Source organism: Nothoprocta perdicaria, unplaced genomic scaffold, assembly GCF_003342845.1.
Source record: "Nothoprocta perdicaria isolate Ctin4 unplaced genomic scaffold, notPer1 scaffold_17, whole genome shotgun sequence".
In the NCBI taxonomy this organism is placed as follows: domain Eukaryota; kingdom Metazoa; phylum Chordata; class Aves; order Tinamiformes; family Tinamidae; genus Nothoprocta; species Nothoprocta perdicaria.
In genome coordinates, this window is record NW_020454871.1 from 3,219,142 (window position 1) to 3,507,499 (window position 288,358).

General features: G+C 36.4%; 1 protein-coding gene across 2 annotated transcripts; it reads left to right on the forward strand.

Annotated features, from left to right (window-relative positions):
• Positions 1–107,140: 107,140 nt before the first annotated feature.
• On the forward strand, positions 107,141–240,571 carry DIAPH2 (diaphanous related formin 2). Of its 2 annotated transcripts, XM_026035977.1 has the most exons (26): positions 107,141–107,258; positions 107,964–108,068; positions 112,368–112,388; positions 117,449–117,588; positions 119,970–120,044; positions 120,130–120,199; positions 120,917–121,053; positions 122,271–122,379; positions 124,551–124,661; positions 125,049–125,167; positions 125,764–125,880; positions 126,337–126,455; positions 127,677–127,741; positions 129,207–129,311; positions 131,210–131,521; positions 134,805–134,919; positions 153,733–153,834; positions 156,354–156,448; positions 160,269–160,370; positions 165,843–166,082; positions 171,629–171,758; positions 187,795–187,919; positions 206,378–206,542; positions 222,815–222,950; positions 236,071–236,166; positions 240,382–240,571. In XM_026035977.1, the coding sequence occupies exons 1-26, from the start codon at positions 107,211–107,213 to the stop codon at positions 240,417–240,419; spliced, it is 2,997 nt and encodes a 998-aa protein (XP_025891762.1). In that variant the 5' UTR covers positions 107,141–107,210; the 3' UTR covers positions 240,420–240,571. The 2 variants fall into 2 exon arrangements, with proteins under 2 accessions (XP_025891762.1, XP_025891763.1); XM_026035978.1 differs by lacking the exons at positions 222,815–222,950; positions 236,071–236,166; positions 240,382–240,571 and adding an exon at positions 206,716–206,756.
• Positions 240,572–288,358: the final 47,787 nt, after the last annotated feature.

A 288,358-nucleotide genomic window follows, 5' to 3' on the forward strand; every position in this document is an offset into this window, starting at 1 on the left:
TTCAGCTAATAGAATCAAATGTCCTGAAATAATTGGTCTGTAAGAACAGCTTCATAAATCCATCAGTTGCTCCACAGAATCCCTCCAAGTGGTGTAGCTGTTCAGTCATCCCACACAGTCTACGTCACAGGCTCTAGATTTGGTTTCACAGAAACACTTGCACATTTGGAAACAGACTCTGTGACATCAATATCCCAGACTAATAAATACTAGTACAGCTGACTAGCATTCATGGATTATCTTTATGATCAGAGATYGGGTGAAGGTTAATTAGATTTGAGGGGTGCTTATTTCTCCTAAATGGGACACACTCATTGACAAGTGCCAGTGTTCATAACCCTTCTCTTACTGGTTGGGTGTTACTGGGTGTGCTCAGTAAGACAGGAGGTTTCTAGAACAGCAGAATTCACTGCATAGACACCRGACCAGGAATCGTGAGACTGCAAATTTATTCCTCACTCTATTCACCTGCTGTGTGACTTTGTAAGAGAATCAYTTCAACTCATCCTCATTCCTTTTCATTGCCTCTCCTTGCTATKGCTTCATTATAGAGGTAGTGACCCCGCAAGGCAGTAAAGCAGCTTTAAGGTGGGCTTTTTAACCTCTGCAGATTAAACTTTGTCACTYTCCTCTATAACAATCTCTATATCAATTCACTGCTGTTAAAAGTAGCATATATAGATAATATAATGCAGTCAGAAACTTTCACCTTTTTATCATTAGCAAAATAGAACAACTGGAGCTGGCCTCCTTATGAGGATTTCAGCCCAGTAACCAAAGAGTTATTGAGCAGAAAGAATTAGCTGTTCTCTCCTTCCCAAGCATGGGCCTGCTTTGCTCACACATGTGCTCCTTTTTGAGGTGGGGAAAAGGCCAAATGATTACCCAAAACACAATTTTCTTTTGCAAAAGAGTTCTTAATATCTACTGTGATAGTTTAGTATCAACAGCCATTCAAGTTCTTTGCTCCCTTTCTTCTACAAAACAGTGATTGTTAAGGAAACCTTACTGTTTCTTAAGCCAGAAACAAAGTAGAAAACGTGGAAAGAATGAGAAAAAGAAAAAAAGATTTGAAATGATGAATTGCATTCAGCGCAGAAAATATGTAGGGAGAAGAGTAAGAATGACTGTTAAAGAAATCATATCCTGAAAGATAAGAAATCTCACAGAACATTAGTCATTCTTATTCTGCGTGTTCGCTGGCACAGTAAAGGCAGTAAAACAAAAACACACACTTGCCTTTGTGCAGCACACACAGGCAGGATCTGAGAAGTAACTGCTGAGCAGCAGACAGTACCGTCATCTATAATTAAATAAAATAGATACCAGTGATTGCAATTTGCAGTATCCTGCAGTGTTTGCAGAAGGTTTTTCTCAAACGTTACACGTTAGAACTTCAGACACTTTCCTCGAGTCTTTTTGCAACGTGTTAATTCCTACAACGTTAGCAAGTTTCTGAGGTTTTGGCCTGACAACAGCATGCAGAACTCCTAGTAAGGTTGTGATTAAACACCAAAAGCACCAAGCAATTTTTTTGAATTTATTCCCTCCTGTTTTAAGATACACTGCATTTCCAGATACCAGCGTATAACCTGCACTGTGAGATATGCAGAATCTCGAGGGCGAGCTAGCAGTTCATTTCCACAGCAGGTTGCAGCCAGGTACTGCAGAAGAATCTCTAGCCTCTTACACAGCTCTCATTCACCCTGTGCTTGCACCCTGCTGCACAAGCACGTATGCGCTAGTATACAAGGACCTTATAAGTATATATAAGTATGGCACACGGCAATACTAACATGGGGAAATCAAAACTCTAGAAAATCTCTAGAACCCTGTGGTTCTAGATCATTGTCTGAGTGGCAACAGGAGACTCTGTTGCAAGGGCTGGGCAATAGCATCTTCAGCTGAATCAGGAGACTTCCCAAGCTGTTGTTCTCCTGAATTCTTCTATCTGACAGGCTCATAGTTCTCCATTAAAACTCTAGCCACCAGTCATTGCTATTGATTATTGCAAACTCTATTCAAAACATCTTCTATCCACACTATGTAGAAAAGAGCATTTCAGTTGCTCTAAGAAGAGTTTATTCTATTTACAGGTCTTATCTAACTAAAGAGGGGGGTCATTACAGCTTACTAGTTTCGCATAAAGTATTGCGGATTCTGCAAAGTCAGATCAGAGCTCCAGAAATACTGCAACTTGCTTTCCCCTGCTGAAAGCCATTTTGGATATGAGCATCAGCCCAGCAAACCTTGTATATCTGAGTGCTCCCCATTCTCACCACAAATTGACTTCACGACCAGCATGATCAACTAATGTCCTATGTGTTGGTTTGTTTTAGTAAGAAAAAGATCAACTATACAATGAGACTAGGATTGAGACAGGTTGTTCTACATGAAAATTCAGAGTATTCCAGGATATATTGCACATACTGCTACCCTGTCATCCATCCTCCACCTCCTTCCAGGATTCATCAAGATCACTGGCTCACATCATTCTATTCAAAGATGGAAAGTGTACTAGGTTCATAAATGAGCATGAATTAAGTGGCAATTAAATCATGTCTGCAGAAAATCTCATTTTCCCACTTTCATTACAGAAGTTTAATAATTTCCAYGGAATGTCTTATCCCTCAGAATCCAGCTACCCTATTTTTCATCAACCATTTTGTAATTCACTCTAAGAAGTCATAAAATAGAGAATGAAATGTGGGGAAATTTGCTTTGCCTAGAGATTCCTACCAGGTTCTTTCTTGCTTCCGTTCTTAGAAGATGCTGGCAAATATAACAGGTGAGCGTAGCAATATAGTAGTGAAAGTCAACTGATTTTAACTAAATACCAACATCTTGGTTTAAAACTTCATTACTTATTAAAATACATTATTGCTATCTGCAGTCTTAAATAGTGCGTGGCATGAAAATGAAGATGGCTTCTACTAAGCAGAATTAATTTTACCTGTGCCTTGAATCCCAATGTTCTCMACAAGGATTGTTACTAATTTAGGATGGAGTTGCAACAGCAGTTGTATGCTGTTTGTTTTGTAATTAAAAACACAATTTTTTTGAAAAACAAAAAGAAACTCCAGGAAGCAGATGAAACCTGTTCTAGCTCCAGATCAAAACTGGAGCCAGATTTCACCTTCGTTGAATTAGAGCCTTACAGCTGAACAATCCTACACTTACCTATTAAAGAGATTCTGCTTTCTCACCGACTTTCAGAAGGTTTTCTTCCTTTCACAGCACTCAAAATGATCTATTAATGACAGTTCATTTGTATCAACTATTGCTTTCATTGAATACTTCCTAAAAACATAGCAATATATGAACTACTACATAACCCCGAAAGAGTAGTGTAGCTCATGATACAAAATGATTATGGAAAGTGTAGCTTATTTATTTTCCAAAGCRGAAAATTAGGTTAAAATCACAAATATTAAGACTAACCTTACCATTAATCCTTTGAGGAAGTGAATCTGCTTCACAAAAATCCCTCCAAGTTCACAGCATACCTTTCTGGATCATATGAAAGTGAAAGAAATGTCACAGTTGTAATTATGAGACACYCCAGAATCAAACAAGGACTACAACAGAAAGCATATGTAGCTAAACAACACCAGCAAACTTGTCAGCTTACACCTACACATATTTATCAAAGAGCTTCAGAGAAGCAAAGCATATTTTCTTTGAAATAGCTCCTCTAACAAGTCTGGCTCTGCAACGCTTCACATGTATTCTAGCGATTAGGCTCCCTTTGGTAGCGAGTCTTCCAAAGGTCTTAACAAACCTATATGAACATGCAAGAGAAACTGGTATTAAGCAAAAGGAAAACTTCGTGTAGCTGGGTTAACTAATATGCAAACAGACACTTCAGCTGCCAACTGAGAGGATATCTTGCTTTTCCTAACATAGTGGGAGTTGGTTGCAGTCTTTAATTGCTTTTATGCAGTGTCGTGATGATGGTGAGATTTTAAACATGTAACTTAAGGTACATTTTAATCTTCATGTTAAATCAGTAGCCCTTGCAAATGAGCATCTGTACAGCATCTATCTCCTTCAGAGGCAACAACTGGGTGTTCTGTTCTGATAAGCTGCTCAATGTCACTTCCCCAGTTAAGGATCATACTAAGAAGCACCATCATTGAAGGCTGTGAAATAGTACGGGAACAAAAAGGAACAGAAATTTAATTAATGCTTATTTCTGAAAGTATTTATTCCATAAGAAACTATAAGTGTCATCCTAACAGAGGAACCTACGTTCCTAACAGAGGAACCTATCCTAACCTACGTGGTTTTCCAATTCATTTGAAATGTAAGAATTTTCTATTTTTATGGCTTTTAGAAGCCTAAAGGTTTTGAAAAATTAATAAAAAGGTTTTGAAAAATTAATAAAACCATCTTGATAAACAAATCTGTTTTAAATCACTTGATCTGAGATTTAAGCTTCTTGGCTTTCAGCAGTCTTATCCAGATTTCAAAGAAAAAGAGGCTTCACTTCTCTACCGTAATTAGTTCTTCAGCAATAAACAGGATTGATCGGTATTTGCAACTACAGCTAAAACCTGAAACTGCCCTGTAGATTTACCTGACAAGTTCAAGGCATCTTGGATCTGAGGCTTCCAGAATGACAAAGCACAGAATCCATTAATTTCCACCTTCACGTTCTCCCTCTGAACTCTGGCTTTGATGCACAAGAACCAAGGTGCATCCAGAATGAATGCTCACCCGTAAAACATGGCAATTAGTTCAACATGAAAGCAGTTAGTTTTGAGCAAAATTCAAAGAGAGGAGCTAGTTCTTCTATCTCAAAGATTGCCCCAAAATATTCTCCTTCCTCATTCAGGAATACTGAATTACAATGGGAATATTCATTAACTAAAAATATAAACAATAGTCTAAGCACTTAATCTGAGGCCTACATGGTTAAAATGAAAAAAAAAAAAATGAAGAACAAACTTTCAGAAGTGTCAGGTCTGGAAGAATTGGAAATGAGCTAGGATTTGTATTCTGAAGAAAAGCTGAAATAGAGCCGAAGAAAACATAGCTGCTTCAAGAATACAAATGCTAAATTTATTGATGCAAGGGAAGACAGTATGATTAAGTTGTTTAATGTACTGTGTAAAGCACCAGAACAGTTGGCTTAATGTATTTAACCAGGAAAGCTGAAAAAACATGAGTTTAGGCTGTCATGCAGTCTTAAGTAGGCAGTCTCCCCATTCTTGGCCCAATATCGTTTTCAGCTCTCTTCCTTTTTTTGTCCCCTTGAATTCACACTTCACAAAGTTTTACTACAAAACAGCAGTAACCCAATAATAAAAATACAGGTTCCAGTAAGTGCTGAGTTCTAGCTAACCATGTACCGTGTGTATTCTTAACATCCAGCAACACAGCCTAAGCCAAATTAATGAGGCTTGTTCACCTCAGCAGTTACCAGAACATTTAACTATTTTACTGTATTTTTATGYAGTTAACCTCCGCTAAGACTCCCTTAGAAAGTAAAACAGAGCAGAAGATATTAAAACATAATAAATGTACATAGGAAATAAATATATATATGTGTGTGTGTGTGTATATATATATATACACTAATAGAGTGAAAAAATGAATGAATTCCACCAGTGAACTCTAATAAATACAAAGGAGAGGGAGTTATGGATTATTTTCATTAGATTTCAACTATTTCAGAGTAATTTCTTTCCTCACCATGCCTTTTCTCACCAAGRGTGTATCCATGGCAGGGGGTGGGAGACATTCAGGGCCAGCCACTTAGAGGCCACTGAGGCCTTTTATTAATACAAGTTGATATATAGGTGCAGTGCATACTTATCTACACACATATAGGTATACAGCCACTATACTGTAGAGAAAAACATCCAGGAGCACCATGTCAGGGAGAAAATCAAAAGAACTTTAACACATCCACTAGAACAATTTCTCTTCTCACAGCCCCATCACACTCATGCAATCAATAAGAGTTGAATTTGGATCACTGAGTATTGAAAGTGATCCACATCTGCCTGAAGGAATGTATCACTGCAGAGTGGTAGACTGCTTGTGACATAAGCCAATAACTGGTCCTCTCGAGAGGAAATGCTGTAGAGAACAAATGTCATTTCTCTGCAGGGAGTAAATGAGCAAAACTCTGCTCACTGGGACTCCTTCTTCCACACTGAGGAACTCGGTTCACTGGAAACACTCTCCTTCCACATTACATACGCACCAAGGACAGCAGAAGATTGTCTTACTCCTCCTGCCTTGAGGATGGAATAACCTTAAAGTTACTCATCATAAAGTTATGCCTCTTATAAGAAGTGGGAAAAAAATCAAATATGACAAAGAACAGTACCATTTACATAGTATCAATGAATTAAATACTCAACAGTCAAATGATGAGTTTGCAGGCATTATATAAATCAAACTCCTTTCAGTCACCTAATATGTCATAAAATAAACGGGTGGATGGGAAGGTTTTGCAAAACTAGGCTCTTTCCATCACCAGTAGAAGTTAGTTAGTAGAGAGTACCATATTCTCTCCATTGACAAAACCCAAGATTAAAAACATTGTTTATGACTGCTATTACATATGCTAAAAGTTATGTTCTGTGCTTACATTAAGCACAAAATATAAAGGGTTAAATTTACCTGTTGTCAGTCATACACCAGCCTCACCTAAGTTATATGGCTTAACTACAAAAACAAAGTTGCTGCATCATCAGGGAATTTATAAATTAGTAAAGCAGAAGGGGCAGGGGGATTAAGCTAACACCATTAGCAGTAACTGATAATCTTCAACAATATAATTCAACATTTCATTAAGCAGGCAGGTAATTCAACTTTTYATTTGTTTGAAGATAATTTGCCAGAAACTCCCATATTACAGCTACTGTCAGCTAAACTGCTGCTGTTTTGTTGGTCTCAATGTAATGATTTGTGTAGGATAAGAGTCTAATTTCTAAATACATCATAAATTGCTAAAAAKGTGTTGCACTTTCATTTAGATTGTAAATGCAGTAATTTGCTTTTATATCACTTTTTCTTAATGCCTTACAGTATAACTAATTACCCCCAAAATAAATAAATAAGTTAACCTTCTAAAAGTAATAATGTTAATGTCCTTCTTCCATGTGCTCCCTTGTTATCTTCTGTCCTTTTAGTTCCAGGTTCTCACTTGTAATGGCCTATAGCTGCACTCCAGGCTTCCTGGAGGAGAAACAAATTTGTGCCAGCTTGCTGAATAACCTCAGTAATGTTCAGTCACTCAGAACCTCTCCATCTGTGTGTCCATCCATCCAGAGAACCAGATGCTCTGAACAAACGCCTTATCCACCTTGCCTGATGTATCAATATCTCAAATATGTTTCTACCATCACTACAATTTTCGAGTCTATGAAGACAGCAAGTGACCTCGCTGGAACTCTCAACTGTCTTCTCACCCGGTCAGGTATAACATTTTCTTAAGTCAAGCTTTCTGCCACTCACTAGAGCTATGTGCACACTCCTTTTGAGAAGATTTTTTCCTATTTCATTAACAGGAAGTATTGTAATTAGAATTGATAGAGAGCAGCCATATCACTGAGGCAGAACAGCTCACAGAATAGGCATATTTCATCAGAATGATAAACCAGGCTTTCTGTATATCATTATTCATATACCTCTTCCACTGATAGGCATTTGGACAGCTCAATTGTTTAATTATCAAAATTAGATAATGAGATAATTATAAAAACCTGCATATGAATTTCAAGGCTCTACTTAAGTACAAAGTTAGCAGACAAATAATATGTCTGGCTTATATCTAATATGGTGGAGAGAAACTCCTCACCGTATCACGTTTTGAAGCATTACAGAAGGGATCTTCGTTGTGGAATAGAGTTAAGAGGTACTGTGATCAGTCCTGCACTCAGCATGTTTAATCCAACTATAAAGTACTAAGAAAGCCACAGGATCAGGTTTATAATGACTGTTACTAAAGAATGAAGAYTTATTGAATATCTGTATTTTATCCTGGTATTTGTTTGAAAAAGCTTGTTCTAGTACTTCAGTAAATATGACAGAACTTGTCTTTAATGAAAAATAGAAATAAGTCACATACACCAATGAGCTATTCTAATGACTAACATTTACAAAAGGAGTCTAAGCATTTTAGCAACCTCACTTTTAGTTTTTAAGGTAAATATTCCACGACTTAAGCACTTATAAGGGTGAAATTTCTGCCTTGGCAGGTATTGACTGCTGGAACATCTGTGGAGGCTGAAGTTGCAGCTTCCCAACTGCCTGTTACCATTATTACTTTCTCAAAGGTTCCCAGCCCCATAGAATATGATGTTGCTTGACCAGCAGAATGGATCACGCAAACATTTCTTCATCTGTTCCAGTACAAAGTTAGCCACTTTAACTGAAATCCAACTGTACGCACATTTTGCTGAAACGAAAGAAAAAAGAAACCCTGGCTACAAACCAAGTGCTCAGTGTTATGAACACGTTTGCAAAATGGAAAAAAAAMCAGACCATTTCTTTAGGACTTGCAATTTCATCTAGATGTTTGTCTGCACCTTTCTATTCTAAAACAGCTTTAAAGTTTTGATATCAGCGATCTTTATGCAATTTACTTCATTAAGCCTAAGTTACGTTTTTGTTGCCAGGATTTTACAGCTGCTTCAACAGGGGGAAAAAATAAAAAAAAATCAATAACAAAGCTCTACAAGACTTCTATGGCAGCAGAAAAAGCACCAAGGAGAGGGCTGTAATACCACACATCACTATACTGCACGTATTTAAGTCTTTTATGCTATGTTGATATAAATTAATAAAGGAAAACTAATGAAAACATTCAAGCAGAAAATCTGCAATTCTCTATGGAGCTTATTCCATGTATTCACCTGACCCTTCCCCAAAGTTCACACCTAGACCTGACCATGGCAATGGTTGTTATCCAGGACTGAGTGGGGGCTCAGGTCTCAGTGTGCTGGACTGTACTCTCTGATCTGTTAAAAACCATTTTTTTCTCCAGGAAGCAATGAAAAGGGGCAGATAGRAGGGGACATGTATGCCTTCTAATCATATGTAATGTACACCTGGAAAATTAACTTTGCCATTCACTTCACACTGATGGGATAAACTGACAGAGAAGTCGTGTCAACAACACGGCAAGAGCAAAACAGAGCAACAGTCAGGAAGAGGATGAAGTTGGAGCTGTACCACACTCAGCCCTCGCCATCCAGAAGCCCTTGACCAGAGGCACAAGGTTTGGCCCCAGCACCTGTAGCCTGCACCGGGACTAGATGTCTCCGCATCATCAAACTGCACCCGATTTCTCACACCCACAGCCTCCAATTATAGCCTGAACTGCATGAACGCTGCATTAAAATTATGTGAAAGGAAAAATTGTTCAGAGAATATCCTTGATAAAGCAGCACAATGACCTGCGTGTCAATTAGGCTTTGAGAGAGAAAGGGKTTTTTTTATGTAGCACAGATTAAGTGTTACAGATGGACTCATTTATAAATGCAACCCTGACATATAATATTCAATAAAAGCTGCGCTTTGGTATCTAACTYCCATCTTCAGCTGCAGCATTAGCATTCCTTCCTCAGCATCCTCCTCTCTCAAGCATTACCTCAGATTAATTGGCCCTGTATAAAATAAGTTGCTGGGTGCTCACTGGTAACCATGGTAGCCTTCATATTCCCTTCACAATGCATACCTAATTCCATCCCCGGGAAAACAGGAGTGGTTCCAAGCAGAATCCCTTCTCTCCCAAGTCAAACCTGTGCTATGCAACACAGGCCACCAAAGCAAGAGATGCTTCCAACCAGCCAGCGCTGAACTAAGGCACCCGTCCCGAGCACTTGCACAGCAAATGAATATCCTATTAAGCAGTTCTGCTGCCGCAACCCTGACTTGTTGCTGCTGCTTTATGGTATATTTTCTTTAGGGCCAAGAGGTGGCAGTGTTCCACTTGCTATGGACTGGCTTCAAAAAGTCAACAAATCTGTACTCAAGCAGGAATAGTCAAATTTCTTCCAGCCAAGCCAGAAATCTCTGCCTCATTTACCATTGTGCTTAGCAGGTCCTGCTATTTGGGCAATGACACCTGCAGTTCAAGTGACACAAATAYTAAAATAGAGTTCAATAGCCTAATGTGATGTTCCAAAGAAACATTCACATGTATTTTCTTATGAAGAAAATTTAAAATACAGATGCAGCTTAAAAATAAATTACATTCTCCAAAAGCTTCTTCTACTCATTGCATATTACCAGGCCTTATTGAAGATATTCCCGGCTGATTTTTATGTCAGTGAGAAGGAACTTCAGCATCTGACTCTGATTTTAAAGAGCTCCTGTGAAGGATAAGAGTTTTACACTAGACAATCACTACTATGTAGAGAGGGAAAATTTAACTCATCTAGGTACCCAGAAGATGCTGTCGAGCCATTCAACATTTTCCTAAGATGCTCCTTTCAAGAAATACAATTTACATGAAGCGAYTTGCACAATTCATCTGAAGATTTACCGTTCATGAATGCTGCAAATATCTGTCAATGAAGTCTTTAATACCACACTCGCATGGATTCTGTCAGCACACATAAAAGAAARAGACAGTATGGAGCTGGGTTTTGTCCCCTAATTAAAGTATTAACAGCAGTTATATTATGTATTCTAATGCAATCCTTTAGGAATGCTTTCTACCCTACTGCTGGACCTACTGCAGTGATTGCCAAACACAGGAGGTCCCACACCCAAACACTCAGCTGCTGAAACATTCCAAAACCTCATTTCTCCATAAGATGCCAAATGAGAAAGTTAGCAAGAAAAGAAAATACAGTTTTCCTAGTGTTTCCTAGGGAGTTGATTGCCTTTCAGTATCAGCAGTAGACCTGGAACCCTTGCAATACTTTGTATGACTACTTACGTAGTTCTGGATGGCTGATGCTTGCTGTGGAGTAGCAGAAAGAGCTGATAGCTAAAGAAAGACAGAGAGGGGTAAAARAGGAAGATAGCCTATAGAAGAAGAATTCTTACAAATACATTAAAGTAATTGCCAAGTATCTAACACAGAAAACGGTGCTTTCTAGTACCAAATCTGGCACCTTGATTATTCCGCCAAGGCTGAGGAGAAAAAAAGAGATTTGGGGGGAAGAAAAAAGGGGAGGAAGAGAAGGAAGAAATTGTCACCTGCTGCCTGCTCATTTGTGGTAAACAAATATCAACTGCAGAAAGCAAAATGAGACAGGAATAACAAGAGTAAGGAGTTGTCCAAATGTATACAGGATAGTCAGCACATAGCAGACGGAAAGGCCGTTGAATCCCCCATGCGGATACATATTGATCTTTAGTGATATACTAGAAATTCTACTTTTATTAAGCATGGGACATCTGTATGCCAGCTGATAAACAAGAATCCACAGCAATTCAGATGAAAAAACTAAAAGTTTTGAATACAAAATTGACTTATTAAACATAATAGAAAATAGCTCTACAGCAATTAGTCTGTCTTAAGCTGAAATTCYTAGTAGTTTTCATGTTCACAAGATGTATCTTAATTTCCTCTACATATGCATGAGTAGAAATATTTTCCAACTTACAACAAGTAATTTTAAGTGGATTCTATTTCTGACAATATCCTTTGACTATTCCTCCAAGCAACTACACGCTATAGACACATTTTTTCCCCGTCAAATCCTCCACATATAGTAGAGTTGTGATCAGAATAGAATAAACAAACTGGCCTTTCACCCAAACACTGCAATGCCAGGTGACAGTCTCATATCCCAGTCTGCTATGGTACCAGATGCCATACACACCTGACATAGAGATGCCATTACAAGCTGAAAATTCCAGTCCTTCTGACACATGCCTCCAGTTCCACACATTTTGTCACTTGGATATGTAGGGGCTGTAAGGAAAAAGCACCTGTTTCAAGTGACAGTACWGTACACAGTGAGTATTCAGGTAACAGTCTAATTGATTTTAATCAAACAGATCCAYGACAAAGTCCTCAGTTAATACTGTAAGGCTTAAACAGGCAATATCACACTTTTCAATATGGCCATTATAAAACTAATTCAGGAAGATGTGGGGAGAACTGGTATGACTGGCATCTTAATTTGGAAAAGCCTTACTAAMATGTCATGGTAGTTCAGGAGAAGCTGTTTTTAGCTGCATGTAGCTGATAACTATTTCATGCCATTAGCAGTTATTTATCAGCAAATGAATTTCACATAAAATCRACTTTTCCTTTTCTTAAGAACATGCCCTGTCTTTCTTACTTCCTCATGTTCCAGTCAAGTAAAAAAATTTTAAAAAGTAACCTTAGTTTTAAATTAGTTCCTCAATAATCACTGTGCTCACTGGAAGTGAAACTGTCAATTTATGACCTGCTATCCTAGACCATTGGAGAATGCCTGACCCCAAACAAAACCAGAAATATTTTGGATCACCGCTGCTCCTCAATGCAACACCTTTTAACATTTGTCATAGGGAAGGTACAAATAGCATARAGGGGGGAAATGGTATTACTGAATCACATGGATTGTTAGGTTATGTCAATTAGTCAGGTAGCTAGTCTCTGGTTTTGGTACTGCATAAATACTGCATGATTAATTAGAGAAGGGTTTTATGAGTGCTGCAAAGAGATTTCAAGAAAATCCATAGTCATGAGGTTTAAAAACCTAAAAAGTCAAGAGAGTAGAGGGAATAAAGAGATAAAGAGTTTATTTCACTGAAGTGCATTGGAAAGACCAAACCATCAGCATTATTTAAAGAAAAGAGAAATTAAATATGTCTCCAAAACCAGAATCTCACACCAGATACCTTATAATGAAATAGTCCCATTCTTTCTACTTTAACTATTCAGATACAGTATTTTGTAGCCAGAAGTTTCACACAATTCCAAATGTAATATAATGCCAGAATCTACARAAACTAACGTAAAAGTTATGTAGTTAATGTATAATTACAGAGCAATACAATTAAAATACAGGAATGGTTTATAAACCAGCACAATCTTATGAATCAATTCAGATCATTTCTGTTTTTTTAATACAGTTTTTTTTCACATGACAAATGAAAAACAGACTAACAAAAGTGATATACAGCATAATCATATTATGCCTTTTCTCTTACTGTGCTTGAAAACAAATGCAGACTTACTGTTAATTTTGATAGCATTCAAAACACTTTTAATGGCAGGAGTTGTTTTCCTTGCTATGAGAATGATGACTTGATTATCATAATTAAATATCTGCAASTTGCAGTAATTTTCCCAGTCTGCAAGTACAGCTAGAACATCATGCTAGGTGCCAGAARCATGTTGCACAGACATGCATAAATAAACTAATGCATAGCATGGATAAAAGTTCAGATCCTAAAAATTCCATTAAAAATAAGTRGCAAACTTTATGGTAATCTACATTCAGAATTTAAGTTCTTTCTTGAAGGTGAAATTTCAGTCAACTTTCATTCTAAGACTCCTCTCCTATGCTTATTTTTATAAAACACACACTTCACCTTTTTTTCTGTTAAGCAAAATACCATTAAAACTGAAAATAAATAAAATGAAGTATGCAGTTGCATAGAGAATGGACATTCAGGGAGACGAGTAGCAGCTTAGACTACATGAAAAATAAGGTCTCCATTAGGGAAATAACTACTAAATCAGCCAAGTGACAGCAGGCAAAAGACACAGTAAAAAGCCTGCCACTAAAGGGAATATTTACAAACTTTGTCATCCATTACTACTGACTTGTTTTTACCAAATCACACTCTCGAATGTGCCTCTTGTCTTGGAACATCTTCTAATTAGTATCAAAAATATTATGTTAGTAGGTGCTACTAGAGCATACTCTGTGATATCAAATTATACTCCTTTATAAGCATGCCAGTTGGATCTATTTTAAAATAAATATATTTAAGTTATATTGTAAAATGCAGTAATGATTAACTGCTACACCACTGAGAAATAAATAGGCACTCAAGAACCAAGTATTTTCTTTAAAGAACCTTGGTTACAAATGCTGTCATTTTTCACTGGAACTAAGAGTTGCCATTCAGGGTGAGCTGTCATTTTACTAGCACTGCCACATGAGCTCCAGAGTAATTTTGCAGATTAAGCAGCAAAATATTCATATCCTCTCTGAACGTGTGTGGAAACTGTAAGATAAATTTGGGAGCGTTTGGTGAATTTAGTAAGGTAGCTCGCCTTTTTGAGACACTTCAATGGCAACCGCAAACCCAAATGTTTGCACTTATATCAAAGAACTTCTTTTGGATACTACTTCATTGCTGTTTATACATATGAAAATTTCTTTTCTGAAATTCACTGCTCGTACTGAGAATTCATATTTCTTTAAGAAGGTTTCAATCAGTTAAATGTTTACCACAAACTTATAGCTGTCAGTTTTGGAAAGGAAGTGGAAAGAGGAGTCAGACACAGCAGTGAAGCAGCGTCCTGGACACTGGCACACGCAGGAACACAATAAGAGCAGCAGAAATTACAGAAAATAGAACCAAACAGAAAACCAAAAGTCCACCAAACTGTTTAGTGTTTTTATTTCCTCTCCTTCTCTGAAGGTTCCAGAAGCTTTGGCACAGCCAACGCTTTTGTTAAAATGAAACATAGGCAAATCAGTCAACTCTACAAGTTTTCCTGATGTTTATCAAATCCTCAGTGAAAAGAAAGTAGAGACCAAACATCTGACTTTTCTGCTAATGTAAAAAATTCCCTCATCTATATAGAGAAGGCCAGGAAACATTAGGAAGCAAGTGGAAAGAAGCTTATCCCACAGCCCTGWGAGTAGGAAGCGGGGATTATTCTCTCTCTTTCCTTATTCATCCAGCAATGGAGATCTCCCTGAGAACAGATTTACTTTATACTTACAATGTCTAATAACAGCCATTGCACATTTAATTTCCTCTATCCTGACACAGTAACATGTTACCTACTTAACTCTTTCTGATATAAAAATATATCAAATCATGACATTCCTTAATATTGCATCAAACTTACAGCAACAGAGGATTTCACGGCTGTTACTGGTGCAAACTCAGGCTAACTTAAACTCAACCACAGTACCAGTGGATAGAAGTTATTACAATATCATTGCTATCGATAGCATAAAATCTATAAAACAAAACAATTTTAATATCAAAATTGGCAGACTCTTTACTCTTGACTGTTCAAAGTAGTCTTTAATAAAAGCACAATTTGTCCTTTCTTTCTTATTGCTATATTGATATTCCTTAGACCCTCTCATAGATCCATTTACATCTAAGATCAATTGCTGTCATCCAAATGGCAGCTGAAACAGGTTTGGAAATTATTGTAATGAAAACTTGAATGRGAACTCGCTTTTCCCTAAAACAGCATATATTTGAGTCCAAGTTACCCAAGTAAGTCCCAAGGCACGTCACTTGCACCTGACTTCTAAAGGCAATAAAATGGTTTGGAACAAAGGTAATTGAACAGTAGGGACTGTCACGTCCATCAAAAAGAAACTACAGATTCTAATATCAAAATTTATTGGTCCCTCTCTCTATAGGATACACCAAAGCACAAAACGTTTGCTACCCTATCTACCTCTGGTTATATCACCACTGTGCTCAGTTGCTTTGCTGCACCTTGCGGGCTGTCCCATCACTTCTCTCTTTGTGCAGATCACCAATTAGGGATAATGGGGAGTGATTTCCTTAAGAAAACTTCTCAGCTAGTTAAGCTCAAAGTATATGCATTCCTAGAGGGAGGGAAAAGAGAATAAAGGAAAAATAAAAACTGCCTTGACCCCAATTCTCATTTCCTTTTAAGTTCAAAGATGCCTTACTCTAAACAAGCTTCCAGGTATATTTTTTACTGACTGGTTCTTTTTAAAAATGTAACTATAAATTCTCATTTGTTTCTTACAAAAGATTTTTAAGCATCAAAAAAAATCAACTTCATCTGTACTGGTTATTTTTTCCTTCTCTCTAGGCTTTAAGATGAATCTGAAAATCCAAACCAACATCTACCTTCCTGCCCCAAAACAGAACCATTTGGCAAGATAGCCCAAATCAGTTTGAAAATCAAATTATCAAATTTTACATTTTACAGTTTTACTTTCCCTCAAAACCCTTCCCAAAGAGTAGCTTGATCTCTTGCCTAATGTTCTCTGCATAGACTGACATCATGGGTAATGATGAATGCCTTCCAATAACAGAGAAAAATAACAGCAAGGTATTTATTTTATTTTTCATTTCTCTTGAGATATGAGTCATACTTTTAAGATAAGAATAAGTTTATGAAAGATTAACCTATCATATATGTCAGAGATAGAAAACATAAAATTCTAGTTTATTCTGCATTTTCACTGCCAAAATAGTGGAATGAATTCCTTTTTGCAATTTCATACTGATTACATTCTGTACGAATATAAGAATCTTAACCAGAGAACTACCCTTAATTCTCCTAAAGCCCCAAGCCAGAGAAGAATAAGTTAGCATACTCTTTCAATAAAAGAATGAAAGAAAATACAGCAAGCAAATAAGYTGGAAGAACGTCTCCAGTATTTTTCAGAACTCTTTATACAGTATTTATGTTCCAATCACAAATTCACCAATACACATAAAGCGTGTGAGCAATGGGGAAGCCTAATCTCATTCCTCTTTGACTTTCTGAGATGATTTTGCACTTACTGGACTAGCTGAAATGAGCATACAGTCTTTTTTTTGTTTGCTTCACAAGCAAAAGCTTTTATTTCCCTCGGCTTTCTCTGTGACAGAGTGTACAATCAAGCTCAAGCTGTGGACAGCGCTTTTCTTGCTGCACTGCAATCATTATCAGGAACAATACTGGCAGTCAGACACAGCAATACAATCCAGTACTGTACCTCTTAGCTTGGCCTATCTATGAATTTGTGTTAGACACAATTCCCCAATAAAACACCATATTCTAAGGAAGACCATTCGGATGAGTTCTTCATCTACATCTAAAACATAGCAAAAAGAGACCCATGAGACCATTGAAAATATAAGAGRAGCAATCAGAGATTGGGAGCATCTCATCGTTGGGAAGATTTACAATTCAATTTTCAATTTCAATGACTTAGCAACTTACAGCCACATTTTTTTGGAAAAGAAATACATTTTTAGGGTCACATAAAACTTCAACAGCACAGGTTCAAGCAGCCACTGCACAAAAAGAGTGAAATCTTATTTTCTTCCATCCCCTACTTACACATATCCTACTAGTCTGAACAGGTATCCAAGATATTTAAATGATACCTACACTGTTAGCTACTTCTTCAACTGTAACAGCATCTACATAGGATTTTTGAGCCCCATACTGCCCAAAGGCTGAGGAAATACACATACCTCTGAGTATATGCATGCAAAGAAAGGAAGCAAGAGTAGCCTAAGGAAAAGATGAAACTTATTCCTTTTYTTCCTTTTATCAAGATGAGATATCAGTGTCTAAGCCCTCTCCTCAAAAAGACCAAATGAAATGCCACTACTGAAAGATATTATATAGATGTGCCGCCTCAGTCTTGTTGAGGCAACAAGTTTCTTCTTCTCCTGTTAAGCTTTAATCACAAGCCCTAATATTGAAATGCTTTATGTTTAAGACGAAGACCTCCAGTTTTGCTAGTTTTCTTCTGTAATGATGTGGAGGTTTGGCATAATTATTGGACTGATTTTCCCAGAAAATAACTTGCCTCTAATGCCTGTTCTTACCTGTTTTCTAATCTTACAAGGCCTATATCTGCATGACAGATTAAGTATGGGTGGCTTTACTGTGATAGTTACAAACTTCACCTACCTGTAGCTCTACACAATCAGTTATTCAACAAGGACAAAACTAAATTGAAAACAGAAAAAATACTACGAGATAATACAACCTCTAAGTATATTACAATTTAAAAAATCGTAAGCAGACCATAGAAGCTCTTTGCTAGTACAAACTTTGAGAATTTCTTAAAGCAGAAGCCAGCAAATAGGGATAGAGAAGCAAGACAGAGACTTCAGGAATAAGCTATTGTCACTCTACAGAATGAAAAGGTGTTCTTACTATAAAAGTGGGAAGTTAATAWACTTAAAAGCAACAAAAACTAAGTAGTTACGTATAACATACAGTTTAAGAGCTCATGTGCTTAAAACATTCATTATACCAGTACTTTTCAGAATCCATATTTTTTGAGAACTTGGGCTGGCTTTGACCATAATAATCATCTAGAAGATGGCTATTACTTGAAAAATATCATCCTGAACAGTATTTTGGTACTTTAAGTTGCACMATGAAAAATGAATTATTAGCTATAAATTCACATTTTTTAGGACTGATCTAATCTCACAGAAAATGCAAGCTTGTTTAGTTAGTAGGAAACCATCAAAATTCAAAATAGAAGCATACTTGAAACAAGTAATGCCTTCTTTTAGTGAGCAAATTTTGTTTAATTGCATTTCTGAAATGAAATTGAGCTTTTAATGGAAGATAAAGTTTTCACTGAGCAATGCATAATAAAATATATAACATAATCACAACATAATAAAGAACATTCAAACTCTACATATGTTCAAACTCAAGCATGATACAAAGACACCACTTGCAACCTACTAAATCAGGCAACAATTTTGACATGAAATCCAAGCTGAACATTTCTCTGAAAGACATTCACATCATTGCACGATACTTTAGAATGCCATTCACCATGATGCTATTCCCATCCTGTGCTTACACGTTGAAATCAGAAAGCTGTTTCAATTTTTACAATATAAAACAATATCTTAAAGAGTGGGGWCTTCCAGAGTGAAATTCTGCCAGAGAGAACAAATTCAGCCAGAGGACCAATTCAGTCCTCTCGCCTCTGAGATTGGCCCATAGAGGAAAAGCAGAARAGATTTTCATGCTTTCTCATGAAACGCTCTGGCTGTTCTTTACCAACCTGYTCCCATTGATGAAAATATTGATCTATCAGAGTATCTAGATAAGCTGATTTTAAAAAAATCCCAGGACAAGGATCATAGTCCAGTGTCTCCCATCCATTTACTTGAGCAGCAACTTTCTCCTTGCTTTCACATGAGCAATTTATCATCTTCTGTTCTTTTGTTTGTTTGTTTTGAATTATGTTGCCTTTCCTCATTAGAGACATTTGCATTTCTAGGGAAATGTGCATCTGATTTACATATTTGTTGAATCCAGAAATATATAAACAGGCTTAAGTACTAATACACTGACAGAATGTCATGATGTAAATAATATAAAACATCCTCATGACAATATCAATGCACATCTCTGAGGGTAATTTGTACGTGTGCTCTGTGATATGACATTATCAGGAAAACTACTTTRATACAAGCCAAAAAGAGACTCAAGTTACAAAGGAAACTAAGWTAATTTATAATTTTGTCCAACTCACTACAAGGAAAAGAATTAAATGGGGGAACATATTAAAAATGATAAATGTAAAAAAAAAATAAAAAAACATTTCCATTGTCTAGTGAATACTGTTCTGCTACTAGCAGATTTGCAAAGATGGCTCTTGAGAGCCTAAGAGTTTAACCATAAGAAATCCCACTGTATCAGAACATTTTGAAGATCTGAGCGTGCATTCCTAGAACCCATCTCAGACTTTCTTTGAACTCTGGAAWTTCACACAATTGCCAGGCAATTTTTCTTGCCTACAGAAGAACATACCAGACATTAAAAGAAAATTTTCACAGCTAATCAGCCCTTATTAACAGGAGTTATACTGCATACAGTATTAGACTTTCACAAAGACTGAAAACACAGCAGTGAGGAAGATAATCTTGTAGTAAAAAAAAACCTCTCCCCTATTATGTAAGCTACATACTAACTACGAAGTACCTTCATCTTAAACAGTACTGCTGCTCAGTTTTCAAGAAAATGTTTTGTCTTTCCTTGGTACACACGTATTTCTGCTTCTGAAATTATCTTATCACAGAGGTCAAATTGCCACCTGATTTTCATGGCAACCTTCTCCCACAAACCACATATAGCTTTATAGATTATTTTCTTAATGAAAGAAKAAATAGTATCCCCCTCTTCCTGTATCCTCCTCTCTTTTTTTAATATGAAGGCAGTAATAATAATAAATATTAATACCAAAGCACAGCAGTATGAAATTTTCATTCACAAAAGAGCAGCAGGGCTCTCTGAGGATGTCTTCAGCTTCTTCTCAGGTTTGTCTCCTGTGCTGGATGGGTCAAATAATCRGCACAGGATAAAGGAGAAAGAGTTCCCCCTTGCACCTCTCCAACACCAAAGATTTTAGCCCTACAAGATGGGCAGATAAATGGGAACAAGGTACTCTCATAATGGAGACAGGGAGATGCAGGTACTAGTACTGAGTTATGGCAATATGCTGACATTAGAAAACTACACACAATTAAGCTAAAACAACACAACCTGTTTTTTAACCAAACAGATGAAATACAACCTGACTAATTACAAAGTTAACAAAAAAACTCAATTTATAGTTGTCAGCCTTCATCTTCTCCCTCGCCTGGAAATAATTAATAAATTCCACCACTTATGTAAATGATTACTTGACACAGGAAATAAAAAGAAGCCTACAGCTGGCAGGCAAATCAGTTTCTGGCTGGAGCTTGCTTTATGCAGCTTTACTGCAACACCCATGTAATGTATAATCTCCRTAGTGAGAGTTTGTCACGTATGTGAACACAAAGGCAAGTTCTTATTTATGTTACTAAGGGATAAATAAGTACTCCTAAGTGATAAATAAGTACTACCTCAGCCTATRTAAACACAGGCATCTCATCTCTATAGCCTTCCTCCTCTMTTCACTAGAATTTTTGCTTTCCAGAAGAATCCTTCACAATTTCTAGCTTTCCTCAATACGTTATAAAGGCAAGGAACATTTATAAAGCAGATTTACAGAGCCTGCAGTCAGGTGGATTCCAGCTTGTGTGTCAGCTGAATGTATTTGCTCACTATTGTGTCTGTATAGTTGATAGCTGCAGTCACCAGGTAACAACAGAAAAGTAATAGTCCTGGCAGGCATATGAGCAACCTAGGGAAGTTACGTCTGTTTGAGAGGGACAGATTGTCCCCTGTGAAATTTTTGAAGCATCATGTACAAAACAATGAGTCATTAGCTGAGAAAGCTGCCAATTTTCTTGCAGAACAGCTTCAGAAAAGCAGTTACGACCTCTGTAAAAGAGGTGAATTGGAAAGTTGGCATATTGAGTCAGCACATTTAATGCATAAGCACATGTTGCCACAGATGCTGGAGCTCCCAGGACTGATTTTCAGCTAGAGGTCCAAAGCACAGAATTTTAGGAKCGTTACCTTGTAGGTTACACAGAGCTACAAGTACAGTATTACTTACTAGAAAGTATCAATGACTCCAGAATTAGTTAATATAGCATCAATAAATAATAATATTCATTCAAAAAGTAATTTAAATGCTAACAAGGAAACATGAGTCCTCCAAATCAGTAGGAGCTCTGTTGTCCAAAAGTGCTACAGAAAACAGTGAAAGCATTCTCCTCTATGATTGCAACATTACAAATATTAATTATGCCTTATATTACCCATGAAAGCACACATTATTAGGGAAGACAGCATAGTATGCACTTTATATAAACTTACAATTATTTGGAGAGTTACATATTTCTTTTAATGTACAACTAGAAGAATCTCAATGTGTTTGCCAAATTAGAAACAATACACTAACTTTCATACTTTACTTGAAAGCCTTAATTTTTTGGATATATTCTTATACTGTGAGCATGAATGTGCATATTTGGTAGAAATGTTTCTAGAAGGCCCGCCTCATTTTTTGCAATATATGATTATTAAATTCTTACCGTTTTGTTTTGAAACCCTCCCTTAAAATAGGAACACAGTTTATTAGAAAAATGAAGAGTTCAACACTACGRGCAACACGAACATCATGGTTGCCATAGAAATAGGGATCGAGCAAAACACTGCAAGAGTTCTTTATCATTGCTTATTCTCCCAAAATGACAACTTTATATAACACAAATACCAAAGACATGACTGATTTCCATCTCCTTGTACTGGCAGCTTTTGACATAGATGATTATGACTCAATTTAAATAACTGGAAAGAGAGAGTTTGGGACTTGATGTAGAAAACTGCTGTGTACTCCTTATATTGTATAAAGGCATAAACACTTTATTGGTGGGGTAGGGTGTCTAGTTTCTGATAGCCAGAAAATAGGTGTGTCTGGAGATATAATATCTTCTCCAATTAACCAATTTAAGTCTCAGAATAATTACATGGCTTTTTATTATTATTTTAAGGATCCATTTAAATTGCACTGAATAATGTAAATCTTGAGAGAAGGAAATTGCCCAGTCTCCCAAAGAAAAGAGATCAAAGAGCAGGGAGMATGTTCAGATTCAGGCAACCAGTTTTCAGACAAATGTTCACATTATCTTCTTCACAGCTGTATCATAAGTTCTTGCTTACATCTCCTTAGAAATTCTTGTCCCCCCCGTCAACCCCCAGCACTGGAAAAACTTGCTTGTGTCATGTTCCAAGACAYCCTCCTCATTCCTGAGAAACCAAAGCCAGGCTCCTAAATGGGGTATGAATATGACTCYGTCAGTCATAGCAGCTAGACCAGGCTCTGAAGAATCATGCCAAGGCAATAAGCACGGCTTCACAGGTTCCTTATTCAAAGCCTTGACTGGTCAGATACTTATTAATAAATGACTAACAAGCAAAGATTCTGCCCTCAGCCATAAGCTTAAAGTTAATATACATCGAGGAAGACACATTTGGAGAACTCTGCAGAAAAACACATGAAGGGATAAAACTTGCAGCACAACAGAAATTCTGGACAATTCCAACAGGTTTTAGGCAGTGAATATTTAAGTCTGGATATGGAATTTCTCCAAGTGAAAGCACCTTGCACATCTCTGAAGCTATGGCTTTGGAAGCCTGCAAGGACAAGCTGGTAACGTAACAAGCTCCCTGCAGATTTCTTTTTAATAGCTGCARAAGGACATGCAAGATATATAGCATTATATAGCACAGAAAAGCACGACAATTCTCATACCCCAAATAGGTGCATTGTTCCAATGGGGTCATCAGKATAATCTTGTCCTTGTAATGCTTAGCACTCCTGCAAAAAACTACTCTGCACAGAACCATAAAACGGCTTTCTGAAGCTTAACTCTTGGTCTTCAAAAAAAATTGCATTCTCAACTCTATGGCTATAAGCTTTCTAACAAATAGAGGGGTCCTTTATTGACATTTATATTAATGCTTAATTGCAGAAACAGCAAGCAAAGATCAACTAGCACAGAGCTGTTTACTGTGGCATATTGATTAGAGAACGCTTATCAGTGACAGTTCATCTACAAAATCAAGTTATTACTACAATTCCTAATGATCATCACTTTGCTGAAACTCTTAACTTAAAATTTGATCATCTTGTGCTATCAGGATTACCTATAACAAACAAGATCAAGGCATTGGAATTCACACACTGAAAAACTAAATTAAGAGAGGCCAGTTTAAAAAAAAGAAAAAAAGAAAAAAAATCACTGACCATTCATAATTGGATAATTCTGAATGAAGAGAGTCTAGGAGTGAAATAACAAATCTAAAATACACAGAGCTTTCCTTACGGTAAAATACTGAGAGAATACCTAGAGATTTTACTTGAATTTCATTCTTCTCCAGCAAATGGCAGAATTCCTAGCAATCCAGCTTTTCTGRGGCAGCAGAAGCTGATCTGCTACATCTTAGCTGTCCTCATTCATTAAAGCCTGGAGGCGCTTGAAAATCTTGGATTCTGTGCAACTTAGAATAAGAATATTTTCAAATTACAACTTCGACAGGCTTAATTCATTTTTAAAATGAAGATGTCTACTTAAGTAGAAGAAATAATAGATTGTTATTAAATAAACTCAAGAAGCAACATTTACAACCAAAAGGTAATAAATTTTATACAGCTGAATAATAAGATGTAACAATAAGGCTGGACAGCAATTTCAGAGCTTGTTCTTTACTTCTGTGTGTTTCCTTGTGGAGAGAATTCAGAACAATAGATTACCTGCAAGAGGCTTATTTAAGGGAAGAAATATGACAGGCTTCATAGAACGGTGCTTCCTTGTGAGAGAAGATTTCTTTACCAGGAGAGAAACAGAATATTCTGCTTATTTGTGAATGCAGAGATAGGTCCAAGTCTGATTACAAAAGATAATCAAAGAAAGAGACAGATTGTGAAGGAGAACTTGCTTCCCAACGCAGATTCTGGTACTTTCACAATTTCAGTTTATGAAACTAAAACAACAGAGAGTCACTCTGGACAACCTTGCAGCAGACCATGTTAAACCTAAATATATCTCCTAAGTAATTTTTTCTAAGGAAATTCTTAATTTATAACTCCAATAATTAGAAACCCATTTTAKCTGATACTTTTAGATACATCAAATTCTTTGTTAACTAAGTGGGATAGCATTAAAGACAATCCAACTTGACCATTTATTTTTCTCAGAGAAACCTAGCAATACCTGAGCACTTCTAGTGCCTCAATTATACTACTCATTAAAAATAGTTCTTTGCATATAATTTGTATCCAATTTCACAGTTCAGTGTTTCAAAACATAAGATAAATTAAGCAATCCGTGTTCATTCCATCATTTTGAAYTAAATTTCAATTGTATAAATATTTTGCTTTATATTACTATCTCTCTACATGTTCTGTTTTACAGTCTATTGATATCTTCACCAGATAATGTTATCTTGTAAAAAGATACCTCATTTTTAAGGGGTATATCTCCAATAACTTCCCAGTACAAGCAGTTGAGTTTATTATTATTATCACAAGATAATAATATATACGCATAATATATGTGCTATAATCCACATATGAAGCTGCATTGTAAATATTTGCATTCTCTCCTACTTTTCTACCCTGGAATAGCATTCACAAAAATTCACATATAACATCACTAAGGCCCTCAGAGTGTGATTTCATTGTTATGCTGAATATATGTATTTGGAGTAATGTGTTTCTCCTTTGAGAGCAATATCTCCAGCGGTGTTTTTATAAAACCTCTTCAGTACTGATGTAAATGCATATATATGATACCCTCTCCCTGCAACAAATATGTTGCTGTTCAGAATGCAATTCCTCACTGCTTTCTTCTCAGAACTGCTTGAAACCTTTAAGCAGTTGCATAGAAGCTGATAAAGATTTTAACTATTAAGATATAATGCTTTAAAATATGACCCATGAACCGAGGTTTTAAATAGGACTTTTTCCTAGCATAGCTAAATGGACATTTATCAAATGCTTAATAATATGGCTGTAGAGCAAAAAGGAAAATGATGAATCTATCATGCAGAGAGATTGAATTTTTTTCCTGTAAGAAAGCAGCATTCATCATTTTCCTCCTTCCCTGATACATTCCCATATATTCAAGTGATGTTTTTGAAGTTGGACGTTTTGCTTAGTCATTTTATCGATCAATAAACTGAAAGAAATCAATAGTCCTACCRGGAAGATAAGTCCACTAACACATCTATTTTCTTCCCTATCTTTTCTTTCTTCTGCTTTTATCAAGAACACCTTTACAGCAATTCCAAACCATTATATTCTCTACGTGGAGCATCAACAGAATTTAGATTCATAATCTTACATTACCAGTTATGATATTTACCAGGACTGTACAACGGAAAATAAGTAAATACCTTTCCATGAGAAATAAGAAAGAATCCTGGGGTAGCTGGAAACTTGATCATTCAACAAACATTTCTTGGGCTCTGTGCATCGTATTCATGACTTAACCTGTAGACTTAATTGAAATGAAATTTAATATTTTATTTTAGAGCTGAACACACAACACTCCTGAATTTTGGTGTGAAGTATAATTCTTTCTTGGAAGTCCTGCTCTTGCATCAGGGTTTTTTGGTTGATCTGCCAGCTCCAGAATTYCTGCTACCTCTTCTACTATGGGAGTGGTACAAAAATTCAAAAATTTTCAAAAACTTTCAAAATCACTGTGCTACACAGAGGGGGAAAAAACTTCCAAGCTGGACATAATCAAATGCTATCTGTTTATTTTAAACAGACTCCACAACCTTGCCCTACTTGGCTTGCTCCTCCAGCAACTCTCTTCCTGCCTTTTTTTTTGGGCACTAAAAAGGAAAATAACTGCTCTCCAGCTCTGGTAGTTGCTAAGCTACATGTCAGAACAGAGTGTCTTGGCTGGTATTTCCAGTAGTTTTCCTCCACTTGAAGATTTAAACATCCAATAACCAGATACAACAGAGCAGGACTGGCAGGAAAACACTCCTCTACTCTCCATAGAAACTTGCACAGATGTCCAGAATCAGTCAAGGAGCCTTTTCCCCCCAACTGACAAACTTCAACAGGGCCCATTCCCAGATGGAGGGAAGTGTTGACTGCTAAATAATTTGTGATGGAGGAAAAGGTCTTTTAACTGGATAATCAGTGTTACCTGGTTGCAAGGCAGCATTTTGTTTTGACTTTCTTATTTTTTATTGGAGGTGAGAAGACAGAAGATAGTTGCTTGGTTTCTTCAATGGGTTGATACCAACTGTCCCTCTAGACTTTGCTTGAAATAACCRCTGGAATTTTAAACCACACAATCATGAAACTCAAATCTCTGCCAGGAGAGGGCAAGACTTGTCACATCTGCTCCATAAAAACAACAACTAGCAATGGCRAAACAAACTCAGTATTACAGGGATTGCACAGAATGAGTGCTACAAACAGTCACTTCAGCAAAAACAACCATTTTTGTGCCMTCCCCACATTAATAAACATTTTTCTTTACTGTTAAACAGAAATATAGACTTCAAGAACTAGATGACAAGAAAGCAGCAGCAGACATAGACAGTAAATACGACCCTCTTTCCTCCCYCACCAAAAAAAGGATCAATGATATGACAATATTATTGGCAGACCATTTTTAGCTTTATCTTCCTGTTTTTCTTCAGAAAAAAATTCTTCGCACACAAGATGATTGACAATAATTCCATGCTGAGTCTTCTACACCTCTCAACAGTTGAGATAAAAATCAGAAGTTACCATGCCAAGCCATCAGAATTTACAGAAACATGTGTAAGAAGTGATGCTCAGCCTTATTTACAGATAAGCACTTCATCTAAATGCTGGTGGAAAAACAAAAATATTTCTGAAACCTTTTCTGGCCTGCTGCCTTTTATTCATCATTAGCCTTCTGAATTGTTTGATTTACTGGATTTTACTATATCATTATATTTATTTTTGTAACTGTGATGTGGATATGCCCAAATACTTCAAAATGTAGAACATTTCTTGAAGTCCTGCTTGTTGTATAATTGGTCTTTTACTAAATAACTAGAAAAAAATGCATTAAACTACCTTTTTTTTTACATTGTTGCAAATCAGCTGACTGAGGAAGCTCACTTGAGTTCCCACTATCACCACTACTGGACTGCCCAAGATGTTTATAATGAAAAACAGCACTAGGAAAGGATTCATGAATAATTTAGACCATTTGCCTTTTAAATGCTCTTTCCAAAACTTACACTTCCCCCCAATGGGGAATATTCCTAAAACCCCCCCAAAAAAACAAAAACAAAAAAGAAAATGAAAAAAAAAAAAAGCAGGCAACTTCAAGCCATGCAAACTTCAAAGATATAGATGCTCTAAGTAGTCTATTTGCTTGGAACAGTTTGTGTTTCCTGTTRCACATGCTAAGAAGCAACCTTCAGGATTAGTCAAAACGAGCATATGTAATGGGTCTTAGAGGAGTAATATATCCTATATTTTAAAACCCTAAAACATGTTACATTGCAACACTGAACCAAATATTTGTGCTCTTTCCCATCTCTGATTGTTTTCATCTGTGACTCTCCCCTGTGACAAYGCAGTATCTCACAGTAAAGCAATCAGAAAATGCTTAACCTTTCACTATCGTGTAAGCGTGAGAAAAATGAAGAAAACTTTCAAAACTTGGTCTGGAAAATGTCTGTAGCAATGTCCTTGTTAATTTTCATCTTGTCCAAATACTGTAAAGAGAGTAGCACAACAAACTAAGTACATTCATAAAGAAAGCMAACTAGAGATAATTTAGAATTGTTGCAGTAGGTTGGTCAAGCACTGCTTAAATAATAATAATTGTGCCCTAGTACTGACTTACACCCCTGCTACCATTTATAATAAATGTGTACCTGAATTTGTTTTATGGTTCTTRTATGTTCCCAAGACTGTATTTACCTATTCCATAAGAAAATTGAATGCACATTTCTGAAGAGACTCAGAGCTGCAGACATATAACTTAAGTTGCATTGCATATAGAATTAACAGTCAGAGGGAGAAAAAATACACTTTCTGAAATTATCAGTTGCATTGATAAAAGCTACCAATTTATTGCTTCCAGTCCTGGTTTTGTGGGTGCATGGCACTAATTATCAATAACTTTCTTGGCATGGTCAAAGCCTGTACAGAACTCTGGGGATATCTGCAATATAGAGAGTGCCCACATCTCTAGTTTGGTTTCATAGTTAGATATTAAAAAAGAATATAGCAAAAAATACAGAACACACACACACACCCTCAACCCCAAGCTATCACTAGCAACAACAAAATTCTTTCCCAATTCCTCAGTCAATAAGCTGTTTTTCAGGAGAATAAGCTGATTCACAAACAAGCCTCCTGCTAAAAACTACTTACCTGCTGAAAGTGAAATTATTCAAAAAGTGGAGTTATGCTGCAAGTATTCAAGGTGTGGCTTGCTGCAGTTCACGTTTCATTTAGGCAAAAATTTGCTGCTAGTTTAATATTTGCTTCATTTTAATCTGTTTCCTTTAATATACATACTATATATATATATGAATTGTTAACTGAGTTGAGTTGAAGAGACTTTTTTAATACTGTACCAAAATATTTTAATTAAATATTTGCATATATAGCCTAAAATAGCTGAATAGCTCAAAATATTTAGTATCACAACATGAGATCCTCAAGCTTGTCTTTTAACAAGCAGTCTAATCTTTTCTTTAAAGTTAGTATGCCACCTTTTGCAATTGATTTTGGCTGGTAGCATTCCCATCCTTCTCAAACTTGGACTAAAAGTTGTATGAGGAAGGCTAGTACAGATCAAGTCCGTTCCAGAGAGGAGTCAAACAACCCTATGAACTGTAAGAATGGGGAAAGAGCTTAGTCTTAAAATAAATTGAGCCAAGGAAGAAAAACTATCCCTTGAATTGCAGGCTCTTTACCATGCATCATTGACTGGTTTTTGGTTCCTTATTAGAAGGCCCAGGTGTTGTCTTCAGTTTTTCATCAGCAAACCAAAGAGAATCTTCACCACCGCATGCAAAAAGGCTTGGATATCAGAAGCTGCTATTTATCAACAAATATAAAAGGGAAGCAATGATGTGCAGGGCATTTCTACGGCAGAAAACACTAGTTAAATGATGCAGGAAATTAAAGAAGTAAGGCAAATAATAGGTCCTGCAATAAGTCTTGACAGCTGTCTTTTGGGAGAAGTCAGCATGCTTCCCCTTGGGTTTGAGGGCTGTGGTTACCCTCCCTGCATCCCACTTGTCTTGTCACAGTTAGGGCACATAATGAACACTGCTCACTGGTACTGCAAGTAGTGGGGGTCCCTGAACAAAAATCTAGGCTACAAGCAATCCCTATAATCRCTCCTCTTATTATTTCCAATAGGGAATCATAAAACAAAGAGAAAAAACCGAACTCCACGGATGTCTGTCTTTTTCTAGTGCTGCAACACTTCTTGGAGGGAGCCTTGGCCTTCAAATTCAAGTTATGAGTCAAAGGTGTCTCATACTGATTTTTCTTCTACAACCCTTAAAAGGTTTACGCAGGTTTTTTTTGGAGGGGTGTTGACAGAATCCTCAAATGGATTACAGTGCTAGAAAGAGAGCTGTGATCTTGCACAGAAAACTGATCCAGGGAGCCTGCTAGGTTTATAGAACCTTAGTWTAAGATGCACAGTATTCACTTAACTAAGCGTATTTCTTTTTGTTATAAGTCCTGTTTGGGAGTAGCTGACCAGAGTAGAACCCAGCTGCTGAGGTTCAGCACCTGGACTTCTTCATGCATCATAAAGCAGTAGGTGCCCTATGAATCAGGAAAATGAAGAAAGRAAAGATAAAAAAGTCTCCAGTGTCCTTTTCAACCATGGCTACCATGCAGTATTGGCAAAGCTTCAGGGTCAAGTGTGGTGAAATAGGAGTTTTGACACATGACAGTTCTGGAGTTTGGCCCAATTCCACTTAAGTGCCATCTCAAAACACAAGGTATAAGCCAGATAAACAAAAAAATTGCAAAAATCACACTTTAAAAAAGGAAGAAAAAACCCAGCCATTAAGAATACATTTCTGTTAAGTACACCCTTGTAAGTTTTACTTAGAGATGCAGATTAAGACTGAAAAAAAAACTAATATTTTATGAACATTTTGTTCCTAGAAAAGAAATATAAAGACTGTAATTTTACTGTGTTTAAAATAGGAAATTATTTGATGGAAAAACAATATTTGAAGTGTAAATAGGACTGTGCACACACAAAAAGTATGCAAGCAACACATTACTGTTGTAACAGAGCTTTGTACTTTTCTCCCAGAACTCCTGTGGGTTCTTAATTGATAAATTTCCATATCAGAATTCAAAACTTATGTGCATAAATGAACAGCTACAGCTATAGGTCTAAAAGTCATAAAGTCTGGCTTAAACACATTTGTCTTTGAGCTATCTTCCTTGGGATTTGATATTTGGATTTGGATACTACCCTCCAATGCCTCTGATCTGTATAAAGCTAATTATGCCCTACTATTAAAGCAGATTACATGAGACATTGACAGTTGGAAAGGCCTAATGACCAGCTGGATAGAAAAAGCCTATTTTGTCAAGTAATGAATTTGCCAGAAATTTTATACCTTTTCTTTTTTATTACCAGCTTCCTTATTTTAGTCTACCCTTAAAGCATTTCAACTGGTAAAATTTAAGAATAAGACTGTAATGATATTTATATTCTTAAAGCAAAATGCATCATTAGTCATGCCGGCCAGTACTGCTGAAAAGATGAAAATCCTTCAGAAGACTTAACACCAATTTTTATAATGATACCCTCAACTTCTCTCTAAGCTCTTGGAGGATATTCAATATTACCTTCTAAAGAATGCACACACACAAACACCCTTCTGTCCCCCATCTATTTGTCCTCAGGGAGAAGGTGCTCAGATTAGAGTTGTTCTCACCAGAGAGAACCATTTATTTCCTCCAAAATGAGTATTCAGACAACCTAGATGAATAATAGGCAATAATGTAGAGACAGCATGATGGAGATGCTCACGTTACAGAGATTCCTAAGTGCTGGTTACAGGAAGCCCTTAAGATGATAAATAAGCAGGAACTCAGCTATGCTCATCATTTCTGCCTAATGAATTTAAAGGTTAATATCTCAAGTATTTCTTATTCCACATCATGTCATTGAGTCATAGAATAAGAAGGGTRGAAGGAACCTCTGGAAATCAACTGGTCCAACCCAGGGCTGAAAGAAGGGCCAGCCCAGGACGGCTTGCTCAGGGCCTTGTCCTGCCAGAGCATCTTCAGCCATGAAAAAACCACAGCCTCTACGGTAACATGTTCTAACTCTCCGTTACTCTTACTATGAAATGCTTTTTTGCCTAATATTTCACTAGCTTCCCTTGTGCTTAATTGTAGCTGTTGCCTCTTCTCCTATCATAGCACATGCCTGAGAGGAGCCAGAGCCATGTTGCTGGTGTTGCAGATGGCCTTAGACAGAAGATCTCCCCTGATCCCTCCCTCCTTATGCTGAACAAATGCAGTTCTTTCCTYGTCTCAAACACTAACTGTACCAGGCCCCTAATAATCATGCAGATCTCTGCTAGACCTACTCTGTGTCAAGACCTCTCTTGGGTTCACTCCAACGTGCCTTTTAAAACATAAGAGTCTACTTAAATTTGCTCAACTTTCCCAAAGGAAAAATAAAATGAACAAAAAACAACACAAGAACAAGTGAAGAACAAAAAAATGGACTATGGACAAAACAAAAACAACCAAAATCAGTTCAAGGATCAAGATATAAATTTCAGAAGTCTTCCTCCACTCTCTTTCCAAGAAAAAGATTTCATAATTGCTTAGAATTATGTAATAACCAGAAGTTTAGTTCTTGGAAAAGTTTAAGCACATGACTAGCTACACTGAAACACAGCAAATAAAGTGCACAGTTCAGTTTTCTCCTCCTGGAGGTAATGCCAATTAAGGTCTCCTGCTGAAACTCTACTCTTGTTACTGTAGAAAAAAGGATTGCCATCTGGTATACAGTTTTGCACAGGCCAATATTCACATACTGTGCACTCACATGAAGTATCTGACAAAGACAAGAATGAGTCTGGTGAAGAGAGTGCTAACATTTCATTCAGCATAGAATAGGCATTGAAATGCTTTACTGGATGAAGAGCTAGCCACTTAGAAAAAGTGAGAAACGTACCAAATAATGCCCATATATTGAAAAGCCACTTTTTTTTTTTTTTTTTTTTAACTCAGAGTGTATTTTTGGATGATTTTTACTGTTATTTTATGCAATGCAAATACATTATATTAAACCAGCTAGTTTTAGTCTAGAAGACAAAAAAATGTTGATAGCTACTTTGAGCCCTCCCTTCTTCCCCTGCCCTCCAATCAGTCTGTATGCTTCTACTTTCCAGACAAGTGACTGCTCAGGTAATATTTGTTAGTTTGCAAAAGTACAATACTTTATAATTATTTCTGAAAAGATAATTTGAAAATGCTAAGATGACAATTCCATACATGTAACATGTGAGGCATATTTAAGCCCTCTCCAGCGGAGAAAAATGGACTTTCTAGAGCAGCAAGGAAATGCATTGTGGAAAGCTGTGTAGAAGCATGACTTCTGAAGCGCTTAAAGCACTTTCCAAAACCCCTGTAYCTATCCTGTTAACAAAAACACTGGCAATGAACATGGAAAGTGACTGTTTACAGTTTCAGGTTCAAGAGAATACCATTTCACAATTTATAACATTTGATTRAGTTTGAATAAAACAGGTATTTTAGAATATCTTCATAGATATCAAATATGGGAAATGCCAAATCCCTCTATGCCAACAGTATTGAGTCATTTCAGCAATTTAAATTTTGACTTTTTGCCTTGTCTTCTGAAGTGAGAACATCATCTGTTTAAATTGCTCMAAAAAAGAACAAAGAAAAGACCAACTACAAAATCCAGACACAGAACACAAAAATACAAAATACATGAGAGATTTATTTTTCCCTCATAACTTCAAGAATCAAAAAGTTGAAAGCCTCATCTAGCCCTCAGCTGAAARATGCTTGGATGCAAGTAAATAGCAAAACAAGTCTTATCTTACACAGGGTCAGACAAGAGCACTTTTTGAAGAATAACTAGACAAGAAAGCAGTAATATGCTGTGTTGGTAACCAAGACCTTCCAGATTTCGTGGCTCTGATACTTCACATGCTTTTCTCTATCATGTCAGTGGCACAAAATTGCAGACCAAGTTCCATCAGTGCTTTGGCTAGTAAGTAATTATTATGCTCAGAATTGACAGTCTTTTTAAATACAAAAAGGACAAAGCTCTGAGAATAAAAACAATCAAGCACATAGGAACGACAGATATAATTCCCCAGATGAGAAATATTATTTTAAGAACATCTCTGAAGATGAAATCTCAGTCTAGATTCTGTGAATTCCCTCATTCCRGGTTTCTTCCCTCAAACAACTTGCACAGCAGACACATTTTTGGAGCTACGCATCCCAACACTGCCATCAAGACACTGATTAGTACACCCAGAAAATTAATGTCAAGCTCTCAGCCCAGTGTTYCTCACAACATCATAAAAAAACCCGTTTTCTATTAATATCATTGTCATTACTATCCCTAACCTCCACTGCATTGTATTACACTCTCAATAAACTGTTTTGGAGATGAATAATTGAAGCAGAACTGAGGCATTTAATCAACCTGAATAACAGAYGATTCCTTTGCATCCCACAAAGAGAGAGAGATTATGCTTTTATTATTGATAGCTTTTGTATTGATAGGCAACAGAACTGGCAAAAGGGTAGTTTTATGCCAGCAAGTTTTCAACTCGCACCTACCTTAGAGGAAAAAAAAAAACACTTGGAGCAATTTGTGATTGCTCTGCACGGAGTCCTTCCTTCTGGGACCTAGTTTAAGACCAAGTAACATATGTCCCTCTTAATTAATTGGTCTGACTCTCCCCCTCTAATTAGAGGCCTGCAATATAAATGCTTTAAAACACAATAATATTTATTAACACATTACTAAAAAATTACACAGCTAATAATCTATTTATCAGAAAAGCTCACCCTTCTGCCTTTTTGTGCACTATTACATACAGTTTTCAAATCATTACCATTCTTAAATRTTACAAATCACATGCTACTACACAAGCATGAGGGCCCGAGTCTGTCCCTCTCTACGCAGAACACGAGACCCACCACGAGCAACAGCAGAGCAAAGGACACCGAGGACACGTAGCCAGACACAGTGCAGCCAGAACATGAACTGCAAAGAGAGAGAAGTCTGGAGGTGGGAACCGACAGAATTGGTTAGTGAAGATTTCTCATGGCTTGTCTGTCCATGCATCTCTAATCCTGCCTTACAAGGCGAGGAGGAAAGGCGTGGGGACGGGGAGGATTCTCTGCAGTGCTTACAAATCTCAGCTGAAGTCTTGCATGTCTCAAGCTTTGCAGTTCAGTACAACAAATAAATATATAAAACAAAGGAGACTATCAAAACAATCCTGCTTAATAGTTCTGTCAAAACAGTCCAAAAGCCTCGCACAGCTGTCTTACAGTTCAACTTAAAATTTTAAAACTGTCTTAGTTTCAATGAGAAGTGTTCAAATTGTGTAAAAAGGTTTAGGTAGAGTTGCTGGTGGGCCTTGTTTTGTTAAGTGATCTATTTGACAATCTTAGCCTGGATATCAAGTTTGATAGCCAACTAAACCAGAGACTTCATTCCTCTGAAACGAACATGAATCTCATTTCATGTTTCACTGCCAACACTTGTCACTTTTCTCTTACAAAGCCTCAAAGCACTGGTGAATAAATGCTGGTACAGAAAAGGCTCCTGTTGTGTAAGCCTTGCTAGAGTCAACTGCAAGCTTACGCAGCACGAATGAAAAAGAGCAAGGATTAAATACATACAGCATTGAAAGACAAATTAATTTGGAAGGGACCCCAGCAGGACATTTTGGCTCAGGGCTGTGCGTTAGGTGCTGAAAAGCTCCCCAGGTGGACACTGCCCAGCTCTGGGCAGCCTAACCACAGGGATGTGTCCCTGGGTGGTAAAATGCTTTCCCTTAACATCCTGTCTGAACCTCGCACTGTCTCTTATTACTGCCTCTTGTCCTCTCACTCCATACCACTGTGAACACGGTGTTTTCAGAGAAAACCTTTCCRGTAGAAAAGGCCTTTCTGAAAACTTAGATTCTAGAACCCACAMTGATTCATTTAGCTACAAACAAAATAGAAAGTGACAGTATATAAAGTGGTCAATATTCCATTTCTCATCAAGAAAACAAATAGGGAAACACACTCACACTCATGAAGAGTTTGTTCCTCAGTCATTCACAGGAATACTAAACTACCACTTGGGCATGGAAAAAATCTAGAAATAAGACATATTTTCTCCTAAAGAGGCCTTATGATGTGATTTACTTGCTGAAATCATTGGTCTTAATCACATGACATCAGATTAATCACATGACAGACATCACACAGATCCCTGTGTGTTATTTTGCTTAAATACTACTGAATGAACACTGAATTGCTTCTCTCTGACAGTGAGGTAAATATTCCCAAAGGCTTCCCGCCACAAGAGAGAGAAAACACATGAATTTCTTACATTGCTGAAATCATCCTTGCTCAGGTTCATTTGCAAGAAGATGCTGCAAAGAAAGACATAACATTCTGTCACATCCTGCCTGAGTATTAGTTGAAAAACTAATGTYTTTGGTGCTTAAACTTGTGCAAATTTTAACATGTTTATGCACTGTAAAGAGACTTGTCTTTTTTCTTTTTATTGAATATTGGATCAAATCCATTCTAGGCACTAATGCAGCTAGTTACTTAACCTCAATTAACCTTCAAACAGCTCTTGCTGTATGGAAGTTGTTCAGGTTTCCTTTTTAACAGAACTACCTTCAATTAGGATTTGAAAGCAAAGTTACAAATCATTCCACTTGTCTGTGCTTGGAAGATTTAATGTCWGAAATGCGGTTCTAGCTGTCCTTTCTGAAGGAAGGGATATTCCAATAGACACCGATTAACAAACATCTTTCTTGCATCACATGAATTAAGTACTTGAATAAAGTAAAGTAAAAATCTTCAAGGTCTTTTTCTTATGATTTCMAAAAACAATAGACATACACGTTTGCAGAGCTCACGGCAAATTCTTTTCTTCTAACAACATTAAAATATACTCCAATTTCAACAGAAAAAAGGTGGTTTAAATTCAGAGTGGGTTTTGTTTAAGTTTTTAATAAATGCTCTTAACCCATCTAGTTTCTACATGAGATTCCATAAGTGGTAGGAATCTGAAGAAACTGTCATTTTAATAATAAAATGTAAAATGTATAACCTTCAAGGAGAAGAAAAACATAAATTACCTAATGATTATGTTAGTGGAGAAAAGATCCAAGTTATATTTTAGAGACAAACTTCACACACAATGAGCATAACCTTTGGTTCAATATATGCAGTTCCTCTAACAACTGATTATCAATAAACAGTTCAATTGAAAATACGTTGTTATTTTCYTCAGAAAAGTAACAAAAGAGGTTATGAAGAGGTGGTAAGAAGTCTAAGTAATGGCAGAAGAGTAGCTATTCATGTTTCTCGAGAGGCTCAATAAATTATCTCCTCTGTCAAAGAACAATTGTTCTCAAAAATTTTGAACATCAGGTGGAAAACACTTTTTTTACTTATTGTGCAGGCAATTATTTCAAATAAACTATTGAGAGAAAATCATTTCTCAAATCAGTAAGAAGTAACGAACAAAAGGTTCATTAACAAGATGAGCAGAAATCATTAAAAGCCATGTAATGAGTAGATAAAAACCCAATATTTTTGCTGGAACTCTGAATAGGATACTTGAATAAATTAACTTTATCTGGTCTTAGTATATTCATTCATTTTGAAGGTCTCCAAGTTTTCTTCTATCTTCAGTCTTTCCATCTTATTTGTAATGGTCTTGAAATTATAAGTATGTCCAGTGCTGTATAGTTGAAAGCAAATATCTGTGCAGTAATCAGATCCCAGGTCATTAAACTCTTCTGCAGGCCAAGGATGCCCGCAGTAAAACGGACACTGCTCTGATCAAAGCAATGCAATAAACTGCCTAGAGTCAAAGTCAAGACTGTTCCTGTGTAGCAGAACAACAAGCCAACAACGTCAGGTTGGCTGATGCTGCTAATAGAGAAAGATCAGGGCAGCCAGTACTGCTGGAAGCAAGGAATCATCTAGAAGCAGCAGCCAGCTCCTTTCTACCAGTAGCAGCAAAACAGCAAATTCAATTTCTAGGGCTCTTCATCCTTCTTTGACAATTCTCCACCCCACTTGACTGTTTCTCCCCAGCCTGTTTACTTTCACTGCAGGAGTGTTCTGGACTCCAGCCTCAAAAAGAAGTGAAGTTTTGCACGTACTGCTTAAAATGTCAAGGCAGCTGCCACACGAGTCAAGCCAGAGATAAAATAGTATCTTCTCACAAAGCAGAAGCTGAAGGATGTACTTTGTCAACATGTTAGTTCCAGGATCACGTATTAAGTTGTTCAGAAAACCTAAGAGTCTTTCAAATCATTTGTGATGGAAGCACTCCCACGCAACATAAATTCTTATTTCAAAGTTCTGCCAAAGCATCCTCTGGGAAATTCTCTTCTCTATTCTGGTTCAAAGAGCRGTACCTCGGCAGATTTTCACCTACTGCAAGATTTGTCTGATTTCACCAATTCAAACTACTTTTAATTACTAATACAAAGATGCTTGATTTCCTGTCTAGCTCCTACATCTTCMTAGACATACTAATTTGGCATTTGATGAAACACACATAGTCAAGTGAGTAACAACAAGCATCAAYACCATTGACTATATTCAAAGATCTTTTTTTCGATTCTATTTAAACAGATTGCTTAACAAAGCAACATAAGTAAATACAAACAAGAACTCAAAAGCTTTTTTTTAAACTACCATGTCATATAGCTTTTTTTTTTCTCCTTCCTTTTTCTCTTCAACTATTCAATATCTCAAATATTTGAAAAAAATGAGAGGAAACTAGAATACAGAAGAATCCTAGATATTATTCCAAGATTTTGATGCCTATTCTATCCTTCCTACTCCTAAATTATATGGGTATTTCTCTAGATGCAGAAAGGGATTGYAATGAACTTTCCTAGCCACTAAGCACAGATGTAGACGACCCAAACCATTTCTAAGTCATCTAGCTACAGCAAATCTTGGCATTGCCTCCTCTCAGTGCTGCCTCCACTGTGTTGCCTCTCTCCTGCAAGTCTAGAAACACAGATGAAAAATAAAATACAATAAGCAGAAAAACATCAAGGTCTTTCAGAACACATTTTCCTCCCACAAAAAATTGTCTATCACAACAGAAGGGGGAGAAAAAACAAAAAAGGACTAGTATAAACAGAAAATAAAGTAAAAAGCATTTCATGCTGTGTCCAGGGAACAGATAACAGATCAAACACTTCCACATCTCTCAGTTTCAAAGAGTCAAGTGTTGTGGCATCCTCAGGTTATAGTTCCACCAAAACCATCATCTCTGGAAAGGAGTTTAAAAGCCCTTGGCCAATGCGTCAAACAGCMAGATAGAATTGGCAGCGTTTTACAGACTCCTTGTGTGCCAGCGTGGCAATGTCAGCCAGCAAGTCAGCTGTAGGCCTCTATTTTCCCTGGCACACTGGAAACAAAAATGTTACCGGTGCTTCCATGCAGGACCAGTAATGCCATTACTGATACAGCCCTCATGCTCAAATTCACAACAGACGAAACTCAAGCGTTGCACTATTTTCCCTGCATTTTCTTACTTCCACCTCCGCCATTTAAGGTAGAGACAAAGAAAGATGCACTACAGAGCACAGAGCTCATCCTGGCTAGGGATGATCCCAGTCTGCTCCCAGCCTCAGACGGCGAGTCAGGGCCACAGCGTCACTTGTCACTGTCGACGCACGCGATGAAACGATGCCATCTGCGAGAGGAAATAACCTGGGGGAACGAAGCACTGCAAACTCTGGTAAAATGGCATATTCCAGCTGGAGAAAAACGCCTGAGGAAGAGCAACAAAAAAAGCCCTTAACTCTAAAATCTCTCAAGTCATATATAGTTCACTCTAGTCTATGCAAACGTCTTTTGACAAATCTGCTATGAACACCTGCCCTTTTAATGCAGTTTTTTTTTTTTTACACCTGCTATTACACCTGCACTTTTTCAAAAGGTCTCATAGCAGCAGGACCAAGGATCTACTTGGAAAGTTAGAAGAAAAATCATTAAGCAAGTTCATATGAACAGTTTATTAATTAGAATTTAATTTGTTCCAAATTAGACTATTTTATAGGTGGTGAATAAAATCAACCATTTACAACCGGCAAGTTTAATCATCTGAATTCCCTTTTGGCCTGTACTCTGCACATAAGTAAAGGCTAACACAATACCTACATGATGTTGACGAAAAAATTCTTCAAATTCTTACCAGTCTTCTGCTTTTATGTTAATTACATTTTATAGACATATTAAGAAAAATATAAAAGTCCATATATACATTAGCTTTTAAAAGGTGTATTTTTCAATTAATATAATACTTGAAAAATGAAATGGATTTATATATGTATTTTAAAATCGCCAGCATGTGGTGTAAAACATGCTTCATAACTATTCAGGAAAGCAAGTGTTCTCCTTAAACTACCTAAAAGCAGGCCAAATAGGCCTCAGTTTGGCCACAGAGACTCTAGCGGCATGGAGAGAAGGCAGTTCAAGTTTATAACAATAGAAGGCTGCAACTTGGCCCTCCAGGTGCTGGTCTGGGGTTGCACAGCCACTTTCTCATTGTTTTTCCACTTCTGTGCACATCACTAAGATGATCCACATATTCCCAACATGAGCTCAACTCAAAACTAACCAAATACACAATCAGAAAATCCAGCAAGCTGTAGTGAAGAGAAAAAGCTCTTTCTTAACAGCACTATTGGCCCACCAAAATCCTAACAACTGAAATTCTCATGCTCTAAATGGATAAGGTGTCTGATAGTACCCAAGTCAAAAGTCATGTCAGTACATCTGCAGGAAACATTGTTCACCAGTACTGAACATCCAAGAAGAATCAGGAAGACTGTGTCTACCATCCCTCCACAGGGCGTGTCATTCTTCTAGTTGGATCTCTGCTTTTCTCTGCCACAGTCTTAGATTTTCCAAACAGATGGTTGATGCTGTTAAACAGATAACTTATGGCCTGGAGAAAGCATGAAGCTCAGGATCACTGTCAGCCATCATGAAAAATCAAATCCTCAGGAAAAGTGTATTACAAGTTAACAGTGCATCTCAAAATTAAAATTTGTATTTTTASAGTCCAATATGCTTCACCAAAAAAGTTAAGATTTTTGTGCCTAAAGCTCTGCAATCACTATGTTTCTAAACAGTATTTTTCATTGGTTTTCTGCTTCCAAATGTAATCTAATATTTGGCAGCAAAGACACCAACTATTTATTGCCTCMGTACAGCTGCAATCAATTGGATTAAAAAATATTATTGGGGATCCAACAAGAGTTCCCTATTACGTTTGGGGAAAATAAACAGTATCTCACAGATATTTCCATAGTAGTTTTGTTGTTGTTTTTCTCTTTYTCTCTCTCTTTCTTCCTCCCCTGAGGGGTCTTCCCTGCTCAGAAGAGTAATAAAAGAAAATCCTATGTTCCCTCCTTTTCCATTTCTATCCCTCTACAAACTGACAGGATTACATATTTTGAAATTCTATAATTCTATACTTCTGAAATCCTGTAATTATAGAATTACATATTTTAAAGCTTCTATAACATATAGTTCTATAAAACAATGCTTTGTGTTTTGAACACAAAACAAGAACATTCACTAAATTAGTAAATTCTGAAGCACTGTGACTAGTCTGTCTAGGACAAAGGCTTGTCTGGTTTAGTGATGGATAAAGAAGGGAATAAAAGACAGAGTAGCATAAAATAATAAAAGTCAGAGTAGCAGTGTMATTGCCATTGCCCTGTAACACTTCTAAGGAGGACTAGAAAGGCTACAAGAGATTATCTCACAAATAGAAAACCAAATAGGAAACAGTGCTAGCCTGTTGGCCTGTCAGAACAGACTTGATAAGCTGAAATATCCTGCTATGATTCTGTGAATTCTGTACAAGTCACAAGGCAAACGTTTGGAGCCATTAGAATGAGTTAAATTACTTAACTTAGATCATCTTATTAGATCATCAGTTCAGGCCTAAACCTGAGCTCTTGTTCTAACTGCTCAACCATTTTCGCTGCTAATGCCTGCAGGCCTTGGCATGACGGGTACAAGTTCAAGCCTCAATCTTCTCTCAGGGAGATCAAGGTTCATTCCAGGGAGCTGCAGGCCTTGCTGGGTGACACTCTGCCGCTTCCCACATCCTGCACAGGAAGAAATGACAGCAAGTCACAGAAGCTCCAGCTGAGGCACAGAAATTACCACCTTACTAACAGGAAGAAACAGTTTTCCTGCATGACAGCAGGAATTATCATTTTCATTCTGCTCCTCAGCTATGGGAAATGACAATGATTTTACGCTAGTTAGTCATGTAACATGAGTTAAAATACGTGCCTCCCATTTAAATAAAGTGAATAAAAAATAATCCAAGACCCCTCCTGAAAAAAAGCRTAATCAAAGATCCTGTGTAGGAGTTTGATTAAGTCCAACAGTTGTTGGCTGAAAACATCTATTGCCTAATTATCCATCATGATTCATGACCGAAATCGCATACACTACAACTAATTTAGCCCAAGTGCCAGCTCCTGTATCCTCCTTGGAGGAAAACAACAACCAGAAAACCAAAAAATTCCTCATAAATGGAACARAAATCCATAGCAAAAACATGGCCAGCTTGGCTATTAACCAAGGTGTTATTCATAAATTTAACAATGGTATTTTACATTCTTCCAAAACTACCATTTAATCCTGAGGGTAAACAACCAGTACCACAAGCCAGAAACGCATTTAATGCAACACACATCACTGGGTCTCCTAGAAYGGCACAACCACATTGCCATTTAGCTCACAAGAAGAACACGCTTCCTGATCACTCATGAATGTACTTAGCTCAATATCTTTAAATGATCATCCTGCACACGGCAGGTATTCCTCTCAGATCAACCTAAACCAGAGGTTTGGTCCGGATGGGACTCACCTGCTGTATCCCAGTCACAGGATCAGATAAAAACAAGTCCTCTCCTCCTATCCCAAATGAGGGATGTCTGCACTGCCTTACCCCAACAGARCTGGTCCTTGTTGAGCACAGTACTTGCTGTTTTTTTGTCTTATAATCAGTTTGATTCTCTTTTGGAACAACTCCAAACCCAATCCACTTGTTGAGAATCTTGGCACAGTTTGTGCAAAATGCAGCCCGCTTCAGCRCAACACTGAGCACCGGATCCAGCCATCTGTATAGATTGCAACAGCACATCAACAATAGATGCTAATATGGGTAAAAAGAACTAAAATGCTTGTGATTAATCTGATTCATTCACTAACCTTTTGTCACTAAGAAAAAAATGTTATTGATATTATTCCCGGCTTAGAGAATAAAAATATTGCCATGAAGCATTATCCAAAAAAGAGAAATTCTGTACCTTTGTGATAATACATACCTAACAATTACTTTTTTTTTTTTTTTTTTGCATTTAACAAGACTGCACTGTCACAAAAAACTTGGTTATTTAAAAGACAACTTCAACAAGMTTTCTTAAGCAGCCAGCTCTTTTCTTTGGTGTTTTCAGAAAATAATGATCTTCTTTTCATCACCTATATTAGTTTAAATATGAAGAACATCTTTCTTCTCTACTACAGCCAAAAAAGATTCACCATGGAACTTGTGACCCAATTTGAAACTAAGACACATGCAGAACTGAAGAACAAGCCACAGSGCTAGCTTCTCACACCTAAACCTTGCAATAGAGTGGAGACAGACAGACCCTCTCATCAAAATTCTCAGTAACTTTGCAGCTCTTGCCTCACCACAAGAAAAAAAATTACAGAAAAATCTTAGAAGGCTCTTCAATCTGCTTTCAGTTGGAAGCATTTTTGTCACTTCAGTTGCAGACAACCTCATTTTTCTGGGTTTCTATTTCTTATTATTACTTCTGTGACAAAATATGTATTTTCTAGTCACTTGGAAAAAATATCCCCAGTTGAACCTACATAAAGCACCTTTCATCAGTATGGCAGGATTATTCATTTTATTCAAAAGTACATTTCCTATGAGTTTCATCAAATTCACTTTTCAGAGAATCATTATGGGGATTTTTATTATGTTTACTGCTCCTGAAATAGTTCAGTGCTTGTTGTTGAACGGTTGATATATCAATTTAACAGGTTCATAAGTCCTATAGCTTGTAAGACATAACTATACATATATATAGTATACATATACTATATCACCACATAATTTTAAGATTAATATTTTTGTATTTATTGACTTTGTCATGATTTTTACAGCTTGAAAATAAGTGTAGTGGGTGAATCATGCACAGTGTATTCAGTATACATTTAGAAAAATCAAGAGGTACCTTCTTTAGCTTTGTTTTACTCTGATGTCATTAGTTATCCTGGGCAATACTATACTGATTATCAGCAAAAAGATGCTTCAGTTGACTCTAGTCATACATGAGCATTTCAGTGTTGGTTCTGAAGGGGAGGATTTGCAGAGCAATTGCATCAATTTTTATTGACATCAGAACTAAAGAGGGAACTAGATTATACTGGGTGTTTTGTGTGGAGTAAAACATAAACACTATCACCATTCAATTCYGTGTAGAGCTCAAACTCTTGCATCCCTGATTCCCTAACTAGCCCTACCTGATAAACTCATTTCCATTCTCCTAGTTGCCTCCTGTCCTCACAGTCTCCCTCCTTTGCTGGCCTGCTTATAGATCAAGTAAAACAATTTCTAAGTATCAGTGTATTTTCATGTCCAGAAATGAACATGATCTAGACAAATTTAAAATGCTGTGCATACAGCATATTTTTCATTTACTCATGACAAAGGTCTACACCAATGAGATCCTTGGATGGTAGTTAGCTAATCAAATACCAATYATCTCCCACTCGCAACCCCACACTGGGCACATTTAGACAGAAAGCACATGTCTCATTTCAGAAGTCTTGCACACGACAGCTGGCTATTTTCTCCTACCTCACTATTTCAGACCTTATCAAAAGGTCTACTAATACTGGCAGCACTGTTGCCACTGGAAGTGACACTGATTTGTATTTGCCAAGAGGTGACAGAGTAGGTCAGCGGTTCTCTAGCAGTTCAAGTCATCTACATGATAATTTCAAAGTCCCATTATGTTAGAAGAGGCAAACGTTCAATGTGCTCATTTATCCCATCTTCTAAAAATTCTACAAGAGAAGAAAAATATAAAGAGACATCTCTATGGGTGTAATAAATAACCATTTATTTACRTGATTCCTTTTGAGTTCTCAGTAAATAATGACAAGCACCAAGAAAAACCTACAAACAAATAACAGAAACATTATCAAAAACAAAACAACARCAAACAATCCAAGCTTGCCTATTGCTCTATGCTTATCTCTCAGTTGCATTTTGGACTGAAGAACCRAATCAAACCTATACATCTTAATAGCAGAATACTCAATATTTGCATTCTATGTTTATTTTTGAAGCAATTACCACAAAAGCSAAGAAATGCCCAGGCTTTAGCAATTTTAAACCTTTGTCTTTCTGAATGAGAGGCTGTTTACACTTATCTTGGACTGTCAAGTTCTCTTCAAACAGCAGGTTGCGTATACACAAGACTCAAGAATACCCACACTATTTCTGCATTTCACTGGTGGCACTAATAGAACCACTATTTTCTGCAATAYGAATTAAAATCAGTTGACATCATTGTATCAGTCTAGTGCTCACAAATTTGCTGCCATAAAAAAGTCATACCATTCTAACTTCCACCTCTAATATCTTAACTTCCCTATATTTCATGACTCTCTAAGTGAGACGTTTGGGTTTCACATTAGCAATCTAACAGAAGCAGTGAAGATGAGACTGTTTAAACACAACTGGTTGGACATCTGCACCAGTTYTCTCATTGTCAAATCAACAAGGACAATCAATGGAATTCAGTAAAACTGTCTTGGGGTGGATGAAAGAAGGAACAAGACCATCAGCTATGAACAGGGCTGTTAAGAACAGTTCACCCTGTTCTCCAAAGCAAAATATTCCATAYAGAAAACAATTAACATACAAGGATACACAAAATTTTAAGGAAAGTTTGTCATGTTTGCTGAGAAGGAAGTGTGAATGAAGAGCAGCAACAGGTTCATTACCYGCTGACACCTGGAGGAATCCCTCAAGTTAACTCAGTACTGGTAAAGCCCATACCATATTGGTGCACTCTCTACAGCTTACAACTTTCCTTTCTTAAGGATTAGGTAAACTAGGAAGAGTTCAGAGTAGAGCAACAAGATCTACCAGGAATCTCAGACCTAGCAGTGTAACCTGACAGAAAGGCTGAACTGAGATATTTTTCCAAGAAAGAGAAGTCAAAAAGACAACATTCTTGACTTGAAATTCACTTTCCACTGTGTGTTGCACAGTTATGGGAATGTCTAATACATGTATGCCAGCATATATCTGACAATATATAATCAGTAACTTAAGCTTCTTTTACAGAGGAATAGCTGGAAACGTAAGATGCCACAAAAGAAACTTACAGTGATCTGAATACCTTGTCTGAATGCAGCAGCTAATACAATAACATCAATTAACCGCCAGCGAGAGCCTAAGTGGCCGCCCATTGATGGATCCTTCATTGTTCGGAAGAGAAGAGCACCGTATCCTGCAGGGAACACCTCCTTCAGCTATTTGCAAAAAATGGTTTAATTATAATAGCCTGCTCGTCTCGCATTCTTTTGCATCACATTCGTTATAGCAAGTAGAATCGGTGATAGCTCTCACTTTGCTGACACTTGCTCACTGGCTTTGCTGCAGCGTATCCATGAAACCACTATGCAGAGCCAGAGAACACGACCCAGGACACTAGTGGAATCCACAACGAGGCCAAGGCTTCCTGTATACATACGCTTGGAGCGGAGAAAGTGCTGTTTACCAGTCATTAAGAGCCACAGCAGTTTCTACTAGAAAAGATTTGGAAATATTCATTTTGGTGAATGCATTTTTAAAGACCATAGCCTTTTTCATTTGCTGGAAAACTTAAAGATGAAGTAAAGTTTGCGTCGCTTATTTATGGACTGCACTCACGATTGATTTTTAACTGCAGAAGTAATTCTTTGGAAATATGCCTTCATAAAGGTAAATGGATGAACATTAAATTCGTGTAACTGCTCAAGCAGCACACAGAAACAGGAATCCATATTGAGAATTTTATTTGGGCTCAGATTTTAAATGTTGACAGTTAATCTGTTGCAACTTAAACCATAGGTAGACCGCTGCTAAGTGCTTTGTATAATGTCCCCTCCATGGATGGCCCATGTTTTTCACTTAGAAGTTCAAAGAAAATTAAGCTCTACAAGTTCTTGTCATATGTTTTTAAATTCTAGTCAAAGCCAGCTTTCCTATCAAGCACACACCTGTATATTTTAAGTCCATAGAGAAAAACAAATCTGTGCACTATTCCTCTGCTGGCCTCATTCTATCACTGAAACAAATCCACTTCAGAGCTTATACCAAGCAGAACTGTGATAATTAAACAGTAGGGAACAGGAAGAAGAAATCATTCCACCTTAACAAAGTAACCCCCCTCCCCCTGTTTTATTTCAGTACACTATAGGATGTGCCTCAGGGATACCAAAAAGTAATCCTACAAGTCCTCTGGGTGACTGGGGCTTTCCAGATACCATGAGCCTCCTCAGAAACATGCTGACATAACCCTCTCTAACCAGCCTTATGTGCACTTTGAAACCGCAGGTACCTTTCAAGAGTTAAGAGACTAGTCTCCAAAAAAATTTTGAGCAGTTACCTGTTCACAAAACACAAATGGTGCTTCTTCTGTCTGATTAAGGGAAAGCTATGACAGTGCCAGCAGCACAATACAACCAGAAGGGAAGCACATAGAAATAGTGGCACTCTCACTTACGAAGGCTCGGTATTATCTTGCACTGACTTATTAAGAAGTGAAAAAAMCTGGAAGGGCAGCCTAGTTGCATCACAGTTGGGTACACAAGCCAATGACAGCTATCAGATATGGTCTTCCCTTAAAATTATTCAATGGAAGGTGTCAGTTCAGTGCAAGCCACTCTAGATGCACACCCACTCAAAAGAAATGCTTTTTCTGTGTTCTACGTACAAACTAAAGACAAGCAACCACTCCTACAGTGAGAGGTCATGTCTTTTTACTTCTTTTCCTCATTTGGTTTAATAATTACATTTATAATGATTATGTTTTCATAAACAATATGAGATAAAGCATCTTTAGATGAAGTCTAGCAAACTTACAAATGCTTATGACAGTATCTTGCAAAGCCAGAGTAATATAGGCTAGCTTTAATTTCATCAGCTGTAGAAGAACATTGCAGGCAGAATAACCTAAAATATGTCCTGATGCAAAAATATATAAAACAGAAAACCCAGAATTCCTGCTAATTTAGTTATTGCAAAACAATCAGCTTCAAAGAAGCTGATTCTTCTGTAAGTAACAGAATCAAAACCATAAAGTATTGTAAGATTGTATCTTTGAAAGCAAATGTAATAGAAAATGAAATGAAATAATGCACTTACTGGCAGTTCTTTGAAATGTCATTTCAGGAGAGAAACACAATAAAGCACCTTTGGATCATTAGGTTGCCCATGAGGACGAGTCTGTAGGAGGATTTTCAATATTTCTAAGCTGACAAATTGAAGATATCACATTCTAACAACCGATTCAAACAAGAAAAGTTCAAGTTCTCTTCTTAGTACATTTTCCTTATGATAAAATTCCAGTTTTCACCTTTCCATTGCTCTGCTGAAAACAAAGACTAAATACTTGGCCAAAAATCATCCAAATAAACAGCTGGAAAAAAAAATACAGAAACCCTCTGTTACAGTGCCCCTAATATATACTTCAAGCCAACTTCAACTCAAACACTTGAATAGTCTATCATTAGAACATACTACCAGGCAACTCAGTACTACAACAATACATTTATCACAATCAGCTTAACATTTGCTAAATATAGATGAAGTATTTGCATCAGTGTTTGCTCCACTTCTTCCTCAACATCTTCAACTTAACATTTTCACCTGAAGTTTTTGAAAGAATTGGCCATTTTCTCAACCATTCTGCACAGCCTTCACCTCATGCTCTGCACACAGTCTAACTTTAGCTTAAATGATCCCTTCAAAGTGTTTTCATCCACACATTTAACAGAAAAAGTCCCATTCCATGACAATTTACTCCTACACACACACACACACTCCTTGCCATTAAGTTACAGTGCATCATCTGTGACATTAGAGAGCCTTCATCATTTAAGGGAAGATATACACAGAGACTTAAACCCTCCAAAATGATGGGACCCTCCACTCAAGTGTGAGTTAATACTTGTTTCACACTGGTCAATACATTAAAATGGAGTCTTCTGAAAACACTACTGCAAAGTTATGCTAGAAGCAGAGCAGGAGGCATGAGAAGCAAATTAAATTAACACCTACCCATACAGTGTAAAATAGCAGCTCCTACCTTCTCCAACACCCACTCAAAGTTCAAAATTAAAGACAAAGGATTTCTAAAAACTAGCATTTTTAATGGACCATGATGTGCATCTACTTACTGCAAAGAAGAAAGGTATTTGTGACCTATCCTAGAGGAGGAGCCTTTATGCTATTACATTTTAAAAGTCATGCTTAATAGCTTCATATTCAGACAGTCTCACTAGGGAAGATGAAATAACACCTTTTACGGCTTATTGAAGAAAAACATTAGTACATGAGGAACTCTAGAAGCCCAAACCATCATTTCCACATTATTTTGGACTTTATAAAAGATTCAAGTTGAACAAGTCATTTAAAACATTACTTGCATTCCCAGACTGGGAGCCTGAGTATCCTCAGTTTAATTAAATGTGACCTCAAAATATTGATATTTCCTGAGTTCAAAGCATTAGTATTTTAAATAACTACACTTAAAATATTATCTTTCTAATTTAAGGTAATTCTGCTAATTATCATAATAGAAGACCAACAGCTAGGTAGTTTCAAAGTGCTTCATCTTTGAAGCCGTCTACTTGCCATTTGGCAAGGAAACTCTGCCAAATTACTTTTTCAGCAAAACATCTCAAATATAATTTAGGGAAACACTGCAGAACATGAATGAACCAAAAGGAAAAAAAGAATCTTCTCAGGTGTCTTCTTGCAGAAAACCATATTTGCCAATATTCCTTTCTCAGAGGAATGTAAACGTCAAAACTCAAGAAAGCATAGGATAAAAAAAAAGACAAACTGTTAGACGCTTGCTACCAGAGAAACCACAGAATTCCTAACTTATTTCTCTTCTTTATACAGCAGATATRAATCTACATGAATCACATGGCTGAGGAGACGCATTTTATCAGAGCCCTTTTGAAACCAAGGAGCGCAGCTCAGCTCCACTCAGCTCCAGTGAGCACAAGATGCACAGTAAAACTTCTACCTCAATATTTTAATTTAGAGCACTATTTCTTGTACAAGTCTAAGAACAATCCTAAAATAAGCAGTGGCTTTTGACGGAATAAAACAGCATTACATTCTGTAAAAGCTAAATACCTGAATTCTTACCCGTATCACAAACTGGTCTAACTTGAAATGATGCTTTAGTTAGTTGGTTTTACCTAAGTGAATCACTCCTAAAAAGTCAGTCCGCAAAAGAAAAGATTTTCATTAAGAGACTGTCATTCACTATTMTAAAATAGGCTCTACTCAGTCACACCAAACACCTCTCTTCCAAGGGACAGTATCCTGGCTCCAGAAGCAACCAGCAGCGATAACCAAGCTTAAACCAAGAGAAATCCACAAGGCGAGAGCAAGAGTGATGCCCCTTCAGAATATCTACTCGCCTACCAGGCTTGAGTCATGAACTTCTCCCAGCCAGATATACTTTGATTTATTATTCTGTTTAGTAGATCCAAGAGCATTTTTTCATCGGCGTAATTTTTAAGCTGTTTTTCAACTGAGGTGACCTTTTAGCACCCCTAACCTCTTGCAGCAAGACAACCCTCAACTTCACAGTACGCTGGATTGAGAAGAGCCTTCTATTTGTTTTATGCCCTTCGCCAAGAGTCTCCTTTGGATAACCCCATAATTCTTTCACAGCTAGAGGCAGTGAGAAACTCATCTCTACTATTCTTGATTTACMGACTCTGTAACATTATATCATTAGTTTTGTCATTCTTGATTTAAAGACTCTATAATATTATATCATTAGTTCTGTCTTCTCCAAACGGACAGTGTTAGACTATCCCCGTTTTCCTGATACAGAATGCATTCTGTACCTTATCCTTGTTGATCTTCTTGGAAGCCTACCTTGTTCCTCCATATTGTTTCTGAAATAGAGAATACTGAAGATGCAGGCAGATACCAGGGCTTTCAAAAGAATATAACGTGTTTTTGCATTGTTATTTCTCACCAGTACATGTGAAAATTCCATCAGTATCTACATGAATAAAACTCTTCTTGCTCTGCTTCATAAATTCTTAGCAACTGACATTTCTTTCTGTTCCATTCTGTAATTTCTTTCTTCCTGTCTGTAATTTTCCCTAAATGACCTGCAGCCCTAGAGGTATCAAATTCCTTTACACTGTTATTCCAACTTTTAAAGAGCTGCAAGCAATGTCATTTTGTAAAATAACAACTTAGAAGAATTTCTCTTGCATGAGTGGACTGAAACACAAAGTTCCTTATGTATACATGTTATTTTATTGTTTTGAATTACTATAGTTTGCGCCTGCATAATCTGAAATTGCTTAATTATCTCACCAAGTTTGTCACTTCCTAAAAGGTTCTTCATTTACCCCAGCACTTAGCCCAGCTATTTTGGTCACTGTCTGAACTATTAAAGCTGCCACTAAAACTTTCAGTTTTGCTACACAGCAGAATTACCAGCAGCGACCTCTATAAACACTGACTGCAGTCATAAGAGTTTTGGATGGGCAGCTCAGTTCAATCTTAAACTTTCAAAGTTCAGTCCTACATTTTGAATGACTACAAGACAGATGTATAACCAAGTTACAAAAAACAGCCTGTCAGGCTGAAAATAAAAGGACAAGCTCTCCCTGCCATTTCATTTTTATTCCATCTTGGATAAATATCCCAGTTGTTGCCAGACAAGACTCAAAGAACCGAAATGTTTTATCCACTTTAGACTGAAAAAGTCGCAGGATGCAAGCATTAAGGACCAAGTCTGCAATTTGCAAAAAAAAAGACTGTTTTAATCCCAGTTTATTTCATTCTTGTCAGGTCAGTGTGAGAGTTGTTACTCCACATACTGTTCAACTCAGAGGAATTCTCCCTCTTTCTCTTCTTTACTGTCTTGTTTGAGTAACCATTCATAGATTACTGTTCTCCAAGACTTAGACTACAAAGAAACTTGTGAAAAGTCATTCCAAATTGCATGCAAGCATTAATTAGGTATTACTCCTGGGGAAAAAATCTAGAAGCAAAGCAAAGCAAACAAAAACAATCCTCCCCACCCCAAAAGACCAACCCTACCCCAAAACAAAACCCCACAAACACACCCCAAACCCGTCTACCTTGACAAGACGGCCTCCAGATTTTCTTTTTAATTCCAGCTTAGAATGCTCCTGTGAAAGGCACAATACATATTTGGAAAATTAGAAAAATAATTTCAGATGACTTGTTATCACTTCTCCACAGGTTCAAAGGACAGATTCAATTCATTACACATTCAATGATTCTACGTTCTGTTCTAGCTCAATTATTTCACTCTGGGAGGGGTCTGGGGGAGAAGGGGAATTTTGGTGTTGCTTGTGCACTTGCCTTCAGGTTTACGATATGAYTGAAGCACATCTTAACTAAGAGATTTCTAATACTGCATGAATCAGTTACAGGTATGACCACACTAATTCAGATGCTTCAAAGCTATTTCTTAAAGGAAGAAAAATCAATCCTTTATTTAAATATTATTTGAGTAATGAAAAAAAGATGAGAGTTATATCAAGCAAGCCACCACTGGGGGAAGTCCAACATTAAAAATGAATCAAAAGTTGCTTAAGAGATGAAAGCAAATCCCCAGTCAACTCCAGCTCTTATCATAGCTGAATCAAATAATGAATTTAGTAGATCTGTATTAAAAAGTCAGCTACCATTCTGTGTAATTGGAAACTGTCTATAAAAACTAAGCTAGCCTTTTAAGGATATAAACTGCTTCTATATTTTCTTCTAAAGAAGAAAAGGCAGCAACTCACCATAGAAAGGTCATGCAGGCACCAAGGAAGCTCCCTACAAGCACAGACTAGGTTGGAGGGGAGCTCAGGAACTCACACGGCCAGTTTCCCTCTCCCTTCCATGGCTCAACACTCAGCTAACTCCAACATTGCAGCAAATTACTCAGGACACTCTCAGCCAAGTTTTGGCTGTTCCCAAAGCTGGAGATTTTCCCAAGAATATTCTTGGTGGGCACCTCTTCCAATGTTTGATGATGCTCACTGTGAAATTTCATTTCTTAAGACTGAATGGGAAACTTCCTTGATGCAGCTTGTGCCTATTTTCCCTCCTACTTCAATATAAACATAAACACAGGCAGCTCTATYTAGTTTTGGATTTCAGATAAGAAAGCAGGCAAATTTCCTCCACTTTGCTGGTTAGCATAAACCAGAAACTGCCTGATGKGCTCTGTGTTTCATAATTCACTCAGGATGATTTTAGCGTCTCACAAATACACCCCAAACAACCTCAACCATTCACGCATATTAGATGTTGAAACAATTGATAGAAATTTTTCCTRTCCCTGCTAATATATGTGTCATTCCACTACTTCGTAAAACATGCTCCACTCTGTACAGAAGGGCACCATAGCCAATGAGTAAATCCAAAGAAATGCTGCAGTAGATAAACACAGAAGGTTAAGGAATGAGAAGAATTTCACAGTTGTCTCTTGTTCAGTAATTGGAATGTGGAGCCCTGCTTCCTAAACTTTTTTATCTGATGCCTTCTGCTCTTCTCAGGAAGTCAGATATCAGAGGAGTTAGATTACTGTAACTTTTTATAACAGTGTTCCATGCAATTACATCTATATCTGGAGAAACTGTAAAAGCACATTATAAAAAAACTGTTACTGATCTGAGTTACTTWTTTTATATACCTAGAAAGTAACAAGACTGGAAGCTGAATCCTGGTGATACTGATTGCTCATATATACATGTCCAATAGTGTTGAAACTCAACTCATATTTGACAATATTATGCGGGAATKATATTTAAAATATATTCTTGCATTAGAAGAATAGGAGGCTATAAACAAAAAGAATAAATTAAGAATGAGTTGTGCCATTATATTACRGTCTAGTGAAGAATTTATGGGATAGCTCTCTGTTCCTATTAAAGCCAACAGCAATTATATTCCACAAGATAGTTCAGCTATCATCAATTCTAGTACTAACTGATCAACATATTTAAACATACATGAAAAAATTATTGGTATATTTCACAGCCAGTTTGGAGGATGTTTTTGTAGCCTTAAGAAAAGTAGGTTATTTTTGGTCATTCTACTTCTCTGTAGAAGGACAGGCTGCTTAACTTTATCAGRGAACTGTCTGAGCAAGGACTTAGATAGGAGGATACATATCACAACCATTGACACCACATGAGCCACTGTAACACAGATCATCACTGTAATTTTGAAAATTTCTGTTTTACAAAGGAAAAAAAGGAAGACCAACAACTCAAGAAACTCATCGGAAATGTAAGAATTGATGTTTGTTGCTATTAGCTGAAACCGCATAGTTAAAAAAATACAGCCAGGGGTGACAGCTATCAAAACAAACAGGCYACACAGCAATCCATTCCTCATACTCATATGATCAAGTTGCAATATAAAATTAATTATAGCTCCAAATATGTTACAAGAGTCAACTTTATTTACCAAAGACAAGGAAAGCAGGATTTTAAGAGAAAGAAAAAAGAACTGTATCTGTTCTCATTACTGTGGGACATTTGACCATGAGAAAGAAATGAAGTCATTTTGTGCTCTTAAAAACATTTTTTAAAAAAGAGCTTTCTTGCTTGTTCCATAAAACTGCTTCTTCTAACAGTAGAGCTAATCACATTTATTGTTTATTAGTGTGTGAAAAGTTAAGAAATAAAAAGTYGAATTTAAAAAACTAATTTTGTACATGGATATCATTTTATTCACTATATAAAATTTGTCTGGTCAATTTATCTGCACAGTCTTTAACTATCACTCTGGCAGCATCCCTAGATGGAAAATTAATTGGTCCAGGACAGTGTTATTTTCCATTTCACAGAATGACTGGCACTTCTATCTCGTTTTGATTTTCTCATTGCTTTGGATAAGATTAAATATCAAGAAATATGGTTAACCCCAGGGTTGAAATATTTAGTTCAGAGAAACTTTGATATAATAATTCATGTTTTGAACACGAGGAAGCAGGCAGAGGGGACAGTTTTATTTATCACTGGTTAGAGAATTTAATCACATTGAAAAGCAGTCTTGATGCGCAATTTGATTACCTTTTGTGTAACATTCCCCTGATATTTCAGATTCATTATAATAAAACAACAAAGATATTTGTATTGAATCTGTTCTGAGTATTGGTATTATAAATCCTGAATAAGGTTGCTACTTCAAAATGGCACTGGACTACAAGTCTTCAAAATTATTTTTGCTTTTTTTTATATATGACAGAGGTAGGCATCTGTTCTATAGCTATTGATGCAAAAAACTGACATTTTCATAATTAAAAGCCAAGAAGTCTGTGTTTCACAATAAACCAGTCTGGCTACAGCTATCAGGAAAACAGTAATCCTGAAACAAAACTAATTTTAACAGATTATTTTTCTGTTCTATACTGAAAGTGTTTTTTTTTTAATAAAAGTAAATCCTACAGAAATCCTAAGGTTCTAACTCTAAAAGTCTAAAGGCTACAGTATTCAATGACATAAACCTGTTTCCCACAGTTCAAGCAGTATCTCCGACAGATGTTTTTACATTTGGACAAGTCACCTTTTTGGTTGAAAGAAATACCATTTCTTCAAAATATATATTTCGTAGCGTTTGTTTAAATTCTATGCATACAAAATSCTATCATGACAACAACTTGGATATTGAAAGCAAGTTAAGTAGAGCATATTCTACAAAGGGACACGTTGCTATATATTCAAATGTTAATAATTTAGACAGATATTTAAGAATAGATCTAAAACCCTGAGGGGAAAAAAAAAGTAGAGTTCAATGACCATAACTACATATTCATTGTTCACTACAGACCAGACTCAACTGCTGGCAGGCTCATATCACTCACTGGATTTGCTGCTTCCTAAACGCTCTTTAATGAGCATCATTTATCTCGACTAGGTTAGTTCAAACAAATTATAGATATCTAATGGCAAAACTTACACCTGAATTCTTACAGGCTGGACTTGAGCCTGAAAATAAAGTTTCCTAAGAAGTTATCCTAATTTTAGAATGCACTGTCTGGTTCTGAGTCAACCCCTGTCTGGATTAAGAAATTGAGCATCCCAGCACACTAAAGCATTTAATTCCTTAGAATTTTTGTTTTAAGCTCTTCAGATTGAATAGGTTTGAGATAAACATACTTAACAAGGTAAACCATGAATTTTATAGGCATCTTTTTCCTCCTATGACAAAGCCCACTTGACGTGATGAAATCCTAGAGATGTGATTATGTGCTTTTTATACACAAAAGTACATGTGTGTTCTAGAGAKGCAATACTGTGCTTTGGTGTACAAAATGAGAGCAGTCCAACTGCAAACTACTAAATGTACTTCTAAGCACTAGAAATTTTAATTCTACTATGCATCAAATAATAGTTTGCTCAAAGGCAGCTACTTTGGCACTTGACTTGCCAGGTCTTTACTTGGTTTCGCTAGCACGGAACACCCCTGAAGGGCCATGCTCAAAGAAACTAAGAGAGTAGGTTCAGGCCATCATTTCATGTTAGTCAGATTCCTCACATCACTATGTGAATGGCCTTAATCTCATTSCATCTTCTTTGTAATTTGGGTCACTCCAGAGAAGCTAAGTCCTTGCCCTAATTAATTTATAAACCTAGTGACAATTGACCATTAAAGACTAACTCAAAAGTTTGTTTTATTGTAGTTCAATAGCAAGTAGTGCGTGGTTGAGTTTTATTCAACTAACAGGTAAATATTAACAGCTTCTGATATATAAATGAATATATTCTGATAACAAATATATTTCCTCAGCTACTTTTTGAAATAAGAGAACATAAAGTAGAGTTATCYGCATTTCTTGCTGTCTATATTACCTTGGTTTTTAAAAATTGATGATTTTTTTGGGGGCCTGAGTTCTGGAACAAGTGCATAGGTGCCCTGGTAGCTGTAAACCAATATTGACCAGTGTGACATTGAAAGATAATACATTTGGAAGGTATCATAAGAGGTACCATAATATCAAGGGCCATTTCCCTCCTTCAGGGGAAAGGAATTCATAAGACACGCTAGATACTCRTTCTAGTTTTCCTACAGTCAGTGTATTCTTATTTTGACTTTAAAAGCATCCCATTTGGATTAGGACAGAAGTTTAAGGTGCCATCTGGCAGCAAATGGCATTGAATGGTGTCACTGCACAATAGGGAACAAAGCATCCAATTACACATAAATTGCTCAAGTGTCTTGGAATCTTTGGGTGAATATAATTACAACAGTCAGCCAGTAATATGATTAAAACCTGAGCTAGAAAGCCATATGACTATGCCTTAGATCCTGATCACCATATCTCCAGATTAGCAGTAAGCAGTGCATTTGTAACAAGGTCATTTTCCACAGCAGTATGAATCTGACACAGAAAATTGCTGCCATGCAACAAAACTACATTTTCTTACTGAAAGACTGTTTCATTTGTATTAAGTCTGTCACCACATAAAATACTGAGATACTACAGTTCCCATTTCAGAAGCTTTCAACAAGCAATGAGACACACTTGCCTATTTATTACCAATTCCAATAGTTAACTTTGGAGTAACAAATAAGGCTGCTGTTCACATTTTGGAATAGATGAAGCACAAGATGCTTTAAATAAGTCTTAAGGGTGAGACCATTTTTACCCTTTCATTACCCTGAAGTTGCTCTGCAACCACCGTGAAACACCGCAACACTACGGAGCATTTTTGCCTTTCATAGCCTGCTCTAATCTCAACCCAAAGGGATTCATAAAGTTCTAGAAACCTTTGCATAGCAACAGCCAACTTTAGTAAACTATCTTAAGGTTAAAGTATATTCCCTTCAGTTCCAGGGAATGTAGCTGCCTTGGATCCACGTGTGCAAAGCATAGAAAACAGGCTCAAAGAAGGCATAAACAAAGTGCCATTAATCTYTTTTCATTTTCCTTTTAAGCATCTCTCTTTTTCTAAATTGCAACATGTTGACATTAACTGGTTTAGAGAGTCATTTTCTTTACCACTGCCTTTCTACCAAGCTTAGATAGAGTATTCTGGAGTCACAGCTGGGAGAAGTGGGGAAGCAGCTGCTCATCCTGCCAGCTGGACTTGCTCCTTCGCTTTTTACCACCCTTGATTATCATTGCACTAAGCAAAGTTAGACTAGTGGCTATAGTTTGTGCTGTATAAGATTCTTCTGAAGCTATCGACAAGAACAAGCTCCAGCCTAATTGTCCAACTAGATAGTTGCTCATAATCAGTATCTATCCATCTCAACTCAGCTGCTTCTTGCACTACAATATCAATGTATTCAAAGGGTGAATAACCATAACAGAGCATCCTTTGATCTCCATTCCATATGGCTACTCCCACTGTAACAGATGGCATCGCTACTTGTTCTCAGTTTTTCCCCTATTTGCTGTTTACTGGCTCCTGTTAAAATGATCGTGGCTGGATAGTCAAGACAACRGCTGCCCATCGCTGTGGCCCTCGCTGCTGCTCTTGAGGCTGCGGGAGGAGATTGCTCACACGCTGCAGGCTTCCCCATCGCTGCTGCTCCTCCTTCCCGCTCCCCCGCATTCCAGCAGCTTTCTTAGTTCAATGCTGAGGTCAGGGAGGAAAGAGCAAGAAATGTCTCAGAGGAACAAGGAACTTGTTTACAGCAGGAAGACAGCAAAAACAAGCTGCAGAAGTGATAAGAGAACATTTCTGCCTTTCCCTAGCAAGTTGGTTTTGTGCAATTTTTCCCCCCTCCCAAGCAAAATTACAGTTGCTGAATCAGAAATCAAGAACTAAAGGAAACTACCTGTGCTGCAAGAGAACTGAAATATGTAGAATTATTTTTTCGAACTTCTTATTTTAACTCAGCTCTGCTAGGTAAATGTCTATTTCAGACCAACTCTGTCCTAATCTACATCGTGATATTCTGAACAAAATCTGCCTTCTCAGGTGTAGAGCCTCTCATTACCCCTGCAGTATCATTCCAAGGAGTAGAGCTGACTTGTATCCATCTCTCTTCACAACTTGTTAGGGCCATCTGTAGTTGATCCGTAGGATCAAAGCTTTGGAAGGTTTCCTCTACCACAACAGTCAATAAAATGCAGGTTCAACATTTCTGCTACACAGAAAATTCAGTCTGAAGTTGTTTCAGACTCAAGCCATGAAACACATCAGCTATGGCATCACTCAGGGGTATACTGAAAAATTCTGCTGTTGTGCAACCACCTAGTAGTGATCTTACAAATTGCTAAGACTTTCATATGAATTGCAGACATGGCAGCTGAAGGAAAAGTAGCAAAGCTACAGATTTTTAATAGTCTTCCCTTCTGAAAGATGCTTAATCTTGACAGCCAGCTAAGATCAGTGTTGTGTTTTCGAGCAGCACACAAAGCACGTCACTCACCCTTAGAGACAAGGGAGAGATGATGTTTCTCTCAGTAAACAGAAAATTCAGGGGCCTTATCTTCAAACCTGCTGAACACTTGGCTAATCTGAACAAATCAGAACCAATAAACCTTCATCCTCCAGGAACACACACCTTGCAGTGATCCCAAGCTTAAACAGAGCAAACACTGGGAAAAAAAAGCCAAAGTCACCCTCCACAAATGCACCTTCCTGCATTCAAGTGAGAGAAAGCTCCAAAATATGAACTCAAGCAGTTAAGATGCTACTGTGCTAAACATGCACCCAACAGCAAACGTCAAKCTGGTTGGTCTTCCTAAAGTCAGTATATTCTGTCAAAAAATCCAAACAAACTGAGAAGTTCTTTCTAGAAGCAAACACTTCTTTCTGGTACATTGGTACACATCATCACAGGCTTAATCTTGTGGCCACTTCCCCATTTAAGGATGAAATTTCACAGTCCACTCAAATATCCTCCAGGTTGAGGGTTGTATTCAGCACAGCAGTTAGGTAGMCACCCTTGGGGGCCCTTTTGTGCCTCTGTTCTTATTCCTCATATTACCATCTGTAGTAACTTGTTTCTAATTAGTTCCATTTTTTTAACAACTTAGTTAAAAGTGTATATGGATGTGTACATATATATATATACAAGCAACTCAATCAACTAAGCTCATTTTACTTTTCATTAAAAAGTGATGATATTTGGTGCTTAGTGTTAATTTTCTTGCCTTTCTCCTGTATTTCTGTACTTCTGACTCAATGACTGTGATACCACCTTCAAAAACCTAAGTTCTGAACTATRTGTTTTAGTAAGCCTTGACTGCAAATGGCCATTCCAGTTCTCCAAACTGGTCAATAAATAAAAACATGTGTGTGTGTAAATATAGACACACACAATTYTAGCCCCATTCCTTGGGAATCAGCAACTTTCTCAAATTTTCCCATTTGCATTCCATGCAGAAATCTGAAGAATGAACTCAATATGTTCACTGAATAACTCCTTTTCCTACATAAAGAGGCTGCCACATAGTTATCAGTCAAAAATGCCARCTACAACAACTTTGCAAAATAATTTCAGCTAAGCTTAGTCATAGGAGGTGTTCAAACTTGATCATACCCAACCAAGACTTCCTTTTCTTTCTTTAGCAACAGTGCCTTCCTCTTCTCCTCTTCCTTGCACACCAGCTAATTTCTTCTTTGGTTCCTGTCACATGTCCAGTCTCACTCAAGGCAAGACATTAATTAGCATTTTATAGATTGGAACTGATCATCTGTAACACTTCACTTTTACTGTACAATTCCAGTATTGTTATTAATATTACATCCATGGAAGTAGATTAAGATTCTGAAATGACTGATATCACATAGATKGTTGGCAAATTACATCAGCAATCATTTAAAATGAAAGCTCTACCTTCATTACCAGTGTCTGGTGTAAAAGACAGCCGAAAAAAAGTTTAATAAAACAGAGAAAAGAGTCATATAAATGGGTAACAGAAAAAATTTCCTCAGGCAGAAAATATAGCATTGCATGCAAAGCAAGACACTTAGTTTACCTTGAATAAGATACTATCATGAAACAAAAACCACACAGAAGTGAGATGCTCAAAGGAAAAAATAAGGTAGAACTTGGACAGAACTTTGGTCTCCAGGAGCTTTAGCTTAGGTGGGTATTCTCCACTTCAGCATGAGACCATTCATCCCTTGCAAAGGGATCTTTAGAGTGTTCAAAGCACCACTGACTGCTGCTTAGTTTGACAAGGAGACAAGCATGTTATTAATAATACTCTAGTATCTAGCTTGCTAGTATCCAGATTTAAGCTTTTCTTTCAAGATTAGTTTTTTTAAAAAAACTAAAATTAAAAGTGCTCCTCTTCAGTTTAGACTAAAACTGATTACAAGCTCATGAACAGAAAGCAAGTTCCAAAATCTCTATTTTTAAAGATTTTTAAAAAAACATTTTCATGRCAATTGTATATCATTTACATGCTGTGCTATGTTTTGCAAGGATTAGATATATTACTTTACTCATCAATTAGCTCTTTTATGAGGAAACAGAGAYGATAGGCTTCACTTCCACATTAAGSAAAACTAAAAKGAAATTTCTTAAGGAAAGGAGGAGAATGAAATCAAGAACACCTCTGGGAAAGAACTGAGATTTCTTCTTGCTCCACAAAAGGATAAATTAAGATGTCCATGTTAGTATAATGATGAGTACAATTCAAGGATAGATCTATAATCATTTTAAATGCGTAGTTGTCAAGCTGTTCAGGGTGAAGACATCTCTGCCTAGGCCATCAGCACTGAAACAAAGTACAAAGTGCACAATTAGCACACYGCACCTCTATAAAATCCCGAGATGACAAGACTCATATTAAGGAATTGTTCATCTCGTTTTGGCAGTATAAACAAAAACCCCAGTGCCTGACTAAAGTCATGGCACTTGTACTGCATATTTTCAGACAAAGTTAGAGCTTTCTGAATAATTTAATTCTAGCTAGATTTTGTGCCTCAGGAAAGGCTTTATATGATTTAGGTCGCTTCCRGACTCCTCCTCCATAAAGATGAGGTTCATGCTTAATTCAAAGCATTCTCAGTCATGTCCTGCTCCCCTTTGGGAAGACATCCTGACCGCTGAGTGTCTGGATTCACAGTGGCCCTGCATTGCAAGGAAGAGCTCTAATCAATCTCCAAATTGTTCGTGGAAAACAGATATGAGCCTATTTCACACAAATACAAAACTGGGAGTGCTTTACTAAATTTGCACTGCAATTGATTATATAAAAGAAGAGACTAATGTGCAAGAGGAAGGGGGGAAGCAATTATTTATATAAGGTATGGCAACAGAATAGTTAATTTGGAGTGTAAAGAGACACCTTTTGTGATTATTTCAGCTATAGATCAATTAACTTATTAGCTTTCATTTCTTAGAAAGACCCATTTAAAAATTATCCAAATGACAACATCAAACAGAAAGAATTATGTACTGCTAAGTTATAAAACAATCCCCTTAATGCGGAAGAATCAATTCTGCAGGGAAGGTGAAATTTGTGCAAATGTGTATTTGGCAAGAAGTAACCGTTATTCAGTCTTTTTAATATTTCTCAGGAGACCCTAAATTCATCTATCACCTATTTACTTGAATTTGTGTAATTAAGACTGCTGACAAATGACCCTGGTTCACACTCCACAGTTCTCTAACAAGCACAGACTGATATTACTTGCTTAGGTGCAAGAGGTGATTTCCTGACTGGGATGAAGCTGGGGGCTCATCTGTACAAACCCCAAGGTCCTTTGTGGATACCTCGCCACTTCACCAAACACTCCACTACATGGGAGCATTTCCACTAATCATAGAATCCTTAAGGTTGGAAGGGACCTCTAGAGATCATCAAGTCCAACCCCCAATCACTGCTYTGAGAGTCATAACTACAGCAGTTTCACTGTCAAATACAGAGATTCTCCAACAGAATTTCTTTTTTCCAACTGTAACCTTCACTCAATGCTAACATCTTCAAAGGGTATGGCATAACATACACTAACTATAAGCAAATACTTCCAGGACCAATTCAGCTCTAAAACATTTATTATGTCTAAAAGAGCTCTGCATGGATGAGGTCACCCTTAACCATTCATAGGACTAAGGAAAACGCAGAGCTGGAAATCCTTCTGTCTTCCAGACACTGCACACGGAGCTATCACAGACACTTCCCTCTCCCCTCCACCTTTTAGGCCTTACCCACCAYCGCAAAACCTCCAGGTCACTCATCTTGGCGCAAAATCCATTTTGGCAATTCTGTTCAGGTATCTCTTAAATCTGCCTTTATCATCATTTGAAACCTTATATCAATTTTCATAATATATCGATGTTTCRTATTTCTAGTATGGTCATTTTTTAAGTTGCTTACTGGGCTTGCACCCAGAAATCCCCCGCTCAAGTAAGATGCAACAGCTGTTTTACCCTTAAAGCAGGAAAAAGAAACAATCAATGATCCCGGAGTTTTACTCGCTACAGCTCTCAAAGCACAAGCTGAATTATACCATTAAGTACTGCAAAACTTTCTGCTGCTATTTTAGATTTGGCAAACTGAATCCAGTACTTCTGCACTGCAGCAATACGAAGCATAAACATAACAGAATTTTTGAGTCTCTAGTACTCCAAAATGCCTTTAATCAAGCACAGCAGACCAGGCATACAAGTATTGCCCGTTTCTTTGCAAAAAGCCAATCGTGCATTCAGTAAAAACTGATATCCTGCTTTTATTTTGAACTGAATTGCAACTCCAGATATGAAATTCTAACTGTGCAGCAAATTATAGTGGTTATTAATCTAGCTTGATACAAACATATCTGTAATTTTTTTCTTTTTTTTTTTACTGGCACATTGAAGTGGCTCCGTTATTGTCAGAATTATTTGAGTTACTGATTATGTGCAACACATACTCAGGGAGAAGGTTATGTTTCCTTGGCAACTATCAAATACATTGTTAATGTCCCTGAAGAAGGGCTGGTCAATAATGATTTGAGTTCTTTAAAGCCTATTTTTAAACCAACTTTTTGGTTCGTCTAATCCTAGTTCTGGTTTAGATATTTAATTGATTATTGTCAGGTAGCCTAACATCTTTATGAGGGAAAGGTTTTAATCTATAGCTTAGCTGTCTTTGGAGATTTAGAGCTGCACATCTAAAGAGATCCAAGATGTCAATGAGAAATAAGAACTTGCAAGGAGCATAGCCAATATTTTATGACAGACATCTAGAATCAAGCTGAATTAAGATGAACACTGACATTACATGAAGAGCACTAATTCCTGTGCTTCCCTYCCAGGTAACTGCTACATTGGGAATGCAAAATGCATACATAGTTTTATTACAGAAATAAAGAGAATGATTACAAATGCTTAACAAAGTGATAAATGATAAGCAGAGATCAGCTGGCCCTCAACAAAGCCCATTAGCTATAAATTTTAAGCACTCTGAACATCACGCTAAACTACATCCTTAGTCCCTAATTAAAAATTCCAATTGAATGTTAAACATATTGCAATAAAATTAGGTATGTAAACAGTGACAGGGTTAAAGCATGTTACTACTCATTTGCTAAAGCCCATTGCTAAGCAGAATCTAAAGCAATCACAATCCTGAAAAAGTTTCTTTGACTTGAAGGACAAAGTTCTCCCAGGTTTTAGCACCGCGCAACTTGCTTCCTTTCTAARCTGTTGTTTGAAACTATGTATTTTAAACTCAAGCAACGTTGGAGGACTGGACTTTTTTATCCCCTTCTACTTATTCCTAATCACAGTCACACAGAGAATTACCATGCAGTTTTCAGGATTATATCACCAACTAATTCAAATAGTTTCCCTGCAATGCACTTTAGTGTGTTAGTTACCCGGGCTGACTATGGCAAGGCATAAAAACAATTTCCTATTAACAACTTTAAGGCAGGGAACAAGTTCAACTTCAAAATAATTGTTATTTTTCTTATTGTGTTACAAGAACACTTGAAGGTTGTTAAATTATATATACATATATATGTRCACACAAATATATTCCATTCCCCTCCACAACGGGGATGAAATAAAAGAGTTTCAGAAAATCACATCCAAGTTATAGTTGGAACATGACTGCATTGCTTTTTTCATCTCCAATTTTCATTAATTTTATGCAGATATATAAAAAACGAATAGTTCCTAAAATTATTACTACTACTGGTGATRTGAACTGTTGGCCAAAGTGTTAATTAGATATCTATTTTAAGTCTGAGTTCACCATCTATTCATCATTAAAAACCTACATAGAGCTGTAAAAATCATACAGAAAATCCTGAAATATTACAATGCCTTGRCAAAAATCCAAGTTGAATAAGCCTTGTGAGGCAGAAAGTCTATTAATTTGTGTGCTTTAAGTTACCTTATACTAAACACACTAAGCATCAGCAAACTTCTGGTCACGCAAATAAAAGCAGAGCTCCAGCACTAGCACAGAGACCAATTCACTCTGGGGAAGTACTTGAACTGATGCATTTGAGGATTTAAACAGCACAGAGACTAAGACTTCACACTGRATTCCATAAATCTGAGACCATGTTTAGCATCTTCCCAAACTTGATCTTAATTTGCTGATCCAAGATACTGCTGCCACCATCTATATTATAGTGGCCTTGAGCGCTGCTGCCATCCCTGTTTATGCCTAGTCCTTCAGGTATGACTAATACACCTCAATTTGTGTCAGACTTATCAGTTACCAGTTCCCTTTCTTCAGCACCTTTGCAAGRCTGTTAGCCAGATAGAAGTATGATGTTATTTCCTGACTTTTCTGCTGACTTGCTTAAGGGCTTACTTTCCAAATTTTCACCTGGTTGCCAAGTGCACCTTAACCTACCTTGATCCAAAGTTGTTTTCTTTTAAACTGTAATGCCACAGCTTTATCACAGAACATTGCATTTGTTCCTATAAGCACCTTCACCCAAGTTTACAGAGTGAAGTTGACTTCATATGCTACAATTTTAGCCTTTTTTAATATATACACTTACAGAAAAGAGTAAATTGTTAATATCTACAGCCTATATAATTACGTCGATTCTGGACAATGATTTGAATTGGAGAGAAGCATTGCTTTTAACAGAAGCTTGCAAAAGATTTTCAACATGGAAAACTARAGCATATCTGGGATGTTCTGATTTCAGAATACAGTTTAAGATCTCACTTCTATCATGACACRCTAACAGAAAAGCATCTTCACTCCCACCAGAGCAAGCTTCAGTGCCTGATAAAAAAACAAAATACCCTGTGGGAGGTTACACAAAGTTAGACAACGGAAAAGCACCAGGAGACTATCCTGACAACACTTATCCACTGCATCTGTATAGAGTCAGTACCTGGCTAAAGACACTGATTTCAATTTCCTTTTGACGGTAGCAGCTATAGCAGAAYAGACATATGAATATTTGCAATGTTGGCTTATAGCACAAAAATTTATAAGCGAGTTCCTGCAGTGTAGATCTATTTACTGTGGTAGTACCAAATATTGAAATCCCATACACCTTCTCTCAACCTCTTCATTACAAGTTGCTCTTTTGGTGAAGCCTAGTGACTCAGCCAAGTTAATAATTGTTAACAATAAATTACTATCCCTGCCTTTTTTAAAAAAATCACCTGAAACTTTTTTTTAGACTATGCTAGCATTAAATTCAATAGTTGCATTRCTCTATATGTTTTATTTAGTCTTTAAGTGCTGCCGTTTCATTGCACATTTTAACAGAGCAATACCCAAAGGAATAAAAGAAAGTGAGAAATTTACTGTGAAAAGMATGTCTCCTGATGGAGCAGTAATCACCCACGAAATAATTAAAACAGACGAGGTCTTTCAACAGGAGGAACAAGAGRAAAAAAAAGAAACAAGCAAAGACACAAGTGTAAGATCTCTCTCRTGCTTCTAAAAATGCATCCATCACTGAAGGACACATAATTGTGAACAAAGAAATACTCTTGTTAACATATTAAACTTGGAATGATAAAATTCACCTGGAGACGCCTTTCTAAAGAGTCATCTATGATTACTAAAACCACCAGAGGGCAGTCCAGTTATTTTCTTCCAAATAGTTATTTTTCCTCCTAACTAAAGCTTTGCTGTAGAAGAATCTCTGCCAGAAAATAGTTTATGGGAAAAGGAAGTCAATTGGTTTTATAATCTGTAAAGGTTAAAACACTTCTGTAAAATATTCCCCCAGGAAACCTTGGAAACAACCTTTTTCTCCAAAATTTTATGACAGTTGGTATATCAAGAAAACATATGCTTTTTTTTTGTATTGCCTAAATAAAAATGACTTATCTGACTTATTAACACTGATTCTCCAGAGACAGTTTCCTGCAATTCTATCTAGCTCCTATTATACATTAGCTATATCTGCTTTTCCATGAGAAATATTTATCCTAAACATCTGTCTTGAAAAAGCAGTTAAATGATTTAGAAATTATCCTTTAAAAATTACTTCACTTGGAAAGTATTTTTCAGTGGATTGAGAACGARTAACTGAAGCTTTTATGGTTGCAGAAATAAAAAGCTAGTGGTGAGGTCTGATAAAACTTCTACCCATAATTATCCGATTCATAAACCAGAGAGGTTCAGTTATTTATATTCTGAAACAGATTTTAGAGTTTTATTTTCCATACACTTTTAGAAAAGCGTATGGAAAAAAAGCTTATAGTTTAAAGCCAGCAGAGACTAGACTAATCTGGTAACAGAAGGGTAAATTCATTGTTGTTGACAAAATAGAAAAAGATGATGAAAATAAACCACCACAGACATGTACAAACATTACCCTAGTAAAAACATGTATAGTCTAAATCCTTTTAACTTCTAGATCTAGAGAGAAGGAATAATTAAGCACAGCCAGGACAAAATACCATCAGCCAGACACCGGAATTGACAATGGATCTATTGAATGCTCATCAGATTCATCAGTAGAGAACTCCAGAACAGCTTCTGTCTACACCCCAAACCTCCTTAATCTCAACAGAGAAGGACGCGCAGCGGCTGGGAAGCAGAACTCCAGCACTGTGGGAGAAGTCASTTTGTGGCAGATGCTTTTACTTGGAGACACAAGTCAAGTTCAGACACTTGTGCACATCATCATGTTCCACCTCTTGGACAGAGGTAGGTGCCCATGCCACGGTTTGCACTTGGAGCAGGAGATGGGTGTCTCTCATGCTGCCTCTCATGCTGCTTGATCTTCTCTGCAGCCRCCTTAGCTCCCTGCCGAGCACAGGTCAGACCTGCAAGAAGCCTCGAATGAAAGACACTTAATGCTGAGCCAGCACCCACAACCGTCAACATTTGGAGAGATTCCTGCAGAATTCTGTGCACATAAAGGCAGCGTGGCTTAAAATACACAGCAAATAGCACTTGGAATATCATGAATAGCTCCAAAAATAAAAGTTTAGCAGCTATTCTATTTGTGTTCYTCATACAGACTGTCCCAATTTCTCACTATTTTGTGTAATGATCCCAATACAATATTCTCACTCCCATGTTTTRAGTGCTTTTCTTCAGGGAGGTTTACTCAATCATTAACTGGTTTAGTGCCAACAGCTGGATTATCTTTCATTGGTCATAATACACTTTTGATACAAATATTACCAAGCCAGCCTTCTTGGAAGACAAGTTCTGTTTTGCATTAGATGGGGCTCCCAGCCAGCCAGCGCATCAAGCACAGCAACTTTCCCCCTTGCTTTCCATCAGCACGCTAAAAAACAAGAATCCCAGGTATTTCATTAGAAATGAACTAGAAACAAATGAAAAAGTGAGCTAGAACAAGGAAATTCAAAATACAGAGGTGCTTRAAATAACTCCATGTTGGAAGTCAAACCTTCCCTTGCTCAGTGCAGGGGCAGTTTGCAGGGCGCATCCTGTGCGGCCCAGGAAGCCTCCCCAGCAGACAGGCTTCCTAATCCCCCTTGTCAGCTCGGATCTGCTTCCCAGGGCACCATCGGCCCCAGGGAGATGCCTCTCCCAGTGGAGCAACCTGCTTCCCAGTCTGCTCCAGCCTATGTGCAAGGCAGACACACAGATCTCGGGGTGCACGTTCCCTCTTCCTCCTCGGAGCACCTTCAGCAAGGACCCAGGGTGCACACTCACACTGAACACACTACACTCACACTAAAGGCTTTCATCCCTTTTAAATGACAGTAATTCTTTAAAAGACTGCAGGACACCTATGCACAAGCCCAGCAGCTTTACCGTCTGTCTGATACATTCAACTCCAATATTGATGAACTACTTCAACTGCCCAAGGCACTAAAACTGGCTCTTGAGGATGAGCTCTCTCCTAACTACAGGCCACAAGTCCACTAACAGCTACCTTCCTATGCTCTTTTTAGATATTCCTTGCTTGTCCTGAAGGATTTTCTACCTTCCAAATGTGTGCAGAGATCAAGTATTAAGCTAAGGTCAGTGCTACTTTTCAACAGTTTCTCTTCTTTCTTTAGGAGATGAGGAGAAAAAAAGCAAAGAGGCAGGCATCGTAGTGGAAACCATGTGCAACGCTCTGATAATTTTGCATTTTGGCAGCCAGCAGAACCTTCTGCACAGCTTAATGTTAAATAGGATTAATAATGTATGAGATTGTCATTTGATGGTATAGGAGAGAGATTAAGCTATGCGAGAAAAGACGACAAGAACCAACTTAGCACCCTCCAAAGTTAAGGGCATGTTTACTTGCCCACACATTAAGCTGGCAAATATATTTATGACTGCAGGCTAACCCAAAGTTCACATTAGTTCAAAAACTGTATAAAAATATCAGGCTCACTGCTGCTTCTGCATTCCAGGTCATAAAAAGCCCAGAAGAATGAAGACAGCTTCAGGAAAAGCATCCCTGGTTCTCCATTAAAGAGGACAAGAACCTAGTGTTTGGAGGCCSTAAGTAGCATAGCTTGGATTCCACCTTCTGATGCACTGGCACAGGAGGAACCACCAAGCTAGGAAATAGCTTCCAAACTGCATGGCATAAACAGTAAATAAATTAATAAAACTGTGACCCAGAAGAATTTACACTCTAGTAGAAATCAGCTGTTGTTAAATCGGTTTGCTTAAGAAAAGGGAGGATCGTAGAGTGGCCAGTAATTTATTGTTACAAAGGGTAGCAGAGGAAGTTAAGAGTTGACATTTTGAATCAGGAAATATYAACTGAGCAACCAAGAATCCCTCAACTTAATAGCTCTGCAATACAAAAGATACAATCCTTAAATAAGGTCAACATTTGTGGTCTGCTGAGTACTRGTAGARAAAGTCAAAGCTTCAGTAAAACTGTTTCAGAAAAAACAACAATATTCTTTCAGGAAAAAAAAGTTATTTTCTACCAGGACTCTACCAGGACACTTCCCTATACACAGAATACAAGTCTAGTTGTAGCACAAGTCGAAGCAGATATCTTTAAAAGCAGATATTTATCCTTATTTCCTACAGATTATTTCTGTATTCTTTTATATTAAATTGTTATTATTTCTCTAAAAACAYGCGGGACCCCCAATCCCATAGAACTTTACTCCAACTGAATACAGACCTGTCAGTACCAAGCAGAAGATTGACAGACTCTAGAGTCTGCTTGAAGGACAGTCTTCACATTTAAAATTGTAAAATGTAGTTATACAGTTACTTATACAGTTCAACTCAAGACTAGCCTATGTGCTTCAGAAAATACTCTTGCACAGAAATTATATCAACTTCTTTATCTTTCTTCCATTATATAAGCACTATTTTTCAGTATCTCTTGACTGAAACTTCTTGAAGAGGTGAGGTCTGTGCCATACCTACATATAAAGCCTGACCAGGTATATGTCCATGTCTACAAAAACCCAGCACGTGCTTTTTGGTTTCTCAGAGACAATGAGGCACATTATTAATACAATCATAACATGCCCAAGAGGGATAATAGTTCATTAACCTCCTGTATAACAAGAACATTAATGTTTTAAGATCTCCATATTTTTATATACACATATGCATAAAACAACTTTACCAACTGCAATTTCTGTAAATAACCAATGGAAGACCCAAAGTATTAATAGAATAATTTTAAAGAGAGCATTTAGTTTTTATATAAAGCAGTATGCACAACCTCCCCTCCACAATCTAATTCAGTTCTGGCATGCTCATCACCTTCCCTACAGCAGTATCTACTGCTGCTTTATAGCTATACTACCCTGACAAGAATTTCTTTAATTAAAAAAATAATAATCACTTCTCTACCAGGTCCCTTCCAACCTTAACCATTCTGTGATTAAGGAGGATGATTAAACAATTACCATTTTTTGCAAACGGAAATCACTTGTCCTGGTTTTGACCATTTAAAATTCTTTAGATAAAATTTCCTTCTGGATGCAGTAATTTCACATGCCTTTATAAACTGGCTGTAGAAAAGCAAGTTCAGTATAATTTTATGAAGTGCAAGGAGTTTATGTAATCAGATTTTGCTGACAGTCGTGCCATCTAGTACAGCAAGAAAAAAAATAAAATAAAAAAGAAATACTCATCTGCTTTTTACCTTGACCAAATGGCACTTTTCAAGACTGCTTAAACAGGTACTTGATCAGAGTCCCAGGAGCATCCCAGTACATTATGGATAATAGTCAAAAGTGGAAATAGCAATTCCAGCTTTCCTATGTACGTGTAACAGCTACTTTAAATGCAAATTTTCTTATGACAAATGCTTCCAAATTAAACTATTCAACTTTGGACAAGAAAAGCTATCCATACTCTCATGCCAAGTGTTTTAGCACTTCCTCATCGCAGYTACCAGAATGATTATGCAGTGTTACAGCTCCAGGGATCGACAGAAACAGAGGGATTAAAAATGTCTTACATAAAGAAACTTGAAAACTTGGCAGAAAACTCTAGAGCTTAATCCAAGCTGGGATGCTCTGCTCTTCATTATAAATAGAAATATCAGTCATCTAAATTATTTCAATGTTTGCTCAGAAAATACCTTATCAGTTTTTACTATTTTTTTCTTCCTCCTAARTCGTCTTCAGTCAGCTAATTTTGAGTTAACAGCTTAAGGACTAATTATTTTTCAGAGTTATGGCAGCTCATCATCAGAACTGCAAGTAAATCTGCAAGTAAAGTGAGGTTGAAGCTCTAACTATTCAAATGGTTTTGTTTTTGTTTGCTTTTTTAGGGAATATACCTGTGTGTAGTCAGTATGATGTATTTAATTTTTATTCTGCAATACCTACTTATTCCATGAAAACTGTTTAGGCTTTTCTGCTCTTCATTCATTTTGATCCTTTAATCAGTAATTAATACTGGATTGTTATAGCAATTTATAGAGCTATATTTCAAAGGACACTAGGGATATAATTGTGATTTTACTGCAGACCAGCTGAAAGAAGCCCCTTTGTGGAGAGCTCCATTCCCTCTAGTAGCTAGTGTTAATTGCGTCTACACAGCCCCTTTCACCAGGACCCTGCACCACTCCTGTGACTCAGGCTCTATTATAGGGACAGAAAGGCTGCTGCAAAAGGAATCTAAACCACTTGCTGAATGTTAAAGCTGGAAATAAAACCCAAGTGTCCCCTTACACACTCTGCCTGTTCACTCCAAGCAGCAGCATTCTGCATATCTGCCCAGCAAGCATCAACCTTCCACTATAAATTCTTATTTTGTGTGAATTCAACTATGCAAGTGTGAAAACTTCCCACATTCCTCAATGCTATCAACTTAATGCTACATCTGCCAAGGCAGAAACCTGCTCTCTTACACGTTTTGTCATTCCTCCTCAGCGTGGTGCAACTGTTACCTTGCTTGCCAAAACTGGCAGCCCTCYGGAGGAAACATGATTTAATTAGCTTGGGTTGCACTCCAGAAAGCTCAGAACTTGAAAGCAAAGCCAGCATACCAAGATTTAAACTGCAGCAATAAAATAAATAGATAAATAAAAAGAACAGTCAGCAGTATGTTAATTTTTCCCCCCTCCATTTTTCATTGGGGATTTCACCAAATCCGTTCTTGGAATAGTTGACTTGTAAAAGGAAAGCTCTGGAGTTTGGTGTTACKCTAAGAAAGCCTTCGTATTCAGACAGATACAGCTAAACAACCACACGAGAAATACAACTCAAAATTTCCTTCTGTCCTGCCCACACTCAGCACTTTAWATACTATGGCAGGTGGGGGAGAGAACATAATAAAATACTATTATGTAAAAAATAAAATTATATACCAGAAACCACAGCCAGTTTGTCRACAACTCCTATTTAGACAAAAGCAAGGACATCATGAACGTGCTAGACTCTGAATAATGATTTCTTTTCTCCTATTCATCCATTTTYATTTTATATTGCTCTCCTATTAAACCATTGGTGTACTTACACTATAATTTAATCTGGACCAAGAAGGCATTGTGGAAGCAAGTCTCCTGACTGTCTGCATGAACTGCACTTCAGTTCATTCTGTGGAGCCTTCTTGAGAGGGAAGAACCAAGACAYCTCTCAGCTGAAACCTCTCAACCAAAACTTCATATTTGAACAACTATGAAAATTGTGATTTAACTATCTGTCAGTCTATGTTACATTTTGAAAGGATAAGCCAGTGTGTGGTCTGAGGTCTTAGACCTTTCTGAAGCACTAGCAGCTTCTGCCTTTCATCACACTCAATACACAACAGCAGAGAAGTCAGCTGTCCTGCAGCCTACAGCAATATCATGCAGCCAGCAGAGCTTGAGACACTCCTACAAGGCAGCACATAACAGTTCTGCTTCTGCTTCTCAAGGCCTTGAAAAGCAGACTTTGCAAGGATATTACACATCCTTCCTATGAGACTGGTTAATCAGATAATGGATTTTACTATTTTAAGGTTTTCTAGTGACTACTCATAAAAAGTTGCATTAAACATTTATTTAAACTTGAAACCCTTACCAAAGGTTATTGCTAATTACACTTTCTGTAAGAGAAAGACCTGCACATGATTTTAAGGACATAGCTATTGCCTTCCATATATTTAAATTAGAGTACCAAAGTACTATTTACCACCTGTAACACATTCTGTCAGAACACAGGCAAAACAGCATTGATTAAAGAAGGAACAAACCATGGCACMAATGCAAAAGCCTTCAAATCTAAGAATTCTAACCACAAGAATTCTGTAAAGGTTTTCATATACAGGGCAGACTTAAGCTGTATTTAGTGTATGTGAAAGCTCTTGTTAATTAGGAGACTGATATGGCTAATGTACCACACACAAATGCTAAGTATTTTTCCTATTCCTAGCGTAGCAGACCAGGGAACTGAATTTCATTGCACATTGACGCCACCATTAGAGTTTGAATGGTTTTGGAATAGCCCACAAAATAAGTTTTTAATGCCTTCAAAACACTTTGAAATCAAGTGAACACTTAAACTCTCTCTCAAAAAAAAAAAAACTAAAACTGAAAGATAAGTCAGTTTTAAATGTCATTTGGAAGGCTATACAGATCACAGGTTCTACACTGGATAAACGTCTGCCTTGCAGTATTCAAATGCTCTGCATGAAGGCTGCATGCTCCTGGTAATGTAGTGCTAATACTTAGTGGCAAGGCTATTAGTAGACATGAAGTGGCTTAAAATATTAATAGATTTAGTGTCCTTTCACATTCCCAAAACTGATTGATGTGATTTTAGTCACTTTATAGAAGAAAGCTATTCTGTGCTGCAGGTAAGGGACATAATCCTTCCTGTGCAAGAGATTGTAGTCAGAATCCTCTTACTTCAGTCTTAAGCACAGGCTGCTGTTTCTAACGCTGTTTTTGGTGCATGTTTCACCACGTAGCCCTCTCCTACTCTCTGTACTCTCCTACTGKCTGTGGGTCAGCCAGCAGAGGGAAGCATCGCATTCCCCAGACCAACACGAGATTACCCTAATTCACAAGGCAAGTTTAAATCTTTCTTGCTTCTACTAAATATATATATATTTCTCCTCCCCCAGTGAAGGCTTTTTAAGCCACTGCTCATTTACATGGGACAAAATAGACCCTGAAACTGCTGAGAAATACTGCAGTTCTCTCAAACTGATGCTTCATGTTGGGATCCTATTCAAGTAGGAGGAGGAGCACGTGGAAGGCACGAAGAAGAAACTATCCAGTGCTTTTCAGTCGTCATCTTCAACTTGGAATTTGGAAGTACAATTAAGACGCAATCTTTAAAGACATTTTCAAGCAGCAAATTCTGTGCAGAAATTGCTTACAGATAAGAATTAGTAGTGCCTCATGATACCTGTGCTTTCTAAAGCAATAGCTGAGCTTAAACACTGCCTAAACTACCACAATGCTGCTTTTCTAGGATTTGTGAACAACCTAGCACTTAGATTTTACTTTGTTACTCTTTTTCATGAGGGCAAATCTTTTAACAAAGTCTCCCACACAGTAATTGGCCTGTCAGCAAAGCCAAGAGGTTTGATGCAAGTCTGTGTCTCACTGACAACTTAGTAATAATCACTTGTCACGTGATCAAGTTGAACAATTCCAAGCCATCTGCAATTTCATATATCAGAACTTTAACGTCAACCTGAAGTCTTCACTAGGCAATCAATAAACATAATAGAAAAATACTTGGAGCAAGGATTACCACATGCCAGGCCTCGGCTCATTCAAGCTTATTTAACAGACTGGCAGGAAATTTAAACACATACACTGCATTATTTTTATGCTAAGGGAGGCAYGACTGCTTATATCTTGCTTTCATTACCATGAGAAGTGAAAATAAACACACACACACTCTGGACTACTGTAGTTTCATAGCAATGCCTGTTGAAATGTTGAACCAACTGTTCAACAGCAATAAGATCTTAACATATTTCTCAGCTGCGGGTTTGGCTTCTATTTGATCAGGAATATTCATTTTCACTTCTTGTTCTCTGCCTTGATTTATCACCAGTACCTGCATGGAATGTGAGGGTAAAGTCCTGCTGGGTTGTGCACTGAACATGGCTTGAGGCACTCACCTCCTCCTGCTTTAGCTCAGTTAGACCAAGTCAAGTGCCCTGAGGAGAATTCCTTTTTACCTTGCTTTTCTTCATGTAAAATGGCACAGGAATGCTATCTAGAAACTTAGTTTTGTCCTTTAGAAAAGATAATAAGCTTAAATGGCACAGAAAAATTGTGCAGAAGATGTRCAGCCCCATTTCAAATGTTGTGAAGGTTTTATCACAGGTGGATACAAAAGCCAAGGACTTGTTTTAACAGCATCTTTTGGAAGATGTCATTGAAGATTCTACATGAGAAAGTCACTAGATKAGGCAGTAGAATTAGGAAGGGGGCAAAGAAAGCATATTAACAGCTGAACAAATGTAGGTGTTTAGAGGTTCTTATCATTGAGTTTGAGAAACAAGGCATTTTGCAGCAACTTTGYACCTTAGTCTGACTGAAGAAGCAATCCAATAGTAAAAACCATGTCAAAAATTATCATACTCTAAAAAGCAGCAACACAATTCAAGGAGAAATCAAATGAAAGATAACGTCTTAAAAAACAAACAAAGCCACAAACCTCAGATATTCTTAAAGCTTTAATTTCTCCAAAGTGACTAATATTTGCCACGTAATTAGAGTGCTAAAATTCTGGGGGTGATGGCACATGAATTTCYACATTAAAAACATCTTCTGATCCAATGGAACCCTATTTTTTTTGTTTTGCATTCACTCCAGTGATTAATGTCTGGGTTCTGTGCAACTTCTTTGGGAGTACAGGCTAGGCTGCCCTAACTTGAATAATGGCCTTTCTTCTCTGCAACCTGCTGCCTTGCTAATTTCATTTGCTTTTTTTYCCCCAATTATATAAAAAAGACTTGCATAARCTTCCATATATGACAAAAAGAACAYCCTAAGAGCTTATATATTCTCCCTTTTCAGTGCCCAAAAAGCTGCACAAGAGACAAGTTTCCGATTTTCACCAAACCGGTTGCTAATAAACTCCACATATCACAGACAGGTGACCATTTCCTTATTACTCTGCTAATAGTCTACAAATAGTATGTTTAKGATTATACTGCCAGCAACCTGCTCAAAACAGTCAATGATAAATAAGGTCCAGGTAATATGAATGACCATCATCACTCACAATTCAGTAACAAGTCCCAAGGTGACTGTTTTGTACTGTGAGGGCAGGTGCTCTCTGCTAAGGAAGTCCAGTCAGAATTGTTTTTAATATACATGGAAGCTTAAATGGTCATTATTTGCTCTATAAATGTATCTGAGGTTTAGAAATGCACTAYCCTAATAATCTCTCCCCAGTTTTTGCTGACAATCCATAGCCTTTTGTTCTTACATCAGACAGACACCATAATTAGGCTTCCAGTAATAAAATCCTAGCCTTCAATATGAAGTATTAATTAGTAGTTCATAAAATTGTACTACAGAGTCAATTTCATTAGGAAACTCCTTTTTAAAGAACTTAAAAAGGGCAGTAAATCAAATAAAGTACTGACTCAAAGGGTCATTTAGTCCTTCCTAGTTCTTTTCTCTAGAGTTCCTCAAGCAAGTTACTGCACTGTTCTCCATGTGCATCAGTGTATTTAAGAGAAGGCTGCAGTGTTCTGTCTTAAATACTTAGTTCAGTGTGGCTAAGCATTAACCTTTTAGGTCCATAAAAMAAGCACATTTATTTTCAAACATTTTTTTAATTAGATAAGGGCATTTCTCCTCATTATAATATTGTCATGGAAGGTTTCTATGGCTGTGATTTATCGCAAGAGAAATTTTGCTTCTATTCTCAAAGGAAAAACAGGGTGGGTGAAGGATGTTTCCCATGTCATTCATTCCTACTAACATATGAAATGTGGCTGGCAATTTTCAGCCTGCCATAGATCAGGAGCATCCACCTAACCCTTGTAGCAAAACACATTTCAGCTCTCAGCTGCTTAAGCAATACATGACACCTTCAGTGTAACGTCCAGGCTCAACTTGGGTCACTTGTCACTCACTTTATTTTTGGATCTACAAGAAGGCTAACTTTCCTTGCAAAGTGCTGCTCATTTTTAATGACTTATTAAACTCTTTAAGTGTACCTTTTTTTTTTTTTTTTTCAGTTTTTTGATTAAGGACCCATCTAATGTAAAAGTTCTCATACTCAACTATTAATTTTCCATATTGTTGTAGCCACAATTATGTGAGATTACAAGTAAATCCAAGGCATACACACAACTATTCTTACATATTCTCATTAAACCAAACAAAATGCAAAAAAAAAGGGAGGGGAGAGATCCACATATGTGCCTGTGTGCACAGCAACACACACACTGCTGTTAGAAGACAGAAAGTGACCAGTATAAGACACTTAAAGTTTAACTTTACTTTCAGTTTAGTTTTTAGGTCGGTCAAATTTTCAATACTAAAGTTAAATGCATGCTTTTACTTCCCCGTACAAAACAAGAACACATTTTGAAATATTTCCATTATGCTGTGGCAGAATAATCATTCCATCTTAGCAAGATGTCACCTACTTTCCACCAAAAATATACAACCAGGCCATCGACTTGGCACAAAGGGTGTACTTGACAGTCAAACACACAGTTGACCCGCTTTCTATTCACACCATATGGAATTCCTTCACTGCTAAACATGTAACACAGGGAAGTTTATTCATTTATTATATCCTATTTGGGACAAGCAATCTGTCTTGATCAAACACACCACTCTAGGACTGCTCTCCCAACATTTCTGCCTATCCTTCTGATGTCAGCACTATGCTCAAGACATCAGCCAATACAACRAGCTGTGTTGCAAAATAACAGTTGGTCTCCATTGCAAACAAACTCTGCCTACTCTATCACCAGAAAGTTGGTCTCTTACAGAAACCAGCAGCTACAAGATTTTTTTTTTTTTTTTTTTGCTGCAAAATTGGGGAAAAAAAATGAAGAACTTGCATTGCAAATGAAGAACTTAAGCATTTTTCTAAGTCACTTCCCTCAAAATCTATTTATGAACATGGAATTCTTGACTGGTGGAAYAGATAATATATTATGCCTCAGAATAAGCGGATTATTCAGGGGTACTAAAGACAACAGTTGTGAAGGTTTTCCCCAAAATGTTCAATTCAAACATTATTTAACASAAGGCAACAAAAGTATGAAATAATTTGGGATGCAAATTCTATGAAAAGGTAGGGACAGGACAYGATGTTAGGTCACATTTACATGTCTGTCTACCAGGCATTATTGGAACTGTAGACCTAACATCTCCCCTCCCAAATCCCAAGCATGCAGAGACATTTCCCAGAAACCTCATTTGATGACTTCAAGAGATACTCCTGAGAAAACAAAGGCCTCAGATCATTAAGAAAAATGAAATAATTACATGTGGAAAATCTGTTTCCAAGAACAACGCTAATACTAATTGAGCACAGATCATCTCGTCACTACTTGTGACCTATGTTATACTGTTTCCAGTGCTTATTAAATGTTTCACAAGCCATTCCAACAGGAAAACAGAAGTTAATTTATCACTTATCAGCAGCAGAACACCAATACAGGAAAATAGCAGCAGACAGTTGTAATCTATCAGGCCACATCTGAACTATTTTACAACCTCTTTCGCTAAAATTACTCAAAATTCTGCTAAAGCAGAAAACTCTTCAAATTTTTAAAGAACTTGCTTTCTGCAAAAGGGACATATGCTTAAAGAGGACCTCTACTCTCCTTTACTACCCCTCCACATTTTTTTTTTTAATAGTACCTTATTTCAACCAAATTTCATGAAGACATCTCATCACAATGGTATTTCACGAAAACAYCTCATGAAGCCATCTTTTCTAATGCCTTTGAAGATTTTTGAAGATATTTGCATCTCAATTTACTTATGTCTGAACAACTGCAGCCAGAACTTGGGTAAACCAAGGCAAGTTCTGCAATTTGTGTTCTCCAGAAACACAAGCCTGTGAAAACCAGATTACATCATGTTAACTCACTTTGCAGCTCTGTGCAAAGTGCTTGCTTTTTGGTGACAACTTTCTAGGTTGTTGTTACATTTTTGGAAAGTCTCCTGCCTAGCCCTTCTCTATTCATACTTGGAAAGAGTAAGAGGAAGAATTTCTTTTGTGAAAAACAAGTCAAGAGGAGCTAAAACTTTCTCACATAAGTGGAATGAAGGATGCTGGGTTCAAAGACAGATACAAATCTAAAAAGGTCATTGAACGGTCCAGGTCTAGCCTATAAATCAGTAGAAGATCATGTTGCCATTGAAACAACCTGAATTATTTACTTGATTCATTCATTGGTAATGTAAATGGTGCTGTATCAGTTARGTACACAGTATTCCAGTATCTCAAGATCTTGCTGTATTTACATGGTGCAAGTTTTCATTACAGCTTGAACACTCATTTAACCCACTGAACTGACTCTTAATGAACATCTGAAAAGTGAAAGCCTTAATGCCAAAAGGCTAATGGAGAAGGAAGCTTCCTGCAAAAATACATATTTTAAAAAAATGAGATAGAAAGAGAAGCATTTATTCAGTCTTAACATGAAAAGGAACTAAAATATTCTGAAAAGTGGAAATAAGAGATGAAATATAGCATTCTTTTAATATATAGAAAAGGCAATGTGCATGCTCCATTTTCTTGCATATTTTAGTGTTAGGATTCTGCTTTCTTTTAAACACCATTCAGCCTTCAAAATCTCTCTTAGAAGATGTGCTTTTTCCCTGTCCCCACACCAAATTAGTTCTTTAAGAATTCCACATGGCAACAGGTCCAGGCCAGCTTCCTTCAATAGCTTTTTTGGAGTGTTTGTAATGAGCCAGACTTGCCCATGTTTCAATTCCTGAAACACTACGAGGGACATCATTATCTGCATTCACCCAGACTCTAACTGGCGTATTAGTCATCATCACGCAGCGAGTAAAGGACACGCTGCCATCTCCCTTTCACTCGCTGCTCATTTCCAGCGACACACAAAACCCACAAAGCAAGGCACTTATTGTTAATCATTGCTATACCWGTGCTGCCAAATAAAAGCTAAAAAAAGTTAATGTCTTTCACTTTAGAGATGAATCAATTGGATTACAGAATTCAAATTGCCATTGAAATCACACAGAATGCTTCTTACCACATCCCTGCAGCACGCAGACACTCATTGCAAGCCRCGGATACTCAACCTCTTCTAGCATTACCTACGATATCTCCAATGGAACTGCAGACCCTACACGGCAAATATATCATTGGATTGTAGACTTTGGGCTTTTTTAATAAGCCTTTTATGAATTTAGGATAGTCTGCCAATAAAAAAATATTGCTTTAATTGAACTATTTTTACCAAAGAGTAATATTAATGTTATAAATAAATTTATGCCAAGAAACCCTGTGCCCCTTGCTCTAGGTATTCCTACTTGAACAGAGGGGTTGGACTAGATGATCTCTAGGGGTCCTTTCCAACCTCAACCATTCTGTGAATACACTGACAAAAGGAAAATGACTTGGTCATTTTAAATGTTTTCCAAGACATTGTGGATAATCCTACCAAAAACATGSAGTAGGACTTCTGCCCATGATCATAGGCATCATTTCTCAAAGATCTTAAGTACAGCAATTCTTATATTTGTATAAAGACCACAAGCACAAATAGAAGCTTCCTTGTAGTTCCTATACAGGTTCAAGGAAACACTGACCACCAGCGACTTATTCCCAAGGGAAAAATAGGACTTGTGTCATTCTAGCAACTGAAAAGGACCTGCCTGCTCATACCTGCTTTGTTCTCTTTGTCCAAATGTGCAAAATATGACATTCTCCAGAGCTGACAAATTAATGTTTAATTTTGAGCACTGCCATGATACAGCATTCTGTCAAAAATGAAGTGGAACAAAAAGGCTCTTTCCTTTTTTTTTTTTTTTATTTTTCCCTCCCCCACAGCTGTGACCACACAGCTTTGTGGTCACACTGTTCATAACATAAGAAGAAGTCTGTCTACCAAGAAAGCACTTGTTTTCACATATTGGCATATTCAGGTTCATCATCATAAGGAGAAAAAAGAAAAATCCACAGAGACAAGCTGTTATGTAAAATCCATATGCTTTCTTGTTCTATAAACACTTGTGCTTCATCCTGCACTCCAGGCCAGCCTGTGCTTACTACACTTGCCATTTCAGGTCTTTTTCAAGACGTATCATTTATCTCCCCATGCAGTGATGTTCCTATTAGTGGGACAAGAGCTGAATGCATTTGCTGTGCAGAGCAAGGGAAGCTTCCACGTTGCTGTTGCCATTCCTAAGAACCAGCTCCATGAAAGGCACAGTCAGTCAAGCTGTGCGTTAAATGGGGGTGCKAAAAGCAGGCAAGAAAGGGAGAAGCTCTGAGCTGGTAATTAAAAAAAAAAAACAAACAAAAAAATGCAGCAAAATTGGGGCAGGGTTGGCCAGGAATGTAACCTTCTTGTAAAGCAGTGGCAAGGAGGCAAGAGARGGGAAAGGAGAGAGAGCAGTGAGAAAAGAAACAAAGCTCTTGATTTGCCTGGAGCCTTAYGCCTTGAAAGATTAAGCAGTCCCATTTTCCAAAAATAGGCAACTTCTTTTTCATAGAGTTAAAAACTGAGTAATTACCAAAGATTTAGAGACTCAAGAGTTACCAGAAGGCTGGCAAGTAGTCAAACCCTYGCAAGTGCCATCTCATAAAAGATGAGACAGTCATTCACTGAAAATTAACCTGCCTGAAAGCAAATCGACCTCCCTTCTCCATTACCTGGATTTGCACTCCATCGTCTACAACAAAACTGTAACTACACAAGACACAGATGCACATAACCAGGGAGATGAGAAAGCTTTGTTATGATAGGCAAAACTCAAGACAAGAGAACAAACAATCATTATGTGATACCACTCGCTAATCATCTCGATTTCCAAGGCTTATAATCCATCGTATGCTTTTGTAAATATGGAGATATACATATATCACAATATACCCTTTAGAAACCTAAGTGCAACTCCAAAGACCAAAGTTAGATGCTGAAACATCCCACTTTCTGATGAAAAGTGCAGGTGCTTCTCGAAAAGCAATTTATAGCAGCTAAATTAGATGTTCAAGTTAGCATTAAACAGACTGTATGTCACATTCAAGTTTCCAAAAATATAATTGCACAGGATTTACAGTTCTATGCATTTTTAGAGTGGTGACACCAGCACAGAAGTAAAACTAATTATAATCTTGTAAGGAACCTTCCAGATAGCATGAAGAGGATCTACTGAGACTGGAGAAAGTTAATACAGGAGACAGACACACTAYTGGACTCCTGTTACCACAGGAGAAAAAGCTGCTACTAGGTCAGTAGAAAAGCCTGAGGTTATCAGTTGTTTGGTATTCTGAAAGCAGCTTAATTGTTTTTACACATCYGATAAAACTCTAGATATAGGTGAAAGATATGCAGTGAGGTTAGCAATACCAGTTATAGTTAGTCTTCCACTTATAAACTGACTACCACAGAATTCATCCGCCAAAGAATGTCTGACCATCAGTTATAGAAACTTTCAAAATAAATTGAAAATAGCAACCAGTTATCTGCTGATAACATCTGTTTTATATATATATATGTATATATGTGTATACACACACACACACACACGCGCACACACTCAAAGTTGAGAAATAGGGTTTGGAAGATTTCCAAATTACAGTCCAACTCTCCCCTTCAATAAACAAGCTGCACAGCCTTTCAACTCCAAGCACTTCCTACATCCAAGGTTTTATCATTTCTCTAGTTTTCTGCTGTGTAATATATTAAAACAAAAAAAAAGAGGGGATGTTAACCTTCTGAGATGAACAGGTCTCAGCTCAAAAGGCAATTCATTCTTTTGAAATGCTTGTTTTTTCCTGCCTCAGTCTCGGGTTCTCCCTCTGCTATTTTGCCCTCAAACAACAGCTTGAGGCTTTGGGCACAGGAGCTTTGCCAGCGAGAGTGCTCCTCTGTGCCCTGACCCTTGTGGAACACCCTTCCTTCTACCTTCAATAGCACATCAGCCTTCACTCCTTGGGATTGACTGTGCATTTGGAAAGTACATCTGGATCCTGTAATTCATGCTTTTTAACTTCTGTCCCTTCGGTCTGTCTCATTTCTCTTTCTTCCCAGAGCAGCAGCACAATATGTACTCAAGTACAAAATACTTCACTATTGGGAAAACTTGTCAAGAAATAAAGCTGGTTAAAAAGGTGAGGTAATAGGATTTAAAGCTCTGCTGTATAGAAACATATAGCTGCTACTCAAAAGTAGATAAGCAGATGTTCTGGCATGAAGCCTTTAGGCCAATACTGACTCAATACAATTTTATTTTGTTTGAGCATCTGCACATTGGCAGAAAGTACCAGGGAGGTGGAGCAAGTAGCTGCCAAATCTCTAGCTGCCCTTACACTGTTCTGCTAGAACCACAGCATACCCTGAAAACTGCACCGCACAAGGGCAATGTGGCTATCCAGGCAGGTATTTCTACAGTAAAATAAATAAATAAACCTCTATAATGATGTCAAATCCCTAAATTATTTGGTTACCTTAGACCCTTTTTTTTTCYTCCTTGGAAACAGGGATAATTCTGCTGTTAAATACAAAAAAAAATATTAATTAAAAAAAGCACGTCTCAGTAACAGGTATTTCAGTTCAGGATACATTTGCCCATCTTTTTTAACTTTTTAAAAATATCGAATAGAGAAAGCAGCAAGATAGGAATGTGTTTTGAATAACACTCTTAATATATAATGGGATACTTGATTGATACTTGATTCAAAAAGAAAAAAGAAGCTCTAAACATCTATTCATGGCACTAAAACCAGATTAGCACACAYCTTGCCTGCTGTGCACTCTTTTAAGAGAGCACCTTATTAGCCTTAGTTCAAAATGAAAATATTTAAGCCCTGAAATTGACACTAAGTTACTACATTCCACGAGCTCCAATGGTTTAGTCCATTTTGTTTCCTACATTTCATTAGGAAATACAATATGCAGAAATCAATATGAACAGGCAAAGTTCAACTGTAGATGTGAAGTAGTGGGAAAAAAATTGCACTTTCAACAAACAAGTCTACGTATATTTTGCTGTATTGTGCTAAGAGAAGTGTGTGGATGCACCAGACTTTAGTCCAGACTGCGGAAGGGCAAAGTCCAGGAATTGCTTTGCTAAGTGCCAGCCCTCTCTCTGTCAGTGCTTTATCAGCATTGCCGACAGGTTGTCAACAGAAGCCTAAAGCAGGGAGAGCAGCGGTCAAACCACAGCAATACAAACCAAGTGCAAGAGCAGAGTTGCTGCCAAGCAGGACGGAGGTGGACGGCGGCGAGGGCGGCAGCCTCAGCAGCAGCTCTGGTCTCCAGGCTGAGGCAGCTGCCACCCCTGTGAAAACAGCTCCACGCTGCAGAGTCAAACCTGCCATTCGGCTTCACGGAAGCCAGCTCGGCTTGGAACCCAGGCAGCGCTTGGAACAAGAGTTTAGCCTCCCCTGACCTTTTTTTTCCATTTTTTGGAGCATATATGGCAATGCTTTCTGATTTTCCTGTTGGTTCTTACCCATTTTTAYGGATGGATTACAAACTTAACATAACCCCCCTGTTCAGGCAGTCGTGCTGTGAGGTTCAAGTAATTTGTCAAGAACAAGATCATTTCCTACATCTTAGCCAGCTTAGCCATGGAGTACTCTTATCCACTGCCTGAGAGGACTTCAGGATAACACTAGATTTCAAATATATAGATTTAAAAATAAAAGTCTGAGCATTGGACAAACTCAAAGAATTATTTGCTTTTTAAAGCTAGTATTTCATGTAAAAAGAAAATCTAACAWGTACTTGACCACTAGCTCCTTCTCCATTCTATAACAACTTTTGAGAGAAAAAGATAGCACGTTAAAAAAAATGAAGAAAATCCTTTTCTTCAAAGTACTGCTACAAGAGAAAGTCAATTTCACAGACTCTATATTAATTTTTATATGTATATAATATCCTGTCAAAAATATGATCTGACTTAGTCCTAAAGATCRAGAATAAAACAGAACGCATTTTCCCATTTGCTATAATATTARTAGTTCTGGTTTCCAGTATCACTGTGCTTATCCAGTAATCACCCTTATCTGCTGCTCTCTATGGAAATTAGATTACAAACACTTGAAAGCTTAACTGCTAATCAGCCACGGATACCGCACTGCCCATTTGCAAACTTACTACGTAATATACTCCAGCATGACTGCAAAACAAAGCTGGGGCTCCTTGAGCCCTTGGCAAGCATTATCTTACAACAGTGAGTATTTTTATAACAGGTACTAGAARGTGAAAGAATAAAAAAGGATTTGTGCGCGCAGGGAACACAACAGCCAGCAGTCAAGTTTTTCAGTGGCCTGCAGCAGTATTACCTACCACAGTCCTGACTCATAAGCAGCTTGTTGGCTGCATTTAGCAGCAGAGGAATGTTCACTTACTTAGCTCTCCTCTAGCAGGAAGATACTGAAGTCCATGCAAATACCTCACAGGGAATGTGACACAACTGATAGTAAATGTCAAACTCCTCCCCGCACCAATTAACCTCTCAAGATACTTAACTGATAGCAACTGCAAGCTCTTAGTAACTGAGCCACTAGGGTTATGTCATCCCAGTTATCTTTACATTTCTGCAGTTAAGTATTTTAAACTTTATACAATAAAGTGGCTACGTAACTGCATTAATTGGTTCTGTGACTCACTTAAAAGACTGACTTCCCAAGAACTACAGCAGAAATCCAGAGGGGTTCYCTAGCCTAGTTGTGCAAATTTGTTTTCTTTGGCATAAAGTAGATGCATATAACTAAGCAATTTGTTAACATGTTAAGAGAAATACTGCACAAGACACTTCGCAAGAGTTTCCACAGCAAGCTCCACTCYGGGGTTTGCAGCATATGTAGGCTTAACAGCTGAGCACCAGCCACATGCTCAGTCACCAAAAAAAACTCTTTAAAAAAAACAAAACAAAAAAGCCTCCTGCAATTTCAGGGAAAATCTACTTTCCAACACATGTGCTGTCCTAGCCACATTGGCCGAGATGTCAAAATAAAAGATACTACCAYGTATTTATTAGAGACATATGAAAAAAGACTTAATTCCATCAAGCCACATCTCTGCTTGTGAGAAAAATTTTAATGGGAGTTTAACTGTTTTACTGTTATCAGTAGAGTTTTGATATGAATAGAGTCTGAGACCACCAAGGATGAATAGGGAAGGGAAGTTCAAGTCACACTAAGATTCTACTGTTTCATGAGTTATAAACATGGAAAAACACTAAGCAGTTAGTAGTTTAATGAGATCCCCCCACACACACAAGTAAAGAAAATAGCCAACACAAAYATCATTTTGAAAATAAAAACTCATAGAATGACTCATGAATATCAGCTTATTGAGAACACTGTATTTAGACAGCCCTCCTCACCAAATTAGAAATAATACGAAGACCTTGTTACTATTTCCCCAATCTGTCTAAAAGGAATATTTCCAGAAAATCATTTCTACCATTAAGAAACCAGTAGTGTATCTTGACACATCATATATAACTAAGCATAGCTTCAGGTAGCTTCATACTACAAGGCAATAACATTATTAAAATACACCCCAATACATTCACTTGACTGGACATCTTTCAGACACTGCCAAGGACAATAGCATCCACTAAGTACAGGCAAAATATAGAAGCAGCTTAGAAATATAAAGCAATAACTTACCAAACAACACACACAAAACAAGAACAAGCCCCATCATTGAGCATTAACATATTCAGTATTTTGATAAGGAAGTCAAAGATTCCTTGACGGTCAAATAAATATTAGTTAGCAAGAAGAARGGTTAAGTCTTCCTACATACTATATTGCTGCAGGCACCTCCCTGGCTAGCAGCCCTCCTCCACAACAAGAATGACCATGAAGCAGCCTACCCCTACCTATAATTTTACCTTTTGCATTTCACATGACCCTATTTATCAGACTTGCTCACAGCTTTTCTCCCTATTTAGTAATTTGGCAGACTTGCTCACAGCTTTTCTCACTATTTAGTAATTTCCTCAGCAGCCTGAGGCAGGGTTACACAGCTGGGCCAGATCAGAGCAGTCTTGGAAGGGCCAGCTGAAAGGCATGGAATTTACACCTCCCTTTTGCTTATCTTTTCTCCGGTGACAGTGCAGGTGTTTGTGAGATTATATRATAGACAAGATCGAAAGCTTACATAAATTTCCCAGATAACTTCCTATTAGTAGGATTAACTGGACTATGTGTAGAAGAAGCAAAGAAGAGCAAGAWTTAAAGAACAAAAACTTCAGAACTCAACTATTATCTGCACGTAWGCACTTCCCTCCTGCCCCTGTACCCTCAGCTTGCTGTAAGTATTTCCTTAGGAAGGGAATTCCAGCTGCACTGGAGAGCAGGGAGTTCCTTTCTAGTTCCGCTCCTYCTTGAGTCCTGCAGTGAAACTCCTCTCAGTGAAATCTAGATTAAAATCTTTCTAGCCMAATTTAGGAATATTATTGTATTGGATCTCTCTTATGCCACAAAAAAMCTTAGGTAGCTGACCACATGGCTCCAACATTGCCCCTTTCTTGCCTTCCTCTGGTTCCTCAAGTTCTTCCTTCAGCACATTATTTTTGAGCCTCTCCTTCTCCTTGCAGCTGCCTGCAGAGCACCACGGCCTTTCCTTTCGTGACTTCACTTTTTCCTCTCATTGTCTTATCCCTGGATAAATCCAGCCACATGTTTCAGTTCCATTTCCATTCTGAAATTGTAAGATTGTCAGAGAAATGAGTTTTTAATAAACAGCATAGTAATCATTCCTGTACATTGAGCTTACATTCTTCTATGTATGGAACTGATTGCAGCACTGGGTCACCTCCACAGAATGCTCTACACAATGTAACCTGCATCTCTATCATATTTGCTCTCATGCCCACCACTGGCCCTGAGGTACATGCAGCAATGTGCCTTATTTTTGTATTTATAGTCCCATCAGTGAAGATTTATTAGAGACTACGGTAAAGAAATGTGCCTGTTGCTTCTGATGCAGAAATGGGGCATAAGGTATATTGGTCTGGCTGACAAGGTTAAGCCCCCCAAATCTACATACTAATTTTTTTATATATATATATATTTTTTTTCAGAGTTATCAATTTATCTTAAAACAGCGGGCTGCAAATTGTGGCAGCCTGTGTGTAGATAGTGTCCTTTCTAAGACATGAAAGGAAGAGACAGGAAAGGATAATAAGTGTGCCAATTGTCCCTATATAAACTTGTCTGCTTCACGAATCAGAGCACTTACAGTGAAGAGTTAAAGATGCCAGGATTTGGTTTTATATTACTGTTAATCTGGGATACCTGTAAGCTGCCACTGCCATCTTTCTCCTCTGTCCCTTTTGTCAGAGCTGGAGATGGGACAGACACAAGTGAATGATTAGCTCAGCAGACTAATGTGACAGAAAACGCTTCACTTTCTCTTCATGCATTATTCCCATCAGATAAGGTGCCGAACAGCTTTACCTGGCACATGGAGAGAGAGAGAGAGAGGGGAAAAAAAACCACCCACAACCCTGTAAGTCATCTCTGCTTATACTAAATGAGATGTCAGATCATGTAGCATACCGCATTGCCTAGGGCGCAACCCTAAACTCATCTTCAGCCACTCGCCTGACTAAAAATACACGTTTTATAATGTATACATTTTTATAAGAACTTTTTCACAAGTGTATGCTTCTATAAAAGGTGACTGGGAAATGGGCTTACATAAATTTATTGAAGGAAGTGTACAGATACAGTTTCACTATGTATGGTTAGCACCTAATTTAATAATGCTAGACCTTGTCTAATTCCATTGCTTTTGCTTTTAACCCAGAGCTGGATACAGCAAGCACAGGTCAGCTGTAGGGCTGCAGTGACTACGGAGGTCATTCCCTCACAAACATGTGCAACATGAAAATGGTTTTTAAAACAATAGGTGGTAGCTGTCAGCTTCCTCTTCCCATAAAATATAAATAGGTACATGCAAAATGTGTAGGTTGGCTAAAAAAATTGCAGTATATAGCCTAATCAGCAAGTAGTTCTGCAGCCACAAGTGGCTAAAAACAAGTGTAGCAGTGGCAATGGGAAACTAAACTCATTGGAATAGCTGTGAAGACGCTGTCTATGCTGTAACCATTACCCATTTACAGAAATAGTCATAATCAGTTGTGCTTTAATTTAACATTTTGATTCTGTTCATGATTGTAACATGAAAGGTAACTTGATTTTTCTATGATTAATTTTGCTAGTTTAAATGAATTTAAAAGTCACTAACATACGTTTATTAGAAGCACTACAGTAACTTTTTGTGACTTGCTTTACAGACATAGAAACAATCATTATATGTTGTATAATAACAGGCCCAGGGACATACAGCTGTAGATTAAACAAGCCATTCGCAAAAGGCCATTTCTTAGGACCATCTTACTAGTAGGTGAATTCTCATTGCACTTAGGTTTGCAAACTAAACCATGTTCACTAAACTTAATTAGCCAAGGGAATATTTTCAGCAAATGATACTATTTTGTCAGTACAGAGTGTCTAATTATGCCCTAATAATGTTCTTTGTTGCTTTACTTTGCTTAGTAGTTTCTATTTCTAAACCCATTTTCCTAACTTTTAAGTTATTTGCATGGTGATTTTTATATCACTGTATTTCCCGATATTCTCATGCATTGCAAGCAATCTTAGTCTGGCTTCCTTCTAAAGAGTTCTCAGGATTCCTTAAATTCCTCAATAGATGATGTAAAATTGCAAAAAAGACAAGCAGAAGGAGAGTAACTGCTTCAAGACAAAACTGGGCATGGTATTTGCGAGGACAGACAAGACAGTTTGAAGACGTTTGGTGCTCTGTACCAGCCCTGGAGTGTTTTCTGTAGTACAGTGGTTTTGCTAGGGATAAAGAACTGTTGGATGAAAAGCTGAGGGCATGTACTGCTGAATGACTTAACAACACACTTCCTGTTAGTGGTTAAGTTAAATATAGTATGTTTTCTCCCATGGTAGTACACAGAATATATTTTTTCTTTTAATTCCTTTCCTTTTTTCCCCAGTGCAGTTAGGACAATGATTTCAACCTTGTTGATTTCCTTCTTGCCTAGAGAATGTGGAAACRGAACATTTCTAGAGGACTAAAATCTGAATAGCTGCTTTGGTGACCAGCTGACTTCACCTTTCTAGAACTGCTGTTAAAAGCAGAGGCTTAGGCCTTCTCTGGCAGATGGAAACTCTGTCTTTGAACTTCCAAACTGTCACAAACTTAAACCCCTTTCTTTCACATGTGTTCTCAGGGTATGTGTCTCCTGCAAGGTTGCAGTTTTATTTTTTATGTTTAGAGAGTGTGGGGGAAGGTTTAAGTTTTTCTACTGCTTGGGTCAGCCAGTCAGCTTCACAGGCCCTTCTTAAAATTCAGATCTCCCTCAAAGAGAGATTTCAATCCAAAAGATATCAAGACATCATGTCTATCAAGCAAGTTCGCTTTGCTTTAACCTAATGGTCTGAGGTTTGTTGTTGATTTTTTTTTTTTCTTTTTAACAGATGCTTATTTGTAGTTTTGTAGTCTGTCACTGTTAGCTATTGTGGTTAGGTGACCAAGTATGACAGATTACGTGAGAAACCACAAGGACAAATGTTACTGTCTACACAATGTGCCTTCTGTTGTAACATGGGTTTAATGGTACGAAGAGATTTTTGCAAAAATGTATACTTTGAAAATAATTTTTCTTCAGAGATGAAGCCAAATTAGGAACAGATTTGCAACAACCACTAATTTCCACCCTCTGGCTGTACCAGGCTGCTCTTGGTAAAGGGCCAAAGCACTAAAATGCAAACCGATTGCCAAAATGATCTCAAGTTTGTTTGTTGGCTTAAGGAGAGTGGCTTTCCCATGTAAATTTTCCTAAGTAGGATAATTTCATTATCTTATCTTACTCCCTCTATTTAAAATTGCTTGCAGACTTCATATGCTCATATGTCTTTGTTTCATGCATTGCTTTTCCTTGCTAGAAATGATTACTCTTGGTTTGCAGTAATCTAATTAAACACTGCTCTAGGAAGTCATGTAGCAATGTCTTGTACAATGCAAAATATGATTTTATGCTACAGCCAAGCAACCGACTTGCAGAACGGTCGCAAGCTGGAGTTAAAAAAGGGTCACCATAGTTTTCATGCCGTCTGCCAGTCACTTGTCCTATTGCCAAATGGCAACGGGAAAAGAAGGAAGTAGGAGTAGTTTGGGGTGAATCTTTCATCATATGATGTAGCTGTTGCCTGCTGGATGCACATCAGGGCTGCAAATATTATTGCGTAAGGGCAGACAAAATAATAAACGCTGTGGTGTTTTTTTTTTCAATTTAATATGCATAGGCCCTACCTTTATGTTATCTTAATGCCTAAATATCACTATAGACAGACCTGCAGCATGTTATTGTTTTCAGTAATCCTGCTCCTGCTTTTGTTTGTTAATTTGTTTTGTTTTCCCTGCTGTTCTTTCATCTCAGAGCTGAGTATGACGCGAGTTTGACTGAACACCACTCAGCTCTCGCAGTATGACTAGTCTTCTGGCAAGTTCAGAAATGTTTGGTAAAACAAAAYTCCAGCACATTTAAAAACTATGCTGAACAAATAGTACTACAAACTTTGCATTAAGAGCTCATAGATTTGTTCACAAGAATGTCAGGCAGTTGGAAAAGATTCTTTTTTCTTTGGAATGAATGACCTTTCTGCTGCAGTTATGGGTGCTGCTTAATACAAATAAAAACAGCAGAGAAAAACGAAGCTGCCAGAAAGGCTGGACAAAGAGAAAGCCAAAGAAAGGCAAATGTGAGGGGTTTTTTTTTTCTTCTTTTAACTGAAGCTGGCAAATTGCTTGTTGAAGTATCCCTGTAGGATGATGCAGTCTAAATTAGAAACTGATGCTGCTAGAAATAGCTTTATATTGCCTGTCACTGTAAACAAGTGAGAAATGAYTTTAAAGCCATGATGACTTGATTGATTTTGGGATTCCTAAGCCATGACAGCATGAAYGGTGACCAAGTATGAAATAAGCAATAAAAGGAAAACTCTACATTAGAAAGCAGAGACACGTGCCAAAGAAAAGTTCAGATTTGAGCAGTTAGTCTTGATAGAGTTGACCTGTTTTATAGTCTCTTAATATCTGCTGCAAAGATGCAAATCAATCGAGTTGTTAACGAGGGGCAGGTGTGGGAGCYGCATGGGCTGGGGCGCTCAGTGGGTGTGGGAGAAGGCTGCATTAACCTGGGCCGATTCTGCCCACCAAGCACCAGCTGCATCCCGTGTGGGAAATGCAYGGCACACGTGCGCCCAGCGAGGGCCGAGTTTTTAGTGTTTGCCCAACGAGGGCTGAGTTTTTGCTGTCCCCTTCCATGGGCAGAGCCACGGGCATTACGTCCCGGTGACACGGCTGTCGAGGTCACCCCAGAGGCGCTGATGCAGCCTGGGAGGGGCAGAGGGGCCTCGCGCACAAACGCCCCTGCCGCCATTTCCTCGCCGCCCCGCGCCCCCCTCGCCGCCCACCGCCGCCACGCGCCCGCCGCCGCGCGTGCGTGGAAGCGGCCGCGTTGCGAGGGCGCGGCGGGGCCGGAGCCGCTGTCGGGGCCGCCGCTGCTACTGCTGCTGCTGCCGCCGCTGCGCGGGGTGCGGACCGGGTGCCGCCGGCCCTATGGCGCTTTGACAGAGAGCGGCGGCGGCGGAGGAGGGAGCTGCCCCTGCGGAGCGGCGGCATGGAGAACCCGGCAGCCGCCGGCGGCGGCAGCGAGGAGCCGCTGGGCTCGGGCAGGGCGAACGCGAAGCGGGCCGGCCGCGCCGCCGAGGAGGAGAGCCGCAACAAGCCGCGGCTGGTGAGCGGGGGCCGCGCCGTGCGCGGGGGCCGCGGGGAGGAGAGGCCCGGCCTGCTCGGGGCGGCTGCGAGGCCGGGGTCCCCCGGGGCAGCGGCGGCTGCGCCGCTTCCCGGCCCCGCGGGGGCTCCCGGGACGGGGCTGCGGCTCGGGGGGTGCTGCAGGTGCGCCCGGAACGGCCCGAAATGCCGGGAATGCCGTGCGCTCCCGAGAGCGGCTCGTGCGGCGGGGCTCCGCGGGGCTCCGCGGGGCTCGGGCCCAGCTGCGCGTTGCCCTTCGCGGGCCCTCCCTCCCGCCTCCTCGGGAGCCCCTGCTGCTCCCCAGCCTGCGAACCCGAACCCCTAGCTTCGCTTTAAAGCAAATCTGGAGTTTAAAGCACGCTGGAGTGTGTCTCGAGAGTGACTAAGTGTGGGTTCCTGCTTCCGTGATTCAACTTTTACAACTTGTTGCTTGGTTATTATTTACTTTGCTGTTTGCGCTTCTTTAGCTTTGCATTAGACGGTTGTAACTTAATTTCCTGTTGGAGGGTTCAAGAGAAGCAGCCCAGGCAGGGAACTCTTTAAACGCATGTTGTATTACCGATGCTTGTTTCTTGGTTGTTTACATTTTGCGCTAATTACAGCGTTTTGTTTCATTTCTGCAAGGTTTCCCCCCAGATGCTGGTAACATTAAGTCACAACATAAGTGCTTTAACCTCTTGTGAGTTTCATCAAGCCCTGGGCAGCTGGTGAACATGAGAACAGTGTTTCCTTGTCCAGGAAAATAAGTTACAATGTGTGTAGGGAGGAAGCTAAACTGGTTGGTAACATACAAGGCACAAACAAGCTGCCGAAAGAGACAGTTATTTAAGTGCRTGACAGAAAGCCAGAATAGGGAGCAACTTAACATTTCCTTATGTGTTTTAACCAAGCGTAATCCAACGTGAGGTCCTGCTTGTTTATGTGTATAGCCTTCTGATAAATAAACTCATACTTCCTGGTACAGTCATAATATGAACAAACTTGTTAAACCTAAACTATCTAGGAAGGATCATTGAAGATGCCTACAGAGAAGCCAGTGAAAAAAACATCTTGTGTGTGGTGTGCAGACACAGGAAACGGATTCTGTTGGAAGCCTTGGAACTCAGGATGTACCTAATTTTTGAGGYTGGGTAATTATTAGATAGCAAAGTACTTTGCTAAAAAGAAATTCAATTTTTAGTTCCAAATTATATTGTATTAAGCAGGCCAGCCATGGCTTTCAAGTCTTCAGACATTCTGGAAGCACAGAGAATGCTTAACTTTTCATTGTTACTTTTGGTAGGAAAAAAAATAGTTTAGAGTAATACTTATGGAGTTCTTATGGGCTTATACCTATTAATGTTTCCTGAGGATGTTACTCAGCTGAACAAGAACATGGGTTTGARTAGTGGTGTATGCTTGGATTAGATAACATCTGCAAGATAATGGTGCCTGGAGATCAAGTGACCATGCTCTGATTGTGTAATTAAGTGAATATATCGAATGGGGAAGTAGCTTTATTTTGGATGTGATCTACCCAAATTCAGTGTAAAGCCGAAGTGAAATAGACTCTGTATTCAGAAGAAGAAGGAAGGGGATGGACTCAGCTCAGGTGCCTTCTAGGCTCTGGAGTCTGTGAGTGAATGGACAGCCAGATGTATTGCTGTCTCCTAAGGGAAGAACAGCCTGTAATCAGGAGGACAGCTTATAGAGAAGAATGATCTTGTTAAGTTTTGCTGCCTTTGATTTTTGAATGGGGCATTTGTTCAACTGAGGCTAGCAAAGTGTTTAGGTACTCCGAGAGCAGCCTGGCTTGTACCTCATTCCAGTTCTCCTCACTGTGCAAATAAGATTAAGGGAGTGTTTTGCACTTCTGTCCCTGGTGTTTGCAGAAGTGTGAAATTGTCACTGAGTTTGTACATAAAGCCTATGAAGAGTCTGGGATGGAGATTTTCTTGCTGCAGACTCACAACTCTAGGAGTCACTGAGTTACAATTAAGTTATGTAGATTTATCAAAATCACTTTTTCAGGGCAAATTCTCTCAAATTAGAAATAATTTTTTGTTAGTTCTTAGGTTGAAGTTCATTTTAACACAGAAGAAAAAGAAAGACCAAGTCTGTATTAGAACTCCTATTTCTWTATTTTTTTCTTACTGTGAGTAATTTTGAGAGTCATTCAAATCTAATATAATAGGTTGAACTTGCCAGACTGTGGAATGAGAAAATACCAGTCTTTTTCTCAAGATTCAGTGTCCTAGTTTGAGCACCTTGTCATATCCCTGCTGCTGAATGAGGTGGGTTTATCTTCTTGCATCGTTTTGTTCTGGCCCAAGAACAGAAGGTAGGAGTGAGTGTGTGGTGGTGGGGATGGTTTTTACGATGAAATGGGTGTGGAAAATAAATTCTTTTGGCAAAGCATCATCCGTTCTCTTGCGAGGGCTGAGTACAGGCTGGCATGAGATAGGAATGAGCAACTACAGTTTTAACTTGGCTTAGCAACGTGTTTGTTCTGCAAATCTTTTTCKGCAAAAAGTTTGATCTTGTTTGCAGTCCCTAGTATATCAATGTCTGGCGAGAAGTGTGTGACTTGTGTTGGGTGTGTAGGAAAAAGGTAAGTGCGTRAAAGCACTGGGAGTGATTTGATGTTCTTGTAGTAGCTAGAGTGAACAAAAACTCTTCTCAAGTGGCTCATCCTTCCCAGGGAAGATGAGTCTGGACCTTTGACAGAAGTTGAAGACAAAAGCAGGAGAGAAAGGTCACAAATTGAAGCAGGTTTTGACTGGTTATAACCAAAATAAGGCTGTAAGTCCCCATCTATCATTCCAAGGGTGGATGGATTGACCAGAGATGATGTGGAACCTTTGTCCTTGGAACTGACTGACAAAGACCTGATTTGAGTTCAGCACTGAAGTGTTGACCCTGTTCTCTGAGGAGATCGGACTAGAGATATGAACACCTTTCAAGCCTCTGTAGTGCTTTGCATGGCTGCTCAAAAGAGAAGTTGAAACAGGATTTGCCAAACACGATGAACTGCTGGTTAATGTGACTGGGTGTGGTTAGAATGGGGTTAGCAACAGCACGAATAAAGAGATTTCTGTGCACGTGCTGGCAAGCACCAGAATATTGACTAGCTGTTAGTGTTCATCCTAAAGGAGATGCTGAAGGGGTTCAGGTTTGTGTGCTGCTTGCTCAGAGTGATAGATACCCCACAGAGGTACGAAATGAGTTTCTGAAAGGGGTTGTTTTAAGTGTGCTGCTGTTTGCAGTAGCATGTTGAGAGAAAGATCTCGTATGCTATGAGAAGCAAACTGTTTTGGTTAAATGAAAGCTTATTTAGTTGGAGAGCAAGTAGATTTTGTGATCCTTCCTAGAAGGAGCAACGCCTACTTTAAGTAGGAATTACTTGCACTTCTTGTGCAAGTCTCTTAAATCCTGTGAGCTCTGAGATKAGTCACAAACTAAAGGCTCAGATTCTGACTCATGTGGTGTAACGTGGTGTCAGGATAAAAACTTTTATTGTTTAGTTTAAATATGGAGGTAAACAGTGTGCTTTGGAGAATGCATCTTCCAGTTATATTTCTTCCTCCATCCTYGAGCCCCCCAAGTGCAGTAAGCGCAGGAGTTAACAAATGTTTAGCATTAGGTGTTAATTGTACCGGTCATTGTCAGACAGCAGTGTGCTGTGGGAGACATATGCTTGGCAATAAACAGCCCGTCATCATCTTTACTTCCTCGGGCTATTTGATGTCATTCTGCTATGAAGAAATATCCTCTTTGCACGTGGCTCGTTTGGATGATTATATACTGCCTAAGCAAACTTGGAGACGCTGGATCAAAGTCAAAGTACTCTGGTAGGCAAAGTTCGCTTCAAGTGTAAATGTGACTGAAGAATCAGCTTGACACCTTCTGGAAATCTGTTTATGTTGCAGAAGATGGTATTGGTGTTAGAGCAGGCCCAGATTCCGGTAGGCTGTAGTGCAGACTTGGTCCTGCTGCTTAGCTGAATGCCTTAGCTTTTCATATTAATTGGTAGTAATGCTACTGAGATGAAATGGTAGCTACAGCGATAAGGCTTTTTGCTTTTGTTAATTAAACTTCCTGGCGGGAGTACTTCTCGTCAGACAAAGCAGTTGAGCCTTGCCATACTGTACAGGAAGCGTTACAAGAAAAACATATTGAATCTGGGCAACGAGAAAGGCTATTACAGTGGGAAGTGACAGTGTATGAGTCTAATAAGTGTTATGCTTTCTTAAGAGTTTAAGCACCAGGGTGCTGAATGTTCAAGCTGTTAAGGATGAGCTTGCAGTTTCTTTATATACCTATTACACAAACAGCCTGTAAAATTGATGTTAATTATATTGTGATTTCCCAAGCTCATATGTAAGGGAAAGGATAGGCTTAAAAATGCTGGGTGTGTTAAAAGGTGTCTTAACTTTTCAGCATCAGTTGCAGTTCTTCAGAGGTGAGCAATGCTGGCAATTAAACTCCTTCTCATTGCTTTYATCCCTGTCCAAGGGACAGACATAGAGTGGAAAGGAAAAAGACGGCCCTCACTGCTGGAGGGACTGGCGAGGTCACGTGGATGTTTGATCAGTTTATTRGTGGAACATTCAGGGTTTCCTTAAGTTGTGACCCCTTTGTGTGAGGGAGGAATTACAATACAACATATATATGTGCCATACAATACATATAGTGTATGTATGTGTACTTGAACACCTTGAGATATWGACATCCTTAATACATGAGAGGATGGTGCATCGCAATGCAGGGGTAAAGCTCACCATTATTTTATTGGCAACAGTGCTTGCTTAGTTAGTCTCCATCCTAATGTCTGTGCTAAACTCACTACAGTTGTGTGGCAGCGTGACGAGATCAAAACTGACCCAGTCATTTTTTTTGCTATTTTTGGACTGTTTAGTACTAAAATGTATATGGCCAATGTTAGGCAAACTGGGAGTCTTTCTCTTTTATTGCTTTGTCTGAGTTCATCTGCTGGGACTGTTAAAACACCATTGTGTCTGCTTTTCATTCCTCTTCTGATGGTAGCTGTTTATTTGGACATGATATGAAAGCAGCCCAATGCCTGCAAGTTGATATATCTCAAAAAAAAAAAAAGTGCTATGGTGATTATACGATATTGTAATCTACATGTTACTGTTATAAACCATGGGGGCATCTGACTTATAAAAACTGAGAAAAATATGCTAGAAATTCAATATGGAAAGGAGTCTTTGCTTGAAAAGTGCTGTAGGATTTGGTCCAGCTGCTGAAAGCCTTCAGTCACCCGGGTGTGGTACCCTGTGGTTTCAAGGTGTAGTGATAGTGTAATGTCGCCACACCTTTTTTCTGCTGTATGAAACAGAAGTGCCCTTAACAGTTTGTAGTAGATAAAGGCTCTTCCTATGTAAACAGGAAACTATTTTTGAATTGGTTTGGTTTCGGAGCGTTTTTGTAGTAGGGCAGGGTGGGGGGAGAGAAGAGGAAGCTCGAGGTGATGCGAGTGACAGGCAGCTTCCCTGCAAGGCTTCCTCCTGGTCCGCAGGGATCCACAGCCTCAGTCCTTGGAGGCGACAGTGGGGACAGGAGCGGAGAAAGCGGTGGGCATGTGTGGTGCATGGAGGCTGCTGGAAAGTGCCCTCAGTGTGTTTTTTTTTTTCCAGAAATGGAGCACATCAATTAGGAAATATGCATGTTAGTAAAGGTATTGCCAATTTCAGAATGGCTAAGTGTGTTCAAACTTGTTTTGAAAATATGTAATTTAAATGTTAAAAGTTACCAACTGATTACAGCTGATTATAAAAATATGATTGGAAGAATCACTGATTTTTTTTTTTTATAGTGGGTGCTGTAATGGTCTTTTCAAGAATGTTAGATTTGAAATAGGAGAATTCAGATAGTTGAGCATCAGTGATAATTTGCACTTTGGTTAGTAGGAAAGCTTATTTCAAAGTTGCACTTGCTAAACTTCATTTAGAATTCCAATAGAAGTGCAGCATAATAATGTCCAAAACATTTGGAGATCCTTACATACGCTACAGAACATCTATTTACTGCCTGCAAAAGGTGCCAAATGTACATTAGAGAAGCAGTCATCTGTTTATGTCACTGCTGTTGCATTTGTATTAGGCAGGACTGCTTGTCAATATTGTTATCTTCTGGTTGCTGTAGCTAGGCCAAGCAAATCAATTGCTTTGGATTCGGAAGGAAATTTAGGGTTTTTTTTTTGGCGGGGGGAATAGCGGGGAGGTGGATTGAAAAATAAATTGAGCTCACTTACTAAACTAATCATTTATATAGTCATTGCATCAATGTTTGGGACTTAATTACAAGTGAAAGCTGTGTAACTCCTACCCTAGTAAATGGGCTGTTTAGATATTTATTGAGCTGGTCTGTTGCTTTTCTGCCAAGTGTCCCAGTCAGTACCAGATTATTCTCTGGGTCTCTGCTGCTTGTTTTCAAAAAATGCAAGTGTTTGACTTCCCTTTGGTAAATTTTTAGTGGTGTTTTTTTTTTTTTTTTTTTTTTCCCCTTGGGAAGTGCTTTTAACACATTATGGAACAACAATATTGGGAGAAAACTATGTCAAAACAGTTCTACACAGACTTGATCTTAATGTTAGATAGTTACGGAATGAACCTTTTGCTTTCATTCTGACAGCAGAATAAACCCAGTTTTGCTAGGTGGCAATACTTGACGGGTGTCAAGATCGCTGTGCACGTTTCTTTCCTGTGTCGGGCTCTCGTGAGTGCAAGTGGCTTAGGAGAGATCTTTTCATTCAGAAATACAGTGGAGCTGCTCAGAAGACTGCCCAAGAGCTGTTGTAAAGCTGCTGCGTTTGGTCAGTGAAGAGCAGTCASAGAAGACCTCCGTGTTTTCACCTGCATTTCCTACAGAGGAGAGACTTTTACTGGGAGCAGGTTTATTTTCAGTCTAACTGAAGCAAGGGCTTTGCTTGTTTTCAGCTTATACAGACATGAGAACATTTTTAACTGCAACTAAATGCTTTGAAAGTGGGATTAATCTTCTGTTGAATCCTAAACCAAATTAGTGACCAGTTATCTTCAGTGTGAGAGTTCTTCTGAGATCTGAGTTCCCCAAAACTGCTTCTAATGGAGAAAATTTGATAATTATTTTACCCAAATTTGTGTGTTTTTCTCCTTTCCTGCTTACTTGCTTCCATTAGACTATGCATGTAAGTAACCTAATACCTGGTTGTATTACCTGGCAGATGGAATTTTTATACAATTCTGTTTACAACTATATGCAGAGAAAGGTGTGGAAGTTCTTGACCAAATATGCTGTTGTGGTCCTGAACCTCTGCTGCACTTGCAGGTAGAGTAAACACAGAAAGAAATGTCTGATTTTATACTTGTGTATATATATAATAAAGATAGATTTTCTCTTCTACTTCAGAAGGTAAAATTTGAAGGATATAGGCATTGACAGACAATTGATATACTTGCCAATGATGTGGAAGGCCAAGAGCAAGTTAGAAAAGTTTATAGAAATTGTATCCTGTAAAGAGTTTGATCAAATACTGACCAGATTCTTGAAAAGGRAGTCTTTTTCTTTTGCTAGACTTTGAGGAAGGAAGGTTGTGTTTATTATTTACAAACAAAAAATCCCAAAACCTGACTAGCCAAAAGCAGCCCGGAAGGGAACTGGCAGTGGCYGAAGTGCAGTGAGCCAAGGAGCTGGAATCGCTTCTGAGCACTGGTCGTTTTGTGTGAACCCAGCAGTCCTGGAACATCCGGTCACAGGGATCATGCAGACAATTCCTTGGAGAAATGGTTGTTCTCTGTTTCAAGATGCAGACTTYCTAGCAAAGAGGCACGTATTGGGTTGGAGTAGTATAGACTATAGGCTTTGTTGTGAATCTCAACATATCTAAAAATGATCTGGCAGTTCTCAGCTGAATGGTCTGGTCTAACTTGGATCTCTTTTGTAATGAGCCGAGTGACAAATGGAGAAGTAACGCAGTTATTACTCCCATACTAGTAATTGCTTCAGGTCCGTGGTGATGATGAAGTTCTCATAACTGCGTATTGAGCTGCTGAGCTAGAGTGTGCTTATTAAAAGCAGCATTTCAATTTGTGTGTTGTGGAGTTCATGAATATGATTAGAACTTGGGTTTGGGGAAGTCTAGTTTATAGAGGTTGTAGCTAGCAAGATACTCCATTAATTCAAATGCTGTAAAGCATCATAAGGAGAGACAGTGTGTCTTTCCTGAGAACCTTGCTGTATTATTGCAAGGCTTTTTTGGGAATCTCAAAGGAAAGCTTTGGCTTTTGTACAGGTTTGTTTGGGAATAAGCAGTAAGTTGTGTGTCACTTACCCGGCCAGTTATGAGAGTGTTAGCACTTAATGTAAAATGAAGAGAGTAATTGGAGCACTCTAATATGTCTTGCAGACAGCTGTTACCCTGCAGTTAATAGCAAGAAGTAGATAATCTGTCATTTAAAATGCTTTTTGCCCCAGTGGTTGTGAGCTTGTTGTCCRTTATGTCACTGTGGGTTAACTTTCTTAGTAGAAGTCACTGATCAGTTTGCTCTAATTAGTGCTTGGAGACTAAATTCTAAATGCTTACACAACTTAAACATCAACACTTCTCCTTTTTGTTTTGTTTCGCGTGATCACTAAATATCAGAATGAGAAGCAGGTCCTGGCTGTTMTTCCTGTGCTTGAGAGCTGCCTCCGGTGCCGCTGAACTTCCTGCGGTTGCTCCTCAGGTTGTGGGTGGTGTCCAGGTGCCAMCCTGGCACCTGCCCCTGGCAACCAGCAGCTTTGTTGGCCCTGAGTGCTGGGTGAGTGCAGCCTCTGGAATGAGCAGTTAGTTTTGCTCAGTTTATAAAACCTGCTTCTGATAAACACCAATAAAATATTCTCTGAAGCAAGCTCTTCCCAACAGGAATGGCAGTTTGAGCTACAAATAACAAAGCAGCGTTACTTGAATTCTTTGAATTTATGTGCAGTTTTAGTCATAAAACTGTAGAAGTCAAGGTTACATAAGGACAACTTTTTCCCTTTTTTGAGTCAATTTGCCTCTTGTTGAAGCCTTCTACAGAAGTCATTTGGAAAATGCAAGTCCCAGCCCCAGTGCTTTGTAGAGCGTATTAACGTGCTGCCTAACCGTACTAAAACCGCGGAGGCCGTCCCCATTTCTGTCAGCTTCCCTTCCCTGGCCACTGGGACTGCCCAGGTTTCTATACAGGGCTCACACCAGCTCTGGATGTGTCCCAGCCATCGCCGTGTCCCGTCCGCCCGGGGGGCCCTGGGTGTCCGGCCTGTCCTGCTCCCTGCACATGGGAACAGTTCGGAGGCCCTCAGCTGCCCGGCCCTGTGACCAAAGGGTTGCTGCCCTCTGCTGTTAAACACCAGCTGGACTGACCCTTTGGCTTTAGCCTGAGTAGCAAATTGTCCAAATTTTTCCTTGAATTGCTCCTTTGTGGATGATCAGTCTCCTCTTGGTGCTGTCAACACATATAGCCCGGCAGCTTGGCTTTGCAGTGTGGTCTAAGGTGTCTTTGTCTTGTGCTTCTCTGTTTGTAGAAGGTGTTGCACCATGGAATTATTTTTCTGAGCAGTGTGGAATGGAATGAAAATTATTTACTGAATAGTTTGGTCACTTTCTTAAAGACCTTAAACTACATATTGTCCATAGATAACCTTATTCCTTCATGATTTTTGAGCCATGACATGTGAATATTCTTTGGATGATCTTGATCAGGTATTTTATTCTGAGGTTTAATAATATTTGTGAGGCTGCTGTCTTGTTTTCCTGTGGAACTGGTGTGAAGAAATAGAAAGGAATGTTTTAACTATTGCTGCAATACAAGCAAATGACATTCAGTTACTTAAATAAGGGAGGATTGAAGTAATTCAGTAGGAAATAGTTCTTGATATAGGAGGTGAGATATCATGGTTTGCATTAATATAAATAGGAGTGGAAAAGTTACCTTGTCTTTATCTTGTAATGCTATGGTTGTCTTCTTTTGGATGAATGGAAGAATAATATTGGAGGTTTGACTACAAAAAGGCATTACTTTAAACTTCTTTGTGTGGTTATAAACAGCTTTCAGTTTATATTCTTAAGCAGGCTGGAGGTGATAATTTCTCTGTTAATGTAAGTGACTGTCAGAACTGTGTGACAGAATGTGAATACATGGAATTGTCTCCACCTCCAGTTCCCTGCAGTTTCTCTACCGCCAATTAAATTCCTTGCTTGTTTTGAATGGCTCTTGGCAGTAGCGTGGGTTMGGCACCCTAAGGAACCATAGGCAGTATAAGAGTGTAAGAGATATGAGTGTTATGTTGTTTCTTATTTTGGTATTCTGTATTTTACCCCAAGGAAACTGAGTGAAAAAAACTGGGCTTCTCTATGAATCCAATTTAAAAAAAAAAAAAAAAAGACTTCGCAAGAATAAGAACATCTTGAATTGTTTTGAAGATCAGACCTTCTAACTAATGCTTCCTTCATATGATTGTAGATTGCCTTTTTATGCAGTGCAGATGGCCTTTATAATAAAGATAAATGTCAGTGATCCTTGCTGTTTTTTTACTTTGACTGTGAAAATGTGGAAAAAGTAGAAGGAAAGTATAGGTAATGGTGCAGAAACCAGTCCCTAACTTGAGCCAATTCAGCTATCAGCGTGTTGCTTGTGCAGAAGCTATGGCTCAGCTGTTCTCATCTCTCCGCTCTCCAGCTTCATCAAGGCAGACAATGTCATGTATTGCATTTGCCTTTTTTCTGTTGACTCAGTCTGAAGTCCAGTAGTCTTAAAACGAAACTGAAGAGGAAACCATTAGTTGTCTTGGAGCAGCTAGACAGCTGTTTTGAGATATTGGTCTGTTTTCATGAAGCATGTTGGGTTCTAGGTTCATGAGGTAGTTGAAAGATAATGGCAAAGATAATTTAAAACKGTCTTTCCTCGTAAAATACAGTGAGTAGTAGTGCTTCATGATGAATGCTTTCGGATTCTGTGCTCTAGCTATATTTTTGTTAGAACACTTCCTGAAATTGCGACTGTTAATGATGGAATCTAAAAAAACTGCTCTGTTGTTTTGAAACAATAGATAATTGCTTTTGTCTTTTTTTTTCTTTAATAGAATATTCAAATAAAAACTTTGGCAGATGATGTGGTAAGGTCTTCCTGACATCTTGGTCGGTAATAACCTCACACTGCATGCTATTTTACTCGAAATGTTGTGGACAATGTGACATGTACTTACAAGGATATTAAGTCAGACCTCTAAGTTGGTAAACCAAAAGAACTTAATTTATAACTAGAGTTAAAGMAAAGTCATGTTATTGATGTGGAGAAGCTTCTTTAACCACAGTCGATACTTGAGCACTGCAGAGATGTTCAAGCTGTTGGGAATGTTCCTTTTCCACCAGTAAAGGATCTGYGGTGGGTCTTCAAAGTCAGTTCAAAATGATTCAAATGAACTATATTGGCTGTAACTATGTGCTATATATCAAATAAGTGTATATTCGGTAGCCTCAATTCAATAATATTGAATACTTTGAAAACTGTTGCCAAGTATTTTATATAAACTGTTTCAGAAACGATTACAGTAAATTTGCTGACTTTGGTTTTCTGCATAGGGTGGTTAAGCCCTCATGGCTATTCACTGGTTATCTAGTTAATTGCTATCTGGTTGAGATGAAGAAATTGTGCATAGGAACACATGAGCTTAATTTATGGCTGGAAAATGATCTCACCATCACAATATGATTAAACTTGCTTTTAATAAGGTGTGCTTGAAATGGAACATGGTGGGAATTGATCTTAAAACCCCTTTTTAGTGATTTCTAAGAGACTTTCCTGTGGATGAATAAAATGGCATTTGCTGGATATGAGTAACACCTTTGCAACCTTCTATTTTGTGGATTTTTCAACAAGATGTATCCTAATTATTGYTTTTAAAAACTGACATAAATTACCTAGAGAAAATATAATCTTTATAATGGTAAGMATTTTTTAATATCCTTTTCAGTAATGTGTTTCTGTCCACAAATGCAAGATTTAAGGAAACTAATTCTCACACACCAGGAGGAAAAAACAAAACAAAAACACAAAACAAAGAAAACAAAGGACATGCAGCTTACGTAGGGATACTGTCTGCTCAAAAAATTTTGCTGCTCTTGTGCTTTGAAAGTACTCAGCAGAACAGAACATGAAGAAATGAAGGAATCCTGTTTAYTGTCTTCTGTGCTGCCTAGTAACATCTCATGACTAATTGAAAATTAATTCAAATCTCTTGCAAATGAAATACATTTTTGAATTCTTCATGAATTCAAAATTCATTCAATTATATAGACATTAAACTTTGTTTTTTTWAAATAATAATAATAGCCATGAAGTTTTGAATGATACTGTTAATGCCTACATAAGCTGCTGTTAAACAAAAGTACATCTTCATAAGGCTGCTGGAGACATAAATAGCTAAATATTTGTTGATGTAGGTAGTTTAATTAGAAAATCCCTGTGAATATAACATTCCAGATGTGAACCTATACACGTACATATGTGAACACACACACACACGCGTGCACTTTTTTAAAGACAATATTAGTAAATTACAAGTTGGTTATACTARTGGTTATTCAGGCTAGAGTTACGTACAGTAGCCAACAGCCTTATAGAGAAGATGCACTTTATGTTATTTGTAATATTAACAAATTAACTGAATAAGCACGTGCTGCTTAAAAAAAAAGGGGGAGGGGGAGGGTAGGTGCAATGCATGAACCAAATCAGTCTTAATTTGTGAAAATTCWTTGCAGACAATATGATATGCTTTCACTAATGTCCAGCACGTATAGTTAACTTATGAATGGCTGCTTCTAYGCAAGTAATCCATTACCTTGCTTTTTAAAATCATGTACTAATTTCAGGAGTCTGTAATCAAAAACTGTTCAAAGTATTGTAAATATTACTTGGAGRATTAATGCTAGTACAAACTTTATTTGGTTTTAGTAGGGTTTTTATATATGTCTGGTGAAGTTATGGGTACTTCCTTTCAATGGCTGGCTTTTTGAGTTATCCTCAAAGACTTGCAGTTCTTGGCTTTAAGAGGTGTTTGAGATTATCTTTGTGATACTTTTTTTTTTTTTTTTTAACTGCAAGAATAATTGAGAATTAATGTGAGCAAATCAAGATCTTGAAATGTGAAGAATTTGACCTAGAATTTGACCTAGTATACCCCTCAGTCTGGAAGATAGTTACATGTGTTTCGCATATGACCTGTCATGAACTTACCTTAAATGATATCTTTATAAGAAATGTAATTTCTGTATGTATGAATATTTTTGCTTACAGCATGATTTCTGAGTTTTAACACTGCTGCTTGGATGAACTTTAACTTAACGCTTTATATTRCTGCTGTGCAATTGAGTTACCATATCTGTTCTCTGATATTTTTGCATATTTTGTATGTGCTAATTTTTAAATGGGTATCTTTGCAGCGTGACAGAATAACAAGCTTTAGAAAATCAGGAGTGAAAAGAGAGAAACCTCTTATCCAACATCCTATTGACTCTCAAGCTTCTATCAGTGAACTCCCGGTTGCCCAGCCTGTTGTTGATGAACGGTGCATGAATTTATCTGAGAAAGAAGTTATGGACCTTTTTGAAAAAATGATGGTAAGAGAATGTGTCAAATTGAGATTTTCATTTGTTTTCATATTAATATCTATTAGGTAGGAGTAATTTTCAAATGTTGTAGACAGACGGAACTATGTCGAGATTTGGGTCAGGGCGAGAAGAGTTGACTGGTCAATGAGAGAGGCCTATGTTAACCTGATATATAAGGAGTAATTAATATAAAGAGTATGTGCTATTATTTCATACCTTAAAAATGTTTCTACAGAAAAACAGACAAAAAGACAAATACTAAAAATTTCCAACGGCTGTGCATTGATTATTCCATAAAGCTAACCTGGAGATACTAGTCAGGAAGGATGGTTTTTACTGGGCTTATATTTTTTCCTTTGCAAAATGGYTATTTTCATTAGCAAAATTTTACTATAGGGAAAGGTAACTTTTTTATATGGCACTGAGTATTTTCTGTCTTAGATGTGTTTATCAAGGCTTTACACTATTCACAAATATGTGTTTCTATTACTGAGATAGAGAAAAAGCTTTTGAAATAGAAATGCATTTTGGTCTTGCACAATGGAATTTATATTTTAATTATAAGGAGAATGGGATCTTTTGAGGATTTTTAGAAGCACTGTTTGTAATGATTTTAAAGGATGATTTAGAAAACTCACAGTCGATAGATCTTAAGGAATATGAATAGAAGCCATAAAATATAATCTTGATACTGTATATTCTGCTGCTTTATAGGAAGACATGAATCTAAATGAAGAACGTAAAGCTCCTCTAAGAGATAAAGACTTGACCACAAAACGGGAGATGGTTGTCCAGTACATTTCTGCAACTGCCAAATCTGTAAGTAGCTCTCTTCRTGAGAGATGAAACTAGTAAGCTTAGTTTAGGAAATGTTATGCTTTTCCTGCTGAAACGTCCACTTTTTTTTTTGGTCTGGAGTCATGCCAAAGAGTAAGAGAAAAAAAAAAAAATCTGTACTTGAAAATGTATTTTGAAATGCCTGTGGTTGAAGTGTTAATGACCTGCAAGTTTAGTTGGTGGGCAATAATCACTTCTCACATTCTCATAAACCACAAGGAATTGCAGATTTTCTCATGTGGAGTAATGGATAGAACCTGAGCATAGTTTTGCGCAGTTGATTTTATGCATTTATGATAGGCAAACTATTGAAAAGGTGAAGAAGACTTTACGGTTGCAGTAATGACATGCATTGTTATGATGCATCTGTGTTTAGAAATTGGGGAAAAAATAGTCCAAATAGCAGTAAATCAGTGTTTTGGTTTAATTTGAAAAACATTCTACAGTAGTTGTATTGAAGACTTTGCTAAATATTTTGCTAATGTTCTGAATCTTTGATGAATTTCAATTGATAATAGTGTTTGATATGTTTTGAAGCTAAACAAGATGGAAAGAGTGGTCTTAAAATATTTCATGAAGCTGGTTGAGTAGAGAAGTTTATCTTCAGGCCTCTGAGTTTTGTTGATCATTTTTTCCCCTTTAGCTGAGGTAATTAAGGCGTAACTAAAAAGTGTTCAACATAGAATTCTAAGCTTATCTACTTGAGGCTGCTGGAAGAGAAAGAGAACTGCTCAGTGCTTCAGTAGCTCCTGAGGTGGATAAATCTATTCTTGATTTCAAGTGGAGAATTGTAATTTTTCTGCCATAGTGGCAAGAGTAGTACTAGTGAGTTATTAAACAGAACAGKAGTGCTTTTTGTGTGTTCAAAACAAGCAAATGCAGCTCTTCTGAAGCAAAAAGAAAATATTTCTCAGACTGCTTGAATGTTGTGTGGAAGACAATTGTAAATAAAAACGGAGGATTTTTTTTGTCCTGGTTTTGCTGTTCTATATAGAACTTTAAAGAAGCTGGTGCAAAATTTTGAGCAACATAATGTATTGTGCTGTTGTCAGAGCTGAGTAATGGTCTGGACAGAGGAGGGAAGCTCTTGATATTCARGGGACAAAAATAGGTTTTAAGTGAGAAGTGAAATTTGCTCTCAGAGTGGTTCTTCAAGGGAATCAAGTGATGCATGTGGTTTTATTTGGAAATTAGGATGAATCTCTTGCTGTTTTCACATTTCAGTTATTGTTTACACTAGAATGTTATGGGAGATAAAATTGGGTAGAGAGTAATTGTTCAAATACATAACGGCAGCACAGCTGTCACTTATGCATTGCTAAGTCTGAGGGCAAAGCRAAGAACATTCAGCCAAGATGAATGTTCTTTTGACTTTCATTTCTTTTTGAAATCAATTGGCAACTAAGATTATATTGATGTCTACCTGAYTAAGCTGTAAGTGATACTCCACTCTGTTTTGGAGTTTTACTTTCAAAAATTAAAACTAGAATTACATGAAATTGTTAAACCTGAGTGCTTTGTAGAAGAAAAAAAAATCCAACATAACCCTATTTATTAAATGAGGAAAAATTTGCATCGTAATATGCAAATCGTGATGTGATTTGAGAGCAGTGAAGTTTCTAAATGCATTCATTTTAAGCAGGCCCCTGGTCTTCTGCCTCTTCTCAGCTCTCTTATAATGAATATGGTGCKTGAGGCTTTGACTCGCTGAATATACAAGTCATTGGAGAATTATTCAAGCTTATGTGGTGAATGTTAGAAATTTTTTTCTTGTTAATCTACTTCATGTTGATCATCTGAGAACTACAGATTCTGTTGTAGAGATTTGTCTTCAGTTGATATTGAATGTTCAATTTTTTTTGAGTGAACAAGCCTCTTTTATTCAAGTGATAGATATTTTCATGTTAGTTGTTTTTGAATTTCTATCACAAAAAGCAGGCAGGAAATTATGATCTTTATATAATAATATTGAAATGTAGACTTATTGATTTCCAGAATTTTGTAGCTAAGTAACAAAAGCATGGCTGCCATTGCATGTCTAACACCTGAAAACTTTAACAAACTGCATTACTACCACCATATGAACTGCAGCATGTAACAGAATTGCCAATAAATTTGCCCAAGGGCACTAATATGATAAAAAAAAAAAAAAAAAAAAACACCTTGCAAAATCATCGTGTATGAATACGTGCTTTGAACTTCTTTCAGCTCATTCAGTATGAATGTTTTGCTTTGTTGATATGTGAATTATTTTCCCTAATGGCACAAGGTTTGCTTGTGGTCCTTAGAAAGCCTTTTTGATGTTTGAAACATAATACTCAAATGGCATTTTAAAAGCTGCTCGTGAATTTGAATGTCCTTTCTATAGTTTTATTCTATGAACAAAATAAACAACTTGGTTAAAAAATATTGATTAGACTCGTGCAATAAATGGAGGGAAAAAAAGCCTTTGATTTTCTTATGTTTTTATTTGAATAATTAACATTTGGTTGGATTTAAGTCCTAAATGTAATTGTTATTACATTTTGGCTTTCCAAGCTTTGTCTTCCTTGGACCACCTTCCAGTTTATCCTCTGAAAATTATGCCTGTGGACAAACAGGTGGCTCTTTCTTCCTCCTTAGAAATGTCTTCTTTGCTCACAGATTGTTGTTCACTTGTGTTCCTTTGGTACCGAGTTTACTTGGGACTTTGCTTTAGAGCTCATGGTTCTTGGAGCTCCCTTAAATAGCTGATGTGACTTTCCTTTCAGTCTCTCCTGTGTTGTTTTTTTAGCCAGACTTTTATGCTTTTCTGCACTCAATTGAAATATGAATCTCACTTCCTGATCTTCATCAAATTTAAAAATTGATACTTCATTTTCTTTGTCTCCTGCACCATCTCCAGCTATTGGCCATGCTTCTCTGAAACCCTATGCTCTCTGAACAGTTCTCAGTGAGGAAAGGGCTTGATTTTTTCAATGGATTGGGAAAAAAGTCCTCTTCTTTGGAGGATGGAGGAAGGATAGTAGCTAATAATGCAGAGACTTGACGCGATGCAGTTATTTGGACTTCTGATTGTTCTTTTGCCCTGTGACCTATGACATGTTCCTTAAAATCACAGGATAGCTTTTTAATACTCTACATATTCTGCAACAGAGAGAGTTCACTGAAATTCTTCAGTATTCTCTTTATTTTAATTCATGTTGAGAGAGAGAAACTTTGAAATTTCACCGAGTTGGAAGAGTAATTTCACCTAAACCAATCCTGCAGATTTCCAAATGCTTTAAGTGCACTATAGTTAAGAAATAAAGCAGAAATASTCTTTGTTGAATAGCTTTTATACATTATTTTCTTTCTACAAAATATCTTGGMGTTTTTATTAGAGAATATAAGTAAATAACCACTTTGTCATTTTTTTTTCCAAAGTTTCCAAGTTTATCTCTCTCAACATAAATTAAATAAAGAGAACACAGAAGAATTGAAATCTGAGAACAGAAACATTACCCTCTCAGCCTCTTCATCAGATAACAGGAGATATCAAATAAATTTGCTGCTGTCAGGAAATGGCTRCCAGAAAAAGGTCTACAGTATTCAGGCAGCAGTCCATGGTACTCGTGTTTGTAAGAAAACAGTAATTTGTGCAAAGTAATAGAACAAGGCAGAGATCTGTTGCCTTTCTGCCGAGTTTTCCTTCTGTGTAAAGTCAACATCTTGCTTGCGTGTGTGCAAAGATGTTTTCTGTGCCCTRCCGTGGATCAACAGGATTGTGTAAATGGCTCTTCAGCCATCTGTGTAATGAAAAACATCCATACTGAGCAGCTGAAGAAAAATGCCATGTGAGATAGATYGAAACTGCTGTACTAAATGAAGTTGATGTGTCTTAGGGAAAGTCAGTATGGGTTTTCTCTGAAGCTCTTCAGTGTCATATGCAGCATATCTGACTTGATAATTTTAACAATATTGGCATAGCTCTTATACTCAACATGTACATGTCAAGCTAGATGTTCGGTTGCTTTTTTCTTTTTTTTTTTTTTGTGAATATGTAAAACACATTCTAAAACGTGTAAAACCAACATAACGTAAGGAGTTTGAATTTATACTCTCCCGTGGTACATTTCACTGTTTTTCTGTTGAGGAGCCATAACTCTTAAACATTTTGATTGATGAAAGAGTGTAACTAGTACTAATTTTGAAACATTGAAATATTTGTGTGATGCTACATCCTACTAATTACTTTGCTCTGTTTGTTTATTGTTTGTTTTTCTTTTACACAATAATCTCTTGGCTGACCACTGCATGCAGATAGTCGGAAGTAGAGTTCCGGTGAGTATCAACATGATGGTTTTCTCTGTTTTGACTAACTTTTATTTTTCAGACATTAGGCTGCAATAACCAGGACTTTTAGGATGGATTTGTAAGTTCAGTTGGGATAACTGAGTCATTGTTCTATCACCGTAATGATCAATTAGCACAGCCACATTTATCTTACTAGTATGAAGTTGTTGATTGTGCTGTTGGGTTGAGTGGTCTATCTATAGTAAGGTTTCAGTTTTCTATTTGTAGATACTCTAGGATTCATTGGAAATATAATTATGAAAAGCAACAAATATAACATTAAGTATATAATAGATATAACTAGGATTATACTGGTTTTTAYGGAAAGCATTTGATTGGAAGCTTAAATAGCAATCTTTGGCTTATTTTCATTTGCTTAGCCGTGGATTTTTGTATGTCCTACGTGTTAGCATTTGTGGAACTGATAGCCGCTTGATATCAATGTGAGAAYGGGGTGTTATGTATAGGATTGAGAAGTTCAATGAATAAACACAAAATGAAGCCAGTTGCAGCATAGCTCTTTACATAGTGATAACTAAGTTTTTTCCTTAGTTTCTTTCTTTTTTTTAAAGGAAATATTGGGTGTTTATTTTGTAGGACTGAATTCTGGAAATGAAAATTTCTTGTTGGAAAAAAAAATTGGGAGGAAATTAGGATTCTTTGAACATGCACACTTGAAAATGAAAGCAGAGTTGCATTTTGTAGTTGCAGATGGGCCTTTTCTGTAGAAAGGAATGCAGTGAAGATCTTAAATACCCCATCTGTGTGTAGGAGCTTCCTAGGGAGCTTGCAGGAGACTACACTGAAAGCTGAAGTAAATAAATTCTTTGGAAAACGAGCATGTTTTGTGTTCTGGAGTGCTCTTCAAGGTTTAATTTAACATGTAGTGACATTTGACTGAAGTTTGTTCTCATTCATCTCATTTCATAATATATTTGTATTGTTGACAGCACTGTTTGCCTTTTTCCCCCTGATTTTAGAAGTGTCTGAAATCACAAAAACTCTGTTTAGCAGTGCGTAGATGGTATACGTATAAATAGATGGTGTACCAATAATAATAATAAAGTATAAAGCTGTTGAAGTTTCCCCTTTTTCTGTCTTTCAGAGCTGTTCTGCATTGCATTAGATTAAACAAATCAAGTGCGTTAGCATTAAGGCACGTACCACTTCTTTGAAGATCTCTCTYGTTGTTAGCTGTTTCTGTGGCCAACAACAACCCCTTGTTTGGGAGGTTGATAGTGACAGACTGTAGCTCCTTCATACCATGTTATTGATCCTCATGTCTGTCTTGGTCCTTTTATGTATAACTGATGTGGTGTCCGGCTGAAAGTGCTAAGTAYCTCAGGAACAAACATCTTGAGAGATGACAGTTTCCTAAGGACTGCTTAGTCAAAGGCCCTGTARTCTTAATACATGTACAGTCTTTGTCAGATTTTTGTTTTATTGAGATAAGGACAGATATATATAAAAGCATTGATTTAATGCCAATAAGTCATATTTTTTTAGTTAGCCGTGTACTTTCGAAAGTGAACTATGAAAATGTATGCAGAACAGTAAGAACCTCATAAAACTTATAGCTTTTGGAACAAACGAAAAGGGGAGCTAGAACAGTTGGAGTAGTCCCTGCTTATAATTAAGACCTACTTCTGTTAGAGTGGTCAGGTGGTTCTGATATTGATCTTTGTTCTTCTGCCTATCATGGCATGTATCTATTAAGTTCTCTTCACCACCACCACTCTTTTGAAATGTTGCAGAAAAGTAGGTGTATCTCGGGCTTTTACAGAAAATTAGTCATATGTGGTGAAGGAATATTTTACAAATTCATGGCTTTAAATGCTACAGCTCCAAAACTGATCTAYGGATATTTTAATAGCCAAGTAACTTATAGCTGGCTGTTTTTCTGTGATGCCACTACAGCAGGGAGATGAGCTATTTATCAAAACTTCTATATCATTCTTTTGTTTTGTAGTTGAACAAGATACTCTATGGAACAGTATTAGTGGCCAAACAAAAGAATTCTGCTACAGCAAGGAAGGATTAAATCAGGTAGTCGCATGATTTCAAAAGCATTGATTTAGCAATTGGTAGATAACTGTTCTTTTTCTAAGTTGCTTTCAGGGGCTTAACAACTTTTCTCTGAGAGAAGAGAGAGAAAGCATTTCAGGATCAGAGTCTGGCCCTGGTTATTTTACATGTTTTTCAGGAAAGCAGAAGATGGATATAGTAAGAAGGATCAGACAAGCGGGGAATCTTTGTGTGTTAAATACAATGTTGGGAAGCAGTAGTTACATTGTGTTAACACAATTGAATGATGTATGAAACTTTTGTTATGRAAGATRKAGTATGTGACCTTGACTCAAAGAATACACAGTATGCAAGGACCTGACACTTAGAAAAGTCTGGTTTGGAGGGATRCAAACTGGACAGAGTCCAAGTGGGTCACCAAGATCTTCGTATGAGCTGGTTGTCTTTTCCTTGTCTCTGCAGCTTTCAGATAGTATCTCTATGTTGATGAAAGGTTTAGGAAAAGCTATTGAAATGTTGGAGTTGATTGTGCAAAGTATAAATCCCATWGATGTTGAACTTGCTGACTGTGAAACAAGAGGCATGTTTTATGAAGTAATCCAATGCAAAGAATACAGCTTTCTAGTACATGGATTTATTTATTTTTCCAAACCATGGTGTGTATAAGATATGTCAGATGTTAGATATTTTCTATTTTTGGACACTTTATTCAATTACACCGTCTCTTCCTCATTCTCTGCATTATTTTTATATATACAGTATGCTTACGAAATATTATAGATACAATAGTCAACTGCGCTGTGCAGAAAGCTGAGGCTTTGCCGGTTAAAAAACAAAAAACCAAAAAAACATCTGGGTGCGGATGTGGTTGTGTCGACAGAGGTTGGCAGCTGGTGGCTTTGCTTCCTGTGAGGAAAGAAACGTGTGGGGCTGTTAAACTGCCAGGCACCCTCTGTTAAAACGTGCTGCCCGCTGCTAGTGGGCTCAGGTGACACTGTTGTCAGTGGGTCTTTGGCAGCAGACGCCCCACAGATGCCTCCTCACTGCCTATAGTGGAGACACAAAGATCAAAATACAGCACAACAAAAAGACCTCAAGTACTTGGCTTGGTAACTGCTGTATTTTGTCCTTTTTTAGCTTAAAATGGATTTGGTCAAAGGCACAGTTGGCAAGATTTTTGTTTGGTGTGGTTGTCAGTATGTGTGTGTTSTCTAGAATTTAATCCAATTCAGAATTGTCTAATTTAAGAATAACTGTTGTCTGCAGTGTTGCTAATCTCCCCCATTCCTGCCCCATTGTTTACTGGCTTGGCTCAAGGATTCACACAAATGTCTAGTAAATCATATTTGTTTTCTTAAGGTGAAAATATCAGACCATTTTTGGACTGATACAAACATAATGAAATTCTAGCTCTGGTTTATCAGTTAAAGTAATTCTAAGAATATGTCTCCACAGAAACTTTTTAATAATATTATAACTTAGATTTGTCCAACTGACATAGTTAAAAGGTGGAATTGGAAAAAGGGTTGAACTCTGTGAAGACATTCACATGGTGATTGTTTTTCTAGTGCTGAATAGAAATTTACCTATATTGGCATGTGGTAATCTGGATGAATATACTTCATTCTTAACCTGTATTAGCTTCTCAGTTGAGGTCAAACTTTTCCAAGTCATTCGGAGGGTAGATACTTCAAACTTTGGTAGGAATTGGTTGGGAGAGTGAAGTAAGCTTCTTGCATATGCACATATATATATATATATATATATATATATGTTCCATATAATATATCTAATGAGTGGACTGTAAGCTACTTAGACCTACCTTCACATAAAGAAGCAGCAGTAGTTATGGAAGCTGATCATAGCAACTGTCTAGCTTGGCTTGTGCGTTCATTTGCTGCATTGAAAATGGAATATTTTTCTTTTATTTATTATTAGCTTATTTGGAGAGAGACTTCATTTTCCCGAAAGTTTTTAAATTTGCACCTGCCCTGAAAATTTAGTGCAACCATCTTGCTCTGCCTGGATGGCTGATGCAACGTGGCTTTTAAAGAAGCGCCYGGCTGGCATGGACAGCCCTTCCAGGCAAGGGATGTGCAGGGTTTTCTGTTCCTCTTTCTAAATACAGCACTGAACAAAGCACAATCTCAGAGTACCCACTCTGAGAACCTGTATACCAAAACATGGATAAGAGGACAGGGATGAGCTCCCGATCGTGTGACCTGTTGGAAATGAACTTTTGTGTTGTGTAGTGAGTGGGTGTGTGGGGGCCGGGAATCCGGAGGTGGGTTCAAAACTAGAACTACTTGAAGCCTTTTTACTTCTTTCCACCTGCATTGCTTCTAGTTAGCTGCTTTGCAGCAGTGTTTATGGTGTTTGTATTTACAGCTAGTCAAGTTGAAAAGTGTCGTAAAAAAGGATTTGTGTCTTCTTGCTTATCTGCTGATATACATTGATATTGTCCTACTATATATTTTATCTCTTTCTGGAATACCTTTGTAACTATTATTTGATTTTTTTCTATGAAAATGTAAGCCATGGGTGAATTGCCAAACTCTGAGAATTCCATTGTATTTTGCAGTTAGCTCCCAGAGGAGGGGAGAGGACAGCTTTACTCGATACCTAAAGGAATCATGCATTTAAACCTTAAAAGAATTTTAAATACTATCAGCTTGTAAGCATGATATCACTGCATCAAATAATGATGCAGTAGATTCAGATCTTAAAAGAGTTTTAGTAGTTGTTTAGTACATTATGAATTTATCTAGCATGTTAGCTGCCAAATGTTTTTTTCTGTGAAGAAAATAGCAGAAAAATATCTAGGTTTGGGAGGCAAAACCAAAACTRTTAGACATTATAACAAATCTAAGTCAAGTTTAGCGGTCTGTAATARGGAAGGGAAATGGGGAAGGGAAACTGTTTTTTAAAATAGCTCATGCATATATTGGCCTTAAAAGTTTTCATTTACTTAAGCATGGTTATAATCTATGTAACACTAAACATCATTCAATCTTCTGTGATAGGGTGGACTGAAAAACAGCAAGCATGAATGCACGTTGTCCTCACAAGAATATGTTCATGAATTACGATCTGGAATTACAGAGGAAAAGCTTCTTAATTGTCTAGAGTCTTTGAGAGTATCTCTAACAAGCAATCCAGTTAGGTAAGCAAGATTTTTTACTATAGTTTTGATCTTGCTGTTTTCTTTTGACAGTAATTTTCTGTACATTTTGTCGCATTTCTAGGAATCCTAATGAATTRCAGGAATACATTCCCAACTCTTGGTTTTGAAAGTGCTGAGATGTTTGATTTTTTGTACAGAGTAGAACTGTCTWGCTCTTTTTTTCCCCTGAACTGGAAAAAAAAAATCACTAAGAAGATTGAAAAGCATATTTACCTTTGTTTCTGCACAAATGGAATACACAAAACACTGTATAGCAGTCTGGTAGACATAGGACAATTCTGTTCACACCTGTTGAAGTCACATCTGTTGAATCCATTAAGCAGATGAATAGCATTAATCTGCTGAGTTGCATGTTTGATCTATATTGGGATGATATTCTTAGGGTGATGATGCTCTTAAGCATGGGAAACAAAAAGACTTTACACCAGGGGTCATGCATTGATGTTTTTCTTGCKCTGTGTGCACCTTTCTCTTACCCTTGGTCATGCCCATCTGGTCCTGCTGATCATATGGGTCAAGTTCTGTGAAGTGATCCCAAGTGTGGTTGTCATCCATGGTTGGTAGGTCTCCTCTTTGAACCCAGTCTCTAAGCATGAAAGCTTGAGAGATCTTGTTGAAGATGATGAAGGCAAAGAAGTCACTGAGTAGCTCAGCTGCATCACTGTGCATCCGAGTATTTCTGTCTCACTGAATACCTTGCTCCATTCACAAGATTTTCACGTTATCTTGCATTTTGGGACTAGATAGTTGCAAACCAKTGGTTCAGGTAGCAGCTTAGTGAATGCCCACACACGGTTCATCAGTGCTTAGAACKTGGGTTTCAGTATCTAGAAGAAATAAAGTTCACAGCTTTAAATATTGCTTTTGGTAAATGAATACTGTTAGATGGACACTGCAAGACTCTTAACTCGTTGTAAGACAAATTTTTTACAGGATACTGCTGTTCTAGCTTCACTTCTGTTTGGTGTTATATCAATATAAAAATACAGCTGTGGTAGCAGGATACTAGAAACATTCTTTATGTGCATTTATTTTACGAGAAGCTCTTTCTTTAGAAATACTTGAATRGAGATGTTTAATATTTGTTTCAGGTATCAGTATAGTTAGAATTTGGAGGTGTTTTAACTTTCACAAGCTTTATATGGCAGAGGTGGAAGTGTAACTGTGGCCTGAACTGTAACTTGTGTCTATTATTAAGGAAGAGGAAGAATTCGTCTTATAAAATACAAAGTATCAAACAAACAGTTTCTTACCAAAACAAAGCCTTAAAGGCAAACATTTTTAAATAGCATCTGTTCAGTGTTTTTTCTAATGGGAATAATAAACAGTAGAAATTAAGGACAGATGCTTGCTTATATTTTTCATAGTGTTGACAGATATTCAGTCTGAATTGTAATTTAGCCTTGAGAAGTTTTCATCCTGTTTGTAGAAACACTAGGATAAGATTAGTTGGTAACAGAAGAACTGATGATGAGTGCTTTTGGGTTTTGGTTTTTGCTTTTTTTGAACCTAGAAAATATTTTCAGCTTTCAGTTTGCAGTTTGAGGCCTGAGAGCACTTGCAGTGCTTTAGATAGTACTGTAGGCTGTAGCTGTATTGATAGATTATTTTAAAAGCTCTGTTGCTTGGTAAGTAGTGCTGTTTCAGAACAGCTATAATAAATTCTGTAGGAAAGCTGACATCTCTTGAAAAGAATTTTTCTTTTCCCTCCCTCTTTGGAACATGTTGAGGGTAAAGCAGTGCTTTCTACTTGGCTCTGTGTAAATGTGATCAGCCAACTTTCAAGTGCCTTCAGCCTATGAAATGTGTCATGTTAACTGCCTATTTAAAAAAAAAAAAAAAACAGTTTATGTTACTGCTTGAACATTAACTTTAGGAAGCTGTTGCATACAGATTATACCATGAACACGGAGCAAAGATGTTAGAATTAACATGTAGTTCGAAAGAACTTCTTTTTGTCTCTGTGCTTTCCTCCTGCCTCCTGTTGCACCTTGTTCCTTGCATCTTGTTTCTTTGAGCTTTCTGTAGGTGTTTGGCACTCTAATTTCTCAAAAGACTGCAATATGCCCAAATTAAGGGCTTTCCTGTCAGCAGGTACTTCAGAAATAATTTTGCTTACCTTTCTCTAGACTGTCAACGCTTGCTTCACAGTGAACTAGAACATTTTATGCCCTTGCTCTAGGGACTCAAAAACATCTACCTGGAGCTGTGCATTTGTCTTAACAATTGATTGTCTTCCTGCAAAGTGGTGTTTAAAGCAGCATCTCGGAAGCAACGTGTTATCAGTCCTGGGACGTAACTTTGGAAGGTTTGCATTTGATTTGATTTAGATGGCTAAAAAAATTTGTTCTCTTTTCCAGCTGGGTTAACAATTTTGGACATGAAGGTCTTGGACTTTTATTGGATGTATTGGAACGGCTTTTGGACAAGAAACAGTAAGGACTCAAATCATTGGAGTATAGGGATGGGGAGCTTGTGAAGATGAGTCAGTGTTGATTTATTTTCCTTCCTCCCTTCAAGGCAAGAAAATATTGATAAGAAAAATCAACATAAACTTATCCAGTGCCTCAAAGCATTTATGAACAACAAAGTAAGAAAAATACTATTCATATTCTTCTAATCGCTATTTTTAATGTATTTCAAGAACAACTTAATATGTTCAGTTTTTTAGGAAAAAAGTTCTTTGCATATCCAGTGTCAACTTTCTATTTGGATATGTAGGCTTCAAATTGATGTAGGGTTTTTTTTGAGTGTCTTGTTTGTGTGTCTATGTTGAATGTTACGGAAATCAAGTCACAGATAGAAGCTAAGTGAATTAGGAAAGTAATTTGCTTATGAAATGTGAAAAATTTCTATCTAAAATAGAAGGTTTTCTAAAACCTGTATTGAATCTGTATTGAATCAGTATTTTGAGGGTGAGCTTATGGAAAAACTACTAAGAAACAACTTCTGAATTATGTCCTACTGATCATGTTGTCAAAAATTAATGTGAAAGTATCTTAAATCACCTTTTGAGGTTTTGTTTGAAAATTCTGCTTTTTTTGTCTACTCAGCAAACTCTAGAAGGCATGATTGTTTATAAATATCCCTTTTGGCTCATTTAAATTGAATATGATCATTTGTAGATATGGTTCTTAAAGTAGTAGTGGCTAAAGGATGTAAATTGTCTACGTTAAGATCCATCTAATGTGCTTTTAGTATGTTATTTGTTCACAAAGTTGTCTAAACTGCTTTTAGACTTTTAGAAATGAGATTTTAGTTTCATAGAAATAYGTTGTCATGGAAAGTTTTCTCTTTCTTCCTGAAGTATGGCTTGCAAAGGATTCTAGGGGATGAAAGAAGTCTTCTGTTACTATCAAGAGCAATTGATCCCAGGCAACCTACCATGATGACCGAAACGGTGAAAATACTTTCTGCTTTATGTATTGTTGGAGAGGAAAATATGTAAGTCAATTGAAATGAAATGCTTAGTGTCTGAATGCTCTTGAGTGATCAGTTTGGGCATGAGTAAGATGAAAATGCAAAATAAATGCAGCTGTAACCTGTTAAAATGTTTACAGTCTTTTTATTATTTATGTGACTTGTATTTTTAATGAAGGGACATTTAGGTGTTTATTATTTATTAATCCAATATTAAATCAGGAAAAAGAACCATTTAACAGAGAAAAGAATGGATATACTTTCGTATATCCATTTTTCATATACTTCTGATATGTATGCAAAGAAATAGCTTGCTTGAAATTATCACAAGGAAAGTTGAAGGTCGACTTGAGGGACAGACTTTCTAATCTTGTATTGATTTGATGGAATGGGCTGTTCCAGGAGGTTGTGAGTTTATCTGTCACTTAAGTTGAAGGACTACTTAAAATAAGGGAAAATTGGGCTGGGACATTCCATTAACGATGGAAAAACATTCAATTACAATCTTCCCATTAATTATATGTATCATTAATTATCCTGGGGAAGGCAAGATCAAGCAGTTATTTTTCAAAATGACTGGAATGCTACTATAGGTAAAGTTTTGTGATTAGATAAAATATATTAAAAAAATACAATATTACAAAAAACACAAGGTATGGGTAGATTTTTAGCAAATTATCTTCCTTCCACCTAAGCAAAACTAATATGACCAATTTTGCTTTTATACTTAAGTTATAACTTCATTACATAATTTAAATAATTTATGTAGCACATATAGGTGAGCTTTTTAAAACAAAGTTCGTTAGTCGATATGTGTACTTTGAATTTTTAAATGTGTGCAAATTTACTGAAGGTTCAAACCCACAAAATTCCCATCTTTATACAACAAACCATTTTAGTTTCTGCAAAGATAACTAGAATCCCCAGAATATCAAACCTTGCTGCTTTGCCAAATGCAGTGTTATGAAGGCAGTAATTGTTTTGCCTCTGAACTTATCTTCTTGTTTCTTAACTGAATGTCCCAATAGAGACKTATSCCTTTGTTTTAACTGTAAACTCATAGATATTTTAACATTTATTCTTTGATTTATTTTCAGTTTAACATAATAACTGTAGATAAATGCATTTAGATAATCTGTTGGTACGCTCAAAGCCTGAGTACTCTAAACCGTGGGCTAAAATGACTTCAGACTGGGGATGTTGGCTAGGCCAAGCCTTTGACAGCTTGTCTTTCCCTGCAGTCTTGACAAGCTCTTGGAAGCTATAACAACAGCTGCGGAAAGGCGGAACCGGGAACGGTTTGCACAAATTGTTGAAGGGTTGGAGAATCATGAATCTTTACAGCTGCAGGTATATTGACTACTTTTTTTTTTACTGTATAGTTATTGGATGAGTAGGTTTTTCCCTATTTGCTTATTGATACCGTAGAAATAATGTGAAATGGAAAAAGGTCATATGTCCTGATAATTTCCTCGCAAAATATTTTAGTTGCATCGTGTGATAAAATGTGATTTGATTTGCCACGTCCCTTCTTCCCTCGCCGTCACACCTCGCAGCCCTGCGCCCCTGCCATGTAATGCGTCTCTGTACATGACACCTCCACATGCCATGTGATAAGGCCATGTAGCATGTCCCATTATCTGTGACGTGTTGCCTGTGACAGCTTGTGATTTATGCAGTTCTGTATGTCATGTTGTCTCATGCTGTGTGCTGAGTGCCATTTGACATGTCACATTACACCTCATATGTCCCAGGTCGTGTGTTGAATGCAACATGTCGTGTCTCATGTGATAAGACATTACATGACATCACAGGTCACACATGTCACGTGGTATGCGCCAAATGGCATGCTGCATTCTAGACATCAATGTTACATGTGACCTGTGACAAATCGCACATTGTACGTGATGGATATGACATGGCTCATCCTGAGGGGATCGCAGGATACATGACATACCACTTCATATGTGCAGTGATGTGATATTGACATGAGACACATGACAAATGACTGATGTGACGCCTTGTCACCTGTTGTCATATTTCTGGCTTAAAAAAACCTGTAAGCACTATTTCTGCTTGTGATAAATGTTTGTGTATTGTTTTTGAAAGCATTGTTAACTGAAGTGACTGATTGCCTTGATTTTGTTAATTGGTAATGCACCTAAGCCTTCTCTCGTAAATTAATATTCATACTATGTATTAATACTGGTATTTGTCACTAATGCTATTGCAAAGGCAGTTCATTTTGAAGTCTTCTCCCATTATACGATCCCCTTGATAAAAAATACGTACACTTGAATAAAGGTGCGATTGCAAGACTCATTAACTTGTACTTCACAAAAATGTTCTTTACTTGTAATGTATTAGCACAAGCCATTAAGCCAGAGTCTCTTCTGGCAAAAACAATCATAGCAGATGGCACCTCTTCTCTCTATTAATTTCTGATTGGACATGTACTTTGCCTTGTTAAGTCGTGTCATAGTAGTAACATAACAAGAGTTACTCAGGCAAGTGGGATGACACTGCCTTATCTGAAGATGCAGCTATATAAAGGGACTGCCTTTCCAAGTGAGTTTTGATAGAAACTTAATACTCCTTAAGGTGTTCCATTAAAACTGAATAGTGAACGTAATTAAAACTGGAAGATTGTTCTTATCTTTTTGGGTTTTTTTTTTTTTTTGCATTTGTCCAGGAGCTATAGAGGCCCCACCCTGCTACTTCCATTTGCAGTTRAAAACTTTCACCATGCTGGGTTTTCCCTGAGGTCCCATTGTAGTCTGTTAATATGTATTGGCACTTTTGGCATTATGCTGTTGTCTGCCTGCTTTAAAATAAATCAATTAATGCACAGCTGTTCAATTAAAGCATTAGGCAGTAGCCTGCGACTTCAGGCATTTTGCAGAAATGCTGTGCAGTAATAGAAAACACACACCTGGTGACTTTAATTTCCTTGGATTTGGGATTTTTTTTTTCTTTTTTTTTTTTTTGATTGTGCATTTATTTCCTCAAAAACACAAGTTTGCATTGAAGTTGGGAGAGGAGGAGGAAGCGGAGTAGAAGTGGGGCAATTTGGTGTGGGAATAACTTTGTGGAAAAAAAGCTTGGCCCTTTGCAGGTGATAAAAGCCTGGTCTTTCACAGGTGATAAGATGCTGAAATAGCAGAAGGACTTGCAGTACTGAAACAGAACAGTGCTTGATGTTGCTTATCCTAACTGAAGCCAGATGGGATATGCACATGAAACATAATAMATTTGCTACCACCATAATTATTCTGTGTGTTGGTGTTGTAATACCTACCCTTGAGAGGCTTATGGGACCAGAGTGCTCTTGTCTCTTTTGTGCTTGTGACATTAGATGGAGCTGTAGTTTTATTTGTATCCTGATTTTTTTTATATAATGTCAATGACCATCTCTTGATATGTATTCTTATAATTTGAGTTAGCTGGAACAGTCAAAGAAAAAAAGGATTTGTTTTCATTCCATTCTTAATGAAAGCTTTTGCCYGTATTTCTCATTATAGGTAGCCTGTATGCAGTTCATCAATGCCCTTGTTACATCTCCAGAAGAYCTTGATTTCAGGATACACTTGAGAAATGAATTTTTACGGTGCGGACTGAAAAAAGTATTACCTGTAAGTAATTGTCTGCCTATAGGAAGTGATCACAGTTAGCTCCCTGTAGTTGTTAAAAATACCTGYGTTGTTAAAAGCGGTGCCTGATTGGGATCTGATTGTTCAGGGCTGGAAAGACCTATCATTGGTTCAAATCTGCTTAACCTATGCCTGCTCTATGGGCTTGTATTTTTGCCTTTTTATCAGCTGTACAATAGTATTTGCCAAAAAAAAAAAAAAAAAAAGGGAAAAAAGTGAGTTGCATTCCTTTAAATCTTTTCTGAGCAAGTATTTTCTTCTCAGAAGGCTAATGTGTTAGATATTGCAATGATGTAATCTTTTAAGGGGGGAAACTGTTGCTTTAAGGTAAAAGGGTGAATTAAGATGTGCCTTGCCTTGAAAAAACAGGACTTGAAAGATAAGGAGAATGAAGAGCTTGATATTCAGTTGAAAGTGTTTGATGAAAACAAAGAAGAAGACTTAATTGAGCTGTCACATCGTCTCGGTGATATCAAAGCTGAAATGGAATATCCTTTGTAAAAACGTGAGAGGGTGTTCTCATGTATTGATCAACAATTTCCTTTAAACTTAAGGTAGGCTTCTCAACATGCAACTCGTTGTCAAAGTCACATGTGTTAAGGATTTTCACAAGCAGATTTCATTCCGCTTGTGTGGGGGTGACTTTTTTGCTTATTTATTAGAAAGTTAATGAGAAAATTAATATCAGTACTGATAGCATTCTGTTAAATGCAGGAACTGAGTTTTTCATAATGAAGCTAAATGCATTGGTTTATAAGGTGCAAAATTACACTTGAATTTTAAGCCTAAGAAAATAGTTTGAAAACTAATTCAGAAACTATTTTTATGCCTTCTGTAGATAGGAAGAGGCAGTAAATTTGAAGTTACATGAGCACAGAACACTTGCTTGACATGTAAATTTGAAAAAGTGTTAGTACTGAGAAAAAGATTAAATTGTTCAACACAGAACAAAGGATCTGGATAACTGTTGCTGCAAAAGGGTATTTACTGTAAGAGTAGTACAGAATATGAACAGATTTTATATTCTATGAATGCTCTTATAGGACATTTTTTAATCTGGGTATTTCCTTGACAATATTTGCACTGATGTTAATGAAGTATATCATCTGTTGTATAATATGTTGAAAGATACATCTTGCGAAAACTACTTCCTGTCAATTCTTCAACATTTCCTTCTGATCAGGAATGATTATTATATCCGGTAAGGTTTAACTTTGAATGAGTGGGGAGAGAAGAATAGTATCTTATAGTAACAATGTAAAATAGTACAATCTAAGAGTATACCACATATGGTTTTGTTGTAAAAGGGTGGTAAAAAATGATTGATATGTGAGATGAAGAAATTAAGAATCAATAAAAAGAGAGACCTTTAATGTTTTTATTAAACATATTTAATAAGCTTTTTATTGCTTGTTATGTGGCAACTGTAAACTAGAAGCACACTTTATTTTGTGGAGTTCTCTATTTTTCACATATCCCATTGAGCAACTGACAATGAYATTTTATTAACCAACACACAAATAAGGCTTGTAATTGAAGCCTTTTACTGGTGATTGTGCAACTCATATATGGGGAGGTACAGTTGGCCTTTTCTTCCCCTCCTGATTGCATATGGTGTTATTTATGTTCTCATCTTGTAAAATGTGTTTTTTGTCAGACCTCAGTATTACAAGATAATAGAGGAATGCATTTCACAGATAGTATTGCACTGCAGTGGCATGGACCCGGATTTTAAATGTAGAGGAAGACTGGATGTGGATTTTACCCACCTTATTGGTTTGTATACGGCAATCAATTTTATCTCATTCTTTGCTCAATTATATATATATTTTTTCTTTCTGCACTTCTACGTACGTTGACTGTGTGAATTTTCCCGATTTTCTGGTAGTGCAACTTTATGTAAATAAGCTGCTTTTTTAAGATAGTGTGTCATCCCTGGAGTAAATGCTTCATATAAGGGAGTAGTTACTGGTTTAGAATATCTTAATTTAAGAAAATATTTTTGGCGATGTGACAAGAAGAAAGGAAGATTGTAGCATTACCTACATTCTGTTACTCAAATATGATTTTTCAAAACTGATCACTTTTCCACAGTTTCCACAAACCTACAATGTTTAAGGACAAAGCGTTTCTTTATGCTAGTTTGTATTTATAATCTGCAGTTAATCCTATTTACCTCACTTAAAATGTTTTGAGTTTTATACTCTGTGAAAAGAATAGAGTAGAAGTCAATAGAAATGGCAGTCCTTCACTGTGTATTGAAGAAATCTGCTTTATAGATGCCTGCAGTTTCATTTAGAAGTCTACAAAATAATTTTATTGAAATAAGAAAATACTTCTTTTTGCCTTGCTTATGTTAAAGGGAGACTTTCTGATTTAAAACTCCCTGAAGGAGTTTATAGCTTCATACTAATTTAAAGTCTACTTTTTCATGGTTTAAATAATAGTAAGTTCATTGAAAAAGGAAAAACAAAAATCATCCCATGCAAGCTCTAATCTGTTGGCAAGGGAACAGGAAAAACTCCAAGAGGATTTATTTTCAAATTTCCTGGTCACGTGTTCTCACCACTTCATTTTTACTGATTTTGCTGATCTAAGCAAGRAGTTCACCAATTATTTGGTTAGATCAGGCCATTTAGTTCATTGTGTTTTGTATCAATCAGGGTGATCACAGGAATGCCTAATTTGTGGGACACTATAGTCCTGCACTGTGCGATAGATGCCAGCAGTGCAGGTTATACATGTTGTGAAATGGCACTTCTGTAGTATACAATAAACCAGMCTGTTCAAAAACTTGGTGCGTATCTTTAAAAAAATATATTTAATGTAAAACTATTTATTTTCAAACTACTAGTTAAACAGAAAAAGTAATTTGAATCACTTGTGGTTGAAATCAACTTTTTAAATTGCTTCTATATCATAGGATCATAGTTTAATTAGGATTGGAAGGGTTTGGATTTGTTTAACATGTCTTATGTGGCAATGATTTGACTTTAGATGCCTGTGTGGACAAAGCTAAAGTAGAAGAAAGTGAAAAAAAGGCAGCAGAATTTTCCAAAAAGGTAAGTCCTATATCACCTATGTTTTAAGGTAGAGGTTAGAAACCTGACAAGAACATTATAGGTTTGTTTTACAGGAGAAGCTGCGAGAGAGCTGGGGAACAGTGAATCTCACAGATAGGACGTGTTTCAACCGTTAATAGCTCTTTTTTAATCTTGTGCAAGGTTCAGATTTAAGCTTGCTCTGAATTCCAAAGCTGATGAGTAATTTTAGTTGTAAATATCCGGAGTTGTTTTATTCCTCTGTTGTAGATAATGGATGACAGAAAATACTCTTGCTGCTGTTTTATATTCTGAAATATTTTAGTCTCAGTAAAATATCTAAAATATAAAAACTTGGAGGAAAAGCTTTATACTTKTTCATCTAGCTCTAGTATAGAACTGAAAGAAACTTATTTACAAGCAGTCTTGTTAACGTGTTTGAAAAATCATGTTGTCTTTAGGTGCAGGGAAAGATGCTAACAAAAAAGATTTATTTCCTTAGAATCGGCCAATGATAAATTACTTTCTAGGAATCTTATAGTGTGTTTTAGGACATGTCTGACTAAATTTTATCCTTTTCTACAAGTCTTTTTTTAATATATTAGGAACTTGATAACTAGTTTGATTTCAGTCATGTGAAGTTTTAATTCTTTGCTCGAAGCAAAATGCATTTGAAAATTTGATGTTTACTGGTCTCATTTAAGAAGCCTTTTCTCGACAAAAGGGCAGTACATGTCGTTACACTAATTACAAATTCCAATAACAGGCTCAAATGAAGTCTTTAGCTTTTCTCTTGTTAAACGTGGATGTTATTTTAACAGGAGTGATTGGTGTCTAAGCTTTATTTAAAGCATATTGTGTTKTTTCCCTGCCAAAGTGCTTTACCTTAACAAACTTGGGTTACTGGCAATCAGCTCATGTTCTTACCAATGATGAGGTGTCCTGTCCTGAAAARGAATGATTAATAGAAGCTTTTGAAGAATGCTAATAATCTCTTAAACATTAGCAAACAGTAGCAATATCAAAACTTAAGACCGTGTTTTTAAAATCATATTTGAATATTATAAACTGGATGYTTGCMTTTTATAWGGGACAGCAAGACTGAAGTGATGACTGACTTCAGTTATTTATGTTAGTTTATGAATGATGCTGATAAAGCTGTRGCATCTCTCTGCACATGTAAACTCTTTGTACTTAAGTGGAGTTGGAGAAGTCAGCTATGTTCTACATAAAAAACAAATAGTTAAATTAGCTTCTTTTGTGTGCCACAATTAGGATCTGGACATCAATGTTTTTATTTTATAACTTATTGATTACAAATTTTATGCAATGCTAGAAAAAATGCCTACTGGGAAATTGTAGAATTTTTTTAAAAGCTAAAAATGCATCTATTGTTCCAGTTGAGCTATTGTTCACAGACTTCCTGAAAGTACGATATCTAGTGTGACTATAAAGGGCCGAATACTTCTATGGTTAATCATTACAGTTTGATGAAGAGTTCACAGCTCGACAGGAGGCACAGGCTGAGCTTCAGAAACGAGAGGAGAAAATCAAAGAACTTGAAACAGAAATCAAGCAATTACGAACACAGGTAATAACTACATGGAGTAAGTTCCACAGTTGAGAACTACTTTTTTTTTTTTTTAATTTTAGATTTGAAAAGAAGGTACCCTTGAGAGCACTGCCTCTGCAGAATTTGAAATGCGTATGAGAGCTGTATTGATTTATTTTTAAAACAGTGTAAAACCCTAAACATAGTTAATGGAGGTTGCAGTTTTCATATAGTATGTTCAACACCTATCGTGTTTGCTTTATTGAGGATAAAATTTCCTTAGGCAATAAAAAATGTGAATCTAGCATATTTTCTTCTCTAAATAATTGTTYATGTCCCAAAGTTCCATGTATTTTGCAAGAGAATTGTTTTAGAAGGCTTTGTATGATAAATGCCAAAGTTGGAAATAACTGCTTCTGTATAATATAGACACCTTTCAAACTAGGCATGCAAATGAAAACTCTTTAACATCCATTTCTTGGAACRCTTTTGCTAAAATACTACATTTACCAAAAAGACTATAGACATTAGTGTAGCAAACACAATGTAAGAGCTCTTGTAAGGAAGAAGAAAATACTTTCAAGAAAACTGATTTTACTTGCATTGATTTTCTTGTAAATTTAGCTCAGAATCCCCTCGGCTGTTTGTGGAAGTGGTTTGTGTGGGTTCCCTGTGAGGGGTAGAGGATGAGCAGTGCTGCCCATTCACCCCTCACGTCATTGCTTGGGTTCCTATTGCGTGATGACAGTGAACTGGATTTTGGACAGATCTCCTACCTCTTTTAGGAACCAGCAGTTATCACAGTCTGATCTTTCGGGCTTAGTCTGACTTGCTTGATTCCCCTTGAATTGCCCATCTTTCTGCAAATTGCCTTTTTCTTCATTGTGGGCACCTTTATGTCTGATGCCAGTAACAGGAGTAAGAACGTCTTGGTCTGTGGTGTAACCTGCCCACCATCGATCTGCCRTCAGAGTTACCTGTGCTTAGACCTTGCTGGTCACTGGCCTTCTCATTCTAAAGAATATGCGTTAGTTGGTATTTAATAGCTGGATGGCTGTAGGTTGCTGTTCTTATGTTCTTAAGAATACAAGCCAATTTAGTACCTTGTGGTCTGTTGCTTCTTATGATGCTTCCACTTGCAGACGTTTCTAGCCGTTTTTCATTCACATCAATTTTAGTATTTGTTACAAATCTGTAATATCCAGAAACCCCTCTCGTTGAGTTCTCCTTGAATTTACCTCTCCTTGAGCTTACTCAGTTTCTGGGCTGAAAAAAAAAATCACATCTTGTCTAGAAAACTAGAAACTATGTATAAATGTCTCGATTAGTATCTATGCTGTATACTGCTCTTAATGTGTGTATAGATTGCTCTCCTTTTGTACCAGAAATAACAGGCAACAAATTAAAAAAAAAAAAAAAAAAAAAAACTTTTTTTTCCCTCCTCCAAACAAGATGCCAGAATAGTTATGAACAACTGTGGCCTTATAACTTCTTGCAGTGCAATACCTCCTTCAGTTATTTCTGTTGAAAAAAATTCCACTAGATTAATCATTAATATTATTAACATTCATCATTATTAGTACCATCTTTGGTGCTCAAACTTACTGAGGTGTGCTGAATGAGGGAAAATGTACAACAGTACATTTGCACAACAGTAAGAAATAAAATGTTCTACTATTCATTTAAAACCTGCTACTACTATTACTAAGTTTCCTGAAAAATGAAAGCAATTTGTTTTGATGAAAATACTGGTTTATTTATTGGACAGTTTTCTGGTAGATATTATCTGCTACTATTTATGTTTCTCATTTTAAACAAAGGGATTGTTGTGTTTATTAGTGTCTTGAGGTCCAGTTGGCTATGAGGCGGTCTGGTCGGTTCAAGTCTATGTGCAACTCGCTTCTCGTCCTAGATAAAAAGTTCTCTTTAAATTTCAGGGTCCAGGCCTGACGCATCAGTCAGAAGTGCCACCAGCACCTCCGCCCCCACCAAGTGGGGCAGTGCCTCCACCACCTCCACCCCCACCACCCCCGCCACCACCTCCACCACCTCCTTTGCATCCTGGTGGAGCAGCTCCTCCTCCTCCTCCACCTCCTCCTCCACCTATGTGTGGACCTCCACTGCCAGCATCTCTTGGAGGTGTTCCTGCTTTCCCTCCTGTTCCAGTGATACCAGCGCTACCCCATGGAATGAAGGAGAAGAAAAAGTATAAACCAGAAGTCTCTATGAAAAGAATCAACTGGTCAAAGGTACTGTGATGCTTGTTTATTCCTCGCAGATAATGGAAAAGAGGTTTTTGAGGAAACTGGAAGTACCATGATGTAAACAATGGTTGAAGTTTGGGAAATTAATCCCATCCACTAACCAAAGCATTTCCAATGTGGAGGTTATGCTACAGCTTTTACTTTGCAAAGACACCTTGTTCAACCTAGGAGAATCTCCTTGTTTGGTTGTTTGGCTAAYGCGCTGGATGCCTCTATTTGGCATAGGATACTTAGTGTTACAGTACATTAAYAGCAGTGTTGGAAATTTCGCATCCATCATAGAGAATCATAGAAGGTGATGTTGTAAGAAACTGGAGAGATTGCAGTAAAATGAGATTGGGGAAAAGGTTTTTGTTTGTATATAATTCTCAGTGTATTTCTGGAATACTGAGGTGTTCTTGAAAAATACAGGTTAATTTTTATGCTTAGGAATTTAGAAGGAGTCTTGCAGTCCTCCTGTTTTTTTAACGTATCTGTACAAAATACCTTGAACCTCCTGCCTAGCATGCCATGTTACTAGCATTTTATGAAAAGTCCTCTGGGCTGCTTTAAATAGTACAGTTGTGTTATTAGAAAGAAGTATGTATGAGTTTTCATGCTAAAAATCAAGGTGCTGATGTCTGTCTGTCTGAGAAATATGGCATTATCTAGTTATGGACTCAAGGGTCTTTTGCAGGAGGAGCAATTATAGTTCATCTAGTTGGATGACTTGGTGTACTCTTTGAATCATATGAATTATACAATTATGTAATTGCTTTTGCTATAATGATGCATTTTTAGCAGTTTAGCCTTGTAATGCAGAGGTTTTCTTGAATTAAAGTCTAGGTGATTTTACTTCCTGTGAAATAGGTCCATTTTGCTGTTGAATGCCCTTGGTATCTTTACATTTAGAAGATGACACTCTTGATTGTTTCTACAATTTATCTTTGTGGGGTTTTTTTGGCTACTATATCAGTTAGTTTCTCTTACCTTCTTTGATTGATACTGAATTTTGATATTATTCTCTTGGGCAAGGGTTTTTTGCCTAGATGTTTTTCTTTTTCCTTAAGACATATGGATTTTCTAAGATTTCATATATTCATATATTTCATTTCATATATCATCTTTCTACTGTTTTCCTAAATAAGTTTTTATTTTATAATATGTATTTATCACTGCAGACAGTTTTACTGAACAAATTATATTAATGTGTTTACAGAAGCAATGTATAAAGTTTACATCTGAATGCTGTGTGTGATAAAAAGTAACTACAGATGGATACTTGGCTTAAGTAGTCTGGGATCAGTGCCAAAGTTTTTCCACATTCTGAAAAATAATAGAATCTATYTAGATCATCACTAAGGAACAGTCACTTTAGGAATAAAATTCTTAGTACTTAATTTAGTGCACTTAGTTGTAATTCTTAATAGTTGGTCTTGCATTAAGTTAGGTTGTAAAGTCTTGTCTGCAGCTGGTGCCAAGGTAGCTACAGAGTAAAACAGGGATCTTTTAGTGAAAGGGGGAGGAGAAATCATAAGTTTGATATYGATATATTTCCTGCCTCTCAGCTTAAATTCAAGAAGCCCTTTAATTTCAGAGTTTTTATTGGCGTTTGATCAGTGTTCCAAACTTGTAAACGATGATCAAAGACGCTTAAAAACTGGAATAGGAGCATTTTTTAAAAACATGAAATGGAGACTCTGAATCGTTCCTGAAGAGTAAGATCAGCTTTGAGTTTTTATTGTAATCTGTTCTGATTTTTTATTCTTTTAAAAGCTGATATAAATAAAGTATTTCATTCTCTGTGATTTTACTGTTTGGTACACTTGAAAAGCAATAACTCTGCRTATTTTGTTAAATATAAAATTATTTTGCCTATGAAAGATGCTRACTCTTCCTGAAGACTTAAAATGTTTAAGAAAGACATAATAATTTAGTCTCTTAAAGACCTATATTGGCGTATCATTTGCAAATGCTGTGCTTTAGGCAAGAAAGATTAGTGTTTCTCCTAGCATCTTTAATTAATCAGTGCACATCAGTGGTGAAGAATAAAAATTCAACAAGTATCTAGAAGGTAAATAAAAGAGGAAGCAAGAGCAATTCCAAAACCAGTTGCAAACACGTATCAAGCCTGTTTGGAAAACTTGTTGACTGGTTAACTTGGGAAAACATTCATATCTGTACAGTTATTATGAGAGGGACTGCTATCTCTTCCTGCTAGAAATTAAAGAAAGGCTACTGAACTTCCTTTCATTTGGATAGTTTTCTGTTAATAAGCTTCAATTGTCTGTTAATAAACTTCAATCATTTAAACTCCATTATCTATTTCTAGAGTGCTAAATTGTGGTGTTGTATGGTTATAACAGTATAAGATTTGTGTTTTCAAATGATCAAATAGAGCATCAAATGTATTTTACCATTTTGAAATAGAAAAGGAAAAAAGAAGAAATCAACCTAAACAGTGTTGCCTAAAATGTAAGCTTAAAATCTCAGAAACCTAAAATCTAAAATMTCAGAAACAAGGTTGGTGAATATCAAGTGTTTTTAAGAAAGCATCTTTATATACTGTAAAAAGAAAAGTAGGGAAAAAAAGAAATGCAGCCAACACCTCTCTGCATTAGCAGCAAAATACGGTCCAGTATTCACCAACAAGAAGGAGCAAGAAACAGTGAACTCTCCTCTCTGTCACCATGTAAACACCTCCTAGTACAAATAATTGTCCATAGAGTTCTCTCCTTCTATTAGGAGAAATATTTGGATAGTCAGTTTGGATGGATAATTTGGWTTATGCAAAACATGAGGGATTTTTTTTTGCTGACACGCGATACTTGAAAATGTGTTTTTAGGYGGTTGCACAGGTTTGCTTGAAGGTATTAAGTTAATCTGATAAAATCATTGTGAATATAGAGTATAGTTAGTGTGACTGTTTTTCTTAGGAAGCATCTTTAAGAGAACATCTTTTAAGATGGATTGAAATAGCACCTTTGTGAACCAAATTCTAATTTTTACACACAACACGCAACATGGTGCTGGATCAAGGCAATGGTGGCCAAGGCAGCTGTGTTCATCTCTGCTGCTTCTGATGAATTTGTTACCTGCACAGGTTAAATCTCATGTGTCATGGCACCATTTATGCTTAAGCACTTTAAAAAGTTTCTTTATTAGTAAGAATGCTATTAATTCCCTAATTTAATTCAGTACAATTATTGCAACAGTCTAATAGCACTGCTTTTAATTTGGCTGTTGAAACTGCTAGTTACTAAATATAAAAATGATTCTTTTGTTTCAGGTTGAGCCAAATGAAATAATGGAATGCAGCTTTTGGGTAAAAGCTAGAGAAGATAAATATGAAAGCCCTGATCTGTTTGCAAAATTAGCACTCACCTTTGGATCACAAATGAAAGGTACATTCTGCTTTTATTTTGTATCCTACTACTGGTAAGTTAAACTCGGTGATGCCAGTCATCCTTATGGTTTATGCAATGTTATGGAGTTTACATAGGTTTTTTGTAGTGGAAAGATGCCTTACAACACACACGTTATAAGCATTGCCATTTAGTACAAGAATTACTTCTCACTGTTGTTGTGGCCTATTGTTGAACAGCAAGAAAATTGTCAAAACAAGCTTTATGAAAGTACATGACAAACCTCAACTTTGCAGGCAGATGCACATTTTTTTAAGCCAGATTCCAATAAGAAGTCAAATTTTAATCTTAAACTATGCCTATCTGCATTAAAATAACTAACTGCAGGATTCAAGTTGTCAGGTTCTTTTAGATATTCTGCACATAAAAGGTGTAATGTATAATAAATATGTGAAATCATTGGAAGTTGCCTGAAATTTTGATTGAGTGCTACAACAGTATATTTAGATCACTTCAGTCTTCTAAAGTTTAGGCTTGAGTGTATGGGCGTGTACTTTTTAAGTTCTTGGAATACTAAAGGAAAACATGAAATATTTGTTTGATTTATGTTGGAGCACTGTATACAATGGGTCAATTTTTTGGCCATAGTAGACAACAGGACAGTAAAAATACAGCCTTATGTTGGAGTTTTCTGTAAAATCAAAGTGGGATTGATCAATATGTCGTGTAAATAGCTCTTTGGCAAATGTTTTTGGATGAAAAAAAAAATCCTCAATTTCTCAAACACTTGTAATTTTGCCAATAGGAGATAACATTGAGTGGTATCTTTAGTCCAGAATGTAGTTAACTAACTTCTGAACATTATGATTTTGAAACTGGCATACTATCCTTAGCTATTTGTGGTTTTCAGATGACATTAGAGTACTTCTGCAGCTGCAGACCTCTTGAAAACTTATTATTAAGCATGAATAGTAATGAACCTCTGAGCAGTATTTAATATGTGAGCCATTTACCAGTAATTTSTTTCAGGCATTGGGAAGTAGCAAGTTCTGTTGAGGTATGGTTCAATAATAACTTATTCAAGAGCTAATGAGGCAGCCCAACAAATTATAGTCCAAGAAGCAGCAGGTACTGAAGGAATGAATTCCTGATCYAGCCACAAATCTTTCCTCCATCTGGCAGGCACTCAGACTATGGCATGCTTTAGGGATGTGCACTTCTTGAAGGTGAATGGAGTCGCATGAATCAAGTTTCCATAGGACAAATCTAAATAAGCAGACTACATTTAGCTTTTAAAAGAACTGAATGTGTGTCCCAAGATGTCTGTATACATGTTTTTATGTTGTTTTAGCTCCTTGCTTTTGAGAGCTGACATTGTATCTTGAAGGTCTTTTCCAACCCTAATGATTCTATGCTTCTATGTGATGCTCTGTGTTTTAACTGTCCTTTCTTAGGTAGAAGTACTAGAATATTTTTGCGCCTCTACAAATTACATGAGGGGATTGTATTACTTCAAGTGCAAATTATTRTACATAGAAATTTCTGGTATCCTGAATGTGTTCTGAATTTCAGGACATTTTATAAGAACAACATTTTATACTAATACAGTATTTTAAAAGTGTGTTCAGGCTAAGACAGGTATTTTAGAGTATCATAACTTTCCTGAGTTATGCTTCAAGAAGAGTTTTTCCCTGAGTCATTTTCAAATAACTGTGTGTTTTATCTGTGCCCATTAGAAACTCCTTAGAAAAGTTGTCACCTTGTCAGCTGTGCTTTTTTTTTTCCATAGATAGTATTGAGTTCTTGCACGCAGAGTTCTTGTTATTTTGAGTAGTCACTGAATCTTAGTGTTTGGGTTCTACAATGTTTCCCCATTTTTTTTGTCTCCGAACGCTTTTATGATTTTGTTTTGTTTTGCTGATTGAAGTTTAATAGATTTGGGGATTCGTCAGTAGAAATAATGGCTCAATGGCCTTGCAATCAGGTTGCAATTATGTCTAGTTTGTCACTGGCTGAGGTGTAACGGCAAGGCAAGGAAGTCTTCAAAAGGAGCCTCCAGCAGCAGACAACATTTAAAATGGAATTAAGTCCTTTCCTAATGAAAAYGACAGCCTTCTGCCTCGAGCTGAATTCTTTCATCAGCAATTGAAGAAATGTTTCTAAATTCCTTAAAAAGCTTCTTTGTTAAAAATATTGCAAAAACCCCTCTTGAGATGTTGACGTAGCTGTCAGTTTCTTATGAGAGGGAATTCTTGCTGTCCTATTTGCACAGTTATAAAACTACAAACAATAGAAATTTTCTTACTAGCTTCATTTTGTGGTAGCTTTGCAGATGTTTTTCTTATCCTTCCTGAGGCTCCTCCAATAGCTGTAGAAAATAATATGCGGTTACAAAGGATGGGGAGATGGTTAAAAATACCAAGATGACAATGTTAGTGCTTATTTGAATTTCTCTAAAATTGAAGTTATGAACAGAAAACTTGTTAAATATGCTGAAAGACTCATACACAACTATTGCCCAATGGGTAAGGGAGATGTATACCAGAATGTAATGCAGTATTTTGTTGAAAATCTTCTGAAGACAATATAGTGCACTTTCAGAAATGTGATGTAGTTATACTGTTCATTGCTGGAAAAAAAAAAGCATGTGCTTTGTTTTCATATGTTTGCCCAAATGAAGTGAATAATCGTATGGCCAGTTTTCATATGAGCTAGCTATTTTTTTTTTTTGAAAATTACATATATTACATAGGTATATTACACTGCACATGAAAATCCTATTTAGCTTAATATTGCCTCTTATTTTTCTTATAATAAGTTTTAAGGAAAGCTCTAAAGGCCTTTAGAAGTTGCAAGAGTCTCATAGTAACTTACTAACAGTATAGGCTCAAGTAACTATATCCAATGTGAAATTTTCTTCTGCATCTTCCATCAATGGGTGCATTGAAAGTATTCCCAGTTCTTCTTCCTTACCCTTAGCCATATCTTTAGAGAGCAGATCAATCACCAAAATGCTGATTTCAAGCATAATCTAGGATCAATAAAATCTCTTGCCRGTCTTGTTTCTGAGTATGATCTCCTAATGGGTTCTCTGAGAATGATGCATAATGACAGGTAGACATGCATTTTATTGCCTCAAGAGAGCACAGTCAATGTGTAAAACAAATATATGCTTGAGAGGAAGAAAACTGACAATCGCTAAGAACTTATTGCAGTAACATAGTGAATATTATCTTTTATGATCCTTTGGAATGCCAGCAAGTATAGCAACTGAAGCAAAGCAGAAGATAACGTGCACATTTATTCAATTTTTGTATTTCCAATAAGAGCAATCATAAATTTGATTAAATGAATTCTGTTCATGTTCTTTTTGAACAACGACAGTGACAATTTCCTTTTTCTCACTTAGCACAGTTTTATTTTAAGATACTTCACAAATATCTTAATCTTGGTTGTCACTGAACTACATGCTGCTTAATTGTCTGAGTGACACCACCTTGCATGAAAGGCAGTCAAAGCTGCAATAAAATGGTACCTTTAGACTTTATAGGAGGAAAAATAATTGTCATAAAAGTTGACTTCCAAAGCACACTTTCCATTAATTTAGGAGTTATTTTTTGTATGCATCAATTAACTACATAAAGATAAGAATGTTTAATCACTCAGTACCAAAAGTAATTTTACCTGAATATAGTTAGATCCAAATTTCTTTCGAAGTGTAAGAGTAAGGTTAAATCTTCACTCATTGTTTAACTGTCAGCTGCTTAAAATAATTTCTTAGCTAATATGTCCAGTGTGTTCAATGAGGTTCAGATCAGAACTAATCCAACTTAGTTTGTTCTGAGATCAATTACTGAGCACACTTACGGAAACGTCTGTTCTGTGGGGAGCATCAGAAGCATCTTAGGGTGTTAGGCCCTTTCAGGCTTTACAAGATCCTGAGATCTCAGGGTTTGAACTAAGTTAACTGACTTCTAATGATCGCTGTCTCAGCACAGACTTGAAGGATTTTTACAAGTTTTCTTCAAGAGAAATTTAGACGACCTGAATAGCTTTTCAGGGCCTTTGTCGAGTGGACTTTAAGATTTCAGACTGCYCGTAGAAATCTTTAATGTGTGTTTTGAACTTGAAACTCTGCTCCCAGACACACAGGAGGAAGTGATGGCTGGAGTCTCTCAGGCAGTATGAGGGAATAAATGAGATTGCAAATCAGGTGCAATTAGAAATTAATGGGTGACTGTAGGTTATTAACAAGTTGGGTGATGTTAAGATGTGGTGCCATGAGGAATACATCTTTCCCATGTAGGGAAGAATGGCTTTTTTGAATGTTCAGTTGCTTTCTGTGAACTGTTGAACGTTTTTCTAATTAAAAATAATCCCTTCTAGTTTGGGAAGTATAAAGAGAAAGTGAAATCAACTGAATTAAGTCAGCTGAATTATGTAATATTAACCCTGCATTGTTTCTTAAGAATTGAAGTTAGGCGATGCATGTGATCTAAGAAATACATCTTGTTGTTATGAGGAGTTTATTATAGGATCTTGAAGTCATTCATTTCTGCTAATATACAATAAAATAATGAAAGACACAGTCACCTGAATAAGCCTTTTAATTATCCAATGTATATGATATACATTCTTGGAATTCTTCAGTTTAAAAAATGATTCTGTTTTTGATTAAATGCATAATTGTGTGTTTCCCTTATAAGGGAGATATTTTAGTTAAGTTGACCAGTAATTTGTGCTCATTATATTAATCTAGTCTGGTGACATTTTTCTGGAAATTTGGACTTCTGCTTCAGTAAAATTCAAATATACTATGTAATTTTTTTTTCTTTGGACAGCTGGTGTTTCTGTGGAATGTCATGAGAAGGTAAAGTGTAGCATTAGCTCTTTTGACAAGAACCAACTTAAGAGGAAATGTTTCAAAATGTTTAAGCTAACCAAATTATGTTCTGCATCTAGAGCAATGTTTCGTATATATTGTTTTTATCCCTTAACTGATGTCTGAATTTACTGCAGGCTGCACGTATACTGCAGGGAAAAAAGAAGCAGCAGCAGCGCTGGCATGCCTGTAGTACTTAATACAATACGAGTCTCCAAAACTGCTTATGTCGGTGTTCCGTTGTGTGAATATGCAATACATAGAGTGTCTTACGTAGAAGTTAAAAACAAACAAAAAATATTACAGCTGTGTAAATTAGAAGACCAATCATATGCTTGGGGCCTGCTGTAGCTTTCTGCTGTGGCATGACAATACCCAGCGTATCAGGCCCGCAGCTATCAAAATCAGTGACTTTTCACTATTGGTTTGATAGTCTAATTGCAAAACTCTGCAAAGCAAGTTAATGCCTTTTCCCTAAAGGATCATATTAATTTCTAGCTCTTGTAATTTAGGTTGTGTATTTTGCCAGTCAGGAATGATAGTGCTACTCTGAAGAAATTAATTATGTGTACTGTAGATCAGTAAAGGTAGTAATTAGTACATAATAGTCTCTAACTACTAGGATTGTTCTAGTACAGAATTCATTACCCATACAACTTACCTCAAGGGAGAACTGCTCAGTCGGTCAGAGCTCTGTTGCTTCTTTATGATGACAGCTTWAAAATAATTCAACTGTCATTTTTATTTGTATTTTCAAGGTTAGGTTGAAATAATGCTCTAATAGCTGAGTTGTATTATTCACATTATAGATTGAGTGATTGAGAGAATAAAGAAAATCCTAACTTGAAGGTAAACCATCCAGCATGCTTGTGTGTGTGTGGTGTTTTTTTTTTTTTCTTAAAGTAGTGATTAATATTTGATTTATTTCTACAGGTAGAATTGTGTGGTATTTTTGATGTCATTTACAAATGCATAGAAATTTCCATTTGTTTCTAGACTCTTCAACAAAGGTCAGATGCAGAAGTGAAAAATGTAGTGGCAAAACACATGGCACTTTCATGGCTAGAAAACAGAGAAACATTTTTCTAGCTTTTTTTATTTGTTCTTTTAGTAATGCTAAATAAAAGTAGTTCTRTAATACTGCCATTCATTTGCTACGTAGGAAACATGAGGTAATAGTAATATATTCTTTAGAGTACTTTATTTCAGGCTTATGATTTAGGTATAAAGCTTGCATAAATAGCTGTATTAAGTACTACTAAAATATAGTTTAATATGCTTTGGGTCAGTGTCAGAGGTCTAGTCTTTAAGCTTGTTTCGTTGGGTGTAGATGAAGAGCATTCAAAAAGGCCCCTGAACACAGTGTGGAAGGGTGGTTGGAGAAGTTGAAAAGAGCACATTGGACATGGCAAAAGCTGAAGAACAGCCCAGGGAGCCAATATTGCTTCTGAGAAAGAAATAGTGTGTGACATGATGAGCTTAAGTAGGAGGTGATGTTTAAGTAAAACTAACTTCTTCAGTCCTTTAACTACAGTGATGATTTCAACACTCTCTTAATATGTATATGAAAGTGATAAATGCTTTGCTTTTTAGACTGTAAGAGTATAAGCTATTCAGGAAATTGGATTTGTGCAGAGTTGTCATCAGCTAATAATGCTTATCTAAGTTTATATTAAATATTGAAAACCCTCTTTTGAGTAGGAATTGACTTTAAAAAACAGGTGCAGACTTTGGCCGTTTCTGTAAGTAGGTGATACAGTAGATATGTTCAGATGTTGTTCATGAATCAAAAGGGTGCCCACCTTATGTGGAGAGCCCAGATTTATTGTTGTTCTAATGAAGTCTCCAATTATTGTTACTCCAGGTAAGTTGCACATTACCACCTGTACTAATCATAGTATCTACCCCTTTGGGGGACATAGTGGTCTTCTTACCCCCCTTCTGAATTGAGTGAGTGCCAGTGATGCTGCATCAAGTCATCAGCCTCTTGAGTACTTGACGTGAAGGTGTAGGATGTTGCAATGGAGATCTCCTCCTCCTGGTTTTAAATCTCCTGGGGGTTATTTTTATCCAAGTGTTAACACACCTCACTTGCTTGTTGTTTTTTTMTTTTTCACTGTCTTCTACCCTTTCTGTGATTCCCAATAAAATATTGCTTAAAACAGTATTGATTTTTTTGTCAGTGTATCATTGACTAGCGTTTTCTGTTTGTATTTGTTTCAGTAGGTTGGACTAGCTTATCAAGAGTTCCTTCATGTTTTGGCCATGCGTTTCTAGTGATATTTTTCGACATTACTGTCAGTTATTTTACAAATGCTTAGATAGCTGAATTCTAATTAAACTGAATTAGTAATACTTGAGATGCAGTGGGTGAGTAGCTTGGATGAGCCTCTACTTTCTGGGAATGGTTATCATGCTAGGTCTAAGCATTATTTTATTTGAAGTAGTGAATTGAAGGCCATACTATGAAGTGGGCTGCTATTACCACCTACTTCAGAGCTTTCATTTTTCCCTTCTTCAACTTGTGCACTGAGTCCTTATGAAACTTGACTTGAAATATCCACAAGAACACACTATTATAATGTGAACTCTATATTTTGTCATTGCTATGAGAACATGCCTAAGATGTAAACACCTTACATCTTGCATTATTTCAGAAGTTGTTATTCTTTCAGAAAAAGCCCTATAATACCGCAATACAAAAGATGCAAGTGTCTGTATTTAATTTCTTCAGTCCTGTGAACAAATTAGGTCACTCAAACCGAGAAGGCACTATATGTCCTTATTATATTCTTTCAGCCTGAATTGTTTTGAACAGTTTTTCTTGATTTATGACTCTTGACTTTTCTTGATTTAGGACTATAGACATGATGATAAGTTCTCAAATATCCATGAATACAAGACAATAGTATCCTTAAAGATAAGTTTGTGTGGAAGAGATTTGGAAGAAGTGCTCTGTCCTGCTTTAAAATTGAGGAAAACATTTACATTCTCTTATGTTTGATACTTCTATATGAGAGAAAAATGGATTACTATAATAAAAAAACACGCATACACATCTTAAACTCAGGTAAAAATTACAGAGCACTTCCAATTTTGCATGTTTTATATGTTCCAAAACCTCTGCACTCAATTTTGTCCAAAATTCCTATAACACACGTGTATTGGTAAGGTGGGAGAGAGCTAGCTTCATTTTAATAAGTCTCTGATAYTTAAGTCTGATTTATTTTATTTTATTTTTTATGTTTCATTTAAGTATTAAGTCTGCGGTACTTGAACGGTATAGGGAAGGAAAACTAAAAGAAAGAAAGAAAACTGCCAAGCGACGCCAAGAGTCCCAGCAGTGTTTGCTTCTGGTTTGCAAACTGCAGGTGGCTCCCTTGGTCTTCTGATTCACTCACAGAGCGTTGCAGGTTCCTCGCCCTCCGCAGCCCTGGCTTTGCAGACGTGTAAGAACCACATGGAGGAAAAATCACCGCTGTGTGGGACAGAGTAGCCACATGTTTCAGTGTYTTGCAGGAATTTCAGCGTGTGTGCTTACTAATGAATTTTCATGTTTGTGTTCAAGAAGGGGACATTAAGTAGTTTGTTCATTCTTTTAAGGTAATTGGAATTTTAATTTTTTTTGAACAATAAATTCAAGTATAATAAATAAGATAGCGCGATTAGCTCTCTAGAAGAGCAATAGGAAGGACAATTAGCTTCTCATTTTTATTTCTTAGTATTCCTTTCTGTCCACTGTGTACATTGTCAGTTGACATTGCCAAATACTTTAATTAAGTCCCGATTGCTGCATTTATTGCTCTTTAGCACAGATGATATATTGGATCATAAATGAAAAAAAGGCTAAGTCAGTATAAGACTTTTACTTTAGTAGTCTGAGTTTTCTGTTATGTCATTGGCATTTGAAACTTAAAGTGAAAGCAAAAAGTCATGTTTAAATCTTACATTGTTTTAGACTCATTTAAATGTTGCTCCTGGTAATTGCTGGAGAATTTTTGTCTTGATTAAAAAAATATAAAAGTCAGAAGTTTGTAAAAAGTGTTATAGCTAGTAATAAGATAATAAACCTTAATAATAAGCATTTTCTTGTGCACATCAGAGTAGTTTGTACAGCATAATAATGCTCACTATTGTTATAGTATCAAAGAGGAAGAATAGCATATGATCTTTATGTGGGGTTTGGCATCAGATATGGCATCATAGCTGCAGAAGTGAACTCCTACTAGTTACTTTCTTAAAAATAAACTTTCTGTCGTCGCCCGGAGAAGCAAATGGTTTCCAAACTGACCTTGCGGACGGTGCCTGTAGCTGTGCTGCAGCTGGGCTATTGTTCAGCAAGGCACAGATGAGGCCTCCCAGGAATTGCTCTATGTTTGTTTCTCTGTCCGTTTTTTCCTTTTTTTTGTACGAGGGAGCCACTGYGCAAACGGTAGCGGTTCGATAGCACCTGCTTCTGTTGAAGGGAGTTGGGGGTCTTTTATTTCAAGAGCATCAGTAGCCATTTCATTCATCATAGCACAAAAGGACTAACGTGAGAGTAGCGTCCTGAAGGGGCCACGACAAATGAAGGCTTCCAGTGAGGAGTCAGTGTTTGTAAATTYGAGCCCTTCATATGTTGTTTCAGTTTGCATTTAATTAGTCTGCAGTTTTCTTTCAAAAAAAAAAAATTATGGTCCCTTTTCTCTGTGAAAGGTAATTTGTAGTATTGAATAATATATAGATGTTATGAATGATGAATAATACATGTATGTATATATTTTTGAAAACCTACATTAAGCAAAGGAGGTGTACTGTTAATTGGACCCAGTGGCTCCAATATTACTTATTTGCTACAAGTTAATTGCATGCTGAATATTAAGCGCAAAACTCGAATATAAAAACAATGTCTTCTACTCTCTTTACTTAGGAGTACCTGATTTTTTTTAGCTTTGACTGTATTTAACATTCAGTTATGTTCATAAAATGTACAGATCAGCATTATTGTATTATTGAGCACAGATAAAAGCTTTCTAATCATAAATCATCTTGCAGAGGCTAGGATTCTGACTCAAAGTTTTTTGCGTAGTGGATTGATGTGAGGGAATGATCATGTTGTGAAGAGACTTTTGAAAAACAGAGCAAGTTTAATATTTTTCCTTCATTTGGGGTTGCAAAAATTGCTCTGTCAGAGAATAGTGAGGGAAGACTATCCCAGAAGAATTTCTAAGCATCAGCATCCGAAAGCATCAGCCTTTTAGAGTGGATGCTCAAGAATTTAAAAAYAATATTTTTCCCTACTACTTAAGAAATAACTTTTTTTTGAGTTTCTTTGAATCTTTTTATATGTGGTATTTGTGGGTCTACAAATGAGGGAAAATCAATACTTTTACACTGCTTGATTTTGGAAATAATAGAAACTGTTTTTCAGAAAGCTGCATTGGAATTTTGGAGTTAGAGTGAACCTTCTAAAGCAGCCTTTTGTGCTAAAAGTTTGGACGGAAGAGTTTTTTTTAGTGAAAGGCTTATACGTATTGATTGAAAAAAMCAAAAATAAAACTGCTGCCAAAGACCTTTCAACCATTTTATAACTAAAACCAACTCTGTCATATCTTAAATATGAGATGTTAGGTTATAAAATTCTTGAATTAATATGCTAGCGCAGAGCTCTCTGAAATTAAAAGCGAATATACTGAAGAGGAAAGATGGACAATTCCGTCTCTCAAGTAAGCTACCGAGGGAAGGTGCCCTGCAAACAGGCATTATGTTTTCCTGTACATTTAGTGTCTCAAGAGTTCCCCATTAGAATAAGGATAATGATCCTTACTGCTCATCATACACAGGTTACGTTACCCACATTACAGACATTTGGGAAGAATGGGATTCCAGGCTACTTTTGGACAACTTTGTTGACACACATGGAGCATATTAACTACTTTATGCCTTGTTTTTCTAAGGGAAATAAAGCTTCTTGATAGCAACTTCATAAAATGCACCAGAGGAAGAAAGGCAATTTTGGTATTGCAAAATGTCTATTTTGGTCTCAGGGATGCGGTGCTCAAATGAAGGATAGCAGATTTAATGAGCAGTTGAGGACAGAGACGCATGTACTAGGCACGCTGGGGAAAGAGATTGTGTACAAAGACTAATTAGCATGAAATATGAATACATTCATGAAGTAGTCTTGATGTATAATGCTCTTACAGAGAATAATTTTTCCATGAGTTCAATGAAAAAGAAATTCAGAAGTTGAAGTGCAAAAAGAATCTTGTTTGTTTTTAAGAAAATCTGTATTCCTGCAATAAAATGCATGCTGCATGAATAGGTAAGAAGATCAATCTGAAAAGATTTTTTCTCTAATGTCAAAACAAAAAAATCACATCAAAGATGTTTTTCTTAAGTTTTTTTTACAACTTCTTTTTTTTCTTTGTCTTTTGCAGAGGAATTTAGGTTAGATATTAGAAAAATCCATTTAAATTGAAGCYAGTTACACTCTGATTAAGCAGTCTTTTTTGTGTTACCATATTATTTGAAATAAGTCTGTTTTTAAGATTTCCTGGAGGTGTGGCTTATCTTTTACATATATATTTATGTGTGTGTGTGTATATCCACATTTGACTTGAATTTTTTTAAAAAAGTTCATGCATGCATATGTGTGTTTATATACATGGACACATGCCCCCTCACACATGTGTACATGGAAACACACTGGCAACAGGTTGTAGATCGATCRTTTGATGTCAGTTTTAGRTCTGTGTTGTGTAATCCTGTGCAARTAAATTATATCTTGTGCCTTCTCATATGTTCTTTGCAAGTTTGAGTATTGGTGAAAACTTGGGTAGAGAAGAAGGCTCCCCACCTACACACTGCTAGAAAGCTGAGAGTTGTAACATRGGTCACCACTGTGGAGCAAGAGGAGAAAAGAGTAAATTCTTGCTTTTAAGACAAACTTAGTGAATTTATTTTAGCCAACTTTTGCTTATGCTGGTAAAACAAAGGTAAAAAGAGCACAGGTTACATTGGTTAAATTTGGACTATACTCTGGATTCTGTATGTGTTTATACTTGATGTGCTCAGATGAATGGTGAAACCTGTCTACACTGGTGAATGTGGAAAAACTGGTAAGAGTCCATAAAACTAATCCTGTAATGTAAAAATAYATAATTTCATTCAGAAATTAAGCTCTGGATCTGATGGCTGTCGGAACATCCGGTTTTGCCAGTTTTATCAAACAGTATGTGCCAGTTAATTGCCRATCATATTATTAATAGTAATAATTGCATGCACTTCTCAGGTCTAGTAATGTAATTGTACACTTTAATTTAGTCTGAGAATAGAGTTCTTTTTGTGTGAAATTAGGCCAAATTTAACAAGTACTAAATCAACAGAAAGGAGCACTATTTCACTGTCTAGGTCAAAGCACCAAGATGTACCAGGATACTCTTAAAAGCTGCACTCTTGGACTCAATACAAATCGAGGATTCTGGGATTTTAATTAAGGTATTGAAGTGAAACACTTTTTTTCCTTAGGTTTCTGTTTCAAACTTAGTGATTTATTTATAAAAAGAGGAATGACACCTGAAATATGTAGTTATTAAGATGTTTATTACTTATGTAGCTTAAAAAAAGCCGGGGGTCAAATGATAGTGAGATGAAGGGCAGGCAAGGGTATACTAAACACTTCATTTTTTTAGCCTCTTCCATTAAAAACGGTGCCCGCATGACTTGACTGCAGAAAGGGATTATTCTATTTGCTTCATTATTTTTAGAATTCCTTTAGAAAATGTCGTTCGTGTAAGTGCCATTCTCCGGAAAGATGTGTCTTCTCCAGGCCTGATCAAGAGGCACAATACTTGAAAAGATTTTTGCATAATAGACTTAGCCTAATAAAGGAAAACTAGTTTAGGATAATGTTGGTAAAACACAACTGCTCTTTTTCAGCACTTGATTTTACTTGCCATTTTTGGGTCTAAATCTTGGACCTTTTACTTTGGAAGTTGCACAGGTAACAGATGCAGCAGATTATATGAAATACTGGTAGCAATCCTCCCTGGCAGCTTGTTGATGGCAATAGCCAGACCTCTTGGGGAAAAAAAGATAACTAAGACAGCTGTCTAAATTAGATATTTTATCATAGTAGCATTTATTTTCATGGGTAAATGTCTTCTCTGACCCACATAAGATCTTTTTTCTTTAAAAAATGCATTGACTCATCTTTTGAATCTTCAGCACTAATATATGAGCCATGTAAACATCTAATGTCTTGATATCTAATGAAAAATTTCAAGGAAAAGTGCCTCCATACACAAAGGCACCAGGTTCATGTGAAGTGTCACAGGAAGGAGTGACAGTGACAAAGGGAGAAGTRGGCCAGACAGTCCTGGGGCTTCATGGAGAGAAGGCAAGGGAGAAGTCAAGGGAAGAGAGTGCTAACTTTGTTAAGCAATTTCTAAAATSCAGCAAAACTGTTTTTCTTKCTTACTGCTCTTTGGCAGGGTAAATAGAAGGGGACAAATGCAATATTTTATTTTAAAAACTTAAGAGTCTATAAATATTAATTTTGAGTTGTGGCTAGAAAGATGTAAAGCACTAATATGGATGGGCTAACTATAATTCAATTGTACAACTTAACTGTACAAATTCTTAATGCAATTTCCAAATTGAATATTATACTAGTTTTAACTGCTTTATGATAGTATTATTATGAGAAGAGGCATTTAAATTATTTATTCAGCAGATGTGATAGTCCAATACAGTAGCAGTCAATAGYGTTATGAAAGTAGTAGCGGTCAATGGTGTTATAAGAACAACTAATAATATAGTTCCGATGCTATTTTTGACACAACTCATTTGTAAAACTCAGTCRTGACTTTTCTCCTTCTATGGAAGAGAATCTGTGGGGTTGATGTCACTTCCTTATGCTTGATTACATTAATTAGGCATAAAACATACAAGATTGTGAGAGATGTTCCCTGCTCTTTTCCCCTGCCAGGCTTTTATTTCTTATCTTTAGATCTCAGAGTAAGATCCACTTTCAGATCAATTGCTCATTTTCTCTGTAATGAAACTTTATTATTTTTATTTATTTATTTAAAATCCTATTAGCTAGTTTGCTGTTATGATTGCAGAAAGGACAGAGTGACAGCGGGAGCACTTAATTAATTTTACTTCAGGAATTGATAAGTGAGTAATGTGGATGAACTGAGAAATGCCAGGTGGCACTGGGAATAAGCAGGCGCTCCCAGAGCTGCCAAGTGCACTGACATGAGGCTCTGCTTGCACCAGCTCTGCATTTATCTCTGGGTATTTGGAGGGACAGTTTGCAATTTGTCAGAGGTTAAGACCGAATGACAGGTTGGTAACTAAAGAGATTTGGATGCAAGAACATTTTAGTCACAGATCCATGTAATTTCTGAATTACAGGACAGAAAAGGTACTGGCCAGGAAAGAATTTGGCGGGTCTGGTATCATGGTTGCAGCTGAACTGTAGATATAGACTGGGTATGGGGCCACAAGGTTATCTGGTGTTTCCCCTTTCCCAGGATTCATAAAATATCCCTGAGTTCTGGTAGCTGCAGGACACCTCCTGGGGGACTGTTGGTGCTGGGTGTTCCTGCCTGTATCGCTGTAGCTGCTGCTCGCAGGCTGCCTGCGCTGGATGGTTCTGGGTGCGTCTGCCCTTGCTGAGCAGCAAGTTTGCGTAGCTGGCTGGCTGCTTCCTTGAGCACAGCAGCGGCTCCAAGGTCAGGGTGTTGCTCGGAACAAGAGATGGGTCATATTTGAGCTCTTTTGCTAAGAGAAGAGGTTGGCGAATGCTCACAGGCTCGAGCTACCAGCTGGGCTACCGAGGCAAAGCACGCGCTGTGTTCTGCGCTCTTCATGTGGAAGTGGAAATTCCGAGCTCAGGGAGATGGAAAGACTTGGCGTTGCTGGGGCGATGGGGAAAGAATACAGGTGCATGTTGGAGGCCAGGTTGTGTTTAACTTCCTCATCTTCCCTCCCTTTCTGGAGCTGGAGGTCCTGTAAAAATAACACATTCTTGTTAATGCTATTGGAAATAGAAAGCTATGAGCAACTTCTCAGTATATTTAGCTCATCTCATCTTTAAAGACTTTGAATATGCCGCAGTATTACTGAATTTTTAAGCTATGAAATATCTCATTTTCTCATCTCTTTCTGGAGATGTTAGCTTCCCGTTTACTTGGCATTCATAACTCATTATTGCTTCTTATTTTCCTCTGCCTTATATAGCTTCTCTTTCTTTCTTTGTTTGTTTACTTTCTTTTCTTTTTCTTTCTTTTCCCCAAAGGAGTGATCATCTCTGTTTAATAGTTTCATTTGCTCAGGAATACTCCTGTATGTGTATTTTTACGTTCTCTAAAATTGATCTACATGTAGAAATAGTTTCCTCTAGATTTGCAGCTCTTTATCCACAGATCTTCTTTCAAGGCCAACTTGGGGAATAACCATTCAATTATTTTTTTTTCTGTAATGACTTTTGCTGAAAAATACCAGTGGATACAATTGTTAAGCCACTTGCCAGATGGAAATAAGCTGAAATTACTCATTCATTTCTTATGACAGTACAAGGGCTTTTGTTCACCGTGGGTGCAGACTTGCTATAAATTGGAGATTAAGGCTCAGGTTCAGACGGACTAAAGTTCACGTAAATCTCTGCTTTGTCCAGCTCTAGTAAATAATGTACAAGTAGCTTGTTTCTAGCAAAATACGATCACTGCTGTTTCTCAGAGCAACACGGCATGTTTCCATAACAAAAAGGCAAAATTATTTAAAAAGAAAAAGCAATGAGAAGATACTACGTAGCAAGGAAAGGATAAATAGTATGGCAACTCCATTTTAGACCTTTTTTATCTCTCTTCCATTTGGGTACTTATCATATTCATAACTCAGAGTTGTTAGTGCTCATACTTTATTAAAATTGCTCAGCAATAAAACTGCCTACGTTTGAAAAGAAGGAAGGTAGGCTGTTAATATGAGCTAAGTGTTTTGGCCCAGAGTTAAATGCTTTAACTGCTCCAATAATATTAAATAAAATTTTATGCACTTCTAAAAATCTTATTGTGCTAATTTTAATGTCATTTAGTAGCGGAACTAATGAACAGGTATATAATTTTATTAGTTATTTTGCAGCTGTTAATTTTCAAAAGCCATGTGTGCTAACAGCTTTTTGTGTGTGTAAAAGTGCCAAGTACTGGTGATAGGCTGAAATATTCCAACTGTAATATCTTTGACTTAATTGACATGTATGAATACAGGTGTGAATACATTGATACACAGGTGTATCAAGGAAGGCACCCATTTGAGCTGTACATGTGTTGTATAATGTAAGCTTGAAGTAGAAGAAGTAGAAAACAATCTCTTACATCATGTTGCATCACCTTTTTTCCTTCAACTTTGATAAACAAGTATGTTGTTGCTAACAAAACAATATTCAATTCTAAATAAAACAAAACGTTTGGTACTTAATGTGTAATTTAGAGCCATGTTAGGTTGCCTTTTAAGAGGCCCCTGCGTGTTTTCAAACTACACTCCTACCTTTGGTTTTGGTCTCTTTTTCCCTTTTCCTTTCCTGTCTGCTGGAGCTGGATGGTAAAGAAAAGGAAAATGAAAATATTCTAGAAATGTAACCRGTGTGAGATGATTCATTAGTGGGTGTTTTATTATTTTGATTGATAACTGTTTTTTTAAAAAGGCTCCTTCCACCTATCTGGGGAAGGAAGAATATCGTTTAAGCTATGCAGAATACCATTCTTTAAGGGGAAAAAAAAATTCTTATCCAAACTTTCCACAAGAAAAACAGATGTGCAGTAGAGGATAAACATACTTTTATGAACAAATAGTGCATTAGTGCTACTGGTTACCGTGGGCATGGTGGCCTGAAGTCAGAGGAGAGGAGCTTGGCAGCCCTGCAGGGAATAGGAACCTGGTACTCGGTTCGTTTTAGTTTTGGACCCAATGAATGAGAACTCGTGAGGAATGCATTGGATGTGACTTGGATGCAGCCACACGAGTGTCTGAATTGAGCATTTTTCGTGCTGCCTTTTGTGAATTGGCACAGAGCAAACTTCAAGTCCTTAAGGTCTATGCTTGAGTAGRTTGAACTTTTGAGAACATCTCCCTTGGAGATGGGAGTCTTAATCTAATCACAAAAAGAAACATGTATAGAATGGATGATTTATATGGAAGTGATGTTATTACAGCTCCTCAAGCTTAAGCAGGTTAGAGGAGCCATACTGTAGTATAAAAGTTTTTAACGTCTGGTCTTCTGTGGTTAATACTCTCACAATAGTAAAAAGGGTGCAGTCTGGAAACAGTTGAGGGACAGTAATGAAAAACCTGGTTGCACTACAGTTGAGTAACTCAGTACATGTTTTGGGTTGTGCTCATGCAGCGCTTTGTCCTTGAACTCCTTATTCACAAGACTGTTTCACACGCTTGCTATGGCTGGTCAAATGTGCAAATTACTACTGTAAATAAATTTACCTTTATGTGGCATTAAATTGGGTAGAAGTAGTTCTCAAATCAATGTCTGTAGGCTTCTTGGTGTGTGTTCTGTTGCTGAGAACCCCCTGACTTATTATGTGGAGGAATATTGAGAGGTGTCAGTCAGTCTGCACTGTTCTTGAAAGCCTGTTCTCTGGATGTGCCTGTCATTTGGAGGTCATAGTTATTACTAGATAAAGTTTGAGAAGGAGAAAAAGTTTCAATTAATCCTACCTAGCATTCTTGTCCATCAAACTGTGCTTTGAAATATTTAGATATATAAAATATTTATCAGAGGCTCATATGCTTATCAGTAATTTACTTGCTCATTTACTGAACAGTATTTCTACTATAAAAAGAGGAGTTTTCTGGTAATCGGTCTCCTATGAGAGGCTTGTCTTTCTTGGATATTGCTACAATTTTAGTTCAGCCTATGAGTTAGTAAATTAGTTTTTCACCTCAGATTTGAGTCTGTTTTGGGGAATTCTTGGGACTTATTTTTATGTGAAGTTGGTTTTCACATGGCGTTGGAGACTGTCATGAGACTTGACTGTGGTCTGCTTTCCCRTAGTTAAAGCTGTAATGAATTGGCTTCTGCCATTGAGCTGTGAGATACTACCTGGAAATGCTGAGAACTATTCAATTTCTCAATCTTCTGCTAAGCAATTTACATTTCTCTTGGATTCTTGCTATGTTGCCTAATAAATTGTTATTACCTCTGTTGACATTTTGCAAGCCACAAGACRGAAGAGAATCACACAGATTTTGTGTATTTTTGGCTGTAGCTGGCTGTAGACCAGGCCTTTCTTCAATATTTGTGAAAAGAGCTTGATAATTTTTTAATCTAATTAATACTTTTTATATCAAWTTTTTTAAGGTTTATATGTTTTATATAAAAGTGTTAAATATAAGGCTAGTGTTGCATGTTACTTGAATTATCAATTTAAATATCAAAGTATTTTTGGTTTAGTTTTGTACCGGCATCAGCATAAATAATCTTTCTAAGAACACTGTATGTTTTTAAGAATCTCACCTTAGTATTTATTCTATAATAAAATCTCAGATGATTTATTGGTTTTGCATCAAAAAGTTCAGAATTTTAAACTTTATTATGAATATTTCAACAGAAGGCACTCATGCTTTGAGCTAAYACTAAATCATTGTGGACTGCACTTTTAAAGGTGCTTGGAATAAAGTAGAGCTGAAGAAAAATAGCTTGTGGGTTAAAAATACATAAACATATTTGGTRGTGCTTGGCAAAATTGTCATTGTTTTATGACAGTTTTCATTTCCTATTTCTTCTAATATTATTAAGTCGCTTTATTTGTTTCTTTAAATATTTCAGGATACTTTAAGGAGATGGAATTGCCTTGCCTTGGACTCATTCTTATAGATGCATTATTATGGTTTCCTGACTAAGATACTGTTATGTTTAAATCTTACAGTTGTTATAATGACTCAGAATTTAATAAATGTATGCTTTACAGCTAAAAGGGCACTAGAAGAAACAGAAGAAAAGAAATCAACTCAGCCAAAGAAAAGGATTAAAGAATTAAGAATTTTGGATGGAAAGACTGCACAGAACTTATGTAAGTAACATAAAATGCATACATTAGATAAATATTTAATTAAATATTYATTTAATTTAATAATTAAATATTTATTTAATTTAAATAAATATTTATTTTATTTATTTAATTTTCATTCTTATTTGTTGGTATGTGAAACTACTTCCTAACCCACTTCCTAAGAAAACGGTCATGCTTAATCCTGTAGAGGCTTTTGACTTTCCAGGTCTACACGGTGTTTTCACTACTGTGTTGCCGTGACTGTATTTTTATGCTTTTATTTACAGGAAATTTGGGGTCATTCTTGGCAGATTCCGCATTATGAGAAGGTAGCATGAGTATCCTCATGCAGACTGAGAGCACCTGGTAGCCTTGTGTGGATTTGATTGTTAATGCTTAGGAAGAATTAGTCAGAAATGGAGTCTCCTTATGCCAAAGTATACTTGCGACATATACTTGAAAAATGTAATGAAGAGCTTTTAAATTCAAGAAAAAAATGGTGGTCTAATATGATCTGTCTCTTAAGGAGGTGTCTTAATGGAGTCTCTGGCTCTTGACAAACAGATTCTTGGAGGACGCTGTTGTGTCGTTAAGATAGATCCCTTAGTAAATCCTCTATTGTTGCTGCTGCTTCCCATCAATGACTAATCCAGTTATTTCAGATGCATTTGAGTTCATGAAGTTCTAATTGTTCAAGATGCATTCATTTTTGGTAATAAGATTATTTTRGGAAAAGAGTGAAGCATTGCTAAAACAATTCAATGAATAGATGAAGTTGGGTAGAGAAAGCAGTAGTTTCTACTAAGCTCTTAGACAAAAGTGCTTCATTTTTTTACTTAAGCATTTGCAACTTATGTAAACAGGAATCGTAAATCTACTGCTGTGATGGTTTAATTGGGGTACAGGAAATAGTAAAATGTGAAAATCTGAAAACTAAATACTTCCTCCATGTCTTCCTGAAGCCTAAAAGCAACAAAAAGCTGTTTTATTAATATCAAGAGACCATATTTATAATATTCAGGCTGCAAGAGCAAATTTTAGTTGAAAAGGCTTTGAAATGCCTGTTGTGTCTAATTTTTCAGTGAAAATGAGGGGAGATGCTATGAAGCAAAAATATGCACCCCTTTCCAGGAGGGGAAAATAAAGAATCATTTTCTAAAATAAACTGGCGAAAGTCAACTTGAGTCTTGCTAGGATAAAAAAAAAAAGCTTTACGTGTGTGTGTGTGTCCACACACACACTGTGGATTCATTATGCAACTTGGGAAAACCATTTAAAAATGAAACTTGAAAAATTACAATTTTCTTAACCAGGCAATGGCGGCATGATTTTTAGATTCTGAGAGACTGATGAGATTGATTAGTAATGAGAAACTGATTTCTAATAAGAAAAATATAATGAAATAGAAGTTAGGTGCAAATGCTATTAACCATAAGTTATAAGGAAAGCTGCGCTATCCGATGGCATGAAATAGTGGAATTTTTAGGTATGTGATATAATTATCACATGCAAGTGTTTCAGGGTGGGGAGAGCTCTAATGAGTTGTTCTTGAGCATTTCCTCCTTTGTTTTGTGACTGTGGCTTTAAAGAAAAATAGCTTTGCTTATTATTTTGAACTTCATCCTTCTCTCATTATGTTTGCAGAACAATCATTGACAGGAGTTGATTCTTCTCTTTGAATTGCAAATACCATAAAATGCCACTAGTCTGTCTACGTCCACGCCAAATGACGTGTAAAACCAAATCTGTGCATTGTTTATTACCATGTCCCTGAGCACATTTTCCATAGCTGCAAATGTGCTATGACACAAGTCATACAAAATTTCAAACCAAGTGTTGAAAATACGAGTGCAGGAAAATCAGTCATGGTATTTGGGCTGAGAGTTCATCAGTTTATGAAAAGGATATGCCAATCTATTAGGGTTGGTTTGTGGCTTACTGAATTGGGCTCTTTTTGAGAGATCATAACAGTCTAAGATCAAATTGTTTTGATAATTCCACGTTTAAACAGTTCTGTAACGTGCCTTCTTTCTTGGATAAGCCAAGTTGCCCTCAAAAATGGGAGAAAGACAGGGTGTTGGCACGTTTTGTTACCTTTTTGACATGGTATTTTCCTAAAATGCCATGTAAAAATCATTCAAGAAACTGCAAATTCCYTTCATGTGTGTACGTGTGATTATGAAAGCAAAAATAATAGTTAAGGCTTACTAATGACAGTGTAAATGTACTTTTAAGTAAAAACATATGTATTTTCCACTTGTAAAAATAGAACTTTATTGATACAGATAAATAATACTGCTAGGAGCAATGAAGGCTCCCACAACAGTTAATACTGTTGTCCTAGTCTTACTTTTTACAAAGTTTCATTAGCATTTTGAACTGGAATAGTGCACTTGAGCTATAGCATATTTTATATGGAAAGCTCTTTTGTTGTTTATTATCTTAAGCTGAATGAAGAATGGGCTGGTAGAAATGAATTTTGTGATCTTAACTCCATTTTTTTGACATTTTGATTCTTATTATGTATTATTGACTCTTAGCAATATTTTTGGGATCTTTTCGTATGCCTTATGAAGAAATAAAAAGTATAATTTTAGAGGTTGATGAAGAGAAGCTGAGTGAATCTTTAATTCAGGTATGTCAAAATATCTCTTATTTTGTTCATTGTTTGTATGCCATATAAAAATGTTGTGAAGGAATGAGAATTCAAGAGTAAAATAGTATGGAAAATTTACTGTTTTGTATTTGTATTTCACCTCTACTTGAGAATATGTTGCTATATAACAGTAAATCTATCGTTCAAATAGCTTGTTAACAAAAGCCATTTCATTGCAGAGTTTGTTGCTTTCTGAAGCTTCCCTTTCAGAAGGAAACTTTGATGATTTTAAGTTTTGAGTTTGCAATTCAGCCAATATCTCTTAGCCAAAGAGAAGAAAAGAGGGAGCAGAGTTCCCACCCTGAGCTGCTCGAGGCAGAGTGAGCGTATGCAGATCCCCTTGGGATCTCTGGGAAGTGGCAATAGGTGAGAAGCACTCAAGGCAAAAAGTGTGCCCAGAAGTGCCATAGTAACACTTCTGGTACCACAATTCTGGCGTTGAATTAGTTTCTTCTAATACAGTATACAGATTTTGGCATTGTGACTACCACCTTGCCACATATTGGCTCTCAGATGTTTCTTTTAGCGAAGGTACCAGGCCACTATTATCCATGTGCCGTGTGTGTCCCCTACTGACGTTCTGCTTCCTCTCCCCACTCCGCCACCTTTCTCTGTGATTTTCTTCCTCTTGTCCAGGCAATTTTTAATTCTAGGGAAATTGAGTAAAACTGACTTTCTTAGTCTTTTCACAGCTAGGTTGTGCAGCTTGTAGCCTCTTCAAACATAGATGTGCTTGAACAAAATTGGCTCTATTTTGTTGCAAATGTACAATGTAAATTAAATTAACTTTATCAAATTAAATTTACTTGTGCTTCCTTCACAGTTTTTTGTTGCATCAACCAAGCCTTCCTACATCTCTGGAGCTTTGTTTCCTTGAGACTTTTATGGAAGGGCTGTCATTTTCTCATAGACACCCAAATACTGGGCTCACAGCAGTGCATACAGAGGACTATTTTTTTTTCCCTAAAAAAAGCTTCTACACAGGACAGGAATTATATAGAAAGAAGTAGGAAGTCTGAGTTTACAATTATGGTCAGGGATATTGAGTAATTTGATCATCAAGCCTACAGGATTAGTAAAATCAAGTATGGATCGGAAAAAAATAATCCTTAAATACCTCAGAAATGCAGAGTGGCTTAACACTGKTGTAGCGACCTTGTTTACAGCAAGTGCAGAATTATCTTGAGGTCTGAATTAGTAGAAATAACATATATTAGGCCAAAATGTAAGGTCATGATCTTAAAATGCAGCTGTACAACACTGGGAGCTAATGCTGTAGTGGTTGCTGATCAATCAGAGATGTTTGAGGAGGAGTAATAGTGAGTCTGTCTCCAACAAGATGAGTATAACTACCACTGTGAGGCAGCCATAAAGAAAGCAAATGTGATTGTAAGCTGTATCAGTGAAGTGTTTCCAGGAGAGAGGATAATTATTACGCTTTTGAATAACACACTTGTGCAGAGTATTTTAGATAATGTCTTACATTTCTCAAAAATGAATTAAAAATGTAGACAGAACTTAAACTACTTAAGCTGATTGGGGGATGGAGAAAGAGTTYGGAATGGAAGCTGGAAAAGATTGGCTTGATTAGCTTAGCAATATARATAGCTGAGAGGGGATATAACTGCATTATACCTGTACTAGGAAAAGGGAGACAGCTAGATTAGCATCAGAGAGGAAAATGAAATTGCTTAAGTAAAAGGCAGTGTTAACAGCAGAACGCATGGATGCCTGCATTTAAATTCATATCCATTTTAGAAACGCAACTGTTGTTAATCAGCCAAAGAGCGAGGCCTTGGTTTGATGTTCCTGGGGAGAGTTGGAGAGTTGGAAAGGAGAAGTTTTATTTGGAGTTTGGACCATTTCTGGAAGGACTAGTGTAGCCTGTAATAGCAAGGAGATTTAGCTCATATACTGTAAGAATTTGCTTCCATGTTTCTATAAATATTCTGAAGAACATAAATGACATAAATGGCTCTATCATCTAATTGGTGTTCATTGTCTTCTGATGTGTTTTATTCTGGTCTTCCAGCTACGTGAGAGGTACTCCCTAATTTACTAGTTTAACTTTTTTCAGTGTTACTAATCGGAGAACTTGTACAAAGCAAGGCTTGTTTGCTTTCATGCGTAGCAGAACTTTACAGAAATGCATGTTCAGAAACTGCTTTGTTCTCCAAGTATCAGGAAGTCCCTATGACTCTCAGAGTATCTAAGTAGTTGTGAAAGCTAAAAGAGTATAGCATGACTGAGCATATTGAGAAATGCTGCCTTGTTCAGTTAGACTTCTGAAGCCCTTGTTTCTTGCTGCTTTTCAAATTCATCTTGTAATACTTACCAGAGTAATTGGATTTTTAATCAGATTGGATACATGGTAGACTGTAGGCGATTCTTTTTTCTTTTTTTTTCCCCCTGAGAAATATATTTTAGGGAAAATAGTCTCGATTCTTTTTGAGAGAGTAAGTTCTTGTAAGCAGCTACACATTGAATATTTGACTGCAGCAGGTACAGTCAAACATCATGTTTAGTAGAATTTGGGGCATGTGACAGTGGCCTTTCAACTGATGCTCATGGTCTGGGTGCTAGATGGAGTGGCTTATTTGACAGCAGTAGGGAAACAAGCAAGTATGCTGTAATAGTTCTCTTASAGTGGTGTTTTTATATCACTATTACTGCTGCTGGTTCAACTGTCAGACATCTTCAGGAACCTTAGTTCTTGGCTATGAGTTGGGATGTGGAGACTTAGGGGCTGTATTCAGCCAGTTGTGAAGATGCATTTTGCATGTGTTTGAAGTTTAATGGTGTTATTTTTTTGTGGTATTTTGAAGTATATTTGTAAAAATTGTTAAYTGTTAATCATTTTATTGTATATTCAAGTTTGTATGCATGTACTTTTATGTGTTCTAATTATGACTAGGTTTTCTGGTTGCTCTTAAAACTGGTTATTTTAAGTGCCTTTAAAAGGTTTGTTTAAGCCTGCATCACCATCATAAATACCTTAATCTAAAATATTGTGCTCTAAAATGTGTTTTGATATTCTACCATTTAATGCTTTAGCCTCATTTTTGATTATCCCATAGAATTGAKCTACATAAACATACATACACATATCCTTGACATTTGCCACTGTTGAGGGTTATAACCTAATATGAAAGGTGTTCTGTAAGGATGTTGCGGAAGTAGAATATGATAAGAGCCCCAATCAAGAACTAAGACCAAGCTAGACCATGACTCTCTTGTGGTCTGCTTACCAAAGAACATACATAGATACATACATACATGTATATATGAGTGCATCTGTTTGCATGAATGTGTATATATTTACACACATATATACACATGTATATGTGTATACACATATACACACACACACTTATATCTATGCATATTTTTATAACATGACCCTGATCATTKATCTATATTTACAATCTTTGGACCCTATAAGTTATAGGCGAGTCAGCTTAATTTCAGTTCCTGGGGTGCACAGCCCTTGAAATACACTCCCATACACTGTTGTGAATGAGGCCTTAAGTGTTTTGGTTTTTTTTTCCCCGTTTCCTGTCTTGCTTTGCACAAACCAGTTGTTTCTTGATTAATACGGGATGAGCCATATACAATTGTGAGGGCAAAAGAAAAGATAGATAGGAAATAATTCTTCAGTGTTTGACTGTGTTGAAGAGTTTTGTGTATAACTCTAAATCACCCCTCAAATTAGATATAGTATTGATATAGACTGTAGATATAGTATTGGAGGTATCTAAATTGAATAAGCTTCTAACTTTATTTTTTTTCCTTATGATAGAGTCTAGTCAAGAATCTTCCAGAGCAGAAAGAGCTCAATGCCTTAGCCCAGTTAAAGGATGAATATAATGACCTTTGCGAGCCAGAACAATTTGGAATTGTCGTAAGTATTTAGTGCAATAGTTAACTGGAAAGTTCTATTTTGTCAGGGATATTAGAAAGAAAATAATTAGTTTTAAATTAGTTTGATTAGAGTTGTTGCAATTTCTACAGGCTGTTATCATTTATTTATCTATTAGTAATCTAAAATCAATCTAAAAACTTCTTTAAATATGCTATGTACAGGAATAATGGCATGCAGTTAAGATCAAAAAATGTTTCTCTTCCATCCAAGTATTTTATCTAACTACACTATATGTCTTATATGCAAATATTGTACCTTGTTTAAACTAAAGTGTTCTTCATAACTAACAAAGAAGGTGTAGTTCTAAGAGTTCATGAACAATTCATTTATCAAGTGGCATTGACAGCTTCCAATTAACTTATACTACTGTATGGAAAACTGTAAATGACGGAATATTTATGTTTTTATGCTTTATTTTACAAAAGATAGATTTTTTATGTACATATTTATATATCCTTAATTTATGAAAATATTATGGAAGAGGCACGCACACATGTCAGAATTTCTTTGTAAAATTGAAATCTGTTGCTTTTGCATCTGCTTACATAGGTTTATCCCCAGARTAGTGATCACAGATATTACAGTGACTAGATCTTGTGATTCTGTCTCATTCTGTTTCATTCAGAGACCATGATTTTTATATAAATCACCCTAGCACTTGCTAGTAGCTAGTGTTAAATCACCCTAACACTTGCTAGTAATAGTATCTGTCAACTTGTGCTAGGGTAAACAGTTGGTTTTTTGGTTTATTTGTTTTGTTTTTTTCCTCTTGCTTTTGTCCTTTCCAGGACCTGTTTAGTCTTGAGACAAAATGAATTMCAATTTTCACCATGTGTCAGTCTGGAAGATTATAGTGCTGACGATTAGCTCTAATGTCTATGTTATGCAGATGCCTATATGCCTAAATCTGTAAGAGCCAAGTTTGCTCTTGTTAGATTCATATAGTGTTAGGTACAATAAAATGTATTATAAACAGAAGTTGTGGTCTCCTTGAAAGAGTAAAACTAATCTTCTATTGAAAAGCTCYGTTTTGAGCATAATTTGTCTTCAGAAGTTCCCTTTGCCTGATTGTTTCAATTGTGAGAACATAATTTCACCTAATGAGGTTTGTGYGGAGTTTTTTGTTTGTTTTCTGAGGAGTTAGAGGAATGAAAGGCCAGGCACATTTTGGAAAACCTGGAGGCTATTTATTTTGTAACAAATGACATCAGGTTCTCAAAATGCATCGTTTTGCAGCAATGATGAGGAGGCTTGATTGAGGTGTGATATATAACTCCGTGCAAAAGCCCTGAAGGAACAGCGTGTCCYCTCTTTGTCASCTAGCAGAAAGGGACTGAAACAATATGGGGCACAAAGGACTTTTGCTCTTTCCTCGGGGAAAGGAGGAGGCCGGAACAATTGGATTCTCCCTCTGCTTCCTCTCTGCTCTTGAAGAGGCAGGGAGCAAAAGGATTAGCAGGGAGTCATTGATACAGCAAATATTTATTCCATTATTCCGTTCTCACCAAAATAGGGCCACTCCAAGTGCAAAATTATTTACATTTTGAGCAAGGGGAGTATGTGAAGTTGTCCAAAGRAAACATTGTAATGCTGTAAATTCCCACCTACACCACCCTGATCTTTAGTAACTTGTGTCTTATTCTCATCAGATGCCTTCTTTTGCCGCAAACTTTCCATTATAAGCATTATCCCCATCTTGTTTCTTCTCAGCCTTTTTTCTCAATTCAGTATCGCTCTCATTTTGTATGAGTTTTATAGAATGACATTTCTGGATCCGTGTGCTGTTTATCTGCATCCTTGCTGTTCTCCGAGGGGTGACAGTGAATTACCCTTCTGCCGAGGAAAGCTGTGACCATGAGGCTGCACCACGGGTTGGGTGCAAACTGCAGAAGTCAGTGCGCTGCCCTGAGCCATTTTCTAGGGATTCTACATCAAAATAAGAAGCAGAAAATTCAAAGGAAATGAAAAACTTAGAATGATAAATGAAAATCACTGGGGAGCCTGCCTTATGTCTTCTGATTGTCTTACAAACCTGTGATCTTCTGTTTCTGACTTCTAATTATTACTAAATTAAGTCTAAATAATGCTTGTTTTTCACTCAAAAAAAGTCAAAGCTTCTTTGAAAAAGTCATATTTTTTTTTTATAAATACGTCTTTATTTTTAGATGACAAGTATCATGTAATATACCTGTGATCACTCTTTTTAGAATCACTTTTTTTTCCTTATTTTGGGAAATAGTTGACCACAAAAGTAGAGAAAGGATTCAAAAATAGTTAATGCAACATTAACTCGGAACACAAGCCTAATCAAATTTGTCCAAACTGTGGCTTTTCCCTCATGAAGAAATTAGATGTCCTGAAGCTTGTTTGTTTATTCAACTTGATWATCAGATTCGATTAAAAAAATATTAGTTTTCCTTATGGGTACTGCCTATATCTTAGTTTTAGAGGCCTTTGGCTGCAGTAATACTGATTTTAAATACTGATTTAATACTGATTTTGTTTAAAATGCTGATTTTTTTAATCATTTAGTTTAATTCAACCATCCATTCTTCCATTAAAGAAATGCAGTTGGATTTGATTGCAGTCATGGAGGTTCCTTTTACTTTTTAAAATTAATTTTGGAGTCTTGCATTAATAATAATCTTAACCTTGATTTTAGGAAGAGTATATTTAAAAATAAAAGCTAACTGATAGGCTATATTAAAGAACATTTATAAGGTGTACACTTATTTGTATGTAAAGCTAGGTGTCTTAATTAACAGAGATTTTTATTTGGATAATCACTATGCCCATCAAGTTTAATAAAGGTCAGAATAAGATGTTTAAAATTTGTGTAGAAAAGACATACTTAATAAATAGATTACTTACTGTAAGAAACCAATTAGCTTAATATTCATCTGATATGTGAATGAAAATTAGAGCATCACATTTTCATTTAGATGAAATATTAAGATCAATTATATACTCAAATTAATTATTGGAGCAGTTTTTGAAGTTATGTCCTGGGATTTAGAAAAAGGCAGCTGAAAATCTCCTATGAAAATTATTGTGTTACTGATGCTGAAGCAGAGTGACRAAAATAGATTAACTGATTCATTTCTATAGCACTAAGCTATGCAGAAATTTCTGGTATTTAAGTATACAATATGTATTCAAAAACAATATGTAGGAAAGAAGACTAACTTAATCATSTTTTTTGCCATGTTTTCCAGTAGCCGCTGAACTAAGTTTGGTTGGGGAGTTAGAAAACTGAAAGGAAATTATATTTCTTAAAGAAAGAAGAGAGTCAAGAWCTTGATTTCGGGCAAGAACCTTTATGGGGAAATTATAACATGCGGATGCATAGGAAACTTATTAGCTCCAGTGCCCACRTAACATGAGCTGGACAGGAAATAGCTGCTTTTTATCTGGATACGATTCTCTTACTCGTATGCACTTGAATCTGTGTGATATTTTTATATGACTTTGACTCCAAATTTGTAGAGCTGTAAAGAAACTGATGTTTTTCTTAATGCATCTTGATTATTGCACCTTACCTATTTTGATAAGATTCCTCTAAGTTTGGTATTTCAATCAGCCATTGAAAATGTGTGCATAGATACATATGTAAGGAGARATTCAACCTATGTAATGAAATTAAAACTTAGGGCTGTTATAAACAACTACCTGGAAATGCAAATAAATCCTCAGCGTGTTGTAGCTTGGCGACCAGTGTTCCACACCAGTTTACAGAATTTAAAAAATAGAAAAGTCCAAAGTYCAAAGCTAACACATTGGAAAGGATTATTCTTCACAAATGTTTTGCTCTGTATTCTGCCAGCTTTTACCGTTGCACTTCTGTTCTCATATTCTAAAGAATTTCAATATCTAAGTGTTTAGACATCGTGAGTGAATTACAAACATATACTAACTGTGAGTGCATACGTTTGAAGACAATCTAACAAAATTCATCTTGGAGCATTCGAACCGATGAATCRCTAGCAAAGATGCTCTTTAATTTATACATCATTTCCCACATTTACAGAGGTGTCATTTATACACTCCTGTCTGTTGATCAGRTCAGTAAGTAATGTACTCCCTTTAGCAAAGTACCTGAAATATAAAGGTGGTAACATATGGGAGAGTAGCTTAGGAAGTTTGCTTCAAGGTTGAAGGTAACAGGTTGCAAAGCAGGCAGCGTGCTGCCCACACAATGTGATGTTTTGTGGTCAGTACTGAAAGAGTAATGCTGAAGTGTGTGTGTGTGTGTGTGTGTGTGTGTACGTACGTATATACACACTCTTTTAAAATTTGGGGCATATTTCCTTATATACATAGGATTTGGATTTGTTGCTGGGGATTCCTGCCAAACCTGCTTTATCGGCCTCGCCAATCTGATTAGTCTTTGAGAAGTTCAACTTCAGGCTTTTTTTTTTTTTAAGGTGAACTTGATAGATCTTGGGATCAAATGTGTATTGTACTGTGTCTTCTGAAATACTTTTGAACTTGCTTAGTAATCATTCCAAAATACTGGTGACATTTATTATTTTTGTGAAACTTATGATGCTATGGGTAATGTTATTAGCTAATAATGAACCGCCCCCAAAAAAGTATTTTGGTTGAATTAGAACTGCAAAAATAAAACCTTAGATGTGACATCAATATTTATCACAATGAAAGTCATCAGTGTTTATAACAATAACTCATATCAGGATAATAGTGGAAAATACTTCACAGCTAATGGCATTGATGTAGCTCTAGCTTCATATAAACATCTAACTAATGAAGCTTGACCTCATGTGCCTCTAAATTACTGAAGTTTTCCCACGTCCTTCACCAAAGTGTCCTCTAAGAATTCACTCCCTTTTCTTTCTTCCCTATTGCTGCCTTAATGATCAAAGGTGATTTAGAACTGTGCATCAGCTTCCTAAGAGAGGGTCTAAAAAGGAAAAATGTTATTCTTTACCTTATTCGGACTGTAACATAAGTGTTAATATTTGTGTTGGTCACAGCACAAGCCCTTAAGAGATTCCTAGAGAAAAACTGGCAAACTTAGTGCTAGGAAATCAGTAAATATCAGAGACCAAGGGTAACTTTTCTCTTTTGATCTGTGACACTGTGTTAAAACTGATCTTCAGTAGTTGTTAATTGCTGGAACTGCCTTAGATTTCTTTGGCTCTGAAGAAGTGTTATGGCAGTGTGCAGCCTTTATTGTCAGTGAGTTTAGGATTAAGTTCTGTGGTACCAAAATGTGTTCTTATTTTTCATGTGTTTCAATTAGTTGGGTCAAGTTATGTGGCRTGGAGGAAGAAAAATCTGTGTGCAGGTGTAGAGTACTGGATGTGCAATACACTCAATACTAATGTATTCAATGTGGCTACACAATATTTTTATTAACTATTTTGCATGAGTTGCATAAATTTGCTTTTATTATTTTTATGTTTTGATTTCTTATTTCCTGTCTTATAGATGAGTTCCGTGAAAATGCTGCGGCCTCGTCTCAATGGGATTCTGTTCAGACTCATGTTCGAAGAGCACGTAAACAACATTAAGCCTGACATTATGGCAGTTACGCTGGCTTGCGAAGAGCTGAAGAAGAGCGAAAGCTTCAGCAGGCTTTTAGAGTTGGTGCTGCTGGTTGGAAACTACATGAACTCTGGCTCCAGAAATGCACAATCTCTTGGTTTTAACATCAGTTTTCTTTGCAAGGTAAGATAAAGCTATACAACTTTTTTTATGGTAGATTCATGAAGTTCCCAACACATGACTAACTCATCTAAGCAGGGAAAAAACTTTTGCCAGTGAAAACTACTGCCGACCCCTCTAGTTTTAGGACGGAGAGACAATACAAGGATGTTGCCAACTCTAGATAAAAGTCATCACCTGGGAAAAATTATTTATGAATAATTGTATTAGAGGTTAAGTTGAAAGTGCTTAAATATATGGCTGCTTTTGTTTTTGATTTTTTGACTCAAAAGGGAAATTTTTGTTTTAAGTAGAAAAATAACTCTTGGYTGGGGCAAGGGAATAATGGGAACAATGACTGTTGATGACTGCTATTCTAGCATAGCTGAGATTTGAGAAGGAATTCTTGCACTCCAGGTGATAGATTATTGCAAACTGCTGGCAATGTTAATCCAACGGACATTGATACAGTAGAAGTAGTTTGAATGATTCTATCGACTCTACTGAACAGAACTGTTGAAGTGTAGCTATTGGGGCTTGCAGCTAAATTCCATTTAAAATAATGGAGAAACTAATTTTTGATTATTCAGGCCTACCCTGGGGGAAAAAAAAAAACTTTTTACTTAATTTTTGCTTAGACTGATATTTCTTGTGTGTGTGTGTTTTTTCTCCTTCTCTGTTACAAATGGAGAAAATAGTTGAACATGAAAATGCATCAGCAATAGATCTACATTTCCAAAATCAGAGCAAATTTCTTAAGTTAGTGGACATGCAGTTTGTCATGACAGTGCCATGGTTGTGGTTRTTCGTTATTACRTTCATTGCTTATTTGTGCCCAGGGTAGAGGTTATCTTCTGTTCCCATTTTATRGCCTTACGTTTCACTACTCTATGTTGAACCCATTTTAATTTGACCTTAAGGATTGACCTTTCTGGAAATAGTTTGTGCCAGCACTTATGCTGTAGGATCTTATTTAGAAGAGTAATTTTAAATTGTTTTAATTTGAATGTATTATTCTCGTCTTTTGCCACTGAGATGAGGAATGGTCAAGTCAATATCCATATTTAAAAAGATTAACATCCAAATGATAGTTTCTTGTTTAAAAATGCATGAATTTGGAAAACCTGAGGTCAGTGAAATTGCATTGTTAATGTTTTGCAAATCCYATACATGCAGGGTGCTCTGTAAAAACCTTTTATGTTCCAATGATTTAGTACTACTGAAGATTTAGTATATATATTAGAGTATTTTGTTTGACAAGTAATTATTTCTAGACCAAATAGTGAATTCAGTTAATGCTAGTGAGTGCTGTTGGTTTAACAATTCTCGAGGAAACATTATGGCCTCTCTAATGTGGTAATGCTTTGAGAATTAAAAGGATGAAAATCCAAAGAGTATAATATAAAACCATTGAAATGAAGTGATTTTCAGGATTTTGAACCTGTGATCCACATATTTACTAGGAGTAAACTAAAAGATTGAAAGTATATATTTCTGATTTGATTTCTGTTAATTTAGATATGTTTGAAATAGCCTCAGAAAACAAGCAAACAAAGATTCTAATTGCTGTTTAGCATTAATCTCGAATGTAGTTATTGCCTATAGCTATATGTTTGTATGTCTATAAGGTAGTAAGTAAAAGTACAAGAAAGTAAAAGTATCCAATTTTTCACAGATAGACTACTAGAATAGCCTTTGTCATTTAAAAAAGGAAAATCAATATTTATTTTGATATTTTGATCTCAATGMCACAGCCTAAATAGGACATGGCTTTAATTGAGAAGAAATTGATGAAACTTTAGGTGTTTAAATCTTTTTGTCAATGAGTACTTTTGTGAGAACTAGATGTCTACTTGTGAGAATGTACATATTATTGGKTTTTGATTATTAACTATAAACAGCATAAGCAGGTATCTTTCCTTTGTAAACATAGTATCTCCAGTTCTCCCTTTTCCAGAGCTCTTATTTACGATAAATGACRATTTATCTTTATAGTAATGGACAATATTAAGATTGGTAAGGTGAATTTGTGCTTTAAATTGTGATATGTGCTATGCCAAATTTTCTTCTGATTTGCAGTCTGTTTGAGCGACGAGCCAAGGGCATCTAACTTGATGTGCATGGCRTAGACACAGTCTTGGCTCTAAATCTTAATACAGAAAAATCATTCCTTCAGGCTTGCAGAAGGTAACCCCTTTAAAAGAAAGGCACCATAGTCCAACGACAGGTGATGGTCTTCAAGATCTGCTACTCATGAAAAAAGAAGAATGAGTTAAGGATGTGACAATGATTGGCAGCCCTAACTATGAAATAGTCAAAAAAAAAAAAAAAATCTGGGACGTGAGGGAGGCAAGCACAGACTGATATGCAGGAGGACAGACTTTGATTTATTTGAGGAACTGGTAGATGTGGGAGGCAGTTTTGTAGAGCAGAGGTGCTGAAGCAAGCTGGCACTTTGAGAACCTCCTGCAAGGCCCCCAAAATCCATCCCACTGTTGAAAAAAAGTGAGTAGATACATGAGGAGACCCTTTTGGCTGAAGAGGGAACTCATGGCTGAGCTCCAATGCAAAGCAGACATACACACACATGGGAAAGAGAATCAAGGTCAAGCTTTTAAATAGAAAGAAAATAGAAATGTTGCCTGAACGTACAGGAATCACTTTGGAAAACCAAAGCTCTGGGTTTGAAACTTGCAAGAGATGTCTAAGAGCTTCTACTGCTGACTCAAATCACAAATAAGAATGTGCATCTGCTACTCAACGTGGTGGCCATTTTATTTACAGCAGATTCGGGTATTGCAGCGAGGTTGTAATGCTTTATATGCATTGGTCTTTCCTAATAAAGTCTCTCAGACCTTTTGTACCTTGAGACAGGGTTCAAAGAGAAGACATACCTAACTTGACCTAAACAGGGTCAAGTTAGAGATCTGTATGGAAAACTTAAACCCCACAAGTCTGAAGGACCCAAAGGACTGCACCTGAGGGTGCTAACATCTGGCTGATATCGTTGTAAGGTTTCCGTCTAAAGTCTTTGAAAGGTTGTGGACACTAGGTAAGCCCTCTGATAGCTGGAGGAAAACCCTTCAAAAAGGGCAAGAAGGGTCATCCAGGGAACTGCAGGCCAGTCAGCCTAACTTGTATTTTCACGGGGAGGTTCATCAACAAGTGTATTTGGTGGAGGACCAGAAAAAAGGTCATGAAGGTCAAGCACTTGCCCTCCTTCCAAAGAAGGTCAAGCCTTCTTTGTGAAGAAAGGCTGATTCCATGGTACTTATTCACCCTGAAGAAGAAAAGACTTCACGGAGGACTACAGCAGCCTTCCAGTAATTAAGAGATTGTTGATAAGATGGAGCCAGGCTCTTGGCTAATGTATATAGCAGGAGAATAAGAAAAGGTGCTCATAAATGGAAGCAAGGGAGGTTTGGACTGGATATAGGTGGGAAAAATAAGTTTATTGAAAGATGAATTTCTTGTTTTCTAACTATGCAGAATTATCTTTTCCATAAATACAAATCTAGATTTTTACCAGAGAATTAAATGAGAGAAGCACCAAAAAAATTTTACTGTGAAGGATAAAAGTACTGGAAAGGTGCAAGTTACAGCATAAAATATAGTAATGTAATTATGCAATAGTGTAAGCATTATAGTTCTTGCTCTTTCTATTTTTTGTTTAGTGTAGAATTACTGTTTTCCTTATCTTACTTATATAATTTTAAAAATCCAAGAGCTAAATTTTGCATTCTAAGAGAATCTTAAATATGAGTGAAGTGAATGGAGACGGTCTGTTTGTTAGGGCCAAAGACGGAATGTGAAAGGGTAGATCAAGATCTGCAGGACTGTTTGCTACCCCTAGATAGGAAATTCCTGTGTTAGCCTTGCTGGCAAAAGACARCTCTGTTTTAATCTGAAGGCAAAATAATTTTGTCTATTTAAAAAAAAAAAAAAAAATTATCCACTTCATAATGTCACAAAGATCAAAGAAAACAAATCCCACGGTTCTTGTTTGCAGACAAATTGAAATGCAATTTCCTTTCACCGTACAGATGCTTAGCCAGTAAAGCTAGTTGCTAAAACTTCTGTGTAGATAATGCATTAATGCATCAAAACCTTTTAACTGTATACCATTGCTGAGCATTGTTTAGTCCTTAATCACTGAATCAGTATGAATTAAATTGCATCCTTAATTGCCTAAATATCTTATATTTTTAAAAGCCTGATTTTGGACTGTACTTATTTATTCTGAACAGGGTAATCCTTAAAGCCGAAAGGCCTGTATTAAATTGAACATCAATGCAAGCCTGTCATGAGGATTATAGAATTAGAACTTTTAGTGATTTACAGAATGAGAAAACAAATAGGAGATTTTGTACACATATTTATGTATTCTTATTAAATAAATCCTTGATTTCATTTGTAGTGTATCTTGTAGCTTCCTCTTGTATAAGGACTGTACTAGATGTAGAGTTAATAAAATTTGGTTAAAAATCTTTACAGCTCTAGTTGTAATACTAATTCTCCTCTATAAAAATGAAGTATATTCATGTTTTAAAATATTGCATGCGTTTATTCCTCCTGGCCCTTGAAAATAAAGGATATTCTCTATCTCTGCCAAATCTTCAGTTAACCCATGTGTTCATTCCTTATGTGTCCATAAGAATGGAGATACCGAGTTTGGACTTGAGTCTGTTTTTGTCATTTCCTTAAATTCATGATGTTCCTTTCTATATACCCCAGCACGCTGCAGAATAGGATTTGGCTGCAAATGTATGTGCATTCTGGGGAATTTGTTGCCAGTCCTATATCTCATGATCACAGAATGATTTTTGAAACTGTCGACTTAGTCTAGTTTTGATGGAGATCAGAGAGTCAAATCACCTTTGAGACGGCTAGTGTATGCCAGAAATGGACTGTACAATTGAGAGGATGGTGAAAGGAAGTAATTGCCTATTTGTTCACACTGTGCAGAATTCTTTCACAGTGTTTCCTAAGTAAAACTGAACTTAATGAGTGGGATTTGCTGGCAGTTAAGATTAGATTTGCTTTTTTCTTGTTTTGTGTTGCAGAAATGGTAATTTATTTCATGTGTTTAGGCAGAATTGTTTAGAAAGCCTGAAATAGCTGGAAATTTTAAGATCCAACCTTTTTCTTCAGCSTTTTCTGCAATAAAAAATGTAGATTTATGATGAGAAGCTTCTGAATCTTAATCGGAATCAGAGAGCAAATTGTGTTTAGTGTCCAGTCCTACTCTGCCCCTTCACCAACTCGGCAGTGGTGGCATAGTTGGAGTTTGCTTTTTTTGTTTAATTCTATTAGCTTGCAGCTGTATTTTTATTCCAGTTTTCTCAGAATAAATTCTTCTGAAGAGTGCAGTAGATTGCTCTCATGTGCTTGAAAATTAAAAGGAATTGCAGAAGTTGGACTTTTGAAATAGTTTGCCTCAGTTTTAGTAAACCGTTGCACGTTACCTTTTTGTTAATGTATTGAATTAAAATGAGCTTGACAGATTAAAACAAAAAGGCTTAATTAAAAAGCTGGTTTTTCTTTGTTTTCCCCTCTGTTCATTTTTCTAGATTAGAGATACTAAGTCATCGGATCAAAAAACAACCCTACTGCATTTTCTGGTAGAGATCTGTGAGGAGAATTATCGAGACATTTTAAAATTCCCAGATGAATTGGAGCATGTTGAGAGTGCAAGTAAAGGTAAGCAAAAAGATAAGGCACCTAAAGGGAATACTTGCTTGCTCTTACATGAAAGATTTCAAATACTTCTTTTGAAACTCTAGRGTTATGTAACATGTTAGTATCAATAAGCCAGCTGAATTCTTGCTTTTCTGGTATTTATTGACCTGAGAAATGAAGGGGAAAATCATTTATAAAGTAATCTCTCTTCATTTGAAGTGGACTGCGGAAATGGTAGGGTACATCTCAGTGAAGAGCTTACAACTTCAGATGAGGGATTTTTTTTATTAGTAATATAATGTTGATGTTTATTTTCTCATTATCCCTTTAAGGTCTTCAGTTGTTTCTTGCAGGTAAATACATGGCTTATCCATGTGTCTCTAATATTTGAATATTGCCTCAATAAAGAGTAACAAATATCCCAGTAGTTAAAAGATCCCAATAAGCAAAATATGAAGGATACAGTTTAGTGGAGTGTGCGTTTACCACAAAGTCAGCAGTTAATACTAATTTTGTTGTTAGTCAGCCGTATTGCCCAGTACATGGGATAGAAAACTTAATTCTTGTTGGAGAACATTTAAAATAAAACTTACAGTGCTTCTTAGCCCATATTGGTTCCTAGATACAGAAAGATTAAAATTATTTAGCTTAGAAATTATATCTGTTATAAGATGTGAAAGATTGGTATGTGGTCTGAATTGTAATAAAAATTTATCCTAGGAGAACTTTTCCAGTTCATATTTGTCCAAATAGGAATTGAGCGAGCTGTAGTATACTACTACATTCACTGTTATCACAAAGCAGGAAATTTGATTTCATTTTTTAAAGAATATCTAGGTAGCTTCTCACCCCAAAATAAAATAAAATAAAACCAATACCAGCTGTCATTAAGCCACTCACTGAAAGAAAAACCGAAATAGTAGTTTAACCTTGAAAATAATGATTTTATTTGGATAATTTAGCTGTTAATGAAAAATAGACTGTCGCATTTTTATCTTTTCAATCTTTTGTTAAAAAGAAGAGTTTGAAGTCTTTGTGAAAATCAGGTAAGCTTGTGAATCACTTCAGACCCCAGGTCTTCCCTCTGCAATGCAGTGGGGCCATGCTGTGATAGAGTTCTTCAGTGTATGCAAGAGTTCCTGCCTCCCAAGTCAGGGCAAGGATCAGCTTTTATAATATAAAGGTCAGATCAAATGAGTTTCCCATGTCAGAGAGATTTTCCTGTGCAGCAGCCTTGAAAAAAAACAGTGCTGTGTGGAGGGAGCAAGTTATTTAAATACCCTCTCCTGTGAGAAAGAGACTGGTTGCACTGTCCTTAAACTTAATTTCTGGCTTAACCTTCTATTACAATTGACCTGTCAGATTTTGCAAGGCTGATATTTTGCATCTCTCCCACTCTAACCAAGACCGTGTGATAGCAGCTGATAAAGATGAATCCAACAGGCTTTTGTTTTAAGTGGCCATTCAAGAGTACAAGACCATGAAGGTTAAGAGAGGGGGAAGAGAAAAGAGGGTGCAGATGCACAGCTCTGTCCAGTTCTTCTTCTGCAAAGATTGATTCATCTCGGGGTCTCTCCCTCATGCTGTGATTTGCCTTTTATTCTTCTCCTTCTTCCTCAGAGTTATCAGGAGCCTGTTTATCTTTAAATGCAGAGACCAACTATTCAGTAACATACTCATTGTAGTTAGACTATCATTTTCTCTATTGGTGTGTCTTCTTGTCCTCTTCTATGCTGAAACCAGGCCCACTGAGGGAAGAACTCTTACTTCCTCAAGGACTTCAGTTGTGCTGAGAACTACTTGCTCTTGTTTCATGTTCTAATTATTCAAATTGCAGATATGAGTAGCTTTGTCGTTTTATATATATGTGTGTGTGTATTATGTACTTGTTTTTTAAAACTTTGCAAGTAGTTGTCCATGTTTTTTCTCTGTATGAGCATGAAAATTTATTCGTAATGCTTAAAGCTGAAAAAAAAGGGGGAAAAACGGCTACAGACATAAGGGGAGTCACTTGACTTAAGTACGTTTGAAAAAGAAATGCATTGGCCAATAACATCTCCATATCAATTTTAAAYAATATGAGCAAAACAGTCACACTGGTTACTTGAGATGTTTACTAGTTTTAGGCAGAAGGCAGCCACATRGTTTGAACTATAGATAAAATTATGAATACACAATTTTATAAATATATAAATAAATCTTGTTTTGCTTCAATTTTTATGCAAGAACAAAGAACAAGAATCTGAACAAAGGATATAGGAGARTTTTTTTAACAAATAGATAAAACATGAAACTGGATTTTAATATGAAAAGGTCAATGGGATTAGGTGAACTGCCCATGCATGTACTAAAATCTTCAATAATCTGATATTAGGTATAATAAAATCTTTTGATCTTTTTAAGGTTGGAAGATCAACGTAACGGTTTATGAAAAGTAAAAATAAATTGGGAAACAGTTTTATTCTGGAAAGTGTAAGCAAAGGTCAAACTGATTAACTAAGAGGAGATTATTGGAAAACCATTCTTTCCTACTCCAAGAAACAGACTCTATGAGAGGAAAACCAATAAAAATCAAATGACTGTCAAATTCAGGTCCTGTGATGTAAGGAGTATTCACTCACCAGCCCCCAAACTCACGTGTTTTCCTCCCGTTCCTCTTGTGGTTGAAAGTGTGCCAAGCCTTTACTTGACTTTTTAAACGTTGTTTGCCTTACCTGTCCTTCTCTTCTTAGGATCTGCTACTTGCCATGTTGTAAATTTTGAAAGCCTTAAATTTTTACATCTTTTTCTGCAGATGATACTCAAGGAAAGCCAAAACAAACAAAAAAGTCCCTTCCTCAAGTCCACTAGCAAATCTGAGATTTTTTGGTTAAAGTTATATAGTGAAGAAGTTCCTCAGAATGGTTATTTCCTTCYAATGTGAAACTCACTTGACTATGAAACTACCTAGAAATTGCATAAAAGAAATGTGTGGCACAAAAGAAATGAAAAGAAGCGGAGAGTTGTTAATCATCGATTTTATAATAATTTAGTTTCAGATTTTTAAAAAGTATATGTATAAATCACAGCTGATGGCTTAAACATAGAGTGTGTATTTATAGTAAATCCTAGTCAGATCTTGTCAGGGAGGSCACGTGTAACCTTATGAAGCTATTTCAGTGTATATAAGGACTTGGTAGCCCGAATGAAAAGTTTTATATTGAAAATTCATTTTTACCCTAGATGGACAGCTAGAGTGCAGGAGGGTTCATCATCATCTTAGCCTGTGCACTTTTCTGAAAATGTAAGGAATTGTGGAAGAGAACAAAGCAAACAACAAAAGACAACAAATAGTTTTCCATGTCACAAAGCTCCTGATAGATTTCTTTGTGCCTGCACAGCACAGTGGAATAATATTTGATAGAATAAGTGCTTGCTGTCTACTGATGGCAGCAAATTAAAAAAACTAGATACCAGAAAAAAAAGTGAGCTCAGATTGGCTCTCTGTACTAGGCAGATTCACAAGTGCATTTATTAGTTGCTAGCAAGGACTTGTCTCCTGAAATTTATTTTTTTGCTGTTCTAATCTTTTTTTGCGATCTGAACTTTCACTCTTTCATGACTACTTAAAAGAAATTTAGGAGCTTGTAGCCYTTTTACTGTTGCCACTAAAATCAGTATTGTGCGTCGCGTACCAAAAGAGCCGTTCTCGAAAATTTCACTCATGGGTATAGCATGTGTCACTGTTTGGTGGACYGTTCCTGGCTTCAGGAACATGGGACATGGAACAACTCGGGAAAAAAAGTTAAGATGATATAATCATAATGGCAGAGGTGTTCTTGTTAAAATAGGGATTCATTGATACCAATTTATCTCCATTGGACGAAATCAGCAAAATACAGTTAGATTCTACAGGATCCAGCAGTTGAGTAGTTTTATAGAAAGTCAATCTATGTTCATAAGGGAGGTGTAGTTACCTTGCCTGAGTCATGCACGGGAGGTAGGAAGCATCCTTAAAAAAGCATGATGAGTGCAGTAAACAATATAATGCTTTGTCTTATACAGATTTGGAGTATCTTGAGTGATTTCGTGTTTAACAATAAACAAGCGAGTGCTTGTATTTTCTTAAATGTTCAGATACAGATTATATGACAGGGTTATATGACAGGACCTCTTACTCTCTCCCGCTTCTCACAATGTCCATCTCCTCCCAAATTTATTGATTCCTGACATCCTTGTGGTGCATGGTAAATTCTATAGGACTTATGTACAGCTGAAGCTGTCGAACTTGGTGTGGAGTAGGAATTATTGTGCTGAGTAAAGTCATATGAAATATTTCTGGTTTTTTTTGGTCCCCTTCTGCTTCAGAGGGAGCTGGATCTAGAATACTGCTGTCTGTACCTTGCCTTCTGACRCTGTGCAAAATGTCTTGATTTTTAGAGAAGGTAACAGGATCGCTGATCCATGTAGGGCACATGTGGGATTTGGGGCCTTGGGCTTTGCTGACCAGTCATGTCAGACTCCTGAGAATAGCTGAATTCCAAAGGGAGGAATAGAAATAATGAAGATATTCAGAAGGGAGAGTTTTCTTCAGAAGGTAACATATCCTCTGCCCAATATAAAGATACCACAACTATTTATTTATTATTAAAGGAACATTCAAAGCAGAAGTGAAAGATGCCTGGGGGAGAGATGGATTGTGCCTGGTTAGTAGAAGAGGAAGTGCTAATAACAGCACAACAGATTTCTCGTTCATGTGAGAAACAGAAAATTTATTTCTTTATGCTGCAAACATTTCTGACAGTTGAGGCGTCTTTCTAGAAAGGCCATTAGTAATCAGAAGTTCTCTGGAATACAAGGATGTATATCTTTGGCTTATAATTAATAATGTAAGAAAATAGTTCACAAACTCTGCACTCCCTGTGACCTAATGCAGTAATTTTAGAGYGTAAGAAATATCTTAGGCCACTCTGTTCATTCTTCCTTTCAAATACAATTTAAAACATACTCTTAAATAGCAACAATTTTTTGGTTACATGGACTACATAGTAGTCCTTTGCAGTAGGAGAAGCTGTGTTTTTACAAAGAAAATCTGTAGTATTTTCCTCCTTGTGCAGTTTAAATTGCTGAAACAGATTTTGCCCAATCTGGCACATCAGTGGCTATGAAATAGATGATGCCTTCTGGCATGTGAAACTTAATGCCTGCATCTGTGACTGCTCCCTCCATAACAGAATCTGAAAACTGGCAGGCTGCATCATATTCAATACCCAGTCTGATACTGAATAGTGGCTTGTACCATTCTTTTCAGTTGCATAAAGTGCAATATTGAAATGTCAGAAAATCTTAATATATCTTTCTGAACACAGCTGATACACAAACAGTAGGTACATCAAATGCCATAGGGATTTTTTTCTTCTAGAAACGCTACTTCATCTGCATATATCATAATTACATTGACAGCAGCTTATGCRTTATCTTATTAAAAGTGTTTCAGCAAAAAAAAAAATCCTGCTCAAGACAGCAGTGAAGAAGGTAGAGGAGMACAACCTCATTGATGGGCTTTGTATTGTGGTTTCAAGGTGCAATTTCTGAAATAGCTTTGATTAGTGATGGTGACATTCTAGGTTGGGTTGTGCTCTGCAGAATTGTTTTCTAAAATTTCCTGGGCTTTGCTGTTGTGATTTGTGAGGGTTTTGAGATTTTATTTAGCTCTTGTCTTCTAATCTCTTTTAGTTACTAAGTAAAATAATGTTTGTGCAGATTCCTGATCCAAGTTAATCATGTTGGCATCAGAGTGTTACAGTATTTTGCAGCTGCCAGGTTGCTAAAAGTTTACATGTAAATTTTCTTTTCATAGAATATCAGAAAAATACCAGTTAGAAGGGGGTTTCTGGAGGCCATCTAGTCCAAGCCCATCCTCAGAGAAGGTCCCATTATATTAGCTTAGCTTGCTCGGAGTCTTTCAGTCGAGTTTTAAATATCTCCAATGATGGGGATAGATTAGGTTTCCCARAGAGGCTCTAGTAGAAAAGATTACTCTTCCTTTGTATTCCTTCMGCTGTGGCGTGTCCACACCTTTGCACCACTGGATGTAGCGCATCTCAGGTGCTTCCCAGTGAATTGCAGTGTGTGCCCCTCAATRCAGACCAAGCACAGCTTGACTGTGGAGAAACAGAGGCAGTGGGGAAAATGGGCTTTTGAAAGGAACAGAGCAAAACTAGCATCTTCAGCACATTTTAAAAAGAATAGAATGAATAGAACATAAAAGTTGACCTATTTCAGGCCTTTAGCTCCCTTAAATTTTAGCTTTACACCTTTGTCAGGAAGTTTTGGCTTAGTGTGCTCCTGTATTGAGTACTCAAATTATAAAGATAAGCTTTGCTTACAAAGTTAATTCAACCTTGGAGATCTTGAAAGATGCATATAATTGCTTTCCAAGTAGAGTGGAGTGCCCGGAGAAACTATCCTTCTTGCCAGAAGAATGATGCTCCAGGTGATGCTCTTCTCAGTAATAACCTCTAATGTTCCTGGTTGAAGTTTCTGAAATTAAGATATCGTTTATAATAATGAGTCATAACTTGTGTTCTCCAACATATTTTTTGACAATTTATTCCTAGAAAAGTGATGTTGAAAGGTTACCTGTAAAGTCTACTATGTCATAAARATAAAAATATCAATGGTCAAAATTGAAAAAGAAGGAACCTTAAGGACTGAATTTTTTTTCTCTTATCTTCCCCCCCCCGCCCCTAGAAAATTTTACTACCAATTAATTTGATGCTAAGAGATAAAGAATTCTGAGTCACTAATAAGTTTGAGCAATTTGGACCTGTCCAAAGCAGGGGAGTTCCTTGCTTATTTAAAAAAAAATATATATATATATGTATATAATTGTCCTGTCCTTTGCAAAGGAGTCTCAAGGCTGTCTCATGTCAATAACATCAGCAGTGAAACTTTTTTGGCTTCTAGTGGTTCTCTTCATGACTGATGTTTCAGCAAGTTGTCTTACGATAACGGTAATGCTATCTAATTTGTGCCTTAGAAATGATTTCCTTTTTTATGCATACTTATCTAATTAGAGTTGYTGAACTTTTTGAACATGTTTGTAGGTATCTAAGTGTTGGAACAGTTCCAGCCTGGCACAGGGGCAGGGACAATCATTTCCTGAACCGGAGTAAAACTGTGTGTATATATTGTATGTATTAGACAAAAGTTACTTGCTCAAACTTGTCTATTTCAGGATTATAGACATTGTAATTTCATCAACTSTGCAAAAGAAAGACATGCTTCTTTTTTTTAGACTTAACATACTTTTTGTTTTGTTTTAGCGTCTTGTCAAGTCAATCTTGTTGTTGGCATTTGCATTTTAGTGCATGTTACACTTGAATTTTATAATTTCAGATGACTGTTATTGTTCTTCAGAGAAAGAACAATAGTTGGACCTAAAGCTTAATTTGTGTGGCTTATCTTTTACAAATAAGTATCAAAATCTATGTCACTTSCTTAATTGTTTCAGATATATCTGATTTCTTTCAGTGGTGAGGTAGTGATGTATGGAATTGCATAAGCATTTGTAAATGTTTCTGTGATGCTGCTAGGAGATTTTGAGCCTCTGAGGTTCACTTGTTTTTGCTTTGGTAGTGTAATCTTTCTGGTCTAGTGGCTGATCAGTCTCCTTCCCTTCTCTGGGCACTGAGAACACTGTTGCAATGCAGAGCCTGTGCACTTATATACCTCGTTAAACAGCCTCTCAGACCGTCAGATAATTTATGTCTTGGATCGAATGTCTCATTAAATTCCAAAGATGCAACGAACTACTTAGGGCTGGCCATTTTCTTAGCTTAAAGTGGCTTTGTATCTCTACTGGCAAATGGACAGGCCGATGGAATCAATGCCCAGCTTCTCTCTCTATGCTAAACTGAAACACGAATTTCGTGTGACCCMTAGAACGTATATGTTTATGTCAAAGTAACTCTCATCTATGAATGGAAAGCTTCACCTCCCATGTAAGCTGGATCAGCAGAGTTAGGTTTCTATGCTTACCAATGTCTTTATCCCTCCTATTCCTTTCTTAAAGAGTTATTCCGTAGTTTTGGTGGGAAGAAGGCAACTGTGCCTGCTTAACTGAAGTGGTATTCTGAACAATATTTTTGAATGTCATTTTAAACTGCTTTTTTCTTCCTAGTTGTGTAGGTAGATGGATCACTGTAGAAACCTGTGCTACTTCATATGTTAATCTTAAGGCTTTAGAAAGAATTAGATAGTAAGAAATACCTTGTTAAGAGTAGTGGATGACTGCATATTGCAGCTCTACTTTTTGTGAAGGAGTATTTGCACAAATGCAGATTCTGAAAGCCTTAAGACCTTAAAAAAAAAAAGGTATAACAAGAAATTTCTTTCAGGATTTTGTTTTGGTTCTGTTTAGGTACTACTTGATATAGCTAAAATGGGTATTATAGCTTGAAAGGCATGCATTTAAAATGACGCGATTTAATAAATACGCAGCAAATAATTGCTGTACATTTGCTGAAGAGAGATGATTTGTAGGGGAGAAAAGAACTAAAATTTGGAGAGAGTGAAGCATAATTATACTACTGCCTGGCTTTAACACTCAGTGTTTGTGTTGTGATGCAGGGAGTCTGCTGCTGTATGAGATCTGGTGAGAGATGTACAAAACACATCTATATTTTTTTCCTCTTTAAAGATAATAATACATAATTTTGAGATATAAGATAATAAGACTAATTACTAGGATAATAATATCCTAATATTTAAATAACCTATTACCTTTTAGACAGACTTTGTGTTTCTCCTAAAATTTTAAAATATGCAGAGGAGGGGTGGAAATGTAAAAACTTTCAGGAAATGAAAATACAGAACCATAATGTACTGTTTGTTAAGCATAAATAGTCTGTATCAGAATGCTTATGTTTTTTGGGAGAAGTGATTGTGATCTAGTTACTTAGTATACTTAGGTTCAAACCCTGTCTTCCCCATTGTAAGATGGATAAATATCTACTTCTGGTGTTTGAAGCATTTCTTTTTTTACCCATTTGTGACCATGTAATTTCTTTTCAGCAATGAACTGATAATAATTTCTTCTTTGAGATTCTCCTCTGATTTTCTTTAGCCCTTATTCTGGGAATGTGCTTCTCGATAGTTGTTCTTTATTTTTGCCCAAGTATATCTTAAAAATACACGTGATGATTATCTGAACAAGGGGGAGTGCTTTTTCTTTATATGTTGTAAGTCTTCTATGAGTCTACTATATATCTTTATAAGTTTATAATGGCCTTGGAAACTATTTTAAGGATTTGTCTCATCCATTGCCTCTTGACTGTTCATGTAACCTCTTCAAAATTTTAAATGCTGAAGYTTAACATCCTGCCTTGGCAAAATATTTAACTATATAGTTATTTTTTTTTCTGCTGAAATTTGTTCTATTACAATAATACATTGTCCTAGTGTGTAGTGAAATTCTGGTTTATAATAAACAGCCATAAAGTATGTAGCATCTCCAGTGCTTTCCCCTTTCCTTCCACACCACCCCCCTGGCATTCACAAGGAATTATGACCATAGAATGATTAATTTAAAGTTTGTGGTAGCTTTTAGCACAAGAGTTTATGCGCAGCAAAGCACAACAGCATGAATGATCATAGTTTGTCTCCTAGAAACAGTATTACTTTTAAGAAAGATTTCTTCCCATTAGGAATAGCTAATTACTTGAGAAAAAGCATGTTAATTAAATATATATGTGCTATGTGTGTATTTATAYACATAATATTTCAATATGTGGCAGCATGCCTTAGTTACTCAGTGATTATAATTCCTGTAGACTATATACTTGTTCACTCATTTTTCTCAAAGCATTTTCTTAGGCTCTTGTGAAGGACTTAGTTTCATCTGCCCTGAGACATAAGAAAGAAGTCCTGAATATGGAAATATGGTCCTAGTGCCATAGCACCTTATGGTCAGAAGGTCTGAATCACACACTTCAAATTGATGTTGCAAGATGCTGCACCTAATGTGACTGTATAATTTCAATTGTTTTTATAGAAGAAACCTACTAGTCTGCCCCAGCATTCTGCTGGACAGCGTAAAGGCTTCATTTGTTCTCTGGTGCTACTATTGTATTGCTGTGGATATGAAACGCTTAGCTTGACTTTATGGTGGCTAGCATTTAACAGTGGCATYTGCAATGGCATTTGACATTAACACGAGATTAACAGCTTGTTGCACTTGCTCCAGTCATTGAACCTTTCCAGGAGTACAGTCTGTGCAACTGTTTTCTCTGAAATAGATGACTGGGATTTTCTGGGATTTTTTTTTTTTTAATTTTTTTTTTACAGAGAAGGAATGAATAAAGGGAAAATAAAATGAAAAAAAAAAATACCAGTAAGATGGCACTGTGCCTTTTGTTAAATGACTCTGGATCTCTATTTTTCATAAGAAAAATCTAAACAACTAATCAACTGCAAATTTGCTAAAGTATGATGAACAGAGCTTCACCTAGTATTTTTGCAAAAGGCATACCGATCACTYGAGGTGATATTAGCCCTCTACTGAAACAGAAAACAATCTGTCAGTGTATGAATCTCAAGAACTTCATATKCTTTTAATATAAATCTTTAATAGTCATTTTGAATGATAATTCTTTGGTTTGGGGAAGTACATATGTTCAGTTTCTCATGCTGATTTTTCTTCCCTGTCTCATAAATACTTCCTATTACAGGTGGTTGTGGTATGCATGTATTTTTGTAAAGATGCTATGTGTTTTTTTTTTTTTTTAGTTTTGGAGCTTCAGCAGTTCTCAATCACCAACTTTCTCTAATTGCTGAATAACGGACCAGTGTGTTCAGCAGTTGATAACAGGGGGAGAAATGTTGCTGCCCCTTTTTCAGTGTGTTTTCTGGCTTGGGGAACAAGAATGTGATATCGTGGAGCCTGATGGTGGCTGTAGGAGGAGACATTTAGGGAAAACGTGCAAGACTTCCTGGCTTTTGCAGTTTGTCCCCTTGCAGCAGGGTGGACTTGTCTGTGAGACTTGGAAACTTGTGTACCTGCCTATTTCCTTTGCTCCCTGTATATGGATTAATTGTATATGAATTTTTGTAATTCTCTGAACTTGCTGATGCTGTCTGTCTGCAAAACCACCTCTGTCAGCAAACTACTGAAACTTTRCTACGTGTTAGGTAAAGGTCTACTTTTTATCTCTCTTAAACAAAACCCTTGGTAGTTTCACTAAGTACGCCCTGCTTCTTGTGCTGCAAGATGTAGTGAAGGTGAGTTCACCACAAGGAACCTTTTTAGCCTCTCCTCGCAATGCATCACAGGCTGTTTACAAAGCGGCTGCTGCCTCTCTTTGTTCATTTTATTTGCTCTTTGAGACCGGTATTAGTGCTGCTAGACACCTCTTGAGACGGAGAAACCAGACGGAGTCTGCGGTACTCGAGGTGCCGCTTTCTGAGGAGTTAGGTAACAGCTCAATGATGTTCATTGTCAGCTTCTCAAAACATTTCTGTGTGATATCCAACATTCTTCCAGCCTCTTGGGCTGCCTCTGCACATTGACCTGAGGGTTTGAGAGCTCTCAGTGCTAAGTTGAAGATCTTTCTTGAGTTGAAACCTGCATTCACAAGCCGTGTTATGTAGACAGGGTTTGCAATGATTTTCCTTTAAGTTCACTGTATAATGTTGATTGACACTGAAACTTCCCTGACTGTTTTTGCACACTTACTCTGTTTTGTGGGGTGGATCTGGGGTTCCTCATCTTCAGCATGGTGTCTGACAGCCTGAAAAATCATGTCATTTGCAAACTGGGGATTTCACTGTTCATTTTGTTCTTTAGAGCACAGATGAAACTGTGGAATAGAAGTGGTCTCAGCAACCCCCGGGTTCCTCCTGGGAACTTGTCTCGAACCTGAGAGAAGTGGTCATTAAACTTTAGTATCCACAAGAACTCTAGCGGTTAAYGACAGTTCGCTTTACAGAAGGCACATGCACAGTTTTGTATAGCCTGTGTTTATCCATGTGATCCTATTKTTATACAATTATTATATAATATGCCCTCCTACCGGGGTAAAAATTGTTCTCACCAATTTGTAGTTCCCATGATCCCCCTAGAACTGTTTTTTTTTCTTTTTTTTTTTTTTTTTTTTAAGCTCCATGGTTTTACAGTGGAATTCTTTCTGGACTCTTGGATAAATGCTGTTCGTGATGTTGATAATGTTTGATGCATGCATGGTGACTTATAAAGGTGTCACTTTTTATTTAATACTTCCGGAAAATTAACTTCAAATTGATGTAGTTTCTCTGGTCTGACTGCTACAAGACTGCCTGAGGGTTGGGCCTCTCCCCAGCATCTTCAGGAACAAGATCAACACAAAGAATTTGTTGAGCTTCTCTACTCTGACCTGACCATTCCTGAGTATGTCTTTTTTAAACCTTTATCATCAAGCTGTTCTAATGATTCCCACAGCTGGATTCCAACTTCTGATGTGTTTGAAGAACTCTGTATTGTAAATTTGAACATGCTTTGCTCTTCAAATGCCTTTCATTTGTGGTTTTCATTTCTTTTTACATTTAATGTGCCCTATTTTGAGTTGTTCTCTTTGAGTAAACTTCAGTTTCTTAAATGCTGACCTTTTTTCCCTCTTGATGGTGGGAATGGGTTGTTTTTTTTCTCTGTTTYGCCTTTGAAAGCTAGTGAATGCTTTATCCAGGTTGCTAATACAGGAAGGGGTCCAAGCTGCTCTTAGACCTTCTTTAGTTTAGAATTGCACTTTCTGTTTTATTTATKAAGTTTTACTGTTCGCTGCCTTTTGTCTTATTTTGAAGTCCTGTATCTGAATACTGATTTAGTTGATTTTTCTCTCAGCCTCAAGATTACACCTAATAGTGCTTAGAACTGTATGGAAGCTTTCCCACTAATGCTYTTAAACAAGGCTTGTGCACTAGTCAAGACCAAATCCTACATTTATGTAGAATTTTTTTAGACTTTTTAGGAAGCCTAATTTTTATGTGGAATGATGTGAAAATTGGAAGATGAACAGATGTTTTTTGCCTTATGATCATCAGCTTTGAGGAGAGTAGTGTTAGAGCAGTAGTACAGTCTTACTGTTCTGTGCTTGAAATAGAAAGAGTGGGCTCAAAGAAATCACGTTTTGCTACGAGTAGTGTTCATGCATTAGATTTTTTTAAGTCAAAACTTTGCAAAATAACTAAGAAACTTGTATGATTTTTTTCCCCAAAAGAGTATTGTTGTCATCTTCTTTTTCACATAGTTGTAATAATAAATCTCTATCACATTCTATGTGAGTAAAGCCACATGTTTTATTACAGATTATATATGCAAGTTTCTTGTTAAAAAGTCTTTCAAAGTCTTTCTTGCAGAACAAAGACTTGTTCAAGAAAGTGTTTGAATTGAATATAAATTTGCCCATTTGCCTAGGCTAGGGGGGAAAAAGAAAACTGAGATGGATGAAAATGAATATTCCTAAAAGATTTTTGGTATGAAATATATCTATAAAAGTAGAGGAAGTAAAGCTTTTGAGTGCAGATGTCTTGCTTGGATACTTTCAAAGTCAGCATGCACTCCATTCAGAAAACAATTCAGATTCAGTTATATAAAACTGAATTTCTGGAAATGCTTTCTTTCTATTTTAATCACAGAGGCCAAGAATACTTATTTGTCATTGCTTGCTGAATTTCTTTGCACTTTTACTTTTCAGACAAAAATAAACAACTCTTCTTGCTAGGCAGTCATGCATTTAAATATTTTCAAATCACTGAAAACAGTTAAACTTTATTATCTATTATGTTGCCTATTTGCTTACCAGCTGCTATTCCTTTTACCAACAAAATTACCATTTGCATCCTTTCTGATTTATTTTTTGGTTCTAGCGTTTTACTTCAGGGTTGTTTGTTTCCCTCTCCAAATACATAACTGCCGATAAAACTTCCATTATAGTAATTCAAACAAGTTCTTCAGTTCAAGCAGTAACATCGGCGTTCCTTTTCAGACTTAATAACATCAAATGATTAAACTAATGGAGCCATAACCTAAAAGCATTGATACTGTTTATTATTCAGACTGCTTTAGCAGATGATTTCATGGTTATTCAAATAGCCTTAATAGCTAAGAGGGTGCTGTGGTCACTGTAGTGGGATTTTTTCTTTTACTTTTACTTTTCCCACCCTATCTACTCAAGTTTAAGAAGCTACTTCAATATAATTTTAAAATTACTTAATTGGTGGTACTTGGTAATCCATTGAGTATCAGGAATGGATGCAGTTGAAAATATAGTCAACATCACGTATGTAATAATGTAATAAAACTATCATGCATTTGAATGTACTTCTGAAAGGTTATAGTGCAGTTATTGCTGATATGACTCATTATTTTCCAAAAACAAATTTTGCTCTTAGAACACTTTCTGTATTTGAGGGTTTTTTATTATTATTTATTTGCTATATACTGTTTTTCGACCGTCCCTGCAGCGACTTTTTCTGGATATTTATTGTTGCGTGTTCACTTATTTTTAATGACAAGGGAAAAGGAAAACAAGACTTTCTTAAGAACTTTATGGAATAAAGCTATCTGAAACTCTCTGAAAACAACTTAATATCAAATAAGAATGAAAAATGAAACCCAGTATCGTTTTTCATTTTATTTCATTGTGTTTCATGTTTATCTTGACTAAACAAGACTTGTTTATCTGACCTTTCGGGCTGGCTGGGCTGCAGATCTGCAGTACGAGCTTTCTGCGGGAGCTGCCCTTGGCTCCTGCAGAGTGTTCCACCTAGCAGACAAGTAGTGAAGATGCTGGAGGTTCCCACCTCTGATCCCACAGCTCGGAGGTGGCCTTTGGCACTGTCTTCTTAAAAACTGGCCAAGATTAAGGATGTAGTGGTTTGTAGAGCATGAATCACCTCCAAAGCTGGAATTCAAATTTGAAATGTTAGAGGAAGGACCTGAAAACAAGTGAACCCTGCAGTGCCCTTAAGTGAAGGGAGCTGCTGAGTTTGCCTTTGTGTCCTTGAAGATGGGGGCTTCTAAGCTGTGCAAGGGGAGATGAGCAGCATGACATGCAATAGGGCTCTGCAGTGGAGGGAGCAAGTGCTTGTCAAGCAGGCATGTCTCATACACTGAGAATGGAAGGTGGACTTCGTGGAGAACCTCTTATGTCATTATTTTCATTTCCTSCTTTGGAGGGTTTTTCAGTTTGCTTTCAGCATTATGGTCTCACTAGGAATTTTATCTGCAGAGACTCTTTTTTTTTCTAGTTCTCTTTATGTTTTGTTCTATGTGGTATCATAATGTACCCTGAAAAATATGATGTCATGACTTCTGGTGGAGATCTCTGCTGTGTAATGGTGTGTCACTTAGTGGCTATTCTAATACAAATTTTAAAAATAGTGATTTACACTAGAATAATTTATGTCTGAGTAAGCAGAATGTCTTCAGACTAATCTCTGTTGTTGTTTTGTTACTGTACTGTAAGTCCTTTGCTTTTTTTACAGTTAGCAGCAGATTTTATTATTCAAACTGGCCKTTGATATTAACAGAGAACTTCACAGCTGTTGGTTTATAGAAATCAGTTTAATTTCAAGAAAAGAAAAATATTTGATCTTCTTTTACACAGCTATTCCTTAAATCATTTATATAACAAAGTACATGCATTAATAAGATCATTCATTTAACCAAGTACATGCATTAATAAGGTAAAATCTGTTTGAACCTTGGCTACTTCTTAATCTTGAAATTAGACTTAAAAGAATGAAATATTAGAATTTTTATCAATAAATTTAAATGGAAATGGCATAATTTGAACTAATGGTTGAATAAAGTGGTGACATTCCCACATTAAATATGAAGATTTGGTATATTACATTAGATATTTTCACTTATTTTTATGAAGACTAGAATTTTTATGAGCAGTAATTCAGAAAAATGTGTCTGCTTAATGGAATCATTCTCCTTAAGACTATTTATACAGACATTGTTTTCTGCCCTTCTGCTGTCCTCTCTTTTTAACCAGAGTATTTTTTTTGTGTCTGTTTCTTTTTCTCCCCTTAGTTTCAGCCCAGACTCTCAAGAGCAACCTTGACTCCATGGCCCACCAGATCCAGCGCCTYGAAAATGACATTGAACATTTCCCTAAAACAAGAGACGCACAGGATAAATTTGTGGAAAAGATGAGCATATCCTTTTTGTGTTTCTTGGTGGTCATCTGAATGTTCTACTTGTCTGGTAAAGTATTTGCATCACTTGAAAGAGGGGGAAAAATAATTTCAATGATTTTTTTCCCTGGTACTAGCACAGTGTGTAAATATGTAATTGCCTGAGATTTAAGGATTGCTTGCAGTGCACTTTGAAGTTATTGGGATCCTGAAGCTGACCTGGACAGTAGGCCACTAGGAGCAGCTGGTTTCAAAACCTGATAAGAATTACAACCATGTTAGAGCAGACAGTAACGTATGGTTTAAAATAAAAGAAAATATTAAAATATTCCTTGCATAAATTTAATTTTATATTAAATAACTTATGATTCTTGGGACAACTTGTCCGTGAGCTGATCCATGGCACAAATTATACTTTAATATCAAATGGTAAATAATTTAACTTTAGCTGTGGGCTGTTTCTTTTATAATTAGTCTAGCTTCATGCAGCTGGGGAGTCTGATTCAACAGTTTTAAAAAGTAATTAGAGATTATGACAAATTTTGGTGTTTTATTTCAGTGTTTGGGCCTTTAATTAAAGAATTTTAAATGGAAAACTATGAATTCTCTACTCCTGATAGGAATATGCCTAATCTTCTTTTTAGTGATGTTAGAATAGATGTATGTAGATACATGCATAGATCTATACTTTCCTAGATAGGGGTTGAGAAATATATTCTGTTAATGGGGTTTAACTTTGCATATTATTAGAAGGGTTAAAGATAGAACAGAATAAAATGCTATTTCAGGGGGGCAGCCATGGAAAGTTGAACAGTTAATGGCACTTCAAGCAAGTATTTTAATGCACCTGTTGAAGTTAGTTATTTATTTCAGATAAAAAGTTTTCTAGACAGTATTTATTCATGTTAAATAGAACAATCTTGTGAAATAATTATGTTTTCATAAATGAGCACCATTCATTGAAGCAAAATCCTCACTTAAAATCAASCTTTCAGCTTCTCAGATTTCTCAACCGCTATCAGTGCGTGCTCACAGTCCTATGCTGTGGTCCAGTAGTGACTATTGCCGCACAGTAAAACATGAGTTTTATTAATTCCATACTTGATTGACATGAGTGGCAAAAAAATAAAAATAAAAAWAAAATCTGGGAAAAAAATCTACTTTRGCTTCTGCAGGGCTTTTGTGCATTGAGAATGTTAGAAAATATTTAATGTTCATTGAACAATCACTGCTAATTCTCTTTGCACGGTACCACAAATTCTCCTAGAGTGTGCCACGAGGGAAGAAGCAAATCTGCTTTACATCAGAATCTCAGCATCTTGAATTTCTTTCAATTATTTATTTATTTTCTTTCCCCCTCGCCCCTCTCGGAATGACTGAGCAGCAGGACATCGTTAACACTGTGACAAGGAGCACTGAAGGAATGTTAATGACATTAACTCTCCTGTCATCCCATAGCACTTGGGATTTCCTCCTGGCTTGTTATGGAGAAATCCTTCACTGCAAGCCTTTTGAGATGTCACTTCTAGGAAAGCCTGTTTTGTTTTTCAGCTGATTTGAAATGCACTGGTGCCTTCATTTCTGCATGAATATGAATATTAGCATCTGAATTCATTCATAACCAGAGGCTCCTCAAAAATAATCCAAAAGGGAGAAAATTTCTAGGAATTTTTATGTGCCCCTGCTTTTGAAATAACTGGTACTTTCCCTGACTCTATTTAAATGTATTTTTAAATATAGAGGCATTTTCTAGTTCTTTGGAAGTTGGAGAAGAAAAACTTACTCAAAGATTTTGAATTCTAGGTCACTTATAATCCTTTTTGTCCAAGTTATAAAAGGGCTTTTGGCTTATGATATTTATCTAAAGGATTTTTTGTTTTGTTCTTGCTATCTACAGAAATGACATTTGAAATTATTTTCTTGGGGAAGTCCAGCCCTTGACTGAAAGAAGTATTGGGGAAAATCATGGTGATATATCCAGATAAGATATCTTTTCCCTGAATAAGATACCTTTTCTCAGGAAAGTATCTAGGGAGAAAAGGTCCTTCTTTCTGATGTTTAGACATCRATAAGGCTGTGGTCCTTTTTCTTTTGTTTGTTTCTTTTTCTTCTTTTGTTTTTCTCCAGACCTGCTTCTCAAGCTTCGTTCTTGCTCTGTCTACTCCCAAGGAGAAAAAAWTTCTAATTTGTCCTTAAAGGCAGCAAAGAAGCACTTGCCCTTGCTTCAAAGTCATGGAGAATTGTGTGATGAACAACAAAGGAACAGGAAGGTCTGGGTGTAGCATTCGATTGGGGTTGCGTTTGTCTTATAGCAGCATAGTCAGAGGCCTTCATGCCCTGTGGTTCATGACCTGCATATTATTTCTTCTCTGATTGCTCGGACACTCTGCACGACGTACAGTTTATTATATGAAAGGTGATCCTGCTTCTCTCTGCTACTTAGCTTGTTGCCTCAGATGATTTTGGTACCCAGACTTGCTCCAAATTGTCACAAAAGCCTCAAAGCTCCAGTGTAGGGTTTGTTCACTTTGCAGTAGCTGTTGTCAGTCCGTGCACTTGCTAGCAAAGGTAATTTTGCCATTTCTGTATCAGATGAGATGTTTTCGTGAGCTGCGTGGTGTGTAAGGGACTGAGTATCCACCAAATGTGGATGCCCCAAATTTATCTCTATTTTGTTGCCCCAAMTGCATGAAAAGAATCCCTGGCATGCATTTTTGAAATGAAAATCAACAGGGTATTATTTTATGAGAGGTTACATTTAAAAACCTTTTATCTCTGAACACTTGCTTCATATGTAAATGGCTGTGCGAACGCAACCAAGACACGCTTGATTAAACCAATCGTGCTCGCAATTCTGAGAAGTACTTCTGAAGGCCTGACGTATTTGATCAGCATAGGCAGAAAATCTCACTTCTGAAAGTACTGTGATGGAAGATAGGAAGAATTAGTACAAACATATAATCTGCCTTGCCTTTCCAAACTAGCAGCTTTTTCAGTAAATTCAGGGCATTGACAATACGTAGGTGTTTTTTTCCTTCCTTTCATTCTTTTATTTTTTACATTGTTAGTTATTCAAGCTCATAACCTCTCAGTATTTTGAATCCTGTTGAAGAACTGACCTAGCCATGTTCAAAACGAGGTTACAATTTATGCTGTCATGTTTATGCAATTGCCATTCTGGAAAACAACCTCTTCAATCTTGAGGTCAAATGCACTTAAGTTGTCTCCTTACTCTTTGAAGAGTGTTTCTCCAGTGTATGAGGAAGTCTGCTTGTGCCAGGGTAGCCTTTACATAGGTTCCAKTTGAAAAACTAGGTAGTTGTGAGTTTAGAAAAATCACCTTTCTGATTTTTAGAAAAATCAAGGATTTCATTGTAATTTCATTGTACTGTTGCTTTTATTTCCTTCATAGGAAAGAGCTTCATACAAGTTCTAGGGAATTTTACCTTTTTTTAATATATTATTTTAGAATTATTGTACAGTTTTTTTCAATAGTCATTTTAGGTAAAACATGATCATTTATTTATTAACATGTTATGAATTTCACTTGTTCTTAAATGTTCGACTTAATGGCTTGTGCAAGCTGCTAAAATTTGTGGAATAAAAGTCTGCAYGTGCAGGTGTAGTGCCAATTTATTTTATTTATATCCCAGAAAGTATAAGTTTATATTTTACTTATCGTATGAATCAAATCACTTTTTTAGTCTGCTTTCAATATATACTATCTAAAAAAGGAACTTTTTCAGGTTGAGATATTTCATGTTAGGTTATTTAATTTGTTGTACTGTTTATGTGTGTGGTTATGCGAAACAGAATTTGGGAAACTATAACATTCCRAATATTTTTGTCCTAATATGGATTTTATATGATACTTCACTGGGTTCTTGCTATCTACTTAACTTTTTTCTCTTTCCAGTCTTGAATTTTAATGTTTGCATTTGTGCTTTAATGAGGAATTTTGGATAGATTTGTGTAATAGATAATGAAATGAAGCCTATTCTATTCCTTTATGAAAAAGAATTATATAAACCAATAGAGAGAGATTAGCAAATCATTGTTGCAGTGTTTGACTAATTATATTAAAATTGTTAACTTGCTTTGAGACGAGATCAGTCTTACCGGCTGCCATAAGGGCATAAACAAAATAGCAATGTACTTCAAGTGAGCTATCAGTCAAGTGCTTGAGGGACCAGTATAAAGTCCACTTTCATGTAACACCTCCATGAATAGTCTGGAAAAGAAAACAAACATTTAAATCCACAGGTAACAAATGCATAAATAATGAAAACACAAGTGAGAAATACAGAMTGACTCAGGGAGAATAAAAGTATCAGAACAGTTGAAGTACAGTGACCCTGAAAAAGAGTTTGCTAGTATATTTGAGAGAAAAAATAATAGTTTATCAATGTGTTTATGAAGATATAGTTCATTAAAAAAAATGAATTGTATTCTCTTTTCTCTATAATAAAAAACATGAAGCAAGCACCGTTTGAAAATGCAATACAGATCATATGTTCACAGTCCTTTCTAGAACAAAATTACTTTAAGAGGCTCGTCTTGATTGTGTTCTGTTGAGAAGCTTTTTTAAAACGTGTGATCAGTGGGGTTTTTTTTATGTTCATGTACGTATTATATATTGGAGAAATTAGGCAGGCTTGATAAGTTAGGTAAGTTAGAACTTCGACGTGGAATTGAACACAGGGCTGTTACGTTGGAGCTATCTATCACAGTTGTGAAGTGGTTCTTTTTGCGGAGACAAACTGAGAGATTTGGAATAAAGCTATACATCATTTTCAAGGTTTTTTTAGAAATATTTTTCTTGTTTCTTTTTGGTTCGGGCATGACTTCATGTGGACTTTTTTGGAGTTGCTTGAGTATCAATATATAAAGCATTGTGGGTGTTGCTTATATTAATTCTGTGACTTCTGAATGTAGAGCGTTTACAGTTGTTAAAAGCTGAATTGCTTGCACTGATGAGTTCAGATGCTGCAGCTTCATCTCCGTCAGCTGATCTCAGTGCTGGTAGATCTATGAAGGCAGAGAAGAAAGATTTAAAGAGGAAAGCTTCTAGAAGCAAAAATCCCAGGAACCATGTAGGAAAGGGGAATAGGCTGATTTGAAGGATGTAAAGTGTGAAGTAGCAGATGAGCTTGTGATGAATGCTGCAGTTTCTGTGCAGCAAGGACAGCAAAGCGGCATGGAGCAGGGAAGAAATGTAGGTATGAGAGGCAGGGGTGTGACTGGGCTGGGCCCAGGAGGAAGAGAGCACAAGAGTGCATACAGAGCTGCGAAAACATGAAACAAAAATGTTTCTTCATCATTTTCATTTAAATGGTATAGTTTTAAAATTTTCTGGCCACACTCATGTCCATTKTAAGTGCTTTTGCGAATCTTCTCTTCCCAGATGGTGAACTTTTCCAGATGTCCTGTTTTTTTGGTCATTTGCTGCTCATTTGTTGTTGCCTTAGTTTTGCTCTTTAAAGAGCTCTTCTCTTTCCTATTTTCCTCCTCTACCCAGATGAATTTAGAGAATAACAATCTTGTGCAAAGTGCCTTTCTGCCAAGTTCAAAACACTMAACTTCCTTTTTTTTTCCCATAACAGTCCCTTTATCTTCACACATCCTTTCATTCTCATTTTTCTTGTTTGATTCATCTTTCTTGAAACAAGCCAGAAATGTGCACACTCATGCAGGTGATAGCTGAGGGTGACTCTCCGTGGGCCAGTGTAGTTAATGCTTCTCTRTCCGCCAGCGAGACTGCCTTTACACCATACCTCGAGGTTGAATTTCCCTTCTTTCATGGTGGCATCATACTGTCAGCTTAAAGTTTTCTTGTAATTAGCTAATGCACCCTGTAATTTTCTGTGTTTTTGTTCTGGTTGTTTAGACGTGGTTAGCTCTGGCAGAAAGTAATAGATGGCTTGTCTTCAAATCCATGACCTTTCTATTTACTTCTATATCTCAGGGCAATCGTTAAAGCTTGCCCATTCTTTTTGTTGTATTTCTAYCTGTGTTTGAATGGAAGTGGAGAAAGCTAGTGAAAAAATGGAACAGTTATGTTAAGCTTAAGTGAAAGGAAAACTGGGAAACTGATGATGTTGTAACTAGAAAGAAGTATGCATCTGGAGATGTATATATCAAGAGAGATCTGAGTATTAGGTAATATGGGCATAATCAGTCATCTACTTTGTACTACAATATCACCTAATGATATGTGATGTTTTAAGGCTTAATACTCATTTTATTATGGTCTTTAATACCAAGAAAAGAAATGACAAAGCCTTTTGGAAAGGGATTTGTTTTTAATTTAGCCAGGCTGTACTAACAGCATGGTTTTTATCAAGTTAATATTTAACAATACATGAACTGTAAAACTTTATAAAAGTGTTCTACAAAACAGATTATCACTTTATGATAGTGTATTTTACCCTTCAAGTCTTCATCTTTCTTGGATGATATAGTTGATATACCTCTGATATAAGGAGATATGAGCTTATATTGATTTCTTTGATGATGGAAGATGCAATAAATTTTGTGAAAAGTCTGCAAGCTGTAGGTTCCATTATAGGATAAAGGTAGGAGGAGCTTGGACAAATATTAGAAATGAGGAAGAGAAAGCTAGGCAAGTGGTATTTCTCCAAAATATTTAGTGTTCAGATTTTTATTTATTAAAACATTCCATAAATTAGGTATGAGAAATGTTGGTAGGTTGTTTTTGTCTCGGGTTCCCAGTGCCTGAGGTTCTGTACATGTACCGCATGAGGGAGCTCCATCCTGCTCTGCAATTCGGAGAGCACGCTCGGATGTGCTTCGGATCTAGTGCTGAGTAAGACTGAGAGAGGATTTCATGCAAGAAAGGGGAAAAACAAAAGGCTGATGAAATAATTTAGTGTATATGCTGGCTAACTAGTGAGAGTAGATGACAGTAATTTGTGCAGGCATGCAAAAACGGTAAAGAAAGAAGAGCCTGCTTGTCCAAGGGAATCCTGAGAATGAAATTCTCTTTAAACACAGGAAAATTCTAAAGGCTTCTTGATTGTGAATAGTTGCCTGAGGGAAATAATGCTTTCATCCTTAAATTTATGTTAAACTGAGTTATCCAAAGCACTGAAATATATTTTGGTAAAGAATTTTGTTCTTTTAGAATGACAATTCATTAGAGATCTTTTTTTGTGTGTGTGTTATTTAACTGCTACAGGCTTATTATAAAATCTAAAGTGAAAGTGTATGTAATAACTTCCTTGAATAGGTGGTATAGAACTTGCTGGATTCTGTTATACAGCTAAAAGCAAGATGAAAATACGTGGAACAAGTAGAACAACTTCAGAATTTCTCTGAATGAGGAAAACTTTATCACGATAAAGTGTCTTGAAGTTAATATTTGTAGATTCAAGATGCACATATAGTGCTTGCTTTCCTCTTTTCTTTGTTTTTCTATATCATAGATATATTTTGAGGTATTCTTACTGCTCTACTGTCATAAACAAGGCAACTGGATGCATTTTAGGGCCTTTTAGGGCCACTCATACCATTCTGTGGTATGCTATAGCATTCTGTGAATTTCTGTTGCTTCTTACAGAGGAGACATGAAATCCTAATAATTAAGTGATATCCTAATTTTGATCTTACAGCTGATGATCAATGATAATCAATCCATTAYAAGGGTTTCTTTAGGTTTAAACTACATGGAGGAAAAAAAATGAATGATATATTTTTTTAATATATATAGAAGAAATCTTTTCTCTATACTATTGTGAAATTCCCTCCCCTCCCCCCCAAACTGAAAATTCTTCAGTGATCCCAGATTGTCCTTTTACGGTTTTGCTGTGTTTATAGTCGAAGTGAACGTGCAGATAGCACATTACTACAACTAAACACAGAGTTGTCAAACACAACCATCTTAAACTCTGTTGGGGAATTAAGTTTTAGAGTGATACTGAGTTCAGTGGTGAGGTAATAGCAAGAAAAAAAAATCTTAAAAAGAAGGATTTTTGCTTCACTGCTTTGGCTTTTTTAAGCCACTGATGTATTTTATAGAGTAGCTCTGCACGTGATGAAATTAGCACATTTGAAGGGGAGATTAAAGAAAGTATGGAGGTGGAAAGCAGCAGGCAGGGAGGTGACTCTTATTGCTGGATGAAACGGAGCTCAAACTTTGGTGATTAGGTACCAAAATGTCACATGGCTCTATAGGAAATCAGACTTGATTAATTTTGTTAATTCGTGGACCTGCTTTTTGTCTCCGTCTACCCGTTCCTCCAAAAAGAAAAAGACAAAAAAATCACAGAATCACAGAATGTTCAAGGTCTAGAGATCACCTAGTCCAACCTTCAAGACCAGTGTCATGGAGGAGCATACTCATTTGTTTTAAAGCAGTGTGTTTGAACACAGGAAATAGTTTCATATCCTGCTTTTGCTATGATTATGCTATATGTTTTTTCTATCTGGCCACAGACATCTGCTTAAGAAATTAAAGTGTTTATGGCTGAGATCTATATACGTTTGAGGAACTGCATCATTTCCCCCATCTTTTCTTCAGCACAAAGGAGTTGTTGTCAGGTCAGAGCAAGGCCACCTGTGCGTGCATACATGTTAAATCCCTTGCAAATGGTTGCCTAGTAGTTTATGGTTATAGATGTCTGGTGTGAGTACACAGAGCACAATGAACTTATCACAATGCTCAGCTCATATATGATAGGTGCTTTTAATTCTGCAACCAGTGTTCAAAATACTCTTTAGATACATAACAAAGGCTCAAATTTTTGGAAGACTCGCTCTGACACTGATGCTTTGCTCCACGTTTGAATTTGTGAACACCTCAGTTTCTTGAGCTAAACATACCTGTGACTGTAAAAATCAAATAAATTCATTCTYCATTTATCTAGAGCTGATCTAAAAGTCCACCTTTTGATTTCAGAAGCCTCAGTTCTTGAAATTTCATTTGACTCGGAAGAAAGAAAGAAAAAAAAAAAAAAGGAAAAAAGAAAAAAAAGAATGAAAAAAGGAGAATTTTAAAAACAAGAAAATAAAAACTTCCTGATACTGTATTAAAGAAGCCTAGAAGTGCAAGGAACTGGTTGCTTTTCTTCCCCACACCTTACCAATAAAGCTTATCTAGATGAAGTAACGATCACATCTGCTGATTGAAGCTTGACAGCTCAAACATATCCCTGTTAATTAAATTCATATGAAGTAAGGGAAAACTGCATGATCAAAGAGAAAGTGAAGATGGTTGGAGCTTCTCTGAAAGATTTAGGGCAAACAAAGMTGTAATTATTGTTTAAGGTATCACTGTTTTTTCCAAAGCTAATATAATATTTCTAAAAGTGGCTACCTTATTGCAGCTTTGCTGGGTTAGATACCAACAGCTATTTTTTTATTGTTGGTAGAACATCATGTGTCAGTGCTTTCTTTTGCTCAGAACAGTCATATTTAATTAATTTGAATATAATATGCAAAACAAATTTTGCAGAATCATTTTGTTTGTACTAACTTCATTTCAGTTATTTTTCCTTCTTGTTTTTATTCATCTAAACAGATTTTTATCTAATTGTTCTCCAGGGAAAATACACTAGAAATCCATTACTCTTGCAGCATTTTCCTTTTGRTGGTGTTCTTGACTACCATGTGTCTGTGTTGCTTCCTGATTAATGCATTTATAGTGATTATAGCTAATTGTTTGCCATCAGTAAAAATGAGAGGACTCTGAATGTAAAAAAAGCTTCAGAATGCTACTTTTAATATTGTTCCAAATGATTTTAAAGCAGGGTATTTGAAATGACAGTTAGGTGGAAAGCTACTTCGTTTCCCTCATAAAAGATGCCTGATAGGAACCGGGATAAAAGTTCTCAGATGAGTGTCATCTTTTCGGTTTTCTTAAATATTTGATTCTAAGTATGATACTTGACTGGGAAAGATCCTGAGTAAGGATCTGTGGCCATGTATCCAGGATAACAAGGTAGAAAAAAATAACTGGCAATCTGGTTAACTGGCTGAGGTGCAAAAAAGAAACTGGAGATAGTCTTTACATTCTTCAGTTTTTTTCTATGTGTGTAGATACAGACAGATATAGAATATATAATAAAAATATTAAAAATATTTATTTTTTWAATTTTTTTCCCCTCTCTCTTCTTCAGTAGCCGTTGATCTAGCACACTCATCATTTATCACCTCTTCATGCTATCATCACATTGAAGTATATGCCATAGGTCTAAAAAAACTGGCAGGACCTGAGGGAAAAAATTGTAAAATGCCTATCAACATAAGCATATATGTTGGGAATAAAGTTACATCTCTTTAATATCTTACATCTTCTTTTCCCATGATTCTTCTCCCACATTCTTTTCTGCATAAATGCAAATAGACCATACCATACATTTAAAGTAGGGATTTTGCCCTTCTCTGAAAGTGCATTTAAGATATGTATCACAAAGGTTTGGTTTTCTTTCAGGAGTTGTAGAGCTTTGAGAGAAATAGTTTATTCTTTATTTAAATGCACTTCTAATCCCTTACTCTTGCCCCACCCCACCTTACCCCTCCAAAAAAGAAAAAAAAAAAAAAAAAAAGTGACCCTTTTTGCATCTCTTGGAATATTTTCCTATTATAATGAAATGAATGAAATACTGAAATTCATACAAAATTGTTATGTTTTAAAGTTATAACTGTCTTACTCTAAAGGTATTTTAAGGTAATAGCTAGCTCTAATTTTGATTTTTTTTCTGACTTTCTGTATTCAAGACACTTCCTTCTCTAGACTGTGGCTTTTTAAATGCTGCATTTTATGGCTGTTATCTGAGACACAGATACTTATGCTTACTTAAAGGCTTTTAAAATCATTTTTCTTCCTACTAGAGGCGAGCAGGGGAAAAAAAAAGTTTTAAATCTTCTGTTTTTTAAGGCTTTAAGCAGACTTTTCTAATATGAAACAATTTAAGAAGCAGTCTGTGGAGCTTTATTCTTTGAATTAAAAATTTCATAAGGTAGGCCCTCCTTTATCATTTTTTGCACAGAGAGTTCCTATGGGACTTTAGAGATACGAGCCCTGGTCTTCATTTCTTGATGAACAGAAGTGTAAATAAAAGGCAATATTGGAGTTATGTTGATGTAAGCTTTCTGTTGTGCACAGTAAACTGGCATATGTAGAATCAATAGAAACAGCTGATGGTCTTTTTTAATATCTCAAAAAGTTTGAATTCATGAAAATGGGGAAGTAATATGATTGCTTAAAGCAAGGAGTAGGTAAATATCGACAGATTTTCTAGTGTTTGTCAAGATGAAAGTTTTATGGCTTTTTATGGATAAGTCAGATTTTGTGCTAATTAGAAGATTACGTCTGCTTGAATACAGTTATGAAAAGTTTGTTTTCAAACATGAAGTGAAGCGTGATTCTGCAACTGAGGGAGAAAGAGTTTTTGTGTGTCTTTATACTGTCATACAATGAGTTGGTTACGTGCCGCTGGATGCTACATCAAAGCTAGAGGAGACAAATCCAAGTACTTGGTCTGTTTCATTATATTGAATTGCTAACATCCGCTGAAATGCTTGGGATCACAGTAATCCCTTTTATTGAAAAACAACTTTAATAAAGCCCTTCTGGTATGTTGAAATAATTAACTGTTCAGCAAGGTAATTTTAAAATTAGATATTTATAATTCTTATACTGAATATTCAGGCAATTGATTTGTTTTTAGTTTTTCATGTTTCTCTTCAGCAGTTCTGATGATTGGGTTTTGTTTTGGCACGCTTGGAGAGGAAGCAGCTCTATTTGGGATACAATACTATGTGTAAAAAGAATTCTAAGTCTTGTAAATCGGGATTTTTTTTTTTTTTGGTAATTGCTCTTTGAGTAGCTCAAGGTTGTTTTATAGACCTAGTTTATAGAGGAAAAGATATAGATATTTGCTCTGAGATGTTAGAGTAAATATTGAATTTTTGTTTGAAGAGAATATCCAGTCTATTATGTTTTGTTTTAAGCTCAATTCGAAATCAAAACTTGATTCAACCTTTCAGATATGGAAAGCCATCTGTGAATTAAGTTTCAAATTTTTGTTCAGGTTCCTGGAAGTATGAGTATACACTCGGCTGTGGAAGTGAAATCCTCTAATTCTCTCCTGATTTCTTGCCTGCTTTACCGTGTCATTAATTTCCTTTGTTCCTAATGTCTTACTGCTGAGGATGTCAGCTACCACCTATGAACAGGGTTAATTTGCAAGCAGTCCTGCTAATCCAAGCATTCCTATTAGTAAAAGGAAACATTTGTGATGAGTGCTSTAATAGATGGTTTTTATCCCGCTTTTATGCAGTTAATCTTATCCATCATAAGGGAATACAAACAAAAAATCAGCTGTTGTAAGATTATTGACGTAATTCCTTTTTTATAATTACTTCCCTTCCCCCCACTATTTCATTTTGGGCACACAACTTACAAGGCAAAGCTTTCTTTCAAGCTTTGTAAATAGGCATTTTTTAGCAGATTTAAATATTAATCTTGTAGCGGTGTTGGCAGTAACATGATATGTATTGAGCTAACTGACAATAACATATAGAGCCCTTTATATAAAGGATGGATCACCAGCTTCAATTTGTTACCAATTAATGGCTGCCAGAACATGCTATAACCTGCTGGCAGGTTGTCAGAATGAACAAAATAAATCTTTGGCTTGATTCTTTTTCCGGGTGTCACGTGTATCCACCGTGAACATGAGAATATAGTGGATTTTATCCATTCTGTAAAAGTGCTAGTAAAAAATAAAAATCACTTCCTTGTCAGAGGTTCAGAAGTTTGGACTATAGAGCTTTTGTTCTGSTTTATGCATCCGTGGCGTTACATAAACATGGGCATACTGTGGCATTCTGTTTTTCTACATGCTAGCATATAGCTGGGCAACTGAACTTAGTGTTACTTATATTAAAGATTGTTACTGTAGTTACCAATATTAATAGAACGATCTCTGTGAAGTATCAACAAAGAAATATAATGAAGGCAAGGATTTTGGGGTATCATCTATCACTTTTAAATTGCTTAAGTTGTTAAGTAGAATACTCAAATTCGTGATGTCTATAGAAACACAAAACAGTATTTTTTCTACAGAAATTTTTCACTACTTGGTAGTGACRTTAATGGGGAGAGAAGAGACTTAAGTGTAAATTACTTACAGATTASTGAAATGATACAAATGAAGATGTATTTTATCAAGAAAAACCATCAAACAAAGCAGTCTTTATGGGTTGAAAAACATGGAGAATTTACAAAAGAGGCATTGCTTCACTAAGATGGGAGGGTTACACAGTATAGATAAAGTACTCAGTTTTATACTGGGTAGTTTATACACTGGTATATTTGTTTTATATGCCAATTTTATCAACACTTGGTATTTTAGCTAGTTGAGGCATTCCAAATGTATCCATCCCTTAAAAAAAAAAAAAAAAAAAATGTGTGTGTGTGTATCTTCAGAATAACAAAGTGGTATTATGACATGCAGCTGCTTTCCCTCCTACTTGGAGTACTGTTGACATTAATTCCATAGTTCAGTTCAGGACAGGAGGGAAACATTCAAACATATAATTTGTCATGGAAATTTTAATAAGCCAGTTATAATTAAACTCTATTATCTGAGACGCAGAACATTCTGATGGAAATTGTCATTATCAGAACAGTAAAAGGCGTGCTTGGGAGTTTGAAGCAACTACCAGAATAATAAATTATTTCAAATTATAAATTTAGTAAGGCATGAAAGAATGCATTTTGACATATATATATTCAGTCTTGCACTGCATCCTTATGAAGGCTTGGAGTTTTATCATTGCATAATGATACAGCTCATGTTCATGGACATGTTTCATTCCTCAATGCAGCCTTAGCAGTCGGAAGCTTAAAACAAACAAACAGAAATCCAACAAGTGTTTCAAAGATACATTATTTAAAAAATAAAAAGTGAAYTACTTTAGCAGAAGGTGAACCTGAGCTGTCTTTTGGCAATAATTGCTGTGTGTAATGGGTATTAGGATCAAAGTGTCCAATACAGTGGCAAACCATGAAATAGGTTAAACAAATAGTTAAAGTTTAGGTGGCTTTGCTTTCCAGACTCCTAGAAAATTCCACTGATTATTATTTACCTCCTCATTACAGTGCTAATTTCTGTAATTTGGTAAGTACTCTGATTCTTTGATCATTAGGGTGAGTATATTTAAAAATGAGGCTGTCTTGCATCTTTCCTCCCAGCGGGCCTTTATTTTCTCCTGTGCTTTGTTTCTGCTCTCCATTAGAAGTAAACCCATCTGCAGCATAATGCCAGCTGCCTCCTCCTTAAACTAATTTTGTGTGTAAGCACAAACTTTGAGAAGGAAGAAACAACATGAAATGAAAAACTCTCCCAGTGGAAAGCGGCTTTCACCTGTTTCAGCTTCCTGTAACCAGTAGCTGGAAGGTCCTGTCAAGAGAATTTGCTGTTCAGTCTTTGAAGTGCTACTGAAAAGTGTAAAGAAATTTTTGGCAGACTTCTTTCCTTTGACTCCCAGTGTATCTTCTATTTTTCTGCAAGTACCGAAGACAGCAGCAGTTTGCTTTACCTCTTCGTACCAATAGCTGACMTCCCTGCAGTTGCGTTTGCGAGAGGCAAGGAGCTTGCTTAACTGCTCCAACACCAGGGCATTTTTTTATGATGGTAGTTCTGGTCCTAGTGCTCTTTTCSCTCTGCCATATTCATTGTTGATGAAGACCAAGTGTCAGCATTAGCTCTCATTTGCTTGGTAAGTGCTGACAGCAGTCGGCCTTGCCTTTAGGCATGTGAGGGTTTTCTTTTTTGTGTGTATTCAAGTCCTTTATTCTCAAAGTTATATGTTGATAGGAAATTAATAGCAGAAGATACATTTGAAGTGGTAAGCATTCCTCCAGAGGATTTGAGGACTTTAACCTCAGTTTTGCTCAACTTTATTTACATGGAAGAGACCCAATCAATAGCATGGAAGTAGCATGACACTAGTTCTAATGTGGACATACAGAATGGAAATCTACTACTGATGGTAACTAATGATTCCTTCTCTCTGATATTATATGATGCTTGTGTCCTTTTGCTTAATCATTGATTTAACGACTGAAAATTTTTCGAAGTACAGCTGCCCTTATGGGGTACTAACGTTTACCTATATACTGATTGCAGTGCTATACTTAGTGTTCTTAGATGAAGGGAGTGAATGAATTGAATAAATTCTTGCTGCAGAATTCCTCATCTATTAAGGAATTTTATACATTTTTTGTATACATCATTCTATTATACACATTCTATACATTTCTATACTTTCTATACACTTTTTTCTTCGTGACARTCATCAGTGTCAATGAAATCAGAGAAGATTAAGCTTGACAGCAAATATGGAAACAAACAAATTAACAAAAAGCTAAARAAAGTGGAGGGGGGAGGAAGACAATGCTCTTCTCTCTCTTTCCTTTTTCCATTTTCTCATGTCCATTTAAATAAGTATGTCAAAGCTGCTCCAGAGGTGAAAAGTACAGTTTCTSTCCATTGGTGATTAGATACAGTTCTGTTGCTGTTGCAATGATTTTTTTCATCCTCTTAGTAAAGAAATAGTTCTCCGTGTTTTCAAGTCCATTTTCCTGGATTATATGGGACTTTGTAGGAAACTTACCAAAATTTGACGAATTTCTAGGAAACCTAGCAAAATTAGTTATGTACTGTCAAGTGTTTGTTCAAGTTTTTTTTTTATGATTATAAAAGCATTTATATTATGCATGGTTTTGATAGCTTGGATTTTTTTTGATTTTTATTCTTGAAATTAATGTAGAAAACTTTCTGTCTTTTCTGTTTTGGATTTACTGTGTAGGCTAAATACTTGCAATAACTTYATGTACTTTTCAGCAACAAATTTCTTAGTATTAGTATGTATAAATGCGATGATTATAATAAGTATGCATAGTGTGGTCAAGATGAACTTGGTAATATCACATTATATGTGACTTGGAAACACCTGTCTCTACAGAACTGACTTGCTGCAGGATTAAGTAGAGTTTGAAATGGTCCACTCTCTTCTTGGTCATCTTACCCATTTTGCCCACACTGATTTCTCTCATTAACCATTTGTGAAAGGTCTTCCGTACCTGCTTGCAATTTCCTACTGTTATGTAAATAATACTGATATTGAAATTTTGTTTCTGTTGTGTTACTTTTAAAAAGTATTTCTCAAAAGTCAGTATTTGAAATAGTGGATTTTTTTTTTCCTTTTTGCAATGCATTTGCTGTCACTGCAGGTATTGAATGTGCAGGCTGAATGGACTTGGGGAGTTTTATCTAAAAGAACTAATTTCAAATCTGTAATGTTTTAGTGCTTTTCTTCCCTTATTTCTTTCAGATTTTTCTGTCATTTCTAGTACATGGCTTTATATTACATCAGTAGAGTTTTACAGAAAGGAACCATAAATGTCTTTTGTATATAAAGGTCCATTAGGTCCATTAGTATTTTTTCTGAATTTTAAAAATTCTTATTCTAATAAATTTTTAGGTTCTTTTCAGTATAATATTTATTACTTGCCTAATGCATTCTTGCTCTCAAATGTTCTTWTTTTTGTATACAGCTAATTGTCTTTGAAGACTGAACTATTCAAGTTTGTCTTGTATTAAAATGAGAGACTCAAGAGTCTAAGAATGGAATTCTAATGAAGTAGGCTAAAATTCACTTAACTGAACTGAAAACATAGATACTACTGGATTTTTTGTGCACGTAGGAAATGATATAGACTTAACGTACTCTTTCTAAAACTTGACCTTTAAATATATATATATCTAAATGTCAAAATATATATGCTTCTTTTTTGAGATCTTAAATGAACATCGTAACTTAGCAGAAAACTAAATYTTCCATAAAATCTATCCTTCAAGTTGAATCTTTTTACAAAGAGACTTCTAAATAAATAACTACATAAGTTACAATAATTTACTTGAAAAGATAGGTCAATGTATTTTATGTAGGGCTACGATAATCTGGGTTTTGTATTCTTTTCCTTGGTTCTTCGGTTCTGCCTGCAGTTTTTTTGTGTATACTCTACATCTGAGGCACTGGTGCAAGGGAACTCAGATGATTATTGGGCGTAGATGTTATTAATATGCTACTGAACTTGTTATCAACTAGATTTTCAGCCTTGATACTCTTGTATTTAGCTGATGTAGCTGATTAAATGATATAGTCTTTTAGGTACCCCACAGCATCAAAATACTAAAGAGTTATTGAGTATAGAACCTCTAGATTTCTTTATTATCCAACTTACCAGCTATTTTCTGAAGAATCATTTTTGGTTCTACTCTAATCTCCAAATAAAAAGGTTTAGATGATTTCTCTGTATGTCTCATCCCCCTAATTAGTTTCCAGGTTGTTTGTTGGGTTGCAGAGAGAGAGAGATCTCAAAGATATGTGGTCCTAAATACAATGTGAGGCAGAGGCTCAAATTAGAGACCCGAGTATGGGGAAAGGCTGAAGAATGAGCTCTGCAGTATTAAGTATCAGAGAATCCGCATGGAAGAAAATCATTACAAATGAAAGCCACAGGGAGCCAGGCTGCCTGATTTTTGTAGCTCAGGGAACAACTTGTATCTTTTGTTCTTGGGTTTTGATATGTACAGCACAACACTTTAATCAGCTACAGTTGAGTTTCAACGGAACTAGTTGAATCGTGTGCTGGCTGTTTTTTACAGTGATTTGTCGCCTTATATCTCTGTGGATATGAACAACCCACAACAAATTAAAACAGCATATTGAATCTCATTAGCCTTAAGGAAAAACAATATTTCACTTAGTAGCTTGAACCGTTTATATGTTTATAAATAAATTGTTCTAAACATATTTTTCTGTGTAGAAAGTATATGATATTTTTCTATTTTAAATAATTATGGCAAAGTTTTAATGATGACTGCTGGGGTGKAAGTCAATCTGCTTCATTTCTAGACTGTCTTCAATTACTAATAAAATTGTGTAATATACTGTGACCTTTTAACAATGTAATTTCATGGAAGTGAAAACAGCTTATATAGCTCTTTCAGGATGAGAGTGAGAGCCAGAATATGCACCCACTTTTGGAGTTGTCATCAGTGTTTCATTTCTGAGTGTACAAGAGCCCATTGCATATTTATCATTAGCACTTTCTTGTAGCAGAGTGATAGTGGTTTGTGTGTCTGATTTGATGTGAGTCAGAATTTCTATCTAGCAGTTTGAGTTGATTTTCCATATAATCCATTGTTTGCTATGTGCAATTAGATACAAATAAAATAGGTTCATGGTGGGAGTGAAACAGGACATCACGTGGATAGAACAAAGGATTAAAACCATTCTCTCTAAGCAAGATAACTTTCAGTTTATTTTCATAGAGTRTGAACAGCGATCACTTTATTAGATGAAAGATRAGAAGAAAAAAATTGTTTAAGTTTTTTTTTCCACTGACGACWTTTGAAATGTTTTCCTTGACAAAAACCTACAGCTTTGCTAAGAGTGCCCGAGACCAATATGAAAAGTTGTCCAATATGCACAACAACATGACCAAGTTGTATGAAAACTTGGGAGAATACTTCACCTTTGATCCTAAAGCAGTAAGCATAGAAGAATTCTTTGGTGATCTTAGCAACTTCAGAAATCTATTTTTGGTGAGTAAAGTCTGCAAAAAAGTGTGGATATATATATATGTCTGTATAGATATGCATAGATATGCTTGTGTGTTTATGTATATGTTATTTTCCTTGAGTTCTTCCAAATCTAATTTCCTTCTGTTCTCTATTTTTGGTGTTATAATTTGCTTTGTGTTTTGTTCCTGTAACAGAAAACTAGGTTCATGTCGTAAGACTTGCTTGGTTTTGGTTGTTGGTAACTACCGTTACTGATAATCCTTCTTCCAGTCTGCAACTTGTGAACTTGAATGTYAATTTGACCAATACATATGAGTAATAGTGTGGAAACCACTTTAAAAACCTGTTGGTTAATGTACAACAGATAAGTAATATTTGAAAGTCCTTACAAAAACACATTAAGACACTTGAATCAACGTGCCTTCATTCATGATTTGTTGGTCTGATACCAAGCTTTTAATGATGCTATGATGAAGCTTTCATGATGAGATCTATATTTCAGATATAATTTCAGAAGCTAATGTAGAAGCTTTTATTTTTGATGTCAGTATGGCCATTTTCCTTTGTTTTTAATAAAGGAATTCTAAAGAATTTCATTTTAAACAGATAAGTTTTTAAATGGATTTCATGTAATCTTTACTAGTGACTGTCTGGGAGCCATAATCAACTGCACCATAGGAAGTATATAGGAAAAACAGATGCCAGGAATGTCACATTGTGTCTCTAGAGAATGGTAAAATCACTTTGAAATACCACTGCATACACCGTTTACCATACAGCTGTAGCTCACGGTTCTGTATTTCGACAATAAATGGCTGAATTTATCAAATAACCATAAGGATCTTCTGTATAATAGCTCCAAACTTTAAAGCTTAATTTTAGTGTATACAGTTTACTTTATTAGCAAAAAGCTCTTACTGTTTACTGTTCATTTTAACTGTTTTACTGTTCTTTTTCTGTGAGCAAATAACCAATTCTCTTATAATTAGTAAGTCTGCCAACACATCACTGGAAAGACTTGTCAAGAAAAGGAGTAGTTGTCAGAAGCTATTTCAATGCATTTACTTTTTCACATATTAAAGACTTAATTTTTCACACGTGGATATGTAAATTTGGAAATCTTGAAGTAGATAATGCTGTTGTAACTTAAATAATGGAAGCAGTCTTCAGATTAGCGATATCCAAGTATCAGAGTAAAAATTGGTGCATAACTAYGTGTAAACAGCCATGAGGCTGATAAAGGGGCTAAAAAGCAAATATTCAGGCTTTTGAAAAGAAATATGTTTTGTACTCAGGATCCAGCAACTGGTCAYTAGATTTGGTTTCACAGAAACAGAAGGGAAGGATGACTTTTGTCAGCCTGCAGAGTACCCTCCTRGGCCGCCATTACGCGTTCGGCCTTCTTCACTGCTCACTCTTGACTCATGTTCAACTTGTCCACGAGGATCCCACTTGATTTTCTGAACGATAACTCTCTAGGATGGCATTTACATTACAGTTACACTTGGGGGTAGGTAGAAGACTTAGATAGCAAACATGGATTGAAGATTGTAGAGGGCCTTTATGCTTTGTTTTTAACTTTATTGAATAATTGAAGGATGGTTCTAATTTGGCATTAATTTTTTTTATATATATTTTATTCTCCATTCCTTTATTAATTAGTTTTTCAARTATTTTCAAATATTCACCTCATTTAAATGAAATTCTCTTTCAGGAATAGCTAGTGCATTATAAGTGTACRTACCTGAATGTCACCTACACTATTCACGTGACTACACATTGCAGATATTGTAGAATGCAGGTAAATATGACATGGGAGGAAGAGAGTGTGTTTAGCCTCAAAAGAGTTTTGATTTGCATTGAGAGTAAATTTCTTTTTTATATGAACATGATGCTCTGTTTTTTTTAACAAGGCCTAAGGTGTGTAATTCTCACTGGTTTAAGGAACTGTGAAAGATTACATTGTTTACAAGTTTATTTTCAAGCACTGGAATAGCTATAGCAATCAGAATAAGATGCTGGGTGCCTGTGCAAACTGCTGTTAATTATTATTCCCAATTTGCACATATTCCTCTGATTAAGGTTATRTGCATGTGTGTGATTCTTACTTTGGCAAATATTTCTCCATGGATATGACAAAGTGGTRTAAATTGTACCCTAATCAGTAACACTGAAACATTTTTCCAGATTCTATTTGCCCCAAATCCTTCTGTGCTCTTTATATAGGAGTGCAAATTACTTGCCTTCTGAATATTTGATAGTAGTCAAAGTAGACGGTACCACTTGTCTTGCTTCCTAATAGGAGAAGAAGAAGCTGTTGTGCAGATATTTCAGCATGATTTTATCAGAGTTTAGCATTGGATTAGATTGTGATTATGCAGACCAGCTAAATCCTGCTCTTTCACTAGACTTAGTTTTGAGGAAGTATTTTTATATGTTTTSAGTAGTTTGGACCTACTCTGAATTTTGTCAAAAGAAATAAATTATTGTATGTTGTTTACATATRAAATCAAATTTACTTGCTTTTCCTTCTTGGAAAATATAGCTGTAAGCATTTACTTATTATGACCAAAGAAACCTAGTTTCTCTCTGCATGTAAACCTGTATATCTACATAAATCATTTTTGGATTAATTTATTCCATTGACTTTGCTTCAAAATCACTCCTTGTCACCGAGGACCACAGTAACCACATAAGTATGTTCTCATAATCCTTGTTGTGAAGTTATAATGTTCTAATAATGTCTCATCAAAATCCCTCATCATGTGGTGTAAATACATTGAACAAGTTAATGCATTGCAAAACCTAATTGCTTCATTGCCTAATTAGCATCAAGTGCTTTTTGTGTTAAGGGAAAATAATTATAGATGCAAACTTCTGCAACTCTGGTTAACAAAGATCACCATCAGCCAGGTGTTTAATAGGTCAGCTCTTATTAGAATATTTGTATGATATTTATGATTTACCTAATATTAAAAATATGCAAAAGAATGTGTTTCAAAGCCTGAAGATTAAGCTGAAGACCACATTTCTGTAACTCTAGTTTATCAAAATAGAATTATCAGGCTCTGTGTTCTCATTTGGGCTATTAAACTTACATTCTAAATACAAAAGACAAACCACAAAGATGTTCCCTTGTTTGTGGACATGTAGGGGCTAAGTTTTTGTATTGCTTGATATTTTTAGARTGCAGGCAATTATCTATTAAGATATCCTAATGATATGTATTRGTTTAAATAGTTAATTATGTCTCTATAATGCTATGGTTTCTAACATCTTATCTGCCCTTCTCTTCTAAGCCTCTTTTAAAAATGTTATTAAATGAGGAGATGAACTTGGATGCATGCTAATTTAAATATTAAATCTTCTATTAAAAAAGAGACTTATGTAGCTTAAAGAGACTTTTTTTTCCCTTAGCATCATTTTTACTTTAGTCAATTCACTTCTGCAGATACACACARTAATAGTAATGATTGTAATTATTATATACATATTTTTAAGTAGCCTTTATGCAGGGGAACAGAATCTTATAGACTTTGGTGGCAAAAAGATTCTTGTTTCTGAATTAATTCTTTTCCAGATATTTGAGAAAGGTGTAAGGCAAGTGTTAAACAATTCATAGTACAATACCGATATTTATTATAAGAAAAAAAAAAAATTAGGAAAATCAAAATGTTGAAGGAAATGTTCATGCTTTTGAGAAGTTTCTCAAAAAAAGATCTTTGATTGAAGCTTAAGGACAGATTTGGAAATTACAATAAACTAATGTGCAGAAGTTACTTTCAAAAGCTATTATCTATGTAGATGAGAGTAGATGAGAATTCAGGAACAACTGGAGTAGACTAAGGATAAAAAATACCATTGGGGGGAAAAAAAAAGTTTTCAAAGTACCAGTGTTGGTTTTCCAGATTTTTGCATGTTAGTTCTACTATAACCTCTTTAATGACTTATTTTTCCTCGAGAAAGACACTTTCTCCCACAAACAGAGCATGTRTGCTTGATGACTTGGTAAAAGATATCACTAAAWCCTTATGTTGAGAGGTTCACATGTGTAGCCCTTTCATTCTGTTGTCATATATAGCATATATAGCATATAGGGCATACATATATTTATTAAACATGCCCATTCCAAGTTGGGCTCATGCCTGCGTGCTTCCTGTAATCGGTTACCACCAAGGATACTGTTGGTAGCAACATTTGCTTTACAATACAGYGTGTTCTTACTGAAACTTCAGCATACATCATTTTAGGTAATAGGCATTTTGTGAGCGCTTTGAATTTAAGCGTAGTCTTTTTAAAATGTCTTGATTGGCAGAAACTATTACTAGTATTTTCCCCATGCTGATGATGTTAGAGCCAGGATGTTGACTTAATAGACTGCTGATTATCTCGGTAATGACAATTTTTCTTTCCTTTTTGCAATTGCAAACAGGAATATCTTGAATAGAACCATATAATTCTAGAAATGCTAGTGTTTTTGAAACAGATCAACTATATGTTAATATTTTTGAAGATGRGTTTGAGGGTGTTAAATCATATGTCAACCCCTCTGATCACAGACAGTATTCTGTATATGTAAAATGTCTATGTTTGGAGCTGGATGTGTTTGTCTTGTACTGCTAATGCTGAGATATTTTAATGTTAGGAATTAATCTGGTCAGTGGTAAACGCACGTTGGAGATTGTGACGGGCATTAAACAAGTACCATATGTTGAATGAAAAACAATGCCTTTTTGATTATTTTAAATCAAAAATATATGCATATTTTTGTATTTGCCTTCTGTAAGCTGTTCATTGGTTATAACAGGAACTGTGCTTAATAAATACACCTCCCTGAGGCTTAGTAATCAGAAGATGTTAGGCTGAATGACAAGTTTTACAGGATATGTAGAAAAAATAATGCTTCTATGATTCTATTAAAAAAAAACATTGTAGCAGTCAGTATCGTTGTTACATCTTTACTCCTTYTCACCAAAGTATATCCACAACTGGAGAAAAAATTCCTTTGGGTCCAGCAGTTTCTCTTTGCAAGAGCTTTTTTTTAAAAAAAAAATCCATCCAAGTGGGTGGTTATTCTATTATTTCTAAACAACAGGAGGAAAGTAAATTGTAAGGGAGGAAGCGTAGGCTGGTACAGTAGTTGACCTTTCTGAGTTTCTCTGTGAGCCCTGCTGATTGGCACTGAACACTTCCTATGTTTGGGAAACTGGGTGGAAATGAGGTGTACTTTTTCAGAAGGAGACACCTCCCAGAAATTCCGACTTATTGATGAATTTTATTATTATTTATGTTTTTTTTTGTTGCTTTTATATAGAGAACACTTCCTCACAATACTAGGCTTTCAATAAATTGCCTAATTGGTCTCTCTGACCTATCACCTGACTAGCTTTACTTGAGAGAAAAAGTATTTTGCCTTGTCCTATGATGCTAATATCACAGCGGAAAAAGCTGTGGTGTAGTTAGAAGGTCACAATTTAAGTAACATCTTTAATGCTGCGGAAATGCCCATCCTATGATTAAAATAGCTAATTAAGCTGGTAGCCCTTCTGACCATTACTTTAATCAGATGTTTTTTGTGAGCAAGTGCAGTTCAATGAGCTATAGTATAGGGAATCTATTTAAATATGCAGATAGTAGGAACCAAGTTGTTTTTATTTTGGTTATATTTGCTGTAGGTGCTTCCATTTTATCCTTAACCCTCTCTACCACTTTTACTGAAAGCCTAAGTAGAGTCAAGGATACTGTGTAAGTAAATAAGATTTTCATCTTTTTTACCTTAGAAATCTTTCCCTCTTCAGAAATCCTGTCCTCCTTGATTCTTAAATGGCTCTACTGTTTATTGCTCACTCGGGTTTTTTTGTTAAGGTTAGGTAGAATATTTAAACATTAGATGAGAGCTTTTACCTAGATTTTTCCTGGTCCTTTTGTATCACCTCTGCCTGGGTTTAATTTTGTGCTCAGGTACCTCTTGAGCCCCTGTGATAACCCCGCTGTGTTCAAGGAATGTCAAAAGCAATAAGTAAATACTTCAGCATGAGGACTTTCCTTTGTAAATGGAACACAATTCAAAATTGAGCCTGAAAAAAAATGTGCATTTCTTCCCCTCTATCAGAGTTGAAAACAAAAGGAAAAATGATTTGAAAAGTAGCCATAACTTTTCATAGTTAAAATAGTAAGACTATTCCTTTTGTGTTTAGGACTATTTCAAAGGAAAACATACCTTTTAGATAATATTCATGTAGTCCTTTCTCCCACTGCAAGTGCACTCAAATTTCCATTGTCTTTGGTTTGCAAGATAACCTCAGGATAATTGCAACCAGTTCCATGAGTTTGAGGCTCTTCCTAAGTAATGTCTATTTGCGTGACTAAAGCAAAATGTCATTTCTTTCTTTTCTGTTTTATTTTTCACTTTAACTGTCTCTTTCAAGGTTTTATCGTACCATCTGAAATATTTTAATCTGTTTTTTCAAAATGTTTGTTTCTGTCACTAATAGTGTATTAAAGACAAGCTAAATCTATCATGCCTCCATTTGCACTTTAATCAAACTGTATGCCTTATGAAAACTATATGAAACATATACTTTAGCATTGGACAGGAACTGTTTTTTCCCTTTTTTCCTCATATGTCTCAAAGATAAATAATAASTTTCAATATTTTGTTCCTTGTCCTGCCTCTGTAATGCAGATAGACCTAAAGCCACTAGGTTTCTGCCTAACAAATTGGATTTAATTTGGAAGTAGCATAAAAGAAATTATGTGTTTACTATTCTCTCTTGATTGTTTTATCAGGGGATAAATTGTCTTCTTTCTGCCTGAAAAAAACAGCAGTTGCTTAAAGTARTCTGAAAGATAGTTTCTAACCAGCAGAAAAGTATGAAAAAGTAAATAATCAACAATGAAGTATTTTCTCCAGTAAAAAGTCTCAAGAGGCAATATCACAACCAAAACGTTGTGCTKAAAAAGAAGCAGTATGTAACATGGAAAAAAAGAATGTTGTAATGTTATAAGCTGTAATATTATAAGGTATACAATCAAAACTGTCATCTGAGTGTGCATATATATCCAGTTCCTGGCTAAGGGCTTTTATTTAGCATAATCTTTAATAAATCAGGATTAGATATAGACTAGAAAAGTTTATAAATAAAGGTATTATAGTGAGAGCTAAGGGATTCAGATATGGGCAGTAACGCATCAACTTTACAAACAAGTTGTTAGAACTGCTACACGAAGAGTGGTCTGATATAACAGAGGTGGCATTTCTCTTGAAAGATACCTGAAAGAAATATTAAAGAAGAATTTAAACGGTGAATTGCAGTATATTGTATTTGCAGGCACTTATAGGTAGGCAACTGTAGGAACAGCAGTAGCACAGATGGCTTTGGGATTTGTTTCTGACAACTCTAACCTGCTTTAGTAGCAGAGTGATAGGCCTTGCAGCTGAGGGAAATGCAATAGATGTTGAATGTTAGTAATATCTTTGATTGAATGCGATTTGCAGGAGTGGTATAAGACAACAAGGTCTAGGGGAAATTATGGTGTTAAGCTCCCTAAATCTTGAGAAGGTGCCGGATTARGAACACTTTCTTTAGGATTTTCCATAAACTGGTTTTTGCTGGCTCTCCACTCAGTGTGCTGACCGTGCTGAGTCTCTTTCAATCGTCTTGTTATTCCCAGACCTCCTCGTGGAGGTTTAGAACATCTCAGGAAGGACTGTGCATTTCCTCTGGAAAGCAGGCAGAGTTTGAGATTTGGGGTACTGCAATGCTTAAACTGTAAATGTAACCCAGATGTGAAAGACCTCTTGTAAACCAAAAGACTTCATTACCTGCTCTAAGTGACTCCCTTTGGCAAGATTGTGCATTTAAGAGAGACATCTCCATAAAAGATGCTTGYAATCTGCAGATGCTTACGCCATTCACACATCCCATTAGTGCCTTTTATTGCCTGAGATGCACTCTTTTGGTCCTGGGTTAGAAGAAATCCAAYTGCTTTAAAATCTCTGCAAGGATGTTTGATGTAGTGTCAGTTTCATTGTTCTGTGTGTTCATATATCATAATAAGATAATAATTTGATCATTTGAATCGATGGTTGTCTTAACTGTGATTTCAGATCCATCACTGTTATTGCATCTTCAATTAGTTTGCGGATGTTGCAGTAAATTAGCTTATTCACGTCCTTAAGTTGTTATTTGCATGCTTATCCCATTTAGAAAAACAAAAACTGCTAGAGTTGGAGTTTTTTAGGATAAATAATGGGATTTTAATAGGGTTTTAGAAACAAAGATGGAAGACTTTTTGTGCTGGCCTCTCATGTCTCTTTTCCTTAACATAGATCATGTTTTGGAATGAAAYAGTAATTCATCTGCTCTGGTCCTTGATTTTGCTGCTCAGATTTTAGCAAAACAGCTATTTTTTTTTCTTTGTTTGCTCAACACCTTTTTTCTTTTTTTTACTTTAAATGGCAATACAGTTTTATCTGTATGTAAGGATATATTTCAATCTCCTGGTTTTTCAATAATAGTATGAATTAGATGTGTCAATTATACATAAATATTGATTTAAAAGAGCGATCAAAGCAGTCCCAAAGCTGTCTACATGAGGGCTATTTAGTGAAGTAATTATGCAAATGTATAATGTTAATTAAGGTGTACAGTATAGTTGGTTTTTAATTGTTAACCTTGAGCACCATTCCTTCAACATGGAAGATTTCTTTTACCTAATGCTGCTAGATAGTTTTCAGGATTTTTCAATATTGCCAATAAGCAAAACCCTCCTCCCTATCTCAACCCCAAGTCTTAATTTTCTAATGGCATTTCAAAAATGTTCTGTGTCAGCTGTATGAAGCGTGAAGCACAGAGCAGTATTCCAAATGTAATTTTTCCAATGTAGTGTTTCATATACACCCATCAGGAAATTCCATTTACCTGTTTTTGTTTAATACCGGCTTATTGTAACACCTATCCACTATTCTTATAAGGATTTGAGTATTTGTATTGGGGTAACTTATTCTCTATGGAATACCAATACTAACAAAAATTATATTTGAGCTGATAGAACATCCTGCTGTTATTTTAAGCTCTATTCCTATAGATTAACTTCCAGGTAATCAGAATTTACTGTTCCTTATGAGTTATGATGGAAAAGACTTTCTTTTTCTTGGAGCTTTAGATCACATATTTGCAGYTGCAAGGCAAGTATAGGGAAGGCCTGAGGGATCATAGACAGCCTTCATTATTGGTGCATGACTGCTCTGTAGCCAACCACATCGTTAATAACCAAGGAGATTCGTGTATTATGGTTTGTTTTCTTCTTGTTTTTAATAATTTACCTTTGAGAGTCTATTTACCACCCAGTTTGTGTGCAAAGATGTGTTTGTCTGTCAAAATTGAAGGTATATACAGCATGTAAGAGATTCATTAATTTTTCAGTTGTTTCTTAAGGAAGCCAAATTTTAAGTTGGCGGTCCTGAGTGCAGGAGCCTTGCTTCAATGAATAAAGACAAGAGGTAACATCAAATGTCATGCCCCTGTAGTTAGTTTTCTTAGCAGAAGATAATTTTTCTTGTAGCAATTTTTACCTACTAGTCAAGATAATTATTTGTATTAAAAAACAACAAAAAAAAAGACTCATAAACCTGGGAACCTCTCAATATGTCAATAGCCGAACTCCATGCTATTGCTCAACAACAAAAATAGACGATTATAATTATCATCAAAAAGGGCTGTGTGTGAGAGAAATAAAAATGAGACTTTATACAGCTAATCTGACTTGCCTTATTCTTCACAAAATACTTTGTCTATAAATACCATGAATCAGTGAATCAGAATTACATTTTGWATTTAAAATATTTTAAATCAGGCACTAGACTTTATTCTGTTTACTAAGCAAATTTTCAAAAGTGATTTTTTTAAAAATCAAAATTTCCTTTTGTAAAGATRCATAATATGTTTTTGTTTTCTTTTGAGAGTCAGGTATCTAGGAAAACAAGTTGGTGCTGTAAAAATCAATTATTAGGTAAGAAAGTAATACATTTATTACATCCAGCATTGCTGCCTTTACGATGTTACAATCATGATGATGAACAGTAAATTCCTAAAGAATCCTAAAGGTTCTAAAGAAATTTTAAAGATTCTAAAGAATCGGTTTGTCTAAGAAATTTTACATAGCAAAGAGTATGTAATTATGAGTTTTTAATAGTTGGGGGGGGGGGAAAGAAATAGCATCTGATTCAAAGTTGTTTTCTCAAACTTCTTTTTCCCCCCACCCTCACTCCCATTTTCCTCTTATCTTATCTGCAAAGGAGAAACTTCAGTTAAAGTTAAAATAAACTATAATCAACTCACCCTTCAAAAGTAATCCTGAAAAAGACAACTGCAACATCAGACATGCCTTCAGCCTTCTTTCCTACTTACCGCTTTCCTCATGGAGATGTAATCCGCAATGTAGTGATCTTTTCACAAAGGAAAATAGATGATAAAACCCTGTTGTGGAAAAAAATAGTTTGGAACTGTCTCATTAAACAAAGAACACATTTCTGCTTGTTGCGATTCACTTCACATTGATTTTAGATTTTGCCTGGGCTTACATATGTTTGAGAAGACAATATTTGAATGAGTCCCTTTCAAAATATTTTCCAAAGCTTTTTATTGCTAACTCAGATTTGCTTCTTGCTTTGTGACACTTATGTCTGATTTTTTTATCTGTTATAGCAGTATATATTGTTTTACCCATTTAAGACTGAGTTTTTTTTTTCTTTTTGTCTATAATTTTGGCCAAAATATATGTGTGTGTGTATATATAGTTGCACAGTGTACTAGTATGCTAGCATTAGTATATGTTTTGGCACCACTGTTGCAAAAATCAGTAACAAAAAATATTTTGGTCTCATGTACTCTTGCTTGTGTCCAGTTGGCAGTGATAACATTTTTTTTTCTTTTTTTTTTTTTAAACTTATCTCTACCTTAAGGAGTTAGGTAACCCAACCTGCAGATTTATGTGGAAAGGGTATCTCTGGCATTCAGTGCTCAAACATAGCCCATAACTTTGACTAGAAGGGTAAGAACTCCATTGAAGATGCCAATTTGGAAGTAAATATACAGAAAAAGTGTACGAGTCTGGAGTAGAAAAGATAGGTAAAAGCATGAGGAGGCTTCATATTGCTCCCTAATGCTATTATCTCTGGTATGCAAAATTCCACTTCTGTAATGAATATATTTTGCTAGAAAGCAAAAACTGCAGAATCACACTAGCAAGAAAACACCAAAAGACTGGTTTTTGCCAGTGGCAGGATGTGATTAACACACAGTTGTTTTATTTGTTTATTTTTTAATTCAAAYGTCCCTAACAGTGAGAAAATGGTTTTAACGCACATGTTTGTATGTTTTGGCTCCCCTAAATATTAAGCATTTCGTATATGAACTATGTAAAGAGTAATAGAGTCCAAGTGACAGTTACGGTATTTAACAGATTAGCTCGGAGTTAGCAGATGTGTTTTAGAGTAGGAACTGTAGTTATTTCAGACATGCTTTTATATTTAAAAAAAAAGAAAAAAAGAGACCTCTTAAAACTGAGATCAAGGAAAGCTTCAGATAAATTTGCTTTTCTCTTTTTTTTTTCCTTTTCAAAAGACTCAAACTGTTTTTTCCCAGTGCATTGTTACCCGAATGCCTTTTTCCTTAGTCGCTTAAGAATGTTGTCTTCAATACTTGTATACGTGGTTGGGTTCACATCTGAACACTTCAAAGACCTTATTTCTTTCAAAGATGATGAGAGATTATTTCTGACTTCTATAGGAAATAAACTGAACATTGAATGGCAATGTGATTTTGATCTCTTGCAGCAATCCTGCCTTGCCCCCGTGCAGTTGACAGTGCAAGTGAATGAGCACATGTGCAGTAGAGCAATATATCAAAAGAGGGAGTTCTGGTGGCACTTTTTTTGTCCTTGCAAAAGGTTACTGGAACCACTGCTTTCTTCTCCCCTTGATAGTTAAGCRGCAAGTATTCTCATTACTTTCAGAAGAGCAGGAACCTGAATGATAAAACACCCTTATCTTAGCTATAGGTTGTGGGAACAAGTGGATCCCATTGAAATAGGCCTTTTTTTCTGTGTATGAGATTTTATTGTAATTTTTTATTACAACTAAAAGTGAGTTTTATCACTGACAAGTAGCTTGCAGTGCTTTGGGAAATAAGATTTCTCTAAGACATGAAAGGCATAAAAACAAGGATGAAGTGTAAAAAATGGAAATGCCAAAGTTGTTGAGAGAGATTGTAAGATACAGAAATTAAGGTCTTGATTTATTTATTCATTCTAGTGAATTTTGCTATCTGTTAAAGTGGTCTTAAGGGATACAGACTGAATTTCTGTGGACGCTTTAGATTATGCTACTAAAATGATTTAGAAATTCAGTTTAAAGTGGCATTTTTATACATAAAAGTAAAAATGGAAATCATACCTCTTGTTACTTTGCAGGATAAATGGTGATAGGTTGATTACCTTACATGTACTTGGCAGCATACATAAAAGCAGTCTTTGTAAAACTCAACRAATTCAGTTTTTCTTAATAGTAGTATTAAAAGCGATGTTGCGATTCTCATTTTTGCTCCCTTTTTTAATTTTTTAAGTTATAATAGGTGGAGGTGCTGATGTTACTGCTCAGATAAGTTTTTGTAGGACTAGTCCATGACTGCAGGTTGAAAATATTGGCCTTGAAGTATGAGCACATCTGCAAGCATGGGTTAAACCCGGGGGACCCACATTTTGTACCTTGTAAGGCATGTGCAGAGGCAGGTCGCCCTTATATTAGCAGCTGTTACATTTGTCCACAGTCTGGAGGTCCAGAACATTGGGAAATAAAGTAAATAGTGGAGAGAAAAGCCACAAGAGAGAGAGAACAAAATCCCTTTATAATAAAACTGTGGAAGAAAGCGTCCATGATTTATGCTGTAATTCAGGCAGAGCAAATGCAGCACAAATCACTATATAAATGAGTAAAAATTTCCACTATTTTTAGACACAATAGTCTTCAATCAGCTTCCAAAAAAAGTGTGATCGAATTTGTTATCAGTATTAATTCAAATGTAAAGTGCGTTTATAGATTCAGATGAATGTTTATTTATTTTCCTTTCAGAACCTAAGTAACTTGAAGCCAAGTGGAAACGTGTTCTTGTAAATAGTGATTTATTTGGAGCTTTCCTGCAGCCCTGACTGAGCACGGGGTGGTCAAGGACGTGGTGAATATGACGCAGTTTGGAGACATGCTAGTGAGGAGCGAGGGCTGGCCCAGAGCGCGGGGCCTTCTCCATCCTGTCCCCCCTGGAGCCCTCCAGACCTTGTGGTGTTTTAATAGCCCTTTGCCCCAGCCTGGGCCGAAGCCAGGTCGGTCACCAGGCCCTGGCGTTTCTGACAGCCCGTGTTGGGTTTTGCCTGCTCTCTCCCATCCTCTGGTTTTAGCCTGCGAGCTGCTCCTGGGAAAGGAGTATTAATAATGTGAAGATGTTCTAAAACGATTCTATTCTGGAAGAAAATAAAATATAAATGAAAGTGGATTGGGAAGAATTCATGCAGTGGGGCCATCTGCTTTGTCTGCACTTCCCGTGCTCCCTGTGTCCCATGTCCTGGGTCTTGTTTTGTCCCTTTCTGGGGGATGTTCAAATGCCGGGATGTGAAGGGGTGGGTAGGTGCATGAACRCGTTTGTGCTCTCACATACGTTGATCACAAATCTCGCACTGCTTCAGGAAGATTAAATCTGTGTTTTGACTCACTTGTTGAAAAATCACTGGTAGCCAGGGTATTTTATGAACTGCAGTGTGTATCTTCTTACAATCCCCATTGCAACTGGGGCTTTCCAAATCCGGCGCAAAGCAAATTTTCACTTCCAAGAACTTTAGGGCCTGTTTTTAACAGTTCTTAGCTGCGTCTCCTGTCACCTTCCCATTAGAAAACGTGGCAGATTTCCTGATCTAATCACAGTGTGGCAGTGGCTGGTGGGCTGCTGGTTTGCTCRGCCATGACATTGCTTATTTGCTTTCTCACGCTGGATTGCGGGCATTTACTTTCATTACAGCCTGTGAAGTTGCAGTAAAATGAAATCKCTTGTCAAGTGTGATTGAATGTGCAGAGAGAGAACTGTCCAAAAACAAAAAGGATAAAGCATTGATTTTTTTCTCTTTTAATACTGTTTTCTATTCTCTAGAAAAAAATAAGAAAAAGGTGAGTTTTGTCAAGGTAATGACTATGCTATGGGATAGCAAATGCAGTTCTTGGTGCAGGGCTCACACGGCTCTACAATTAATATCACTGGTAACTGTGTTCTTCAGCATCTCTGCCAAGCAGTATCTGTTATTAAATAAGATGCCATACTGCTATTTTACCTTAGCRAGCTCTTGAAATGACATGTCTGTACTACAGTGTGCTGTCCCTGCCTTGAGCGGATAGTCAGTATTTGGAGGTACTTGGGAGTGCTGAATTATGTAAGTTACATCAGTATTTGATAAATGTTACCCCTAYCAAGTGGTTTAGATGGGATTTTCTTTTGCAAATGGCAGTTTTGCCCATAATTCATTCCTAGCCCAGACACAACACGCAGAAATAGTGACTTCCATTTATCATCAAARGAAATGTCACTTTTGAAGAGTTTATTGGGCTGTTTAGTATCAATCTAGGCCTCAGATCTCCTACAGCAACTTTACTTGTGACATAACAGCAGATAGATTATTTTGGATGTTTACATAGATATCCACAAATAAATTGGTTTTATATATTAATGAACTTKTTTTTTTTWTWTTTTTTTTTGGAAAAAAAGAACATTGAAATAGAAACTGTTTATTCTATGTCCTGTGCTTAATAAGTATTGAGCTCTTTAAACTACAGCATCATTAACAAACATGTGCCCTGTTAATGGTGGACATATTTTGATCCAATACCTTCTTTAATATTATTACTACTTTATTGCACTTAATGAATTGGACTGACTCCTGAAATCATCTGAGATTTGGGCCTATGGTGCTTATAGGCAGAGGAAATTAGTATATTGTGAATTGGAGAGGAAAGGGAGCAATAAATAGGTAGCMGTTAAGGTGTGAATATAAATCAGACAAGAAAATTGGAGCTAACATTTATCATGTGTATTTATGATATTAAGTGAAATTCCATCATGACAGATTTCAGTGCATTTCTGCATGATAAATGAACCTTTAAGAGAGAAAACTGTGGATAAACTTAGTATATTGAGGAACAGTTTAAGAGAGTTCTTTCTTGAGAGAAAAAAAAGGAGGCAATGCATTAGGAATTATGAGGATATTTGTGCAAAAAAAGTGACAAGTAGGAAATCAAAACTCGCCTTATCGGTAGAAGGAAGATGTTTTTATAGAACAAATGCAGACAAGATCATGGAAGAGTTTATTTGTGGGTATATTCTCTGCAATTTGTAGTTATTAGTTGGGTTATTTGTGCAATGTGTGGGCATAGACACTATAGATTTGGAACCTTAGCCTATAAATTCAACTGTTTTCTGTAAATCTCAGGGTATTTTATGTGTTCAAGTGATCCAGGCTGCTCTGGCTATTTCAAAAAAACAAAACAAAACAAACAAAAAAAAAAACCTGAAGAATCGTAGTTTAATTTTTGGTAACTGCATTTCTTCTGCCTGTAATTGAAGAACCTTTTATTGGGTGCTTGCCTTCCCTCTACACATCCTTGCTAGGTTTTGATTAACCTGTTATTAGGTTTTAGCTAAATAAAGCAAACACGTTGCTCCTGAATGCTTTGGAATTTGTTGATTCCCCACAAATGCAAAGCTATTTCAATTTTCTTTTATTTTTCTGATTGTCTAATATTGCTAATGTGTATCAGTAGTATTGTAAAGGTTTGTTTTTTCTGCAGTTTACACAGATGTGAAGATCAGGTACTAATCCCATATTTTCCCTTTTATGGGATGCACTAATAACTACAATTTAGGTTATTGTTATGAGTAGAGACCACATATTTGAAAACTTTGTGGGTGGTCTGGAACAGCAATTTTCAGTAATTCTTTAAAACAAATATTTCTACAATTTCTGCTTTCTTCAAACTGTAGTCATTTACGTTTTACATACATCTGATCTTTTTTCTCATTTGTTCACAAAATGAAGTTATTGAAACATATATAAATCTTAAGAAAAAACAGATATGTAGTGCAATCCCACAGATCGTCTTCCCTGTGTCAAGCAGGTTATTTTTATTGTTAATTTAATTAGTATTGCTAGTTTTCCTCAGTGTATGGATTACAATGTTCATTTCATCTAATGCAGGAGGCATTAAAAGACAACAACAAAAAAAGAGAACTAGAGGAGAAAACTAAGAGAGCCAAGCTGGCAAAAGAGAAGGCTGAACGAGAGAAACTGGAGCGGCAGAAGAAGAAGCAGCAGTTGATTGATATGAACAGAGGTAAGGCATCGTTTTTAATAGAGAGATTTGTTAGAAGAAAACACAAAAGTGGGGAATAACAGACCAAAGACTGTTCAAAATAAATACCAAAAATACGTATTATTTTGAAATCAGAAAAAAAAATGTTTTAGGTGATTCTCTTTTGTTTTAGCCTACCTGATCATGTAATTCTGCATCTGTCACCTAATATGTCTAATGCTCCCTTCAAGGCATTTCGCTGTGAATTATTGACTTGTTTTCATTTGTTGTAGTTAATTGTTTTAGAGGTTTTTTTGTTTGTTTTTTAATATGGATTTACTTCCAGTATTTTACTTGTTTCGTTGTTAATTCCGTTTTGTAAACATCTTTATAATCAAGATAGTGTGGCAATTAACTTTTTTGTTTTTGAGCTCGAAGGTTTCATATTATAATAGATATTGTCCCCAAAGTGCTATTACAAGCTGGAAAATCTGGTTCAGCTCAGCACCTAGGTAGAAAGTGACATTTCAGCATGATTGGAAAAAAAAAAAAAAAAAAAAGAGCCATATTGTGCATGAGGACACTCAAATAAAAGTAGTCAAGTCAGAGGAATAAGGTGATCCCTAATATCAATGTTTTGTAGATGTTGCAAAATATATGCCATATTTTTCATTTATTGGACTTTATAAGTCAATGAAAAGCAAACTGTAAGTCAAATCACACAAGAGATGACTTTAGGCTGCATTTTGGTTTTGTTTCCATTAATTCAGAAAGTTGTTCTTTTTGTCCATTGAGCAATTGGACAGATACACTCATGAAAAAATACCTTTTTTATGTTGAACTTCACAGAAGATATGGTGACATATTAACTTTGTGTCAGGATGATATTGCACTAAACTGTGTAGTTGTGATAAACTGACATAGTGCTATACTGGAGGTGGACAAAAAYATGAAATAAGTTTTGAAATAGTGCTTCCTTTCAACAGTGTATGTGCAGATGTGCAGTATCTGTAGCAGATGTCAATCTGTAAAAGGATGAAAAGCACCAGAGAAATACTAGGCCAGGCAGATTCTCTGTTCAGATTCTCAATGATTGATAGTGCAGCAGTGCAGAACTATGGGCACCCACAACTTGTGATATTATTTTTGGTGTTGCATACATAGAATGCKGATGTTTCCATCACATTAGCACATCTCCCATCACTAGTGCAGCTCTTGTGTGTTGGCAGGCAGCTCTTGAGAGATGTTGAGCAGTCAGTCAACCTCCCTTTGCTGTGTGGCAGCCCAGATYGTCTATGATCTGTATTCCTGGCAGGCTTCACCTCCACTCTCTGCTTTGAGCAAAGGTGTYCATGAAGTGGCCTCTACAGAGAGCTATAGTGGAAACCCATAGATCTTATGGAAGCACTTCAGAAAACTATTTCTTCAACTATTTGCTTCATCCCTATGTTCTGTAAAGGGAAAAGAGAATTGAAAGAATGGGTGCTCTCTATTTATTTATTTATCTTTTCATTTTTTTTGCCTTTTTTTTAAGGGGCTTATGTGCTTTTCTGTGCATTACAACAGAAAGTACATAAGACTCAAGATACTCGACATAATCTTACATTCTCTCGAAAATGAGTAGCTGACACACATTCTGTGCTGCCCTTGGAAACCTCTTCCATGAATAGGGCAGGTATTTGAACCTGTTCTTTTTTATTATTTCTAACTAGACTCCTATACTGGTAGAAGTCTCAGCCTGTGCAGTTATGCTACTATACCTGCTAAAGGTATCCTCTGCATAAACAAATAGTTATCAGACTGAGTTATGTTTATAATCATTTACCTGCTTGTTGCTCTTTTTATCTATATATATATACAAATGTCTTCACTTTTTGCTGAGGCATTTCACAAATTTGCTAAGAATGAGAAGCCATCTGAAAGTTTTGCGTACTCAGTGATCATCCTTATATGAACTACTACTACTTAGATTTCAAGAAATCAGAAAATACTCTCTTGTATGAGAGATGGTGATAAGCTTTTTTTCTCAAAACCTTAATTCCTCACATTCTGAATTTTTAAAATGACTTGCATTAGTCTAACTTCGATACAATGATAGACAACAAACTATTTTTGTAGAAGTCTTGTAAAAATTCTGCTGTTTGTGCATTTGATTTTGTCACAGAGCCTCAGAGCTTTGCTATTCAATTTATTGTTTTCTGTTTTTTCTTAAGGMGACTTTTGTAGGGATAGTTTTGAGGTTACCTACAGTGGTGCCATGGATTCTGTTATTTTTGGCTGTACTTGAAGTGACAGTGGTACTGCATGAAAATAGCAGAAGTTTCACAAGCTCATCTGGCTTGGGGTAGATGTCAAACTTGAATGTTTGACATCTATTATAATCTAATATAATCCAACCTATTATAAAGATTTTGTAAATCAGTTTCCATTTAAATATAAACAAAATATAATTACCTATTTAGAAAAGATTCATAAATGTATGGCTTGCATATTTGTAAATATTATGAAGTTCTCGAATGCAGCTTCCTGTATATCACTAGTCTCAGCATTTGGCTAATTTTTTCTTTCATGTCGGTCACCTGCTAGTTCTGAGAGGCTTTGCGTAATGTACAGGCACTTTCCTTTCCCCACTCACAGTGGGGTGAAAAGAGCCTAAGTGTCCCTCCATCACCCTCCTCCTCACCAAGTGTTTGAAGGCTACGGAGAGAGGTTAATTTAAACTCTCACTGAGGGCAGTGTAAGCCAACATGTTTTACTAGCTGTTGCAAAGGATGAGAAGCCCACCTGGAGCTAAGGCTGTAAGTTAATTGATCTGTCCTCGAGGCTGTTAGGTTAAGTTTATACCTCTTCAAATGTCTTCAGCTCAGTCGGTGAGAGCACATCTGTCTTCATCTTTGCGTTTTTAGCAGCTGAGGAGAATACTGTRCCTGAAAGTATTGCAGACACCTCAGTATGCGGATGGTGTGCTTGCTTTTCATCAGGAATTTTTCTTTGGCCCTTCAACAGATGCAACAGAAGCTTAATTTTGTGATCTGGTTCTTGGTCTGGCAGCGCAACTATAGACATGAGAATGACTGTACGTTACCAAATGCACTGAAACTCTTATTAAAGTAATTAATGTTTCTAAATCAGTGACACAAAATCAATCTAATACTTCTAAAATAGTTTTCCCCATCTTTRAATGGCTATATATGGAAATATACGTTTCACAAATTACAACTGTATTGCCGTTGCAGACGGGTGGTGCAAGGGGTGGATCCATCCCCACAGGATCCTAGGGCACCGATATTAAATTTACATATTTTTCGTTTTTTTCCTCAAAGTACCCACTTCTGCATGCTTATTGCTGCTTATAAAAATAGTTGACAAATTTCTCTAAGCTAATATGACACCAAAGACTTGGAAGAAGCAGAAGCAGACAGATGTCCTCTTAAGCTGTCATTTCGACAAGGTTATTTTCACCCAAAGGGTATTTCTAACCTAACTTTGTTTTGGTTATTTCTCTAGCTGTGTCTTCAAGAATAAAATCTTAATGTATGGCCTTTTGAATCAAAGCAATAGGATTTTTTTTTTCCCCTTACACCCTTTGATGGCTTAATTTTATGGAAAGCAGTATTTTTTTTTYYTTTTTTCTTTCTGTTTCCAGGTTATGCAGCTGCAGTATCTTTTGTGGTCACTGGAAAGATCCAGATTAGAATTAATTGCATTCTGTTTCTTGGCATAACTGGGAGATGAGAACTCCAGTGTGGCCAGAGATCAGAAAATACTTTGTGCAATTCCTGGTTAGAGAAATACCTTAGAAATACCTCACGGGTATTTTAAAGACCAGGTCATGGTATTTGCTCTTTTTTGTTTTGTAGAGTGCCTGCCCCCTTTGAAATACCATTTAAATATGATTGATGTCAACAAAAAMCACAAAAATATTGGTATCTATATAAGAAAAACAGAATCAATCTGTTTTTGACAGGTGAAAAGACCAGCACTTACCTTCCAGAAGAAATGCTTAGAACAGGAACTCTAAATCCAACATGTACACTCCTTTTCACCTCATGAAAGCCTGTAGTTACATAATCATCCATTATTTCTTTTATAAATAAGCATGTTAATGAATATGGAAAGGTTAACACATTCCCAGATAATCAAATGTAAACGCTCAATGAGATTTAAATCTTTTGAGGTTTATTCTGAACTCAGTTCTGTTGAAAGTTACTTCTTTAGTACAATTTAATTAACTTATTTTCATTAGAGATACAGGCATAGATACACATGAGCTGCTTCTAGATGGAAAGGAATCTAGAACAATGTAATAGTATCTGTATAAGATTCAGCATTTGAAGACTTTCTTAAGAAATAACAATTCAAAAAATTTTCAAAACTGTTAGAATTGTTGAATTTGAGTAAGAATTAAATTTCACTATTGCCATGAAATTCTATTTTTATTTCTATTCATTTTTCAAGATTAAACTGTTTTCTGTTTGCTTTTAAACTAAGACTTAAACTAGATTTTAAACTGCAGATGGTAACAATTTATAGTGGGACCTGCTGTTTCATACTAACACCTCTTCTTTTTTAAGTCCTAATTAGCGATAGCTTTCCCTTTATGTAGTAACTGACTGTCTAACACTTTGATTTAGGAATCTGTGGTGCAGTCAAAGGCAGAGCCAGCCCTGCTGGCAGCTGTTTTGCTCAGCTCCTTGCAGTCAGTATTGCTGTGGCCCTTCAACTCCTCCTCCTCCTCCTCAGCTGCAGCTGGAGACCTTAGCACTATCTGTGCCTTTCTCTCCCTCTGGTGATTTAAGCATCTGCTTATTATATCTCCTGGACTAGACCTGCTTTGCTAGTGAGGTATGGAAGCACAACAGGCCCTAAGCGACTTGCAGAAATCCTAAATTTCATTCAAAAACATAAGCCATTCTTTTTTGTTGCAGGATATAAATTCTGCCTGCTTTGTGTTTTGTTCTTAAAAAAAAAAAAAAAAAAAAAAAAAAAAAAAAAAAAAAAAAAAGCATCATCTTTCCTTTACCCCTCCCTAGTTTTGTGGAAAGTGGACTTTTTTATGGCTATTTTTTCAGCAATGTTTCCTAAATTTCAAGGGCTGCAGCAGACAGGGCTGTACTTACACCTTTATACCTAGTCTTCCCTGACTTTTTCTGGTTTAACATCTGCAAAATTCTTGCCACATTGCTTCCATGTGCATATCTGCACAAGAGAGAGGAGAAAAAAAAAATGAAGACAGTTTTCTGGGAGCTGAAAAGCATATAGCAGCAATTCTGATGCAAATGTTATTTAATCAGAAACAGTTTTGCTCTTCATTATATCTGATTACCATGGCAATTAAGATCACCTTTTAACAACCAGTGTGAGGATAAAAGCCCGAATGAGCATCCTCAGTCCCAATTAGCATTGAATTAATTGTTTTGAAGACATATTAACATTCTCCCTTAATGCAGATGAAGATAATGGAAATGAAGCTCCTTACTAGTGTTTGGTGGATATCCCTGCTTTTCTTTTGCAAATATTCCTGCATAAGTCAAGCCATGTATTCAAGCAGTGCATGTACTCAGCCTAGTGTCAGCAGGAATTCTATTCTGTTTCCTTGAGGTCTTACACTTGAATTCTCAGCTGGATTGTTGTGGGATACAATTCAAGAAGGTCCTTTCTCCTGCAGTCTTCTAATGACTCTTCTAATTATTATGTCCTTCTTGTATGTCATTTAGTTTAAAAAAACTCCTACTAAATTTATGAGAAGCATATCACTTTAGAAATGTTAGCATCTAAGCCTTAGTACTTTGAATTTTAGTGTTGACTAATGGTTACATAGGATAGCAGTAAAGCACAAGCATATTGGCATTCTACAAATGATTAGTTTACGGTATTGGATGCCAATGAGATAAATATTAGATTTTTATCTTGAAAGTTCCTGTGTTTGTGTCAATTATCTGAGTATGCTGCACTTGTCCTAGAATGTAGTGCTTACAGAGAAAAAACAGATGGAGATTTACTTTGTGCTTAAGTGCAATCGTCTATAAAACTAGGGGGAAATTTCATTTTTGTTGTCTTCAAAGCAATTGTGGCATGATATCTCCCAAAAATTTTAAGGTGCATTTATTTCCTTCTTTGAAGACATTTTGAAAATGGGAGAGGAAGAAAATATGAAAATTACTATATATTTTTTGATTAATATGGGTCAAACTACCTTCAGAAAGATCCAGATAGATATATGCCTTTAGTGCAAGATAAAAAAGAAATTAGAAATTAAAATTTAATCTCACCTATAAAAAAAAAAAAATTGTAATGGAAAATTTCTTTATGAATACTGCATGTGGAACCCTGGAAGCAAGCTGAAGAAACGACATGAGGCAGTTTTTCAGAGAAAAAAAAGAAATGATTAGATTCAATGAAATTCAATCTCAGGAGTATTTACAGGTAGAAAAAGAGAGAACAATGAAATATTTTTCTCCCTACATAAAGCTTCTTGGGGACTGTTTAATTAGCAGTTACAAGTGTTAACTTTTAGTATGATTTTCTATGAAAATTCAACTTTCCCTCTGCATGTATATATTATCACTATTTCTAACTGTGTTTATCATTGTTCCTCTTTGAGGTGCCCGTACTATTTTTTATTTCAATTGCTAGGTAGCATATACTTATGTAGAACTTGAAGAGTTGAAAAGAATTTCTGAAGTAATTAAATTAGTTGATTAGCCAGCTATTTCTGGAATAGGTCCAGGAATTTGCTAACAAGGAGGAGAATTGCATGTGGAGGCATGAAAAAGAAGCTTATTTGACCCTCACAGGAGGTGATGATTAAGTTCGGTCTCRGGTGAAAGATTTCTTTTTTCTATAGTTATAGAATATAATTTCCKATAGGACAGTTAGGAAACTGTCTTCACAAGCATGTTTTCTGAAATAATTTAGGAGAGAATACCATGTTGATGAGCCTCTTTGTCCTGCAAGCTTACCATCAAATATCGCACAGTTTTTTTTAACAGTAATGTCCATAAAGCTGAATTTAGTTGTGTCCATTTGTCCATGTGTATCATAGTGCATATTCACTAATGATAAATTTCCATATAAAATGCTACATTTTCCAAATGAAATGGTAAGAATTCTAAGCTTCTCACAAATGTTAGCATAATGTTGGACCCCAATACCATTATTATAGTTGAAGATAATTTAAAAGACTGATGATAAGGCAATGTATACTCATAAGGAAAAGTTCTGTAAGACCCCAAAGTACATTTATTTCGATGATAAAAGCCTATTTCTTCCTCTCAAACGTAGATATCCAATTAAATTAACTCTATGGCATTGATTTTAATAGTGGTTTGTTAGTATTTGTGGTATAATAAGACTTTCAACTTGAAATTGCTGGTAATTGCTATGCTGTGTATTCCACTAGGAGAAGGTTTTAAAAAAAATGCTAAATATATTATACTTGATCTTTCAGAAATGCAGTATAAACAAAGGCTTTACTTTGTTTATTATTTGTATCCAGAGTAGATACGCTTCTTTTAAAAGCAGAAAATTGYGGGATGCTTTTTAATACATTGCAGGATGAGCAATAAACATAAAAGTGCAAGTTTGCAAGTCCAGAATTCCGATTGCAAAACCGCAGATAAATGCAAAACTTGAGAAATGTTATTCACTGGCATATTGCGTAAGCTGAAAGGCGTTATGTAGTAACATTTCTTCCGTTTATAGACTATGCCCTGTAATTCTTGTTAAGCTGTACAATGTAAAAGATCCTTAGAGAATAGCAGCTTGACCAATTAGAGGCACCTAGGGTCTAGAAATATGTTTGATTTCATACTATGTCAATTGGGAAATGGACAGTTATTATAGAGAAGAAATTTTCTATATACAATATGCTTATTTAGTCCTTCAGAGTTGCCAAATTAGTTTTTGTTTTGCCTGCTGCTTTCTGTGCACTCTTACAGTGAGGAAAAAGTCTGTGGAGGATTTTAAAGAGATCAGTAATGTAAAAATTCCAGCATCCCAAAATCTATTTTTAATCAATATGGGCTGCTTCAGATTCTGGCACCGAAATCTGAACATTTTCAAGATAACTGTTAATGTAAGTTTGGCTACAGCTCATAGATTTGTCCGAGGACCTTGAATAATTTCACTATAAATTGAATGAGTTCATTACTATGAATATTAAAGTAATACAGTAAAAGAAAAAAATATGTACATATATCTTGACAGAAAGCGTGAGAGTTTTCCCAGCCCCCAAAATGACTCATGAAACACTCATTTCTTCCTGAAATGTTGGAACAGTTGTTCAGCWATACATTTTGAGAAGGAAATGATTTTGTAATGCTAAAAGGATTCAGATTTTTTTTTTATGTCTATCTACTGAATACATAAATTAGAAGAACTTAGTACTGTAACTGAAATCTAAAGCTGCAAGCAGTAGTAGATCTTGATTACCGCTGTATAATTTTTCAGGTATCTGTTACATGTCCTTTTTTCTTTCACTTTTGGAATTGCACAATCTTTTCCTTCCCACATAGAGGCAATGTCTTCCCATTTGTTAACTAAGATATCTGCCTTAAAGCCTGTTTTTCTAAGATCATCCTTGCAAGGGGCATAAGTCCATTCAGAATAAGGCCATAGAGGTAATGCGGATGCACTTCAATTAAATACAGTCCTGCTAACGTAGACCTCGACCATTATGACTTTTTCTGCAAATGAAAAAGTAAGTGCATTTCAGAAATTGTTTTGATGACCTGCCAGTACACCAAAGCACTTTTTTTCCTCGTTCTATTAACTTTACATAATCCTGAGATCAGGTTGTTGTAAACAAAGAGTTTAATTGGTATGTGAGCAAGGCTCTGCCTTCTTTCTTTAAACTGGTGTAGGTTCACTTATCAGTCATACTGTCCTAACTCACTCTTCTTTAATTAAAAGCAAGTAATCATCATGAGATTGTTTTTTGCTACAAAATGATGAGGAAAACTGCTTCCTAAAGATATTTTTATGCATGCAAAATGAATTTAGAAAATAAAATGCAAATGTGATGTGAGAACACAAATACCCACTTTGCAAAAGCCACTGAAAAATGCCCTTTTAAGAAGTATATATTGCAATTAAAAATTCCTGTACTAATTAAGAATAGAATTTTTTTTAAGTTTATACAGAGCACTCATGTCGACTAGGAAAAGCTGTGAAATGTTTTGGCCCTTCTGCTGTTGAAATGTGTCCTGTGGAAAGTCTTTAAAAGTTCAAAGTGGAACAGTATAATGCAAGATGGGAAGAAAAGATTAATTTGGAAACCACTTGCAGAAGCAGCAGACAGGTAGTCAGGATGTATTACCTGAAGTGATATTTGGCCAGATGCTTACAGTCAGGGTCCTAATTTATGAAAATTTTATGAAAATCTATGTGTTTTCCTTTGCCAGTTCTTAGCTATTTGTTGCTGGAACAAAACTACCTGTAAGTTTAAGTTGCTTTTTTTCCTCTTTTCTCTCTTGAATCTTACACTCCTGGTGTGCTTTGGATCAGTCACCACACATATTTTACATGATAGTTTCATGTAGCCTAAAGAAATCATGTTGCCTTAGGCATTTCTCATTTGAATCTACTCCCCTGCTTATCATAAAGGCTTTTTCCAGTTTTGATGACTYTCCCATGAACGCAGTGCCCAAACTCGTATACCATGTTTTAAATCAAGTTTTACTTGTATGTCATAACATTTTATTTGTCCATCTATTTATTACTGTAAATAGTATTCTGTGACCCGTTCCCTCAGTGCCATAACTGACTGGTCGGTGTGGTCAGTCACCACTGTTTCTTGGGTCAACTCTTTATACCGAAGCTGACAGAAGTTATCAGTCAATCTGTGCTGAAGAGCTCGTGGTTTGCACCTGAAGTGATGCATGACCATCTTATTACTACTACTTTTATCTATGGTGTTATTCCAAGACTTATGCATGTTCTGATCTTGTCCTCTCAAAAGTTAATGTTTTGCACTGTATGTCATCTATTATTATGCCAAATTGTCTAATTAGGATAATAAATTAAGGACAGGATTGGGGAGATTTTCCATTGTGAGCTCTCAAGTGCTAAAGTTGCCTTCCATCCTTTTGTTGTTACTCAGTCAGCTAGATCTCTTACTAATAACCATTTTTTTCTACCTTTCACTAATAATTTAATAYGCCATTATATCAAATGCTGAAGAGTAGATAAGTGAGAGAGAACTTCTCTAGGCAAATGAAGTACAATATTTCATATTACAGAGAGTATAAATTTAATCACTTATCTCTGGAAGACCTAAAGGGTTCTCCTGATCTCACATKCTGTTGTCTTTCTGTGTCTTATTATTCTTTCTTTTAAAACTTATCCAGAAGGCCTTGCGGTTTGTTTCCACCTCACCTATGCATACTTTGCATTAACCAATCTGGCATTAATCTTTTAGCTATCATGTCTTTGTTGTGAGAGTCAGTACTATTATAAAACTGAAGGGAAGTTTTCATCCAGGTTGAGCATGTTGACAATGCCCTAGATCTCTCACCATAGTCACCATTCTCATCTCTGCTCAGCCTTTTTTACATTCAACTCTTCAATTTGAATGTAAAGTARGAGTAGTATTTAGTCCAGTTTGTCAAAGATCTTTTAAATTGGCACTCTAATTAGGGTTATAGATTCTAAGAACTTTGTGTAACATAACAAATTTTAAAAGGTGTGGTTAGACTTTTTTATGATCAGTTCATCTCTATATTTTGTAAAATAATAAAAAAAATTAATCTTATTGCTATCATTGAGTGGTCACAATCAATTTCCTGAGATGATCAGAACTGTGGGACCTGTGAGAGGATAAGTCTTATTGTAAACTCCTAAAAATGTGCCTCTTTTYAAAACTGAATGCATATGCTAAAATAATAATATTGTGAGATACAATATTGTGAAGGCAAGGCAGACTTGTAGATACTACACCAATTAATGATTATGAAACATTTTTGTCTGTTCAGCTGCATTTAGTGCCTATCAGGAATCTGTCTCCTTGCTAAGCCTAATCAGTGCTTTAGAGAACGAGTCATAGAAGGAAAAAGACCTTGCAAAATGTTTTTTGCATACATGAGTATGCTTGCTGTCTCTGAATTTTATTGTAATTCTCTGTCCAGTTCCAATTTACTCACATGACAACTTGAAGATAGAATGTTCAGGTCAGTTGTATTGTAAGTTTTATTTTCAGGAGCTAAAAATCTCTGTATTGTGCTCCTCTATTTCCTTAAATCATGTCTCTTTTTGTATTATATCTTTTGGAATTCCAAAAATACATTATTAAAAAAAAAAAACAAACCAGCAGAATAGCGTACTTGGCAGAAAAGACGTGGAAAGCTGCAGAAGCGTTTGGGAACTTTCTAAGGAATTTTGTCTTTTTAAATAAACTCTGCCAGCTCTATTTTTAATTAACATTGAAAGATGTATTTTTTCTAAGAAGAAAGTATTCGAAAATGTATACCCCTATTTACTATAGTCATAGTAACTACTCATTAATGTTTTTAGACTAATACACTTGGAGTGTGTTAGCTTGGTCACAGCGTAGTCACAGATACTTGATTTGGAAAATGCATTTAATGCAAAACCAAAAATAAATCAATGAATAAACATACGTACAATAACGAACACAGCAAAATAATTATGGGTTTGCTTTAGACCAGATTGTGCCTCTGTGTATTTGAGTGTGAAACTAGAGAATATAATTTTCCTTATTATTCTTCATGAGCTTTTCAAGTATATTTTTTATTTATTTTTGTTTTTTTCCTTGTTTTTAGATGAAATCTAAATAGAGCTGATACTTTAGATATTCTGTTCCTTTTGCTCTGCCCCCTTTTACATTTTCCTGAAGATAACTTTATTATATGTTGCTTATTATGTACATGAGTGCAATTTAAACTATTATATATAACTTAAATTTTCAAAGTAGTTCTGTTGATGGTCATCATGTAGAAATCTGAACCAAGCACTGCTTTACAGTTGCATGTGGTCCAATAAATGCTAATACATCAATCTAAGTTCTCCATTATGTTCAAAATCTGCTTTTTGAGTTGAATATTTGAGAGCTGCATCTCTCAACTGTAGCTTAAGCCTCCTACACTTTCGGTGAGTCAGATAGAAGTGCTTTACCAAAATGCAAGTCTTCTGCATAAAGTAATTATCATCCCACTCCGGGGAAATTTATATTAACCTGAAGTTCTAGTGATGTGAATAAAATGCCCGCCTCCCACCTGTTGAGTCTGGTCTATATTTAACGTTGTATTTTTACATAGATATGTGAGCAGAACAAGAGTCATTCATCAATATTTTTATAATGCACTGTAGTACTTCAGCCTCTGTTTCTTGTGTTGGTGCATGCTGTTATCAGCTGTTATTTAAGAGAACAGTCTGAAACACAGACCAAGTTAAAGCCTTAAATAGAGAAAATTTAATCATTCTACTCATCTTTGCATAATGTGCTGTAGATTCTGATAGTCTAAGGACTACAGATTGGTTGGCATTTGGAAAAAAAAAAACAGAGGTTTATCAAAATATCATTTGGCTTTAAGCAGTGTTATGCTGTTGACTTGAAGACTTTTTTTTCCCCTTCTTTCTCCTTAACTGAAGAAAATCCATGGTATGAAGATATCCATATGGGATATATGGATATACATACCACATATGTAACCAGGCGTATGGATTAGGAAGAAGTAAGATTGAAAGAAAATAAATGTTTTAAGAATTTAAGACATCATATAGATAGGTGACCGTGTCTGAAATTTGTTGTGTTAATGTGCCATTCGGCTTCATCAGAAGTTCCATGTGTACTGATTTAAAAGAAATAAAAAATAAAGAAGGACCTGCTTCTATTCCATGAAAGACCTAGTAATGTTAACAATGAAGCAGCATTCATTCTTCAGCAGCTGTCTGTCTACATATTGAAGTCATTGTCAATAATGCACAAGATAGCATCTCTAAGTTGAAGGAACAGTAGAGCTGGCATCAATTCTGTTTAATAGAGCATCATACACAAAATASAGATAATGGAAGAACTGACAGCATCCATTATATTAAAACATATATGTCTCTTGTTTGGAAGTGTTATGTAAATCTGCATCAACTTTTACTCCCTTTCCATCCAATTGCACTAAAATTCATTTTATTTTTCTCCAATTTCCAGAGGGTGATGAGACGGGAGTAATGGATAATCTGCTTGAGGCCTTGCAGTCGGGAGCAGCATTCAGGGATCGCAGGAAACGAACACCAAGAAGCCAAGGTCAGTAGAACTGGCACATTACAAACGCTCAGCCCTGAAATGAGTGGGAAAAAGTATTCAAAATGAAATCAAAAGCTGCTTTACTAAGACTTGCAACAGTTTTTGCTGCAAGTTGGTTGTTGAGCTACTGTGAAATCTCAGCGGGCTGTTTCTTTGTGATCAACATTTCTTATTTGATAGCAGTATCTTCAGTTAACTCTAAACTCCAAAAATAATATAACAAGAGTTCCTGCTGGGTTTGAAATAGCATTTAAAAACATCACTGCAGTGTGAATGCGTGTACATTTATCTTAATCTTTAAAAATGCAGATATAATTAGTTTGGTGTAAACGGTGCCRTGAAAAACATTAACACCAAGAAGAATTTAGCATTTTTCAAACACTGGCTCTGGTCAGGTTCTGGCGTGGTTAGAAACTATGCTGTGGGTAGTCAGAAAAGCCAAATTACAATGAAGTACCTTCATTTTCTTGRGGTAACAGCGTTGTACAGATGTCGTCTGAACAATTACTGCTTCCTGCAGGTTGGGTTTTGGTGAGAAAATTTGAGAAGGGTCTAAGCAACTGCAGCGCTTATGCTCCTCGCTTTCTTTTTCATTTTATCATTTTAATGTCCCTTGTATACAAACTGTAAATGACACGTATTCTTAGTATGCTATTAGTATTAGTATTTTCCAATTCTTCATTTAAAATATTTCTTGCAGCAAAAAAGGATTGTTGAAAACTATAGGTATTTGACATAAAATCGTATGCTTCTATGTCAAATATATGCAGCTGAAGGTTTGAAGAAAAGGATTCGTATCATTTTATGAAATAGCCAAGTATATCTACCTCATATCCAATAAACTGAGGCTGACTCTTTTAATAAAAGCAAAATCTGTCATTCTCTTTCATCTAGTTAGCAAAGATAATATAAAACTGTACTATATAAGTATATTGTTCTTCAGAGATTCTTCTCTCAGCTCAAAACTGTTCAAGTTTTTATTCATTTGTTCAAGTTTTKATAGTTTATAACTAAAAATGTGACCAAATATATTTCTTGTACCAGATGCTTTGTTTATGCTACATCTGTATCACTAAATTTTAATGGGGTCCTAATATAAAGTTGACACAGCGTATCCGAGCTGTGAAAATTCACAACATTTGCTATGTAAGTAGCCTTGATTTAGGAACGTAGTTCTGGACTCCAAGTAAATAAGAGAAAAGGAGCTAAACACTCTTCAAATAGAAGTCTTGAACTGTTTGCATGAACTTTTCCAGATTCTCAAGTTCCTTTTTAYTTATTTTTTTAATTAATCTATTGAATGTGCTTCTAAAGAATGACTCATTATTGGGATGTGTTGAAATGAACTCAAATAACTTTAATTGCAAAATTCAAAACAAAATTAAACGAAGAGGTACTGATTCATCAACATATATATTTTGATCCATATCTTAAGAAATGCCAATGTGAGAGATGGTTTGTCTGTGTTACGGGTCTTTAAGCAGCAAATGACCAAGTTCTGCAGGACCCTTGTATGGGAAGAGAGAGGACTCRGGAAGGCAGAGCAGGTGGGAAGAGGAGGAGGATGCCAAGGGAATCACAACAGCACATCAAACACCTGCAGTTTCCAGTGTGATTTTTCACCCAGTGCTACAAAATAAATAAATAAATAAAAAGAAAAAACTTCCCAGAGATCAGAGGTGATTTGGCAAAATTTGCTGCAGCTCTGAGTACTGGAGAGATGCCTGAAGCCCCTGTTGTAAGCGGTGACGTCTCTGCAACAGAAGTGAAAACTTGTCTGCAGAGGACATTTCAAAATATGACCATGATATCTATAAATAATATATTATAGTGTTAAAAAAAAGTGTGAGATTTACAAATTTCTTTATCCTTAAAACAAATGCAGGGAAAATGAGTTTTCTTTTTAGTTCTATAAAAAGGCTTTAAGTGTTCTCAGAAGTGTTCATGTGACGAGGATCTGCTAAGCATCAGGTTCAATGGAAGGAAGACAAAGTACATAGAAGATGTGGAAAGCAGAGGTTTGTGGATTTCGGAGCTTGCTGGGTTGTTTGGTTAATATTGGCAACCATACAGCAGTCGGTACAGCCCTGCCTTGGTGCACCACGCAGGAATTTCTCGTACATTATTCATGGCTTGCTGCACTGTCTCAGAAATTGGCATGTATTTTTAACACGCAGAAAAAAAGTGCTGTTATTTTGGAACTTAGACTTGCACAGCAAGTTTTGAGCTTGATGCTGTCTTGGTAGCCATCATGATCTGAGAAGAAAAATTGTTATTTTACAGCTGTTTGGACACAGATTGTATTTCAGTGTCAGTTCTTGCTCTCCAGGAATATCACTGATTAGTGGTGGGGGGTTTTTTGATTTTTTTTTTTTTTCCTAATTGAAAATCTAGTAAAAAGGAAAAGATAGGTTTGGATTTTTTTACTCTTTGCAGTTTTTAAGCAATACACTAAATGCATATACTTACATGTTCGTAGGTATGCTCTAGATCTCAGTTTGTTACGAACATTCTTATTCCACGCACACATACCCACTGCAAGAGAAAGCAGCTGAAGAGGGAGAGAATGATTACAGCCAGCAACCAGCAGACCATAAATGCTTGCCTTTTTTTTTTCTTTAATATTTGCTTCCTCTGGTTTCAGAGAGTAAATTTAACTCAAAGGAGCAAACTCTAACATGATCACTGGTGACATTCTTGATCAGTTTGGCTGGGGAAAAAAAAATTAAACATATACACACACAGACACCAAAAAAAAAACCCCTATATTTTACTAAAAGAGAAACTTCTGCAGCAGTTCATGTTCATTGCTAGCAGGAGGGAGCATGTTGGGCATAGGAGAGAACATTTCATTTGAGTGGCTACAGGCTGCAACGACCCTAGAAAGACTGTCATGCTACCAAAAATCCGTCTATTCAATTAGTCTTTTTTTTAATGAAGGTTGCTGGCATACTTGGTAGCATACTTTATATTTGTGCTCACGCAGTCATGTATTTAATCTTTAAAGAGTAAGAGACCAAATGAGTAAGAGCAGGAGCAAGCAACATCGTGCCTTGTTCATCTAGGGTGATAACCGGAGGCATGGGGAGCTGTTCAACATCACTGCTTTCCAGCTGGGCAGAACTGTTTGAGGGATGTGTATAGGCAGGTTAAGAGAATCAAAATCTATTTTACATGTGCAACTTTTTTGGTTTTCTTTATGTGCAGAACTTGTAAATGGAAAGCTATATTTTAATGTATTGAATTATAATTATAGATTTATTCCTCCTACCCCCAGTAGAATCACTTTGCCATCAGATCATGGAAATAATAAAGAATCCCTAGGCACCTCCTGCAATTTTTCATTTCATTGTAATGTTATGTATACCTTGACATGTAGAATTTTCAGGTTGAACTATATTTCAGTGCACTTTCTTGCTCTCATAGGCTTTACTACTGTATCTTTATTGCTCATAGATACTKGATTTTGACTGTGAACCTACTGCATTCTATAAGCAATCATATAGATTGCCTATAGAGGGTGTGCATTAATAGTTAGAAATCAGTTTCTAAAAATGTTGCTTCCTATTTGAAAAATGTACTTGCWTTTCTGCAAGTTTGCTAATACTGGGATAGGAGTTTAACAAAGCGGTGTATTAGGTGGCATTCATCACAGGCTACCAGCTTAAAGAGTGTGTCCAGCTGTACCATTGCTCCAATTATCCGTGACCTTTCTTTCTAGCCTTGGGGTGGGAGATTATTAAAAAAGACTGAATCAGGAATATTTTCACTCTAATATTAATTTAAGTAAATTTTTGTACAGAGCTAACTGTTCTATTAGGTTTTTGCTGTCTGCTAAGCTGCTAAACCTTTTGCCAAGGAATTGAACTGCATTTTGTTATTGTTTTTTTTTTTTTTTTTTAAAGTGCCCTTTACTACATATCTAATATATTGCAACTGCAAGGTAACACATGCCTCTCTTTCACTACCAAGAAATCATAGCTTTACGGTACATAAATGCATGTTATTTCTGCTTTAAATTTCTAGAAGCAATATAGTTAGTGTAATGACTATCTTTGCTAATATGCATGTTTTGGGTTTTTTTTTTTTTGATATTATGTGTTTTTGATACTGCGTGAGATGCGTATCAGGAAAAATTTAGTAACTGTTCTGTGAAGGTGATAGCGTTGAGAATTGCTATGTAGTCATAGCTATTTCCATTCCATYGGTGTACAGAGAGAGAGAAGAAACAAACCTGCCTTGTTCAACATTAATTTCATTCATTAGTGGAAGCTCTGAGATGCTGCCTCTGCTTGTTTAACTTCACCAAGATTAACRAAGAAAACAGGAGACAATAGAATATTACTGTCTTGTAGACTTCTCATAATTTTCAGTTCATGTTTGACCATGTTCTTTAATTTTAAAAAATACACATTTAAAGTAAGACAGCATGTATTTTGTAAAAATTCATCCGATTTCCAACCCCTCCTCGCCTCCTCCCTCACCTTCCCCCCCAAGAAAAGAAAACAAATTATATTGTTAGGAATTTTGAGTCTTGTGCTTGAAGATATAGCCTTATTTATAATTGAAATCTATCTTCTGTATTTACCTTTGCATTGATTATTCCAAATAAAATTTTAAAGTTGGCTAGGTTTCCAGATGCATGATTCTCATATATCAAAAACATACTAAAATAAAATTATTTGGAAAGCCAGAGAATATMTTCTTAGCTGAAAGAACTGTATCTTCTTAGCTGAAAGAACTGTGAATTATTTTGTGGATTGAAGTTTTATAAACTGATTTGGGATGTGAACTGGATGTGAACTGATGAGAACATTTTTCAGTGTGAAAATCCCCAAATGAGCTAGTTACTTTTTGCAAATAACAAGATGTACTTAACTAAAATGATTTTGAGTCATCTTATTGTTATCTTTCAGGGAAGTAGAATGTCATCATCTTTATCATTACTAGTTATGAAGCTAAAAATATTTGTTATATATTGTCAAAATGCTAGCTTCAAGTTTAAAAAGAAMTAGGTTAATATGTACTTTAAATACATTTTGTCATCTTTTAAAAAATCTCATGGTAAAGAACTAGTATTTGTAGTGCCATTTTCAGCTGACATCTCTTATTCTTGTTGTTTTACCTTGAGACACTCAATATTTAAAACCATGTTTTGCTACCTTAATTATTTAATGGAGGTTTTGTGCTTACAGAGAGCTATGGACTAATGAGCATTAAACATATCATCYAAGTGCTTCAGAATAATCACAAATGTAATAGCAAGAACTAAATCAGGATCACCAATAATAAATTYGCCATTTATGCCATCCAGGCATTATTGTGAGATTTAAGTTTGTTTTTATCCCTAAATATAAATATTAATTATATAAAGAGAATCTATTTGCAGTACCATTGAAATCTAGTCTTAGCCAACTGCTTGGGTCTAGAGAGCTCCATAAGTGGTCCCTAAAATATTTWAAAACAGCTATCTTTATACTACATATGCATTTTGGCTGATGATTTTTATAATTAAAATAGTATCAGATAACATATTCTAGTGGTTCGGCATGTAAGAGCTGTAGTTGCAGAGGTTTCACTTGATGTTTGAGAGGAGTTCTGCTTCCAGGAAAGGTGAAGGAGAGGTGATGAACAAGGCAGGAAAGAAGGAACTAAACCTGGATAGGACCTCCTGGCTTCTTGGACTGATTTTCCATTTTTTAGATGGACAGCATCCTTTGGGATGACAGAAATGAATAAGATGTGAAAACAGTTGACAACCTTGGTGTATGGGCATAAAGACAAAAATGTACGATCTATATCTGTTTGAATGATTGTTTTCATTCGTGTAGATTACCCTTCTCTGGAGAAACTATTGAGGATTTTAAATTATTAATTGCCATTTTTATTCTTTTTTCTATGATAAGATTTTAATATGAATAAAAATATACCGTAAAAAGTGATACCCTTTCTGAAAAGTGTCCTTCAGAAAGCCAGTACTGTATAATTGTTACTAATTGCGTCTGAGTTTGCATAATTCACCAAAACATTAATAATGTGCACAAGGCTAAGGAGAATGATATGTCTCCTTTCCTTAGTGTAGATTTTTAACATTGCATTTCATTACACGTTTCAATACATGCACTGGTATTGAAAATCTCTTGAAATTTTTCCACAAGAGCATGATATAAAATATTCTGATAATATTTTAAAGCATTTAAAAAAAAAAACAGTTATTCTATACAATCTAAGATCCCAAAATACCACATTGTACTTTTTTTGAGACTTAAGGAGCAGTGTGGTATCTGCTGCTTTTTGAAGTAAAACCCTTTGCCCTAATGATGATGAGAATTGGAAGTATGAGCATTGGCCCGCAGCCCCCCGATGCCGGTAACTAGCGCATTTGCACTCAGAGCCTGTGTGACAAGCACGCAGCGCCGTGCAGTTGCTTCAGACACGGGTGCTGACGGTTACACTGCTTTCTTTTAAGTTGTTTTGTCTTTTAGAGTTCATCCTCAGCCTCCGCAGATACCTGAGGCAGCTGCAGGGTTCAGCTTTTATTACTGAGGGCTTTTTTCTGGGAGCTGACCTGTCACAGCTGTTTTTGAAGCGCTAAACAAGCCTTGTTTTGAATTCCAAAAGCCTTTTTGAATGTCCTGTGTTGTGAAGCAGACTTGCTGAGCTGGAAACAAAGCTTTGCTGAGAACCAGCAGTGTGTGCAGAAAGCAGCCCCTCAAAAGAGCTAACGCAGAAGGCAGCTGCCACATTGGTGTGACAGAACCTCGTGTGACTTGAAAGACACCCGCACGTCCAAATTTCTGAACTCATACTGAATCCAAGAACTTTTATTTTAATGAGGAGCATGTTCCTCCATGTTAAAGCCCGTATTGCTGGAGACTGGTAGCTGAAGTTTGGCCACATCTGTACGTGGCTGCTGAAGTTAAAGAAAGTCCTTTTCCCTGCACGAAAGGGGCATGCATGCATACATACATACCGGGGAGCTCAATGAATCGTATGCTGGCCGCTTTAATATACACTGGAATTTGATTTTTACTGTCCATGGTTGACGCTGTGCAATTACTGTGAAACACTGTTTGAACAACCATCAGCTGCGATGCTCTTTATCAAAGTAGCGTACATTGCCTTTAATATTTTAATATATATGCATGATCAATATAAAGGGAAAGGAAGGGCTTGGAGATCTTTTTTGCAGTGTGTGACTTTGTAGCTGATTAATTTGCCTGACATAGAGTTAGGTCAGGATGTTTTTCTTTGACATCGCGGCATGTTTTCTGTTCTATCCTATTCTAAATATGTGACTTGAAATTCAACTATTGCTCTAGCTTATTCATGGAGGGACTGTCCCACGTATCTTACTGGCACTTGTCCTGGATTTCACTTTGAGAATTTCACATCTTTTATTGTTATGCCTTCTTGCAGCTTAATTAGTTTRTTCTCTGCAAGGTAAATATTCACCCTACTGCTAATGTAGCATGGCAAGGTGTGGAAATTGTAATTTCCTTGTTACTCGGTCAAAAGAAAATTAGATTCTCTGGGCAGCATACCAAAGCAGTAGCATTAACCACAAAGTAGGGATGCCAGCTCTCAGCTTTGGACACAGGTTAGAAGTTAATCAGTTAGGCAGAATCTCAGTTGCTACGTATTGCCATAACTGTCGTGCCCAACATGTCATATATGAAATATGCTTTTCATAAGTGAAATAAGATAATTTTCTGATTAGGATTCACTTTGGGGCTGCATAAAGCCCCAGGAGCAAAAGCAAAGGGATTTTGTGGGAGGCAGTAAAACCTTTGGCTTCAGAATACAAACTGACTTAGAGATTTCCATGACAGCCAGGAGCTTTACACATTAAAATTGCCATTAAAATAAGGGTACCTGCTTGAAAGTCTAGAATTGTGTGGTTTTTTCTCAAGGTAATGGTTGATCAAAAGACCATGGAGCATATGTGCTAGAATAATTTGATTCTGTGGAGGGTCTGTTCTTCATACAGCAAACTGTACGTGGTGAGTCTGGAGTATTGTGTAGGTGGAAGGAAGCTCATTTGACTGAGCATCAAACCAGCAGCTACCCATCACTCTTCTAAATTCTGTTCAGCTGTGGCCAAGGCCAGTCCAGCTCAGTGAAGACATTTGGAGGTCCTGAACCACTACACTAATGTGACTACACTGAAGATTATTATGAGTATAATATATAATATAATATATAATTATATATCTCTAATGTAATTGCATATATATGAGGTAGATATAGATATCTAAAGAAAATAAGTTTCAAAGCAATATATAGTATCCTATTTTATTGAGCTTTTAAGAACCCTGAAAGGATATTTGCGTGTAAATTTTCTTTGGAATTGGAGTGCAATGGTGCAGTGTAATGACAATATATCTGGCAATATGTCTCCACAGTCTTCTTGGTTGAGTACATTTGTAYCTACAGAGAAACCTAGAAAGACAATTTGAGATATTCCAGGAAGACACAATTCTGCAGTTTTCAGACATCTAGGGAAACATTCACACTATCAACATGTGTGGGAGAAGGTCCAGCATCACTTTGAATTTAGGAAAGGATTGTTCACCATAACTTCTTAAGTAAAACATTGATTTCTGTCAGTGCACCATTGAAGTGGTGGGGAGCTTGTAAGAAATCTTCTRAAGAGATACTGAGCATGGGTCTGTAAAAGTGTGTGGAATTGCTTACAGTTCATTTGATGGAGTCATTATAGTCATTTGCTTAACCTAAACAGTGTGTTAGCCCTCCCTGAGGGACAGATGCTGGGGCCTGTGACAATAAGGCCCAGGACGGTCCCCATTGTGTGTTATTACTGACCAGGATGAGGGCTGCATGTTCTGTCCTTTCCCCCTCCAGAGCAGATCATGTTCCTGTCTCTGTATAGCTTAAATATCTTCMTTCCTGCAGAAGATTTTGTTTTCGGTTTTAGTTGTTTTCTACATAGTTTTGAATGTATCCTCTTTCTATTCTCTTTCTATTTTGGTGACATCTGTGTAGTGGCTACCTTCAGTTGGTTGAAAACCATTTTAAGATGATAGCTGAGACTAACTTGAGGGTATTCTCAGAAGCCCCTCCAATAGGGTAGAAACAGCCACTTATCTGTTTATTTGTGCTATATARCATTCTGTATGTCAGTTTTCAGGAGAGCTGAGTGTGTATGAATTACTCCATTCCTTGTAAATAACTTTTCATCAATGTTCCTGCTCTGTTCGGTGCCTTGTGTAATTCTCACTTAGCCTAAATTTTACAAAGATTTCTAGAGAAATATTAAGAATTTCTTGTGGAAATATGCTATAAATTGTATGACACTGGTCAAGTTTAAATGTTCCTATTTTGATGCACAAGCTGATCTTGGAGTTATAGATGAATTTCATGTATTCTGCTTTGATTATTCCATGATAGAAACTCGGCTACTATTGTTATGTTATTTAGAGGTAGGCTTCCAGAAACTCCACTTTAATCTTTGTAGTTTATGATATTTGGAGATTTCTTTTCTGATGTAGTATTTTTTCATATAGACTAGGCCTGAATTTAATTACTTTTGTGCTTTTAGGAGTTTTGGAGCAGATCGGATTAGGAAGATATTTTGTCTATTCACAATTTATTGCCTATAGTTCTGTTATGATGATTTTTGCATTTTGCCTGAAGCTCTTTGGCCATTCATTCATAATTTATTGGGCTTCAAAGACTACAGGTCTGAATTTGCATGGCAATGCACTTGGTCAGGTAATGCTGTTGTGCTGCAGGAAAGTTAAATTTGAAGGAGCATGTCAAGACCTTGTCAATCAACATTATTTTAAAGCACAACTTTACTTGGATCTGTATTCCKCTTAGAGTACTGCTCTTTTTCTGTGTGATTTGTGTATTTTTTTTATTCTTACTTTTTCTATTAATGCATGATAGATTTCCTCTGTCACTGAAGATTCTATTTAAATAATCATAAGCATATGAAATCGTACAACACTGTGTGCCTATAACTTCATGAATATATTACTATTGTGGAACGTCAGTCTTTCTGCATTTTTTCCAACAAAATTAAAGTACAAAGCAAGCCGGATACATCACACTGAAATAGGAGAAATGCCTGCTTACTGTGCTAGGTTGTTTTTTTTTGTTTGTTTGTTTTCTTTTTTTTTTTTTTTTGCATTTTTAAGTGAACTGATTTCTAAAATAGCATAATAGAAAAAGAATCAATTCAGCAGCATTCCCACAGGAACTGGTCTTCAAGTATTCGCAGTAGTTTTTTTGGAGACCTTGGAACTACAGCCTTGTCATTGGGTGCTTGTGAGTCAATGCCCGACGTAAAACTTGGGTTCACCATCTATCAGGGGATGTGTGAAGGCTCTTGGGCTGAAAGGTTCATTAGGTCACTCCATAGGAGCTGCCAGTCAGGCTGCGCAGACAAGAGAGGGTATTTTTGTTCTGCAGTAAAAGGAGCAAGGAGGGAGAAATGATCCGACCTCAGGGACTGCAGCATTTTCATTCTTTAATCATAAATGTTATATTGTCAAATTACATAGTTTTAAATTCTGCAGGAACTGTGGATAAAGCAGAATTAGATGAAGGACTCAAAAGGTTTTTATTAGTTTTGGTAGGGCTTAGAGTTTGAATTTACTTGGTTTGAGAGCACAGCTAAATTCTTTCCTTACTCTGTTCATCCCTAATTAAAATCTACCAAGGTGTTGAATCAGTTACTTGGAAATGAATTGTTTTGGTGGCTTCCTTATCAATGTGCTAAACAATATTTGCTGATTCACCCTTCCAAAATATGTTATTACTTTTGGTTTGTTCAGCATTCCAAAAATGCTTCATAATTTCTTTAAGTGGTTAACACAGTTCACTGAAAGGTGGATTAGATAAAAAGATCACAGAATCACAGGATATTCAAGGTTGGAAGGGACCTCTAGAGATAATCTAGTCCAACCTTCCTGCTCAAGCAGGCACACCTAGAGCATGTGGCACAGGGTGGCATCCAGGTGGGTTTTGAAGACCTCCAGAGTAGGAGACTCCACAACCTCCCTGGGCAGCCTGTTCCACTGCTCTGTCACCCTMACAGTMAAGAAGTTGCTCCTCACCTGGAGACGGAACTTCTTATGCTTCAGTTTGTGGCCATTACCCCTCGTCCTATCGCTGGCCACCAGTGAGAACAGCCTGTCCCCTTCCTCCCYGCATTCTCCCTTGCTGAACTTATACACATTAATCAGATCCCCTCTCAGCCTTCTCTTCCCCAGAGAAAACAGGCCCAGCTCACTCAGCTAAACATCTAAAGATGCTTAGATTCTGTTTACTGGAGTGAAAAATAAAAGGAGAGATTGACTTAAAAGTTTCGTTTTTTTTGCTGCTAATGGACAGCCACTTTGAAGGAAGCTAGAATTATGTTTATTGAGTCTTCAGAATATTTACTGCTGTAATACARTAGTTTGTATTACTAAGGAATAGCCATTTCACAAAAGGGTGACTTCTTTTGACTGAAGGCAGTCATGATTTTCTTTTAAAGCAGTAGTTGTGTCTCTTTWAAATGAGCAGTTTAAATATATTTCTGTTTTGTGCTTATACTTTGTAGGGAAATCTTTTAAAATATGTTCTTAAATAATTTGAAAGTTGTGTAGCGGTGAAGAGAGAATTTAGGGGAACGTATAAGCTTTTAAAAGCTGTTTTACCAGTTTGCTGGAATGGTATTGCTGTTAGTGCTCTAACAGTTAGGAAAGGTAGTTGAAGGGATGGAACATTCGAAGACAAAGCAATGTAATGGAACATAAAACCTGGAGAGAAATTGTTCTTCATTGTGCAGAGATACTCAAGCAGACAAAGGTCTGCGAAAAATTCTGAGTTTCCGAGCACTTAAAGCAGAATGGAAGATAAAGTTCTATCATGAGGATGGAAAAAAATAAAAACAATTTCTGCGAGATTAAGTGTCAGTAGTCAGGTACTGAAGTGCCTTTGGGAAGGAAATAAAGCACAAGAGAGCTSTGCTGTGCCCGGCAAGACGGCACAGCTCCACGTGTGGGTGAGCCTGTGCATAGGCACTGCTGAGAACGTATAGCTGATCTTGTCATCTGGTATTAAGGCTGCATATTTGCAGATGGTACCTGTGTGTTTAAATACCCACTGAAACAATTTGCTTTTGCCATATGGGATCAAGGCAAATGTGTGTGTGTGTGTGTGTGTGTGTGTGTGTATGTGTGTGTGAGAGGGAGAAAGAAAGAGGGAGAGAGAATGCACATATGTACAGATTGGTTGGTAAAATTATCCTGAACAGCTTCAATGCACTATATTGTGCTGAAGCTTTTTTGCTTTGTCTTCCAGAATAGCATACAGGTTTTTTGCTTTGTTGGCATTTTGCAGGAGCAGGGAATGTTCAGAGAGCATTCTGAAATTGTCTGTGTAGGCTCTACTTCTGCACTGACGGCCCGCATAATTTCACAGTTATTTCTCAATTACCCTTGGTAGATTTTCAGATACAGGTCATTCGGTGTGCTTTGTAGGTTTTTTCTCCTTCAGCTATGTTGGCCAATATTGTTTTGTTATTCACTGTAATTGTTTCAGGACTTGCTTAGTCTTAAGTGCCTGGAATATGGTTTTCTTTCAGGCTGGACAACAATAGCTTCTCATAAATAAAGGTAAAATTTAGATTGAGCAAATTATTGTATTCTAGTTACAAAGGTTCAGGGGGCCAACTAACAAAGCAGAAAACATGTAAGGCTTCTTTCTAAGTAATTGCATATGTTCCTTCCAAAATCTCTTAGAGCACCACATTCCTGGCCTGTTTTTGTTCTCCGACTGTTGGGAGCGATGATTTTAACATAATTTTCTGTTGCCCGGTGTGATTAACATCTCTGAACCAAAATAAATCTGTTGATATTTTCATGAAAGCAAAGCTTTACGTGGGCAAAAGTCTTCATAACTAGCTGAGATATTCAGATTAACTATTCTAATATTTTGCTTTGATGCCTTCAGCACCATTAATTGTAATCTCATCCCTTTAGTCAGGTATTGTCATTAGCAAACTCTATATAGCTGCAACATCAAAAAAGTGTCTGGAATCTGTAATATTGGTTACGTCTTAGAATGTTCCATGTTCTCAAAAATGTCTTCTGTCCCCTGCTGCTTCTTCACCATCCCATTTGTATTGAAGAATGGAAAAACTGAAGTATGATATTCACGTTTTATTTCAAAATGCTGATGTAGTATGGAAATACTTTTAAAAAGCTCTTAAAATGAAACACAAGCTCTAATTCAAACTCCTTAGCTACTAGCCATCCTCTTTCAGTTACGTCCTCCTTTAATGATGCATGCTAGAGAAATTAATGCGTAGTCAAAGATCAGTACATTTCAGAAAGGAAAATGTAGTGGGAGATTTCTTACAATATCTCTAGAACACTGTAACAATAAATCTGCGAGAGAAGTGTCTTCAAAATATTGATAATAAGGCAKTGGGACTCTGAGAAGTACCTATGTAAAAGTGTATAAAAATTGTAAATACTTTTAAGAATTTTGGGCACARTTGTGCTTTAAAAGGGAGCTTATATAGTCTTAATTTTAGGCTAGTAGGGATTTTAAAACATTGCGTATAAATGGGCATCTCAAGAATAGTAGATAGAGTACATCTGGAAAATACTATATTTGCTTTGAAACAATTTTTGTTTTCTAGCATAAAACATCTGTAGGAGTTTGGATTACCTGAATTTGTATGTGACAGCTCATTTCAATCAAAACAGGGAGCTTTGCTTAAAATGTGATTTTCAAGGATTAAGGAGGGATATAGTAGAATAAATGACAAAGAGAAATTAGAAACAACTCTCAGACTTTCCAGGCAGACAATTGCACAGCTCTTCTTAGAAAGCTGGTTTAAAATTAGTCCATAATCCTTATTTGGATTCTTCTCCTTAATGTCACTGATGTTATGCAGTGCAATATGAATCCAGATGCATGTTTGGTAAGAAGATGTCTTCTGCTTCATGAATGAGTCCTGTGTTCCAGTTATTCTAAAATACCAAGTTGTATTTCTTTCTAAAACACTTGGCTTTTGCATACAACTGAAAGGYAGTTTCAATAGAAGCTACTGCAGGAGGAGAAGAAAAAAAGTCTTAATGATAGTTGTGACTGAATCTGGACAGTAGTTCTGTTCAAATACTGAGAGCACTCTGGTTTACTTAGATATAAGGATGAGCTCCCAGATTTGGCAGCTGTGTTAATGTAAATGGTGAAGAGATACCTGATCTTGAGGCGATAGTAAATGGCACAATAGAATTAGATACTTGCAAGGCAAGTGAGTGTTCTCAAGCAAGTACTTCATCACCTGAGACACATATGTGAATATAGATTATGCTATTTAGTACTGCAGCAATCATGATGGATCTACCCGGCTTCACGTAAGCATTGCAATATGTATGCAGTACTAGAGGAAATAGGATTCCTCCTTAGCTTGGCAGGGCTTTCTTTTTGTTCTGAGAGGCAGAGAGAACTGGGGCTACATATTTTCCCTCCTTTCTGTATGTATTTTTTTTTTTTTTAAGAAGGAAACAAATTGTAAGGAAATCTCAGATTTCCCCTCGTATTTTTACTTTAAGGGCAATTTTTGGACTTTCTCTGTTCAGCCAGAAACCAGCTCCACTTCCTGCTGTTCTCTGTTTCCTGTTCTACCTTGAGTACCTGTTTGAGGAGTCAGAAGCCCTGAAGAGTGGTTCTCTACAAAAGTCCCAGGCAGACAATATTAAGAACATCTCTTCCAGTGTAACCAAGTTTCTGCGTTAGCATTTGTTTGCATTTGTGCGTCTTTTTCCTAGCAATAATATTTTCATTTTGAATAGTTTTATTGGGCTTTTATGGTCTCTACTTTTCCTATATTCCTGTAAATATAATTGTATATATATATTTATTTCAGTACTTGATATAAAGCACAAAAAATAGCCTTTGATTCCCATCCCAGCAAAGGGGTATGGACTGGGATTTTTTTTTAATCTCTCTCTTTTCAAGGATCTTGTTCTTACATAATTAAGAGGAAGAGGTTGCACTTGCTGCTTATCAGTTGAAATTTGTAGGAAAAAAAAATCTCTACAAAAAATGAACMGCGTGCTTTTATTAGCAGTACTTCCAGTTAAGAATACATTGTAGAGGCTCCATTGTTTTAGTCTTTTAAAAATTATTCAATGTGAATTTACTGTAATGATGGCCTAATTAGTTCAAGTTCACTGAGTTTAGCTGAACATAGTGTATTTGATTCGGAGAGATAAATCTGTTACATGTCAACCTTTCCAGGCATAATCCGACTTCCAACATTATCTGACAGGTAGTCAGCCCATCAGGCCTGAGGATGTGCTCTGAAGCAGCTCATCTCCTTGCACTTGACTAGTTATTTATCTTATGAAGCATAATTCACAACTGGCATATGGAAAGTAGGGAGGACTACAGGAAATGTTCCAAGCCCCCTTTTCCTTCTTTCCTTCARCAGGAAAAGGTTTCTAGATGTGGCTGCAACTCCAACCTGTATGTTTCAGGGTTTTGTTTACATGACAAAAATATAATACATTTTAGGCTAACATATGTTAGCTTTTATAGTTGTATATTGCAAAATATGTCTGTTTATTTAACCTTGCTTTATATAAATAATATTGTTCAAGTGATTTTTCTGACAAGCATTTTTAACATTCTGCATTTCRGCATATTGAGTAATTCAGAAAGACAGTCTTTACAATGTCTTTGTAAGACAGGTATTTATGCTTTTAGCTAAATGTGTTTCTTTTGGTTCAGTTTTAATCCAAGCTATCTATAAATATTATTTGAAAGGAAGGAGGGAAGATTTTTTTCTAAATGTCTGTTGTAGCTTCAGGCTTTTAGAAAAATGATTTTAAATGAGTTATTTACAAAAGGAAGAGTCTGGGTATTGATGGATAAATTAGTTGATGAATGTAAGACATTGAAAGCAGGATTTAGGACCTTCAGTCTATGTGCTGATGGAAGAAATATGGTTGCTTTGGTGAAACCAGCTTTCTTAGGAGAGCATTAAGAAACTCAGTAGTGAGTCTTTTCTTTACTAAGTCATCCCAGTAGTTTGATCCAGAAAGAGTATCCTCATTTAAGAGGAAGTGGACTTGGAGCTATTCAAGTCTACTAAGTAAACGTACAAACTATAATCAACTTCTGTGCCTCACAATTTCTGATATTGATCATCCAAAACTCTGGCTTGCATGTGCTCTTGGAGCAGTCTCATGTGAGCAATTTTCTAACAAATCTCTATATTAGCCTTGCAGAGGCTTGGAACAGCTGTTGATCTACTGCACTTTGGACATACTGTGGTCTTTTAGATTTTTTTTTTTTTTTTGAGCAAAGACTAGACAGTTGTGTCTGCATGCTCTGTTTTTTGGTAGAGAGACAGTTGTGGGTAAAATACACACTGTGCCTGGAAGCATGCTGTAAGATTGCCTTTGGTAGACTCTGTTCTCTCAGCAACCCTGAGGGAAGTTGCCAAGAAATTGCTTTCTTTTTTTCCTGCAGTCATATGTTTAAGTGTCATGGGGAAATATTGAAGRCACTATGTGACTGCTGACAGTTGAACCAATGGTTTAAGTTTCTTTTATGGTCTGTGAAAAGAAGCAAGCACTTTTGTAGTGTTTTTGGCCTCATGTTATTGTGATTACCAGTGTCAAAAAGAAGTGTATGACACTCTTGATCCTATTTCTTTCTGTTGTTTATAATGGCATAGCTATCTCAGATCATTATATTTACATTGATGATGTTTAAAATTGGTTAATTTTACCTGCGTTCCCAGCTATGCATGTATGAGTGTGTGTATATATGCATTTATATTAAAAAAAAAAAGAAAAAAATTGCAGAGTCACAGAATGGTTGGAAGGGACCTCTAGAGATCATGTAGTCCAACCCCTCTGCTCAAGCAGGGTCACCTAGACCATGTGGTACAGAGTTACATCCAGGCAAGTTTTTCATTTAGGATGAGCTGTCTCATCACCTTTCCAGGGATGGAAGTGAGGCTGACCAGCCTGTAGTTTCCTGAGTCTTCCCTCCTGCCCTTTTTGAATAGTGGAGTAGTGTTGGTTTCTCTCAGTCCTCTGAAACCTTCTTCATTCTCCATGACCTCTTGAAGATGATGGAGAGCAGCTGAGCACTAACACTCGCCAGTTCCCTCAGCACTCTCGGGTGCATCTCATCCGGGCCTGTAGTTTTTTGAGTGTCCAGTTTTGCCTGTATAAACCCTAACTCTGTCATGCTTGACCAGCAGAAAGTCTTCCTATCTCCTAGTTTTCTCTCCTATGTCTGGACAAAAAAAAAAAGTCTTAGAATTCGTCAATTTATAATACTTTTACTTTTGCCAGTTCTTTGCCTCAGGTTATATGCTAACTTTTAGAGACGTTTGTAACAGGTAGCACTGAACTATTTCCTTTTGTTTTTTTCCAAAATGCAAAGCCTTTTAATAAGCTCATCCCTAGATGTGCCAAACAAAGCTCCTGGAAAGGTGTGGTGTTTTGTTCTTGTTGCTTTGTTTATTTTGTTTGAATTGTAATCCATTTTAACGTTTGCTGGCATCAGTAATGTTCCATGACTTCTGAATTTAGTACATGAATACAAATRAGAGTTTGTTTTTGGATAAATGAAATAGCCGATGTGCAGAGCTGGCGCTAGAAGTAAGTTAAAGAATTAGYATCAACTGCGTTATCTTTCTAGATATAGGTAATATTTTAGGAAGTATGTTTGTGATTGTTCTGAAATATTTATGGATGAGCATTTTATACCAGCAACAYAAAAAGGAAAGGTATTAAAAAGAAACAAAAGCCCTAACAACACTTCTGAAAACTCTCCAGTAGTTTTCTAAGAGCTGCAGACTTTACAAATAAGTAACAAGTATGGAGCACTTTGRTGTAAGCTGGTTTTGTGCTAGCAAAACGTTAAACAGAGATCACTATGTTTGCACTTATATTGAATCTAGTAGACTGGTCTTGCCCATGTTCACGTACAGAAAGAAGTTCCCTTTTAGTTCTCTGTTCTGTAAATTGCACAGATAAGTGTTCTCTTTAATGTAGTCTATTTTTATATAAGAATAATGGACATAAGGGCTAATTTTATTTTCCAAACTAATGATTGATCAATTTGGTTTGAATATGATGCATGGCAGTTGTACAGCTTTACTTTTGCATGYGGTACTCTTTACTCTTTATATGCAGAGTATTATTATGTTATAATACTTGGTAATATATCTGTGAATATTCTTATAAGAAAAAAAAAAAAAGGCAGTCACTTTATGCAGCTTCTGCTATGCCAGTTGGAAATCTTAGTTTGTCGTTCTGGGAGGCATCTTGGTCTTTCATGAAGTCTCCGTTCCAAATGAATGGCCTAGAGGAGGATTCCAGTTAGCTTGAACTTCATGCTTTTTAAAGGCCAAGGTAATAACATGTATGGGAGGGGGAGGAAAAAAAAAAACTTTATGAATAGAATGATCTGTTTTGAAATCTGCTCTAGTCTGTTTTACGTGAAAAGTTTTTTGTACTATGCAGAAAATTGAATGTCTTAAGAGTAGAATCTGTGCTAAACTAATGCATCAATGGGAAGTCAGGGTTCAAGCAGTGTCCTTAGCAATTCTGGGTGATGGCCATGGGGCCTTAGAAGCTTTCGTGCTGCTTGTCCATGCCCACTTGGTCCATGAGTGCCGCTAAGTGGTACTTAAGCCTTCAATTTTGAGACTCTTAAAACTGCCTCACAACCCAAGAGTCTTTGAAAGGACCCAGATAGAGTTTGAGTTTTCATCCTTGACCGCAAAAATAAATTACTAGCTTCATGAATTGTTTTCACTGAATAGACAGTACAGTCTTTGCTATATGGTCGCTCAGATTACGTGGGACTAAATCCTCTCTGAAGCCTTTTGAACACGTGTCCTTTTCCTGATCTGGAATACAGGTTCATGGCATCTAAGAAGCTCTTCTAAAAATGTTTCAGGCATTTATTATACACTACACTTTTTATACATATCTGAACTGGAAATGTCAATGAAATATTTCACATATTTACAGCTGGACTCTTTGTAAGAAAATTAGTGAATCTTCACTGGAGAAACCAGCAGTTTCAAACTATGACTGATGATGTATAAGGGATAAGATCTCTTTATTTAGTTTACTATGTTAGCTTACAGCATTTCATACTTTAGTTATTATACATGGAGACTTGTATACAGTAATTAATCTTATATTACTGTCACAGTGCCATGCTAATTCTAGCTGAAGTCTGTAATATATTCAATAGATTTGATACACAAAGTAGAAATGCAGCCCAGCAGCTGATGGTTTAATCTAGTTGTTATATTTTCACATTCTGTTTGGGATCCAAACTCCATTTATGAAACAGTATGAGGAGAGACAAATAAAATGCGACAGTGACTGTGTGATTAGGTGACCTTTTTGATTTGTGGTGTATTGTCTGTCATTAATTTCCTTTATGTTTTGAGGCTAATGTTTGTTTTAATTGGGATCTAGATTTATAGGTTTGCTTGAAATCAGCATTCTTTAAAAGCAAACGTTTTATCAATTTTACTTTTTGGAAATTAATGCCATTTGGTGTTCTCATCTCTGACAATGACACTAAATTTACTGATGAATTTGTCTAAAATTCATAGTTTCTTGTTTTTTAAACTGGATGGATAAGAACCTTCTAAAATAAAGCCCAACCTGATAAAGTACTGCAACTAAACAGTAATCAGGACTGAAATGAAAGGAAAATGCAATGCACTGTTTATAAGCACAATAAAATTCACATACAATTATGCACATAAAGCTATGTAAGATTCAATTGAAAAAAAAGCTATGTAAGATTCATTTCCATATTTGGAGAGATGATTTAAAACTTAAATTTAGAAGGGGAAAGTGTACTAGTACTTAGGCACGTAATGGATAACAGTTTGCAATGATTACAAGCTAAAGTTCAGGCACTTGTCAGAGGGCAAAGGTTTTACTTCTCCAAAAAAAAAAAAAAAAAAAAAGACTCCCACTTTTTTATTTTATGATAGCCCTTATTCCTTTTTTTTTGGATATTTGCTATTAGAAAACGGAACAAAGCAAGTATAGAGTATGGGAAGTTTCTGGGTTGTAGGAAAGAAATTAAGTTCCTTAAGTATGTATATTGATAAGAACAGGGAAGTAGACTCTCAATAAAGCTGCTGTTCGTATTAGGAGTTGTTAGAATTTTTGTCTAAAACGTAAAAATATTTTGAGTGATTTTCAGCTACTGAAAATTATTTGTGAAAGGCAATGAATTCACAAATATGGAGTTGAATGTTAAGTTTAAGCATATTTTCCACTTAAGGAAGTATTTGTAAACCCACAAGACAGTGTTACAACATGAACACCATGGGAAGCCTCTGGATTTGTTGCRTTSTTTCGTGTGATGCTTTCACATTGCACTGCTGAACGTGCATAGTGTTAGGAACTCTTTTTTAACTTGGGTCAAACTCGTTTTTTTTTATGACTGAGTCTTTCCAAGCTGGTAGAATAGAGCAGTATCTTAAAAAGTAAAAGCTATTGCTGTAAACAGGGACCTGCAGTGAGATAAGAACAGCACCGAGTAATTGCACCTTGCAACTGAAGAGTAGCTGGGACTCTTAGTACTGGAAGCAGGTAAGTTTTGTTTTGGTGTAGTGCTTTTCGTTGACTGTAATGATCATAATAAGAGGCTAGCTGGAAGAAGAGCTTTTATGTTGATAATGGTTCCCTGTGGCATGTTTTTGGTTGTGTCTTTGGCATAGCCTTAACCTTGGCAGAGGTGAAGCTTTTAATCTCCAGATCTACACAACACAGCTGCAGACAGCAGGGGGAAGAGTTTGGTCAAATTGCCACTGTAACAAACATCTATAAAACAAAACAAAAAAAATTTACATTACCGATGACAAATCAAAGCTGAAAGTTTGCCTTGCCTGTTGTCATTCATTGCCATTCATATTTAGAAAGCAGACTGCTGTGATAATTGATTTGATGGTCCAGCTTGAGTGGAAGCACTTCTGGGCATAGCAGGCCTCAGAGATGCCAAAAAAGAAGAAAAGGTGGGAATGAAATAATGCACTACTTTCTCCTCAGAGGCATGTGGCCCAGTTTTTGAGAACAGRAAAACATGCTTTAGAAGAAGGAGAAAAACCTTAGTAACTCAGTAATAAATACAAAAATGACCATATAGCCTCAGTCAGATAAAAATAGGCATTCAAACAGGGACAATAAGAGTACATATTTTACTGGCAGGTGAATAATAGGAGAATGCTGTGGAAATAATCTGATTTTTAACGGACTCTGTCCATGGGAATACCTTTTTACTGCTTTTTTTGTATAAGGACAAAAGAGGTTCCCTCTCTGAAAAACCTTTTAATTCTTTTTTAAGCTTTTCAAAGTGGAATTGATGGTTCAGAAAAAGGAAAAGAAAACAATTATTGAATTCGAAAGGCAATATTTATGCCTGGATTATCTGAACTCCTATTGAGTTTATTTACTTCAAGTAATAGGTGATAATGAAGCTTGTCTCTGTTTAGGAGTAAGGAGCTGTGTTCACCCACAGTCTCCTGCTGATATGGATAACTTGGGCTACTAAAGTGCTAGCTCAGAGGAAAAAAGTAGATTAATAAGGTACTGAATTCAGTGCTTGACCTCTTAATCACAACTGCCAGCTCAACTTTGTGTTTTGTCATCAATTTAAAGAAGCAAATAAAACCAGATAAAAGACATGAACAGTCAAAACACGTAATTTGGTTGAAGCTTGTTGAGGGATATATATTGAGGGATTTTTTTTTTTTTTTATTTGCAGCCACGGTGTGCTAGCTTCGCTGAACTGTTTGTATTCAGCCAACTTGAAGTAATTCAAATTTAACATTAAACATTAAAACAAAGAGGAACTTGATGCACTAGAGACCAGGAGGCTATTCCAGTTCATATATAAATGTTAATAATTCTAATTTGRGGGTTGAGGGTATTTTGTCTGCTACACTAAAATAATAGTTGCTGTAAATGTGCAAAACATTCTAGACTTACAAAGGAAATCCCGTAAAAGGCACTTACTAATAAGCGAATTCACTCTTTCAAGTTTTCAAGTTTTCCTTTTTATTCATTATTATTACTTATTTTTTTTATAYTGGAAGTAGCAACTCATAGTTTGATAAACGTTTAAGTATCTGGAAATGAGATCACCAGAGTGTCTCGATATCGCTTTGAATATTACCTTTTTATAACTATATCTATGTCAGTCATTTCAGTATATATCAATACACTCYATTAGAATCCTAAATAGGAAATCTCATGCATCACAAGGGACTTGAGATTTGTTGACTAATCTACACTGTTGCTTTTAGGCCTTAACCTAATAATTTTGCCATTTAAGGAGAAATAGCAAAATTAAACCGATGCATTAGCRAATCTGTCAAGTCATGAGGATATTTTAATAAATAATTGATTTTTTTGTTCTTCTTGTCCTCCATCTCAGTTTTGCACATGCTAAGCACATGCAARAGCTAACTGAGTTTATTCTATATGACAAAAAAACAGCATTCAAAATTCATCCCTTGCAATGATACGTATATATCYGACTTCCATCTCCTTCCCCTAGCACCAGAGAATGAAGCTATTCATGAAAATAGTTTGAGTCTTAAATAATCCCTGCCCAAATGAAAAAAAAAAAAATTACTTCTGGGACCTCTAATCCTTTCCGTCTGTAGTGAGGTATCAGCTTGCAGTACCTAATTCACTGCCAAGTTCATTACTTCCCATCAATATTTAAATTATCCCCAGTGATTTTTGTCTATCTCTYCTGGTCTTGAACTCACTTTTATTGCCTTGCATTTTTAGTTTACCAGTTGTTACATATCTTTTAGCACAGAATAAAATAAAAAGTTCTAGCTCAGGAAAACATGCTCTTTATTTCTCTTAAATCKTTTGTGAACACCTGTAGTTGTTTCTACTTGATTGAAGAGGGGTGGTGAAAATTGAGAGAGAAATTATTGCTACACAGTGTATTTGAGCCAGGTAAAGGAATGTTATATTGTCATGATGCTCTAATGAGCCGTTGCTTGTAGTCAGACAGAAAATTTGGCAACACCGTTGTTATATCTTCTAATAAAGGTGTAATTTGAGTGTATTTTTATCTGCAAGAAAACTTGTGATGAAAAGCCAGTCCAGATTATTTTTGTGTTATAATGTCTCTTAGTTTAAGGATTGCACACTTCTGCAGTTTATCTTTCAAGACTTACTCCTGACTTCTTATCCTGAAGATTTTTTTCCTCTGCTCTTTCATCCATTTGATGGCTTGCAAAGGCTTTCARTGCTCTGTGGAAAGCAGTAGGATTTCAAATCTCATGTCCCTTCTGTCTGTTTAAGAATTTTCAGAAGCTTTGAGGGTTCTTGCTGGAACATGGAGGTGTTAATGTGTGAAAGCCAAATGACACAAGGACTCCAGTGACAGGGGCTTCTTCACATTAAACTGGTCACAGCATCTGATTCCCCACTGTCACTGGAGTCRGTGATTAAACTTAAATTTCTTTAGAGTTGACTGGGGTTACAGAAAGTAATTCCATAAACGCTTGCATTTTTCTTCTAAGTGTCATCATTTATCAGTAGAGATGAGCATCACTAGAGATGCTCATTGCAAGACATAAATGTATATTGAAGGACATTTGTGCAAATGTATTGCTACCTATATAGCTACATGGATTCTGCAGTATGTTATAGAAAAATTGTTAACACGAGTTCAAGCGGGTCATATTTTCACTGATAGTCTAGATAGACTAGAAATGAACTACACAAAATATACTAATTTCTTAACTAATAAAACCATTAAGAACTTTCTGGGGAAGTAGGATATATCATCCATTAGTTGGTGATTATGATGCTATAGCTTTTTTTCCACAAAGATAACACTGTCCTTTGCAAAAATTAGCAAAATACTTTATAACTGTGATATTTGTTTTTTTATGTATATATATATACACACACACACACACACACACACACACACACACATGTGTGTGTGTGTATATGTTGTGGGAGACAACCAAATCTCCTTTTTTGGCTCTCTTTATAAAGGAGGAGAATGTTTCTCATAGATATTCTTTGCTTTGAGTATTATTAAAGCAAGGAAACAGGAGCTTATACACTTTCCATGATTTTTAGCTGTGAGAGAAACATGTGTATGTACCTACATTTATATTTGTGTGCCATATACGTTTATGCACATTTTGTTTTAGCTGAGTTTCCTGCATCTGAATAACTGGAGTTACAAGAGAGTTGCATGAGGTTGGAAAGGGGCTAAAATAACTGCTAAAGTTCAGCAGTGTTCTTGTCAAATCTGGCTAACCTTCTGATGTACATTGCATAAGACAGGAAAGGAATTTAAAGTCTGCTGGAAAAGAGAGACATCCTGCTTCAGTTCTCTGCCTGTGGTAGTAGGGGGAAAAAAGCAAAGACTGGAATCCCTCTGGGTCTAGATTTTTGGAAAGAATTTTAGGAGAGTGTTCTGACTTCTCTATTATTATTTTTTTAACACTAAAAAGCCAAATCACAGTGTAAAAGGAGGTAAGAAGTACTGGAGGACTCAAGTGAGGAGCGTTGTCATGAAAACAGAAGTCCAGGAAGATGATTGTTGTGACAGCATCTTCAAAAGATGAAGGACTAGCRAGGTTGCTGTGATTGTGGCATGGGATGATGGCAGGATGACTTGATTATGTTTTAACTGCACCACTGTATGGGAGATTTTATAGAGGCAATACTCAAAAAGAGAAGTTCTAGCTGAAGGTGATGCTGAGATCTACCAGCAGCATGGCGTGTGTGATGCTTTATTGTTAACAATGAACTCGAAGTGATGTACCAAGAGATCCTTTGAACTGGTGGGAATTTTAAGAGCTCTGTTTTACTGTGGGAAATTAGTGCTTGCTGCCCTGTCAAACCACATTATGAGTATTTCTGGCAAAGAAGATTCCACCATTTGTCTGGGCAACCTGCTCTGCTGCTTGATTGATCTCACAGCAGAGAAGAAATTACTCCCGGAGCAATGTGCACCTTGTGCCTCTTGTTCTGCCCCTGTGCACTTTGCTTGTAAGCAGAGTGCCTCCTTTTTTCTTCTTGTTATCTCAGGTATTCAAATAATTCATTTTGTTATTTGTGCTAGGTAAAAGCTAATCCCATGGCCAGATGTCATAACATTTTAGAAAAGCGCTAAGTGCTGTGTAACAGGTTAAATGTGCTTTCCACACTGCCACATCATTTTTAATAGTCAGATGGAATTGCTAAATCATAAAAACAACTCATCCAAAGCCCTTCTCAAAGCAAAAGAAAGATCAATCCAAAAGCCCTTTATGTAAAAAGCAAGAAAGCTATTGGAAGGTGACAGCTGGAATTCCAAGTGCTTAATCTGTGCAATTAAAATTTTTCTAAGGAGCAGGAGAAGCATATTGGGCTTGAGGTAGTTTTAGGAGTTAATTAGCAAGGTCTTTTTGAATATTAAGAAAGCCTTTGAAGGATAAAGTTTTGAAAAGTAGTTCAGGACTTTCAAACAGCATAAATTAAGGCAGAAACTTTTTTATAACATATTGTCAAGATGCAGACAGAATCATCCTCCCTAACCCTACCTTTGCTTTCCATCAGGAATATAAATCATCACGTGATGATTTACATCATATTGCCTTGACACCTTAGTAGCAATGTAGTGGCAGCTTCCTTGGAAATAATATTTTGCAGGTTATTCTTTTTACATGTTCAACCCTTTTGAAAATATTTAAGTCAGTAACTGTTAAATCCTAAACTAAGCTTTTAATTGTGGGAATATATATGGGAAGGAGTTCTTTGTACCAACATTGTTCAGGAATCCCTGACCATTATGAGTCCAGGTGGGCAGTGGTTATTTCATCAAGGGTCAGCTCTTACCCTTAAGGAAGGTATTCTGATGCTGAGAGGCTTCTCACAACAAAAATAAATAAATAAATGCGTGTGTACATATTTTGTACATATATTTAAATATATATATTCATATTATGTTATATGTGTATGTATGTAGATATTTAAATACATATATAATATGAAAATATATATTCATATATTAAAAATATGTATATATTTAAATATATATACACACACATATAATATATGCAAGTGAAATAAAAATTGCACTCTGGTATGTCGATTGAAGATGTTTAAAAGTTATCAGTAACATTCTAGAGGCCCCAGGCATTCTTGACTTACATAGGTAAGCTTCTTTTAAAGTAATTATTTAAATTCATTTTAATAGAAAATATTTGACAGGTATTAAGGATTTGACTTTCCAAACCTGAGATTAAAAAAAAAAAAAAGTCCATGGGTTTCTAAACCTCTTGAAGAGTCGGAAAATCCCAGCACACATGCAGCACTGGAAATGCGGATGAGAGTATAATTTAACTAGTGTATCAGATTTTAGCTTGGATCTTGTGTGAATTATTTACAAGCATAGCACTGATTCTTTCATAAATCAGTATTTTTCACTCTTGAAAAATATATTGTTCTAGTAACTGTAGAAACYTTCAGAGAGAAAGCTGATGCTGCTCTGTTTCTAAAAGTGAGAGCCTGTTAGTGATCTTGGTTAGAATACAAGAACAAATAAGGGAGAGATCTCAATCTGTAGYTTATTATAAAACTAATCTGTCATGGCAACATAATCTATCTGTGTTTTAGTGGACTAACTTTTGCAAATTTATATGAAATATTGCTGTTGAAATCACAAAATCCAGGTGTGATCTCAGCTGCATTCACGCATGGTGGTCCAAGGATGAGAAGAGATTTTCTGAGCCAYGAGAACTGGGTCTTCAGCCCAGCTGTGAGACTCTGGCTGTGCACAATGTATTTATTGATTAAAATTGTTCTGTATGTATTGAAGGCATTCATGGTCTGTAACTAAAATAATTTATTGACATATAATATAAAAAAACCTAGAGTGACAAACATAAACCGAGTTTTTATTTCTTTTTCAGTCTGATGTGAATTTTATAGTAATCCAAAAGAAAACACTAACCTTGCAGTGCATGTGTTGTCTGTTCTAAATTCTAATTTAGTTCAATTTTTTAGGATTTTTGGGTGCTTTCACTTTTAYGTCTGCCTCGAATTCGTAGATATTAGAAGGTGAGGATGATCCTTGTCATGTTGGCCAATGTGCCCCTGCACTGATTCTTTCAGAAGGGATCAGAATGAAGGAATCCTTTGTGTCATGTTAAACATAAGAACATAATATAAAGTGTTTTAAATGTAGCTGAGAGATTTTTCCCAGCATTTTCCCAGCTGTTAATGAAAGAACAACACCCATGGTTTTGTTAACTACAGTGATTTCCCAAGCTCTTTTATCTGATCCCATCTACATTTCTAAGTTATTTGTATTCTTTTTTCCTCACAATGAAAACTCAGGCTTAGATGAGTGCAAAGTGCCATTGGCTAGGTGTCCTAAGAAATTCATTCTACAGATTTCTTATTGAATTTATATGCTTATTTTTAGCTTGCTTGTATATTGAGTAGTATAATTCAATAGTATTTCTTATTTTAATTATTAATGTGAAAATTGGTTTTCATACTCCATGAAAAAATAAAATTTAAAGTACTACTAGTTGCGTTAAGTGTGATATTGAGCTTGCAAATCCTGTTTTTATTGCAAAGACAYTTTATTTTATGTCTGTCATACCAGTATGAAATAGTTAATTCTGAGTGATGCCTTATCATCAGTTGATAATTTATTATCAAGTGATCTATGACAAGATGATGGCTTGGTGAATTAGCTGTGGTTTAGTGTTAATTTTAAATACATACTTTTCATTTCATCACATTTAAAAGATATTTTATTCTTTTCATGTTACATTGTTTATCAGAAGTATTATTCCCCTCCATGCTACCTGTGGAACTCAGTCAGGTTAGCATGACATTATTTATTACTTTAATCTTTTCTATTCTTGCTATTCAGATGAAAAGGTCTTTTGATGTATCTGGAGACTTGAAAAAGCAGAAACTGAAAGTTTACAGCTTCAAAGTGTTTTTCAAATGTTTCATTTTCAAGGACGTTTTATTTATTTGTACTTTTTTTTCCAAGCTTACCTTTACATATTTCCAAGCTTACCTTTACATATTTCTGTCCAATTTTGCGGTAACCAAATAGAAGACTCCTATACACGTGCATGACATCCAAATTTTGACCTCAAAGCTCAAAAGTTCTTTTGATTTGTGTTTTTAGGCTTTGAGCAAATAACATACCTTAATCTAGAGTCTAGTCTATAGAGTAGGTTGCTCAAGTAATGAGATGTGTAAAATGGTGAATAAAAATATACTTATTCCTAGTTGGGATGTCATTGACCTGTTCATATTTTTCATAATTGTTAATGTTTTTACTAATGATATGGTGATATTTTTAAAAGTGTACTTTATATTTTGCAGAGTTCTTTTTCATTTACAAATTGACTTTTTTCTCTCACAGCATTAACAGCAATTGAAGAATTTGAAATTGTTTTTCCTTCCCAAATGTGTTAGGTTGTATTAGCTGAGGGTTTGTATCATTCTAAAGGTTGACAGCTATATATTTAGAATATATGCACTATACATACAAATATAAACAATATTTGGAAAGCCTCTTCTGGAGAAAAGTTTTTGGGAATGTAATGGCAAGCCAAATTTTGGGGCGATTTGTGTTTTGATACAACTGTAAATTCTCTCTATTTCAGTTTGTTAGTAGAGAAGTTTAACTGATATTCTACAGAACAATCCTTTTTTAAAAAACGTTAAATTTTAATATTCCGTGATATTTTATTTCCCATATTTTAATGACGAGTGTGCACACTAAATACTAATAAATAGGACAGTATTGAAATGAAGTGAATCAGTGGTTCCTGTACAGTTCATATCAGGTCAGAAAGACTTGGATTTTAATCTAATGTCATCTCTCTCAGAACTGTATCTTTGAGTTAGAAAACATAAAGTTGATAATACTAAGCACATATGCCAGAGAATGACTTACATATTGCATAGAATTTCTGAGTTAGAGTTCTCTAGAGAGCTGAAATATCTCAAAGAAACTTTTCTTGTGGTAACCCAGTTTGTTCCAAGAAAAGTGTAAAAGTGCTTGCTTACATATTTATCAGGTGTAAATATACTATAAAACTTGATTTTTTGCCAGTACAGCTTTGTAAAATGTTTTTCTCACTTGTACCCAAAATAGCTCTGCTATTTAAATTGAGAACTTGAAGTCTTATACAACTAATATCAGGGTTGATGGCGGGGAATGGACCATAGGTCATTTTTGAGACATTAGGCGGTTAACAGTTTTTTAAAGTATGTGAAGACTATRTGTCATTCACATATTTCTATCTGAAAAACATTTTTCCATTCCCATGTGAGCTCCCAAATCTGAAATTTCTTTGAGTCTTAGTATTAGTTGCTCGTGTATCCCATTGCTGATGATTGCTCATGATCTCCTACAAGCATGACCATGTAAAGATGAYGATTTTAAGGGACTTTGCTGTTCTCATGTTCTTGATGTCTTCCTCCCAAGCTTAGGAGTAGCCAAAATAATGTATTATACTCAATCACCCTTTCATGTACTGCTTTTGAAATAAGACCCATGCAGCAAGAATGGGTAATGTGCTCTAAATAGCTGTAATGCAGCAGGACTGCAAATCTGAATGTATGGCAAGATTTGCCAGTGACCAGTGATAGATCATTCAGTGATTCAGAAATTATTCAGTGGTAGATTCATTCAGTGATCCAGAATTTATAAAACTGACCAAAGAAGAAAAATAGTTGCCTTTTAAAATCTCTGTTATTCGGAGGGGAAAAAAAAAAGTTTCAAGCTACTTTTTTAGGGGATCTGCAGTGACTGTTGATGAAGTGGCATCCAGTTTCATGGCTGACTATATAATTTACAATCCAAATGCAGAGTGAGTTAGTACAGATTTTAGACACTCTTTGAGGGAGTTGAGTTTTGAAGTGATTTCCAGAGAGACAGATAAAACTAGTGATCTTGTGATGTGTCATTTTACTCCATTATAACTTCTATTATGTAAAGGGCAACAAGCTGTCTTTTAGACAGTGTTGATTTTAAAAGTATAACCTCAAAAGTACTAAATGGAAATACAGCTGGTACCTGTTTTCATCCAACTTCAAACATAGTCTGAGGTAATCTGGTTCTTTAAAGAATTGTTTTAAAGTAAAATGTGGTTGTGAGCATATTAAAATGTGTTCTGAAAGATAAAGTGTGTTTAAAGGTTTCAGGGAGAGAGGTGAAAGAGAGCACTGTCAAAGTGATGAGAGCCCAACGTGGTGGTTTGGTCCTCGTGTCTACAGTGTCTGCATCCTGCCGTAAGCAGAAATTTCTGTTGTGGAGTAGTCAAGGTGACCTACCATGGCAAAACCCATAGGCGATGCATCTTGGCTTTGCCGCCCTCTCCCTGGCTGATGCACAAATGAAAATAGACAAGAATTTGGAATTTATGCATTAGGAGGCTAAGTACTTAAAGACATGCTAATAAACTTATCTGGAAAACACTGATGTGCACTAGGGGAGGTATCATAACAATGTGACTGCAAAGGGTTCAGGTCCTCGGGTTTACAGGGCTGTGATGCCACTAATAAATTATGCTGACATTTGCAGCCTTTGTACGGCATGTTATTGGCCCATATTTGTGGTACGTGACATTCTTGCTAAGTACTGTCAGGTGTAATCTATCATGGAGCAATCCTTTAGATTATACCCTGAGACTCCAGTCTTTCTGCAGGGACAAGTGTCCTTGAGAAAATGATATTCTGAGTTAAAAATGATGTGTGCCCTAGAGAAAATTATTAGGAAAATCCATATTTTAGGCCAGAATAGGACACTTTGTATTACCAAAACACAAAATTTAACTTCAGGTGTCACGCTCGCGATTTTCCACGTGCCTTGGAATAGCACTTGCCATGTGAGATTCACACATGGCTTTTCCCTAGTCTTCAGAAGATAGTCAGCTATAGCTTTTCAGCTTAAATTTTAAAAATCTTCAGACAAAAATGCTCTGAAGTAGGCACATGGTACATCAACCATGTATGAAGTGATAACCTTCTGGTCTGTTGAAGGTGGTGAAAGAAAGGGCACGGGCTTTGGGGACCGATGGAGAAATTGTTCGTTTGAATCAGAGTTTTGTTTTCAAGAGCATGGCCATAGCGTTCATCAAGCTTCTGTCCCCCTTCTGAAGGGCAAGTAAGGTCGTGGATTCTTCTGCTGCTAAGTAGCTGGAGGTGGGTCAGAAAAAAACAGTGCAAAGAAATTATCTTTCTACATCAGAATTTTTTATGGAAAAAAAAGTGCCCCCTTTTTCCTCTGAAAGAAAGATACTGGAGAAGTCATATTGCCTGGAGCCAAAGCCTTGGCTTACTGGTATCCTTAAGTTAGTGAGTTTAAGAAATATTTTTCTCAATTTAGCAAGAGTTGTAGACTCATTGCAGAGTCTTAATTGAATAAGAACATTTTGCCTTCATGATGAAAGAAGAGGAAATCAAATATTTGTGATATAAGAGCTGCTTGTTATAACTTTCATTGGCTTCTCTGGATCGGTCAGTCAGTTTGGTAAATTACTAGGATGTGCTTCTAAGTATAGTACTTAGTATTAGGATGAGATTGTGTGTTGGTATACATTTAATGTTTTGAATATAATTCAAATACTCATATCAGTTTGCAATTTATTATCATATTTGTTCTGGTGCTGTGTTTCACAGAGGAAATTGTTAATTTTTATTGGATCATCATCTTTTGGAACTGTTCTGATGTAATTACCCCCCCCCCCAAAGTAATGAATTTTAAATTACATTTTCAATTACTTGTGACTAAAATTATCTTAAACTTAAAAAAAAAAATTGATTTTTTTTTGCTCATGGAAAGCTTCATTGCTTTATCAGTGTTGTTGTAGCAGAGCTGTAGATTAAGGTAACTTGGTTTTTAAATTAAATGTCAAATATAATTTGCCATTAGAAACATAAAGTGTATGCTTTTAGTCTGAAGGAATAAAAGCTAGTTCAGCTGCTTTTAATAATGATCTATATGTAAAATCAGCTTTTTGCCAATTAACTCTTAACCTGGCAGAGCAAAAAAGTAGTTTTATGCGCACGCGCGCGCGCGTGTGTGTGTGTATATATATATAGATACATATAAAAAGATATTTAAGGTAACGTGCACATCCCTGTGTGTGTGTGTGTGTATATGCAATCATAAGGACATATAAGTAAGGTTTAAGTATATAAGTAAGGTTATATATATAAGTAAGGTTAAGCAATCATAAGCATATATAAGTAAGGCAGGTTGTATWGGTACCTGCCTATTGTAGGTAAGACTTAGTAACAGTTGGAAGTTCAAAAAGGAGAATTGTACTCTCAACTTTCTATACTTAGATAGAATAGAAACTTTAGAGAAAATGATATTTAATCTTCTTTTATGATGATGAAAAAAATGTCGTTGGCAATGGTGGATCTTGACTTTTGCACTTGATGTAGGGTTTTTTTTTTTTTTTTTTCTAGGAAGTTAAAGTAGGAAAGTAGTTTGAGGTCGGTGTTCTGAAATATTCACGACCAATATGCCAATGTGTTAGGATTTTTTGGACCAAGCTAATTAAACATTTTAAAGGAATGATAATCTAAAGGTATTTTTATTCCATGCATGTACTCAATTTAAAAGCATAACAACATCCCAGCAGCATAATATTGTTAGTATCATTTATCATTATCCCTTCTATTTACTGCATGGAAGACAGCAATTACAACAATTCCACAAATGCCAGCGTCTGTAATTTTTTTTTTTTTTTTTTTTTTTATGTTACGACTTTGGCATTTAAAATTGGAGACAGCAACTCTTGGGGATGAGGGGAGGGGAAGTAAAGGCTCGGCCTGCAAAGTTTAAAGCTCCTCAGAAGCCAGGCGGCAGCTCGCGTGGTTTAAGGAGAGCTATAGGGCCAGCTGTCTCCCTGCCCATCCCGCAGCAAAGATGACAGTACATATCCTCTTAATGCTGCATGCGGGGAAAAAAAGCAGGGTTCTTCTCCAGCCTATATCCCCATGAGATGAGTAGGGCTGGATTAAGCACTGCTCTCCTGAGCAGCTGCCAACATGTACAATAAATATCAAAACTTATTTCCTGCTTATTTTCTAATAGCCTTGACATGAAGTACTAGCAATTTTAAGTTGCAGCACCATGAAGATTTATATGTTAAAACAGGGAAAGTTGGTATCWAAGAAATTTTCAAGTACCTTTCATATCAAGTGTCTTGTTTAAATGCCTTCTAGGGTTCATGAATCTATGCATATCACCTTCTGCGTAAAAGTTTAGCAAAAGTTTTTAGCATATGAATTAGACATATTATTACATTTTAGAAATCATAATAATTATGCAGCTGCAAGCAGCTCATGAACCAAAAATTAATATCGGTGTGGGCTTGAGCCTTATTTAAAGCCCAAATTTAAAATATGAAAGATAGGTGTTCTCCCTGAAAAAGAAAAAAAAAATAATAGATTAATGTTTGTATTTTGAAAAAGGTTAGGGAAAATTAACACTTCTTTTGAAATTTTTTTTTTTTCGGGAAAAAGCCTGTTTTCCCTTTTGGTAAACATTAAGTTGTTCTGCAGTCCCTACATTAAATAAATTTATCCATGGCTTCGTTTTTATTTGGCTGCAGTCGTTTATAAAATTSTGTTGAGACAAGCTAGCTACCCTTTGCTAAATCAGCGTGAGTTTTGGAAGCTGGCCTTGACCCTCCCTCTGTGCCTGGCAGCCTCCTAAAGGCTGCAGTCTCTCTCTTTAGTCAGGCTTCTTTAGTTCTAGTCTTGTATAGAAACCCCCCTACTGCTGCTGTGCATCTTAGCTAAATTGTTGCTAAAATGTTCTCCCTATTGGAAAGCTTCTAAAATCTATTTGAATTAGGAGTGAAATTTTATCTATGAAACATGTAGCTTTTAAGGCAGCAGTTATCTATTTTTGTCTCTTTTTTTTCCCCCGTCAGAACAACCCAGACTGAGAAAAAGCAGTTAGAATGTGGATTTTTTAATCCTTTGATGGAAACAGAGATACAGTGTTTTCCTGTTGAGCAGAGAGTCACTGGGAAGGTTGCTTCTAAAGAAAAAGAAAACTGAAACCAAACTTCAGTAATAAAGTACATTTTTAGTGCTTTTCACACAAGCGTCATCCCAAATGGATGTCTGTAGAGACGGAGGGATATGTTCATATATATAATTCAAATGTATTTCATGTGGATTATAAATCATGGGAGGGGACCAACATCATCAAAAATGGTGTTTGTTGTAGTACAACAAACTCATCTTGTACAACTCTTGTACAGCTTGCTTTACTCATCTAGGACAGGTCTGATCTTGGTAGGGTCCCTGTCTACTGCTTAGAGAGGACTTAAACCAGAGCTGAACAACYCAGCCGGGATCTCAGTCAGGCTGCCAAGTTGGAGGTTCTGCAAAGTGTCTAAAAATGAAGAGGATGTCAGTCAGCAGCATCTAGAGAATGAGACAGCTTACAGAGAATGTTAAAATTGTGAACAGTGGTTCATAAAACCATTCTGTGATAAAAGAAGTGATTATTCGTATTAATTGCTCTCAAAATTTTTCATTTGGCTTTTTTAATTGATTCCTTTTTTTCTCATTTCCCAAAAAGGCATTTATTATTTAAAAAAAAAAAAGTGTAATACTGTATTTAAAACAACAGGAGGGTGATGTTTTAAGGTAGAAGAYTAAGGGAGTTAAGTACTTGATAACAGTTCCAAGTTCCTCGTGTGCTATGTAGGATAGTCAGTGCTATTGGTGTGACATTTAAGTTTACTAGATTTAGAAGAAGAAAGAAATTGATTTTATAKATATAAATGACATCATTATAAGGGGACCCAGTTAGAGAGGGCCTCAAGTGCTTTGTCAATTGCAGTGCGGAAATTTGTTTAAAAAAAAAAAAAAAAAGAAAAAAGAAAAAGAGCAGGGGGCTTTAAAGAATGTATTCATATTTCATTTTGATAGGCCTTACGATTTTGTAGAAGGTGAAAATCTTTGCTGTCATTTTAATTCCACGAACTAGTATTTCTTAACCACATCTCATATATTAGTATCGGAGATTTTTGAGGCCAGGGAGGGATTCCCTGCTCTTTCCATCTCCCTCCCTGGTGCTTAACGTGGTATTTGCAGAGTGGAGACCACTTCCACCTCTCCGTCTTCCAGTCAGCGTGTATTAAATGGGGAGAGCAAAATGAATAATTAGATTTGGCATCAGCAATAAATTTTTTCCCGGGTCAGACTAGTGGGAACCTCTAAATCCTGTCTCAGTTTCTATAACTAAAGGCTTACAGAAAAGCATCTSTCAGGATTTTTGATTAGCTGGAGCCAGCATGTACGGGAACTGCCTTCAGAGCTTACTCTGGCTCCTGCCTTTTCTGGTGTTATCTGCTCAGTAGAACTTTGCACCAAGGCAAARGCAACGTGCATGCTTAGAAGAGGGAGACGCTTTAATTGCTTTAAAATATAATTGTCATTTAATTCAAGCAGCGTTCAAAATAAAAAATGAGTTCATTCACATATAAATAGATTGTCATTGGCGTGTACTTTGTTTTAAAGTGTTTCTGCTAACAGAGGGAAGTCTGGGGCAAAGAAATCAATGTGCAGCCTGTACGGTTTCTGCATCTCCATTTTTCACTCAGCTTTTATTTCTAATGTTATTTCTCTGCAGACATGATCTGAAAACTAAATATTTATAGAAAAGAAAGTATTTAGAGGATATCATTTTTACTATGTTCAAGGCAGCTTACGTATAATATCTACAAAATATTTTAGCAATTTTGGCCAAGGTTATCTTAGTGAATAGACAGCTTGATCTCAAACAGTCATACTGTCCTAAACTAAATATTAATAACACGGTAAGATCATTGAGTTAAAATATTTTGTTATGTTTTCTTACTAGGCATAAATGATCTTTTAAGGTGTTGCTACAGGGCATAGTTTTTCTGTTTTAGTCAAACAGAGGGTAGCAGATAAAGATCCACAGATGGCATAAACCTTTCCTATTTGCATACTCTTACTTTATATATCTGAAACACACCTTTTTTTCCTCTAAATTTTATCAAAAAATAGTTACTGTCCCAAAAGAAATACCTAATGTGATATTCTGCTTAATATTTCTCTTATATATATAGATATATAAAATCACTTTGTTTGAATTATCATCTAAGTTTACTTTGCAATTCATAATGGCTGTTAGATGATCATTAAATCTTGATTTTTCCATCACAAATAATTAATAAACTTGACTTCTGAGTGAATTTAGAAGCAATGAGGGATTGAACTCAAATATTTAAATACCATTTCAGTGTTAAATTGGTTATTCATGTTTTTAATTAGGTTGATTAGTAGATTAAAAATAAGCTCAATTCATAAATCATTCTCCATTTTAACACTGGTATTCTTTGACCACTGTTTTCAATTGGAAAAGGGCACAATTTGCTGGAAGTGGAGGGAGAGAAAAATACTGTTTGGATGTCCCCTGTTTAGAACAACATTTTGTGTAAATTCTAATGAGGAACTTATGTAGCCCTATATATATGGGCTATATATATGTATGGAACTTATGTAGCCCTAAATATAATGCTCTCTGCAGAGCATTAAAAACAAATTCAATATAATAAGAAGGTGAGTCAGTAAACTTTATTTTACAAGGAAAGATGCAGTTAAACCAGAAGGCCTTTCATAGACTACTTTACACGAAACTATCATAACTTGAAGAGTTTGTGTTTCCTGGTATTACCTGTTACTGATTTTTATTTTTTATTAGAATAATAATTTTTCATGTGCTAATCTCAATTATTATGAACTCTGATGGAAAATCAATTACACTGCAAAAGTTTAGGAGATTCCTGCAGTTTCCTTCAAATTTTAACGTGTTTTTATATGGTGTCAGTGCATGTTGAGCCACATTGTGTGTGTTCTCAGGTAGTGACATACCAGGCTGCTCTTGCTGGCACAGTGCACTCAGCCACCATGTAGACTGGCTTTGCAGTCACGTTCTCCTACGCTTGTGAAACAAAATACCATTTTATTCTCTGCTTTCTTTACTTTTTTGCCTTAGTGAAACTTGYGTGTGCTGCTGTGCACTACTTAATGTATATTGAAGAAATATAAAAATGTTTCCTTGAGCTGTGATATTTTCCATTAAGTTCACTACCTTGTTTTTTCTAGCATGACAGATTTCTGATTAGCTTTCCTAAATTCCATGTGTATATGTATATATACATATACTGTGCCCCTGCATTGCAGCTACCAGTACATGTTTTCAAGTACCAGTACGTGTTTTCAAGCTTTAGATTAGAACTCTGCATGACTTTGAACCCATATGCCATCCTCTCCTTTAAAAAAGATAAAATTACTCATATTTTGTGACTATATCTGTAGTACCTTCTGTGTCTAGGCTGTGCTTGTGGATATGGTGTTTACCCCTAAATGGCTCAGAACTCTGCAAATCCAAACCACGTTTTATTTTCTCAGGTTCAGCTTCTAAAAGCCATGTGCTGCAAGTGGAGTCTTGTAGGGAAATCTGAATTAGAATTTTACATTCTAGATCTGTTGGCAGTGGAAATTCTCTTTGGGGATTAATCTGTGGTGTTTTTGATTGATTTTAGCCTTTTAATACTTTCTTCAGTCCTGTTTGGACCTCGACTCTAGTCTAAAAAAAGTGTTCTTTGCAGATAGGGACTGTTATAACTGAAAGTTGTGGATGCTCCTTAAAGCAAAATCAAAAAGATTAATAAAATAAATTAATAAAATAATAAATAAATTAATGTTTTCTTGAATTTCCCCATAAAGCATTTTTTTTTAAAAATAGCATGTGTCCATATAGTATATTTAGAAAAGAAAAGAAAAGAAGCTGAAAGCATTCATGATTCATATTTTTATATGGTGCACCCTGGAGAGACTTCTGTCTGTCAATCCTGTCCTGCCAGGTTAGTCTTTGCTGTTATCTCTTAAGCCATAAAAGCAGCACAAAAAATAAATAAATAAATAAAAAAACACACTAATATCTAGCTTCACAAAGCAGTCCCGTCTAACTGCTTTTTCTTTGATTTCTTTTAGCCTCTTAATTTTACCTGTGTTTCTCGTGCTGACTGCTTTCCCAGGAACACAGCAATTACCCTGTGCTAGTGGCATTCAGAAATGTCAGGGTCTTTCTGGAGTTCTCTCTCTCTCTCTCTCTCTCTCCCCCTCTCTCTCTCTCTCTCTCTCTCTTTTTTTTTTATGTTATTTATTTATTTTTTCCATCCTGAAGTTAAAGCTTACGTCTCTTTGTAATGTACTTCCGTTCTTTGCCATCACAGAACACACGCTGTCACAACTAATGTGTTGCTTTGGTGAAAGCCATTGGAAATCTAACTACAGCCAAATTAAGAAAGGATAGTAGTAACTTAGCTCTATCCTCCTCTCTTCATCATCTTTGCACAGGTTCCTCTCTCATCTCTGTGCTTTTCTCTGAAGATGCCAGGACACAATGTCGAGAAATTCTTATTTAGTTTTATGTAGGGAGTTAGTTTTACATTTACGTGTTCTCCCATCTCGGGGCCGCCCGAGGGCTGCAGCAGCGATGTGGGAGATCTCTGTGCCTGCATCCTGATGGAGAGCTTTGGAAGAAAACCCAGGAGCAATCGGATGAAAACAGCTCCCCTACAGACACCTCACAGGAGATGATGGGGACCTTGCTGCAGGGCTAGCAAGTGGCCAGTGAACCAAGAGCCATAGCCATGAACACAGARCTCCGGCCCCAGGACAGCCCCTCCAAGGTGCCGGCGTGATGCCTTGAACCCTCCAAATCTTTTACTAGTGATATTTTGCATGAATTACATTACACAACCAAGAATTTATCAGGGTGCTAGCCCGAGTCCTAGTTCTAACATATCTCATCCCTGAGCCCTCAGAGAGTGGGGAAGATCCGCTCTCTGTAGCAGCAGTTAAATTTTGTTTACTTTCCAGTATATGCTTTAGCCGATGGGCATGTAATGACTATTTTAAGAACTAAGCTAAATAATAGATGTTAATTTATTTTCATTATATACAGTTACTTAAGAAGTCGTCTCACTTAAGAATTCTGGCTTAAGCTTTGAATAGATTAGAAATGATAAATAGGCCAAAAAAAAAAAAAAGTCTCCAATTTAAAAAATATCACTGAAATCCAAATCCTGGCACTTAGAATTACTAACAGTATGGATGTAAATACTAATGACAAGCCCAAAATAACTGGTGTTAATACTTATTATTTCTGAATCCCTGACATGAGCTCGCCAAGAAACAGGCAGTTGCTGCTGAGAGAGAGATGTTGTTTGGAAGGGACTTTTGGAAGTCATCTAGTCCAGCCTCCTGCTTGGACCAGGATCATCATCAACGCCAGATGAAGTCAGCTGTGACTGTGTCAAAGCAAGTCCTGAAAACATGCACAACCTCCTGGGTGACCTGCTCCAGTGCTATTCTTCCCCTCTGGTGGAGAATTTAGTTTTTTTAAGGACCGAGCTTCAGCTTTTGACAATTTACTCCATTTCCCCTCTGTCACACCAAGAGCCTGACTGGCTTTTCCCCTTCAAGTAGTCAAAGGCTGCTGTTTATCTGTCTTTAACCCTTCTCTTCACCAGAGCAAATACCCCCAGCTCCTCATCTTCTTGTGCTTCCTATTCTCATCTCCTGTGAGTAAATCTCATATTGGAGCTCGGAGGAAAAGAAGACTAAGTTGTAACTGAATGCTGCTTTTTATAAGGGAGAATTATGGAGGCTGTGTTGTAGGAATTCGTTTGGGGTTTTGTCCATGAGATCATTTTTGCAGAGGGAGAGAATGAAGAGAAAATCCATTCACAAAGAGAGTGATTTTAGTGTATTAGGTGCATGTGGCCAATATTAGTAATATAGATAGAAYATATACGCTTGTAGGATGCAAATCAAAGTTTAGTTACAGCAGTCATCAATTACAGACAGTGAGGTGAGTTGAGTGSGTTTTGGTTTTTATTTTAATTGCATGAGGCTACATTGGATAATGAGTGTATTTTCAGAATGCAAGGAGGAAGAAGAGCTTACTGGTTAAACTACCAGGATCAGATCCAGAATATGTGGGCTAAGATAATGGTTTTCTTAACTACAGGATCTACATTTGACTTTCATTCTTCAAGATAAATGCTGAGATTTTCAGAACCACTTAGATGTGAAGGTAAAACTTTTAACAGTATAGTTGGGTTTTRAAATACCTTTACAGTCATGTAAGAAAAGAATTATTTCTGATGAAGAGCATGGAAAATGATAGAGTATTTCAGAAGTCCCTCTGGTTAACTGTGCTGAAGGTAGAGTCAACTCCTGGTCAGACAAATAGAGATAGAAGCCTCAGGAAGGGAGGGAAAAAAATCAATTACATGTGTCCCTTTATGAAGCACCACTTAATTTTAARTGGTGTTCTTTGCCTCTATTCTTTGATCCCTTTTAAAGGGATATATAGGTGTTTGTGAAATGGTAAGTAATGGCAACAGATGCATTTTCAATGCTTCATTGAGAGCAGGAATTTAAACAGAGAAAGATTACCCTGGTGGATTTTTAAATGCTTAAGTTGTAAAAATTCCAATTTTGTAGATGTATTACACGGACAAAAGGTAKGATTTTTACATCTTTCTTTTTCTTTGGCTTGCTTTGAATATGCTCGCTTCTCTGCAGTAGTTGTTTCACGCTAGGTGCTTTCTTTAGCACAGCTAGGTATACATTCAAACAAAATCCACGGTACTTCTGGACTCTCTTTACACTTCTTTTCTACTACAGTAATTTCAGAATTGCTGTAGGTGGATTATTCCAGGCCTAYAAAAGGTCTGTTCTAGGCACAATAAGAATTTGCAGGGGATGCAGTCAAGGTTAGAGACAAAGGTGAGTCTAGCAAAATCACAGAGTGGAGCTACTGGGCAGTTAGGTGGTTTCGTTATGTCCAGCATGACATATGACATTTTTCACATGTGATTTTTGTTGCATGCCATATATTCTCTTCTTTAATTCCATTGTAAGTTAATCCAAGGTTTTCATTAGTGTTTGAATCAGTTCTGTTTTTATGTCTCTTAAAGAACGATTTAACAATCGTCAATGTATGAAAATGACTTTAAATTGACCCTAGCCCTTAATTTTTCATAGTCTATTCACACTTAATTATATTTATCACTGTAATGAGGAGTGTGCTTTCTAATAGTGCCATATCCTCAAAGAAGCACAGCTTCCCTGCCTTCCCAACCTAATGTCATTAAAAAAAAAATCTGAGGTATGTATTAATGATGTCAGATGTCAGCGGTTCTAGGTTCTTCTTCWAGACCCCCTGTCGAACTCATCTGCTGCATTGGCTGAGGACAATTTACAAATAAAATTGTTTGTGCTGGTTTGATATGTTCAAGGAAGATTGAGCTGCTTTTGCCACTTTCTAGTGGCAATGTCTAGCAAATAAGGCTCGCAGTGTATTGAGGACTATATTTATAGAAATGTGTAATTTCATACACCACAGTGAGTGGATTGCAACCAAGCCCAATTGCACAGCTTTCCAAAAGAAGCTTGCAAGAGCTTATCAACATGCTGTAGGAATACAAAATGTATTGCTTCAGAATACATGTTAATTAAGATAATTAAGTATTCACAACAGTTTCATAATGATTGATTTTGTTCATTGTTAAGCTTCAAAGAATTTTGAATGTTGTTCAAATATCGCAGATCATCCTGAAAGCCAAATTCTTTTACACTAAACAAGCCTGATAAGAATTCTCCACACTGTAAGCATATATACTTTATTACTGTTACTTTGAAATTGCTATCAATTATGGGCAAAATAAACTTACTAAAAGAGATTCTTTCTTATAAAGCTAACAAAAAAAAAAAAAAAAATGTGTCCTATTCTACATATAGAGTTCAGTGGGTTATTCTAAATTTGCATTGTCCTAAGACAAGAGTATCTCAAGATTGATTCACTTCTTTACATGTTTAACAGAAATCTGTACTACTGCTAAGAAAGACTCGTAAGTCTTTCAGAGCCTGATTATCTCTTCTGGCCAAATAGATATTTTAATAATATCTAAGTCACTTATTTAAAGTCATCTAATATGGATTCAATGGTACATGTAAAGGTGGACAAAAAACCAAAGCTGACTGTGGGAGAAAACTACAACAAAGATGAGAATAAGGGAACCACTGGAAGGAGAAAATTCATGAAGTCTTCTCGTAGAGAATCTGCTCTGATGATGTTTGTCCAGATGTTCACTAATTCTATTTTTTATTGTACTTTCCACAAGAAATTTGTCATGCTGCCAGGTAGAATTCTAAATCTCAATTGAAGAGGAAAACAGAAGATGGCATCACATTTGCCACCTTCCTTTTCTCCAGCACCAGGGAATTTTTAACTTAAAGGGTGTAAAGGACAGGCATTCTGTTATTTCAGGCTATTTAACTCAATTCACTGAGTTATTTTACCTCTTGTTATGTGAACTTCATTTGGTTCAGGCAATTTTTTAATGTTTGTTTTCATGCTACCTTCTGGAAGGAAGAAGTTTAGTTTCCAACAGTTCCCTTGAAACGTCCTCACGCTCCCACATCCCTCAAGAATTTCCCTGTATCTTTTTTTTTTCTTTTTTTTCCCCCCAAGGTGAAAATAATTCTCTTGTCACCTGTTCTTCATACCTCTTCATTCAAGCCTCGTTTGTATGAGGTTCTTTTCATATCCTAAACTTCAGCTGATCTGAATTGGTCCTACAATTTCTTTTCTTGTGTCTGAGGAATAATTTATCATTAACCTTGATGACTTTTGCAGATTTTTCCATAAACCTGCTAAAGTCAGGAAGTAAAAACTGTGATTCTTTCTGTTTTGTTAATTAAGACATGAGCTTTAAGAAGGGTATTTGCTTGTTCAAAATAATTTATTTTATCCCATTGCATAGTCAGGCCATTAATAGCAGCCTCTAATATAGTATAGGGCTTAGGATTCCATTTTTTTGCCATTCTTCTTTTTTCCATATGTTCACTTTTCATTTTGGAATATATAGGTTATGTTGTTTGATAATATAAGTAAAAACTACATAAGACATAAAAGAAATAGATTTTACTGCTCTAAAACTTAAATATTATGTTAACTAATGTTTTATTTAGAAAATGCAATATTGGGAAGAAATGGTTTTGGAGAATAAACCACTTTATTCTTTTTTGTGATAAATGAGTATGAAGCTCCCATAAAGAAGTAAGTAAAATATCACCAAATGTATAACCCGAAAGACAAAAGTGGAAAGAAAATGTCAGGTACCAAATATCTCTGATCATTTCTCTGCAACTTCAGACAGCTCATTAAGAGACCTGAGTTGCTTTGGTGACACAATTTGATATGCAAAACAGCCTTTTTGAGGCTTAACCTTATCCTGAGTTTTATCAGTTGGCCCTTGGCAAGCTGCAGGCTAAAATCCTGTTGAGGATCCTCATTCACAAGAAAAAACCCTATGAACCCCTCGTGTTTCACGCCAGCACATTTTGGCTTATGCAAAAATTCTGAAACTTTCTATCTCTGAAAAGGCAGGCRTTTAGGAGCTGTTCTAACTTGTTAGATTTTCATTTATGAGGCAATAATAATAATTTGRTTACATGCAAACTCAGAATCAAACTATTACAGCATTTAAAATGGAGGAGAGGTTGAATGACAGCTGATAGTTGAATTATCTATTTCAAAAATGCTGTGCAAAAAGTGGAATATTCCAGTTTACTGTTTTGGAAAAGAACATTTTATTTCTTGGTTTAGTCAATTTATCAGAACTGCATTTTAATATTAGTTTTAAATTTTTTCAGAAAATTTTTATACTTAAATTTTTCCTTCAGACTTCATATAAAACACTTTTTAACTGMTCTCGTGTAACAGTATTATTTTCTCTAGGTTATATCTTTTAAAGGAGATGGAGAAATCACTAATAGCTGAATAGTAATTTGCCCTTAGTGTCTTTCAATTACAAAATCAAAATGCTTTTCAAATGCTAATAAGCGTTTAAAGAACCACAGGTGAACAGTAATAGAGATAATAATCATTTTTGTAGGAGTATTATAAAGCTTATGAATTTCCCAACATCACTCAAGTGATGATGTAAATAAAAATTAGGGATCTTGGATTAACTTCTTGGATTAACTGCCGTATGGTTTCTTCCTATGAGACTTTGCATGTTGTGGGGAAGACGGGATTGGTTCTCGAAGTGATAAAATAAATGTGTGTGTGTATAAATATGCACTTATTTTAAATTGCACAGGCATTTTAATGTTGAGAAGATCCATTCCATGAAGTGTCTTGTCCTTTGTGAGTGAATAAAACATAACAGAAAGAATGATAGATCCTGATTCAGACTATTTTAATATTTCCTTTGCGAGACGATTGAAAATCAGTCCCACCAACCAGCTGTAGCTGTATGTAAGCGACCATGCAGAATGCTGAGTGACCTTTTGGGTCTGCTCATCATTAAACATAAGTTAGTAAACCTTTCAGTTTGATGCAGACTTTTCAAGGCACCCTGCTGTACCTTTCCTGTATAAACTCTTACATCATTACGTGTTTTAAGGGTCTGTTGTGCCCCAGAGGCATTTTGACATTTACTAATCCTTCCCACTGGACTTTGCAGGAGTTATGGCTATCGCTTGCTTTGTGGCATCTGAAGTACCTGTGATTTGGTTTTGAACTACAATTCAAAATAAAGAAAATAAATTAGTTAGAGTTTAGGCATACAAAGGGCAAAAAAAAGAGTCAGTATAGACGAAGTAAGTATCTAAATGGATTCTCATTGTAGCAAATGGGAAAAAAGGGATTATGAAAATGTTTCTCATGATTAAGAGTATGCCTCTTTCTCCTTTTTTTCTGTCTGGATTATGGATACCATTTCTAGCCCTTTGCAACTGGGCTTTCTTATAAGATAATTATCATTTGTCCTAAACTGTAGTCAGTAGAATACTTACAATAAAAGCCTTATAATTTACATATTTTATGCAGAAAGCTCTTTAACAAGTTATGTATTAAAGCTTTTGAAAAAWTTTCATCTGCAGTTTGTGGTTCCTTTATTACAGAATGGATAGGCCAAAGTCACAGATCTAAATTTTGGACAATACAAAAAATGAAGTCCCAATTCTCACAAAAGAAAATCCGTTGAGTTACTTTACTTTGTCTGAAGTCTAACTAACTTGCAAGTCAAGTTGTTATGCTTCAAAACAAGCTCTATTTATTTCCTTTTTCTCTTGCTATTTTCTATTTAAATAGGGAAAAGCAGGGAAACCTGAAGTTTGCTAACTGATCTTTTTCATTCATCATAAACAATAAAGTAAAATAGTTTAAAAGCCGCAGAAATAACAGTTTAATTTGTCCTAAAAAAAAAAAAAAAAACTATTTAAAAGAGCTAAAAGAAGTAACATTTATACCTTGTTCTGACATTTATAAAGAATTAACAAGCAACAAAAATAGCACAAATTTGCCAGTGTGAGGTTCAAATGATCCGTATAAATTCTTTCACATAATCATTTATTTGTGTCCAAGTCTCCAAGTTGTCAACCTCATTATAAGCTGCATCCGAAATAACATARCATGGTATTCCAAGGAATAGTTACCAGATCATAGCATTGACCTGACAGGGAGATTAGAAGTAGTCTTTGCAGTGCAATAGCTGCACGTAATATTTATGTTTTTAAATATATCACGTCCTTGTTTCTTTTAAGTGTCTAGTGTATGCCAAAGAAGTGCTTGGGCTTCAAACAAAAATTATCATCTATGTTCAGTGAAAAAAACTCTCTCCTGGTTTTGGAGTTGATAATAATTCAGTGTATTGGCAGACCACTGGCGAGCTGGGCATGCTGTTAATTGCTTTAGCTTTACAAACACCATCCTCCATCCTGACAGCCTCAGCCAGCAGAATTCCTTGTCTTTCCAAGTAGACACCTGGGAAGTACAAGGAAAAGGCGAGTGACAGTTAAAAGGCTGTGGTGCATGGGGAATCACAGGTAGGTGTTAACAGTTAATCACTCTGGCTTGGTATTTGTTAAAGCTGAAACTAGTTCAAGCGTAAAAAAAATCACTCACATGAATGTAACGTTATAGATAAAACTGTTTACGTACAATAAATTATAATTCTAAAAGACATTATCAGCTTTGGGCAAAAACATCTGAGAGATTTGTGTTATTTTAGTGGAGTTAAGGATGTATTTCCTTAATCCTTTTATCTGTCAGCAAAATCAGAGTAAGTTCCCATTCTCTCCCACCCCAGCTAGAGGCTCRTGATTCTTCCTTTCCTTCACGCAAATTCATCACTGCAATGACAGCATGGGTAAAACTAGTTCTAGCATCACAATGTAAACTAAAACTCTACAAGATAAACAAAACTGGAAAGAAAAATATTTATGTTTGCTTTGTGGCACAAATCATTACTTTCAAGGCTAGAAGGCATTTCTGGGAAGCGTGGAGTACCAGTCTTTCCTCCGTGTGGCAACGCGAGGGGTTGCCAGGATCCCGCATCCTCATTAACAAATCAAGTTCTCTGTGTGAAGAAGATGCTTCAGGCCAGGATTTGTTCCCAAGTTACTTGCTGGTTTCTCTGCACACTCGGCAGTGAATCTTTTCTGCTACCTTATCCGCAGCCAGGCTACTCTTGTGCTGTCATTCCCTTCTGCTGCTTGGGTTTGGAGAAGTGSGAAAAGCTGAATTAATCTCCTAAGATCATCCTGTGCATCTCTGTGTGTAAGCTGGTATTGCTACTTTTCATCAGGCCTGAGTGAATATGGAAATATTGCTTTTATCTTCCTGTTCATAGGCATTGCTTGAGCTAAGTGCACTATTGCTTAGTGCTGCTGTGACAGGGCACATAAAAGACCTGAGCGACTGTCTCTTCTTTTCAAGATACCTGAGTGGCATCAGGGGATGGTGCTTAACTAGTGTCATGGAGGGCAGTCACCATTTTTGAGAAAATGATTGTGTGTCCGTCTTGTAAAAACACTGAGGGGGCAAAACAGTTAAAAGTGAAGCTTATTCACCTACAAAGTGAATCYAGCATATCATATGTGATTAGAGTGGATTGAGGGCTCCACAAAGGTTTGAGGAGTCCACATAATAGTTACACTTTATGGTCTGTGGTGAGGAAGGCTGAGGATGGGAGACAAGGGTCAAGTAAAAGGTAAGAGAAATGAGTCTTACSTTGTCATTCCTTGCAATGACGTCAGGGAAAGCAGTACTTTTCCCTCCCCATGCTTGCCAYTGCTTGTACCAAGTACTGACATGGAGAAAACATTGTCATCCTTCTCTCCAATCCTCCCCTAATGCAGTCAGGTGAGGGAATGGACTTGCTGAGTCCTTGGTTTGATACTCTTATGGCTGTGAGCATCTAGACATCATTCTTATGGCTGTCAGAAGCGCGGTCTACAGCTCGTCTGAGACTTAACCACGACCTGCGCTGTGTCTGTGGAGTTGCTTGGGAATTCACCATTCCCAACTTGGGAGCTAGAGCTGCTGCTCGTTTTCAATTAGCAGGCTAGGAGCTGGAGCATGGTATCAACGTGCTAATCTTAAAGAGAATTTTAGCCTAGTTTAAGTTTAATATGTCTGGGAAAAATAGCTGGCAGATAACATAATAAAGAAATTAATACCTGGCAAAGAGGTCAGAAAGCACAGGAGGGTTGTGAGCAATTGATACGGAATCAGTTGAGTTCCTGAAATAGCGCAACAACCCAATGAGAGTTAAAAGCATAAAGCAGCAGTTTGCACTCATCCGTGGAGCAGATGAAGAGTATTTTACCAACACAAAGTACATAGAGCTTTTCAATGAGCAAAAGGGGCAGGAGAGATGTGGAGAAGCCGTGCCACTTAGCAGAGGTCAGCACGTGTCCAGCAGTTCATAAAAGGTGTCCTGGCTTTATGAGGTTTGAATTCACTTTCCTAATAGATTTTTAAACAAAGCAGAGTTGAGAAGCTTTGCATGAACTACTGCACTTTTGAAAGCATACTGTAGAACACTTTGAAACAGTATGTTCCTTAAAGTTTCCTTAAAGTTCCCCACAGTTTTGAAGCCACTTTCCTTTGTTGTTTATCCTAATCATAAAACTAATTAGTGTCTGTGGTTTTATTCCTCATTTTTTGTGTTGTSTACATTTCAGAAAAGACTCTAATTTTAACTAGATAAAATTGAAATCCACAAGCAAGGTTTATGTGCTGTTCTGTGTGTAGGAAAAYGCTATTAAGTTGAAAGTTTCACAAAATAAAATGTTGTTCACAAACAAAATGTAGATAAGGGAATCACGTAAGAAGTTATTGGAACATTTATTAGAAGCAGGAGCTAAGAACAGAGAGTTCTTCAGAGTATGCAGATAGATTTTGCACTGGCAGAAGACTTAGAGCATTTATTCAGTGTCATCTGCTCCCTTTCAAATACCTTGTGAAGTTCTGGTGATCTTCCATACAACAGAGCAGAATGGCGGGATGGAAAAGTGGGGCAGGAGAGGGAAAAAAAGCTGGTTTAGGATTTTTTGGTGGTGTGGACCTTGATTCACAGGAGGTAACTATATAAACCCRTATAACCCATATAAACTATATAACCCATATAAACTTGAACACCAGAAGGTGCAGAGGGAAGTGATGGTGAGATCTGTTTATATGCATATAAAGTCATTAGAAGAACAGACTGGACTGTTGCCAATAAGTTGCTTGGATGTGCGTGTTTTAGAAGAAGGTCATTGCTGGCATTAAGAAGGAAGGACTAATTTTCTAGTGCAGTCAGTTATTTCTCTGTCACTTTGGTCTTTAAGTATTCATGTCTGTAAAAGTGTTTGTTATTCATAATCCAAGTGTCTGCATTGACATTGGWATATAGCTCTTCCAAAATCAAAATCCTGATTGAAATCTTAGGGTTTTGTTTAAAAAGCAATAAAATCTCATTCATTCTGTTACCTATCTGTGAATTGAATTATAAATCAGTATCAATTGAAACTCTGGTAAGGTGCTTAAAATGGATAACATTCAGACATTTCATAGAATATTTAAAAAATGTGTAAGCAGCAAGGGTGAGTATGTTTAAGTAGTTGTATTACTATCAGACAAAGTAAATACCAACCAAAGTTAACATGGGCATTGGTTGCTTTAGAGCTCATTCTATAAGAGTCAGTGAAGTTCATAAAATTTTATTCTATCCAAAGTTTGACGCTCTAGAATTGAGAGCTTGAAGGATTCCAATTAGTTCTCAGTTTTCCTTATTTGTCCAGAGAGTGCAACACTTGCGGGTTGTAATAAAACACTGTCTACAAATTCGTGAGGCTAAGAATATCTTTACTAGGATCAATGAGATGAGGAAAGGTTGGTAGCTTCTAATTCAGTCAGATAGAACTGCCTAAATTCTTTTAGTCTTAATATGGTTGCACTTTCTCTCTCTCTCTCTCTCTCTCTATCTCTCTCTTTTAAAATAAAGTGAAATCTTTTATTTAAAAGTTCCAGAATTTGCACAGAGAACTTTTAGTATGTCTTGCTAATAGGATGTGTTCTTTGGTGTCTATCTAGACAGATCTGGGCTTGCTTTTAATACAGATTATAGATTTTTTTTAAGGCCTTTTCCATAATGCATAATGCAGGCTATCAGCACTGTCACAGCTCATTACTTAGTAAAGATTTACAGTTATGCATCTGGGAAACTTAGAAAAGCCTGACCTCACAAGGAAATTATCATCATTATGTGTATAGGGGTATTTTGCCTCTAGAGCAGTTGTGTCACTATGCTAATCCCAAAATACTGACAGCTATAGCAGAAAAAGGAATAAAAAGGAATACCATGCTACCCCTGCCTTCCTTCTGTTTAGCATCTTGCCATTTGGTCAAAAAGAGCAGTACTGATGGCAGATTTTGCAAACATGTATTTTGAATGGATGTGTGGGTTTARTTTCTTTCTTCCTCACAGAATGGGTTATACAATTATTAGATGCTAAGTTTTGGATTCCAGTACTTAAGTTATTACTGACACAGCATAGCAAGCTTCAAAGATGGGTCTCCTCAAATGTAGGGATTGCTAAATAGAAACTATTTTGAACTCTACACTGCAAACATAAGGGSCGTCTTGACCTCTCTGAGCATTAACTACTTTCTGCGCATCTATCGTTAGTACTGGGGTCCTGTACTGAATCCATGAGGGAATTGTCTCTGTTCAGGCAAGAAATTAATGAGTTCCAAAAAGCTATTTTATCTCAAAGTCTTTCTTGGAGTCTAATTATTTTTGTATGATTTCTTTTAATAAACAACACTTTCACATTCATGCAACCTACACATGCCTTAGTTGCAAATAATTTGTACTACGAGTAGTATACAATATCTTCACTTGGGGCATGTAGAGAAGTAACAGATAGTAATGAGATCATCTGGCCAGGCTCAAGCAGGAACTTTCCTTTAATGTTATGTGATGAAGGTGCAAATGGGCACTGAAGACCAGCCAGGCAGTCATATAGGAGTGATGTGGTTTTAAGCTTTCTCATAGCATATTCAATTGCATTTAAATATTGCAAAATGCTGAATTGTAAATGTTAACCTAGCCATGAATAAAAAATGTTGATATTTTATTTAATCTAAAAATAATTATGGATAGTCTGCCTTTATTGTATTATTTAAAATATTTCATTTTACATGTAGACTACAAGTTATTGCAGAGTTATCTTTTTTTTTATCAAGAGAATTTGTTTCTGATGCATAAAAAATACAAGAGCTAGACGTTTGCAGGCTACAAGCAAAATTGTTTGCTTTTGACAAGTGCTGTCAATTGTGTGGGTATGGGAAGAAATTATGGTAGGCAGTTTGTATGAAACAGCAGGAAGACTTGGTTTTCAGCAGTGTTATCCTTTGCCCATTATATGTCTGCTTAAAAAGAAAAAAAATCTCTTGCAGAAAAAAAGGAGAGCTTTCTCCCCGATATATGAGTTCATTGCTTTCATATTCTAGGCAAAGAATAAAGCATGTGTGCATGGGAGATGTAACTGCTGGTATTTAACCTGCCAGCTGATAAAAAATGATGGAGTGGAACTAAAGACGGAGGAAGTRGAGGCGGGGGTGATCCCACTGAGGCAAATGCAGTCTTAAGCCACCCTTTAATAAAGTAGTGCAAGGAAGAGCTAGAAAGCTTCCCCTTTGACTTTCATCTGGCAGATTTTGATTGTGACTTTGCAAAGGAATTGGTATTGACTTCTACAAGGCAGCTTCGGAGAAGAGGTGAAGAGCTTTCTCTCATGCCTTTCTGTGTGTTTTGTCAAATCCAATACTCGCATTTGAAGTGCGAAGTGAAGGCAGATGTCAAGAAGTGCCTTCAGCGCAAGCTGGTGCTGGTCTCTCGCGGCTTTCTTCTTTTTTAGAAGTATCAGATCAGATTGTAAAATGATGGCAATGTAGCCGGACACAAACACGTTTATTGCAGGCTCAGCAGCCATTACATATCATTAGTGCAGGGGAGGCAAGGGGCAAGGGGACCACTTGGGTGTCAGTCTCGTTCTTTTTAAGGACAAGTGCATTTAGATGAGAGAACGCTACCTTTGCAGCTGCTACATGTATACTTAAATTTCAGAACCGATTTCTGTCTTTATTTCTTCATCCTGTTTGTAACATTACAGTCAGACTTATTTTCAGAGCAAATACACACGGAAAGAGCAGTGGTGATAACAGGAGAGCTGGGAATAGTGAATTTTGGAGGCCATTTTAGATGGCGTTCTTTAAGTGTGCGATCAGAGCAAAACAGTTCAAAATGGGGTTACACTTCTTGAAATGTCACACTTCACCAYGAAGAAGCAGCTATTAAAATAGGAAAATGTATCTCTATAACAGCAAATCTGCCCTCTCTGGCATAAAATGTCTTTTTTATTATAGAAAATAATTTTGSTTTCAGACAAGTACTAAAAGTTTGTGTGTAGTCATGCAAGGATGCAGTTTATTTTTCGTATTTTGGGGGCTGAGTTTTTTTTTGCTGGCTGAAGCAGAGCTCATTTATTTCYTTCATGAAATTTGTTTTACACTTCTGATTCTTAAGTTTTCAAAAGACAGACAAATGTTTTGCCCTGTACAGGAGATGCAATACAGGATGAAAATGAGAAGTTCAAGGGAAAGAATCTCAGTAAATGTAATTGTGTTGTAATGAGTCTTTTTGTTTCTATGTAACCATAGGTTTATCTTG